Source organism: Marmota flaviventris, chromosome 12 (genome assembly GCF_047511675.1).
Source record: "Marmota flaviventris isolate mMarFla1 chromosome 12, mMarFla1.hap1, whole genome shotgun sequence".
NCBI classification, from domain to species: Eukaryota; Metazoa; Chordata; class Mammalia; order Rodentia; family Sciuridae; genus Marmota; species Marmota flaviventris.
In genome coordinates this window covers 80,183,271-80,443,275 of record NC_092509.1, presented here as the reverse complement: position 1 = coordinate 80,443,275, position 260,005 = coordinate 80,183,271, and the positions used below count along the sequence as shown (strand labels likewise).

At 40.1% G+C, this 260,005-nt stretch overlaps 4 protein-coding genes, 2 non-coding genes and 1 pseudogene across 12 annotated transcripts; 5 read left to right on the top strand and 2 right to left on the bottom strand.

The window, feature by feature from the left end:
• Positions 1–45,525: 45,525 nt before the first annotated feature.
• Positions 45,526–45,598, bottom strand: Trnag-ucc (transfer RNA glycine (anticodon UCC)). Its single transcript has one exon. It is a non-coding gene; the product is annotated as a tRNA-Gly (tRNA).
• Positions 45,599–63,288: 17,690 nt separating this feature from the next.
• Camsap2 (calmodulin regulated spectrin associated protein family member 2) lies at positions 63,289–154,329 on the top strand. 5 transcript variants are annotated; one of them, XM_027945686.3, is made up of 17 exons: positions 63,289–64,276; positions 86,719–86,978; positions 113,680–113,841; positions 117,026–117,109; positions 126,107–126,248; positions 126,510–126,649; positions 134,853–134,946; positions 137,034–137,127; positions 139,516–139,550; positions 139,969–140,038; positions 140,794–142,996; positions 146,387–146,523; positions 146,986–147,206; positions 148,604–148,676; positions 149,664–149,779; positions 150,870–150,988; positions 151,384–154,329. In XM_027945686.3, exons 1-17 carry the CDS (start codon positions 64,138–64,140, stop codon positions 151,687–151,689), a joined length of 4,395 nt encoding a protein of 1,464 aa, XP_027801487.1. In that variant the 5' UTR covers positions 63,289–64,137; the 3' UTR covers positions 151,690–154,329. The 5 variants fall into 5 exon arrangements, with proteins under 5 accessions (XP_027801487.1, XP_071456295.1, XP_027801485.1 ...); XM_071600194.1 differs by having other exon boundaries at positions 148,577–148,676; XM_027945684.2 differs by having other exon boundaries at positions 139,468–139,550.
• On the bottom strand, positions 78,162–78,955 carry LOC114100839 (small ribosomal subunit protein eS1-like; annotated as a pseudogene).
• An 11,539-nt stretch (positions 154,330–165,868) lies between the features above and the next one.
• Gpr25 (G protein-coupled receptor 25) lies at positions 165,869–168,171 on the top strand. Its single transcript, XM_027945687.2, has one exon. The coding sequence runs from the start codon at positions 166,013–166,015 to the stop codon at positions 167,138–167,140; it is 1,128 nt and encodes a 375-aa protein (XP_027801488.2). The 5' UTR covers positions 165,869–166,012; the 3' UTR covers positions 167,141–168,171.
• A 19,171-nt stretch (positions 168,172–187,342) lies between these two features.
• Positions 187,343–207,123, top strand: Inava (innate immunity activator). Of its 3 annotated transcripts, XM_071619741.1 has the most exons (11): positions 187,343–187,521; positions 189,674–189,676; positions 193,580–193,728; positions 194,574–194,698; positions 195,245–195,361; positions 196,029–196,248; positions 201,155–201,208; positions 202,049–202,259; positions 202,490–202,663; positions 205,001–205,679; positions 207,031–207,123. In XM_071619741.1, the coding sequence occupies exons 1-11, from the start codon at positions 187,358–187,360 to the stop codon at positions 207,121–207,123; spliced, it is 1,989 nt and encodes a 662-aa protein (XP_071475842.1). In that variant the 5' UTR covers positions 187,343–187,357. The 3 variants fall into 3 exon arrangements, with proteins under 3 accessions (XP_071475842.1, XP_027801517.2, XP_027801519.1); XM_027945716.2 differs by lacking the exon at positions 189,674–189,676; XM_027945718.2 differs by lacking the exons at positions 187,343–187,521; positions 189,674–189,676 and having other exon boundaries at positions 193,674–193,728; positions 205,001–205,619.
• A 2,316-nt stretch (positions 207,124–209,439) lies between these two features.
• Positions 209,440–259,631, top strand: LOC114100789 (maestro heat-like repeat-containing protein family member 7). Its single transcript, XM_027945603.2, has 22 exons — positions 209,440–209,521; positions 212,565–212,629; positions 213,067–213,189; positions 213,308–213,387; positions 213,753–213,882; positions 214,480–214,566; positions 218,693–218,800; positions 219,301–219,436; positions 220,180–220,268; positions 221,966–222,115; positions 233,670–233,824; positions 241,348–241,492; positions 241,922–242,097; positions 242,513–242,650; positions 242,748–242,862; positions 252,443–252,583; positions 253,159–253,335; positions 253,572–253,730; positions 255,057–255,158; positions 258,124–258,226; positions 258,669–258,728; positions 259,447–259,631. The coding sequence occupies exons 1-22, from the start codon at positions 209,440–209,442 to the stop codon at positions 259,629–259,631; spliced, it is 2,706 nt and encodes a 901-aa protein (XP_027801404.2).
• Trnaa-ugc (transfer RNA alanine (anticodon UGC)) lies at positions 211,525–211,598 on the top strand. Its single transcript has one exon. It is a non-coding gene; the product is annotated as a tRNA-Ala (tRNA).
• Positions 259,632–260,005: the final 374 nt, after the last annotated feature.

Genomic DNA, 260,005 nt, shown 5'->3' with positions numbered 1-260,005 from the left:
TGAATCTGTGAGCAGCACTGTTAGAACAGAGGGGAGGGAGATGTCCAACTTTCAAAGATAACTCTGAGATACTGTCAGAGTGGTTGTACCAATCTCTTTTGCCTTCAGTACTGATAAGCTCTAGCCTCCCACATTCTCTCCAATCCTCCTTATTGTCAGACTTCTTACTTTTTTGCTAGTTTACAAAGAATAAATAGGTACCTTATGTCAAAATGAACCTCACTAGTGTGTATAACTAGAATGTATAAACAAAAAAAAATTTTTTTTTTGGTATTAGGGATTGAACTCGGGGGCACTCAACCACTGAGCCACATCCCCAGCCCTATCTTATATTTTATTTAGAGACAGGGTCTCACTGAGTTGCTTATCACCTCGCTTTTGTGAGGTTGGCTTTGAATTCGGGATCCTTCTGCCTCAGTCTGCTGAGATTACAGGTGTGCGACATGACGCCTGTCCCAATAAAAACATTTTAAAAAAAGAATAAGTAGGTGCCACATTATGATTTTAATTTGCATTCTTTAATTACTGATGAAGGTAAGCCTTGAGCATTTTTTAACGTAGTGCTTCATTGATGTTTCTTCCTCCTCGTTTAAGTGTTGGAAAAAATGTGTATAAATATATGTATTATTTATACCAATCTTTTGTCAATTGTAGTTGTTGCAAATATCTTCTCCTAGTTTATAGCATGTGTTTTTCCACTTTTGACAATGCATGATCTGATTTTAAGATTGGCTTGTATGAATGCTTAAATATATAAAATACATATTTACACATGTAGATGGATAGATATATGATATCTATTAAGTGACGTATTTAAAAAGTAACTGATGCTGGGTATGGTGGCATACACCTATAATCACAGTGATCTGAGAGACTGAGGCAGAAGGATCCCAAGTTTGAGGCTATTCTGGAAAACTTAGTGAGACCCTGTCTCAAAAAAAATTTTTTTAAAGGGAAGGGAATGTAGCCCTGGGTTTAATCTGCAGTACAAAACAAACAAACAAAAAAAAACTGACTTTGATAACAGGTGTTTTTTTTTAATAAACGGATTCAATATCTTTATTTTGTTTATTCATTTTTATGTGGTGCCGAGGAGCGAACCCAGTGCCTCACATATGCGAGGCAAGCACTCTGCCACTGAGCCACAACCCCAGCCCCCAATAGGTGATTTTTTTTCATTTGAGAATTTCTAAGTTTCCTCATGCATTTTGGCATATGCACCGTGAAAGACCATAATGACTTAGAATTTTTTAAAAATTAAATTTATTTTTAACTGACACATACAAGCCCAGAAATGTATATATTTACAGGGTACTATGCTTTTAATTTTTAAAACACTTTAAACTTTCTTTGAAAAAGATCTAAGAAAGTTTTATGGCTAATAGAATGTCCACATATACCCTATATGTTCTTCACATAGATTTAGAGTTTACTCGTGTGTGAAAAAGATTTATTTGTTGTTGTTGCCTTTGAATCATTTAAGAATAAATTATAGCATGAACCTCTGAAGACAAAATTTTTCTCTCATGTACACAAAGAACCATGCCCAAGGAGTTGGGGATATAGCTCAGTTGATAGAGTACTTGCTTTGAATGCACAAGGTCCTGGGTTCAATCCCCAGCACCATAAATAAAATAAAAAAGACCAATGCTCCAATTTAGATAGGTTAACATCAATATAGTCTTCACTGAAGTTTGCCAGTTGATCTTCAGAGCAATTTCCTCCTAATCAGGGATCAAGTCCAAATTATTTTCTTTTTTTTTTAAACTTTATTTATTTATTTATTTGTATGTGTTCTGAGGATTGAACCCAGTGCCCCAAATATATTAGGCAAGAGCTCTACCACTAATCCACAAACTTAGCCTCTATTTTCCACTTTCTTTGTAGTCTTTGGATAAATAAATATCCCAAATTTAATATGGTTACACTTGTCAATCTTTTTCTTTCATAGCTCATAACTTTGCTGTCCAAAAATATCCTTACCTACCCTTAAGTCAAGAAGGTATTTTCTTAGAATTTTTTGGAAAAGTTTTACCTTTAACATTTAAATCATTAATCCATATGGAATTGGTTTATATTGTGTATGAAATAAGAATGCACTTTTTTGTTTTCCAAATGGCCAGCCAGTTGTCCAAATACTATCTATTGACTCGGATCCTTTCACAAGTGACCTTCAATGCCATCTCTGGTCACATATCAAGGTTCCACTATGTACAAGTCTGTGTCTGGACTCACTGTTCTCTTCCAAATTGTCTATCCCTGTGCTGATATCATCCTGTCTTGATTATTATAGCTTTATTACAGGTTTTGCTATCTGGTTGAGCAAGTTCCCTGACTTGAGCTTTCTACAAGTGTCAAAAGCTCTGCTCTTCTGTATACGTTTTAGAATCAATTTGTCAGTTTAAAAAAAAAAAGTCTTGATGTTATTATGATTGGAAATGCATTATTTTGATAGAATAATGAAGAATATAGAAGAATATGTATTCCCCAATAGATAGGTGCAATGAGATATATCAAATAAATCAAGCTCAGTTGTTCATTATTTTCTACATCTTTGCTAATGGTCATGTTCAGACTTACCTGTCAGTTTGCCTCTGTTATTCTAATGGATGAAATAGATATGTCAATTTCCCATCAAAATGGTAGATTTGTCCATTTTTCCCTGTTGTTCTATCATTTTAGTTTTTTTGTTTTGTTTTTGTTTTTTTGGTGGTGCTACCAACTGAGCTATATCCCCAGCATTTTAGTTTTATATACTTGGGGGCCATTTTAATTTATGATTTATATTTGTAAAACAATTTAAACCTTAACATGTAGTAGAATTTTACATTTGAATGCATTCACCAGAGTTCGGTAACCACCCTCTGCCACTCTCCATACAGATACAGGCTGGAATTATTTTATACACCCTCCTACATGACCAAATAACTTATGGAATACTTTGAGAAGCAGGAAGTTTTCCTTACAGGGAAGTCCAGTTTTACTTTGGAGATCTATGTCAGAATAGGCATTATGAAAGCACTTTTCAAACATTGACATTTTTAATTCTCAATATAATCCTGTAGAATAGGTTTTTACAATCTCCATTGTACTAGTGAAAAAACAGGTTAGGGTAATTAATCAACTTGCCAGAGATCACACAGGTAGTTAATGGCACCATAGAAATTTATGCCCAGGTCTGTCAGGTCTGTCTCTTAAACCCACTAGTCTGCCTGCTTTTGTTTTGTTTTAGTACTGGGGATGATGCCAGTGGCACTCTACCACTGAGCTACATCCCCAGTCCTTTTTATTTTGAAACAGGATCTTGCTAAGCTGCATGGAGCCTTACTAAATTGCTAAGCCTGGCCTCTAACTTGGAATTCTTCTGCCTCAGCCTCCTGAGTTAGTAGGATTACTGGTGTGTACCACTGTTCCCCAGCACTAACCTGTTTTTTATGTTAGATCTATAACCATGTCCCCTTATTTTCAATCAAGGGATCTGGTTCCAACCACTATTTTTCATGTTCCTAGCATTTCCCAACTTTTTGGAAACCTTAGAAGAAAACTCAGGCTAATACATGTTTTTTAGCCCTGCCCAAATTCCCTTAATTGTCTCACAGAAGTTTTGAACCTTTGACATAGTACACATTCATATTGTTGCTTTTGGAGAAGTAGCCAGTCTTGATGTGTGGGATAAATCATTCTTAATGTACAGTCTAGTAAGCTACAAATCATTTCCGCAAGTCAGTTGTTAAATATTGGGCTTTATGAAAGCTAATATTTAATCCAGCCTAATGATTAATGTGAAATCCTTCTCTTTTCAGGGCTGTTAAGTCAAACCTCAGAATCACTCAGGTCTCACATGTGGCTTTCTAACCCACTATATGCTCTCTTAATTAAAGAGCTCAGATTCAGATTTCCTCATAGGTCTCACCAGAAAACAATATAATTACCTGAAACTCCTATTTCTGTTTTATTTACAAAAAAAGCTTCACTAAAATGGTTTTATGGTGGTCTTTTAATTGTGGGGTCACAGAAAACATTCCCCACAGTAGGTCATATGGAAATCACAGATGGCTTCACTAATACCTACTTATTATGCTTCATGGCAGGGAGGGACAGAAAAATACCCAGGGGTGACTCAGACCAGTTGTGGAATGCATACATCTTGTGTATCCATCCTAAGAGTTTGCCTTTGCTGTATCTTAGAGCAGGAAGTGCTGCAATAATGTGAGCAGACTTGTATGTTATTCTCATGTGCTGTTGAGACATGTATAGAAACAATAATGCCTAGCATTCTTTCATCTCAGGAAACCTCAATCTCATACCTATTAGTTTATAGTTACTCCCTACTCTTTAAGTATATGAGGCTTAAGAAGTTCCTATAAATTTAGCTCAAGGTAAAGACAGAAAAGCACAGATTGTTTACATTGGACTTGCCACTGAAATTTTTTTCACTTGAACCATCTCAATGTATCATCCCAGAGCTTGGCTCCTATTACTTTCTTCCTTCTGTACCTTTGCCTGATAAATAGCAAGACCATGTCTTCAAATGCTAAACATTGAGTTATTTAAACATTCAACAGATTGATGGCATCCACCTTGTGCCAGACCTGAGAATATAAATGACGAAAAATATGAAGTCATAATCCTATGATTCTTTTTTTCCTTTTTGATATTGGGAATTGAACCTAGGGACACTTAACCACTGAGTCACACCTCCATCCCTTTTTATATTTTATTTTGAGATAGGGTCTTGCTGAGTTGCTTAGGGCCTCACTAAGTTGCTGAAGCTGACCTTGAACTTGCTATCCTCCTGCCTCAGTCTCCCAAGTCACTAGAATTATGGGAATGTGCCATTGTGCCCAGCTAAAGTCATAATTTCTGCCCCATCAACTTTACAGCAGAGTAAGGGAGACGGATAATTCCATTTTAAGTGCTCTGCTGAACAAGTACAGGATTTCCTAGGCATGTGTAAGATGGGCACACAAACCAGATATGAGAGATTTGAGGAAGCATTCCAGAGGAAACGACATCTGAACAAAAATCTAGAAGCTAAATAGGAATCGAGATAACTAAAACAGGAAAGAAATGCCGCAGTCTGGCTGCGCACAATCAGGAGCCACTTGTCAAAAGAAACTAACTTTATTTTTAGAACCACACACGCCAAACAAAACAGCCTCTCAGGAAAAACCCTCAGAGCCTCAACTGCCACCACCGGCTTTCCACAAGCCTCTCTCTCCCACACAAGCTTCTCTCCACCTCCCACAATCCTCCTGCTCTTGAGGCCGATTGGCTGGGTCACATGGGCGGAGCCAAAAAAGTCCCCCAATGAGCAGCTCCGTGGTCTGAAAGGGCAGGGAAACAGCCCAATGAGCATCACCGCAGAGGAGCCAATCAGCTAGATGTTCCAGGGGCTGCTGTGAGCCAATCATCAGCCGGCAGCTGGAAGTTTGCTGGGGCCCCTTCGGCTGTGGCTCTCAACAAAGAAAGGCTTAATGTGATAGTATAGCATATCCAAGAAATTGAAAGAGGTTACATATCAATCTACTTAGGCCAAATTATGCTGCCGTAACAAAAGAGGACAAAGTCTCTTGTGATACCACCAAGCCTTGCTCTTTCTTATTTGTTATTTTGAGAAAGTCTTGCTAAGCTTACCAGACAAGCCTTAAACTTGTGATACTCTGGCCTCAGTCTCCTTGGTTGTAGGGATTATAGATGCATCCCATTGGATCCAGTCAGAGTATGTAATTCTTTCTTTTTTCTTTTCTTTTTTTTTTTTTTTTTTATCAAGGATTGAACCCAGGGGCACTTAATCACTGAGCCACATCCTTAGCCCTTTTTAATATTTTATTTAGAGACAGGGTCTTACTGGGTTACTTAGGGCCTAACTAAGTTGCTGAGGCTGGTTTTGAACTTGTGATTCTCCTGCCTCAGCCTCCTGAGCCGTTGGGATTACAGGTGTGCAAAGTACATAATTTTGACAGTGAAACTTCTGGGATACCAAATCAGAGGATGCGTAATTAGCACAAGTTCTATTTTACAACTTTGCATTCATCCTAAAACTTACATTTACAAAGGTGTCATTTGGTGGTTAGGAAAAATAGACCAGCACTGAACTATAAAACCTACTTTTGTAAACTTCAGCAAAGGGAGGCTCATGCAGATTTCACCATTTCAACCTTGCAAGGTTGTCACACTCTGAAGTCACCCAAGAGAGCTATGACCTTAAGCACACTTAGAATACAGCTGCCATTCTACAATCATTTTCCAGAGGAAAAGATACTGTGCTGGATTTTTTCTTTCAAGTTTAGGCATGTTACTGGGGCATTAAATCCTTAAAAAAATAAAAAAAAGAGTAAAAGCATCTTAGGGTTTTCCAAGGGTAAATTTCTCAGCAGTGAACAAATTGAGAGCACCAATTCAAACATTCTTTTATCTGGAAGTAAACTCCTCTTCTTCCAGCTTTACTCTGCTAACTTCTCACACCATGATCATTTGTCAACCACATTGGGACCACTAATCTATTCACTTCTCTCTTTTCTCTGTCACTTACTGTCTTACTTTCTGTCTTATCCAACTGAGATTTTTGTACTGTGAGGGTTGGTTTCAGCATGCCAGCAATAAGTCTGAACTATTTTACTGAAATCAGAAATGTTTCAGCTCTGCCTAGAAGGCATGAAACATACTGACCAAGAGTGTTGCTTTATGACCCTGGGTGTAGAGAGTTGGTTCCCTAACATCTTTCAAAGGTGACCTATAGGTTTTTGTTGTTTAATCACTGTGAACTTGAGGATTTTAACATATTTGACATGTTTACTATTTCATTGTACTTACTATTCTTTCTGAAATGGAAATGGTTCCATTTTTGACAATAGGAATCTCTTAAGCTGGTCCAAGGGCCTCTTTCACATAAAACCCTAGAAGTCTTTTTTTTTTTTTTAATTTTTTTAGTCATCAATGGACCTTTTTTTAAAAAAAAAAATATTTATATATGGTACTGAGAATCAAAACCAGTGCCTTACACATGATAGGTAAGCACTCTACCACTGAGCCATGACCCCAGTGCTCCCCCAGTAGCCTTTGATAGTTTCCTTCTCCAGGCCCATCTTACATATTTTTGCCTGACACTAGAAATTAGTCATTTCTACCTGGAGTTTGGGTTTCTGGTTCCCTGTAGCAGAAAATGGTGTTCACAAGCCAGTCTAGGCATGAGAGGTGTTCATTGTTATTAAATTGGTTATTGATTCTGTGTTTCGTTTTTTTTTTTTTAGTGGACAGAACAAAGATGTTATTTTTCTCTCTTTCTTTATCTTTTTTTTGGCAGGAGAAAAAAAATGTCATGGGCTTATACAATTAAAATTAGAATCATAAGGTTTCTATTTAACTTCTTGGTTTGTTTGTTTGTTTGTTTGTCTATTTTGGCACTGGGGAGTGCATCCAGGGGTCCAATCCCAAGCCCTTTTTCTTTTTTTCTTTTTGGCAATAGGAATTGAACCCAGGAGCACTCTAGCACTGAGCTATACCCCAAGCCATTTTTATTTTTTATTTTTAAACACAGTCTCTAAACTGCTCAGGCAGACCTCAAACTGGTGATACTCCTGCCTCAGCCTCCCAAATCTGTAGAATTATAGACATGTACCATCACTCTTGGCTGATTTTATTTTAGTATCCCTTTCTTTTATGCTGAGAGTCTTCACTTCTAAAACTATTAGTATAATTAGTTATTTGTTATATATAAAATAGCCTCAGAATAACAATACCAAAGTTATTACTATTTATACTACTTAAACAGTTTAAAACATCTTTTTTTAAAAATTTTAAGTGTATCCCAGTGAAGATGTAATTTAACTAAATTAGTGCATTTTAAAACCCTGAGAAATAATTCCTTATTATATGGTTAAGTAACTAAGCCAATACACAGAAGAATTAATTTGTTTCCTTTAGCTTTTGATTTTTAATTAACACATTTCCACTTTGATTTACTACCGTTTTATAATGATAAAACATTTAACCCGGTTTGAAATCAAATCTACAAAACAATGTATATCCTAAAAAGTTTACCTTTTTGCTGGACAAGGTGGCTTATGCGTGTAATCCCAGTGGCTCGGGGGGCTGAGACAAGAGGACTACAAGTTGGAAGCCAGCTTCAGCAATTTAGCAAGGCCCTAAGAAACTTAGCAAGACTCTGTTTCAAAATAAAAAATAAAAAGGGCTGGAGATGTGGCTCATTGTAAATTGCCTCTGGGTTCAATCCCCAATTAAAAAAAAAAAAAAAAAAGCTCAACTTTTATTCCTGATTCTTTCACTTTATTCCTTCCTTCCTCAATAGGTTACTTTATTATTTTTTTTGATCTATCCTTCCGATTTTGAAAAAATAAGCAAATATTTTATATATGTGCACAAATGTATACATACCCTTTTATATAAACAGGAGTATACAGCTGACATTTTTCCCTACCCTAGTTTCAGTTAGCAATGTGCGCTGGAGATCATTTTGTAGTAGCATATACAATTATTCTTCATTCCTTCCCAGTACTCCATTTTGTGATTGCATTATGGCTCCAGTCTTTTGTCCATAAGTATTTGAGCTGTTTCCAGTTCTTTGCTATTATAAGTGCTGAAGTATAGTCTTCCAGGCACTTTATTAAGCTTATGTAAATATGATCATATTTTATTGAATCAGAAATTCCATTGATTATAAGACACACCACTATCCTATATAATCAAGAAAAAAAACACACTCTGCCAATTAATAAAGATGCCATTGATTGTAAGATGAATCTTAATTTGAGATTTAAAATGTAAAAAAAAAAAAAAAAAAAGGTACATCTTAAAACTCAGGAAATGAGAATCTCATGCAACCCCTATATCAACCTAAAAAGCAGGTGTAACTAACTATCATGAACTCTGGAGAGGAAGAGACTTTTTTCTTGTGTTTGGCTCCATCCTCAGCCCTAAAAACTCTGCCTGACACCTAAAAGGCACTAAATAAATATTTGTTGAATAAATGAATGGGCCCTCATTTTACTCATGAGGAAACTCTGAAGTACAAAGTGGAACCAACTTGCCTGAGCTTAGACAACCATTTACTGGCAGAACCTGGATTTGAACCAAGAAAGTTGTGACTCATCCTAGCAGTGCTTCCCCTGTATGAATTCGTGATCACCAGCTATAAATGGTCTTTCAACAGTCTTGTTGCTTTTCTCTAGTCAATTTGCACTTCTGTTTGCCGCAACAATTATTTTAAACCAGCATGTCCTCCCAAGTCTCAAGAGTCCCTTCTTCCACCTTCCCTGACCCTTGCCAGCACCGTGCATAAAAAACTTTGCCTCCAATTTCATAGACAACACAGAGCCATTACACAAGAACTGCCTCAGCTTCTTACCAAACACAACTTCCTGTGTCATCACTGAGGACTCTCTCCTCCTTCCCAATATTCCAGTAGAGATTCCCTTTGTCCTACCAGAGGCTGACAGGAGAATCCCATTGGGACTAGAGATTCTATTCCTCCTGCCATTCCAGAACCTTAACATTAATAGTTTCCCCTTTCCTGCCCTATAAATCCAGCCTGTCCCTCGGTATCAGTTAGGATTAAGTTGGCCTTATATAAGAAAGGACCCAAATTAATTGCAGTCTTCTCTCCCTCATATATTATTTAAATTTTAGTTTGTCATTGTAACAGATTGAAAGGTATGAATCTTCTTCCTACCCTGATGTCAACCACTTAGTTACCCAGCCACTCTTACAGGTTTACAAGCGGTATTTAAAGCTGCAGCACTGGACTGGGAATGTTTGCCCAGAGAGAAGAGAAGGGCCCTGGGACACAGACCTCAGCACTGCAGCATTTAAAAGTAGAACAGAAGAATAACTGGCAAAAGATCTGAGAATAGACATCCCCCAAGAAGGAAACCCCATGGACTGTTTTGCCCTACAAACCAAAAGAAGAAAGTACTTAAAGAAGGAGAGAGTGTGTCTAATACTGCTCAGAGAATCAAGAAAAATAGCAACAGAAGAGACCATTGTATCTGGCAACAGGGAAGCTGTCAGTGGCTTAGATGAGAGAGTCTCCAGGGAAATGCCCTGGAGGAGAAAATGTGGGGTAAAAGGTTAAGCCAGCTATTATGGTCAACTTAAGAAGTTTTGTTAGGGAGAGGAGCAGCGAAACTGGATTAGGGATAGGGTGTGATCAAAATAATATTTTTTTCCCTTTGAAGATAGGAGCTATTATAATATATTATTTGCTGAAACTTGAGAAAGAAAGAAATTGATGATACAGGTGAGAGAGGAATAACTGTTAGAGCACAGTCCTTAAAACACAAAATTTGTATGGGATCCAGAACACAGAAGCGTTGGGTTTTAAAATGAGCAAGGACATTTGACCCATAGAACAAGGAGGTGATTCCCAGTGGGTACACACAAAGGTAGGTTATAATCTGGGTGGTCCTTCTCTGCTCTTTTATTTATTATTATTATTATTTCTTTAGTTGCAGATGGACACAATACTTTTATTGATTCTATTTGTTTATTTTTACATGGTGCCAGGGATCGAACCCAGTGCTTCATGCATGCTAGGCAAGTGCTCTACCACTGAGCCACAACCCCCACCCCATCTGCTCTTATATTTTATTTTATTTTATAGTCAAAAAAATGCAAGTCAATGTGGGCTACAGTTGAGATTGGGGAGAGATGGTGTAATTCAGAAAGTTTAAAAATAAAAAAGGTGTGAATTAGTCTTTTTTTAAGAGTGGGAAAGAGAACATTCCAAGGAATATGATAGGATTGTCAAGCATACCAAACATTCAAATGAGATTTGGGGTCATGAATTTAAAGATCAGTGGACATGTTGAAGACCATCAGCTGAGCCATATTCAGAGGCTCGAGTGCTCTCCAGAGAGTAGACTATGGGGTGGAACCAGAGCTGGAGACTTACCTAATGAATCCAACAGGGGGATCTTGGGGAGAAAGGGGAAAGGGCTTTAAGGGGTTTGCAAGGAAATAGTTATAAGTATGGTCTATGGATTTTAGTCAGACTAAAGAGAAATGTGAGAACATGCACAGTAGATTGATCATAACTGGGAAAACAACAGTGTGTGGATGTTTTTTTTTTCTTTTCTTTCTTTCTTTCTTTTGGTACTGGGGAGTTGAACTCAGGAGTACTTTGTCACTAAGGTACAACCCTGGCCTTTTAAATTTTTATTTATTTATTCATTTTAAATTTTGAGGCAGGATCTCTCTAAGAGTCATCCGGGTTGGCCTTGAACTTGTGATTCTCCTGCCTCTGCCTCCAGATAGACATTCTGAATGAAGTCAAGAATTGCTGGAGCAAGGGGCTGGTTTATAGCTCAGCGGTAGAGTGCTTGCCTTGCACATGTGAAGCACGGGGTTCGATCCTCAGTACCACATAAAGATAAATAAAGATATTGTGTCCATCTTTAAATTTTTTTAAAAAAAGAATTTAAATTAAAACTTAAAAAAAAAAAAGAATTGCTGGAGAAGGGCACTGTGGTCAGAGTGGAATTCTGGAAGTGAGAATTTCAGAGGTGATTTGGGATTGTCATCACAAAGTCAAGAATACGACCATGGATGTTTGAGGTGGGGTAGATAATTAAATTATTCGAGACCATAAAGCCTGAGCCATATTCTGAGGCTCGAGTGCTCCCCAGAGAGTAGACTGTGGGGTGGAACTGAGAGGCCAAGATGTCAGAATATCCATACGAATGTTAAGATCACACACACACACACTCACACAAAGGAGAGAGAGAGGAAGAGTAGTGAGCCAGATGGGGCAGGCCTGAGTCTCACACCCCTTGGCCTTCTGAGCATAGGACATTTCCATGAAAGAAGAGAAGAGGAGCACAAAGCAAAATAGAAGGGAAAAGTTGGGAGTCTGCCCCCACAAGTCCTTCTGTTTGGCAGCCTGATCGTGAACTTTGAGTACATTCAGCTCTGAACCCAAGAAGGCTCAAGTCTGAGCATTTTTCCTCTAGAAAGTAGAAGTGAAAGGGGGCCGTAGTGAGCATAAGAGTATAGTTTGTAGCCCATAAAATTCTCCATATGTACATAGGAGCCTTGGGTTGTTTTTTTTTTTTTTTTTTCTGTAGAAAGTGTCTTTAGATTTCCTTAGATGCTCAACTAAGATTAGATTCTTGACCCCAAAAGGTCAAGTGCCATCTTAAAAATCAGATTGTGTTCCAAACAAGGAGAGAGAGAAGAATAAAGCAATAGTCTATTGGACTATGATAATGAAGATGATAAATAATAGTAATAATAACAATAACGGCTGACCTTTACCGACTACTTTCTATGTGTCAGATCTTGTCGTAGCGGAAGGAATTTGAGGAGGTCCAGGAGAGGGTACCTCAACTTGGAATGATGGCATCACTGAAAATTCAAGACATGTCAGAGGTGCAAGCAGAGCTTTATCCAGGAAAACAAGGAGTCTACACTCAAGGGAAAAACAGGGTTATCTCAAGAGTGAGAGGCGCGCTGGGGGCCTCAGGTTCTTCTTTAAAGAAAGCTTTGTGAGGAGTGGGTGTTGGAAGGCATGTGGAAATGACAAGATGTTTTATTGAGATCTGGCTCTCAGTATGCTTAGGTTAATGTTGTCTCCATTATCTGATCAATAGATAACGTTTGGAATGTGCCCTATATTATAGGTTTCATAAAATATCATATCTCCTTTTGCCTAATCTATTCTAAAAATGCATATGTTACTGCACAGGGAAATTTCCATAAGTGAATGGAATTTCCAGTAACCTTGTGGGTGAAGATTTATAGATTTCCCAGAAATTTGAGAGTGACAGGCCTGGGAGGAAAACTGGCTTGAGAAGAAAAACTACAAGGAATTTTAGCACAAGGTGTTCAGATTAAAATTATAGGCTCCTTTCCCTCCCTTTTGTCTCTTTTCTACCTATCTTTTAGTTCTTCTATTCCATCTCAGTCTCACATGGCAGAAAACATGCCCAAAGCAAACATCAGGAGCACCTGGCCTATGTCAGTAAGATGTCTTACAAGCAGTTAATAAAGGGTATTCCATCTTAAATATCAATTCTTTTTTAGGTTTTTAATCTCACCTTTTATACTTTTATTTTTATGTGGTGCTGAGGATCGAACCCAGTGCCTCGCATGTGCTAGGCAAATGCTCTATCACTGAGCCACCGCCCTAACCCTTAAATACTAATCTTTAATAAGACAGTTATCATTCATCCTTTCATCAGAGACCAATAAATCTGGATACACTGGTCAAATTTACATTGAGAACTTATATAGCCCTCCTCGCTGGGGTAACCAGATTACATAAGTAATCAAGTAAGATCTCAGTGGAGTAGTCACCCTGTCTCTGTGAGTCTATATCTTATTTGTTGCTTCATTTGGTTTCTTAATTGTCTTCTTTCAATGGCAATTTGCCCAGTGAAGTAAAATACAGAAAATGAAAAACCACATCAAACTTTGAGATTTTTAAAAATAGGAAATAACTTTTTTTTTACTTTTAATCAAACTATAACAAAGTTCCATGTTTGAGATATGGGATATCCATCTTTTATAAGACATGAATAAAATGTAAATTCAAAATCATTCAACACTTTTAAATGATAATATCCAATTTTAGTAAGTGTGTGAAGAAACTGATACTCTTTTTTTTTTTTTCAGTACTGGAAATTGAACTCAGGGTGCTTTACCACTAAGCTACATCACCAACTCTTTTTATTTTTTTATTTTGAGACAGGGTCTTGCTAAATCACCTGGGCTGGCCTTGAATTTACAATCCTTCTGTGTCAGCCTCTTAAGTAGCTGAAATTACAGATGCACACTATTGCTACCTGAAGCTGATAATATGCTTGTACATTGGTAGGCCAGTAGTACCAAGTGGTTAAAAATATGATTGCCTAGCAATTACCAGTCTAGGTTTTATTTCTTATAGGATAATTACTAAAGCAAATAAAGGTATTTGGGGAGGAGTGTTTATTACATTATTTGAAAATAATGTTATTCTGAAAACAACCTAAATTTTCAGCAACAGAGAATTTCTTAACCTAATTATTGTACATCTGTACAATGGAATATAATGCAACCATTAAAAAATTATGTTGAAGCTGGGTACAAAGGCATAGGCCTATAATCCTAATGACTTTGGAAGGCTAAGGCAGGACCATCATAAGCTTGAGGCCAGCCTGGGCAATTTATAGAGACTATGTCTCAAAAAATAAAAAAGGATTCAGTATGTAGCTCAATGGTAGAGTTCCCCTAGGTTCAATCCGTTTACCAAAAACAAAAAGGTCAAATATTTAATGACAGAGAGGATGTAATGATCTATTAAGGAAAAAAAAAAAAGGTTAAAAATGCTATGCACAAGGTGGGTATGGTGTCAAGTGCCTGTAATCATCCCAGTGGCCTGGGAGACTGAGGCAAGAGGATCCCAAGGCCAGCCTCAGCAATTTAGCAAGGCCCTATGAAACTTAGGGCATAAACAACTTAGTGAGACCCTGTCTCAAAACAAAAAGTTGAAAAGGGGCTGGGAATGTGGCTCAGTGGTTAAGTATGCCTGGGTTCAATACCCAGTACCAAAAAAAAAAGAAAAAGAAAAAAAAGCTATGCATGGTGTTAATAGTTTAGACAAAATTAATATGAATAAAGATAACGAAAGGAAAAATATGAGGAAAGAGGCAACTATTAATAGTAGTTTTATAAGGATAAACATATAAATCAAAGAGCAGAATTTAAAGTCCAGAAAGAAAGCCTTAAATTCATCAAATGATTTTCTACAGGGGTGCCAAGACAATTCAGTGGGGTAAAGAATAGTCTTTTCCACAAATGGATGATGTTGAATCCCTATCTCACACCATACATAAAATTCACTCAAAATGGATCATAGACTGAAATGTAAAGGTTAGAATTAGAAAACTCTTAGAAGGAAAGATAGATATGATCTCCACCATATTGGGTTAGGAAAAATCTTCTTGGATATAACTCAGAAAGCATGGGAGACAAAAGTAAAAATAGAAAATTAGAAAACCTAAAAATGAGATACCACTTCACAACAACAAGGATAGTGTTCTTTCTCCCTCTCTCTCCCGCTTTCTTTCTCTCTGAAAGAGAAAGACAAGAGATGAAGACAGACAATAATAACCAATTGCAAGTGTTGGCAAGTTGTGGAGCAATTGGAACCTTCCTCCATTGCTGATGGGAATGCAAAATGGTGCAGTCATTTTGCAAAACAATCTAGCCTCAAAATCAAACAGAGTTACAGGTAATCCAGAAATTCCATTCCTTGATTCCAAGAGACTTTAAAACAAATATTGAAACAAAGACTTGTACATGAATATTCATAGCAGCATCATTCATGATAGTCAGAAAGTAGATACAACTCAATGTTCATAATAAATGGAAAAACAAAATATTAAGTACACATAGTAGAATACTATTCAACAATAGAAAACCAAGTGCTGATACATGTTATAATAGTTAAATCTCAGAAACATTATGCTGAGTGAAAGAAGTCAGTTATAAAAGACCACATATTGTGATTCTAATTATATTGAAATTTCCAGGGGCCTGGGTGGTAGCTCAGTGATAGAGTGCTTGCCAAGCATGTGTGAGGCACTGGGTTCAATCCCCAGAGCCACATTAAAAATAAACAATTAAAGTAAGGGTATTGCATCCATCTACAACTAAAAAAATATTTAAAAGAAAGAAAGAAAGAAATTGCCAGAATAGGCAAATCTAGAGATAGAAAGTAGTATTTGCTTAGGGCTGAATAGGAGGGACTATGTTTTGGAAGAAATGAGAAGTGACCACTAATGGGTTTCTCTCTGGGGTGGTAAAATATTCTAAAGTTAAGTGGTGAGAATTATACAACTTTTATTTTTATTTATTTATTTATTTATTTATTTTTTAATATTTATTTTTTAGTTCTCAGCAGACACAGCATCTTTGTTTGTATGTGGTGCTGAGGATCGAACCTGGGCCGCACACATGCCAGGCGAGCGCACTACCACTTGAGCCACATCCCCAGCCCTGCAACTTTTAAAATACACTAAAATATATTGAATCGTATACTATTAAAAGTGTTAATACTAGTTATTTCTGATGGATTATGATGGCTTTCCTTTTTTCTTTTTGTTCATCTTATCTTCTACAGGAAAAAAAAAGTATTTCTAATTATGGGGAGAAAAGTTATTTGTTTTAATATTTTATTTCAACCTGGTAACTTCTTAGAATGAAATACAAAGGTTCATGGGTTAAGAATATTCTTAGGTTAAATTATTGTGCCTATAAGAAAGCGGATCCATTTTTCCATCCATTTTCTCATATATTATTGTTCCCTACTGTAAAATAAAGGAAGTTTTTTTTTTTCTTAAAATAATGAAACCTGTGGGTGTCTCTATTTTTTGCTGTGTGGTGATTCATGCAGGGATGAGTGCCTTTCCATTTTTACTTTTCATTGTTTGCTGCATCACCAGAACCTTCTGCACTTGAAAATCTTAACTTGGATGGTAATAAGTTCAGTGTGCTTTCACAAATTGAATTTAATACTTTAATCCCGTTTAGCATATTGTATTCTTACTTCTTCCTTTACCCAGTGACCAGCCGTCATCTGGTTATAATCCTTTTAACAGTGACAAACATAAGCAACAGCAAATGCAGGATACAAAAACCTTAAATTTTAATTTGACAATATAATAATATGCTGTGAGAATTTAAATGACCGTGTTAAATGAATTATATATAGTCTGAAAGATTATATAAGAATGTTATAAAAAATTAGGCATTATCTCTTTGTCATAGCATATGTTAGCATATTGATTGATAATTTTATTGCAGGTGGGTAGATCAGTCAGTATCAGATGTTACCTGGGCCTAATGAAAAAAATTATTAATTCATACTTGCTTGAAAGAGATTTGCTTAGTTGAAAGACAATGTTATTTCAACAGCAAAAACAAACTACAACAACAAAAAACCCATAAACGTGTTATAATAAAAAATTTACTTTTAGATATAAACCATGAAATTAAAAATGACTGCATTAAAATTGGAAGGGACCCAGCCCACAAGAATCTGACATAATTGATGGGAAAGCACTTCCAAAAGTTAAGAGCATTATAAAATATACTATCATTATCACATGAAGCAAGAAGACTAAATCTTCTTAAAATAAAAGCTTTTGGGAGAAATTCTATAAGGGCTTTTCATTTCATTTTAATTTTTGTCCTTGAAATCAGTATCATAAAAGGTAGCTGGAGTTCTGCAGAAGGGCCTAGAAATCAGGAGTAGGGAAAACAGCATTCAGTTAAAACTGCAAAGAGGTGATTTACTTTAAAAACAGGATCTGGAGCTAAAAAGCAAAAGTTAGAAAAAACAATGATGACTTAGGGATATCTTTAAATCCTTTCAGTGTTAATTGATCAGTTGTGACCCTCAAATGAATTCTAAAGTGGAGAAGTGAAGGCTCTTTTTTGGTGCAGCAGGCAGGCCTATAACTGGCTTGTAAACTACTGTCAGGGGATGTCAGAAACTGCAGTAGTCCCAATTCCCATGGGAGATGTGTTCCAAGACCCACAGTGGATGTCTGAAACTGCATAGAAATAAACCCTACCATGTTTTTTTCCTATACATACGTACCTATGATAAAGTTTAATTTATAAATTAGGCACAACAACAATAATAAAATAGAACCATTCTAACAATATGTTGCAATAAAAGTTATGTGAATGTGTTCTCTTTCTCACTCAAAATATCTTAATATTCATCGCACTATGGTAATATTTTTGGAGGTGGCTGATCTGCAGGTGACTCCAATTGTGGAAATGGAACACGAGGATAAGGGAGACTACTGCATAATGACTCATGTTTATGTCAAAAGCCATGCATGTCATTGGGTTTGCATCCCTTGGAGAGTATGTTTAAACAAAAGGCTGGGGGTAGGAGAGGAAGTGCCCTTTTAGGGGTACTCTTATAGTCAAATACAAGGTTCAGGTTTTTACTCTGTGTTAAAATATAATAATTATTTTGGGAGAAAAAAAATCTCACTGCATTTTATCAGAACCCTTCACTAAGATTGCCTGCCCATTGCGCAGTCTCACCTACCTTATCATAAATTTCTTGAGAGTAGAGAATGTAGGTTTTTTTACCTTTGTGTCATGACCTTGGCAATAGTTGGTACATTAAAATTACTTAGCAGCCTGGCATGGTGGCACATGCCTGTAAACCCAGTGGCTTGAGAGGCTGAGACAAGAGGATTTCAAGTTCAGAGGCTTAAGCAACTTAGTGAGAATCTGTCTCTAGATAAAATATTTTAAAAAGGGCTGGGATGTGGCCCAGTAATTAAGCATCCCTGGGTTCAATCCCCGGTGCCACGCCCCCCGCCCCCTCCAAAAAAACCAAAAAACAAAAAAACAATGACCTAGCAAGGATTTAATAATCCAGCAAACTACCAACAAAATGATAAAAATTTGTTCTTCAGCTAAAGGGACTGGATGATATTCAGGCCTGAGAAAGCTGTTAGCAATTGCCATTTGCTGGTTATCTTTGGATAAAAATACAACTCAAGGGAACTCCCTTAATTCCCTCCTTTTTAAACATTCCTGTCCTTACACCCAGCATTACTATATGTTTAAGGTGGGTCACACACAAGCTTGCACTGCAAAGCTGGGTAACTTCTTTCTCTGGAAGATAATTGTTTTAGATAGGAATAATTTATGCATTATTCTCAAAACAATATCTCCAAAAAGCACTTAAAATATTTCTAGATTTGGATTAGATTTTGAGAAATGTGCAGATGTTATTCTTCCTAAATCCAAGAAAAGTTTACTGTGAGTATGACTGATACAATTTCATCTCATTTGCTTTCTAAAAACAGGTAAATATCAGTTTGCATGTTTATATTTTTCTTAATTTAATTTGTCCTCTTGTTGCTGCAAAAAAAAAAAAATCAGTATTGCTTTTCAATTACTTTAAAAATCCCTATAGTGGCTTACAGTCAGGTGTAAAGAGAAATTGAATATAGTAAATGATAGTTTTGCCTAGACATTTCTATATTCATCTTATGTGTAGGTAGATTTCATAATGAAAGAAGAAAAAGAGGAGAAGGAGGAGAAGAAGAAAATAATAAACAAAAGAAACTTTCATGGGTTACCTTTGGAGGATGTTAGGGTACCAACTAATTCTGAAAGCAAAGAAGCAATGGTCTGTCTTTCATTAACTGATGAAAGTTCCACCTTTATATTCTAGCTAATAAGCAAAGCAGGCATAATAGAATCAGAATATCACTGCAATCTCTAATGAAATAATGGATATAAGCAAAGATCAGCAATGGCTGCTGAAAACGTTAGGCAAAGAGCTGATGGAGAACTTTTCAGTCTGTGATTCAGCCTGGCAGTGCCTGAACATCATAGCTTTCTAGCCAACCAGATATTTTGGGCTTCCTGAAGTACCCAAGATGGAAAAGTCTTGTGCTTTTGTCTTTGAAATGGCTTTTCTTTTTCTCCACATATTTTTAATATGAATGAATGAAAATTTAGAGGACCAAATATTTCAAATCAACCAATAAAAAGATCTTGTACAGTTTTGATTCCAAAGAAACAAGGTGGTCTCCTCTCTTCCCAGCACCCCATGTCCCAGGATCACTCTTCGAATTAATGTGAACCTTGAAATTCAAATTGTAGTGCAGAAAAGGCACTATCAATAATCATCTGCTCTAGTTATGGTTTGGATGTGAGGTGTCCCCCCAAACTCACGAGTGAGACAATGCAAGAAGATTCAGAGGACAAATGATTGGGGTGTGAGAGCCTTAACCCAATTGGTGAATTAATCCTCTGATGGGGATTAACTGAGTGGTAACTGAAGGCTAGTAGGGTATGGCTGGAGGAGGTGGGCATTAGGTGCATGGCTTTGGAGTATATATTTTGTATTTGGCCAGTGGAGTCTCTCTCTGCTTCCTGATCATTATGTGAGCTGCTTCCCTCTGCCACTCTCTTCCACCATGATGTTCAACCTCACCTTGAGCCTTGAGGAATGGAGCTGACTATATATGGATTGAGACTGCTGAACCTATGAACCGCTAAATAAATTTTTTCTCCCCTAAAGTTGTTCTGGTCAGGTCTTTTAGTCACAGCAGTGAAAAAGCTGACTCAAACAACTTTCTATTTAAGCACTTTCATTAGTAGGACATTTCTACCGTATTCCATATTTGGCTAGGAATAATCATTAGAAAGTTTTATTGTTGTTACCTATGGAATGAGTCAATTGCATCTTCCTTGACATTATTTTAACTTTGGGAGGCAAGCTTTCTCATTTCCTCTAAGTCAGTGATTCTTTGCTGGAGTCTAGGGCGTGGGAAGGGAAGAATGAAAACATGAGCCTCTTATTGGACAATATCTGCATTTTCAAGCCAGAAAGCCTGAGTAATTTGGAAAAGCACCGGGGCTTTTTCTTTAGATTCTGTGATGCTCTATTAGATTAAAAAGTAATTTTAGCAGTTAAGAGAGAACATATGCTAAAATATTTTATATAATTTTAAAGCTACTATCTTTAGTCTACTTTTCCCTGGTTAGACATTTCTTGCTGTATGGTTATCCTGAAGGAAAGTTGTGATATATTTTTGCTCTGACGCCTCTCTTTGGCTAAAAATCATTAAGTATTTAAACTGAAGAGGACTTCTTTTCTAGATTGCATGGAGTTAGAAGGAATCATGTTTCTATTTTTGTTGAGTAAGAATAGATTATGGTGTCAATATTACTGTATTAAATACAATAAAGACTTGGCTTCTATAGAAGAGAGGCATCAATAACAATGACTTAAAACAAAACAAAACAAAAAAGTATACAAACCATGCAACAGTATAAAAGCTCTACAGTGTTGGTGTATAGCCTATTTATATTTCTGCTCCAGCATCCCTTATATGAAAGAGGCAGGTTAATCCAGTAGTGGGAAGCTAATAACAAAAATTATAAGTATACAAAGGAATGACATAAAGTACTTAATTTTTTTTAGTTGTAGGACACACTACCTTTATTTTATTTATTTATGTGTTGCTGAGGATCTAACCCATTGCCCCATGCATGCAAGGCAAGCACGCTACCACGGAGTCACTAGCCCAGCCCATGGCATAAAGTACTTTTAAGACAACCTGAAAAATGTATGCACCCCTTCTGCTCATGTTTCATTCATTTGCCATATGGCTGCAGCCTCCCAACAAGGGAACTGGGAACTCTAGTTTTTATTCTGGGTAACCCTGTTCCCAGATAAAAATTCTGCTACCCTGGAAAATTCTTTTACCCTGTTATTCTTTTACAATGCATAGCAGGGACTAATGAGACTCTTTGCCATAATAACTCCAAAAAAGAAATTATGTAACCAGATATCATAATGAAAATGTGTCTGCAACCAAAAGTTTCATGAAAATGCCCAAATACAAGTAATACACATGTGATGGACATTTGATCTTGGCTGCCTAACATCCATTGATTCTGCCTCCAGGAATATTCTGGATTTTATCTAGGAATCATTCTATGTCACCCTCAGTCCCTGGGGTTCTGCAGGTGTGCCCTCATTCTCTACTCCATGGTGACTTGTGATCTAGCCTCACCAATCACAGCATCACATTCCCTAGACTGTAATAGTCCAGGATGGGCAGGTGACTTTATTTCAGCTTCTGGAAAAGGAGACTCTCTCTCTTATTTTGATAGTCATCTTGCTACATAAAGCCTGCTAATCAATAAAATCTTGGTTTGATTTTTTTCCCATGACTCAGTCTATATTTGGAGTCTTCTCTACACTGGGAATTCATAGGTACAAGATCTAGTATTTCCAGTATATTCATATATTCTCCTCCCCCCTTTTTTTCTGACTTGCACTAGTTTTTAGTGGGTTTTCTGTAAACCTGAAATAACAAGATCCTAAAAAACATATTTGTGACTTTTCCTATGTCTTCAAGATGTTAAATTTTACAATAAAGGATTAAAATAATTTTTATAAAATATATGACTTATTCATGCATTTAAATTAATATGGTATTATTATATAGGGAAATATAAAACATCATTGTTCTACCTTGTAGAATTTGAAGCACTAGTCTGATTACAGGCTTTAAAATATAGTTCACATGTTGGGCTTGGTGATGCATGCCTATAATTCCAGCAACTCGAGAGGCTGAGGCAGGATGATCACAAGTTCAAAAACAGCCTTGGAAATTTAGACCCTGTCTCAAAATAAAATGAAAAGGGCTCAGTGGGAGAGTATAGTGGGTTCAAATCCCAGTATCAAGAAAGAAAGAAAGAAAGAAAGAAAGAAAGAAAGAAAGAAAGAAAGAAAGAAAGAAAGAAAGAAAGAAAAAACTTTAAAAAGTACATATAAGGCTGGGGCTGAGGGCTGGGGTTGTGGTTCAGTGGTAGAGCGCTTGCCTACCATGCGTGAGGCACTGGGTTTGATCCTCAGCACAACATAAACAAATAAAGATATTGTGTCCAACAAAAAAATAAATAAATAAAGATATTGTGTCCAACAGCCACATCAAAGTTTATAGCAGCACAATTCACAATAGCTAGACAGTGGAGCCAACCTAGATGCCCTTCAATGGATGAATGGATAAAAAAATGTGGCATTTATACACAATGGAATATTACTCAGCACTAAAAAGTAACAAGATCATGGCATTTGCAGGGAAATGGATAGCATTAGAGCAGATTATGCTAAGTGAAGTTAGCCAATCCCCAAAAAATAAATGCCAAATTCTTCTCTGATATAAGGGAGGTGACTCAAAATGGAGTAGGGAGGAAGAGCAGGAGAAGAAAATTACCTTTAGATAGGGAAGAGAGGTGGGAGGGAAAGGGAGGGAGAATGGGAATTGTATGGAAGAGGGAAGGAGACCCCCTTCGTTATACAGAATACAGGTATGATGATGTGAGGAAAAAACAAAAAAGAAGTGGGTCACATTAGATTGGGTAGAGAGAAGTGATGGGAGGGGAGGGGAGGGGAGGGGAAGTGGGGAATGGAAGGACAGCAGAATAAAATAGACATTATTATTGCTGTGGGTATATATGTGACTGCATGACCAATGTAATTCTGCAACCTGTACACTCAGAAAAATGAGAAATTAGATCCCATCTGATTCAATTATATGATATGTCAAGATCATTGTACTGTCAACTGTAAATAATTAAAACAAATAAAAAAAAAGATATTGTGTCCATGTACAGCTAATATGTATATATATATACTTCATGAATTCAGATTCATGATTCAAGACCTTAAATGTTTGGTTGTTATAAAGAATTCAGCCATAATTTCTTCTGGAATGCGGTCAGAATATAAATAAATTTTTCTCATGGCTTCTTTTCTAAGAGCTCCAACTCTCCATTCACGTACCGCCCCACAGATTCTCATCCTGTGGTTCTTAAAAAGCACAACAGTACTTTTTCTTACCTCTTAGAGGGAATCAATAATTCCGAGTAAGATAATACCAAATGTAATAAAGAACTAATCAAACTCCTTCCTAGTCCCTTAAGAAATATCTTCAAAAGAAAACACTGAGGGACAATTTTATGAATTTCTATTTTTTTTTTTCAAATAATGCCAATACAATAAGAAATATTAAAACTTCTTTTCTGTTTGGAAAAGTCCCGTTTGATGAATGGAATGGCTGTGGTGCCCAGGAAAGCACGAGAAGTCTAGGCCGCTCCTGCTGTCTGCCAGAAACAGCACAGAGGACAAAGGGCGCTCAGAGGTCTTCTAGCATGTGGTCTCCAGGGAGTGACTGCACCAGAATTATATTTGAAACGAGGGATTTATCTCATTTTAACGCTGGCACAGAGTAGAATCCCATTCCTTTCTTAGTGATGAGTTTCAGTGCATAACAAATCTCACAAGAAATATATCAGTTGTATTTTCTTCAATCCTTTGAGCTGAAATTCTTGTTTTCGGTGGAAATTGAAAATTGTTGACAAATGTCATCAATGTAAGAGGCCTTAATTTATTTGAATACGTTAATTAGAAGTTCTTTTTATGACAAATAACTCTTTTAAACCAGTAGTTATCAAATAGAGGCAATTTTATCTTCAAGGGATGTCTGCAATGTCTTTGACTCTACCGTCATTTTTAGTTACGACTGGAGGGAAAATGCTACTGGACTCCAGAGGCTAAGCTTGCTGCCAAACACCCTAGACTGCAGAGAACAGGCGCGCGCACACACACACACACACATACACACAATTATCCCCCAAATTTAAATGTACCATGTTTGTACCTTTCTTCATTGAGTCTTACTTTCTAGACCCTTAATCTGAAAGTCTTTAAACCTCCTCTTGAACTTACATTATGTCACTTAAGATTGGAAGCCATGAATTATGCATGGATCTAACCAATATGGAGCACTAAGGACAGATATTTAATTCTTTCAGTCTGTGATGCTTATTAAAGAGTAATCAAAAGTGACCTGTCTGGGCATATAAATGAGACACATCAAATGCCAGTAGGCTCTTGGATGAACACAGTCCAAGGCCTACTCAAATAAGATTATCAGAATGTCTGGGACTGAGAGAAAAGGAGAGGCGCTGAGGGTGGTGGGTGGGGAAAAGAAGATCGTCCTGAGTTGGAGCCACAGAACAAAGGAGTGTTTGCCAAGCTTGTTCTCCACAAGGGGAGTGCAAGAAGAGGGTTCAGGGAGCTTTGCCAGGATCAGATGTGTCTCTTTGCAGCCTGAGGACATGGTTTTAAGATAACTTTTGGTGATTGCTTAAACTTTTGGAATTTTTCCAATGTTTGTTTATTATTAAACTCCTTTTGTAAATTTGTTTTTTAGTTGTTGATGGACATAATACCTTTATTTTGCTTAATTTATATTTATGTGGTGCTGAGGATTGAACCCAGTACCTTACACATGTGAGGTAAGCGCTCTACCACTGAGCTACAGCCCCAGCCCTATTGTTAAACTCTTTAAATGAAAAAGCTTATAAGCCTGCTTCAAAGAGAGCAGAAGCAGTCCCTCTTTGATGTGAACCTTGGTGAAAATGAAAAAGGATTTCTGGGAGAAAACTGGACAGACTATTGCTAGGAAGAGGAGCAATGGTTAAAAACAAAACAAACAAACAAACAAACAAACAAAAAAACCTTGAGATCTCTAAGAAGAAATGAAGAAATTTGGGACCCATGAAGGGCAGGGGTGGAAAAAGTACTTCAAGTCTTCAGAGATGGAGGCTGAGTTCATGCCTCACTCAAGAAAGAATTTAATACATGGCTTTCTGAATTTGATTAGCATTTTGCTCCTAACTACTGCTCTTAAATTCAAATTATAGCTTTCTAGAGGATAGAAAAGAAGAAGAAGAAGAAATATGCTGAGGTTTGCATAGAGATCAAATAACCATTTCATTCTAAAATCATAGATTCTGCCATTTATTGGGTTTTCATTGCTGGTTTGACATTTCTCATGTTTGATGTCTACATACAAATACATTGGAGAATCTGAACAAAAAAATCATTTGTTTGGTTTTAATTCTGTGGAAAAAAAGATGTTCCTTGAAATTACAGCTGCAAGTTTGTTTTTATATTTAGAAGGTACATAAAGACTACACACTATTCATTTAGAATGAAAGATGATCTAGATGAGTATGGAAAATAATTAATTTCAAATTTATGCAAGGGAAAGATAGCAATTTAATGTCTCTCAGATTACAACTACTTCTAACTTTAATTCTATCTCAAATCCATCTGCTGGGGCCACTCAGTAGGCAGGAGGGACCTGAAGGATGAGAATCATAGGCCTGGTGTAATGGTTTCCTCACTGTTGAGAAGGATGGGAGCGGGGGTCAGGGCAGGATAGTCCTGGTGTGCAGACCCAGATGGTAATTGCTGGCAGTTCAACCCCTAATGGTACTGTAATAACTGGTCAGCACATTGATGTGTGCCCTATATAACCATGCATATTCTCTGGGACCCCCCAGCAGCTGGGGAAGAACAAAACTAAGGCCAGGGAGATTGAGGAGTAGAGGGACATCCTTTCTTTCTTTGGACATGTCTGCTGTATTCTACAACATTCGACACCACTATCCTTCAATACCATCAAGACCACTGACACTGAAGCTACACCCAAGGCACCAATATCAGAACAAGAAAGAGCAAACTGAACAGACTCAGTCCTTTATGAAATAGAGCTGCTGGAAAAAGACAAATGACAACTTGTAAAGTGGGAGAAAAAATTAATAAGAGCACTAAGGAGATCTAAGCCCAACACAGAGAGACTCCAGTGATAAATAAAGCCATGTGGGGCTGGGGATGTGGCTCAAGCGGTAGCGTGCTCACCTGGCATGCACGAGGTGCTGGGATCAATCCTCAGCACCACATACAAATAAAATAAAGATGTTGTGTCCACTGAAAACTGAAAAATAAATATTTTTAAAAAATAATAAAATAAAATAAATAAAGCCATGATATTCAGATTAACAATTGAATAACAAATGAAGGCTACCCATAAGATTCAAATTAGAAGCCTGAAAAATCCGGCGGAAGGAATACCTCAGTGTCAAAAACACACAGGAAAAGAAATTGTGACCAAGAAAAGAGAGAAAAAGAGATTTTCCACAGGGGCAGCAGGAAAGGGTTGAAGAATGAAGAATGAACTCTTCCCTGTGTGTATATATGTATGTGAGAGAAACAGAAACACAGAGAAATTACATATAGAGAAATGAGAAAAATAGTACAGATCTGTATCTACTATTTGCAGAGATATTTGTAATAACCGATCAAATGATGAATCTAAGTTGGGGTGCATGAACTGAGGGCCACAACTAGAAAACCAAGACACGGTATTGAATTTTCAAAAACCTGGAATCGTGTGGGTCCTATATGTCTGTCATGACCAATAAACAAATCTCCAAAGTATCTGAATAATTATTTGAATATGTGTTAACAAAATATGAACCTTGTTTACCTCAGGGGAACAGCAGTGAAAGGATGGTTCTGAGCCTCTGTGGGGGAAAAGGACAGAACTAGCTTTGTCTTTTATGTAAGTTTGTACCGTGTTGTTTCATTTGTTAGATTCCTGGGCTACTGTTGCAATGTTTAAAAAAAAAATCAAATGAAGAATTTTTAAAGACAACCCAAGTTTTTCCACATAATAGTTCAAATGTGTACCCCCGTCTGCATGCAAAAAACAGATCAAAGAGGAATGTATGCAACATTCATTTTAGAGATAGCTTAAAGATATTATTGGCTTGAAATGGGTTTGCCTGAAGGAACACAATTTAGAAGAGAAAATTATACTCAAATTTGGGTGCATAAATATTTATTAAGCCTGTTTTGAAGGAATATTAAATAGCAACTGTGAGAAAATAAAGCATAACAATGATCCTTAATGAAAAGCACGAGAGAGGGACTGACTCAGTGTGGCTGGAAACATGCTGTTCATGACACAAAGAGACAAAACCACAACATCCAGGCCTGTGGGCACTACCTAGAGTTTAGTTCAGGAAGCCACAGCACAAGGCTGCAGGCCAAGTCATCACTTACGATGGTTTGCAGAGGCACGCGGGAAGACCACCAGGGCCCAAAGCAAACTGCAAAGCAGAAAAACATGCGTTCCCTTCCTTCATGTCTTCTTGTTCCTCAGAACCCCATTGCCTATGTCACAGGAGGTGGAACCAGATCTCATTTTCTCAGAATTTTTGAGGCTGAAGCCTCAAAGCTGTGGGACAACAGGTGACAAAAGCTTCTTTGTTCAAAAAAACAGGCACTAGACACATCCATGCAGACTGGCTAAGAGGCGACTGGCTGGATCCTTCAATATTTATCCATTTCCAACTTTCATAAAAGAAGAAGAAATATTCAATACTTCAATATAAGAAGAAACCCATTAATCAGATTTTTGGTAGTAAGAGAATTTGTGTGAGTAGAAAATCTTATACTTCCTTTCCCACCACCAAATCTATAGTGGCTGCTGTTGTTTTTCTTTTGCAGTACCAGGGATTGAACCCAGGACCTTACACAGGCTCGGTAAGCCCCCTACCACTGAGCCACATCCCAGCCCCATCACACTACCAAATCTAAAGAAGGGGTGTCACTTGGAAGGGGTCCAAGTGATCCACCTTAGAGATTGGCGCTATCTACAAGCAGGGAGACTATTGTCTTATTTTCCAGGTGGAAGCAGGAGATCTCACAGCCACATGGAAGAAGAGCAAGTCTCTAAGAAATTGGGTTGGACAAGACAAAGTAGAGACGAGTGCCTAACTTTCCCTTGGAAAACTCATGGGGTGGAGAGCCCAGTTACACTTGTCAATTGGGGCAAGGCAAGGAGAAAAGGTAACAGTAGAAGCAGTCACCCTTGATCCCTTTCCACAGCAAGGAAGTACAGTATATCCTGTAGACTCTGTGGACACCATAGTGAGCCACTGGAAGGATGGCCTTGTCTCCCTAGGTTAGAAGAGCCCAACAGAAAGGCTGTGGGGGACACAGCAGTGGATGGAGCTGATCAAGACCAGGAGACAGTGCTGTGTTGTGAAGGAGACTATTTCAGTGCCTGCCAAGAATTAGGTAGCCGAAAGGAAACGACAATCATCCACAGATATAAAAGAAGCCTTTGCCTCTTTCCTTCTCCACCACTGTCCCCAACCCCAAAGAATTTAAGAAGAGTGGTGGGAAGGAGGTGGAGCAAGAACAGACCAGACCTCTCACCCATTATTGGTTCCCAGACCACAGATCTGGTTTAAGCTGAGGACAAGAAAGAAGCTCTAAATGGATTGGAATGTTAATTTAGATTGAGCTGAAAACCCTAAAAATTTTTCTGAAAGCCATGGACCCTGCTCAAAAAGTCATTTAAGGATTGGAAAAGAAAAATTCTACTTTGAGTTTGAAGAAAGAGATGGTAAATAAAATTGTTTTTTAATTGCATTCAGCCAATATCAGCCCAATTCAATACTCAGGTTATACCTGCCAAGTCCCATATCCTTAGTCGGCATTCAAGGCCTTCTACCTCCTGGCCCCTACATACTCTTCAAGTTTATTTCTTAATTATTTTTCTCCACCACACATTGCTTATGACTTCCACCTCCATGGGGGTCCCTCCTTTTGGAGTGTCTTGCTGGCCTCCTTTGGCTTGTCTATGCTCCAGTACTCCTTAGAGGCTTTCTCTTCTAGCCCTACCTCCTTCATAAAGCCTATCTAGCCAGTTCAGATTTTTTAAATTTAATTTAATTTTTTTGGTACCAGGGATTGAACTGAGGGGTGCTTAACCATTGAGCTATATCCCCACCCCTTTTTATTTTGCATATCGAGACAGGGTCTTGCTAAGTTAGTTAGGACCTTGCTAAGTTGCTGAGGCTGGCTTTAAACTTGTGATCCTCCTGCCTCAGCCTCCCAAGCCAAGAGGATTACAAGCATGTACTACTGAACTTGGCACCAGCCCAGATTCTTAAGAACCACTTTTTCCTCTTAGTTCCATATTGGTGATTGACAATGAAATAAAATATTCTGTCTGCTTAAGTATCCTTAGAATACCCAACCCAATATTCATCTGGAAAATGTGGTCACGGTGCATTTAGGCTTTTACTTTATATTGACATTTACTTTCTCATATATGTCCTACATCTTATCAAAGCACCCTAAGACAGTGCAATTATTACAATTATCAGTGTCAGTGCATCCCAAGACTTAGCCTGTAATAGATTCTAAGTAAATATGTGTTAGTGGCATTTATATTGCTGATGTTTCAATTCGTGCTCTTTTCTTTTTCAGCTCTTTCCCACTTCCTGGAGCCCTCTTCTAAGGACTTATTGCCCTAAGGTTGTCTTCTCAGTAAACTTGGCACAAAACTATGGCTTGGGCTGGGGGTATAGCTCAGTGGTAGAGCACTTGCCTAGCATGTGTGAGGTCCTGGGTTTAATCCTTAGTATCTCAATAATAGGAAAAAAAAAAAAAAAAAAAGCTCACTGTTTTGCAAATGATCTTTGAATCAGGTTTCAAAAAGGCTTTGTTCTACTTTCCCTATTTTTAAAAATAAGAACAACAATGTTTTCCTCTGCATAATCACTAAGCATATTAGCAGACTCAAATGAGATGATGTTAATTGTGTGTTGCTCTGTAAATCTGATTATGTATCATTAGCCCTTTGCAACATTACTTTCAGAGAGACACTGTAATAATTTATCTAAAAAGATACTGGCTTCTCAAAGGATTTTCTATTTTATACTCTTATTGATTTAGCAATCAAGATTTCAGTCCTTTAGAGATAAGATACCTGGGCCATGAATCAATTTGAGTCATTTTAAGGATTTGAAATAATGTAAAGCAAGCCTTAACTCATAGCATCTCACTCACTAAAGGTTAAATATTATATCCTAATTTCTATTTCCTGACTCTCAATTAGTCACAGGAAGAAGTCTACTGTACCCTATTTCAGCACAAGGTGGTTTAAGTGTAAGATTGACATTTGCTCTCAAGGAAAGCAATTAATCATATTCCATCTTGAGAAACTACCACAATACAGAGAAAAGTGAAAGACATTTCCTGGTGCGTTTTACTTGCCATGTTAATTGTCTGGCTAAGTAGGGAGGAGAAACTCAGAGACTGAATTACGTAGGCACCTGCCATCACCTGAATCGGAGTTTGCTTATTCCACTGATAAATCAGTCAACTGTTCATTTTCCTCTTGGTTGTTTTTTTTTTTTTTTTCCTCTTGGTTGTTTAAAACTAGAGCAACAAATCTAATGTCTCTAGTGCTGGTGAGTTCAGGGCTCTGACCTCAGTGAAGGACCTTGAGGAGGCAAAGTCAGACATTAAGAGTGGGCAGAACGACCCAGGATAGAGGTGAAGACCACAGGGGCCTGAGGTCAGTGACCCAGCAAAGGGGTCTTGGGAAGCAAAGACAGAAATCAAGGAAAAGGTCAGTAGCCCAGGAAAGAAGCAATAACTGGACACCATAAGAAGGATCTGCAACTGTGAATCTGAGATGGAGTGACTGATTCTGATCATAGAGCCTGAGTGGCACATAGCAAGTGGCAGGCAGAAACATATCTTATGGTGTGTCATCTCTGAGTGTCATTAGTTACAAAATTCAGATGGAACACCTCAGGCCCATGAGCAGCAGCTGTCACTTCTTGCAATACAGAATGTTCCAGAGTATTCTAGTTAAAGAGAACAGCCAGTCCCTGATTCAAGAAAGAGAGTAGTATGTTAAAGGAACCAGGGAGATCAGTGTGGCTGGAGGTAAGGGAGTGCAGGGGGTGGGGTGGGGGTGGGGGTGAAAGGAGAGGTTGCAGATCATACTGGGCCATTTAACTGTTGAGAACAGTCTTTTGAAGGGTTTGCAGCAGAGAAATGATATGATCCAATTTAGACATTCAACAGGATTTCTTTGGGAAAATTATATATTAAGGGACTGCAAGAGAATGAGGGAAGAAGCAGAGACTAGGTAGGAAGCTTTCCCAGTATTCTGAAGGGAAACAGATGTTATTAGTACAAGTGATGAGTACAATTTAACCTATTGCTCCTCAGTGAGCAATACATTGGAAATCATATCAACAGTGATTCTTACTTTGTTTTTTTAAAAAAACTATAAAAATTATTTCTACTCAGTGGGGACTAATACACCAAAATGTCCAAAGGAAATAATTGCTTTTCGTGTGTCCTAATGAGATAGGGGGTCCTGGATTTTCTTTTACAGTCACTTTCAATCTTTTTTCGTGGTGAATTGTTAGGCTAAAGAATATGATTTAATGTTTACATCTTTGCAAATTCTTTCACTTAAATAAATATTTAGATTGATTCTTTTCTTTCTTTTTTTTTTTTTTTGATACTGGGTATTGGACCCAGGGCACTGTATGACTGAGCTACATTCCCAGCCCTTTTTATGTTTTATTTTGAGATAGGGTCTCACTAAGTTGCCCATGCTAGTCTCAAATTTGGCAATACTCCTGCCTCAACTTCCTAAATTGCTGGGATTACATGACGGCACCTGGCTAAATTTATTCTTGAATCAGAAAAAAAAATTGTCATAGCCGGTGCTTTGATTTGAAAATATGGTCAAAATATTCAATGAAAAGAAAAAAAATGAAGATTTTCTTTGAGGGGCTCAGGTTATGGCTCAGCAGTAGAGCGCTTGCCTTGCATGTTTGAGGCACTGGATTGGATCCTTAGCACCACATAAAAATAAATAAAACAAATGTATTGTGTCCATCTACAACTAATTTTTTTCCCTTTGGGTCTTCATTCCCTTTGAGGCTTTGTCTACTTTCATAAAAGACTTGGCTTGATTTGTGCTTCTGCCCCAGACCCCAGGAAGCTGTCTGATGTAACAGATGCTTAAAGATGCAGAATCAGGAGGCACAGTCAGTCTCTGACTAACAGCATGATTTGGGACAAGTTGCCTCTCGTTAGGCCTCAGGCAGTCAACTGTATTCACCCAAGCTGGGGCTGGTAACCTGCCAAGCTCAGGATTCAATAGTAGTTGATGGGGTCTATTATTGAACTTAATGCAAATCTAAACAAAGAAAAATCTTCAGATGAATTAAGTATACTTCTAAATCATCTACATTTACTTACATATTTTTGTTGGGCAGCTTCTACATCTTTTTTTTTTTTTTTTTTTGAGTGGGAGGAGGGTACCATGGATTGAACTCAGGAGCACTCAACTACTGAGCCACATCCTCAGCCCTATTTTGTATTTTATTTATAGAGACAGAGTCTCACTGAGTTGCCTAGCACCTCACTGTTACTTAGGCTGGCTTTGAACTAGAGATCCTCCTGCCTCAGCCTCTTGAGCTGCTGGGATTACGGGCGTGTGCCTCCATGTCTGACTCCTACTTCTTTTTTACTATCATATTTGCTGACAGCTAAGATGTGTCTTTCTCTCAGCTGTTGTATCTCAACGTTATCCTGAATTTAAACAGCTCATATCATGGACAGGGAGAATGAAGCCGTGTGGGTCTTGTACATTTTCCTATCTTTATTCTGCCCTTGGAACTGCTAGGTCCACCTTAGCCTACTAACTGTAGGACCTGTCTCACGGCAGGTGGAAACACAAGGCAGCGGAACTTCAAATTGGACCCACACTTGCAAGTGAAGAAAAGACCACTACAAAAGCTGGCCAGAACCTGTGGATGTGGGGTGAACTGGGCAGGCATTTTTGTCTGCTCTGAGATGCCAGGGCTGGCATGAACCAGACATGCATCATTTAAAACATGCTGATGTGGAATTAGCAATGCCCAGGAAGGCTGTACTGAGGAGGATCTTTTGTTTGAAGATAGCGATGACTCAGTTTCTGAGGGAGCAAACAGGAATGATGAAGTGAATCCTCTGGATACCAATAGAGACAAAGGGCTTTCATCCTCCAGAGTTGGTAATTTTCTTGCTTTTGAAGAAGAAAGCTAAAATCTTTTTATCACCTCTTAGATGTTTTGTGACTGATTTTACTCCTTTTATATGCAGTGGTATACCAGGTTTTTTTTTTTTTTTGATTCATTCAATTTCCCCCCTTGGCTCATTAGAGTCTAATAATTCATTACATGAAAGAACATCACAACATAGATATCTTTTCAAATACATTACTTTTATTTTCCTTGTGACCTCCCCCCACACACACTTTTTTTTTTTTTTTAAACTTGAGATATTTGTTAGTTTGCATGAACTGGTACTAAGGTTCTTCATTTCAAGCTTCTCAAACAGATTTAGGTTAATCTCAGTAAAAATGAACTGACTGGAAGTTTATCAGGAGTTCATGGAATCAACAACAAGGTTTAGGACCCAGCTTTGGAATAGGCCAACTACAAAAATTTACCAAAATCCAGGAAGCAGAACCCAGAGGAGCTGTCTCATAGCAGAGGTCCTCTGTTCCCTCTGTGATGATGGGGATGTCATCAACCCTGAGTGCTTTCGGTCTCTTCATGCCTCTGATCAAGACTCAGATTTGAGTGGAGAGGAATGGTAGTAATTTTGTTAGACTGGGTCCTCAGAGATGCGCAAAGATTGACATGCAAAGATTATTTTAGGAGAAAAACATGGGAGGAAAATGGGGAAGGATCTGGAAGACTGGGAGAGTCATTAGATCATGATGCAAGTTTGACCCCGAGTAAAGGAGAGAGGTAAGAAAAACAGGGTGGACCATCCTAGATTCTGTGATATCCAAGGAAAGTTTGGAAAGTCCTTTGGGGAATTCTCAAACCAAAGCCACCCATTAGAGGAGTTTCGTATCTCCTGAGAATACACTTGCTATATGGCCTGGGAGCAGCCAGAGAGGAATGTGATCTCTGGGCAAACATGGCCTTATATCTCAGTGAGCAGCAGCTGACCCTGGTACCCTCCCCCTGCAAAAAAAAAAAAGATGTAGGAGCTGCTCAATAGAAATATGTAAGCAAATATAGGTGATTTAGAAGTATACTTAATTCATCTAACAATGAGTTAAGTAGCTGGGGCAGTGGTGCCCATTCTGGTTAAAGCAGGGAAGTCCTTTGGTTATAGTATCAAAATGAAAGATGTAATTATCCAAAAGGAAACGAGGTTCTGCTAGGAAGGGGAAATGTATGCCAGGGGACCAAGATACAACAAACTGCACTGCATGTAGCTACCTGTTAGAAATTCCTTCAACTTCTCATACTTTGCTACTTGTTTTGTGCCAACTTTAAAAAAAAAAAAAAAAAAAAGTTATCTAGCTAGGGGCTGGGGCTATAGCTCAGTGGTTTAGTTCTTGCCTGGCATGTGCGAGGCACTGGGTGGATCCTCAGCACCACATAAAAAAATAAATAAAACAAAGATATTGTGTCTATTTACAAAAAAAAAAAAAAAAAAAAAAGGCAAATGTATCTAGTTAGGCTCAGTTGCACTTGTAGTCCCAGCAACTCAGGAGACTGGGGCAGGAGAATCCCTTAAGGCTCACATAATGGACATGGAGAACGAAGCTGACTGGGTCTCGTACATCTTCCTCTCCTTATTCTGCCGTGGGAACTGCTAGTTCCACCTTAGCATACTAAGTGTAGGACCTGTCTCATGGCAAGTGGAAAGCATGGCACTTTCAATCTTTTTTCTTAAATAAGTAAATGGAGTTCTAGACCAACCGAGTAGACTTTGCCAGGCCCTATCTTTAAAAAAAAAAAGGTGCCTATTTCACCAACATTTACTTTTAGGATTTCATACAGCTGGGTGCAGTGGTGCACACCTGTAATCCCAGCAGCTTGGGAGGCTGAGGTAGGAGGATCACAAGTTCAAAGCCAATCTCAGCAACAGCAGGGCACTAAGCAACTCAGTGACACTCAGTCTCTAAATAAAATACAAAATAGGGCTGGAGATGTGGCTCAGTGGTTGAGGGTCCCTGAGTTAAATCCCGGCTACCAAAAAAAAAAAAAAAAGATTGATACAAACTATATAGTGTATTGGAGTTTTCCTTTTAGGCATCAATATTTGTTGAAATTACTACTGGTATTTATTTTTTCTAGAATATGCATTATAAATGTTCTATTTGTCAGTAAACATGTGTTTTCTTGCCTGTTACTGATATTCAACATCCAACATAAAGTTTTAGCTATGGTATTTTTGTACTTAGGATTTAGTCAACTATTGGTGCATGTCTAGAAGATACTTAACTTTGGATTCTAGTATTGTGTATTATATTTACATGATTAAAATTAAAATGATTATTTATTTTAAAAAGACTTCGAAATCACCTTCAGTGCATGTATCATTGCAAGTACTTAATTTTTCCAAAGAAAATTTTCTTCGTAAAATTGGAGCATTTAAAAAAATTTTATTTTTAAATAAATAGAGCACAACTTTTCATTTTTGGTTGTAATGATGTAGAGCCACACCATTTATGCAATCATACTCATACATAGGGTAATAATGTCTGTCTCATTCCACCATCTTTCCCCTACACACCCCCCTCCATCCAAAGTTCCTTCATTCTTTCCTCGTCCCCCTTCCTCCACCATTATGGATCATCATCACTTATCAGAGAAAACATTTGACCTTTGGTATTTTGAGATTGGCTTATTTTGCTTAGCTTGATATTCTCCAACTCTATTCATTTACCATGTAAATGCCACAATTTCATTCTTCTTTAAGGCTGAGTAATATTCCACTGTGTATATATATATGATAGTTTCTTTGTCCATTCATCTATTGAAGGACATCTAGGTTGGTTCCACAGTTTAGGTATTGTGAATTGATCTGCTATAAACATTGAGGTGGCTGCATCACTGTAATATGCTGATTTTAAGTCCTTTGGGTATAGACCAAGAAATGGGATAGCTGGATCAAATGGTGATTTCATTCTAACTTTTCTAAGAAATCTCCATACTGCCTTCCAAAGTGGTTGCACCATTTTGCAATACCACAAGCAATGAATCAGTGTTCCTTTCCCCCCACATCCTCGCCAGCACTTATTGTTGCTTGAATTCTTTATAATTGCTATTCTGACTGGAGTGAGATGAAATCTTAGAGTAGTTTTGATTTGCATTTCTCTAATTGCTAGAGATGGTGAACATTTTTCATATATTTGTTGATCACTTCCTTAGCCCATTTATTGATTGGGTTATTTGTTTTTTTGGTGTTAAGTTTTTTGAGTTCTTTATATATCCTGGAGATTAGTGCTCTGTCTGAGGTGCATATGGTAAAGATGTTCTGTTGGCTCTCTCTTCACTTTAAAGATTGTTTCCTTTGCTGCAAAGAAGCTTTTTAGTTTGAATCCATCCCATTTATTGATTCTTGATTTTATTTCTTGTGCTTTAGGAGTCTTACTAAGGAAGTCAGGTCCTAAGCAGACATGATGAAAATTTGGGCCTGCTTTTTCTTCTATTAGGCACAGAGTCTCTGGTCTAATTCCCAAGTCCTTGATCCACTTTGAGTTGAGTTTTGTGCAGTGTGGGAGATAAAGGTTTAATTTTATTTTGCTGCATATGGATTTCCGGTTTGACTAGCACCATTTGTTGGAGCATGTTTTATATGTCAACAAGTATAGTGGCTTAGGAAAAGAAACCTTAAAACATTCACCAAACTTGCATTTAATGTATCATGAAACTATAGTTAAGCTAACTCAAAAACTAACAAGTCGGGGCTGGGGATGTGGCTCAAGCGGTAGCACGCCTGCCTGGCATGCGTGCGGCCCAGGTTCGATCCTCAGCACCACATACAAACAAAGATGTTGTGTCTGCCGAAAAAAACTAAAATAAATAAATAAATATTAAAAAAAAAAAAACTAACAAGTTCCTAAGAATTTGGTGAGTAAAAATTAGTATTCTAAATTTGTTAGATAAATAGTGGAAAAAATCAAGTGTACTCAGGAGGCCTGAGTAAAGTTGCTGGATCTCTCTGTGAAATTAAATAGGGGTCTTTTGATGAACTCATTGGCTTTTGTAGCAATTAAACTACAGATGTAGAAACACAACAATCTTAGGTGACAGGCAGCTGTTTATATTCCATGCATTTAATATTTTCTATATATAAGTGTCATTTCTGAAACATCCAATAGCACTGTGTGATCTATGTATTTTACCTGAATAAGTCTGCCTTTTCCAAATAATATGTACAACAGAACTACCCAGTTGAGTCGGTGTCTCCTATTTCTGAGAACTGCCTCTCCCTTCCCACTCCTTGCTCATTGTTGATTGGGTCAGAGGTTGGTACCTGTCCCATGCAGTCAATCAGATTTTTTTAATTTTAGAGATTTAGATTATGACACTAGTCAAGATCACTTTCAGACATGTGTAAGAAGTGATTTAAAGCCAGGGCCAGTTGTGGGATGTTTGGCCATGAGCACACTATAGCAAAGGTCTCCAGAGAAAGGCAGAAAAATCAAAGGCAACACAAGAAGCCATATATTTGGGCTGGGGTGGTGGCTCAGCAGTAGTGCACTCACCTAGCATGTTCGAGGCCCTGGGTTCAATTCTCAGCGCATAAAAATAAGTAAACAAAATAAAGGTATTGTGTTCAACTACAAATAAAGAATAATAAAAAAAAGAAGCCATATATTCCCCAGTAAGAAGTATTGAGTCTAGTTTTTAAATTCCTGGTTCTAATCTTTTCTGTAGTTCTATTCTTGGAGTTCCTTGTGATAAACCTAATTATGGTACTTATAAAAAACCCATTTTATAATATATATTTTAAAGATAGCTTGAGTAGATTTCTATTATTTAAAATTTAAAAACTGACCTGATTAAGGAAGCCTTTCATGTCATTGTGAATGAGTATTTAGAAGTGATTTTATCCAAGAATCATTTTTAAAACTTATTGCAGTTTTTTTTTATTAATATCTTTGTTTTATTTATTTATTTTTATGTGGTGTTGAGGATTGAACCCAGGGCCTCGCACATGCAAGGTGAGTGCTCTACTGCTGAGCCATAATCCCAGCCCATTATTGCAGTTTTTATTGTTTAGTATAGATGTACTTAAGCTCTTTCAGGGTTTGGGTAATCAAAGTTGTATCTAAATGGAAGTATTGGATATTGGCTATTGAAAAGAACAATATAATTTCATATATCTTACTTAAATGTATAAAAATTTTTAATCCATCCCATTTATTATCAAATTGTCATATCCTGGTCTATCAAAAATATCCTCCTCTGAGCCAGGCACAGTGGCGCATGCCTGAAATCCCAGCGGCTTGGGAGGCTGAGGCAGGAAGATCATGAGTTCAAAGCCAGCCTCAGCAACAGTGAGGCCCTAAGCAACTCAGAAAGACCCCGTCTCTAAATAAAATACAAAATAGGGCTGGGGATGTGGCTCAGTGGCTGAGTGCCCTGAGTTCAATCCCTAGTACCAAAAAGAAAAAGAAAAAAATCCTCCTCTGAATATTGAATAGAAAAGTAATTCCAAATTTCCTTTAAAACATACTTTAGAATTTAGGTAAAACAATGATAATTGATATTTAACATTTAGAAATGAACTACAAAATGCATTAAGGTGGTTTTCCTCATCTCCCTTATTCTGTATTATAGGCAAGCACAACAAAAACCTTCTTTTGGTTAGGATTAGGATAATGGCAAAAATATTAATACTTCTTGTAATAGCTGACCTGTTAAATTATTTAATTTTCAGGACTGGGGATGTGGTTCAGTGATAGAATATCTGCCTAGCATGCTCAAAATTCTACATTTAATCCCACTACTAAAAAAGAGGATCACGCAGAGGCTCAGGAACGATGACAAGTGATGGGATGTCAGGTCCTCATCAGGCTCTCCAGCTCGAGTGCATCCTTGTCGATGCTGAATCCCTGTTCATTGGCTCTATTATTTATTCTAAATTTTGGGACTTTTGACACCCCCCCCCCTTCAATCCTTATCAACTACCACTGGATTTCTCAGTGACATCATTTACCCTGGGGTCAGAAACATCTAGTCTGGTGGTCTCCACCCTGATCTTCTCGCCTTTTCCTCTTATCAGGCATGAACAGCCTGCCAGGGGCTTCACTCTGTTTATCAGGGTGAGAGGAAGTCACTTGTTTGAGGCCATACTGGATAGCTCTGTGGGTGTGCCTGGTGAGACTGCAGGTTTCAAACTGGAGTTTTTAAAATGGAGTTGCTTAGGCTCAGGCCTAAGGTCATCCTAACATTGAGTAATTATTTGAATAAATGTCCTAAATTTAAATAAATATAAAATAACCTTACATCATTTATTTCTAACTGGCAATATTAGAGGATCTATCCTCAGTTCTTTGTAGGTAACATATATCAAATGAGTCTGACTCAACATTTTGATAGAAAGCATCAGGAAATTTTATGAACTGTTTACCAATGTCTAGTTTCTATAAATGCTGCCTGCCTGGGTGGAACTCTCTGAATCTTGCCTGGTTTGGGACGCTACCCATTCCATGACTTGTTCTTTGCTCTTATACACTCTGCTAAATTTAATTTGATTTATTTTTTTTCTTTTAACTCCATGGTCTATTCTCTTTTTGAAACTGTCTCCTTGCTTAGCTTCTTGAGAGAGAATATAATGAGGTGGTTGAGAACACAGATTTTGCAGCTAGACTGCCTTACTTGAGGCTGGCTCCAAATCTTACCACCTGCATTAACTATGTCAATATTGTTTAAATTTTCCATGCTTCAGTTTCATTGTCTTCACAATGGAAATAATATTACTTACCTCAAAGGGTTGTTGTAACATCTGAATGACTTAATACATGCAAAGCATTTAAATATAGCCCTGACAGATTTTAAATAGCTTGTAAATGATTGCTGTTTAATCTAGTCACATTTCTGATTCATCTAAGAACTCCTGATTGGGCCTCAGTTGTCACCACAGGCTCCTCTTTTTCCCAGTTCGCCAAGGATTTGGTTCATAACAATTCTCTTCAAGGCTTCTTCTAACTTTACATATCTCCCTACGGCAACTTTATCTGTCCTTCAGATTAAATGACTGTTTACATTTTGCTGGTTCTGTGGTTTAATCAGACATCCTAGCTTCTCTTAGGAGCTCCATCTTCCATTTTCATCTAGAAAACTACATCTAGAGGTACCACAGATACCTCCAACTCAATGTCAAAAGGCAAGTTAATTTCCTTCTTGTCTTCCTCTTTCTAAACCTCATGTATTTCCATAGCTAAGGAGAATGATAGAAATCAAGGAAGGGTGTTCATTTCTAATTTGATAGAAGGTATTGTGACACTGTAAGGATGGCCTTGGGCCTGAGCCTAAGCAACTCCATTTTAAAAATCCAGATTGAAACCTGCAGTCTCACCAGGCACTAACAGAGCCCCTCAGTATGGCCCTCAGGCACAAACAAATCACTTCTTCCCACCCTGATAACTCAGAGTGAAGCCTCTGGCATGCTGTTCTCACCCTGATAAGGGGGAAAGGTGAAAAGATCAGGGTGGGACCACTAGACCAGATGTTTTAACCCCAAGGTAAACGATGTCACTAAGAGACCTGTTGGCAGCTGATAAGGGTTGAAGGTGTGTGTGTGTGTGTGGAGGGTGACAAAAAGCCCCCAAATTTGGTATAAATAGTGGAGCAAATGAATGGACATTCAACCAGCCAATACTGATATCCTCACGCTGAGAACCTGATGAGGACCTGGACTGACATCACAACACTTTTCATCCTTTTGCCTGATCTCTGCATTTTCCCCACCACGCTCAAACTCTACAACCACATTTTGACCCTTCTGAGAGCCGCAACTTCTCTCTACGACCCTCTCCTCAACTGGCCGTCAGTTCCACCCCCGGAGAAGCCTGCCTTGGTTCCAGACCTGATCACCGCAGTCTGAGTGAGTGTGCATCTGCTGGTCTTAAAGCCTAAGGCTTGAGACTTTTGACCTGACATTTGAACTTAGAATGCAGAGGGAATGTCTATCATGAGCCTATCGTGATTAAGTATATTTGCAGTGCTTAGAATTAATCTAGAATTATTTGCTGTGAATTGATGATGTCTATTGCAGCGCTTAGCATTAAGGATTGTCATTTTCTTGATTAAGAACCTATAGAGTGAAAGTGTATTGAGTGATTAATAAAGCATTGGCAAAGACAAAAACTCATGGACATTCTTTATTTCTCCCCCTCGACTGCATAAGGGGCACTCTAAGCCACAACTAAGCCACATCCCCAGCCGAGAGCTTCTTGATTGAGGAAACAGACTAATTAGAAAGGGGTGCGTGGCAATATTGAGAAGCTAGTATCAGTCTTTCCATTGAACTACTCAGATTTACTGAGCTATCTTCTTATGGAGCTATCAAATGTGGAAAAGAAGGAGTCTCTAGACAATCTGTCTCCCTTGAATAAGAAAGGAACTTAAAACCATTTTATGAACACAAAACAATACAAGATTGGAAAAGATATGCTAGGTAAATGATAATAAAAAGAAATTCCACACTTAAGACAAAAAGCAAGGTGGGTAACTATCCAATGATAAAAAGAAAAATTTCCAGAAATATTTAATGATATTAAACTTACATGTATCAATATCACAGCCTCAGAAGATAAAAAACAAAGTTGTCCAAACTATGAGAATGACAAATCAACAAGCATATAATATCTCTCCCAATAACCAAAATACAAAGTAGACAAAAATTAGTCATAGGTGCTTGAAAAACAACACTTTAACAAACAGGCACGTACAGAACCTTGCCAAACATAATTAAATTCCATTTTTTGGGGCTGGGGTATAGCTCAGTAGCAGCACATTTGCGTAGCATGTATGAGGCATTGGGTTTGATCCTCAGCACCACATAAAAATAAATAAATAAAATAAAGGTATCGTGTCCATCTACAATTAAAAAATATATGTATATTTTTTTAAATTCCATTTTTTCCAAAAACACATGGAACCTTTATGAAGTAGATCACAGAGGAAGCCACAATAAAAATCTCAACAAATATCAAAAAATCAATAATCAAACATAGGATGATCTCTTCCTAGGATGTAATTAAGATAGATTCACTAACAAAATTAATGAAAAAAGATATGGGAGAAACAAAGAGAGAAACACAGATACACACCAAAAAAAAAATTTTTTTTTTAAAAAAAGATTAACAAGATAGACACACTTCTAGCAAGACCAAGCAGAAAGTAAGAGAAAAAAAGCACAAAAAAGCAATATTGAGGAGGAGAAAGGAGACATAAATACACATAAAGCAGAAACAAGTAATGACAAAATTCTAGGAGTAAGTTCACATCAATACATCTAAAATGTACATGAAATGGAAAAAATTCCTAGAAAAATAACTATGATCTAAAATGATTCAAGAGAAATAGAATGCCTTAACAGATATTTGATCTTTAAATAAATAAACTCAAAGGTTAAAATTCTTCCTACAAAAACACTATCAGTTCTAGATAGTTTCACAGAAAAGTTCTATCAAACCTTCAACAAAGAGATGACCCTTATTTTATATATTCTGTTCTAGATAATAGAAAAAGACAGAATGTTTTTCAACACAATGTATGAAATCAGTATAATCTTTATGCCACAATCAGACAAAGAAAGGAAGTTTAGAGGTAATCTCAAGTATGAAAAGAAATAAAAATATATGGATGTAGCTCATGCCAGAATTGATAATATCCATGCATGGTTAAAACAAAACAGAAATTCTTGGAATAAAAAGCAACTTCCTTAATCTGACAAAGGTTGCTCCCCAAACTGTATAAACAGGATACCTAATTGTGAGTTGTTAGAAGTACTTCTTTCAGTCAAAAACAATCAATCCATGAAAACCTATTTTCCCAACTTATATTCATCAGCATACCGGAAGTTTGAGTCACAGAGAAAGAAAGAGAGACAGACAGACAGACACAGAGATGCAGAGAGAAAGGAAGGAAGAAAGGAAGGAAAGAAGGGTGCAAAATTTAGAAAGAAATTAAACTAACAATGACCAATTACCCAAATTATCATAGAAAATCCAGAGAATCAATGAATTATTAGAATTAATAATAGAGTTTTTTAAAACTGAGCTGCATTTTTTCTTTTTCTTTCTTTCTTTTCTTTTTTTTTTTTTTTTTTTTTTTGGTACTAGGATTGAACCCAGAGGCACTTTACCACTGAGCAATATTCCCAGCCCTTTTTATTTTTTTATTTTGAGACAAGATCCTGGTAAGTTGCTGAGGCTGGCTCAAACTTGTGATCCTCCTTCCTCAGCCTCCTGAGTTGCTGTAATTACAGGTGTGTACCACCATGCCCAGCTGAGTTGCATTTCTATATACACCAATATAGCAGTATTGAAATCCATAGCTGGGCACAGGACTATAGCCCAGCATTTGGGAGGCTGAGACAGGAGGATCACTTGAGACCAGGCTGAGTAACATAGTGAGACCCCCATCTCAAAAACATATAAACAAATCCTTAAAATTCTTAGGAGTAAATCTAACAAAACATGTCATAAATGTTTTAGAAAAAAAATATTCTGAAACTAACTGGAAGAAATGAAAGGAGACCACATAAATGCAAAGATACACCTTGTTCACTGGAAGATCCAATATTATAAAAATGTACCTTATTCTCCCAATTAATCTCTGAATTCATACTTCCAGCCAAAATCTCTCCAGAGTTTTGGCAAGTGGATTCTAAATTTGATATGAAAAGATGATTTTGAAGAAAAATAAAAAGGTAAAAAATGTTTTCTGTACCAAAAAAGATCACTTATTAGAAAGTTATATGGAAATATGGCTGTGGCATTAATGCAGTTTGGAAATAGATCAACAGCACTAAATAAAGTGTTGCAAAATAAGACCTTTCATACACGAAACCTGCATACAACATTAAAATCAGCAAGGATAATCAGTCAATAATCAGTGCCAGAAAAAAATGATTAATTATACGGGAATTAAAATTACACACCTACCTCACAAAATCTACAAAGGAAAATTCTCTGTAGAATAAAGATGACAGAAAAGCCAAATGGACAAAGGATATGAGCAGGCGAGTTGCAGAAAAAGAAATTCAATTAACACAAAATTAAAATGCTCAGATTCACTCATAATCAGAGAAAGGCCAATAACAACCAAACTGAACTAGCATTTCATTCTACCAGAAAGTCTGACGATGTCATCAAACACTGGCATAGATGTGGAACGGAAGAAATTCATGAGCTGCTGGCTGGACCATAGACTGAATCAGCCACTTCGGACAGCAATGTATGTGCATGTTCATAATTCTTAGCAACTCTCACCCATGTGTGCCCAAGGAAGCAATTGCAAGACTATCAATTCTAACACCATTTGCAACAGTGAATACTTAGGAACCATCTAAATATCTACTAACAGTAAAGTGGATAAATTGTGGCATATTCATAAAAAATTTTTACAATAATCAAGATAAATAAATTTGGGCTGGGGCTGGGGCTCAGCAGTAGAGCAATCACTTACCATTTAAAAAGAGTTTGAGTTGATCCTCAGCATCACAAAAAAAAAAAAAGAACTTGATCTAAAAGTGCCAACATAGATAAATTTCAATATTCATGGAAAGATGGTATGATAACATTCATATGAAATTTAAAAGCACAGTGAGTTTTATTTGTTAAACATTCATATGGAATAAAATTATAAAGAAGTGAAAAAAAAACATTTGGTTTATTACACTGCACACATGTTAGTCAGAGGGTGAAAACATAGTTTGCTTGGAGATGTACATATTCATAACTCTTATCACCTCCTTCACATGTGCCCAAGAATATACGGCAGTGGGGGTGCCTCTCAGTGGTAGAGCAGAGGTCCACAGGTCAATATTTTAAGATTATTTTTGTAACTGGCTGGGGATTGAACCCAGGACCTTGTGCATATGAGGTAAGCACTCTACTAACTGAGCTATATCCCAGCCCTTGAAATATTTCAATATAAGAACATTTTAAATATGATAAAATCAGGGCTGGGGTTGGGGCTTAGCAGTAGAGTGCTGGCCTAGCATGTGAGAGGCCCTGGGTTCCATCCTCAGCACCACATAAAAATAAATAAATAAAATAAAGGTATTGTGTCCAACTACAACTAAAAAATAAATAAATAAGGTAAAATCAATCCTGACTGACATATGCCTTCAAATCTTTTCATTATCATCTTTATATAGTATGCTATGTTAGATATGTTTTTCTACTACTGTGAACTTGAGTAAGAATGGCCTACGAAATGCTGATTTTTTTTTTTTTTTTTTTTTTTTGGCGATGCTGGGGGTTGAACCCAGGGTCTTGTGCATGGAAGGCAAGCACTCTACCAACTAAGCTATATCCCCAGCCCCCTGAAATACTGATTTAATAACAACTTTTTTTTTTGGTAACAGGGATTGAACTCGGAGGCACTAACCACTGAGCAACATCCCAGCCCTTTTTTTTTTTTCATTTTATTTTAAGATCTTTTTATTTGTTGTAATTAGTTACACATGACAGTAGAATTCACTCTGACACATCATACATATATTTTATTAGAGACAGAGTCTCAGCGAATTGCTCAGGGCTTCCCTAAATGGCTGAGTCTGGCTTTGAACTAGGAATCCTCCTGCCTCAGCCTCTGGAGTCGCTGGGATTACAGGCGTGCGCCACCGTGCCCAGCACATTTCTTACTTATAACAACAACAACAAAAGCACATTTATTACATAATGCAGTGTTAGTTCCATTTGGAATCTAGTAAGGAACTCATTTAAAAGTAAGCAGTGCTTTCTGAAATTGCTTCTCTAGGGTTAAGAGTACAGACAACAGTATTTAGAACAAATGAAGGAATGATCAAGGAAAAGGTGAAACAGACCGAGGGTGGAGCTATTTGAGATAAACTGCTGAGGAACCAGCAGACAGGAAGCAGAGGAAAAAGGAAAAGAACTAAAAGAGTTTCATGTGCAAGACGACAGTGACGGGAGGAAAGGCCACAGTTCTTTATGGAATGATACAAACGAGTTTAAGAGGCGAATTTAGGGCTGGGGGTGTAGCTCAGGGAAGAGTGCTTGCCGTAGCAGGAGGCACTGGGTTTTGTCCCCATGGGGGTGGGAAGGGAGAAAGGGTAGACTCAAACTAAATGTGACTTTATTACTGAGGCCATAGAATTTTGTCATTACTATGGTCTTCTTCAGCACCCTTATTGCAGAATGAGGAAATTGAAACTGAGGGAGTTTCAAGTCCATCCCCCTGCACCAGCCTCAGCAGTGAACTTGGGAGCTAAAGTAGAACTCCCCCCACTTGAAGGCATCTGGGGGTGATTCTTCCTCTTCAACCTTCACATGGGTCTCCACATGCCGTGAAGGGGTGCTGGGGGAGAGTGGTGTGTGAGAGAGGAACACCAAAGACTCAGTCTGTGCAGAAAAACTACAGAAATAGTGGCCGCAGAGTGACATGATCATTAACTTTTTATGTCTGTATAATCTTGTTTTTAAGTCTTAAAAAAAAAAAAGTTCTATGGGGCATGATTCTGCTGTCGTAGGTATTTTAATGGACAAATGATATGGAGAATTTATAATGGAGAACTAAAAATGGAACGTTGTCAACTTGTGTGTGTGTGTGTGTGTGTGTGTGTGTGGAGGGGGAGGATTAGAACCCAGGGTCTATGCTAAGCATGTGGTGGGCATGCCTGTAATCCCAGCCACTAGGGAGGCTGAGGCAGAAGATCACAAGTTCCAGGTCAGCCTCAGCAAGTTAATGAGGCCCAAGCAATTTAGCTAGACACTGTCTCACAATAAAAAAGGGATACGGATGTGACTCAATGGTTAAGTACCCCTGGGTTCAATCCCAGTGCAGAATGAATGAATGAATGAATGAATAAAATCACATGCTACACCGCTAAGCTACAGCTCCAACCATATGTACTAATCTATTTTGTGCTATCTTTATTGTTTTGTCCAGTAGAAAATTTTACCTAACAGTCCTTGACAGTAGAGTAAGAATTAAAGAGGAATCTTCTCTCATGAGACCCTAAAATAAGATTACAATCCACAAAGAAGGAACGACTCTATCAACAATCCCATTTTGATCACTTATTCTTTTTTTTTTTCAGACTGAAATTATGAAATTTGAAAGTAATGGCTTTTAATGTTTAATTTTCTAATTAAGAGATGATTATGGGGCTGGGGTTGTAGCTCAGTGGAAGAGCGCTTGCCTAGCACGTGTGAGGCACTGGATTTGATCCTCAGCACCATATAAAAAACAAATAAATAACATAAAGGTATTGTGTCCCTCTACAGCTAAAAATGTTTTGTTTTGTTTTTTTTAAAAAAAGAATGATTATGTGCTTGAAGACAGAATACAAAATCAAAGAAAACAAGCCAATTGGTTGTGCAACACGTGGAACTTGAATTTTCTTAGTTTTATTAAACACAAATTGTTTCCTAATGAATCTATGTGCTGAAGTTCTGATCTGTAAAAAGTCTGGTGAATAAGATGATGCCGGGTATCGTGTTGTTTCTTTCTACGCCTTGGGGTTCTTCTGACAAACCTCACTGACAGCTCTAGTGACCTCGAGAGTTTCCCTGGTGAGACTCAAGCATCAAGTGGCTGACTAGACTCGTGAATGAGTCTTTGTTTAAGTAGTCGCAGATTCATGCTGCAGGGAGGGCACAGTCCTGCCCAACATTTGCCATTTAAACCTCCCTTGGCTGAGATTTAGAACTTGGCTGGAACACTTTATTCATCATACAACTTGGTTTCAAAGGATTACTTTTTACAAATTCAGAAAACATGTACACACACACCAAGTAAAACAAATCAAACATTTCATGTACAACCTGATTTTCTCCCTCCACAAGTTGTGTTCTCACTTTGGGAAAGGATGCAATTAGCAGAGTGGGTGTTTTCAACAAGACCTTTGATTAAAAACCAATCATACTTTTAGCATTTGTTACATAATGCAGTGTTAGTTCCATTTGGAATCTAGTAAGAACTAAGACATTTGCTTGGAAAAAGTGAGTAGTTTATTTTCAGAGAATTTTCTCAAAGAAAAAATAACTGGGATTCTACTGAATCTGTTTTTTTTTTTTTTTTTAAAGCACCTCGTAGTAAAAAAATCTCTTAATCTAAACTACAGTAATTAATTTATTTTAAAAAATAATGCTGCCGGGCTGGGCTTGGTGGCTCATGCCTGTAATCCCAGCAGCTCAGGAGCCTGGGACAGGAGGATCGAGAGTTCAAAGCCAGCCTCAGCGACTGCAAGGCACTAAGCAATTTAGTGAGACCCTGTCTCTAAATAAAATACAAAATAGGACTGGGGATGTGGCTCAGTAGTTGAGTGCCCCTGAGTTCAATCCCTGGTACTATTACTAATAATAATAATAATGCTGCCTGGAGTGGTTGCATATACCTGCAATCCCAATAGCTGGGAGGCTAGGGCAGGAGGATTGAAAGTTGGGAGGCAGCCTCAGCAATTTAGCAAGGCTGTGAGACCCTGTCTCAAAATGAAAAATAAAAAGGGCTGGGGATGCACTTCAGTGGTAAACTCTCCTGGGTTCAATCTCCGGTACCAAAAGAAAAAAAAAAAAAAAGGCAAAACCTAACATTTTTGGAAGTTCCATGAAACCCCGTGTAACACTAACGTGTTACAGAACTCAGGGTTGAAGGAGACTTCTGAGGTCACTTGGTCCATCCTTCCAGGGAGCGGAACTGTCCCCGGCATTGTTTTCTTCGGCACTTTCTCTAGTCCCATGGAAGGTCTGAAGCAACACAATACAGTTCTTTGAGTCACAGATTTTTTTGTGACATTTCATCAGCTGGAGCGATGCTGAGTGGAAATGACTTTTTAAAAACTGAATACTACTTTTAAGTGTCTTTACGAAATTTAAAATCAAAGCAGTGACACTTTTTTTTAACGTTTGCATTCTATTTGGAGGTATGTTAGGCAGGTGTGCGTGCCACTTTTAGACTTAGCATTAGTTCAAACTTTTACTACAGTTAGTTATTACATTTCAGGAGAGCGAGCTCTAATGGAGTCCTATTATAGCACACAATACTTTAATATTTTTTTGCTTTTTTTTTTTTTGATCCTGGGTATTGAACCCATGGGCACTTTTTCACTGAGCTGCATCCCCAGCCCTTTTCATTTTTTATTTTGAGACAGGGTCTTGCTAGGTTCCTCAGGCTGCCCTTGAACTTACAATCCTCCTACTTTAGCTTCCCCAGTTGCTGGAATTATAGGTATGTGCCACCATTGAGGTTTTATTGATTTATCACCTACAATTATTCCAAGAAATGATGTCTTCTCTGCATTTACATATTTAATTGAAAATGATGAAAAATATTTCATTGACAGAAATAAATTACCTCAAGATACAGCACATACTGTAACTTGATGAATCCTAGTGAATAATTGCTGAGATATCTATTTTAAAAAGCATAAGACAATTGTTACTTGTGTGAATAACAGGTGTAAATAAACAAATTGAATTTTAATCATTTATAAATCATAAGTGTATCATTTGTCTTTTCTAAACATTATTTGAGTTTAAAGTAGAATGGACAATTCTGTAATCAATTTCACAACATCAGTGCAAACTTCTTGAAAAACATAACAAGTAGCTTTTCCTTTTGGGTTTTCAGCTCTTCATCCCATCTGTCAGCAAATTTTCTTCTTGGCAAAATTTATTTAGGGTTTGTGAGTCCATTCTCTTTGTTCGTTAATAAAAATCAGGTATATAATTTGATTTCTTATGTAACTGCTTTACAATATAGTTGATTTTAAATATTCCCTAAAGCAGGACTCTTTAATTGCTGTTTCTACAAAAGATCATTGAATCTGGGTGGTGCTCACCCACAATGGATACAAAAGTGAGCAAAGAACCTGCTGCAGGCATGAGAGTTTTGATGTTGACTGTTCTTAAAGGCCCATGTGTGAACTTGGTCTCCAGGAGGTCTGTTAGGAGGTAGTAAAGAAAGGCTTTGTAGAAGGTCTTCAGATCATTGGGGGCATGCCCTTGAAGGGAATTGTGGGACCCTCCATATCTTCCTCTACTCTTTACTTTCCATCTTGTGATCAGGTAAGTGGTTTTGCCCTACCACACACATACTCCCTCCATAATATGCTGCTCCACCCAGGCCCAAAGGAACAAGGCCGATCACTCATGAACTGGAACCTCTAAGACTGTGAATTAAGATAAACCTTTGTAAGTTCTCTTTATAAGTTGATTAAGTCCAGTACTTTGTTATAGTAACAAAAAACTAACACAGATGGGTTGGGAAGAGGGGGTGGAGTATTTAAGTTATCACAAATAAATCTGCATCACGGAAGTGACTTTGAAAGGAGATATGTAATCATCAAAACTATTTCTTTGGGGTATAAACAGAGGAGTGGGATAGCTGGATCAATTGGTGGTTTTATTCCAAGTTTTCTAAGGAATTTCCATACTGATTTCCAGAGTGGTTGCACCAATTTGCAAAATAATGAAATATGTCATTTGCAGGTAAATGAATGGAGTTGGAGAATATCATTCGAATTGAAATAAGCCAAATCCCCCCCAAAACAAAGGACAAATGATCCACAGTGGTGGGGCGGGGGATGGGGGGATGAGAAGAATGGAGGAATTTTGGATTGGGCAGAGAGGAGTGAAGAGAGGGGAGGGGGCGTAGGGGTGGGAAGGATGGTGGAATGAGATGGACATTACTACCCTATGTACATGTATAATTGCAAGAATGGTATACTCTGTGTCATGTACAGCCAGAGAAATGAGAAGTTGTGCTCCATTTGTGTACAATGAGTTGAAATGCATTCTGATATCAAGTATAATGAATTAGAACAAATTAGAAGACAGTTTTCTTTTTACAAAAAAAAATCCAGAGTAATTGACACCATTTTTTTTTTTTTAAGCTGGAGATCAAATCCGAGACCTCATACATGCTAGGCATGTACTCTACCACTGAGGTACACCTGCAACCTAAATGCAGCTCTTTTTATTGTTATCTGATTGGGAGGAGGAAAGAGAGAGAGGGAGAAGGAGAATGGGAACAAGGATAAGGACAGAAAGGCAGAGAGGTGAAAATGTCATGGAGGGCCAGATGCAGGGCATATACCTGTAATCCTAGAGACACTGCAGACTGAAGCAGGAAAATCATGAATTTGAGACCAGACTGGGCAATTTAGCCAGACCCTCTCTCAAAATGAAATGAAGGGGAGGGAATAAAATGAAATATGGTTGGGGATGAAATTCAGTTGGTATAATATTTGCCTAACATGTAGAAAACCTTGGGTTCAACCCCCAGTACCAAAAAAATAAAATAAAATAAAAAATAAAAAAGGTGTTACTTAGTCAAACTAGTTAAAAATAATAGCCACAAAAGAAAATTTGTGACAGCAGAAGCTCTGAGATGTGGACAAAAACATTGTACAAAAGAAATCAAATCTTTTTTTATATATTTACCCAGAAAAGAACTAATATCAATAAAAATATTCTCAGAAAACAGCAAAAGAAAATGCAAAAATGGGAGTAGTTTAATTTCAGAGTAGAGAAAATTGATTAAACAATCAGCTTAATGGCACTCAGTCTGAAAACCATTCTTCACAATCAACATTGTTGGAATGATTCTGATTAAAATGCTTGTGTTGTTATGCTCGAATTCGGGACCCCCAAAAGACCACCAGAGACCCAAGATCAATGTAAGCAGCAAAGAGGTGTTTACTGCGAGCTAGCTCGGTCCTCCACGTGCACACACAGCAACTGGTGACGCTGAGAGGCCCCGAGCCCAGGGTTTGCAGCAGTTTTATACAGTCTTTGGAGAGGGCAGGGACTTCACATACATCATAGCAAATCATCACACACCACGGGAAAATCAAATAACAACTCTAAAACATGATTAGCATATTCACTGGCGGGAACAAGTTGGGTAGGGGTGATTGGTCAGTACAAAAGGGGTATTCATTTGAACTGATTGGTTTAAGCCAAGAGGGGTATACGTGCTGAACTACATGGTTTCCCAACATGTTATCAACCACCATAAACTACTGGGAGGGTCATCTGGCATCCCAGGTATTTCTCTGTCTCATGCTGATTGGTGGCTGCTAGGGGGGTTGTTGTGGATCCCCACCTAGTCTGACTGAGTCAAGGACACCTGGTGCAGCAGATCTCTCCTGTTATTTGTAGATAAACAACTTAGCAGGGTGGGAATGTGCCTAGGAGTGCTCTGTGGGTTTTTCCAAGGACAAAGGTGATGTCCCTTCCTTGGACAGGCTTTGCTCTGAGGTAGAGGTTGGTTTTTCAGTGTAAGTACCTAGAATAAAACTGCTTTTTTCTTTTTGGTTGTTTTGTTTTGTGGCACTGGGGATTGAATCTAGGGGTGCTCTACCACTGAGATACACCCCAAACCCTTTTTATTTTATTGTGAGACAGTATCTCGTTTTAGTGAGACATTTATGTCCCAGGCTGTCCTTGAGCTTGTGACCTTCCTGATTCAGCCTTGGAGTAGATGGGATTGCTAGTGTGTGTCCCTGTGCCTGGCTATAAAACTATTATTGAGATCAAAATGGTGGAGCCTGGATATTCTAGAGATAAAACATTCACCACAATATCTCTATCTCTATATCTCTCTCTATATGTATCAACTTTGGGGTGGGGTTGCTCTGGAGAAAAGCCTTTTCTAAGGCTAATGTCTAAAGCAGGATCTGTTAAAGAAAACACGAACAGATCTGACTACAGAAAAACAAGTCCAACCCAAATTGCTGTAACTAACACTAAAAGAGAAATGAAAAACCAGGGGAAGTGACTGCCTTTGACAAAGGGCTGATATATTTAATATATAACATGTCTTTCATGCTAAAGGTGAATAATGAAAAAATGAGAAACTGGTTTCATATGAAGAAGAAAAAAGCAAATAAAATTATGAATACATCTTTAACATTACTAGTTAGCAATTAAAATATAAATCAAAAAAAAAAAAAAAAAAAAAACAACACATACTCTTGCCGGGTGCATACCTGTAATCCCTGTGGCTCTGGAGGCCAAGGAAAGAGGATCACAAGTTCAAAGCCAGCCTCAGCAACTCAGTGAAGGCCTAAGCAATTTAGCGAAACCCTGTCTCAAAATAAAAAATGAAAAGGGCTAGGGATGTTGCTCAATGGTCGAGCTCCCTGGGTTCAATCTCTGGTACCAAAACAACAACAACAACAAATGTACTCTTACACATTGCTGTTGTAAACACGAAAATGTATACAACCTATCCAGAGGGAAGTATTGCATATAAATCTAAAAACTCATAAAGATGACTCAGTAGGTTACGCTTACAAATTTATCCACATCTAAGAATAATCAGTGAGGTGGGCAAAGACACATTTAAAAAGGTATCCCTTCCAGCATTATTCATAAAAGCAAAAGCAGAATAACAAAAATATACTATAACTGAGGCTTGGTTAAAGTAAAAAAATTGATTCATTCATACAGTGAAATTCTATTATTCATTAATTTAAGGTTTTAGGTGAATACTTACTGATATCAAAGAAAATTAATATTGTTATTTGAAAGAAATAGATCACAAATGGGATGTACAGGTCACCATTTTGGTACAAAACAGAAAGATATGTAAAGGATCTCTGTGGAGGATGAAGCTACTGTTGACTGTTTATTCCAGTTGTTTTTCTATATTTTCTAAGTTAAATAAGTGAATCTGGATTGTTTTCATCATTAGAAAAAAATTGTGATTTTTTTTAATGTATTAAAAAACATGTTCGGTCATACCTAGAAGGTGTTCTAATTTTTTTGCTTAATATTGACGTAGGATTTCCCCAAGTTATTTAAAGTGTTTTTTCTCTTTTTGATGAAAAAAAATAACATACGTAATGGCCAAGATTTGGGGACAAGCTGTAGCTACTACCAGCTCCTGTCCAGCCCACCCCCACATCTCTGCTGCCATCTGGCATTCCTACCCTCACTCTAACAAGTTAATCAGAACAGCTAGGCAGCTCATGGAAGGGAAACAATGAAACTCATTTCAAACAAAATAAAAAGTTAAATGATGTACAGAAATACAACCTATTTGGACCAGTCCCTTTATGTGAATATTAAGATGTTCACGCAAGATGTTGTGGGGGGATAACGGTTTGCTTTATACATACATCCAGACAGTTCTTAGATTTCTAATCTTACTTGCAAACAAATAAAAATTTCCTAATTTTATCTTAAAATGGTTGTTGCTATTCTGAATTGTGCTCATTTACTTTAATATGCAAGCCTATTTTACAATGCAGTGAAAAACGAGCTTAAGCAGATTTAAAATGGATTAGGAAAAGCATTAACGCATTTCTTCTATTTTTAAAGATGCCTCTTTAGTTTGGAAGTGTGAAGGGCTATCTCAGCACATTTTAATCCCCTTCACCTTTTGTTGCTTTTCTCTTCTTTCCAATTTCAGCTTTCATTTTGAATAACCTATTTTTCTTTTCTTTTTTTTAATATTCATTATTTAGTTGTAGTTAGACACAATATCTTTATTTTTTATATTTTATTTTTATGAGGTACTGAGGATCGAACCCAGAGCCTTGCACATGCTAAGCAAGTGTTCTACCACTGAGCCACATCCCCAGCCCAGGAATGTAGTTTTCACATGGCATAAATTCTAAATTCCACAAAGAACATCATTTTGGATGCCACAAGCTTTTTCCTTTTCAAATTCTCAACGTTAAGCTGTAATTTTTCCCTTCCAGTTTTCTCCAGAACCTTTAAATGAACAACATAAGAAACCAAACAGAAAGATACATTTCTTGGATCTAGAAAATGAGGAGGAAGATGGAGAACAGGTGAGAAAATGAAATCAGGGAAGGAAGCCTCTGTTTTGTTTCTGTTAATCAAAACTGCATGTTTGTAGTTGGAAACTACATAATTTAACTGGGATCCTAACTAAAAAGATCAAATATCACCAAAAAGTGCAGTATAGGGCCTGGGGCTGTAGCTCCGTGGTAGACTGCTTGCCCAGCACCTATGAGGTGCTGGTTCTATCCTCAGCACCACATAAAAATAATTTAATAAAGATACTGTGTGTGCCTCTACAATTAAAAAAAAAAAAAGTGCAGTGTAGTTTTCAAGCTATCCAAAGGTCACAATGAAAGGAGCAAAATGACCCTTTTCTGTGATCCACTCATGTATCCAAATCTATTTTGAAAGCAGTTCCACAAATGTTTTAACCCAATTCCTAACTAACATTTTAAAGGAAGACTTAATTTGTATTTTTAGAGACTAAAAAAGAAGGAAAATTTAGTCCATATATGCCATTGACTTGTTCAAATACCAACATGTTTCCATAGCAAATACGTGTACACATAATTTTTTTTTTTTTGCTTTGTTTTTCTGAATGCTATTAGGAGCTGGGTTTTGTTGTTTTTGTTTGTTTGTTTGTTTGTTTTCCCCAGAAGCTAATCAGAACAAAGTCACTTAGTTCAGTTATCAGAATACTGGTGTGCAGACTTTAGAATTTTTTGAAGCAACCAAGTTTCCCCGAATGAACTATTGAACTGGAGAGAAGTTGAATTGGAGAGAAGTGAATATGAGGTCATCAACTTTATTTTTTATCAAATGAGGATTCACCAAAATTCGACCATCATTTACAACTCCTGTTATTTCATAAGAGAAAGGACTTTTTAACGGGGGGGGGGGGGAGCCAGGAAGGAAATAATCTCATCATAAAAAATTATCCTTTGAAGGAAAAATATTAGTTTTATTTTAAAGATTATATTTTATCAGAATGAAGTCTAATAAAAAATAATAGACCAGAATTTAGGAACCTTTGGTATCACTCATTTTTAATTCCCATATAAGCTAGTTAAGTTACACTGATATATTTCACAGCCCTAGGATGTGTGCTAATGTGATTTTTGTGGTTGTTATACCTGTTAATTCACTGATTCTTCCATTTATTCAATAAATACTTCCAGTGGTCTATTATATATTAGACATTGCCAGTGATTACAGCAGAATAAGATGATCTCTTTCCTTATACTGCACAGAAAGGATTATAATTCAAGATGAAGCATTCCCTAAGAAAGCACAAACGAGTCCAGACAGCCACAGGTGGGCCAGAGAAAGCTTCATGGAAGAGGTGCATTGAAGGTAAATACTGAATGATGAGAAGATTTCTGTAGCTTATGTCGGGCTCTCAAAGGGCTTTACAGAGGGAGATTAATAAAATTAGCCAAACCAATAATCCCTGCAGAGGATTAAGTGTGTTCAAGGTCCTGAGAATAGCTCAGCTTGCTATGTATAGGACAGTAGCAGAGAAACACAAATGGAAAGGCCACTTTGTTGAGGAACTTGAAAGTCAAGGCCAATGTTTGGATTGTATCTGGTAAGCAAGCAGTGTAGGGGAATGGAGGAATTCCTGAATTAGAAATCAGGAACCATAAATCTGAGCATCAGCTCTGTTCATTCTCATGAAGCTTTGAGGAATGCCCTTAATCTCTCTGAGCCTTCATTTGCAACCTATAAAATGAGGTTAATCTCTACGTTACACGCTATTTTGTGATTAAGTGAAATAAAATGCAGTATATGAAAGACCTGGGACAATATCAGACACATAACATGAAATCGCTAAAGTTTTCTGACTGAAGATATTGGATCATCCAAATTCTGGTGACCTATAAATCCAAAAGGGAGAGAATGAGCAGCAGTGAGTGAGAAGAAATGAGACATTTTAGGGAATGGAAAAGAGTAATTGGAAGGGAGAGATAACTGAATTGCTTGGATAGGGTGGGATGAGAGAGGGAGGTCTCCAGGAGGACATATTTTAAGCAGAGAACGGTATTATTAGCAGCATTATGGAGACTGGGCCAGAGGGAAATCTGATGAGGATTTTTGTTTTGTTTCGTTTTGTTTTAATCTGGTTGAACTGAAGTGACACCCCTTTCTCCACAGAAAAGCCCTCTTCACCATGACTGATTTTAGGACTGTCAGCAAAAGAGTCTCTGCAAAAGAGTCCAATGTAGATAAACTTCCTATTTTCATGTCACCCTGTTGACTTGGCCACTGGCCTAGAAGATACCAGCACTCCAGGTGCTGGACACCCCCTTACTAGTTTTTCACAAATGTATCCAATATAGTACTTTGAAGAAATGTGCAAACAAGGCCTCTGGCCTTGAGCTGGGCTTCACAGAGATGTCTACATTTTTAAGATAAGTTACAAATGGGCCCATAGTAACAGCTGGAAGGGGGAGGAAAGAAAGGGGAGATGAAGCTCTCTCATTCTCAGGTGTTGTCCTTGAAGAGTTAACTTGCCCAGAACAGTGAAAGCAAAAGCTGCTTTTATGTGAACTTCTGCAGACTGTGATCTTCTGAGCCCTTCCCCTTACATGCTGGGTATAAAACTCTGAAACTCCCTGAACTTGGGGTTCAGGGGATTGATTGATTACAGCAAAGGCTGTACCCTCTGAACCTGGCTGCAGCCAAATAAAACTGTTTCCTGCTATCTTTGGTGCCAGGCCTTGTTTGTCCCTACAACAGAACTAGAGATGCTAGGACTGTACCAGAAGACAGGTTAAGGGCTGAGACACAGATGAGGGAACTGCCTGCCCAGGGACAAGAGCTGAAGCCATAAAGAAGTCACTGTGATAGCAAGGGAGGGAGGAAAGCAAGGACTGAGTCTCACCTGGGGAAGGCCAGCAAACAAAGGAGGTTGGAAGGGCAGCAGAGAGGGGACTGGAAAAGTGAGAGAGAACCAGGTACAGACAGGGGCCCTGGAACCTGAGAGGGAAGACTGTGTTCAGAACAAAGCGACACTCATAAAGACTACATGCCATGGAGGCCAAAGGAACAAGGGCTCAAAGAGTAACAAGGAGCTGTGTAATGACTTTGAGAAAATAGTTTCAGGAGTGTGGTAGGAGCAGAAGCTATGTTGCCAGGAGAGAGAGGGAAAGTGTCAGTTTAAAAAATTATTAGCTGAGGATGTGGCTCAGTGGTAGAGCGTTTTGCCTACCACTAGTGTGATTCTGGATCAAATCTCCAGGCCACCAAAGGAGGAAAAAAGTGGGGCCAGGTGCAGTGGCACATGCCTATAATCCCAGCAATTTAGGAGGCTGAGGTAGGAGTATTGCAAGTTTGAGGCCAGCCTCAGCAACTTAGTGAGACCCTGTCTCAAAATAAAAAATAAAAAGGGCTAGGGATGTGTTTTAGTGGTAAAACACTTCTGGGTTCATATCCCAGTTACCTCCCCTTCAAAAAAAGATGCAATTTAAATCAAAATTAACCAAAAGTTACCAAAGCGTATACACACGCGCGCGCGCGCATGTGTGTGTGTGTGTGTGTGTGTGTGTGTGTGTATGGGGTGTCTCTCATCTACTCTAGTTTCTTGGGTATCTTTCTGAGAATATCCAAGATTTCTCATGAATATTTGTTTTTTAACACCATAAGAAATTCTTTTTACTTGACCCTTTGATATCTTGAGATCTTTCTGTATGATGTAATGGATCCCTACGTTCTACCTCATTTATTTGGTCAGTCCTCTTCTATTGGTGGACATTTGAGTTGTTTCCATTAAGTTGATAAAATGAACAAAATCTTCTTGGTTGACTAGGAGACAGTCTAGAACTGTGTTGACCTTCTTATATTTTGTTGACGTGTTGACTCAATGCAGTAGGACTTCTGTATTTACTGACAAATAGCTGTATCTGTCCCTTCTGTCTAGAGTCCTTCTCTTTTTGCTTTGGTCTCTGCCTTCACTGGAGGATCCTTCTTCCTGTTCTGCAACTTCCCCTGGCCTTTCTGCATGATCCCAACATGAGGCTTTCTGGAAATTCAAAAAAATGTAACTCCAGCTCAAAAAGGATTTAAATCTTAAATGCTAGGCGTCTGACTGATTTAACCTTCAGTTTTAACGTGGTAAAATATATAGAAGCCATCTTCTTGTCATAGACTGTTGGCATTGGAGGTGCCTTAGAAATTGCTTGGTTCTACCTAGCAGTGGAAATCTGAGGGCAGAAAAGTGGCATGATTTCTCTCAAATCACATGTCAGGAATAAAGAACAGCACTGGTGTCCATTCTGTTCTCTCCCAATTGTCTTATCTGCCTTCAATGGTGTTTAAAAATGATGGAAGCTTTGTCCATTACTGGAAGCTAAGGGAGCTTGGTTTGAGCAAGGAATAAATATAGAAACAATATCTTAGGGACCTGGGAAAATTCCTGTGCTGTTCCTGGGAACCTGAGGGCCACATTTCTCCATCCAGTGCAGACGTTGACTCACAGAGTGACTCTGGGAAGTTATGTGGCCTCTTTGTGCTTCACTCGTTCCAGCCACACACTCTGGCATCCTAGCACACAGGCCTTGCTGGAACGGCTGTGAAGGTTGATGAGGTAACCCTTATAAAAACCTGTCAGCTCTTAGGATGAAAGCTACACTGTGTTTAGAAGATAGACTGGGAGATGCTCAGCACAGGCTCTGCTATCTCACATTGGTTTATGAGGTGCTGCTACACGTCACTCAACTACACCCCTTATTGTCACCAGTTAGCTAAGCATTCCCTACCTCCGAGTCCTAGCTTGGCCTTTCTTTTTTCCTTCCTTCTTTCCTTCCCCTGACCCTCTTTCCTGTAATGCTGTGGATCTAACCCAGGCCTTCTGCATGTTAAGAGCTCTACCCTTCAGATACCCTATCTCCCCCTGTTCTTTACCTGGTTGATTCAAAGTTTACTTATTCTAGTTCCTCCTACTTTTGAAATAACATAAGGTCTTTACTTACTTAAGTGCTTTGCCCTGTGATTTTTTTCCATCTACCAAATGAGGATAATAATAAGACTGGAGTGAGGATTAAATAAGTTGATATATGTACAATACAGCCTGGTACATAGCAAAAGCTCTGTACCAGTTGCTATTAGTGCAACCGACTGAAAGTGGATGATAGGATATGTACACACACTTCTACTTAAGATAAATCTACTTAAGCAGTCTTGCGGCAGAGCTCCCTGGTTTAGTATTTCTTTGCTTCTGATGGGATACACCAAAGATTTCTATAGGCAAAATTACAAGGTACAAGGCTTCTAGCCTCTGGAGATGTGACAATGAAGGAAAACTGGGCTGCTTAGGCCAAGGATCTCCAAATTTTATTTGCTTCTTTGAGCTGTCCTGTTCAATATTGCATCCTCCGCACTTGGGTTCTCAATCAATACTAGCAGATGAATGGATGAGTGAATTTATGAATTTACCTTAAGACAGAAATGGAGGAAGGCGATAAGGAAGGAGGTCTGGCTGACGTTTTAGAATTTCCAGATGAAAGGAGAGAAATACTTTTCAAACAGAGAGGAGTGTTGTGGGTATAGCTGATGCCCTACGGATGGACAAGACCCTAGGTCTGGATATAAAAAGTAGAGGGACAGCTGTGCAGTTGGGCAAGCAGGACCAAAGAATCATTGGGTTTTGTTTTTGTTTTGAACAAAGTCACTATCTTAAGGAGGCAGTAGAGAGCATTTCTTTTTAACAGCGACAGTCCACAGAGATTTCCAGTTTTTCAAAGGATCATTCTGAAAGTGTCACAAAGAACACCCTATTAGAGTGTCTGCCTCTCTGAAAACAAATCCTTCTTCTTTGTCCTCAGGGTGTTTCCCTGTTAATAACAGCCTCCTACTATGACCCCAAGTTGTTTCACAGTCTCTCTGAAAGTAAAAGCTTCTCATTGTTTTGATACCTTTCCCCCCACTCCCATTCCCCAAATCCTTTCAAGTTAGGGTCAGAGTAATGCCATCCCTACTAAAGTGTCACCCTTGAATCAAGGGACAAATCAGAGCAATGGCCTTTTTTTTTTTTTTTTTCTTGCTCTTCCTCATCTTGTTTATTTAGGTTGAAAGAATTTTCAATGGAATTCAACAAGCATTTATCCAGCACCGACTCTGGGCAAAGCACTAGATCACATTCAACATAAAGGTGACTAGGCGTGGTTTCTGGTCTTGAGAATCTTGTATTTACTGAAAGATCATTATAATGACAGGTAAAATGTGTCAGTATCTCTCTTCAACCTTTCTGGACTACAGGTTTCTCTTTTAAATATATCTAAACGTATGATATATTCACATTGAGTTTTTCTTAATTTGATTTGTGTGCTCTAGAATTCAGTTGAGGTTGAATTTGAGAACATTAAATTTAACAGTAGCCTCCAAGAAACATTCCCAATCCCTCCACCTATATGTTCTCAATGCACTTTGTATCTGTTATAGACTTAACACTTTTACTTTGTGTCATATTTATTTAAGTATATGTCAGATTCCATGTAATCTGAGGACAGAAGACCATGTTGAATTTGCAGCTAGACTCTGATACCAATCAACCATGAAATCTTGGTTAGGCCACATAATCTCTATGATCCTCAGTTCTGCATCTAGAACTGGAAGATAAGAAGGCCTGTGTCACAGAATGGATGTGGAAATCAAATAGTTATCATATGAATGTGCCTTGAGAACTATTATCTATATGCTAATCCTATCATCCCTTATGTGAACTAGCAAAGAGCATTTACATGAGAAAAACTCTATTAATATTAATTAAATTACTGAAAAATTATATCAACACCCCACTCTCCTGTGGCATATTATTATTCTCATGACATTCTTTCCCTACCCTACATTGTTATCAATGCTTATCTGCAGAGCCTTGCTAGTTTCAGGGAGGAGTGTTTGTAAAGATTAAGCAGAATCAAAGAAGCCAGTTTACTGGTGCAATTGCCCTTTTAGATAGTAGGCTCCAAAGCCTCTCCCCTCTTGTGCCTTGCTTCTATCATAATGACTGATGATAATAGGGAGGTTCTAGCAGTACAGAGTATGGGCTTTGAAGTAAGATAGTTCTGGGTTCAAATTTTAAGTCTGCCTTTACTAACTGTGCAACATAGGCAATCTAAAATTTCCCCCAAGAGTTAGTTTTCTGATCTGCAAAATGAAGATAACACAGAATTCTACAATAATTAAAATTAGATAATATGTTAAAACGAGATATGAAAAAAATCACTAAATTTTTACTAAAGTAAGCTCAATAAGTGCTAATTATGGTACCATTTACCTTTGGCCCTAAATATTAATTGAGCAACTACCACAGGCTGGTCAACATGTAGATGCTGGAGATGAACCATGTCATATCATTAAAGGCAAAGACAAAGAAGTAATTGATGATTGGCTAACAGTATGAGAAATGTCATGGCATACATAAGAACAGGGTGTTCTGGGAACAAAGGGGAGGCACGTGACAGTCCCCACTGGGAAGTTGTCAGTAGCTATCAGGGCAGGCTTCCTAGAGGGAGTGACTACTGTGGAGAGACTTGGAGATTAAGGAGGCAGTAAGCTAGGTGGACAGAGGGCCTACAATGAGCAAGGACACACAGATCTGAGAAAGCAAGCCCTCTTGGGAAAATGGAGAGGGGTCTGATGAAGTGAAGCTATAAAGCCTTTAGATTTCAGATCCCGAGAGGTATCAGTTTACTTTGTGAAAGGATTTATCTGATGGATGTATGCCTTCTCTTAGAACGTTCCAGTGTGGAGCATCAAGTTAAGAAAGTATCTTGACATCATGAAATTCCTATAGCTTTGGAGCCTCAAACCTGATTTTCAGACTTGTTTAAGCCCTTAGGATGACTTAACTCACTTCATCTCTCCATAATGTCATGGTCAACCAGCGATAATACACACCCCTTACTGTTACTGTGAGGACTACATGGAACTGTGCAGGTCAAGTTCGCAGTAAAGTGCATTCCACAAAATAAGCATTTTAAATAAACATCAGTTCTTTTGGTTGAACCACCAGAGAATATACAGGCTATGGCTAGGCCTACTCTCTCCTTTTTTCCTTCCCTTTCCTGTTTCGTAGTGTAAGAGGAGCAGCCAGAAGCCAGAGACTCAGAGGACATCCACCCCAGCGAGAACTCCTAAGTGATGATTAAAAGGCATCCGCCAGAGTCCGGGCGCGGGCCGGGAGCGAGGCTGGGCATGCTCAGTGTGCGGGGCGGCGGGCCGGGACCGGGGAAGCGGGCGGGGGCCCGAGCAGCGCCAGGGCGCATGCTCAGTCTCCGCATCTGCTCTCTCCATCCAGTGCCGCAGCCGGAAAACCGCAGCGGCGGCGGCGGCTGAGGGGGAGCACCCTAGTCCGGCGGCAAGAGGAGGGGGAAAAAATACGAGGACATAACTGATAAGGCAGGAATCGAGAGCTAGGGGTTGGCGGCCTCTTCCAGGCCACCGCCTTGGCCGTCAGCAGGGAGGAAGCGCCGGGAGGCGACGGTGGCAGGAGAAGGAGGAGACGGCGACGGGAAGGGAGCTGAGGAGGGGACGGGCCGCCGGCGGCCTGGGCGCCGCAGTGATTTTGACGTTTTCCTCTGCTCTGTCTCCAGCGGCCCTGGGTGGGCCACCCCCGCCGCGCGCGCCCCTCGGTCCTGCTGGTTCCTCCGCCCACCCGCGTTCTGAGGGGGTCTTCCCGCTCCGAGGGAAGGGAAGGGGGAGGCGAGGGCGTGTGGGCATCGCTGTGGCGGGGACATTTTCCACAACGTGATTGTTAAAGACTACCCCCCCCCCGCCTTAAAATTCCGGGCCCTTCCAGCCTCCACCCTCCCCCAAGCCCGTGTGACTAAACCGAGACAAAGGGGAGGCGGCCTCGCTCACACGCGCGCTCGCGGGGCGGGTGGCTCCGAGGGGCGCGGGCGGACGGACGGACGGACGACGGACACCACGCCGCCACATTCCTATGCCCGGGGGCAGCGGCGGCGGCAGGCTCGCGGCTCGCACAGCTGAGCTTCCCTCCAGTCGGCGCCCGGGCGGGCCTCGCCCCGGCCCCGATGTTTTGAGCTCCCCTCCCCTCCCCTCCCGACCCCAGCGGCGGCGAGGCCACACCATGTGAAGGTTAGAGCCCGGACATCCCGAGGAGCCACGGTGAAAGATGGGGGATGCTGCAGACCCCAGGGAGATGAGAAAGACGTTCATTGTTCCAGCCATCAAGCCCTTTGACCACTATGATTTCTCCAGGGCCAAAATCGCCTGCAATCTGGCCTGGCTGGTGGCCAAAGCCTTTGGGACAGGTAAGTGGTGTCTTCCCTTACCTCTTCCTTCCGAGGATGTCCACATCCCGGTTTTTGTTCCCTGATTCGCGAGTCTCCATGCGTGGCTTTCCCTACCGGTTCAGAGAGATGGTGGGAGACTAGGACGAGGAGAAAGAGAGGAGAAAGCAAGCAGGCAGGTTGGATTGTAAATGAAGGGCCCTGGAGTGGTCAGGGGGATTCGGCCGGATTCCTTTTATTGGACAGCAAAAGTGTTCTTTTTTACCCCCCTTTCACTGAGCAGTTTTTTTTTTTTTTCTTTTTCTTTTTTTTAATCAGTGAGCAATTTATGTAGAGTGGTTTTAATTTGTGGCACTTTCTTCGTTGTACTGCATACATTCCCCCCTCAGTCATAATTGTGATTACTCTACCAAGAAATCTGTGTTGGTTTCTTCATTATTGGAAGAAGGTAGATGGTACATAGTACTCTATTGATTTTTGACATTTGTAATGGTGGCTGCTGTTCACACTCCGTAGGATGGAAGGTGGCCTGTGTTGAAAAGCAGTATTAATTTTTGTTGTCATTCTTTATGCCTGTATCAGCCCTCTGTACACATTTCACGTTCTTATTAAACCATCTATTAAAGCCAGTGTGTAAGTTTGCTGACTATACATTGCTGTTTTCATTTCGTATAATCAGTGAGGGGCCTTTCTTTTTATGAATGTATTTTGGCTTTACACATTAAGAGAAACAAAAACTCTCTACTTGGGATTTTTTCTTAGAAGCTTTTTTTGATGATATGTGCTGTTGACACAGAAATTCTGTAGTACAGTCACAATTAAGCACTCCCTCCATAACCCAGTCTTGCAGAATAACAGGAAAAGGGCCTGTTCTTTAGCTGTTGATTTAGGAGCCCAAGCTGTGGAATGCTTAAAAAATTAGCTGGCTTTTCTTTGGAAGACGCTTCTGTCATTTACTGTGATAACTTTTAAGAGTAATTTTTATTCTACTGTAGTTAATAAATTTGGATTCATAAAATATTTATTGAAAAGCTCCTTAGTATTTACAAACTTTTTTCTGGATATTAAATACAGGATTTTTTTTGGAGGATGATGGCTGATTTCTGATTTAGGACTGTGAAAATATACTGGTAAATGGTTTAGTTCACTTTTGCTGTTTGAACATATAGTTGAGTGTTTTCAGTACTTGCATCTTAATTTACAAGCAGATGAACTTCAGTGTTTGGAAAATTGAATTAGTTTTGGAGGAAATTCACATGGATGTAATTTTATATTTATGACAACCTTAATTTTATTTGAATTCTCATGTTTTGGTATTAGACTGGCACCAGGAATAAATGTAATAAATCTTTTGAAATAATTTAAATTGTAAGATTTCTTTGAAACTGAATATCTAGAGTAACAGAAGAAAGCACAAAGTATTATTATATTACATTTCCTACTGATGTAAGCAATAAGAATAACACATGTGTTGGGTTTTAACTTAAGTAGCATACTGAATGTAATATCCATTTGAAAGGTCAGTGAAGGCTATTTAAGTATTTAGGAAAGAGGAAAATTTATATAGTAACCTATGTGTAAAAGTAATGGGTACAAAATGGAAGGTCAATAGAAACAGGAATATTTTCTATCAGAAACTGAGAGGATTCTTAGAATACAGATGTCAAAATTTTGCTGTGCATTCACAAAGTCTAAACCAGAAAATGGCCTATTTTCTGTATATGTGTCAGGCCAGTTAGTAGATTCTGGGTCACTTCATGAACACACGTAGAGCACATTGGAGAAGAAAGGAAGTGAAAGGAATACAGTATTAATGGAATCTTATTCTTTTGCCAGGCACTCTGCTAGATGCTTGCATTAAGTTGTACATTTGGGATTCACAACTCAGTGATGTCCATAGTGTGTTCCTCATTTGAACAAAGTTGAGGAAGCCAGAGAGATGAAACAATTCTACTGTCACACTGTCAGTAAGTGGCAGAGTTTTCATTTGAGGTTTGACTACAAAGGGTAAGACACTAGTGAAGGTGGGACATACCTGTTACCCATTATGTTAACAACATTATTTCATTTATTCCTACAGTATCCTTATAGATACTGTTGCTGTTTTTCAGATGAAGGAGGCACTGTTTTTCAGGCTAGAAAGACTAATTTGCACAAGATTAACATCTGACAAGTGATATATTCAACATGCCAGCTCAGGTCTTTCTGACCCTGAAGTCTTTGCTTTTTGCTGTAACCATTCTGCAGAATGATCCTTTTATTGGCAAGTGTGGAAAATGTGCACATAGTACATGTTCATATCTAATATTTTTTCAAAGATTGGACAGATCTTAACGAACTTTCAAATGGTTTAGAGGAATATTGTTGATACTTGGTTACTTTTGCCTTGGCAGCAGTTGAAATGGATTAAAAAGATCATATTCAAGATGAGATGAAAAAATGAGTTTAGAAGGCCTTCAGAGTGTGACTTTGTAACAAGAAATTAATACATTGTTAAGAATGTTATGTTTATACACTTTTTTTAAAGAGCTGATGTCATTTTTTAAAAAATATTTTTAGTTGTAGATGGGCCCAATATCTTTATTTATTTTTTTATATGGTGCTGAGGATTGAACCCAGGTCCTCACACATATGAGACAAGCGCTGTACCACTAAGCCACTATCCCAGCCCAAGAGTTGTCATTAAAAAAAAAAAAAAATTGTAGTTGTAGATGGATAGCATACCTTTATTTTATTTGTTTATTTTTATGTAGTGCTAAGGATTAAACACAGTGCCTCACTCACGCTAGGTAAGTGCTATGCCACTGAGCTACAACTCCAGCCCTGTTTGTACATTTTGTTTATTGACAGTTTTTCATAACAAATTTCTGTGAAGTGAATAGAAAAAAAATAAGTTTTTTTAAAATAAATAATCTCCATTTGCTATAAATGCTTACCAGAAAAGGTTAACGTACAAAATATTTCAAAATTGTTGCCCAGTTGTATTCATTTATTCAAAAAATTAGCCCAAGCCTGGCTCAGTGGTGCAGGCCTGTAATCCCAGTGGCTCTGGAGGTTGAAGCAGGAGGATGGCGAGTTCAAAGCCAGCCTTAGCAATTTAGCAAGGCCCTACTCAACTCGGAGAGACCCTGTCTCTAAATGAAATACAAAATAGAGCTGGGGATGTGGCTCAGGGGTTGAGTGCCCTTGAGTTCAATCCCTAGTACCCCAAACAAAACCAGAAACAACAAACAAATAACCCAACTTTCAGTAATGATTTACTAGAGTCTCTTAACAATAACATATAGGGTTTTTCTGTTAGAAACCTAACTTTTGACATATAAAAAGTAGTTAGTTTTAGAACCATATGTTGGAAAAGTAATTTAAAATGGTAGCTAAAAATCAGTTGTGGATATAGAATGAACTAATTGAACTATAATAAATGAAGTATAAACATCATAACAACTAGGAAGCGGATGTGGAATATTTAATTAATTTGAAATATTATGTCAAGAGCTTTGACTCATATTCTCTTTATCCTAAAAATATTCCAAATGGCCTGTCTTAATAGCTTATTTTGCAGAATAATGCCACTACAGTTTTAATCAAATGAATAAGTTTATGTAGATGAGTTTGCAACAATACTCTAGTTACTTTAAACAAATTGCAAAAACAGGAGGAAGTTAAACCATTGTGGGGCTCCTGCTGAATTTGAATAGCTGAACTTATTTAAGCAATTATAAGACAGAGTTTGCTTTAAATGTCCTGCTCCCTTAAATCCCTTGGGGGAATTCTGGATGCAGAACCTCTTGTACACTCTTTGTTACTAAATTCTTAAATTCAGAATTCTTAACATGGAATTCAAGGCTCACTTTCTGATGTCAGTTTGTCATTTAAACCTTATCAACCATCATTCCCTTTTTTCAGATTATTTTAGTTCAGTGTTATAAACTCATTTGCTGTTATAACATTGTTATATTTCTTTGTATATCCCAAGAGATCTTGTCAAAATCCTACATATGATATGATCTGACTCTAAGGCCATGAAGACTATAAGAACAGTGCTTAGTAACTGTGGTTAAGAGAGACTTGGAGTAGCAGTAGCGAGGCCAGTTTGGGACATTATTGTAGGATTCTGGGCAAGAGGTGATAAGGGCTTGAAGTGGGGTGAAAATGACATTAAAGCTGCAGTTATCCAGCAGTTACTGTGGGTCAAGCACTTTACACATGGTATCTCATTTTAATCCTCATGACAGCCTTATGAGGTGGAAACTGCTAATCATTCCAGTTTTGCTGATGAGGAAAGTGAGGATCATGGGTTTAGGAACTCATCCAAAGCCACCCAACTAATGAAGCTGGGATCTGAACCAGGGAAATCTGACTTCAGTCTGTGCTCTTAACCATTATACTAAATGGGTGGAAGTCAAAGAAATGGAAAAGAGATAGATGTTTTAAAAAAAAAGTGTTGCAGAAATTTAACTTTTAGTATTTCTAAAAGATTGAATTTGGGGTGCATGGGGAGTGCTTTTGCTGAAAATAGAATATTTAAGAGGATAAGGTCACCTGAGGTTTTAGGGAGGATGAGGTTACCTGAGACTTTCAGATTTAGTGACTGGGAGAATGAATTGTGATGCTGTTAACTGAGAAAAAACAGTAAGTTGGAATGGGGAAGGCAGCTTTATTTTCAAAAACCTTGAACTTGATGTGTTGGCTAAATATCTTCTCTGAGAAATCCAATGAAATAAGTAGTATAAACGTAGGTAGTAGTATGATTGAGAAATTAAGGATAGAAATAATAATTTGGTATTTTGTGCATAGCAGTGTAATTGAAATTGGAAGTAGATATGACTATAGGAGAGAAGAAATTTGAGACAGAATTAAGGGTAGTGAATACTTAGAATGCAGGGAGGAGGCTGAGGAAAAGGAGGCAGAATTAGAGCAGTTACTTAGGAAGAGAATTAAGAAAGCATAACACTGAAGCCCAGGAAAGGAGAAGTTTCTATGGAGAGGTCTGATAAATAGTGTCTAATGCTGTAGGTTTCAGCAATGCTGGTCTTAAGAGCTTATGCTTTAGTAGAGGAAGATGTGATAAATGTATAACTACGTAGAGTTCAGGAAATCTATGTTAAGAGTCATATAATGGGAACAAAGACATTCAGAGGGAGACTGGTAGGGGTAGGGGATGAGTGGTGGGGAGAGATCACTTTCAGCTTAAGTGGTCTGTGAAGGAAGACCTCATACTGGAGGTGATATTCAAGCTAAATCCTGAAGAAAATCAGGCCAGATAGAAAGTAGGCATTATAGATGGAGGAAATGGTTTGTGTGTAGGCATGGAGTAATGACACCAGGTAGTGTTAGTGAAGCAACATAGACCAGGTAAATTGGAGGAGGTTTTTGTAATAAAATAGTGAGAGACACAGCTTGAAAGGTAATTTGGGACATAATAGTATGTAAAGCTAAGCTAAGGAGTTAGGTGTTTATTTAGTAGATAAACAAATTATCTAAATACATTGGATAAAAAGAAGAAAAGAAAAAGCTACTATTACTAATTTATTATAATAACAGGACTTTGTGCTAATTACTCTTCTGAGCATTTTACATGTAGTTTTTCTCTTATAATTCTTTAAACAACCTTATTAAGTCAACATTGCTTTATTTTTTTCCTTATGAAACTCTAAAGCAGGATTTCCCAACTGCGGAACTACTGGTAAGATAGTTCTTTTTTTCTTGGGGGCTGTCCTGTGCCTTGTAGAATTTTAGCAGCATCCTTGGCTTTTACGCATTAAATGTCAGTTGTATTCCCTACCCCTGTTCCCATCTCTTTTGTGTCAATGGTCTAGTCATTGTGAGATGTCTCCTGGGGAGCAAAAGGACCCCAGCTTAAGAATCACAGCTATAAAGGTCATAAGATATATTATGATTTAAAAGATACTTTGCACATTGAAGTACAAATTAATTGTAAGACATCCTGATTTCACAAATACTCAAATTGGAAAAAGAATTTAGGAAATATGATAATTGCTTTTTTTTTTTTTTAATGGGGAAACAATATAGAGGGGTCAACTAAATTGTCCATGATCATCCAGCTTATTAGCAGTGGAACTGAAATTAGAGTCTAAGTCTTTTTTAAAAATATTTATCTTTTAGTTGTAGCTGGACACAATACCTTTATTTATTTATTTTTATGTGGTGCTGAGTATTGACCCCAGGGCCTTGCATGTGCTGGGTGAGCACTCTACTGCTGAGCCACAACTCCAGCCCTTCTTTATGATACTAAAATTTGCATCTTAATCTGTGTTATATTCTTCATATAATACATTACAATCTTATGTTTATACTAGAAATGAAGGCATACAAAAGCATGAAGACCTTTTAGTCAGCCTTAATTTTTTTTCTTTGCAAAATTTAGAAATATGTTTCATTTTTCTTCAACAAGCCTATTTATGTTTGGATAGTTAGAGCAGAAATAGGAAATGTATTTAGCCTCTGTCATTTTTAGGGTCTCCTCCCTCCTTCAGTGGATCTAGTTTGCCATGTGTACATACTACTTTATGAACACTTCAATTAGTAAATTATAAATAATGATATTTAAATGAAATATTATATACTTATTAATACTGACAAGCTTGGTGGTTTAGCTAATAATCACTTCACTAATCACATTTATCACTTTTCCCACCCCTTAGCTTCACATAGTTTTTTATTTTCCTTCCTCTGGCCCTTCATTCCTACCTTTCTACCACTGAGCCACATCCCCAGTCTTTTTATTTTATTGTATTTATTTTTTGGACAGAATCTCGTTAAGTTATCAGAACTGGTCATCAACTTGAGATCCTCCTGCCTCAGCCTTCTGAGTAACTGGGATTATATGCCACTAATACCTGTGTTTTTCTTTCTTTTTTTTTAAAAAAAAAACTTGTGTCTTCATCATATATTTTCAAATTAAAGGCCTATACAGTAGCATCTTTCCAGTTTTCCTTCCCCACCTGACTTCCTTCTTTTCTGGAGCATTTTCCTGAAGTGTTTTGTCTCAATTTTCATGTTTGCTGAATGGTTGTGATAGTAATACTCATAAATCTTTGAGTTGTTTAGAAGGAACACATGTAATTACAAAATATTCATTTTATTACTTTCATATGTAGGCTGCTATTGGATATTTTATTTTCCATTGTGGAATGGGATTTTATTTCTTATTGTTATATCAATGAAAGTTTTTATTAAAAATATTTTCACTACAAACTAGAAAAGATAAAACAAGCTAGGAATACAGTGACAGAGAGGAGCCTGAACTCCCTTGATAACCCTTGTAGTTATATACTGTAGTGTTATATCCAGTAATATTCAACAATTGTGTGTGTGTGTGTGGGGGGGTGCTGGGGATTAAACCTTGTGCATTTGAGGCAAGCACTCTACCAACTGAACTATATCCCCCAATAATATTCATAAAGGACTTGTACTTTCTAGAGATAAAAAAGTGGAATTTTTTTGGGGGGGCGAGGAGCTACTGGGAATTGAACTCAGGGGCACTTGACCATTGAGCCACACCCCCAGACCTGTTTGTATTTTATTTAGAGACAGGGTCTCACTGACTTGCTTAGCACCTTGCTTTTGCTGAGGCTGGCTTTGAACTCGAGATCCTCCTGCCTCAGCCTCCTGAGCTGAAAGGATTACAGGCAGAAGTGGAAATTTTAATTGAAATAATCTTCATCTCCTTCATGTTTCATACATCTTGGTTCCTGGGATGTGTATGTGTGATTTTAAAATGTTATTTTGAAGCTGTCATGTTTCCCCTTTCTCATCCTTTCCTTCAAACCATTTTCTAACTCTAAAATGAGAATTGCATGCACATTTTAAGTACTTAAGGCTCTTGAAATAAAGGACATTTGATTGAAACATTTAAAATGTTTTATAGACACTTGTCCTCAGTAAAGGAAAGTTTCAAAGTAGGTAGTTTCCGTTTTTTAAAAATATTTTTTAGTTGTCAATGGACCTTTATTTTGTTTAGTTATATGTTGTACTGAGGTGCTAAGAATCCAATCCAGTGCCTCACACATGCTAAGCAAGCGCTCTACCACTGAGCCACAACCCCAGCCCCCACCCAGTTTTTTTTTCTAGATGCCATTCTACTACTCTAAAGGTTATCTTTTTTTTAGCCTTTTATTTTCCATGCCTCCTACCCCCACTGTCTAAAGGGGATACTATTTAATTATGTAAAAGGCAGGTAATAAAATACATTTCTCTCTCATATTAGGCAGTGAGGCATAAATTGTTGGGACATACAGCTTGGGGTCCCTGCTGTCTGGGATAGAAACACTGGCATTGTAGTCTGTCCAGAAGCCTTAATATTCTTGTCTCTTTTTCCTTGTTTTCAAGGAAATAAATAACAAGTGATACCCTTCCTCATGGGTGGATTTCATCTGACCCAGCGTTCTTGTTCTGAAGCAAAATTTTTAATCCAACCATCTCATCAGTGTTTCTAGATATTTTCAATGTTTGTTCCTCTTTCATATCTTCTGCAGGGTACTTACCAAATTCACCACTGGTTTCAGTGTTGGGGAAGATTTCCTATGGCTGTTCAGTTTCCATTTTCTTGTATTAAATGAACATACCAATTAGTTATTATGTATCTTTACAGAGCTGAACTTTAGTGTTCTGGGTAGGACCAACAATTGACACCATACTGTGCAAATTTGCTCATCCTTTTTAAAAATGATATTCGTATAGACTGTTGACCATGTAAACTTATTCTCTAATTTATATGTTTTGTAGAATTTGTATTGTGACACATTTCAAAATATCTTTAACCTCTTTTTATAATTTTACATAAATGCTAGAGGTCTTGATTTTTATAGGTTCTTGAAAATCTATTGATGCTTAAAATATTTTTTAAATAGGTAGAACAGGCACAGATTCAAAATTCAAAACATGTAAAAGAGTAGATCTGGTGACAATCTTCTTCCTGCCTTGACTCCAAGTCACTTAGTTTCTGTTTTAAGCAAGGTGATATCATCAGAAGTCTCTTTTCCAAAAGATCTTTTGGAATACATTTAAAAATGGTTGACATGGTATGTTTTATATTATGTGTATTATACCACAATAAAAAAAGTCATGGAAATAAGATGGGAAGTGGGTTGGAGTAGGACCAAGAGTCATGAAGGGGGGATCTATTTGGTCCAGGTCCAGATGATAGAACTTGAATAGGAATGATTTCAGTGACTATGAGAGAAGTGGATGGATGCAAAAGATAAGACATGGTGATTGATTTGATATGTGGAAGGAAAGCTGAGATTTTGAGAAATGTTAAGATTGAATCTATTTAATGAAGAAGGGAACAGTAGAAGAGGGTCAGATTGTGTGTGGAGGGTATAGCATTCAGTTTGAGGAACATCTGAAATGGTAGTATGTGCTTTAGACCCTTGGAAATTCATCTGTGGAGCTTAGAAGATCTCATGAATGAGATCTCTCATGATAGCTGATAATGAAAATCAAGAAAGTGGATGACCTCCATTCATTAAGGGAGGATATGGAGAGAGAACAAGATGGAAGATGGAGACCCAGCAAAAGAGTCATGCATAGAGTATCTAGAGAGGAAGAAAGAAAACGATGAGGAATGTGGAGTCTCAGAGATTGGGAATAGAACACTGAGCATGATAACATTTAAGGTGCAGCTGAGGAAGATTTAGCAATTAGTTCCAAAAGGTTCATTGGATTTAGCAGAAAGGAGTTATTGATGATTTTACTGATAACATTTTGAGTGAATGAAGAAACAAATGTGACTAGGTTGAAAGTAAATGGGAGATTGTATCAGTTGTGGTACCTTCATTTGTAGTAACAGAAAATCCAACTCAAATTGGCTGACTATTGAGGATTTACTAGTTTATAAAAATGAAAAAGTCCTGAGGTAGGATGGGTTTTGGATTTGACTTGATGAGGGCTCCAGCTCCATTTAATTCTATCAGTGGTGCCCTTTCTCATGGGTGGATTTCATCTTCAGGCTGTCTTCTCCATGGTGGAAAGTGGCTGTAGTAGTTCCAGGTCTCATTCCCATGTACTACATCATACAGAGCTCTTTCCTGATTGTTTCATGCAATTTATGTATTCTCTTCTCTTGCCTTTTTCTTTCTCTTTAAACAAAACCATTTGATTGTATCTCAGATATATACTGTAACTATAAGCTTTCATGTATTTGTTACCGAGCCTCCATAGTTATCAACTTGTGGCCAATCTTGATTCATCTGTCAGCACCCCCACCTCTGCCAGTTATTTGAAGCAAATCCTAGATATTGCATCACTTCCATCTATAAATATTTCACTATATATCTTTTTTTTAACTTTTTTAATATTTTATTTTTTGGCAGACACAACATCTTTGTTTGTATGTGGTGCTGAGGATCGAACCCAGGCCGCACGCATGCCAGGCTAGCGCGCTACCGCTTGAGCTACATCCCCAGCCCTCACTATATATCTATAAAACCAAAGATTCTCTCTTTTTTTTTTTGATCAAAAAGCTTTTATTTATTTTTTTATGATTTTATTTATTTATTAATTTTGCATTACAATTCTTAATGCACCATTATACAATAATTTATCGTATCTCTGATTATATATAAGGTACATTGACACCAAATTCACATCTTCATACATGTATTTTGTATAATGATGACGGTCTCCTTTCACCATCCATGCTATTCCCCTTCTCCCTCCCTTTCCCTCCCACTCCTATTCCCTATCTAGAGGTAATCTTCCTCCCTTGCTCTTCCTCCCAACCCCATTTTGAGTCACCCCCCTTATATCAGAGAAGACATTCGGCATTTGTTTTTTTGGGATTGGCTAACTTCACTTAGCATAATCTGCTCTAATGCCATCCATTTCCCTGCAAATGCATGATCTTATTATTTTTTATTGCTGAGTAATATTCCATTGTGTATAAATGCCACATTTTTTTTTTTATTCATTCATCCACTGAAGGACATCTAGGTTGGCTCCACAGCTTAGCTATTGTGAATTGTGCTGCTATAAACATTGATGTGGCTGTGTCCCTGTAGTATGCTGTTTTTAGGTCCTTTGGTTATAGTCCGAGAAGAGGAATAGTTGATTCAAATGGTGGTTCCATTCCCAGTTTTCCAAGGAATCTCCATACTGCTTTCCAAATTGGCTGCATCAATTTGCAGTCCTACCAGCAGTGTATGAGTGTACCCCCCCCCCATCCTCGCCAGCACTTGTTATTGTTTGTTTTCATAATGGCTGCCACTCTTATTGGGGTGAGATGGTATCTTAGAGTAGTTTTAATTTGCATTTCTCTGATTGTTAGAGATGATGAGCATTTTTTCGTATATTTGTTGATTGACTGTATATCCTCTTCTGAGAAGTGTCTGTTCAGGTCCTTAGCTCATTTATTGATTGGATTATTTGTTTTGGGGTGCTTATTTTGTTCAGCTCTTTATATACCCTAGAGAGCTCTATCTGATGTGTGAGGGGTAAAAATTTGTTCCCAGGATGTAGGCTCCTTATTCACCTCACATATTATTTCTTTTGCTGAGAAAAACTTTTTAGTTTGAATCCATCCCATGTGTTGATTCTTGGTTTTAATTTTTGTGCTATAGGTGTCTTATTAAGGAAGTTGCGGCCTAGCCCAAAGATTCTCTTTTTAAACATAAACAACATTGCCATCATCACAGCTCTGTCATTATCACACCATAGCATCAGTATTAACATTTATGATTGCCTTTTAAATACTTTTGCTCATTTTTATTTCTATTTTATAGTTTGTTCTAGTCAGGATCTGTCTAAGAACCATACTTTATAATTGGTTGGTATGTCTCTGTAAGTTTTTTCAAAATATGTAGGCTCCTCCTCTATCTCATTTTATCTTTCTTGGCAATTTATTTGTCAGAGAAAAGCAGACTATTTGTCCTATAAGATTTCTCATAGTATAGATCTCCATGTCATTGTTTAACAAGTTTCTCTTCGTTCTCTGTATTTCTTACAAGTTAGTAGTTGGATCTAGAGAATTGATTGCATTAAGGGTTGAATTTTCTTTCCTTCTTTCTTTATAGGTGGCTTATACTTCTACTAGGAGTCACTCAGTGTCTAGTAATTTCTCTGTCATACTTCATTTATTAGCTGGATTACTCCTTAGAATTCCCCTTTATTATTTGGTATGGGAAAAAATTACTTTGATGCATTGGTAACCTCCAAGTATGTACCTTTAGCACATATCCTAGAGGTCATGGAACAGGAAGCTCACATAACAACTTTAAATGTGCAAATTATCTGACTTGTTATATCAGTTTATACTGAGAAACGATCAAGAGATGGGGTGAGTTTAATACATTTAAGCTAGGGTGGAAGCAAGGAGGAAAGACCATACAGTGGACAATGTTCATATGTTCATCTCTCTTTTTTTGGTGTGTGTTTCCTGGATGCTTTTAAATCCGTGTTCAGAATGTGTTACAAGAGAGTTTAGCTCAAGAAAACTGTCCCCCCTCCCAAATGGTGTTTCTTCATTTTTGACTTTGAGTCTGTCCCAAATGCAGAATTTAAAAATTTTACAAAATCTGTTTTTTTGAGTTAATACATGATGCTAGACTATATTTTGAATATTTATATAAACATAGAGTACATCTTATTCTAATTAGGATCCTGGTCTTGTGGTTGTACAGGATATGGAAATTCACTCTGATGTATTTATATATGTACATAGAAAAGTTAAGTCAGATTCATTCCATTGTCTTTCCTTTTCCTGTCCCATGTCCATCTCTTTTTACTGTGTAGCCTTTTCTGCTGATGATGTGGTCATCAGGAACAGAATAAGGTTCCAATAAGGAGGCTCACAGAGACACAGACCAGTGACATATACTCTATCAGAGAGACACAGGGAATTAGCATGCCTGCCACAGCTGTAGCTTGCCAAAAGCTTGATGAACAGCTGTGGGTTTTGTGTTTCTTGGGCAGAAGACACAGGACAAAATGAGCATCATCAATGGATGAGTGAATTAAGGACTTGTGAATATTAAGTGCTCATTGACTCTCTGTTTAGTCTCATGTATATATACTATATCATAAATATTAGTACCTTGCATGTATATGTATCATGAATATTTAATACCTAGTTAGCTCGTGAATAATTAGGTATCTTCCCCCCATTCCTTTTTATGTTTACCATATATATATGCTACTACTTACAAATCAATTCTATGTCTAACAGGCTTTTTGCTTACTAACTACTTATCGTACTTAAAATATCTTCAAACATTTCAATTTGTTTTACAAACTACAAACGCATTCTTTTTTTATACCTTTATTTTGTTTATTTATGTTTGTGTGGTGCTGAGGATTAAACCCAGTGTCTCACACATGCAAGGCAAGCACTCTACCACTGAGCCACAACCCCAGCCCCAAACACATTCCTTTTTATAGAATTGAATAGTTTCTCAAGAGTAAAAGTACATTGAGATACAGGGCAGGCCGGATAAATACTATATTCTTTCCTTTTATTGAGGGAAAATTGGATCAAACTGAATGGGTCATTGGACCCCAAGAATCAGAAAGAGTAAAAAGAATAGGAAGAAAGAGCATTCCAAACCAAGTGACCAGGATGTGCAGAGGCTTTGCAGAAAGAGAGCATGGTTTCCAGGAACCGAATGATTGGGGGGATAGAATCATTTTTTTTTTTTTAGGTCAGAGAAAAGATTTTTTTAATAACTTTTTTTTTTTTTTGAGAGAGAGAGAATCTTAATATTTATTTTTTAGTTTTTCGGCAGACACAACATCTTTCTTTGTATGTGGTGCTGAGGATTGAACCCGGGCTGCACGCATGCCAGATGAGCGTGCTACTGCTTGAGCCATATCCCCAGCCCCAAGAAAAGATTTTTTTTTTTTCCCTACAAATAGGACTTTTTATTGGTCACTATTAAAAATTTGAAATTTAAACAGATTCTTGAACTGATGGTTCATATCCATCAGCTTGTTCAACTTTAGCACCTGTCTCATCTCCTGTAGCTTTTCCAGAACTACTACCTTCACCATGAAGCTCCATGAGTTTTCCCAATTCAAACTTGGGCTTCTTCAGCATTTTTACTTTTCTAACAAAGACATCTTGAAGAGGATAAATTGATTGGCAAGCCTTTTCTATGTCTTTCCCAATGCTGTCTGGAATCAGTTTGTTGACCACTTCTTTCAAGTCATTTATCTGCACTTCCTGGGTCATGATTTCCATCATCTTCTTCCGGATTTGGCGGATCTGCTGGTACTGAGCGAAGGAAGTCTTCCGTATCTGATTGTTGCGTTTTTTAGTAAAACCAACACAGAATAGACACAGCAAATAACCTTCGGTAGTCTTGACATCAACATGAGCCTCGATTATTGTCTGCCATTTTTTGACCATGGAACACATTTTGTTACGGTAAGATCCATGCCATGGAAGTTGGACAGGCAGTTTTTTCCCTGAACATCCTCAGTAATTAGCTTGAACTTCCTAAACGCAACTTCATCATTCTGTAGATCAGCAGGACTCACTTCAAACACCTGACCCTTGAGGCCATCAGTTGCAATTTTGGTTCCCTGGGTCCTGTTGACTGATGTTTTTCCAATATTTCTTATATTGAACATCGCTAGTGCTTTCACATCATACCAGTCTTTCTTAGAATATGGATCAAACACTTTCTTCTTGGCTCTTTTCTTGCCGCCTTTTGTAAGGTGCTTGTTCTTGCCTACCACCATGGTGCTGCTCAGAGAGCCAAAAGCAAAAGATTTTAATTCTTAGAGAAATGAGAAGTCATTGAAAACCCTTGAGTGTGGTGGTGGGGGTGGCGGTGGTGCTTGTGAAATGATCAAATTTACTTCAGGGAAGTAAGCAGGATTTGGCTAGAATAGAGAGCGATTTGGAGTAGGAACAAAAGTGAATATGAAAAGAAAAAAATTAGGAATGAATGCAGTAATTGAGATGAAAAGTACTGATCACCTGGACCGTGGAGATGTGATTTGAGAATGTGAAGAAGGGAGCAGGGGTTGGCCTGGACTTTTTTTTTTTTTCTCTCCTCCTGGAGAATTGAGGGACAGAAACATTAACGATGGCTCCTATGTTTCTGACTTGGGCAACTGAATGAATGGTGGTCATTCATTTATGTAAGGAATTCTGGAAGATAATCAAGTTTGGGAAAAAAAGATTGGTTTTAGGCATTTTGACATTTTATAACATTTTTCAATATAATTTCAAATGTACAAGAGTTGTACAGAAAAACCCCAAATATCTTTTACCCTGATTGACCAACAAATTTGTCTCATTTATTTTACCATTCCCTCTCTCCCTCCTAGCCCCTCCTTCTTACACAAATACGTGTATATATTATAATATGTATGTGTGTATATACATATATACATAAATATATACAAATTAAAATATATGTATGAGGGGCTAGGGTTGTGGCTCAGTGGTAGAGTGCTCACCTGCATGTGCAGGGCCCTGGGTTTGATCCTCAGCATCATATAAAAATAAATAAATGAAATAGAGCTATTATGTCCAACTACAACTAAAAAAATTTTTTTTAAAGATATATATGTATGATATATTTGGAGCCATTTGAGAATGCATTAGGGATGTTATGTCCCCATTCTCCCTTAGTATATATCTTTTAAGATGAAAGATAGTTCTCTTACATAAAATTAATTAAAAATCAGGAAATTTAACCATGATATAATATTATCTAATCCACACAGCCCCTATTCAGTTTTGCCAATTGTTTTAATGTCTATTATTGCTTTTTATTTCCCATTTCAGGATCCAGTCTAGAATCATGCATTGCATTTAGTTGTCAAATTTGTTTAGTCTCCTTTAACCTGTAGTAGTTCTTTAGGCTTTCTTTCTCCCTTATGATATTAACATTTTTGAAGACCAGGTACACTAAAATATATGCTGAGTTGAAAATCAGTCCCCTTGCCTGGCTCCTACATAGATCTTATTAGCTCTTGCCAAATCTCCTTTACCCTCTGTGCCTGGTAAAAGCAGCCAGTTGTCCACAGGGGCTAACTGGGTCACCTCTTTCTATATGTTCCTCTGCAGTGCTTTGGAGTGTTAACCCTGCATTCAGCAGTTGTCTCCCTCTGTCTTTGGTCTGAATGACTAGAAGGACGGTGACATCCTGTGATGGGTGCTGGCAGTGTCCCAGTAGGAATGCCTTAATGTATGAAGAAAAACAAAGTGTCAGAGACCTGCCCTCAGACAAGAGCTGAGAGAGACCCAGGACCTGGAGACTACATTGTAAATCCCTGTTATTCCTGCCTTCTTCTGCCATCCCATTTTCTTTGACTTTCTTCCATCTTTCCCACATTCCTTCTTCTCTCTCTTCCTTTTACTTCTCCCTGCCTCCCTCTGATTAACTTATTACTGTATTTCTCTCATGACTTCCACTACCACCACCACAACCACATCTGTCCATCTTTGCATTCCACAGGGTACTTGAGCAAGAGTGCCCCGTCACCCAGAGACAGGCTAGTTGGCAACCTGGCAACTCCAGAGGAAAGACTCAGATAGAGGAGCATTTCCTTACCCATCTGTTCCTCCTAAAGCCAGAACAACTTAAGGTCCTCTTTCATACACAGTGAAACTAGAAGGCTGGGTGGGATGTGTGGAGAAATGGGAAATCCTCCTTCCTAGTCTCCCTCAAATGTCTAAGCATTCAGTGTCGATTTTTTTTTCCTCTAATAAAGTATACTTTTAGAAAAATGGGTCAAATACTTTGTAGAATGTCTTTCAACTTGTATTTGTCTGACATTTCTTAATGATTAAAGTTACACAAATCTGTCAAAAAACTACCACAATAGAAATGTGTTTTTAGTAAATCACATCAAGAGGTACACAATGGCCGCTGCGTTCAGTGGCACACACCTGGAATCCCAGCGGTTTGGGAGGCTGAGGCAGGAGGATTTCGAGTTCAAAGCCAGCCTCAGCAATTTAGCAAGGCCTTAAGCAGTTTAGTGAGACCCTATCTCAAAAGAAAAAAATAAAAAGTGCTGGGGAGTGTGTCTTGGTGGGTAAGCATCTCTGGGTTCAATTCCCAGTACCAAAAAACAAACAAACAAAAAGATGTACATAATGTTTGTTCTAGTATTGGTGAAGCTTACTTTGATATCTGGTTAAAGTGTTATCTGTCAGTTTTCTTCACTATAAAATGATTGTTTTTCTATTTGTAATAAGTAATTTATGGGGACATAACTTAAAATATCTTGTTCATCAGACTTTTATTCACCATGTTATCATTCAGTAATGATTCTTGCCTGAATCAATTTTTACTGTTCATTATTGCCATTAGTGACCCCCATTTATCAGTTAGTATTCCAAAAGGAGGAGCTTCCCTTCTTTTCTACTTATTTATGCATGCATACACACACACACACACACACACACACACACACACACAGGTTCTATACTCTGTACTTTCTCTGTTCTTTCTAGCAATGGAAGTAGCCATTTATTCATTATTCTTTTTCTTTCAGTGGGAAGTTTATTACAGATGGTAGATTTATTGCTTTTGGAATGTTATTTAGCAAACACATATATAATGCATACCTACATCTATTTCTTTCTCTAGCTATTTATATATATAGAGAGATAGATATTGAACAACGATGCTTCCTATTTCATCCAGCAGCACCAGTAGTCTTTTTTGGTACTGGGAGGGTAGAACCTAGAGGCACCTTATCACTGAGCCACCTCCCAAGCTCTTCTTAACTTTTTTTTTTTTTTTTTTTTTGAGACAGGTTTTGCTTAGTTGCTTAGGTCCTCACTGAGTTGCTGAAGCTGACCTCAAATTTGGAATCCTCCTGCCAATAGCCTATGAGTTTCTGGGATTATAAATGTGTGCCACTACGCCCAGCTCTTTGTTATATTTCTAATTCTTCTGGTCACTGAGAAACTTGGTTTCCATTTGAATTTGAGGTTTCTTTGAGGCACTAAGTGAAGAGTTCAGTAGAGGCCTGGGAATGCAGTTTAGTGGTAGATTGCTTATGTGGCATGTGTGAGGCCCTGACATTGATGCCCAGTACCATGAAGAAAACAAAAGAATGAAAGAAACAACAACAAATGAGAGTTAAGTAGGCTGTGGCCTATGTAAGGGTTTGGAACTCTGAAGAGCTTAGGTCTTGGGGGGTAGCGGGAGGAATGGGGGTGATAATTTAAGCTTAGGATTGTCATACAGCACTTAATGCGTTGTTTGGTAACAAAGCAGAGGGAAGGAAGAACCTTTTAATTGGTACTTTATATGAATGCAAAACTCTGTGTTTAGGGATTTAAAAATTATTTTAGTAAGTACTTGAGTTCCTACTCTGTGTCAGGCATAGTTTTAAGTGCTGGTGACATAGGACAGAGAAGTAACCTGCTCTCCTTTGAGGCATATTATAGTGTGAAAAGGCAAAAATAAAAACAAAATATTATAGGATAGCAATAATTGCTATCTAGAGAGTTAAAATAGGATGATTGGGTTGTCAGGGAAGGTATGTCTGAGGAGATGACATTTAACTGAGATGTGAATGGAGAGAGCCAACCATGCAACTAGGAGGGGAATACTAGAGGCAGAAGGAACAACTAGTACACAGGTCGGTAGGGCTGAACTTAGCGTGTTTGAGCACCAGAAAGACTTGTGTGCCTGGAGTATAGTGGGTCAAGGAAAAGAGGTCATTGGGATCATAGTAGTGGGTAGTGTACTTGTGGAATATTGGGAAACTAGAACTCTGAAAAGTTAATTACTGCACTTAAGAACCCATACGACTAAGTGGTAGAATTAGAACTCTACCCAGTCTTTTAAAATCAAGCCCATATTTTCCCAAAGTCCAAAATTTCCCCAAATTTGGACTGAATGTAAGTAGTGAATGTAGGTTAACTGAACAAAGGTTTTGAGAGGGAATGCTGTTACAGAAGTGGAGATGGCCCAGGAGAAAATTAGTATTTTTCAAAGCAGGTACAGATTAAATTATGGTTAATAGCGCAGAATCAGGAAGTTAGTTGAGGGGAAATTTGAAATTTGGGAGTTCCTACAGGAAAAGGCTACTGACAAGAATTTTTAAAAAATAGCATTTTTATTAATTTATCTAAAATTTACTGAGCACTTACCATGTACTAGACAGAGTGAGGTGCTGGGATCCTTTTCGTTCGATACATGGTCCTTTCCCTTTGGTTATATGAGGGCATCCTTTTAGTAGTACATTGTCAGCAGTAGGTTCATGGTTTATTTTTTTAAGTTTAATTTTTTTTTTATTTTTTGCCATTTTGCAAAAAAATATTTTGTAACTTTTCTTTGATTACCCGTACTGAGTTGCATGTAATTTCAAGTTCAGAGTCTGTGGAATCCTTTCAGTTGGTTTTTTTTTTTTTTGTAATTTACAAGTTCTGTGTTAGTAATTGTTTTAGAAACAATCTTTAGATTTGAAAAATACAGTAGTGTTTCTATTTTTTAGTGTGAGAGTATTTCTTTTTTAAATTTAATTAATTAATTAATTAATTTTTTTGGAGGGTACTGGAAAATGAACTCAGGGGCACTCAACCACTGAGCCACATCTGCAGTCCTGTTTTGTACATTATTTAGAAACAAGGTCTCAATGAATTGCTTAGCACCTTGCTAAATTGCTGAGGCTGGCTTTGAACTTGAAATCCTCCTGCCTCTGCCTCCTGAGCACTGGGATTACAGGTGTGCACCATTGTGCCCACCTGGTAAGGGTATTTCTTTCTTTTTCTTTTTTCATGTCTTGGGAATTGAAAACAAGAGTGCTTTAATGCTCAGCTACATTCCCAGCACTTTTTATTTTTTATTTTGAGACAGGGTCTTGCTAAGTTGCCCAGACTGGCCTCCAACTTGGGATCCTTCTGCCTCAGCCTCCCTAGTCACTGGGGTTTCAGATATGCACCACCCCGCCTAGCTAGTGTGATGATGTTTTCAAAGTGCATTCCTTCTACCTCCTGACCCTTCATTGTTTTAAATAAATCTGTAGTACTTTCTGGGATATGGATGCAACTAGTACCTAACTCAGCTTTATAGAAAATTGTTTTTAGCAATACTGTTTCTACTCCCTCTACCTGTACCTCAAGCATTTCAAATTAATGTTAATTTCAAAACTTGGATCTAGTCAGATTTATAATAACATGATTAGGATAGGTTCTGCTTAAATCCTGGTATACAAGAAAAACTTGTTTCTTTTCTTTGCAGTTTTAGGAGTGATATTTCACTCAGCCATTTCATAGTTATTAATTTCTTAACCTTTTTGTTCTGGAAGTTAAGAAAAGAGTAAAACCTTATCTTTGCTTTTGTGTATTTATTTTTTCGTATACTGTTTCATTTTTTTTTTAAAAATGGTGCAGCTCCAATTTGTTTTTTTTAAAATAGTAATGTTGACGAAATGATAAGACATTTTGAAAGGATTCTCTTGAGCACACCTAGTTTTTGAAGAGCTTTTTTTTTTTGGGGGGGGGTACTGGGGATTGAACTCAGGGGCACTTGACCACTAAGCCATATCCCCAGCCCTATTTTGTATTTTATTTAGAGACAGGGTCTAACTGTGTGCTTAGTGCTTGCTTTTTTGCTGAGGCTGTTTTTGAAGTGACCTATTTTGTAATATTTAATATGGAATTTTACATTCTTTTGGAGGTTGAAAAATTATTTTTTATCATATTCTTGATTTTCTAAGGATCCTTTCCCTTTTCCTTGTGTTTAGGACTTTTTAAAAACTTGTGCTTTTATAACTTAAGTTTGTGGGTATGCCTTGATAGAATGAAGATAGTCCCTGGGCTCTACGCCTTCCACCTTCCGTCTTTTATCCTTGTGATATTGCATGCTATTGAGTCTGTTTAGCTAGATGGTTTAGAGCTAGAATTCTGCATTTACTTTTGGGCAAGATAACCTTTCTTGAGTTTCTTATCTGTCAAATGGGGTGTAAAAGGGTTGTTTAGGATTAAATGTCGGAATTCATGTTTAGGACAGTGCCCACATGTAGAAAGTCCTTTGTAAGTACAAGTATATATTTCTATTACTTATCTGTTTATTATTATTTGTTGCCCATTTCACCAAAATGTTATAAAGATCATGTGTAAAAATGGGTAGGAAAGCAATGAGTAAGTAAATGTTAGGTGGGTGTATAGGTATGATAGATAAGTTTATAATCCTGATAATAATCACTGACTTTTCTTTGTGCAACCGTTTAACTATCAGTTCATCTATATTAATGATTTTTATTGATATAGGAAATAAAATCCATTATTTATACATTTTATAATAGCTTAAAATAATTTCCCTTTTATGATTGTTCCACTCAATAGCTTCTGTATAGTTCCTCTAATACTAAAATTTAAGTGAGTCCCAGCATATATTCTTCAGTTCACAATACTGAGTCAAGTAGTTGAAGTATAAAGCTGGCTCACTACTGGGTGGTGCAGCTACAAAGGAAGAAAAGTGTTTTCAATTATTAAATGAGGATATTTTTAGGTGTCTCCAGAATCCCAAATTAATACATTCACTCTGACCTCTTTCTTGAGTCCTATATATCCTGCTGCTTATTGGATATTTCCACTTGGATAGTTTTTCTGTCATTTCAAACTTAAGATGTCTAAAACTGAGTGTATGGTTTTGCTTTCAGAATTGACTCTGCCTCTTATTTTTTTTTTAAATTTTTATGTATTTTTTCCTATTCATGCTATCACTGTTTCCCTGGCAAACCGTTCTTGATCATCTTTGATTTCCATCTTGACCTCTGTCTCTGCTCATTTCTGGATCCTTTTTGTTTTTCTTTAGCAATCTCTTCTGTCCTTACTTCCTGATTTTACTACTGTCTTCAAACTTAATTTCCTTATTCCTATTAAATAATCCCCTTCTTCTATCTCTGATTTTTATAGCTATCAGTATTGAGTACCAGATTTTAAACAGGGAATCTTTCCTAAATAATGCCTACAACTTTTCCTCAATAACTTTAGCAGGCTAATCAAGAAGGGGGAGAGAGACCTAAGGCCTTGAGGTAGAGGGACAGAATAAGAGATAGTCTCTGTTCTGCAATTCTGTAGCTATAAAACTTTAGGCAAAGCATTTTATCCTTTCAAGAAGCAAGGCCTAGTAGTCTCCTGAAGTATTATTGTGGTGCATGTCCTGGTTGACTGCTTGCATGTGTGGTTATTCACTGAAATTAGTTTTTAGGAGTTTCATAGTTTCTTCTGTGCTTTTGATTCTGCATGTGGAATCATTCCCCAGAGCCACTAGACTTAGAAAACTTCTCCTTGTTTGCTTAATAGTCTGTTTCTGGAATATTCTTAGAACAGTATCTTCTATAAAGGAAATTCTTTCTTTGTTCTAGATGATATGCCACAGTCTAAATAATTACTTTTTCAGTTAAAGGGATATTATTTTAGAGGGAATCTTAAGATCTGTGATGAATAATAATTATTAAATAAATTTTGTGTTTCTCTTATAAAAATCTTGTAAGAGATTTTTTTCCCCCCCTTAATCTTATAGAAAATGTGCCAGAGGAACTTCGAGAACCATTTTACACAGATCAGTATGACCAGGAACACATCAAACCACCTGTTGTTAATTTGCTTCTGTCAGCTGAACTGTATTGTCGTGCTGGAAGTCTAATTCTCAAGAGTGATGCTGCAAAACCCCTTTTGGGCCATGATGCTGTAATCCAGGCTTTAGCACAGAAAGGTCTTTATGTCACTGACCAGGAAAAATTGGTAACTGAACGAGATCTCCACAAGAAACCCATACAGATGGTGAGTTTTTGTATGCCCAAGATTATTTTAAAGTTTGAAGTACATACTATTGAATGTGAATTGATACTATAAAACAGTGGGAAGTGTTTTGCCTTTTGATTATCATTTCTACCTAGAGTTTAAAAATTATCCTTTTTTTTTGGTAAATCTTGTTTCTAAGCAAAGGAGGATTTTAACAAACTATTTTGGAATGTTTGGTGCCATCTAATATCTGGAAAAAAATTGTGTAGTTTCAGCTTCTTTAAAGTAATTTTAATTTAATATAAAAAGTGTTTTTTCCATCATAAACACAAACTAGAAGAGATGCAAAATGCATCCTTGACTTTATTTTCATTAGGCAAGAGTTTGAAATTTCTAAGTGTTCATTTTTGTGTTTGAATAAGTGGTAAATTTCTGCATGTTAGATATTTTAGTTTATTTAATAACTGTTAACTCATTCTGGTAGAAAATACTTGCAGAAGGATTCTAAACGGGCCTGGGACCAGCATGCAGGAACTTTTGTCATGGATAGTCTCTGACGACATTAATCCAAATGTTTAAGTTTATTGTATGTTATTTAGACCATTGTAACTGCTTTAGCTTAGGTTTCACAAAACACAATTATGATCAATAATGCTGTTAGAAAGTGGTTTTGCAGTTTGATTAAATCGTATTATCTTTTGTGAGAGTACTAGTCTTGCTTGGGAAAAGGGGTAAGGGTGTACGTAGAAGACTGTATTACAAAATTGTGAAATTTAAGATGGTGAACAAATATTAGTTTACCAAATTTAGGACTAAATGAGGTGATGACCTACTTTGCTTTCTGCCTGTTTTTTCTTCTTTTAAACTTATTTTAATACTTATGAGGAATGGAATGTACCAGAGGAACTTCATGAATAATTTAGTTAATGGAAATTAGTTATGGGTTTATAATAGAATCAGTTAAGATAACTGAGAATGTTGATCTATTTGTTGTCAGATATGAGATTTTCAACTTTCCTTGATGACTGCAAATTCAACTATAGTTACTCTCTGACTTTTGTATACCTACTTTATATATATGTATTTGTTTGCCAGAGGCAAGCAAAATTCAACTAAGATGTTGAATACCATACTATCTGATGTCACATTTAGCTCCTCCAGAATCACTCCACTAGTCGAATGCTGCCACCAATTACTTCCACTTCTTGGCCAAGTGAATAGTTACAAAGCACATTAATGACTTTGAGCAGTAGTAGTTGCTCTTTCAGGTACAAGTAGATAAGCATTTTATAACCTAGTTATCTTTAAATTAGGTTATCTATTTTAGAATAAGAATGAAACAACATACTTTCACATTTTTTTTCTAGTGCAGTTTCTTTGTGTGAAGTATGAAGATATGTGCAGAATTAATTTAGAGATAATGGGTTTGGTAGACTACTAATTGCATTACTTATATTTCTTTCACACTGTACCAATAATGCTAATAACTTTAAATATATTTAAATAATGTTTAAAAGATGTTATTTAAATGATACAGAAAATTATTTCCCTATTTTTCTGGTTCTAACTTTTACTTTGGGTTGTTAGAACTTGAAAACATGATACCTGGCAAGCTCATTTTAACATTTTGCAATGAAACATTTGCTGACCTGTATTTTAATTGTATACTTTCAATTTCAGTTACAATTTAAAGTTTTTCTATTGCTATGACATTTTGGTTGATATTGTAATACTATGTTACCCTTTCTTAAAACCCATGTGATAAAATTTTTCAGATTACAAGTCAAAGCTTGTACCTTAAGAAACTTTTTTTTTTAAGAGTTTTTGCTGTTCGGAAAGTATAGAAAATATTTTCTTTAATTTGCATTGAGTATATTGACTATCACCTACCACTTTTTATCTATAAATTAAATTAGTAATTTTGGCATGTTTCATTTGTATATTCTGCTTCACAGCTTTTTGTGGCGGGGGGAATGTATGGTGGCAGCAAAAGTATCATTCTTATTTTTTAAAAAAATAGCATTAGTACTACTTCTTTTTGATAGGTCTTAATATAAAGTGTGGCACCTTAATAGAATGAAAACAGATTCCAAGTCAATTATGAATTTTAAGATAGTGATTTTTATTATTTATTTATTTATTTATTTGTGGTACCAGGGATTGAACCTGGGGGTGTTTTACCATTGAGCTACATTCCCAGCCCTTTTCACTTTTTATTTTGAGATAGGACCTCACTAGGTTGCCTAGACTGGTCTGGAACTTGGTAGTCTTCTTGCCTAAGTCTCCCAAGTTGCTGGGATTACAGGTGTGTGCCACATACTGCACCTGACTAAGAGTGATTTTTAGATGAATATATGCCAAATTATCAAATTTAGTTTCTTGTGGGATTAATATGGACTTGGAGGGATGAAAGTTTCTTTTTTATTTGGTGTTTTCTCTTTTAACTTTTTTGTATTATTAACATTTTTATATTTAAAAACTTACAGAAAAGAAACTTAAATTCAAATAGAAATAATCTTTTATCTAAAGTGCCTTGTATGTATATTAAATATTTCTGAGAGTCATATTTTTAAAGATAAATGGGTATCCTGATATTAGCTTTTAAGTAAACATAGGAAATGAGCAAACATTGAAGAATTCTTTAAATGATTGAATTCAGGGATCTCATAAATGGCTTTCTGAAGCTTTAATATATCTTTTCTGTGGTACATTTTAGTAATTCATCTCTAAAGAGGAAAGATGTATGACTTAGGCAAATTTGATAATAAGTAGATCTCATTATCAACTTTGGAGTGGGAATGGAGAGAATTTTTTTTTAAATGAGAATTCATGTTGGAGAATATATATTTTCATTACATTGCTTTTTAAAGAGATTTTGAGAGTACAGCTTTAAACTATTTTGGACAGCAGTTGGTTTAGAGAACTATAGCTTTTAAAATGTGTTCTATATTTATATAACTGGAAAAAGTATCTTAAGACCTTGTGTTTTAAAGACAATGTTTATTATTTTATTTCAGCACAAAAACGTTATCTGTGAGATTGCTAGAAAGAATTGTAATTGTAATTTGCCTATGAATATGACAAATGTGTTAATAAAGAACAAATATAAAAAATATATAGTCAGCCCATGGCATTCAGAGATTCCACATCAGTAGGTTGAACCAACCAGGAATCATTAGGGGGTAAAAATTGGGTCTGTACTGAATATGTACAGACTTTTTTCTTGTTGTTATTTTCTAAACAATACAACTATGTGTATCATTTATGTTATATAAGGTGCAAATGACCTAGAGAAGATTTAAAGTAAGGAAGTTATGTGTTACATGCAAATACTACACCATTTTATATGAGGGACTTGAACCCCAAGATTTTAGTATCCATGAGAGGTCCTGAAACAGTCCCCCAGGATATAAAGGGATGACTCTACAGTTTGCGAGAATTAACAGGAATGTATGCTTTAATGAGCATTAAATATATGTCTAAGAAGTAACCAAAGCAAAAAGTGGTGTCCGTTAAAATCACAAATGAACATTTTTCAACCAAAAGTATGTTTTGGCCCAAATCATGTTATCTATCATCAGAGTAAATACTGGAACCCAGAATGACGTGAAAATTAAGAGGCTTGTAGGCTTGTAGGCTTGTAGCAAATGAAACCAAATGCTGCAATATATGTATAAAGGTGAGATGAGGCTAAAAAAATATTTCAAGTTAGATTATAAAAAGACTTTGGGTTCCAACTAAGGATTTTTAACTTTTTTTTTGTGGGTTACAGGATCATGGAATAAATTATCACAACTATTCTTTGTTTCTCTCCTCTGCCCCGGTTATTAGTTTTGGTTTTTTCCCTGCCTGTATAAAATAAAACTTTGCAAAAATACTTTGTGAACTAATTTACTGTCAGCTTAAATTATGACCATCCTACTAATTCTTAGATCTTTATGATTTGCATATATTTGTTTACCTTTCTACTTTTCAGACTATTTGGTAAGCTCTTTTTATTTAGTGTGCCATATGCTAGGCAATGTTCTTACACTTTATGCACTATCTCATATAGTTTAATTCTTAGAACAAATTTAAGAGGAAAGTATTGTTTCTGTTCTGTTGATGAAAAAACCTGAAACTTTGAGAACATAACTAAGGTTACAGAGCAAATACAGTAAGTAATGAAGGCAAAATTCTGTTTTAACTATAAGTCTTATGTTTTTAACCATGAAATTGTATTTTTGCCTTTGCCTAGGTAGGTAGGAATAGGTGGGTAGAAAGTGATGAGGTAGAAGGAAATAGAAATGTTGTGCTATCTGGAAATCTGCCTGATGGTTTGTTTGCATTCTGGGTACTTTGCCCAGTCTTCTTTGCAAAATAATTTACTGTTATTCCTATTTTAAAGGTTATGTTGATTTCATTTACATGGAAGTGACTGTAGTGTTTCAGTAGGATGGTAAGTAGGATGAAGGTATAAAGGGTGAAGCAGAGAGGGTGAGACAGTAGGTAGAGCCTGGATAGACTTGAGTTTTGTGATGATTAAAAATGTACAAGGTGATCCTCTAGTTAGCATTATTTTTGCTGAACATACGAAAGATATTGATAACAAAGATAATCTTAGAAACACTTGTCCTTTTCTTCCTTTCTTTCTGCCATTTTGCCCTTCCTTCTTCCCTACCCCTTCTTTTATTTTTTTTCTGTCTCTTCCCTTTCTTTCCCTTCCCTCCTTTCTTTACTTCTACCTCTCTACATTATTCGTCCTGTTTGGCAGCTATTCTTATGGATTTCCATGGTTCCACCATCTGTTGGAACCCAGTATAATTTACTCATGTAGAGACTCAAAAAAAAAAAAAAAAACAACTTCTTCCTGATTAAAAATTTTACTGCAGAGAACAGGGATTAAAGAAAGGTAGTATTACAGTAGAGTTGAGAGATTAATTTCTTGTTATTCTTGTATAAGAGTTCTTGCTTTTAAAATTGTTTTTTTAAAGAGAGAGAGAGAGAGAAATTTTGTAATATTTATTTTTTAGTTTTCGGCAGACACAACATCTTTGTTTGTATGTGGTGCTGAGAATCGAACCCAGGCCGCACGCATGCCAGGCAAGCGCGCTACCACTTGAGCCACATCCCCAGCCCTTGCTTTTAAAACTTATGAGCAGAATTTGTCTTTGAAAATTTATTTTAAATTCTCACAGCTGTTGTTAAACATGGTTTTTTCTTTACGTACAATACTGGAACTTACTTGTCTGTTTTCCACTCATCATAAGCCTACTTGGATTCCATTATTTCTTTTTCTTTTCTTTCTTTTTTTAAATTTTAGTTGTAGATGGACACAATACCTTTAGTTTATTTATTTTTATGTGGTGCTGAGGATTGAACTCAGTACCTCACATATGCTAGACAAGTGCTTAACCACTGAGCTACAGCCACAGTCCCATCCCTTATTTTTTAGTAGCATACCTCTGTACAAATTCAGATTAACTTTTGATATCTTACAACCATGTTTATTATGTTAGAGTCATTGTTTATTTATAATTATTTATTTGGAACTCTTAAGTTTATTGTCAAGTTAAATGGTGCTTATTTTATCAGATGGCCTCACAGAAACTTTTTATATTATAAAACTGAATTCAGTCAGACCATTTATTAATTTGGCTTATTTAAGGATCTTCTGTAATGTCCTTTGTACTGTTTCCTGTGATTTTATAAAGTTCATGTTCTCCAGTGTCTTTGTGTGTGTGTGTGTGTGTGTGTGTGTGTGTGTGTGTGTGTGTGGTGCTGGGGATTGAACCCAGGGCCTTGTGCATGCAAGACAAGCACTCTACCTACTGAGCTATATCCCCAGCCCCTCCAACGTCTTAATTTCTAGTGGGGATTGTAAAAATTCATCAGATTTTATTTAGGAATATGATAGCACCAAACTCAGTCCTGCTCTTTTTGGTGGGGCGGATGGGGGTAACTGTAAGGTTAGGCAGCAGTGACCAAAAGGAGGCAGATTTTAAAAGGCTGCTGAAGGAGGCTTTATTGAGGTTTCACTCCTGGGGGAGACCCTCAGACCAACAGGGTGGGTCTGAGGACAAGCTATCAGGGCTCAACCGGACTGGAATTTTTATTTGTTTTAGGGCGGGAAGGGAGGGCTTGGGTCAGGAAAAGGGGTTTTTAGATTCCGTTGTCCTGTTGGCTTTGGTGGTGGTGGGGTGCTGGCTAAGATCCAGGATTGGCCAGTAGACCCTGCTGATTGACAGGCAGTTCCATCAGCACCTGATTGGTGTTTCTTTTGCGCACATGGGTTACTTGGTGCTTTGTTCCTCAGCCACCTCCATTGATCTAACATCAACCAGGGATTGAATCCAGAGTACTTAACTACTGAGCCACATCCCTATTTTGTACTTAGAGACAGGGTCTCCCTGAGTTACTTAGTGCCTCACTTTTGCTGAGACTGGCTTTGAACTTGCCATTCTCCTGCCTCAGCCTCTGGAGTCTCTGGGATTACAAGCGTGTGCCTGACTCCTTTTTGTTTTTTATTTTGAGACTGAAAGGCCAGTGACTCAACCGAGACGGAGTTTCAACCAAGTTATTTTATTGGGGGGCTGCCTGAAGGAGAAGAAAAGAGAGTCAGGAGAGAGGAGGGCAGAGAGAAAGAGAAAGAAGAGGAAGAGGACAAAGAGGAAGAGAGCAGAGAAGAGGAGGGCAGAGAGAGAAGAGAGAAGACAGCATGTGCTTATAAGCTTCGGCTTAAGAAGGGTTGCATAGGGGACATGTTGGGTGCCAATTGCCAGGGTAACTCAGGAACAGCGAGTGGACACTGTGTCCTGTGGGGATTGGTGGAGGAAACCTTTGAATTTGGCGCTCTTGGTTTGGGGCCCTTTGGAGAGGAGGGAGGGGGTAAGGGATTCCATGATGTTCTCTGAGAAGGGGGAGTCTCCCACACACCAAACAGAGACAGTGCCTCACTAAGTTGGATGAGGCTGGCCTTGAACTTGGAATCCTCCTGCCTTAGCCTCCTGAGTCGCTGGGTTACAGGTGTGAGCCACTGCACCCAGCTCAGTCCTACACTTAAGACAAGTTTTGAAGGATGTGAAGGAATTGAAGTAGGGAAAGGAAAGCTGTGCTGTAAGGTATTGTATATGGGAGTAAAAGGGAATCTTAAGAGGAGCATGAGAGCATGACACACAAGGAAAAGCGAGAGCTTTAGTTGTAGCTTGAGATGAGTTGTGTACTGCTCTCAGAGAGAGTGAGATCACATGGTAGATGGAGATAGGGCCTCTATGATCTTTTATGCTATGACAAAGGTGTATGTTATCCTGGAAGTGATAGGGAAGTGCTGCATGGTATAGGGTTTAAACCCTACAGAGGCTGTCATTAGACTGGTGTTCCAGAGAGTTACTCTGGTGTTACTGCTCAGGAGGCTGATGAAATAGCCTAGGGCCTGATTTAAGGTAGTGGCTGGAGAGATGTAGAAGTGGGTGGGAAAGGCATTTTTAAGGTAGGTAGGTAGGGTAGAGATGACTTTTTGACTCATTAGAGTTGGGAGATGAAGAAGGGATCCTAGAATAGGCTGACAAAAATATATTTTATCGATTATGCCAACTCTAATTAATTAATTAGTAGTTAACCACTAGAAACTAGGAAGAACAAGCTCTTTGGTTTTTACTCTCTGGAATTCTTAGAGTCTGGATGTTCACCACCTGTCCTCTGTTGCTTTTTTTTTAGTTGTTAATGGACCTTTATTTTATTTATTTATATATGGTGCTGAGAATCAAACCTAGTGCCTCATACGTGCTAGGCAAGTGCTCTATCACTGAGCTACAACACCAGCTCCCTCTGTTGCTTTTGATACTTTGGATCCCTGATTATTTTACTTATTTTATTTGGAGGTAAGAAACAAAACAAGTAATGAAACAGCTTTATAGATTTAAAATCTTGAGCTAATATCCTCCCTCCCCTTTCTTTTTCTTTCTCCTTATCTTGACCTGATGACTTTCTTATTAGTATAGGGGATTGAACCCGGGGTGCTTTATGACTGAGCTATATCCCCAAACCTTTTTATTTGAGATAGGGCCTTGCTAAGTTGCTTAGGACCTTACAAAGTTGCTGTGGGTGGCCTCGAACTTGCCATTCTCTTGCCTCAGAGTCCCTGGAATACAGGTGTGCACTACTACACCTGACTTGAGGTGATTTTTTTTTGTGTGTGGTATGCTAAAAGAATATAAATTTATTTGAAACCAGCTCTTGGAAAACCTTAACCAGTCAGACAGTAATATCTAAGTTAATACATTCTCAATGTGTATACATTTAATGAATTTTAGAATTATCGTCAGCTTGGATATTCTGGTTTCTGTATCAGTACAAACTGAATTAAATCTGAAACACAAGAGGAAAGGCCAGTGTTCTGTGACTGCACCGTCCTATACAGTAGCTACCAAGCCTTGTGGATATTTAAAATTAAATTCATTAAAGTTAAACAAAATTTAAAAGTTCATTTCCTCAGTCGCATTAGCACATTTCAAGTGCTTATTAGCTATCTGTGGCTAGTAGCTATAGTGTTGGATACCAAAATACATAACATTTTCATCACCAAATTGAGCTGATATTCTTTTTTAAATTTATTTTTTGATACCTAGGATTGAAAACAGGAGTGCTTAACCATTGAGCCACATCCCCAGCCCTTTTTTAATATTTTATAGAGACAGGGTCTTGCTGAGTTGCTAAATGCCTCACTAATCTGCTGAGGCTGGCTTTGAACTTGGGATTCTCCTGCCTCAGCCTCCCAAATTGCTGGGATTACAGGTGTGTGCCGCTGTGCCTGGCTTTTTAGAGCTGATACTCTTAAACCTCTTATTTTTGATTTTTATTTTTTTTAGAGAGAGAGAGAGAGAATTTTCTTTTAATATTTATTTTTTAGTTTTTGGTGGACACATCTTTATTTTTTTTAATTTTTATGTGGTGCTGAGGATCAAACCCAGTGCCTCGCACATGCCAGGTGAGCACGCTACCGCTTGAGCCACGTCCCTAGCCCAAACCTCTTATTTTTTTTTTAAATATATTTTTAGTTGTACTTGGACACAATGTCTTTTATTTATTTTTATGTGGTGCTGAGGATCGAACCCAGTGCCTCACATGTGCTAGGCAGGCGCTCTACACTAAGCTACAGCCCCAACCCCTAAACCTCTTATTTTTAATGAGAAAGATAAAGGCTGCTCTCTTAAGTGTCATCCTAGGTTTATCTCTTTTTATTTTAGTACAGTTGTAAAAGATTGATTTGTATATAAGTGAAGGGTCATTGTATATACAGAGAAATGAAATGAGATTGAAATGATTTTGGTGGAATATCCAGTCTTTTTAGTTTGTTGCATTATGTATTTACCATGAAGATTTATGGACATTCATATATTCAATAGATACTTAATCAGCTCTGATATTGGCCCTCAGCTAGATGTTAGTGATAGAGTAGATGATCTTGGCCCTTCAGATGATCTTGAAAGAATTAATGTGAGTGGGAATGTGGGGTTGAAAGAGATGAAGTGTGAAATAGGATAGGACTGAAGGTACAGAACTGTGGTGATAAATTGTTAGGAAAATTTAACACCTTACAGATGTTAGTTATTAATGTGCATTGCTTAGTTATTAATGTGCATTGCTACCTTATAGGTGAGAAAACTGACCTATAATTCACCCCACAAGGTAAGCTAACTTGCCTATAGCCAAACAGGTAGTAAATGATGATCATAGGATTTGAACTTGTATTTGGGGACCCCAGAGCCCATTATTGTCCCCCCTACACCATATGACCTTCCAGAGAAATGAAAAAGAACCGACAAACAAATATCTTCCCCCTGCTATTTCTGTAGTGATTAGTAGCTTATAAAATGTTTAAAAATATTATTATTTGGTAACAATCATAGAAGACAAATAGGGCAATTATTATCATATGCTTTTACAAGTAGGAAACTTTATGGATAGATGGATTTAATAGTTACTTATTTGGTTCCTGTTGGAAGAAGTATAGAAAGAAGAAATGATAGCTCATGATCACAGAGATCATGGTTAGTGACAAAAACACAGATAAATTTCTGACTTCTAAATCAGTGCTTGTTCTATAAATACATTGTGCTACCTTTGTTTCCCTGTCTTTGTAGATTATACCCATCAGTGTGAAGTTAGGATATCAAACAGTGAGAGGATGTATAGCAGTGAAGGGTAGTACGATCAGAAGGGTGCAGGGTAGGAATCCTAAGAATGGTAATAGGAGAGAGATAAGGGAATTATTTTGTTACCGAAGGTACTCTTATGTAGACAATAGGTCTCATTTAATGACCACTGACATAAAAATATACAGCTTTACAAAAATAGAGTGATTCAGCTTTGCAAAGTGAACAGAGGGAGAATCACACACAGCTCAGTGATAGATGGTGGTTGGAACCACACTTACTACTTTATGAAGGCATTGCCCTTGGGAAAAGCCTGTGAACTCCTGCTGCTTGCTTTCTGTGCTTCCTGGCTTTGGTGTTTCAGCTCTTCCCTAGCTAATGTGAACTACTTCATTATCTTCTCAATAAATCGCACTTATTGCTTAAATTAACAGAGCTAATTCAACAGAGTTGGTTTCTTTTGTTTGCTATAAAAAGAAGAACTATAGCTAAACATTAAAGAAGGTCTACTCATTGATCTTTTTCCCCTTTGAGGACATAGAAGTATGGTTTTAGAGTCAAAAGAGACCCTAACAATCATCTGGTCTTGTTTCTTGAAATTCTTTTGACTGTGACCTGTTAAGAATACATTTTATTGCAAAATCCACACCTGGTTTATCTAGTCACATATTATAGAAACAAAAGTACTTATTATTGTAACTTGATTTTTTTTTTCTATTCTATTTGGGAAAAAATATGACTTGTCACCAACTAAGTTGACGTTTTTTACATTACCCACAAGGATTATAAACCCATGTTTTAAAAATAAATTGTTTTATTTTTTAGAGGAGAGTGGTAAAATGACAGTGTTAGTTCTAGAAACTTAACTATACCTATGTTTTTCTTTTAAAAAATGTATTTTCATATACAAATCACTTCATTTAAAAAGTACTATGGGACTAGAGTTTGTGGACTTGCTTCCTTAAGATTTTTCTAAGCTCTGTGGTATACATCTGCTAGTTTAAGTTTTCTAAAATATCACTTTTTTATTAATATTATTTCCCAGTTCAAAAACTTATTTGACTTGAATACAACATGTTTTCAGTTGCATATCCTTTTAAAAAATTTTTAAAAATATTTATTTTTTAGTTGTTGTTAGACACGATACCTTTATTTTATTTATTTATTTTTATGTGGTACTGAGGATCGAACCCAGGGCCTCGCATGTGCTAAGTGAGTGCTCTGTTGCTGAGCCACAATCCCAGCCCCCCACAATTTTTTATTCTAATTTGTTATATATGACAGAATGCATTAAAATTCATATTATACATTTAGAGCACAATTTTTCATAACTCTGGTTGTATAAAAAGTCTGTTCACACCATTTGTGTCTTCATACATGTAGAGATGTATGAAGTAATGTCCATCTCATTCCACCATCTTTTTTACCCCCCTTTTTACCTCTCTTCCTTCCCTTCCCTTTGCCCTATCTAGAATTTGTCTAATCTTCCCATGCTCCCCCTCCCAACCTCACTATGAATCAGCCTCCTTATATCAGAGAAAACATTCAGCATTTGATTTTTTGGGATTGGCTAATTTCACTTAACATTATATTTTATGGCATTTGCAGGTAAATGGTTGGAGTTGCATATCCTTTTTAATTTGTCCCATTTTTAGAACTAGTGATTCTGAAATATGAGGGAATTTGCTGTACTTTATGAAATAGATGATTTAATTTTGAATAATGAAAGTTTTATATCCTTTTTATTTTTAATCTCATTTTCATAAGAGAACATTTAAAGTAGCAAAAACTAAGGTATTTACAAAGTAATCTGATATTATAGACCTGCCAGCTCTAATTTCTTTTTTCTCAAATATATCAGATGGGAGTGAAAGACTTAGTGTTGCTCCTCATTGTTAGTCTGCTGAATTGTTATCATTGTTGTGCCAGCAATAATTTTTTATGATTACTGAAAACGAATTCATTCTATGTTAACTAGAAATTCTGCAATGTATACATGTATTGAGATATTACAAGTTACCTTATTAATTGTTTTTTTTGTTTGTTTGAGTACTGGGTATTGAACATAGGGGCACTTGACCACTGAGCCACATCCCCAGCCCTATTTTGTGTTTATTTAGGGATAGTATCTCACTGAATTACTTAGAGCCTTGCCGTAACTGAGCCTGGCTTGCGATTCTCCTGCCTCAACCTCCAGAGCCGCTGGGGTTACAGGCATGCACCACTGTGCCTGGCTGCACTTTTAATTTTTTAAGAGAGAAAAAGGATAACTGTACTTTCAGTGTGGGTTTCTAATTAAATAGATGGTACAATATAAGGTAATTTATCTCTAGTTTTGGGATCTGTCTTGTTCTGGATTAACAGTGTTTTTAAGTTTAGGTATCTGACTCCATCCCTCTGTCTGTCTCTTTCTCTCTCTCTCTCTCTCTCTCTCTCTCACACACACACACACACACACACACACACACACACACAGGATTGGAACATAGATTGAGATGTTTTTAACAGTTTAGTATAAGGGCATATTTTTCTAATTTGCAAAATTACAATCCAGTGCTGTAGAACAGAGGAAAGTCATAGCCATGCACACCCCCAGTCTATTGAGAATTTTGATCTCCCACTCACCCCCATGATACTGACCCATTTTTGTAGTTTAGCAGATTCTAGCAGTTTAGCAAATTGTTTTTCATTAATGTCAGTAAGGCGATTTAATAAAATCAATGATCATTAAAATAAACTTTAAAAACTTCAATTTGTTTGCTTGCTTTGTATTCAGACACTTGTATTTCTGTAACTGGAAAAAAAAATCTTTGTTCAGATTCTTTCTGAATCTGTCTTGTGTGATTGAATAGACTGTTACAGTGACCTTTATTACAAAGTGAGGTGTTACAAAGTTGTCCCAAGGGCCTCTCTTTTCAGGAAGTTCTTTTGATGTTCTATGAGAGTACTGATTATTGTTTTCCTAAGCTGAAAATGTTAGTTTGTGGTAAACAAACAAGTAACAAAATAACTTTAGAGAGGATGAGAACTATGAAAAAAAAATAGAATAATATGACTGATTCATCTGAAGGAATTATGTGTTTTTTGTTGGGAGTGGTTAAGGGGAGCCTTACATAGAACAATATATTTGAGCAGAGGTCTGAAACATGATGAGGAGCCAGTTAGACAGAGGAAATAAATACAAAGCCACCAAATTGGTAGATATTTCAGAAAATAAATAAATGTGTGGATGATAAATGTCTTGCTAAGGATTTCCTGGAGGGAACATTTTCAGGAATTTGAAATTTTAGAACCACATTTATAAAAAAAAAAAGGACCACATTTATTTACCATGAAAAATTTAATGATATGAAGTACTTGACTCATTTAGTGAGATCACTAGTAAACAATTAATTGATGATAATTTCAGAAAATGGTAAATGCTATGAAGAAAATAAACCAGGAAGAGGCTATAAAAAAAATGGAAATGCTATTTTTATGAAAGGTGATCAGGGATCACCCGTCTAGAGAATTGACATTTGAACCAAGAACTAAATACTAATAACTATAACTAGCATGTGACTATCTAGGAAAATAACATTCTAGGCAGAAGAAACAGCCTTGATATGTAGGAGTGAGTTTAGTATGTTTCGGGTACTGAAAAAAAAGGGTACTCAGGTTGGTGGTGAATATAGCCAAAGTAAGTAGAATCCCATAAGCCACGATAAGATGTTCACATTTGATTCAGTGTACAAGGAAGTCACTAGAGGATACTTTTTAAAAAGTTTCTTCTGGTTGCAAAAATAAGTAAATTAAAAAATTTAACAATTAATTGTTTAATACATAACGCCTGAATTTTTACCACTTTGTAAAAGTGAAACATGTTTGAGATATAAATAGATCCATTAATACCAAGAATGACTAGGAACTAAATCCAGTTATATTAGATTTTAGGTTGTTGCTCAAATTCTTTTATCATACAGTTGCATTACATTGGATTTAGAAATCTTTTAATTATAAAAGTTAATTGGGGTTTCATTACATTTGGCCAAAAGCAAGAACATAAAATCCAAAGAATAGCTGGTAACCTATGGCTTCTGCCATGGTGCCAGGCACAAGATGATGAATGAGGTCAGATTTTTTGCCTCCAAAATCTGAGCAAATTTGAAATTCAGCAGTCATGAGGTAGAGTTAGGGCTGGAGAAGCCATGGGAAACAATGGACTAAAGTATGGGGAAGGTACCTGGAAATATTTCATAACCAACTTTTTATATTAATGAACATAAATTCATATTGTACTTTGAGACTACACAACATTTTGTGGTATGAAAATGTCATATTTTATATTTGCCTAATTCTTTATTGATGGATGTTTAGGACCTCCCCACACTAAAGGGTTTTTTTTTTTTTTTAATATCTATTTTTTAGTTGTAGTTGGACACCATACCTTTATTTATTTTTATGTGGAGCTGAGGATCAAACCCAGGGCCTTGCTCATGCTAGGCAGGCAATGAGCCACAACCCCAGCCCCAATAAAGGGTTTTTAATCACAACAATGACATGATCAGAGTTCCATTTTGAAAGAAATAATTAGACTATATAACCTAGACTAAGCAGACTGTATATTTTAGTGACCTTTACTGAAATAGGAAAAAGAGGAGAAGAAGGAATTGAAGTAAGAGAAATGACCATGGTACCGTGTAAGGGTGAGACATTCAGTTTGGGACAGGAGATGCCAGCAGACATAGATGCTCAGTGAGGTATGGACTGGAAATGGATTTGGGAATCTGCAGAGTGGTAGTGGTTATTGAAACTATAGAAATTGAGATGCCCAGGGAGGGCATGTTTAGGGTAAAAAGAGAGGGCAAGTAATAGAATTGTTAGAGGCATGGATATTTGAGTAAAACACAGAAAATACTATGCAGAACAGCTCTAGTTTTAAGATAAAGAATCAAACAACTCTGAGTAGTGTCGTGATCTTCTTGTTCTGTATGTTTAGGAGGTCCTAAACATTGGTATATTTATTTATTTTCTGGTGGCACTAGAGACTTAACCTGGGAGTGCTCTACCACTGAGCTACTTTTTATTTTTCATTGTGAGACACCATCTCACTAAGTAACTGAGGCTGGCCTGGAACTTGTGATCTTCCTGCCTCAGCCTCTTATGCCACTGGGATTACAAGCATGTGCCACCATGCTTGCTTTGATCTTCCCCCATCATTTTGACAGTTAATCATTTTTTGGGTCTTGTATCTCAGATTAGGAAAATATTTTAGCTGACTGTTTAATGATATAAAACATTGTGTTGCCCAGCTTCTGTTGCTGTGATCAAAATACCTGACAAGAATAACTTAGAGGAGGAAGTTTATTTTTTGTCACGGTTTCAGAAATTCATTCCATGGTTGGCCAAGTCCATTACTCCAGGCTGAAGGTGAGGCAGAATATCATGGCAGAAGGTTGTGGTAAAGGAATATTATTCCTCTACTCTACATGGCCAGGAAGCAGAGAAAGGGGAAGGGAATGGGTCTTGGGGAAGATGAACCCTTCCAGTGGCAGCCCCAGAGACTCACCTCCTCTAGTCATGTCCCTCCTACCTGTCTACAGTTATCACCCAGGTAGTTCATTCAGATTAGAATGAACTGATTTGGCTACCGCTCTCATAATTTAATCATTCATCTCTGAATATTCCTGCATTAATATAGGAACTTTTGAGGGAGACCTCATATCTAAACCATGAAAAATGATATTTTAAGATAATCTCATATTTTTCATAGTTTTGAAATAAAAACAGAAATTTCTATTTTTATAAAAATTTAAATGATGTGGGTGACTGGGAATATTAGCTCAGTTGGTAGAGTGCTTGCCTTGCATGCAGATGACACAGGTTCAGAAATTCTTTGGATAGTTTGATGTTTTATCAAAACTAATATTTTCAGTCTTTCTTTTGTTAAATGGCATTATTATTGATAGATAATAGCATTATTTATTGAGTTATTAATGTCTACAATTAAAATGTAGGTTTAAAAATGTCAACAGTTAATTATTCATTACAAATTAGTGTTTTAAAAGACTTGTATATAAAGTGGCCTACCAAGGCTGGGGTTACAGTGGTAGAGCGCTCGCCTAGCATGTATGAGGAACTGGGTTCAGTTCTCAGCACCACATAAAAAAATAAATAAGTAAAGATATTGTGTCCATCTACAATTAAAAAATGATATTGAAAAAATAATAAATAAAGTGGCCTACCAAAATTATAGAGGTGATATTTCATGTAAGCAGTACTTGGCAGTTATTTTAAAAGTTGGTACTAGTAAAAGTTGGTACTGAGAGGGTTAAAAATTAGTCTTTTTTTTTTTTAATCCCTTTACATATATCTTCACCTTAGCATTAACCAGAATGGAGATTTGATAGTTATACTGTAGGTAGAAGCATTTCTTGAAAATTATGTCACCAGGTCAATTTTTGCTTAACTTGGGGGAATAAAAATCTAACTTCTCTGTGGCTAACAACATCCAGTATAGCACACTGGTTCATAGATTCAAATTCTTTTCAAGTAAGCATGTGTTTTCCTGCCAGCTCCTTAGTGAAGTAACTCCCACATTCTTTACTTTTTCTGATAGCTGTGGGGTCTGGCCAGTGTCTGCAGAGGCTATGAGGTGATGGCCTGGGTAAAGTTTGGTTTCTTAGCTCCACCCCACTGAATGCTAATATGGGCAATGCTTACCAACAAGTAGTGATGTTGAAAGACATGTGTGACTAGTAGACATTTGGTAGGTTGCCGGACAATTGTTTCTACTTCTTGTATGTTGTTTGAGTATCTGCCATGACTGTGTTAAACTCTTGTGAACCTCGCTGCTATTTTTCAACTGAAAATTGTCTGTGTAGTTTATAAAAACCTGGTATGGCTAGTTACCATGGGGAATATTATGACCTTCAGTGTTCTTTTTTTATACAATGTTTGGGAAATGAAGCCTAACTGGGTGGTAGAGGCAAATTAGGGAACAGCAGTGATTATGTCATAAGCTTAGTGATTCTGTTTCTTTTTCTTCTGATAAAGTTAGTGCTGTCAGGCACATTTTCCATACACACCCAGCTGAAAGAAATTTGCTGACAGATTACTTTCAGGCAATTTTTTGAATGTTAACTGGAGCTTTTACTGACGGTTATTTTTATATGATAAAATATATATCAGTGTATTTTATGTAACTTGTTTTTGATTTTGAGATTTGAAGCACAGCTTTTGGCATAGGACCAAATATGCCTGGAAAACTTTCAAATCTGAAAAGCTGTAAAACACAAACATACTTGGGAGTACAACATATGTGACTGGTTAAAATATGCTAGGAATGTCATATTGGTTTGCAAATGAAAGAACATAGTAATCATTTTACATTGTTGGCATAAAGTAGCAGCAATTATGTTGAGTGGTGGTGGATAAGTCTGGGCTGCCATATATAAACTATCATAAAAATAAAATTTTCCCAGGTCACTATGGGTAGGACATTTAGAAAATACATGTTATACAATTAAACCTTGATTTGTTAGATATAATCATCTACTTTAGTGGGATTTTCATAAATCCCATGTTTTATGATTTTGATGGTTATTGGTTTTTTTTTTTCCTGCGTACATATCTTTGATGGCTCATTAGTAACTCCATTAATTCCCTAAAAGTATTAATTGATATAATGTTTGGGGAAAACATGAAAATAAATTATTATAATGAAGTATAAGGTCTGTGATCAATTTTGAATTAGTTTTTGTGAAGGGCATAAGGTTTGTGTTTATGCTTTTCTGTTTTGTTTGTTTACATGTAGATGTTTAATTGTTTCAGCACCATTATTGAAAAACTGTCTTTGCTCTCATTGCCTTTACTCTTTTGTCAAATATCATTTGTCAAAGATATTTATGTGAGTCTATTTCTTGGCTCTTTATTCTGATCGATCTGTTGGTCCATTCTTTTGCCACGACTACACTGCCTTGATTACGGTCGTTTTATAATGAGTTTTGAAGTCAGGTGGCCAGTTCTCCCAAGTGTATTCTTCTCTTTGCCCATTGTGTTTGCAATTCTGAGTCTTTTGCCTTTCTGTATAAGCTTAGATATATTTGTCAATATTCACAAAACAATTTTTTGGAATTTGACTGGGGCTACATTTGAATATGTAGATCAAGTTGGAAAGAACTGAACTCTTTGACAGTATTAAATCTGTATCCATGGGCATAGAATTTCTCCATTTATTCAATTCTTCTTTCATTTTGTTTATCAGAATGATAATGTAGTTTTTCTCACATCTTGTGCCTATTTTGTTAGATTTATATTGGTGTCTTTCAAATTTTCAGGAGTTCATTGGTAGTATATAGGAATGTGATTGATTTTTGTGTGTTAACTCTATCTTGCAACCTTGCTATAATCACATTAATTCCAGGAGTTGTTTTTATTATTATTATTATTATTATTATTAATTATTTCAGATTTTCTACAGAGATGATCATATTTATGACAAAGACAGTTTTGTTTCTTCCTTCCTTTGTATACCTTTAATTTCCTTTTCCTTTCTTATTGCATTGGCTGGACTTCTATCTAGTATGATGTTGAAAAGGTGTGGTAAAAGGTGACCTCCTTACCTTATTCCTAATCTTACTGCAAAAGCTTCTAATTTTTCACTGTTAAGTATGATCTTATTTGTAAGATTTTTGTAGATATGCTTTATCAAGTTGAGAAGGTTCCCCTCTATTCTTAGTTTTCTAAGAGTTTTTGTTATGAATGGGTATTGGATTTTGTCAAATGCTTTTTCTCTATATGGTGATATGATCATGTGATTTTTTTTTTTTAGTCCATGTGATAGATTACATTAATTGATTTTCAAATACTGAGATAATCTTATATATTGGGGAAAAATTCCACTTGGTCTTGGTGTATTGTTGAATTTGTTTTTCTAACTTTTTTGTTGTTGTTTGTTGAGGCTTTTTGCATCTATGTTTATAAGAGATAGTGAGCTGTACATTTCTTTTTTATTAATGTCCTTCTCTGGTTTTGATATTAGGGTATTGCTAGCCTCATAGAATGAGTTAGAAAATATTCCCTCTGCTTTCAGCCTGTGAAAGAGATTATAGAGAGAATTGGTATGGTTTATTTCTTAAATGTTTACTAGAATTCATCATTGAACCCATCTGGGCTTTAATACTTTGTTTGTAAGGTCCTACATCATGATGTACAGTTTCAGCTTATAGAGCTTTGGAAAAAGTAGTTTCTGTTCTTATTTGGAGAGTTGTAGCTAAATATTAAATTAGAATAATTTAGGATCGAGGTAGATAATACAAAAGTTGAAAAAATGAACAGAACTATAGTTTAATAATTTTTCTTTTTAGAAAAATGGCATTTCATTTTGATTCTGACAAATTTTATAACCGCTAACCTAATTTTTTATACAAGTTATATTATTTTTAGGGCACGAATTGTTTTGTACTATTATTGTTCCCTCATTTTACAGATAAGAGTATTGATGCACAGAGAAATTAGGAATTTGCCAAAGATCACATAGTATGTTACAGTCAGGATTGAACCTGGCATTTTGGTTGTATAGTCCTAACCATAGTAAATTATGTTGCCAGACCATAAGATTTACAAAGAGTAATAAAAAATAAGACCTGGAAAGAGTGATTATTTTAAGATCTTGAACTTGAATATTACATAAATACTTGGAACTTGTTTCTTAGGTACAGGAAGGAAGTCACTGAAGGCTTTTGACTGTAGAGTAATATGATTGGAAATGTGCTATAGAAAGGTTAATCTCTTGAGAATGTGAGGCACTCTTAAAGGCAATGGTGCCTATTAGTATGCTATTCTTGGGCTTCTCAAAAGGGATTTAATGACTCAGTCTCTGAAGTTTGAGGCCAGGGAATTTGTGATTTTTTTTTTTTTTTTTTTGATGATCAGCCATATTTAGAACCCCTGCTTTAAAACTATTTACTGTTTACTATATTCATTCAGCTACTACTTTGTGATTGTTGTATGTGTCTATCCACAATAGCCATATTTAAACATTCTTAACTTGCCTTCTGAGGTTAAATGTGATCTGGATAAAGTCGGTGGATCTGATTAGTAAATAGTAATATCTTCCATTAGTCTGAGCTTTGCATTTCAATAGACGTTTGGGCTGTACTATTTCTTGTGTACATTAAGTTTGCAAGATAGCTTAATATTTCCATTTACCATTGTCTTTAAAACAGTTCTCCATTGAATAATGTGATTATTAAATTCACTAAATGTTAATGACAAAATATAAACCAGATACTTATTATGCATATCTGAAGGGATTGCAGAGAACTCCCAACTGCTCCATTGTGTTTTTCCTAAAAATTTGGACTGAGTTAAACAGCAGCTAACAACTATCATTATGATGATACTTACATTCTAGTGCTCATAATTTTCATTTGCCTGTATATTTTTTTTACATATTTAACCAGGGAAATCCAAATAAAATAACACTTTGTGTGGTCAGTTGTTTAAGGATGTCATATTATTAAGATTTTCTATCTCATGAAAGAGGTATTTTGAATTTCTTCACCAGAGCTGTCACATTCACCAACCACTTGGGTATAGCAGACCATTTGGTCCTGTGTTAACATCTGGAATAAAAGTGTCATAATCCTCCTATAGGTTAGTCTAAGAAATATTTGCTGATCAGTGAGTGTTCCTGACTTTGTTTTTAAGGTTCATGCTTTTTGCTCCCTTATACTGACCTGCTTTGGTATGTGTTAAATTTTCTGTTCTCATACTAACTATAGAATAATATATCTCCTTTTTTAACTTATTTATTTATTTTTATTTGAGCTTTACAGTTATATATAGTAGTTGAGTTCATCCCAACAAATTCATATATGCATGGAAATTGATTTTGGTTCATGATTCCCCCTTTCTCTCATTCTTTTACCTCCACTCTTCTCTCCCCTCTCCCATTCTCTTTCCTCTATTCTACAAGACTTCTTTTCACTTTAATTTATATTTGATTGTTTTTTTTATGTTATCTTATCCTTCCCTCCCCCTTTCCTTTATTTTACTCTCATTTTTGCATCTAAGAAAAAACATTCCACCTTTGAGTTTCTGAGTTTGCTTATTATTTCACTTAGCATCATGTCCTCCAATTCCAGCCATTTACCAGCAAATGCCATAATTTCATTTTTTTAATGGCTGAATAGAACTCCATTTTGTGTGTGTGTGTGTGTGTGTGTTGTATGTGTGTATCACAATTTTTTAATCCATTCATTTATTGACGGGTATCTGGGTTGATTCCATAATTTAGCTATTGTGAATTGTGCTGCTGTAAATACTGAGGTGGCTGTAGTGCTCTAGTATGCCAATTTTAGATCTTTTGGGAAAATACCAAGGAGTGGGATAGCTAGATCATATGGTTATATTCTTAATTTTTTGAGGAATCTCCATACTGCTTTCTAGAGTAGTTGTACTGGTCTGCAGTCCCACCAACAATATACAAGTATATCTTTTCCCCTACAATCTTGTCAGTATTTATTGTTGTTTGTATTCTTGGTCATTGCCATTCTGACTGGAGTGAGATGAAATCTTAGTGTAGTTTTAATTTGCATTTCCCTAATTGCTACTATATATAACTGTAAAGCTCAAATAAAAATAAACAAGTTAAAAAAAAGAGGTATATTATTCCACAGTTGGTATGAGAATAGAAAATTTAACACATACCAAACATTTTTTTTCATCTATTTGTTGGCCATTAGTGTTTTTTCTTTTGAGAAGTTTCTATTTGGTTCTTTTGGCCATTTATCAGTTGGGTTGTTTTTCTGAAGTTAAATGTTTTTAGTTCTTTATATATTCTGAATATTAATCTTCGATCAGAGGAGTAGCTAGCCAGGATTTTCTCCCATTCTGTAGGTTCTCTCTTCACACTCTTAATTGTTTCCTTTGCAGTGCAGAAGCTTTTTAGTTTAATGATCCTTCCTTTACTGATCCTTCCTTCCGTCCTTCCGTCCTGGAACCCATCATTCTTTCCCTTTTTCTTCAGTAACCCATCTTTGAACTGCTGCTTTTAGATGTTATGTTCTGCTCTGCCACCTGGTGGCCTGAAAATACACTGTTGCTTCTGTTATTGCTGCTGTTGCCACCTACTGTGGTACAGATAGTGATGGTATAGGCTGTTTCGATTAATTTTGCAAGTGTGATGTGAGATGATATGGGTTCTGAATCCAGACTTCTAAGTTTGAATCCCATTTCCTCCTAGTTGTTTAACCTTTGAAGCTGGTTACACACTGTCCACATCGGTAAAATAGTGTTTATCTCTCAGGATTATTTTGTATTCAATAAGTTTAATACAAATACTGAAAACTTAACATGCTGAAAACTTTATATAGTGAAAATAGTATATGACAGCATTAAGATGCTTAACACAGTACATGGCATATAATACTCAGTGTTGGGTATTATTATTCTGATCTTAATACTTTCCTTTAGTAAGAAAGTAAATGTGTATTATAGTCAAAAGCTCCAAAATGATTTTGGCCTTGAGTTTTTTAAAATATTGATCTTTTCTAGATCCATTATGTATATACTTTCTCTTATACATAATTTTCAATTCACCACCATCTTGTATATTAAGTATTGAAAAACATAATAAAATGTAAGTGATCTTGGGGCTGGAGATGTGGCTCAAGTGGTAGCGCGCTCGCCTGGCATGCTTGCGGCCCGGGTTTGATCCTCAGCACCACATACAAACAAAGATATTGTGTCCACTAAAAAATAAATATTACAAAAATTCTCTCTCTCTCTCTCAAAAACCAAAAAACCCCCCCAAAAAAACAGTTGCTTCAGCACATGTGTTTAAAAAAAAAAAAAAGTGAGTGATCTTAAAATGAGTGAATATCATATGGAAATAATTATATAATAAAATTAATTTTTTAATTTACAAAGTTTATTTATCAGCAAAATGAGGTTCGTTCTAAAAATGTTGTTAATTATATTTAGTATTTATTATCCTATCCTAATTTTTGAGGTAAATTTTAGATTATATGTCTATATTTTACATGCTAAGAAAATTATTTTGTAAGTTTTACTTTTATTCATTCCTTTTTCCTTCCTGCTTCCCATGTATCTATACCTATATATGTACATACAACATCATCATAATATCTCTTTTTTCCAATCAATATTATATTATATATATTCACCTATTATAAAATAGCTAAATAGATCATAAATTACTCATTATAGTTGAATGTTTACATTATTTTTGTTGTAAAATATCATAATGATCATTTTCATTTATATAGCTATTTTCCCCCTTTCATATATCTGTTAAGAACAAATTGCCAAGATGAATCCTAAGAGTATATGAGTTTTTTTTTATGACTCTTGATGTTTTTCGATGTCTTTGCTCAAAAACATGTTTTTGGTTTTTTTTTTTTTGGTGGTGCTGAGGATTGAACCCAGGGCCTTGTGCGTGTAAGGCAAGCACTCTACCAACTGAGCTATATCTCCAGCCCACGTTTTGCTTTTTTTTTTTTTTAACTGGCAGGTTTTTTTTTAAACATATTTATTTATTTATTTAGTTAGTTATTGGCAGACACAACATCTTTGTTGGTATGTGGTGCTGAGGATTGAACCCGGGCCGCACGCATGCCAGACGAGCATGCTACCACTTGAGCCACATCCCCAGCCCCACGTTTTGCTTTTTAATGTTTTCAAATGTTGATTTGCAGTCTGGAAAAGATTTCATGGAGGAGGTAGAATATGAAGATATTATTTTAATTTGAAATAGTTATTAGTGTTTAATTTTGTTGCTTACTTATTATGTGTGTTTATTATTTCCAAAAAATATTTTTTTCTTTGCAAATAAATGAGTTAGCTCCTGCTAACTGCATGATTACAATAGAGCACGTAGGATTGGACAAACTATTTAAATTTTTAAACTTCAGATTCCTCGTGTATAAAATGTGTGTTTTTTTTTTTTCTTTTTCTTTTTTTAAGCATCTGGGTCTGGCTGCATTGTCCAGGCTGGTTTAGAACTCTTTGAGTTCAAGGGATCCTTAGCCTCAGCCTTCTGAGTAGCTGGAACTACAGGCATGTACTACCATGCCCAGCTGAAATGCAATACTTCCTTCTGAGAGTTCTGAGGATTATAAAAAGTGTATTTTGTCTCTTCTTATCAGTCTTAGTTCAAAAAATATTTGAAGTGAAAGAGGTAATACAGTAATAAAATATTTCACACACCATCTGGCACATAAATTATTTTGTAAGTAGGAGTTACTAATAGTTTTATGATTGCCGGTATGAAGTTTTTTGCTTCAGACAAAGCATCTGCTTTCTCATACATATTGCTAAGTTTTTCAGAGACTACACCCACTACTACCTCCTTATACAGTCAGAATTCATTTCTTCAAACTCCAGAGTAAAGCCAGCTCTTCAGTTTATAGTAGCCAATAAGCTTACTTCTTCCCTTTCTCTTCCCTTCCGCCTCTGCTAGTTGCCAGGCACTTTGTTAAATGTAGGGAATAAGAATATAACAAGACAATGTCCTTGCCCTCAGGAGTCTTACTGTCAACCTAGAGTATTAGAGTCATATTCAGGTGACTGTACATAGATGAGATAAATTAGTGGGTTCCATCCCTGCTTGCTCATTAGCATTATCAGATGAGTTGTTTAAAAATACCACAGCCCATGCCTTACTTCAGATAATTAATTCAGAATCTCATGCAAGCATAGACAATATTCAATAATAATCTGTATCTATACTTTTATTTTGTTTATTTTGTTTTTAAGAATGAGACATTTTGATTGGAAAGGGAACAGGAAGAGCTTCACAATGGAAGTAACATTCAAACCAGTGACATCACTTAGTCTGTATTGTATGGAGGGCAGCAAGAAGTCAGAACACAGAAATTTGAAAACTGGTAACAGCAGTCTTATGTGACTGTTTTGAATAGATGGGGAAGGAAATTGATAAATTATCAGGCTAGACTGACAAATATAAATGAGCTCATAAGAGCTTTACCTCTGTTAAGGAGTTTAGACTATTAGGTAGAAAATGGGTAGATTTTATGTACTGATGATATGATGCAGTCTTTGATTTGAAAAAGCATCTAGTTCCTACTTTATAATATCTTCAAAAATAAGTTCCATTTGGTTTTAAAGTAATAGAAAAATACAGGTAAATTACTTTGTAAGTAGGAATTACCATTGGTTTTATGATTGCCGGTATGAAGTTTTTTGCTTCAGACAAAGCATCTGCTTTCTCCTAAATATTCTATATTCTCAGGATGAAGTACACCTTTGTAAACATGGTATAAACTTCAAAGACATAAAGGAAAACATTGAGGTTGACAGATATTACCAAGAAAAACTAGGAAAAAAATATTTGCTACTTGAACGGCAGTGTTAATGTGCCTAGTATATGATGAATTCTTAAAAATCCATTAACAAAGATAAACATTCCAAAGGAACGAATAAGCAAAAAAGTATGAGCATGCAGTTTTCCAAAGAAGAAATAACAAATGGTTGCTAACCACATAAAATGATGCTCAGTAATAATCAGAGAATTGCAAAAAAAAAAAAAAAGTGGAATCTTTTAACCTTTTATAAATAAGAGACACAAATAAAAAAGTGAATAATATCTAATGTTGGCAAAAATGTGGAGAAACAGGCATACTGGTAACATTCTTGGTGGTAAAGTTGGTATAACCTTTCTAGAGAGCTGATTAGCAGTTATCAAAACTTTAAATGTGGTTACCCTTGGACCCAGTAGCACTTTAACTACAATTATTCCTGGAAAAATAATGTTGTAGCATTGTTTGTAATGTCAAAGATTGGAAACAATGGAAATGTTATACCTATTTGATATTAAGGTTTTTGTAAAAATACATATCAAAGTGAAGATATTGCTGGGGGAGTTGAATTGGAAGAGGGGCACTGTCCACTTTTTTTTTACTTTTGTAGTGTCTGGAAAAAAAGCAAGGAAAAAAGAAAAGCCAGAGGAAAAACTTGAAGTCCTGTTGTGGATGAATTAGATGATTAGGAAATTGGAGACAGGACAATCTTATTAAAGATTTTTTTTCCTCGTTTAGGTGTGAGAAATATTTATAGTCTGAATTGGAAGTGTAGCAATCAGAATGAGAAGGAGATTTGAGAAACATTTTAGAAGTAGAGTCTATACATTTCTACTATGTGGATCTGAAAAATGAGAAAAGGTATCAAAGGTGACTCTACAGTTGTTTTGTAAATGATGTATAAGGAAATGATGATCAGGATGGAAAAAATTAGTGAGACCCTGTCTCAAAAAATAAAAAAGACTGACAATATAGCTCAATGGTAGAGGACCCTAGGGTTCAATCCCTAGTACTGGGGGAGGGAAGGAAGAGGAATAAAAGCATCTTTTGAATAGAAGATAATGAATATCTTAACATAAATCCTCAGTAGGTATTTATATAGTAAATTAATTTGGTTCAGTTAACTTATCTTTAGCATGAATGATTTATGCTTTCTTTTTAAGGCCAGTTTTCTGTAGTCTTTAGTTTTACATGTCATTTGTTAGGACATATTGATAGTTTAAAATGTATAAACAAATTTTTAGTATAATTTTTAAACTATTTGTTCTTTTGTGTTTACAGAGTGCACATTTGGCCATGATAGATACCTTAATGATGGCTTATACTGTAGAAATGGTCAGTATAGAAAAAGTAATTGCATGTGCTCAACAGTATTCAGCATTTTTTCAAGCCACAGATCTACCCTATGATATTGAAGATGCTGTTATGTACTGGATAAATAAGGTAGGATTATATTTGTTTGAGTAACAATTAGTCTAATAACCAGAAAAAGTGAAATCTTAAATTATACATTCCCATTCCATTACTTTTTGTTTTAAATCAAAGTGAAAGCTGAAGATGTGCAGTTTACTTAAAAAAAAATTACAAAGCTAAAATAATAAAAATAGATGTTTTAATATTCAGCAGTATCTATAACTGCATTTAATGATTAATCTAGTTCATAAGACATTATTACAAAATTCAAACAATTCAGGATGGAAAATATACACAGTGAGTATTCAGTAGGAATACTGGAATTAAATAACTTTCATACATGTCTGATTAGGGGGATAGGTTATCAAGTTGCACAGAATCATATTGATTGTGGATTCTTTTTCTTGGAATTTTTTATGGACCTGTAGTTGTGCATTGAAGATGTTTAAGTCATCAATTTATCACTCCCTTTGTCAATTTGAATAGTTAATTCCTCTTGATCTACTTTTTATTTACAACTATCACCATAGAGAAATTTAAGCCTGATTTGTGGACAAACACTGAACAGATTTAAAAATAAGTTTTATATTCTGGTGTCCTTCCCTGAATGTTTATATGTGGTTTGTCATAAGAAGCTTAATTTTAAAATGATCATATCTATCATCATTATCCATAATATCTGTACCAATATAGAAGACCCATTTAATATTCTGCCCCTGAAATTCTCTTATTTATTCATCTTCAGTGATATTTTTCTCCATTCCTCAGCTTTAGAGAAAGAATGCTTTCTCTAATCCTCAGACTTTCAATTAAGTTAAAACCACTTGATTCAACCTGAATCTCAGTGTATATTTTTTCCTTGTTCTAGTCTACCAACCCTTACTTCATTATTTATTCCCATTATGACTATACCCTTGCCTCTCAAATTTGGTATATCTCCTTCTGATCTTATTTTTGTCTCAGCCTAATTTAATCCCCCCACCCCCATAACTTGTCCACGAGTATAAAAGAAATTTGTTGTAGAAAACTAGGAGTATTTAGGGCTAAAATAATTATCAGCATAAGTGACTAAAATGAATTTAAACTTAAAAATAAAACAGCAAAATCACAGAAGATAAGATTATGTTAAGTCATTAAATCATGCAAAGGAACACATAATTTGGAAGTTTATATTACTCAGTCCTGCCTCTCTTTCAATCTCATCTTGTAAGCCCTTTGAGTTCACTACATTCTAGTCATATTTTTCTTCATTCAGTTATTCAGACACACCATGTATTTTTCCTACCACAGGGCCTTTGCTTGTGTTTCTTATTCTCTATATAGAATACTCTTTCTTCTAATGTTTTGTAGCTCACTAGCTTTTCCTCTTTAGGTCTTAACTCGAAGTTATCCTTTGAGGAGGCTTAGTCTGTTCTGGCTGCTCTAACAAAATACTTTAGATTGGGCAATTTACAAACTACAGAAATTAACTTCTTATAATTCTGGGAGTTGGGAAATTCAAGATCAAGATTCCAGGAAATTCAGTGTCCTGTGAGGGCTTGCTCTCTTCTTCAGAGGTAGTGGCTTCTTAAAAGGGACAGGATTCTTCCTTCAGCCTCTTTTATAAAGGCTCTAATCCTGTTTATGAGGGTAAGGCCTTATGACTTAATCTCTTCTCAGAAGGTTCCACTTTTTACTACTACCACACTAAGTGTTAATTTTCAGCATAAGAATTTGGTGGTGGACCTTCAAACCACAGCAGAGGCCTTCTCTGATGCAACCACCTTTTCTAAAAGAGGTTTTCCTGCTTCTGTTATTTTCTGCTTACTTTTTGTTCATTTATAGCATTTATTACCTTTCTTCTTCTTCTTCTTCTTCTTCTTCTTCCTCCTTCTTCCTCCTTCTTCTTCCTTCTTCTTCCTTCTTCCTTCTTTTTTTTGACCCTGCCTTCCTTGCTTTATGAGGATAAGGACGAATTTAGCTTTGTATTCTATTTTATCCCTAACCAGTTAGTACAGTGTCTGGCATATAACCAACATTTAGAATTATCTATTGTATGTGAAAATAAATAAATACATGAGTAGTGGTTTAAAATGTTAATTTGTGACTGGTTTGCTTTTTGGACAGAATTGGATAAAAAAATCTAAAAATAATGAAAATAATCTACAAACTGACAGATTAATTATAACTACTTGTCAGTGAATTATAAAGCATTTCTTTTTAAACTTAAAATAATAATAATAATAATAATAATAATCCTTGTCAGGTTTTAGTCCTGTCTTCTTCTTCACCCCTCATTGGTTAATAGTCCAAAATGCTTAAAGATGCATGGGAGCTATAAAGCTGCCTTATACACATACATTATCAAAGCAGAAAATATTAGTGATTTTGGCACCATGTCAGACTGTTCCACCTAGATATGATTGTTAAAATTAATTAGAAAAATTTTCTAGTACAGAGCTGAGTTCAAAGAAAGAAAAGACAGTTCCCAGGAACCAGAAACAAAGTGGGGACTGAAAGTTTGGTAGCCAATGTCATTAATATTTTCTAGCGTGCTGTTTTTAAAGTTTTATATATTGCTACCAAAGTGACCTTAAAAATCATTAATTGGAAATCCAGAATTATCTAAAGTAAATTCAAGAAATAATTTATTCACTAGACATACTATGGCTTTATGTTTTAGGATTATGGGCTACTTTAGTAATTTGATGTGTTAAATGAGGCCTTCTCCCCAGAAAGTTCTTAAACGCAAAAGTTTGTGTTTTAACTTGGCTTTATGACTGCACTGAAACTTACCCATGACCCTATGAAGGACATGTTTGTAAAATCACAGCTTAAGAACTCGATATATAATGTTTTCTATTGATAATAAAAACATTTAATTTTAATGATCATAATATAATATTCATTTCCTAGTTGTAAAACAGATTGTAAACTTTTTGTTTTAAAAATGTAAGCAACTTAAGCATTAAAATCAACATTTTCAATTACCTTTTCTTTCTAGTTTCTAGCATTAGTACTTGCTCAACAAAGTATTTGACAGATTAATTAATAAATCTCAGAATATCAAATAAAACCACCTGTAAGATTTTTTTTATGGTTGTGAAAATGAAATTTTCTTCATTTGAATGGTACTCATATTTGACACTAGGAATCCGACCATAGGCATTGTAAGGTACATGTTATTTTATTGTTATATTTGAATATAAATTCAAATTACTGTTTTTATATTAAGGTAAATGAACATTTGAAAGACATAATGGAACAAGAACAAAAACTGAAAGAACATCACACAGTTGAAACTCCTGGAGGTCAAAAGGTATAATTTCAATAAAAAAAGTGTTTTGTGTGATACTCTGTATTATGTCTTTGGTGTGTTTGTTGACATATGTGCTGTTGTAGGAATTATTAATAGTAACGTTATTAAGTATTTTTAGTACTGTTAAATATACCTTAGGAACCCATGCCAGTAGATTCATGTAATGAAGTTTAACTGGATAGTGTCTGTGAAAAAATTGTTGATGACTAGTTCCTAATTTTTGAGGTTCTTCTGGCAAAAATAACAAGAGAACAATTTTAAATGTATTAACCTTTATAATGATTTGCTGTGAGATTAACCTTCAAAACAATATTCCTGGAATTTCAAGTTGAGCAATATGATTTTTTTCTGTAAAGAATCATTAGCATAGATTCATTATTTAAAAATTCTTAAGTAAACTTCTAAAATTTTCTTGTTTGAAAACTGAATTGTTTTTTGTGCACAGCATTTTCAAGTATACTGTAGTAAGTGTGCTTTAAACATGTATAATACTAGAACTGAGATATAAGAAATTGTAAATATTCAGAGGCCCTGTTTTCTATTTGAATTATTTAGGTCTTCTCATTACAGTCCTTTTATTCATTTTGAGCTTTTCTTATTGGTCATTGGTACCGACCTAAAGAGTAAACAAAGGAAAGGAAACTTTTATCTGTTACCAAATTCAATAGAAAAATTTAGTGGAGCACCACCTAAATTTTTAATATAATGTTTTGGGATCACAGTGATTTACCCCATCTAACTTACTGACTAGTTTCTGAAAATGTGCTCGCTGCCTTCTTCATGTTAACTTTGTTGAAGTCCTTTCCCCTAAAGGAGTTCTTCTTTTTTCCTCTAGATTACATATTTCATTTTCCTGCCTTTGTTCAACTTCTATCCCTGTCTCTTTCTTCTCAAATCCCCAAGTCTTTAACCATTAGTTTCCCTCCCTTCTTTTTTTCATAAAGTAGGAGTTCAAACCTTTGCCTTGGAGTTGTATAGAATTCTGCCCCTCAATTTTGTTCCTAGCTCTTAGGTATAAGGCTAAGGTGGTGTCATTCTAAATTTTAACACTAATGAAATTTTTCCATAGAAATCTTATTTACTATATATAATAGTTAACTTCTGATCTATTATACATACATTAAAAACAAATGAGAATTTTATATGCTGACATAGGTAGGACCAAGTAAACATTATCTCTGTGGAAAAAAATGGCATTTGTATTTCAAACAACCAGGTTGAATAACCTTTAAGAAAAACTATGCAATCTAGATACTACTTGTATTACATTGTTTTGACTTTTTCATGGCACTTAACCCCATGCAGTTGTACATATTAACCATATAATATACATATTAATATACTTGTTGAATAAGTGAGTGAGCAAACAAATAACAAGAGTGTTATTCATTTTTAAATATTTGGATTAGTACACATTTTTATGTTAGCACATACACAGCATTTAAACCTTCATATTTCAAATAAGTTTTACCTTTTTTTCCATTATTAAGATCTTTGTGAAAATAAGTGTTATTTTCACATAGTCCTACTGCATATACGGGTTATTATTATGAAGGAAAACAATGTCACAGAATAAACTAGAGAAAGAAATCTTGCTCTGTTACCTAACAGTGGAACTTTTTGGAATTTGAGCTACTTACTAATTAATGTCCTGTGGAATTAGTGTTCTTTGGAGCATACTTGGAAAGCATTGGTTTGTAACCTATAACTTTAGTACTTGATAGAATCCTTTTCCTAAGATTTTGTTCTGTGATTACACATCTATCCTTGTGTGGGCTTCTTTGATCAGGGCTAATGCATTTTCTTTTTTTATACTTATTTTTTATACCTTTTCTCTTGTGTAACAATTTTCTTGCTCTTATGGGAAAAATAATACCCCAATCTAGAATATGTCCCTATTTAGTTCTCAACTCATGTAGTATAGTTAACTAAGGAATTTGGCTTTTTAAACATTTTTCAGAAATGTCACCAGGATTTTAATCTTTGCATAAGAGTGTTATATAACCATTTTTCCAATAGCTTTATATATTGATAATCTTGTGGATTGGAACATAAGACCATACAAAGACTTGAATTGTTATAGACATAACTTTTTAGGAACATTTATTTGGAAATAATTTTAGACTTATAAAAAGTTTCAAGAAGAATTAAAAAAAAAAAAAAGACTAGTGAACTCTTTTCCCAAATTCATCAGTTTGTTTTATTGTTCTTTCTCCACACACATGTGTGCATATACATATTCACATATGTAAATTTTTCTAGAACATTTGAAAGAAGCCTGCATGTATCATGCCCCTTTACTTATTAATAGTTCAATATATATTTCCTAAGAACAAAACTGTTTATTTACATCACCACAGTATAGGTAATTTAATGTCAACATAATACTTAAATGTAACTTACAGTTTATGTTACCATTTCATCAGTGGTACTTCATAATATGTTGTTTCAATTACAAGATCCAGTCTGAGATTATTAATTTAGTATTTACTTGTCATGTCTCCAATGTTTTTTAGACTGAAACAGCTCCTCAGCTTTTCTTTTTCATTCATGGCCTTTACATTTTTGAAGAATACAGGTCATTTTAACAGAATACTCCTTGATTTGTTTTTTTCTGATAATTCCTCATAATTAGATTAAGGATGCGCTTTCCAGTCTGAAGCACTATGTAAATTGTGTAATTCTTGCAGTATTGTATCCAGAAGCACATTATATTCATTTGCCTATATTAAATTATGTTAATTTTTTCTTTTTTATTTATTTCTTACATATATGACAATAGTGGAGTGCATTACATTCATAATTATTTAAATTATGTTAATTTTGATCAATTAAAATATTGTCTTGTTCCTTGACTACATGGTTATTTTTTTCCGTTTGTAAAAATTATTTTAGAGGAGATAATTTGATACTGTAAATACCCTGTTCCTCTTCAGAGTTACCCCCCTCATCTAGATTTAACATTCATTGATGATATCCACCTGAATAAGTTTTACCATAATGGTTAGAAAATGGCAATATTCTATCTCCTTTATTTCTTTTCAATTTATTAGTCAGTATTCTGTTATAAGCAAGAATTGACCCATCTGTTATTTTAACTAATGGATTCTTATTTTTTTTAATGGGTCAAAATCAATTTCTGTTTTTGTGTTTTTATTTTATAAATAAATTTACTTGGGGATAATTTTAGGTTCATAGGGAATTTTCAAAGATGATGTAGCTTTACCTATTTACCCGTAATGTTAACATCTTACATAATTGTGGCTCATTTGTCAACACTGAAAAAGTATCATTGGTACATTGTATTGCCTGCACTATAGACTTTATTTAGATTCCACCAGTTTTCCTATTAATATCCTTTTTAAATATTGGTTACATGTTTTGTACAAATCCCATAATTTGGGTGTGTCTGATATTTTTTACGATTAGATTGGAGTTGCAGGTTTTTTTTTTTTTTAGAATATCACAAATATCAGTCATATTGAGAGTACATGATAGTTACATGATTTATCACTGGTGATGTTAATCTTGATCCCTAAGGTATGTTTGTGAAGTTTCTCTATTATAAAGTTACCATTTTCCAGAGCTGGGGATATAGCTCAGGTGGCAAAGTGCTTGCCTAGCATGCACAAAGCCCTGGATTCAATCCCCAGCACCACAAAAAATAAAATTAAAAAGTTACCATTTTCCCTCTGATACTCTGTTCTTTGGAAATGAATCACTAAATCTGTTCCAACTTGTGGGGAGAGAAGTTCATTCCCTGAATGGTGAGTGAGATTAGTTTTATCTGCATATTCATTTGGATTTCTTCTTAAGGAAGATTTATGTTGATATGCTTATTTTCCTCTATTTATATATATCGGCGTGGACTCATCCATATTTGTTTTATACTTTGAGTTATAATACAGTACTGCATTATTTATTTTGTCACTCACCATTTCCATGTTTTGCCTTTAGGAGATCTTTCAGGTTGGGTATGTCCTATCCTTTTGTTTTTTGAACTCTTCATTACTTTTTGGCACTACAGGATGTTCCATCTTGTTTTGCCTTGCCTCAGCCCTAGAATCGACAGTATTTTTTTTTTTTTTTTGATGCCTAAATTGTCTCATATTTGGCCAGTGGGAGCCCCTTCAAACTGAATCCTATACCCTTTGTCCTTCCTAACTTCCTGGCTTTACAAGATGTTTAAAGCACATTTTGTAGCTTCCTTACCATATCTCTGGAATCAGACAGTTCTCCAAGAAGTCCTGATTCCTTTGGAGAACAGTATTTATAAACTATAAAATCTGGGCACTAAGCTTCTCATTACTAGTGGAGTGCCATTACTTCCAGGCTGTTTCAGCAGAGAGCTCAGAAATAAACTTAAAAATATGTGATCATGAGCTCATATTTAAACTTCTGATTCCAGTTCAATTTTACAGAGTTCTTTTTTCTTTCTTTCCCCTATTCCATATCTGACTTTCCCTTCCACAATGAGAATTCAGACTTCCAACATCAATATATTTTTACTTTTTGCTTGATCCATTACAACTGCTACAAAAAATCTGGACTTGCCAGATTAGTCCCTGCCATACACAGAGACTTAATAAAAGTTTTTACCTATATTACCTGTGGTTTTTGAAAACCCTTGTTTCTCACAACTACTTTTACATCTTAAAACAGGACTCAGGGTTGCAGTTTTACCAGTACCTTCCTATGAACTAAAGAAGGGGATTATTGCTGGTCATTTCAGAAATGCAGTTGCTCTTCAGCAAGGAAATTGTGTTATATATTTGAACTTTTGAAGCCTGTGTATATAAGCATGTATAGAATAAATATTTGTTCTTCTAGGACATTATTTGTTTTGGTCATTTTTACTTCAATTGGCCAATCTATATGGTTTTCCTTTTTTCCCTAATAGGATGCTACTACCAATTTAGACCAATGAAGAGTTAGAAGAAAGGCCAAAACAGTTTGAATTAGTGAAAAAATCTAATTAAATATTTTATAAGAAATTTGGAGTAACTTAAACCATTATATCTGAAACTTTTACATACCTGCTATTGGGAATAGTCCACAGTAATTTCTTACTACTAGTTTCTATGCAATGGATTCTTCTAGTCTAAAAACAACAAAAGATTGGGAACCTTGACACATTTTCAGTGGCTTCCTGCTCTTTGATCCTGTTCTTATACTTTTTGAGGCTATTATAACTGCAACTGCCAAAAATTTTCTGTTAAATGGGAGATTAACATATGTGTAAGATTAACATACATGCAACACAGTCAGTAGGGTCATTCTTCCAGTGCTGTAAGAAGAATCTAAGGAAATGTTATCTATTTGTGAGGGCTGATTTGAAGATCTAGCCCTAGAATTGTTTTGCTTACCTTATATGATATAGATTTATTTATTTTTATTTTCAGTATGACATGTGATTCCCAAACTCAGAAATAAAATTCTTTTTTTTTCAAAATAATGCAGCAAGCATATCCTGAGTATCCAAAAATGAATTTCTATACATGTGAGAAGAAGGTGGTAGTCTTTATTATTAGGAACCTTTATCTTCTTAATTGAAGTAATTAACTAGCATGTGAAAAAATGTTCTGCGAATTATAAACTTGGAACTCCGCTATCAGAAACTCTACTATAATTTGTTAATTGAAAATAATTCTGATGAATTTTCCCTTTACCTTTTGCTTTCACCCTTTTTCTGCTGCTTCCTCTGAAGTCTCCTTCCAAATGGTTTTGGAAACTGGTTCCAGTAAGTTTGCCCAGCTACTTCAATTTGCTTTCCAGAATTGGAGTTGTAGAATGATATTGTTAATATCTTGCTGGTATAATCATTTCATATAGTTCTGTTAGTGACTGAGATTTGGCTTTAAGATATTTGATCATGAGGCTGGACGAATAGCCCAGCTGATAGAGTGCTTGCCTTGCGTATACAAGGCTATGGGTTCAATCCCCAGCACCAAAAAAAGATATTTGATCATACTGTAAAATGGAAAGATGGTAGATCTAGCCAAAATTTAGATTAGAAATTTTTAAAATAATTTAAAGAGCATCCTTTTGCTAATCTTTATCAGTATTCGCATTCAGTAAGTAAGTAAAACCAATACAAAAACAACTAATAGATGTAGAGTGTTATGAATTTTAAGTAAATTTGAATTGCTTGTATAAATTGTATTTTTAAAGTATCTTTTTGACAGAGTCATTTTCTGTTAAGCCTGAATTATAGAGGACAATCTTTTGTGTGATGAGAAAGTAAAAAGTTCTCTGTGTCCTCAACAGTATTGGACCTAATCTATATTGAATTCTGATTTGACTTGAAGAATTGATATTTCAGGATTAAGTCTGAGGGTTATACCAACAAGAATAAAAATATAATTTAGAAATATATCATAATGTTGACATAGAAAATGTGGTTCTCCTTTTAAATACCAAGTTTTGTTTGTAGAAAGAATAGGAAATAGTTTCATTCAGTGAATTTTACAAAGCATAGAGTATGTTCAAGTATAAAAGGCTGGATGATTTTCTTGAACTCTAGGCAAACTGAGAGTTGTGCATAACCTCAAGAATTAAAAGTTGGTTTACCTTTTGTCTCTCCAAGAATATAATCCTGACACAACTCATAATTTTCTGATTGTCTAGTCTAAATCATAGACATTTATTTCTAACACCATATGAAGCTGCGCATGTGTGTTAAGCTGTATATACACACACATACATGCACACATAAACACAAACACACACACACCTTGTCCAAAAGTACTGCTTGGCAAAGGAAACAGACTAAATCACACAATTCATTTCTTTTTTCCATGACCCTTGGTAATGGGTTCATTTCAATTCAGATTATAGGCTGAAAGCAATTTAATCCTAGAAAAGATCTGGGAAGTTTGGGACTGAGTCCAGTCCAATTTAGAGGATGTCTGAGAGGCAAACTGTTTTGATTCCAGCTAACCAAGAAAAGAGGGTAAAGATCTGGAACAGTGCTTACTAAAGGTAAGAAAGGTAACTTAAAGCTAGAAGATGCTATCGATTGAGCAGACATGGTAGCCCACACCTGTAATCCCAACAACCCAGAAGCCTGAGATAGAAATATTGCCAAGTTTGAGGCCAGTCTCAGCAATTTAGTGAGACCCTATCTCAAAATAAAAAAGGACTGGGGAAGGAGTATTGGAGCACCCCTGGGTTCAATCCCCAGTTCCAAAAATAAATAAATCAATAAATAAAATGCTACTGTTGATTTCTTTTTTCTCATTCCTTTTTTTTTTTTCTTTCCTGTCCCTCTAACTTCTCTCCTCTCCTCTTTTCATGGTTGATTTTTAAACTGTCTCCTAGCAACAAAGTGAGGAAGTTTTCTAAGGATTATGTAAAAATCAGTAATGAAAGAATCTATATAGTTCATGTAAGTAATTGTGTTCTGAATATAGGTATTCTAGTTAGGAATATACCATTGACTGTAGATGTCTAGCTTTCACTGATCAATAAGAATAAATTCTTCCAAAAATCTTCAAGAGGATAATATGTTCCATGAATCTTGTCCTTGGGTAGCCAGTGAGAGAGAAGCAGAAATAAATATCTCTTTCTTCATTAATGTATGTTTTTCTGAGGGATGTCATTCAAAACATGTAATTTTACCACAAATAGTTAAATGTTCTTTTCAATAAATTTTTCTATTTTATTCTTACAAAAATATTTCTCATAATTACATTTTAATTATAAAATATAGTGATGGCAGTTTAAATGCAAATAAAAATAAAATTAGTCTCGATTACCTCTTTTAAAATGACTATTTAAACACCTATATAAATTTTGCTAATAAAATAATATTCACCATCACTAAATCTTGAACACTCTATTTCTCGGCTTTAGGAGAGCTACTAGCTACTAACAGCTAACTTTATTGATTGCTCTGTGTGCCCAGCAGTGTGCACAGCCCTTTATGTCCATCATCTTATTTAATCCTCCAGTGGTTCTGTGAAGTAGGTCCTGTTATTATCCCCATTTCACAGATGGGGAAAATGAGAAAATAGAGTTTTAAGTAACTTGTTTAAGATCACATAGCTAATAAGTGGCAGAACCAGGATCTGAACCCAGGTAATCTGACTCAATCATTGTTCCCTTAACCAGTTATACAGCATGTTTCCTCTTTCAAGAGCTCTCCTAAAAACTTATATCCATCCACACCAAACAGTCTTTAGAAAACTTAAAGTCTTCTGTTTTTGAGGGGGAGCACCCTTATGCTTGATTTATATATTGGTTAATGTTACCTGGATTGGGAGTTTTTTGTTTCAGAGTTGTTATCACTTTATTTGTATTATTTCTCCATTGAAATGATGAACCAGAAGAGTATCTTGGTGCTTTGATAACTATTCTTCAAAGTTGCGTTTCTTATCTCCATATTTCTCTTAAGAATAGTATATTCTTTTACCTGCTCCTTTTTGATAACTCTAGTAACTCTCTCTGCTCAAATAATACTTTTTGCTCTTCCCATTTAAGAACTTTTAAGGGCTGGAGATGTAGCTCAGTGGCAGTGTTTGCCTAGCATGCATGAATCCCTGAGCTCAGTCCTTAGCACCACAAAAACAAAAAACAAAAAGAACTTCTGGCCTTTCTGTGTAAGAACTTTCAGTCTAAAGTAAGTCTTAGTATTAAAGTAAATGAACTTTGTGATCTACAAATGAACAGAATTGGTGATTTGGGTATAAAGTGTCCAAATATGTTTTGTGATGCTTTTTAAGTATTTAACCTAAGTGTCATTTCATGTGAATTAGTAATATAGTGTTATATTAAATATTTAACTTTGAAATTATACTATTATTGCTGTGTATTTAACTGGTAATATCTGGTATTATTTAGAAAAGAAGGATATTGGTGAATAGTTAATCACTTCTCTTGGTTTATATATTACTATTTGATATGTTAGAATTTTCAATTCTGATTTTTTTTTCCTGTATGTTGCTTAGTACTTGTTTATTTTTATCTCCCTCTTTTCTATGTATATATATATTGTAGGCTCGTTATAGGAAAGAGCAAACATTGCTTAAGCAACTGCCTTGCATTCCATTGGTAGAAAATTTGCTGAAGGATGGTACAGATGGCTGTGCGTTAGCTGCCCTTATTCATTTTTACTGTCCTGGTGTTGTCAGATTAGAGGGTAAGTGTTCTAGTGAAATATTTTTATATAGATAGTAACAAATATTTAACATAATATTTAATAAGTATTGAAGGCTTAAAAAAAAAGAACACTTACATATAACCCTGGGGAAGAGAGTGGAGAACTTTCTGTGTAATGATCACTTTATCTGTAAATGTGTATTAAAGAGATTCTATATATTTGTGTATTTGAACTGTCACTAATTATGGAATGTTCATCAAATTAATCCAAAGTCATTACCTTGCTTTTTTTCTATTTAAGATATTTGTTTGAAAGAAACTATGTCTTTGGCTGATAGTCTATATAACCTGCAGCTGATTCAAGAATTTTGCCAAGAATACTTGAACCAGTGTTGCCATTTCACCCTGGAAGATATGCTATATGCTGCTTCATCCATAAAAGTAAGTTAAATTATTCTCTTTGCTTTTTTAAAGTTTGTATAAGAGGAACATACAAGATATATAAATGGCCTTGTTACTTTAAGCTTATAGTTTAACTGTATCAATCAAGAACTTTTGAAAAAAATAGTTTGATTTTTCTTCTTATATTTTTTAAATATTTATTTAAATATATTAATAGCTACAGATTTCTTTTACAATGCAAAGCTAGACAAAGTCATGTATAAAATTGATCTGTAGCCTTAATGTTAACAGAATAGAACATGAGCCATTAATATTTCTAAACATAGATGGTAATAAAAAGTGAGATTCTTCCTTTAAAAATAATGAAGGATTTTTTTCTTCAAGAATTTTAATTAAAAAAATATAGAAAAATAAGGTCATATACTATTTAATTTTCACTTTGCATAAATATGTAGTATAGTTATATAAAATGGTATCTGCATGTTTCTATATATGTAATGAGCATGAAATTGAAATTTAGTTTATTATCACTAGGTCATATGAATAGTTATTTAGTTATCAAAATATTAAAAATTTATCACCTTTATTGTTTTTCCATCAGTGTTTGCGTTCAGTTTTCATTAAAAGAATGATAAAATTTTATTTAAATTAGTGATGTTTCATTGATTGTAAGTCAAATATATTTTATTTCCATTGATATTAAATGTTAAGGATAATAAACATGATTAGAGTTTTGAAAACTGCATTTTGTTCCGAATTTTGAAAATTGGGTTGTTATAAGTACTGTATTTTTAATACTTTAAGGTTTCTTATTTAGAGATTATTTTAGTAGTATATTTTATGTGAGTCATTAATATAAATTCAGAAATTGTAAATGTTGTATAATTGATTCATACACACAGTTTTATAAAACCTTGAACTTTAATATTGTAGTATAATTACGTATATAAGAACTTTATAGGTTTTTTTCAATTCCTAAAGAAAAAAAGTATTTAAAATAGTAATTTATTTGTGCCGAGCTCTGTGTTGCATGCTTATAATCCCATGCTCCAGAAGCTTAGACAGGAGGATCATGAGTTCAAAGCCAGCCTCAACAACTTAGCGAGGCACTAAGCAACTTAGTGAGACCCTGTCTCTAAATAAAGTACAGAATAGGGCTGGGGATGTGGCTCAGTGGTTGAGTGCCCCTGAGTTCAATTCTCAGTACAAAAAAAAAAAAAAAAAAAAAAAAGTAATTTATTTGAAGTTTAGAGTTCATTTATATTACATACATGATGGGAGTCACATGTTATAAACACAGATAGCCCCCATGGATATAATTTACATTTCTAGGAAATGATTCAAAAGCAGATTATGAAAATGAGTAGGGCCATCTATTACTTTTGAGAACTTTAGGATTTGTTTGCATCTGCTCTTAACAAGTGTAACATGAATATTCTTAGAACAAGAGCTCTAATTAAGACATTGTCTGTGCCAGGTATGATAGCACATGCCTGTAATCCCAGCAGCTCAGGGGGCTAAGATAGGAGAATTGCGGGTTCAAAGCCAATCTCAGCACTTTACAAGACCCTAATCAACTTGGTGAGACCTTGTCTCAAAATAAAAAAACATGAAGGGCTACACACATTAAGAAAATGAAAAGAGAAAGGGTGTCATGGTGCCCTCCTGTAATCCCAGCTACTCGTGAGGTTGAGGAAGGAGGATTGCAAGTTCAAGACTAGCTTTGGTAACTTAATAAGGTCCTGTCTTTAAAGAAAAGAGAAAAAGTGTTGAGGATGAAGCTCAGTGGTAAAGTGTCCCGTGGTTCAGTCCCTAGTCTGTCTGTCTGTCTCTCTCTCTCTCTCTCTCTCACACACACACACACACACACACACACACACACATATACAGCATTGTCACAAAAATGTAATATGGAAAGGCACTGTACTGGGGTATTCATTCATTTATTCACTCAACAAATATTTATTGAATCTTCAGTTTTCAGGATAAAGCAGTGAACAAAACAGTTCTGCCTCTCTGCCATCCCAAATAAAATTGCCCTAATGGTGTCTACAGTCCTGAAAGATTTCCATTGGCTTAGCAGAAGAGACATGTTGGTAAACAAATAGGGACAATTCTATGCTGAAAGAGATAAAGGAACCCAGTATAGTGGGAGTAGAGAGAAGGAGGAGATCACTTAGCATTCAGCAGGATTATGGAAAATGTCAAGAAGGAAGGGATCCTTCAGATCTCACAACAAAACCCAAAATGGGAAAGAAAGGGGAGGAAATATTGTCTGGAAATAAACCTTTTAAAATGCCATTGTATTTGCCCCTTATTTTAGAATATGCACTGCGTATTGGTGTTAGGCCATTCCTTACTGCTGCCCCTTCAAGAAGTATTATATCTAGTGACTAGTAGTGTGATTAGTAGGTGGTCATTTTTAAGGACAGTTTGTCATTATCTAACCTGATTTAACATGTTTAGAAAATACAAGTCCTTGTGTTTGATCCTGAGCACAGCAAAAAAAAAATGAAAAGCAGAAGGCTATATAAGGATTGTTCATGGTGGTAAAAAGTTGTAAATTATCCTTATTACTAAAGTTATAATTTTAAATGTTTTGTAGTATAACTGAACTGTTTAAAGGAAGGAAGTAGAGATATTTCTGCTAAGGTAGAAAGGTATCTAAGACATTATGTATTGAAGAAAGCTTTTTCTTTTCTTTTTTTTTTTTTTTTTTGGTGGTGTTGCTGGGGATTGAATCCAGGACCAGTAAACCACATCCCCAGCCCCGAGATTTTTTTTCTATGTATATGCAAAGATATACATATATAGTCTACCCTCTGGATCTGTGGGTTTCACTTCTGTGAATTCAACCAACCACAGATGGAAAATATTCAAAACAAATTGTGTTTATACTGAACATGTATAGACTTTTTCATATTATTATTCTGTAAACAATTCAGTATAATAACAGTTTATATAGCATTTAAACTGTATTAGATATCTTAAGTAATCTACTGGTGATTTAAAGTTTTGTGTACGTTGTACACAAATGATACACTATTTTACCTAAGGGACTTGAGCATCTACAGACTTTGGTAATAGTGGGGATCCTGGTGCCACACCCTTTTCCTTTCCCACCCTGGTAGATACTGAGGAGAACATCATAGATGCACAGAGGAAGGTCTGTAGAAGGCTACAAACAAAATAATAGTGATTTCTCTGAGTGTGGTATTAGGATATGGGGGGTGGTTAAGGCATAATTTACCTTTTATTCTATATGATCTAAATTTTGTATTTTTTACATCATTTTAATATATAGCTATATCCGACATTCTAATAACTAAAAGAAGAAAAGAAGCTTTTAAATGAAATTAATGTAGTATCATTGATGGAATAGGGTGACAGATTTATTGCCATTTAATCATGATAAATTTATAACAAAATAATCTTCATGAACTTTGATTACTGGGAACATTATTGAGCTCTTAAGCAGTGTTTTTCCAAAAGATAAAGTCAGCTTTCAGCTAACTGTATAAGTAGAGTGGAACATAGCACCAATACTTACAAAGTATTTTATATTTTGGCTTTAGAAAGTATACTGTAAAGATCAGTATAAAGGGAAAATATATATATATATTACAGTAGTTTTACTACCTGAGATACCTCAGTCAATGTTTGGATCCTGTGCTGACTAGTCTTTTGGTGTGCATATATTTATTCATTTATGTTTGGTCAATAGATATTTATTGAGTATCTGTTATATCGTAGGCAGTGTTGTAAACAACTGACCATGTAATGATAAGCACAGACTTTGTCTGGCAAAACCTTGTAGTCTGGTAGGTAAGATGAGAAACCCTGAAGAATATGGTACTAGATAAATCTGGAGAAATGAAAAAGGAGACCCAATCAAGTAACCTTCTGTAGGCAATACAAAGTTTCTCTTTTATCTCTAGAGCAATGGAAGGATGGGTAGGGGTTGCATTTTGAAAAACTTGTTCTTAATAAGCCATAGAAAAAACTTTGTGTTCTAAAGAAGAATCAGCATCATTATGATAAAGATGGAGAGCAGTTTGAATCAGAGTTTTTATAATGAAGATGGCAAGAATTGGATAGATTGCAGAAATATGTAGGATGTAGGATCTGCAGGTTTGATGATGAGTTGGATACGAGGAGGGAGAGAGAAGGAGGTGTTAAGAATGACTGTAGGTTTCTGATTTGCTGAAATAAATACTGGAACACTGGTACCATTAAATGAGACAGGACTGGACTAAGAGCATATTTATGGGGAAAATGACTATTAACACTTTTGGACTTTAGTGCCTTTGAAATATCCCAAAGAAAATGCTTGATAATCCAGTGTTATATAAGTATAGTCAATACATTTGAGAGCCATTTGGTTATGTGGTCCATAGGCATTATCAGCATGTCAAAGAGGGGGAAAATGAAGAATATCAGATACTGCTGAGAGGTTATATGAAAATATGATTTAGTAACATATTTAAGTCATTGGTGACTTGAACAAATGCTGTTTTGGAGAAATGTGGCTCAGTGCCAAACTGGAATGGATGAGGCAATAGTAAGGGATGGAATGGAGAGTGTCCGTGTAGACCCAACCCACTCTTAGGTAGATTTGTGAAAAGGTAAGAAGGTAGATGGGGAGAAATGGGAGAATGATGGTTTACTAAGGAAGGTTTTATTTTCTTTTGTTTTTTAATAAAGAGAGATTTGAGCATGTTTTTTAATTTGTTTGTTTTGGTACTGGGGATTGAACACAGGATTTCTTTACCACTGATCCTATATACTTAGTGCTTTTAATTTTTTATTTTGAGACAGGGTCCTGCTAAATTGCCCAAGTTGACCTCAAACTTTCCTCTTGCCTCAACCTCCTGAGTTGTAGGGATTACGGACATGGGCTGGCTTTGAGCATGTTTAAAAGTAGCAAAAATTCAGTTGAAAGACAGTATAAATATAAAGGAGAGAGGAATATAATTAAAAACATAAAGTTGGGTGCTGTGGTACATGCCTGTAGGTCCAGCTACTTGGGAGGCTATGGCAGGAAGATAATTTAAGCTCACAAATTCAGGATCAGCCTGAGCAATATAGCAAGACCCCATTAAAAAAAGTTTTTGTTTTCAAGAGCCAGCAACTGTGGTGCACACCTGTAATACCAGCAGCTAGGGATGCTGAGGCAGGAGGTTCAAAGCCAGACTCAGCAACTTAATGAGGCCCTAAGTAACTCTACGAGACCCTGTCTCAAAATAAAATATAAAAAGAGCTGAGGATGTGGCTCAGTGGTTAACCACTTCTGGGTTCAATCCCGGTACCAAAAAAAAAAAACCAAAATAAGGCTCGGGATGTTAAGCACCTCTGGGTTCAATCCCTGGGTACCAAAAACAAAAAGTTTTTTGAGAAAGCAACCAGGGATGAGATCCACTGCACAATCTGTGGAATTATGAACATTCTCATTACTTTTTAAAGAAAAATAGTATGCCTTTACATATAAACATTTGAATATCCTGGGAATTTATGGTGAAAACAAACACTGAGAGTAACTTAAGAAAGCTGCCAAATTCTATTCATCAGTGTGCATTATCCTCCATAATGCTCCAGACTCTCATATTCAGCCACCTATATGTAGGTTCACTTAAGGGTCTGATGAATATCTTAAAGATAATAGTTTATGATTTCTTGCGTTACCTGTTTCCCCCAGTCTTCTCCATTTTGTTAAGTGGCAATATCAATTGCTTCAGAAAAGAAACTCTTGATTCTTTCCTTTCTTTCACATTCTGGATAGGTAAAGAGGTAAATATTTGAGATAAACATTTGAAAGTCACCAACTTAAATATGAGAAACAAAACCAATAGAGCCCATGGTCTAAGGGAAAGTATATGTAGAGCCTTACAGATCATTCATAGTTAGCAGATAAGAGGAAGAAGGCAAGACATTGTAGAACACCTACCTGTATATCCAGTGAAAATTTTTAAAACAAATTTAATATGAAATAAGACCTTACTCATCAAACTTTTAATCAATATAATAATTATAATAATAGTTTCATTAGGTACCAAACACCCCAAATATTTATATTTATATATATTTTGTGTGTGTGTGTGTGTGTATATATATATATATATATATATATTTTTTTTTTTTAAGGTATATTTTAAAAATAACTCTGAAAACACTTTTTTTTTAGTCTTTACATTTCTTTATTGAATCTTTGACACTGTTTTTTATAATCAGGTCAGTGAAGACTATCCATCAAAAAATGGTTTCCCTGAAGGTGTGTGTACATGTGCATATATTTTAAAACAACAACAACAAAAATCCTCATTTTTGCTTTGAAATTTCAAAAGCTATCACAATAGCTCATAAAATCTACCTATATACATAGATGAATTTATACAGATCTATTGAAAACATTACCAGTATTTCTATGACAATGATTAGCTTTACACATTTTAGAACATTCCATGGTAAATATTCCTCTGAAAATATTTATTAAGTACATGAACATCAGGACATACTTCAGTGTAATGTAGCAAACTTTTAGGTGTATAATACTTTACATCTATTGGACTTTCTATGTTTGATTCATCAATTTTAAGCAGCAATATTGTTTTTATTTTTATTATTTTTAAAGATCACTTTATTATGATTTAACAACTAAAAAGAGCTATGTAAAAGCTTAGGACAAGGGGGAAACCATGAATGTGTTAATGCAGTTTTATGAAAAAGGCTCTTTGAAATAACAGTATTGATTGCTCCTTACCATCTAGGAAAAATATGAAATTTTATTACTATTTGTTTGGAAAAAAAATAAGGACACAACATTACATTCTCATTGATTTAATAACTATGATTCGTTGAGCTTATTGATGTTGCAGGAAGTTTGCATTATGACCTTGCTCTATGGATGGCTGGAGAGAGAGAAAACTATCACAGGAGAGGTCACTTATAAGCAGGGAGTCAGAGTCAAAATGGTAATTCAGTATGTCAAGCTCCACTCTTCAAATTTGCTTTACACAGTATTGAGATTTCTAGTTTGTTTGTTTGTTTTTCCAAAATGCATTCCACTACCATGTATAATTAAAAAGAAAAAATTTTAAAAATGAAAGAATAAAAAAAGTCAAAAGGTAAAAATCTACATTATTTAGTGGTCTGATACTTTACACTTTCCAAGGATTTTTTTAAAAAAAACATCAGAAATTTATTAGTTGCTCAAAACATTACATTGATCTTGACATATCATATATCATACATTTGTTTCAAATGGGGTATGAATTCTTATTAATATTATTTTTAAAATACTTTATTTGTAGATGGATACAATTCCTTTTATTTATTTATTTATGTGGTGCTGAGAATTGAACCCAATTCCTCACATGTGCTAGGCAAGTTCTCTGCCACTGAGCCACAACCCCAGCCCCTGAAAACAGATTTTTATATAGTTCTATTTTTAAAAAATTTTCCAAGTATCTCAGATTAAAGTAATTATGTGTACAGCTTTTATGTTATGTATATTTAAAATATAAAGTTGTAGTATAAATGTGTTTTTGAGGAGCCTTTTAATTTCAAGCCATTTAAAAAGTATTTGCATTTTGAAATATAAATAAAAATATTGTTGACTTATCCTTATTAATAACTTATCAAAGTTAAATGGATGCATTAAATTGTATGAATAATGTTTTTTGTACATTTCAAAATTATTAAGGCCTTCCCTTAACAATCTAGAGTTTTGGTGTTATATAGCACCTAGATTACCATTGAGTTTAGCATTGTCAGGCACGTGGAAAACAATATGTTTTAAACTATATGCCTAATTATTTTTCAGGGAAATTTCCAGGACTCTGACTAGAGTAGCTTAATTTTTTTAAAAATTATAACTGCTCTTCAGGATATCAAAAGATTGAATACATATTTGGTTGATTGTGTTCACTTTGGAAGAAAAGTACCTTACATATTAGAGTTCTACACAGCTAGAGATGTTAATACCTGCTAGATAAATTGGACCACCATTCTAGAACCATAAATAAAATCACCAAAGAAGTTTTGAACATTCATAATGTTTACCCACAAGTGCTAATATTTTATTACAGAGTTAATAGCCTATAGTAGAAATTCTTCAGTAGTGAATGAATGAGATTTAAGCCTACATTTAATAGAACAGATTATAATTCTACTTATCATTAATTCATGATCAAGTGTTACTTTATTTAGGGTTTTTTTTTTTAATTTTCTTAACTTCCTTATATAGAGTAATTATTTGGTGTTCATGGCAGAACTCTTCTGGTGGTTTGAAGTTGTGAAGCCATCGTTTGTACAGCCTCGTGTTGTTTGTCCACAAGGAGGTAATCAGTCTTATTTTTTTTACTTCTTTATTCTTAACATAGAAAATGTGGAAAGTTTTTATAACTTCACCTGGTTATTCTTCTAGAAGGAAGCCTGTTATTATTTTAGATTTTAGCTATTAGTCTTGGCAGATTTTGAGTATCCTAATATTTAAAGTCACTAAATCCTGTTTGAGAGACAGATGATTAAGATGGTTAGGAGAGGAGAAGAGAAAATGGAGAACATGACTCTGAATTTGAAGTTTTATGTTATGAAACACTTAGTTTTAATTGTGTCCCCTTTACTTCTCTTTGCATCTATTATTCCTATCCCTACCTTTTATTTCCTATTATAGCTTTAATTTTTGACATTTTACCCAGAATCCACTCACATTATGCCTTGGCTTTAACAAACCTAAAACTTGAATTTGCCTTTCATTAAACCTTTAATAAAAAGGCTTGTGGCCGGGCATGGTGGTGCATGCCTGTAATTCCAGTGACTTGGAGGCTGAGGTAGGAAGATTTAAAGTTCAAAGCCAGCCTCAACAATTTAGTGAGGCCCTCACTCAAAATTAAAAATAAAAAGACAGCTCAGTGGTTAAGTGTTTCTGCATTCAATTCCCAGTGGCCACCCCCCAAAAGGGACTCATGTATGTTTTTAAACTTGGTATGCTTTTTGATTATTACACTATCATGATTTATTGATTGTGCATAATATGAATAAAACTAATCAGAAATAGGGAAGTTACTATAAACATCCCTAGGAATAAAGAACAAAAATTCCTTCTGAATTTTCTCTAAAGCAGAATTTTGCATAGCAAAACAAATTTTCAGTTGATTTTCATTTTAAATCCAGGGAGTTATTTCTACAAGGAAAAAAAAAAAAAAGACCCTAAATGATAGGTTTAGCTCCACTAATGAACTTTTTTCCATCTTAAATTATGGGACAAGTTCTTTCTGCTACCTTTGGCTGCCCTGCCCAACACAAAATAAAATTGTTGTGCATCCCAATTAGTTAGCAGATTTGGCTCTAAATTGTATTTTTATAATCCTGTGGTTATCTCCACCCTTCCAAAAAGGTAAAAGAAGAGAAGGAGAAGGAAGAAGCAAAAAATATTAGCCAGAGGAAAAGCATATCATTCTAGTTGATGGTGAGCTTACCTCACACAGCCAACGCCTGCATCTCATGCAAAAATTTGTGAATACACGATAATGAGTATTTCATCTGTTTTAGTGCCTCTATGTTGTTTAAAGTAGATTCTAAACATTGAGCCATTAGATAACAAAGAATGCCTTTAAAGAAGCTCATATTCTTCCTGAAGGCTATTAGGTAAGGTTACATATCTTTACTAATTATCATAACCAATATTTGGACAGAGTTTTACAATTAACATAAGGTTTTCACCATTATGGCTTATTGTGATTTCATCTGGGAAGCCCTCTACTCAAAATATTAATGGCTGTTGCATTAAATGTCAGAGTCAGAAAGTAAATTGGTTTCCTTCAAAGTTATTTATAAAAATGTAGACTACTGGGCTGGGGATGTGGCTCAAGCTGTAGCACTCTCGCCTGGCATGCGTGTGGCCCGGGTTCGATCCTCAGCACCACATACAAACAAAGATGTCTTGTGCACCGAAAACTAAAAAATAAATAAATGTTAAAAAATTCTCTCTCTCTCTTAAAAAAAAAAATGTAGACTACTTCAGCGGGTCTGATTATTCTCCAGTGAAATTCCATCTTTTATTATTAAAATGCCAGCTACTTCGTAAAAAATAAAGATGGCCATATGTTTCTGAAAATTCTATGAAAGCTTTCGCAAAATTTTCATTTTAAATGTCTGTATTTATTCTGTGGGAGGCCTTTTTCCCCCAATTAGCCTTAATCAAGTAAAATTTAAAGCATCAGAATATTTCAATAAGAGTTTTAAAGAGAATTTGACTCTTTGAAATTTTAAGAAAAAAATAAAAAACTTATAGCATATGCCATGATTTTTATATAAGCAGTAAAGGAAATAGAGAATGAATCGTGATTATTTATTTGTGGCCCATAATTCCTGAAATAATGTTAGAAACATGCTAAACATGTAATTTTAAGGTTTTTTATTCTAGCTGAACCTGTGAAAGATATGCCATCAATTCCTGTCTTAAATGCTGCCAAAAGAAATGTCTTGGATAGTTCATGTAGTTCTGACTTCACTTCAAGGTAAGATTCCACAATGACTACATTTTTACTATTTCCATTCTGTTTACTAATGAAATCACATATTTTATTACATTAAATCAGTTTAAAAGTTTTTGTTTAGATATTGAGCTAATTTATAATTAGCTTACCTGTTAAAGCCTATTTTAACTAAAATATAATTGAATTTTACACTGAAATTATGAACCATACTGAAAAGTGGGAGATTATATTCTGAGGTCCTAATAAATAATTAAAATCAAACTTTTGCTCTATAACTTGTTTATAATTGAGAATTACCTAATAGTATATTTGTTCATAGTTGTCTACTAGTGACTAATAGTCTATGAGTGTGTGTTGTATCTAGTTGGTGACTCTTAGCCCTCAGGGAGAAATTTTAAGATTTTATTTGGATTTTTAATTTTTTTTTCAAATCTTTGAAGCAGTTTTTACCACTGTTTTATTTTGTGGTTACTATGTCTATTGAGAGATATAGCAAGAGAATATCTATTATAAATATTGAATAGTGAATGCATTTAGCTTTTAATACCAGGAACTGAATTTAAAAGCAAAGTAAAAATTTTCTTCCATTCAATATTAGGATAATCGTGACTATTGTTCCAAGTAATAGTCACGAGTTTGTTAGGGACATGAGTTTGTTTAAGAATGTTTTTGGCAGATCTTCCTGGAAGCAGCTTTTCATTTGTGTTTATTAGAACCTGAAATTTACGTTGACTTTGGACTCCCCAGTCTATCTGGTTTTTAAGTTTAAAATTGATATGTTTTCTGCAATTTTAGAAATTCAAGCAGATCAATCAAAATACATTTTTCAAATGATAAGCAAAAAATTCAAAGTACTTTCTGTATGAATTATTGGCTTAATGTAAAATTATTGTGTAGCTGTCACCTACTCCTCACATTTAAGACATTTTTCTCTCAAGTGTAGTCCAATGAATACAAAACCCTAGGCCTTTTAATACTTACTTACTTTGCAGGTCTTTTACTGGTGTGAACTTTCTCATGTGTACAAATCATTTCTTAGAAATTAAGAAAGCATTCCCTTTCCTTACCCTCTAATTTACTACTGAGTTTTCTTACTACTTCCGTTAAGTTTTCTATTCTATAACTATCTACTGTCTCTATGGTTTTGTATAGAGGTGTTAAGTTAGAACATTGCTGATAGAAGAATTTCAGTGTATTTTTTCATGGAAAACTTCTCCTAAATATTATTTTCTCAGTACTTTCCTGGTTTGTTACATAGTGATACTTCCTTCCTTGAAACTTTGGAAAACCCTCAGTGTTCCACGTCACTCTTGTACTATTAAGTAATTTGATTCCACTTTAAAGATGAAAAGTAAAACTTGCTATATCTAGGAACCTGATTGAACAATGTTCTACATTCCGACACTAGAAAATGTTTTCAGTTAAGTCTCGTGTCTTAGTGGCTGCTTTTTCCTAGCAAGAACCTTTTTTATAACCAGATATCTAAATCCTTTTCCTTGAAGGGTTGTTGTGCAATGCCATTCTAGGCTCCTAGTCATCCTGTTACTTCTTTATGTGTCTAGTAGGTCTCCAACATTGTAGAACATTCAAGGAAGGATTCAGAAATTTCTACTCATCCTGGGAATAATATAGTCACAAACTACAAAAGTCCCTACATCTTGTTTCCTAGCTTCTTCTTAGCTGATTAGGGGTGGGAATACTTAACTCCTTCACTTGACTGCAAGGAGGGACACGGCAGACTTAAAATTTATAAAGAGAAAAATTAAGAGAGGAAAGCTTGATTATGCCAAATGTAATAATTTGAGGAGATTATCTAATCCCCTGAGTTAAGTGGAATATGGTAGAATTAAATAGGGAGAAATAACAGGAAAAGTTCGTATCTTTATAGACAAAGAGGTCTTCAAGGTGAAGCTCACTGTTTTAATGTAACTGTTAGATGTGTGTGTGTACAGGCACAAGTCCATGAACAGGGAGACTGTCAGGGTCTCTTATAAGGGTTTATTATGCATGTAGTTTTTAGAAATTTAGATTTGACCAAAATATTTCAAATTGGCAATTTAATTTAATGTCTTTTATTTTTGTTTTTCTTTTGGTAAGGTGAAAATAATATGCCATATCTTGTTCCTTAAGGACATTGAGATATATATGAAAGTACTTTAAGTTGTTTAGCTAAAAGACATAAAATTAATGTACATATATTTAATTGTAGCCATTATTTGATTTAAACAATAGATTATTATTTTTTATAAGATGTAGAACCAGAGGTGATAGTATTATCTTTTTAAGTTCAGCCATTCTGTATGAAATTTATATTATATTAAAGAGTTAAAAAGAAAATTTTAAATGTATTCTACATTGCAGTGGGGAAGGAGCTACATTTACACAGTCTCATCATCATTTGCCTTCTAGATACTCACGACCCCAAGCTCATTCTTCAGCCTCAGGTAGTATATTTGAAAAAGCCTAGGGAAAATGTTATTTTAGAAAGTTACCTGAGAAATGATTGAGGATGAATGTATCTAAACTTTTTTCTTTTCCTGTGGAGTGACTGTTATGCCCTATGCTTACTTTTCCTAATAAAATGAAATACTTCATATATATATAACTTCTTACTTTTTTGAAGTGGGGGAGCAGTACGGGGGATTGAACCCAGGGCCTTACTCGCTAATCATGTAGTTCTACCACTGAGCTACATTCCTGGCCTCTGAAATTTATGTGAGTGTGCGTGTGTATGGGGAGGGGGGGTATCCTGCTTACTTTATAGCACTATTAATGAACCCTCACATGTGAAATCTGTTAAATTGCATATAAATTAAGATTTTTTTACATGATTTCATGGCTTTTTCTTTTTCTCATTTGAAGGAGGAATTAGAAGGTCTTCATCCATGTCTTATGTTGATGGTTTCATAGGAACATGGCCCAAAGAGAAAAGGTAAACTGAATTATTCTTAGGATATTGACATTATCAAGAAATGCCACTGTGTGCGGTGGCAGAACACTCGCCTGGCATGCATGAGGCACTGGGTTCAATCCTCAGCACCACATAAAAATAAAATAAAGGTATTGTGTCCACCTACAACTAAAAATATAAATAAATACATACATACATACAATACATACATACATACATAAATACAAACAAACAAAATAGGGCTGTGGATGTGGCTCAGCCGTTGAGTGCCCCTGAATTAAATCCGTGGTATCCGCAAAAATAAGAAATGCCAATTTTATCTTTATCTCTCTTTTATTTTTAGCCAGATCACCAAATCTAGAATTTTGGTTAGTACCTAAATTTAAAAAGGGCAACACAGCGCAGGCCTATAATCCCAGCGACTCTGGAGACTAAGGCAGGAGGACCGTGAGTTCAAAGCCAGCCTCAGCAAAGGCAAAGCGCTAAGCAACTCAGTAAGACTCTATCTCTAAATAAAGTACAAAAAAAGGGTTAGGGATGTGGCTCAGTGATTGAGTGCCTCTGAGCTCAATCCCTGGTATACCCCTTCTACCCACCCAAAAAAGAGACAACACAGACAAATGCTAAAGAAGTCAAAGAGGCTAAGTTTAAAAGGTAGCTAAGCTAGGCATGGTGGCTCATGGCAAAATTCCCAGTAACTCAAGACTGTGATCCTGAAAAATAAGTAAAGAAAATGAATAAAATTTTAAGATTTTTCTCTTTAATTTTTTTCCCAGATCATCAGTACATGGTGTTTCATTTGATATTTCTTTTGATAAAGAAGATAGTGAACAAAGATCCACTTTTAACCGAGGAATCACTCGTTCCATTAGTAATGAAGGACTTACCCTGAACAATAATCGCGTATCTAAACACATTAGGAAAAATTTGTCCTTCAAGCCAGTAAATGGAGAAGAAGAAGCAGAAAGCATTGAAGAAGAACTTAATATAGACTCTCAGAGTGACTTCAAATCCTATGTGCCCCTTAATACAAATGAACTAAATTCTAATGAGAATATTCATTACAAGCTTCCAAATGGAGCTTTACAAAATAGAGTACTTCTAGATGAGTTTGGCAATCAGATTGAGACACCAAGCATTGAAGAAGCATTACAAATAATTCATGACACTGAAAGATCTCCCCATACACCTCGGCCAGACCAAATTGCTAATGGCTTCTTTCTTCATAACCAAGAAATGAGTATCCTAAATTCAAATATCAAGCTAAATCAATCTAGTCCTGATAACATAACTGACACAAAAGGTGCCTTGAGTCCCATAACTGATACTACAGAAGTAGACACTGGAATTCATGTTCCTTCAGAAGATATTCCTGAAACTATGGATGAAGATTCTTCTTTGAGAGATTATACTGTAAGCCTAGACTCTGACATGGATGATGCATCTAAATTTCTTCAGGATTATGATATAAGAACCAGCAATCCCAGAGATGCTTTGAGTCCTTGTCCAAGTACCATAAGTACCAAGTCTCAGCCAGGTAGCAGTGCTTCTTCTAGTTCTGGAGTTAAGATGACCAGCTTTGCTGAGCAGAAGTTCAGGAAACTGAATCATACAGATGGAAAAAGTAGTGGAAGTAGTTCTCAGAAAACTACACCAGAGGGCTCTGAACTTAATATTCCTCATGTGGTTGCTTGGGCACAAATTCCAGAAGAAACAGGCCTTCCACAAGCACGGGACACTACACAGCTGTTAGCTTCTGAAATGGTGCATCTTAGGATGAAACTAGAAGAAAAGAGGCGTGCAATAGAAGCCCAAAAAAAGAAAATGGAAGCTGCTTTTACTAAACAGAGGCAGAAAATGGGAAGGACAGCATTCCTTAATGTGGTAAAAAAGAAAGGAGATGGGATTTCCCCTCTTCGAGAGGAAGCAGCTGGTGCAGAAGATGAGAAAGTATATACTGATCGAACAAAAGAAAAGGAATCACAGAAAACTGATGGACAAAGGAGTAAGTCGCTAGCAGATATAAAAGAAAGCATGGAGAATCCTCCGGCCAAATGGCTAAAGTCACCAACTACACCTGTTGATCCTGAAAAGCAGTGGAACCTGGCTAGTCCCTCAGAGGAGACTTTGAATGAAGGAGAGATTTTAGAATATACAAAATCCATTGAAAAGTTAAATTCATCCCTGCATTTTCTACAACAAGAAATGCAACGCTTGTCCCTTCAGCAGGAAATGTTAATGCAAATGAGAGAGCAACAGTCATGGGTGATTTCACCTCCACAACCCTCTCCACAGAAACAGATTCGAGATTTTAAACCTTCAAGACAGGCAGGCCTGTCGTCAGCTATTGCACCGTTCTCTTCAGACTCCCCTCGTCCTACTCATCCATCTCCACAGTCTTCTAACAGGAAAAGCACATCTTTTTCTGTTAAAAATCAAAGGACTCCTAGGCCAAATGAATTAAAGATAACACCTTTGAATCGGACCTTGACACCCCCTCGGTCTGTGGATAGTCTTCCTCGGTTACGAAGGTTTTCCCCAAGTCAAGTTCCCATTCAGACTCGGTCATTTGTATGTTTTGGGGATGATGGAGAGCCTCAGTTAAAAGAATCCAAACCTAAAGAGGAGGTTAAAAAGGATGAATTGGAATGCAAAGGAACTTTGGAACAGCATGGACATAATCTTGAAGAGAAGGAACTTAAACCTTTTGAGTCAACAGTTTCTGAAGTCCTGTCACAGCCTGTCACAGAAACTGTATGTCTGACACCAAATGAGGACCAATTGAGTCAACCCACAGAACCACCTCCTAAACCTGTTTTCCCACCTACTGCTCCTAAAAATGTTAATCTGATTGAAGTTTCCCTCTCAGATTTGAAACCTCCTGAAAAGGCTGATGAATCTGTTGAAAAATATGATGGAGAAAGTGATAAAGAACCACTTGAAGATGATCAGAAAGTATGCTGTGGATTCTTTTTTAAGGTAATATTAATCTGCATCATTTGGGACATCTTTATTAGATGGGTGGGTGTATGTATATTTTTATGCTTATTTCTTTAGTAGGAGTCCCCTTTGTTAAAAGTCTGCCATTAATTCTAAAACTTATTTTGGCACTGCTCTCTTGGTGGACTGTGGTAATATTTAAATGCACTTGAAGCGGTAACAAATCATTTTATCCTAGTCGTGACACAGATATATTATTCCCTGTTTTTGCATCTCTACCTCTCTTTATCACTTTCACAAAGGCCTTTTTGAAACTAAGTTATTTAATCTTCAAAGAGTGATTGACTCCATTGCCAATTTGTAAAAAAATTCATAACTGAGCATGTGTATAAGTATACATTAGGTTTTCTAAAACCTTAACCATCTTTCCTTACATATTTTCTTTAAAAAAAAAATCTTTTGAAAACTAACCAGATACAATCTTGAAAGGGAAACATTTTTGAAAGCATATAGCCATGCATGGTGATTCACAGTGGTAATCCCAGCCACTCAGTAGACTGAGGCAGGAGGTTTGCAAGTTTGAGTCCAGCCTGGGCAACTGAGTGAGACCCTGTCTCAAAAAAAGCTTATAGCTCAGTGATAAGAGTGCCCCTGGGTTCAATCCCCAGTTTGGCGGGGAAAAACAAGAATACATAGTTTGAGTAGCTGTCATTGAAATAGCTAATTTTGTTGTTGTAGTGCTAGGGATTGAAACTAGAGCCTTGCATGTGGAAAGCTCTCCACCACTGTAGAACCACAGCACCTGAAGCAACTCCTTTAAAAGCATTGGAAGAAGCTGGGCGTGGTGGTGCCCGTAATCGCAGCAGCTCAGAAGGCGAGGCAAGAGGATCACTAGTTCAAAGCCAGTCTTAGCAACTTAGCAAGGCACTAAGCAACTCAGACCCTGTCTCTAAATAAAATACAAAATAGGGATGGGGATGTGGCTCAGTGGTCCAGTGCCTCTGAGTTCAATCCCCAGTACCAAAAAAAGTAAAAATTAAAATTAAAAATAAATAAAAATAAAAGCACTGGGAAAAGGACATATTCTGTTGGGTTTTGTCTGTTTTATTTATAGTATAAATCTTAGAGCCTTATTTTTCTATAATTGGGAATATATTATTGTGTTATTTGTATTTTTTTATTAAGGAACTAAAGTAGATAATCTCTAATCGTACATAGGTCTACAATTTAGAATATAAATCTTAGTATTGTTATTGGATGCAATATATTTAAATAATACTGCAGCCAACTAACACAGGTATTGAATGGTATCACTTCCTGATGGTGAAAATTTTGGAATTTATCGTAGATAATAAAGTAGAAGAGCCAACTAAATTTTAATTTTTCTCTACTAGATTTATCACCCTTTTTTGATCTTTATGGTTTTCTAAAATTTTCAAATTACCAGATGGAAAAATATATTCCTATATAATCAGAAACATGTTCTTCAGACTTCTTTTTTTACATTAAGGGACTAACATAATCTTTAATCCTATGCATTCAAAATTTGGAACATAAAAAGAAAAGACAACACCCAATAGCAGCAATTTATAATTTTAAGATTTTAAATTGAAGTAGTGGGAGAAAGCCCTAGAACTAGCCAGGCCTAGTGGTACACACCTGTAATCCCAGCCACTTTGAGAGGCTGAGGCAGGAGGATCACAAGTTCAAGGTCAGCCTTAGCAACTTAACCAGGCACTAAGCATCTCTGTCTCAAAATAAAATAAAGGGGCTGGGGTTGGGGCTCAGTGGTAGAGCACTCACCTAGCATATGTGAGGGTGAGTCACTGGGTTAGATCCTGAGCACCACGTAAAAATAAATAAAGGTATTGTGTCCACGTAAAACTAAATTATTTATATATATATATACATACACATATACACACACACACACACACACACACAGATAGATAGATAGGGCTAGGAATATTGTCAAGGTAGAGAAGTTTTCTAGTGTGCACAGGCCCTAGTCTGTCCTTAGGAAAACAAAAAATAAAGCAAACACCAATACTATTGAAGTGATTACAGTTGCTTTTTTAGTTTTGATTGTTTAATGCTGAAAATTTGTAATTTATTCTAAATTTGATCCTATGGTGATTGCCCTTAGAGGTCTTTTTCCACACTTAGAAATTAGGATGTGAGTCATGTTGTGTCTCTTAATCATGTAAAAATGTCCTTTTTTAATAGAATGCTATTGACATAATAGGTATAGATACCTATTAAAGACCAATTTTAGAGACCTTTGCTACATCTCTTCCTTGAATAAAAAGGAAAGCAGAGGGGGAAGAATCTTTAGTGTAAAACAGGCAATGTATTTGTACCTTCCTTTACATTCCATATCTCCTATTTCATTCATTTCCATGTCTTTACCACCCTAATTCTCATCCCTTGGACTATGGGGATAGCTTCCTAAATGGGCTTTCTGCCTCTAATTATACCGTTCCCTCTTTATACTGCTAGTTGTCCCACAAGTGAAGCTCCAGTTGAGTCTCTTTCTAGTAAAAATTCTAGTTGCCTGATGAAAAAAATCCAAACCTTTAGTTCAGGGACAGTTGCACAATAGCCAGAACCTGTTTGTCCAGCGTCTTCCCCATAACTTCTGATTTAGACTGTTTTTTTACACAAGCTTCATCTAAAGTCTGTCATACTGTCTTAAGTAGAGGTTAAATATTTCCTCCTTTTTGTCTCTGTTATATCCTAAACATACTCATGGTATAGCACCTAAGACCCAGAGTTTCAGTTGTTTTAATTCTTATCTGCTTTATCTCTTAGACTGTGAACTCCTAGAGGGATTGCATCTCCATTACGCATTGACAAAGGAAAGTAACAAGCTGTGTAAATAGTTGTCTAAATGATTTCTTTGTTGATGCTTATTTTGTTAGTATGTAATATATTCACAACATAGTGCGGGATATTATAGATAATAAAAATTTGAAAAAGTTATGGCACCTTGGGTCACATATCTTAAAAATTACATGGAGAAAGAAATACAAACAAATTGCTTTGCGTAGGAACCAGAGAAAGATTTAATGAAGAATGGAGAAAGAAGATACCATTCAGAGTACCAGTTTACCTATTCATATGACTATTACCTAACAAACAATACCCACTTCCTTTATTCTGGGGATAAAAAGATGCATTTATTTATTAGGATCACAGAACCTTTTTTCTTTTGATTGCCATTGAGTCTTAAAAGGTTTTTTGTTACTTAATAGAACTGCTACTGCTTTAATTTAATTCTTTGTAATTTCTGAAACATGTCCACTTTTAATAGGGTTGTAATGGTTCAGATTTTCAATTATAAGAGTAACCATGAAATAGGACTACAACAACTGAAAATGAGAATATTTGTACCTAAAATTCATCTGTTTCAATGAAATTTGTTCTTAGGATGATCAAAAAGCAGAAAATGATATGGCAATGAAACGAGCAGCTTTGTTGGAGAAACGATTAAGAAGGGAGAAAGAAACTCAGCTTCGGAAACAGCAGCTGGAAGCAGAAATGGAGCATAAGAAAGAGGAAACAAGGTAAAGGACGTGGCTATGCCAATTCTAAATTAGTGCTAATGATGCACAGGCATATTTACAGATATTTTGGTAAATAGTCCTCAAGGAGGCAATTTCTCATTAATCTTTTTATTAACAGATTTCTTTTCAGAGATGTTTGCAGTCTACACAGACAACTGGATCAGTGCTGACTTTTGGTGATTTTTAAGTTATTTTCCCAAGTATTATCTGATTTAGTATGTCAAAGTAAAGTTCTCCAGAATCATTAATTTAAATGTTTGAGAAAAACAATTTAAAATAACTTCCCTAGAAGATACACACATGTATATGTATAGCCTAACTTTTCTCAAGTACATTTTAAATGAACCATTTTTCCTCAAGGTGCTGAAATATATTTCTTCCTTCTCGCATAAAACATGTAACTCTCCAGTGTCACTTGTCTTTGGTAGACAAAATGAAAAATGTGACCATTTTATTCCTTAGGCGTAAAACTGAGGAAGAACGTCAGAAGAAAGAAGATGAGAGAGCACGCAGAGAATTTATTAGGCAAGAGTACATGAGGCGAAAACAACTGAAGCTAATGGAAGATATGGATACTGTAATTAAACCCCGTCCTCAAATGGCAAAACAGAAAAAACAGCGGCCAAAATCTATTCACAGAGATCATATTGAATCCCCCAAAACACCAATAAAAGGTCCTCCAGGTAACACAGCTTATTATGAGGAGTCTGTTCATAAAACAACACCAGCTTGGTTTTGTCATACTAACTTGATTGTGCTTTGATGTGCTAAATTGGATACATAATTTGAGATTATGCATATTTAACTTTTATTAGAAAATCAAAATGAGCAAATGAAGTTTTTTTTAAAGAGTTATATGTATTATATGTATATGCATATATTCAAGAGAACAAATGTGAATGGTGAAAATCTAATTTAAATACTAAGTTATAGCTGGGCACTGTGGCTCATACCTGTGTTCCCAGCAGCTCAGGAGGCTGAGGCAGGAGGATCAGGAGTTCAAAGCCAGCCTCAGCGATTTAGTGAGGCCCTAAGCAGCTCTACAAGACCCTGTTTCTAAATTTAAAAAAAAAAAATTAATTTATTAGGCAACTCTGCCCTCAGATTAATCTCCATGACTTATTAACTATCCTCTAAGTACTTGTAAATTTAGGATAAATGTTATATGCATGAAATGTATATGAAACATGTCTGTAGAAACCTGGGCACAGTGGTGCATGCCTGTCATCCCAGCTACTTGAGAAGCTGAGGTGGGAAGATCGAAAGTTTGAGGCCACCCTGAGCAACTTAGACAGGTCCTGGTCTCAAAATAAAATGTAAAAAGTCTGGGAATGCAGCTCAGTGGTGTAATACTTGCCCAGCACACACAAGGCTTAGTTCCCAGTACTGAAAAATAAATAAAAAACATGTCTATAGAATAAAGAATATAAAATCAAGGGTTCAGAAATCCCTCCTTTACAATAGAAATAGTCACCTGGGTGTGGTGGCATGTGCCTGTAATCCCAGCAGCTTAGAAGACTGAGGCAGGAGGATTGTGAGTTCAGAATTCCTATAGTTATTCTAAGCCTGAGGAAAAATAACATAACATTGACTGTTGAAAGATAACGATCTTTTATAGTCAGTGGAACTTTGATAAATAATATTGGCTAAAATTAGTATATTTTCCAGCTAGGAATTAGGTGTTACTAAATTTATTTTTCTTTCTTGAAGTTCAAGGTATCATGTCTCATTAACACTTTCCTTTGGGAATAGCAAATTAGCTTTATTATTGTTTTCTAAAAGTAAGTTCTTGGGCAGAGGGAGTGCTGGTTTAGCATGCATGAGACCCTGGGTTCAATCCCCAGTACTGCAAAAATTAATAAATAAAATAAAAGTAGATTCTCTGCTAATTTTAAATAAATTGTGTATATATGCATGCAGTCATATTTAGAGTGAGTGTTTTAAAACAAGAAGAAGAAACTACAGAAGCTTAATTTTCACATGCTGGTGTTATCTAATGAACAGACTCTTTGCTAGTTGCTCTTTTTAAATTTCTAATTTTGTTTTTGTTCAGGATCACGAATTTATCGTGTTTTTTCAGTCTCTAGCCTTTCTTTGGCATCGCTGAACACAGGTGATAATGAGAGTGTTCATTCAGGCAAGAGGACACCAAGGTAAATCCAGAACATATGGTTGTTTTTCATAGAAAAAGAATATGGTAACTGCAGTTACACAAAACTTTAACTAAAAACTCTTTTAGCATTTTTATTTTATATTTCATAATGACCAAATCATGAGTTTTTGTGAGTTTTGCTGATTTAGGACTATTTGGGTTTCTGTTAAGAAATTATATGAAGAGGGCTGGGGGTGTGGCTCAGCGGTAGAGCACTTGCCTAGCATGTGTGAGGCCCTGGGTTCAATCCTCAGCACCACATAAAAATAAATAAACAAAATAAAGGTATTGTGTCCAACTACACCTAAAAAATAAATATGTATATAAAAAAGAAATTATATGAAGAGGTCTATTCGTATTAAAATATTCTTTATCTTTTAGAATTTAGAATTATTGACATTGATAAGATACTTTTTATAAGCTATATATACTTAACAGTAATTATACATAAAGTAGTTGCTAATGTGATTATGATTAAATCACGGTTGGTAGAAACAGAAAATACATAGTTTATCTATAATGTCAGCCTCTCTAGCTTATTTCCCATTGAAGATAAAGGAGCTTTTTATTTTTCCCCCTATTATATTAATTCCTAAGGATGTTGCCTACTTGAATTTAAGACATTGATGATATACTTGGTCTTTGAGATACAGATTAGCAGCTAAAAATCATTATTTCATTACCATAGATTATAATGCCCAAATCAGAAAAAAATATTTCTAGCAATAGTCATCATCTTAGAGTTCTAATCTTTGTTTTACCATCTTATTGTGTTAGTTGCCATTTTTCATATGAAAAAACATTAATTCTTTCAAATATTTAGAGTACCTGCTGTGTTCTGGGAACTTTTATATGTAGCTATAAATAAGACATACAGTATTATCACCATCTATTTTTAAGGCTTTTATTAGTTTTGGTTGATACTCTCACATATACTCTGGCCCCAAAGCATTCTTTTGAGATATCAAAAATATTATTTACTATTTAGATCAGAGTCTGTCGAAGCTTTCTTGTCCCCAAGTCGTTGTGGCAGTCGAAATGGAGAAAAAGACTGGGAAAATGCATCAACAACTTCTTCAGTGGCTTCTGGAACAGAATACACAGGTTAGTGTATATTTTTAGGGAAACATTTAAATTTAACGCACTAATGAGAATAGATGAAGGTGATATGAAAGAAAGTTTTATTGGCTCACTTTTTGCTCTGAACACTGGAGGCTGATTTTTAAAAATAAAAAAATGCTAAACAAAAGTGGTCACCTGCAGGTAGCTTAGTTTGGCAATAACAGCTTCTTTTAGGGAGGCAGTGACTTGTGCCAGATGAATAGAAATAGGTTTCTAAACAAAATTAGTGATGTAATAGACATCAATTCTGTCTTAGAATTATATGCCTTCAATGTGCTTCTCACCTTCTTCTTGCTCTAATTCTGTCTTAAAATTATACACCATTTTTGTGTGGTCATTTGGTTCTAAAGAAGTTTTAGTGAAGTTCTATCAGTAGTACAAAAGCCCTTCCTTATAAAGGTTAAAATCCAGAAACCCTTTAATAAGTATCAACAAGCATATAAATAACAAGAAGGATACATTATCTGGGCCCGGTGGCACACACCTATAATCTCAGTGGTTAGGGAGGCCGAGGCAGGAAGCTTGTGAGTTAAAAGCCAGCCTCAGCAAAAGTTGAGGCACTAAGCAACTCAGTGAGACCCTGTCTCTAAATAAAATACAAAATAGGGCTGGGGATGTGGCTCAGTAGTCCAGTGCCCCTGAGTTCAATCCCCGGTACCCTCTCCCCCTACCAAAAAAAAAAAAAAAGAATGCATTGGATCCAGAGTGTAACCAGCCTCACATATTCCCACCAGCATCTCTTCTAGCCTCTGTTCAAAGTGGGCATGATTGGAGTAAAAGTGAATCAAATAGAATGTAGGTAAGGATACTTCTAAAGAAGGTCAAGCAGACAGAGTGACAGGGTGAAATCTTACTTCCAGCATTGTTTTCACAGGGCATCCTAAGGCCATAGGAACGTCCTCCAGATGTATCCCTGTGTTGTAAAGCAATGTTTTGATTGGAGTGCCTCAAGCACAGAATTTAGTTTTCTATTATAGTTTCATCAGTGCAGGAAGAATTACATCATTTAAAAACAGTAGTATTTCTGTCTTACAAATGTTATTTTTATTATTATTTTAATTCTTTGTCACAGGACCAAAGCTCTACAAAGAACCCAGTGCAAAATCCAATAAGCACATAATACAAAATGCTTTAGCTCATTGCTGTTTGGCTGGAAAAGTAAATGAAGGTCAGAAGAAAAAAATATTGGAGGTAAGTATGTTTGTATAAAAATTAAATTTAGCAAGAGAAAATACTCTCCTAGGTCTCCTAAAATTTCAACAGCCTATAAAAATCTGAAAGGAGTGTTTTAGTTACTAGATTGAGTTAGGTTTACTCTCGAGTTGGTTCTAGAAGACTAAGAATTGACTTCAAAAATTGTCATGAAAATAGGGCTCAGGTGTAGCTCAGTGGCAGAGGGCATGCTTACAATCTCTGAGGCCCTGGGTTTGATCCCCAGCACTGCAAAAAATAATAAAATAAAACTGGTCATTAAAATGTCTTGAAATTTGATCATGAAATGTTATATCACTGTGTACACTTTATTCAGCAAAATATTTAAAGGTTTCTATTGTTACCTTGTTCTGTTTTTGTTTTCTGTTTTAAAGGAAATGGAGAAGTCAGATGCCAACAACTTCTTAATCTTATTCCGGGATTCAGGCTGCCAGTTCAGGTCTTTGTATACTTACTGCCCAGAGACTGAAGAAATTAACAAACTGACTGGGATAGGCCCTAAGTCTATCACTAAAAAAATGATTGAGGGACTTTACAAATATAACTCTGACAGGAAACAATTTAGCCACATACCTGCTAAAACTTTATCTGCCAGTGTTGATGCAATTACTATTCATAGCCATTTATGGCAGACCAAAAGACCAGTAACACCCAAAAAACTTTTACCTACCAAGGCATAGGAGTTGGGAAATACTTGCTTCAGAACATTCATGGTAAATTTGCACTTCATCTTTCCTGCCTAGAGAAAATCTTTGTAATTGCCAACAAGAATTTTATTAATTAAAACTGGACATTAACTCTGTTGTCATGAACAACTGGAATGTAAACCACAGTATTTTGGAATGCAGAAGATTCTCACTGAGGTGGTAAGTCCAAGTGATGAAGAAAATATTTTAATTCCCAAATGGAGATTTGTATGTGCTATCAGGTTTACCTGCTTGATATAGAGACGATGAAGCACTGAATTCTCATGGACACAGTGGACATATGGTTGAAATACAGCTAGGATTACAAATTATGTGTTGTATTTGTTCTTCTTCTTCTTCTTCTTTTTTTTTTTTTTAACCTTTTCTGTATATGCTTGTCTTTGGATGGTGGTTTTTTTTTTTTTTGGTTATTTTTCTCTCCTGGGGGTTTATTCTTAGATACCTCTGTATTATGTTTCATGTGGAGATCATGAAAGTAGTAAATATACCTTCAAAAGTAACTTGCACCTTTCTTATGATGTTAAGAGAAACACTATTGTTAACATTTTACAGTAACCCTCATGTTTTAATGGTATTAGAGCATTTGCAAAAATTATTATTCTAAGTATTTACAATTATATTTATTATTCACTCAAGTATTAACATTTCTCTATTAAATAAGAGGAGGTGTTGTAAAGAGCTGCTAGTAGGTTCGCTTTAAACCACATGCGCTAAACCAAGAATATGTTACTAAAAGTTGCTGATTAAATCAGTGCTGTTTTTACACCACTTCTGGCCAACTCAGAGTAATTTAGATTGTTCTTTTAACAAAAAAGGCTTTCTATCTCTTTTAAAGTCACTTTATAAGCTGGCAGAAGTGAATGACACTTTGAGAGTAGTCAGTCTGAAGATGTAAGACTTCCTGAAGCAAGTACCTGGGAGGTCTTTACATTATATTTATAACTGATATAAAAATTATATTTAGAATTTTTAAATATGTACAAAGGGCTACATTTTAATTTTAAAATAGCTTCATGTTATCTTACTTATATTGGGTTTTCTTTTCCTTCTTAATCCTTTTCAAGTGGAACAGCTTAGATAAGGACACACTTGAAATCTCCTCTACATGATCTTTGTTCTTTAACAGTGTATACCAGAGGGTTAGTTGGGGAAAAACTTCATTCTCAGGAAAAGACTTGAATGATTATGTGACCCTGTTATGTTTCAGTGTTGTGACAACTGTGTAAACTAGGGGGGAAAGACAGTATTGTATCACAAATGAGATGCGTAGTTTGTTTTCTTTCATGGGAAGTAGGATGAAAATATATACATTTCTTTAATTGAGTTGTTTAGAGAGAGAACTAATGTCTCATATGATGTATTTACTTATTTAAAAAAAAAAAAAGACTAGGAATGAGATGTCCCTGAGCTGTACTTTTCTATTATTATAAGGCCTTTTAGGCATCAATGCATCTGGGTTATCAACGTTTTCTCAAATGCTGTCAATATTTTATTGTAATTTATGTTCTTATATTTATGTATATTTGTTAAAACTGTAAAAAAATTCACAGATTTTTTTTCCAATACCTGTGCAAGATATATGTGTAGCTCAAAACTATTTGTGATCTACTGTTTGCATGTAAGAGACCAGGATATGTAACTCTTATATTTTAAGTGTATACATATTGTGTATATAAAATCTGAATATTAAACATGGGGAATTGCACATTTTACCTTTCAGACAGTTTCTACCACAATTAGAAAGAAATGATCATTAAATGTATGTCTAGATTAAGATTAGTTTAAAAAATTAGAAGAAATCTAATCAAAGTGTGGATAATAGTCAAAAAGAATTTAATAAGCATCTTATATTACTAAATTTGTTCTTTTCAATTAAATTCCCTTATCAAAGCTGTTTTCTTCTTGACATTATCTGACGATTAAATAAAGAAAATTTATGTAATACAATGGAGGAACTATTTAACACTAAACAGGACCACCCTTTATTCTTAAATTTGAGTATGTCCAGCAATTGAATTGAATGTCTAAAGGTAGAATGTGAATATTGCCATAGTGTGCATTGCTCTCAGTAAAAGATTTTACTCTATTAATGCGAAAGGAATATGGATATATTTCTTTAAGTCTGCAGAATTTTTTTATTATGGCACAGCTTTTTAAAATTATGTTTTAAAATTATAAAAATGAAAAATATGCTATTTCATAAAGTTTGAGGATTTTTGTCAACTTTACTGAAACACACTGGTGCTTTCATCGTTGGTGGTCAAATTATGATCATTATTTGGTTAAATTTGCCAAACATTTGTCATGGTTACCAGTGTAGCCACTCAAAATCTGAAATTTGACACAGCTTTTTTCTTCTTAGTTTTTTCAAGTTTGTTTTAGAATGACTGTTACAGTTTTTATTTGGCTGTTTAAAGCCAAAGTCAGCTATGTGATTATGATTTCACGGACACTGTTGGGCAATGTACAGTGTATGGTGTGCTTATCTGTCCACTCTAGAGCATTGCTTACAGGTTTTTTAAAAGATGCTGTGCTGTAAAATACTGTCATATTTGCTATTTCCTGGTAAAGTGTAGTTTTTCCCTTTCATTTGAATAAAAGCATGGCACCAAATGACTCTTTTTCTATTTCTTAAATAGAATGTCTCTTTTGGGTAAAATTATTTGAGCTCATCATATAGTTTCTCTATCCCTTAGCCTATATTTACATCTAACAATTTAAATATAAGAAACAAATTTTAGTAATATTAGCTATTGTTTAAAATTTGTCTTATGGTAATAGTAAAAAAGTCTAACTTTCTATGCTTGGCTCAAATGTATGTAGTATGTAAGTGCTTTGCTCCTTTTACATTAATCCTATTCATATTAACTCACTATCTTTTGGTGAATTAATAATCAAATTGTGCCAGACTTAATACTTTGTTCCTTTGAAATTAAGTGGCTGATGTACTTGATTTTCTTCTTTAACCATGAGAAGACAGTTTACTTTCTTTTATTGTTGTTGATGGACACAATACCTTTATTATTTATTTTTATGTGGTCCTGTGTATCAAAACCTCACACATGCTAGGCAATCGCTCTACCACTGAGCTATAGCCTCAGCCCAAGAAGGCAGTTCTTGACTGTTACTCAGCCGCAGTCTGGCTGGGCACGATGTTACTGATGTTACTCCATAAGTTTAACTTTGATTTTGCTGATTCTGCTTATTTAGACCAGAGTAAGGAAATACACCACACACACACACACTAAAATATCCATGCATAACTATATATCTGAAGAAATATCTGTTGTTGTCAGACATTAATATGGTCTCCACCATGGGACTTCTGCCTTTTGATGGGACACTCAAGCTTCAGAGTAGTTATACTTCCACAATATTTTCCAGTACTTTAAATTTCAAAAGTAAAAATAACTCTAAAACCCAGGCATATTAGAGAAATATTCGCAAACCATGGTTCTCTGGCACCCACACACAAGAGTACCTTCCCTGACCTAATTCATGGGTCCTACCTGGAGCCAAGGAAAATATTCTGAAGTGGACAGGTACAGCCATCTTTATTTCATAACCTTTCTACATATTGATAACAAATAATAAAATGTAGCAAAGGAAAAACAACTGTAATGCTGCAACCTAAGAACCAGAGATTGAAAAAAAAACAATCTATAAAATGAGTGTGAAATTCTACCATCCTTAGAGATCTGTAGATGCTTCAGAAATAGCTTGGTGTCTCGTTAGATGGCAATTTTGCTTTTTAAAAGACATGAGAGACATTATGACTACACATTATGACTGTGTGTAGTTTGATGGAGGGTAGAGGTGTGGTGCAGAGGTGCAGGGGTTGGTGTGTCAGAGTTGCTCTTCAGAGGAGACCCAGAACCCAGTTTCAGTCCTCTCCTTTTTGTACCTGTGGGTACATACGCCTTCTAATACCTCCGTGTTCCCAAAGTCAGACAACAAAAGTTAGTTTCTTGTATGTGTTTAATATCACCTTGGTATCTTAACTAAAAGTGATCTCCATCTACAGTGGCTTATATTTATGTCATAAAAAGTAGGAGGAAATTATTTCTTTGCATTGAAAAGGATAAAAGCAAATGAATTCACACAAAAAATTTTAAGACCCAGTAACATTTTTTTTTCCTTAAAATGTTAAGCAAAGCCACCATGTTACCTTGGCTAGTGATTTATTTTATCCTTCTTAACTTCAGTCTGTTATTTTAGGTGGTTGAATCTGTGACTTCCTTCAGTTGATATTAGAGGCATCACAAGGACACAGGACAGCATGTGTCATTAACAGTGTGTTTAGTGTATAGTTTCACTCAACTGCACTGATTGCTGGTCCCACCCAATTTTCATATTTTAGGGTTTGCACATTTATATAAGGAAAATGTTAACTCTTAACCCCAAAACAAATAGAAACTCTCCACTTAAATATTGCTTTACAATTTAAGTATCTTTAATTTGCTTTCTCATTTAACTTACTGTTGTCTTTAAAGATTTTCAGCCCCATTTTATAGATAAAGATGATGCAACTTTGAAAGATTAATAAATAACTGTCCAGAGCTCAAGGCTAATAGGTGTAATAAGTGGCAACATTACAATTGGAGTCTGAGCCTTGATTCATCTCTTCACTGGTCTGCATGGTGCAGTTTCCCACTGCCATTGTGGATATTGTGGAATAAGAATATATTTAGATATATTTAGAGTTAGGAGCAGTGGTACACGCCTGTAATCTCAGAAACTTGGGAGGCTGAGGCAGGAGGATTGCAAGTTCAAAAAAGTTTTTTTTTAAAGGCCTGGTAATGTAGTTCAATGTTTAAGCATCCCTTGATGTGCAATACCAAAAAAGAAAAGAAAATAATACATCCAGGCTCACAGTTATACTAGTTAGGTTCACCACTGAAGGAACACTGAGAATAATAGAGCAGATTTTATTCTCTTGCCTACCACTCATAACCAGCATCAACACAATACCAGCTAATCAAACTGGTGTGCTTACGTAGCTACACTGAGTATCTAGATTCATGAGGATAAAAAAAATGTAGAAGCAGCATAAGTGGTGAAAAATAAATTATAACAGGTTGATCTTATTTATCCAGGAAAGAGTTATTAGATGCAAGGGGCTAGCTAGATCACAAGGTTGGGGTCTCTACCACCAAGGAACTCAGTGTCTCAAGGTGAATGCTATATTAGACCTTTACAAACAATGATAACTATGTGCTGTAACAGGAATGAATAAAAATAAAGAACAGATAAGCCTTCACCTGTAAACAGAAAGAAGATCTTGTTCAGCAAGCAATTTAAGTACTAGATTATCTTATTAAAACTGACTTATCAAGAACATAAGACTATCTTTAATTGTCAACTGATAGAATGCCACATCCTAGTTTTCTGTGAAGTATTAAATTTTGAATTGCAGAGATATAAGTTCTTTATAAACATTGTTCAAAGCTGTGCTGCACATCCTTTTTACTGTCTTAACCAGAGACTACAAACTTAGTCTCTGGCTATTGTAAGTACTGTACAGTTATTTCTACTCTGTTTTTCTAACTACATATAAAAGAAGCAGAATGTGCAGTCTCATTGGAGGGCTCACTGAATTCTTAGTAACACCACAGATATATTTGTATACAGTAGGAATTACGTGTGTAATTTGATTCTTTACCCTTATAATTGGTGCCTCAGCACAATAGGTAGTCAATATGTGTGGAAGGAATGTGTGAAAGGGCTACCCAGTCCTGGTCCAGAATTCACAGTCAAGTCCAAAATGTGAGTTTTATTTCTAACTCCTACTACAGATATTTTGTCCCTTAGTTGTAAACCCTAAGTTAGCTTTCTCTGATTTGACTCCCTCCAGTTCACATTTAGCATTCCATAGGACTCAGGTGTGGCTTGGTCACCAGACATGGGGTTCCAGTTCTCCTTTCCCTTCTCTCTGGGCCCACTCAAGCCTCAGTTTTTCACATTCTGCCCTACTTCCACCTCCTTGCAGGGAGGCTTTTGCTGTGCGCTTTGACTGCTACCTCCACACACAATCCACATCTGCTTCCTAAGTGCTCTCTTGGCTCCACCCATGCCTCCAGCTGCTGTCATTTTCAACTGGAAGGTCCAATGTCACCCCCAGCCCACCTAGTTAAAAACCCAGTGTCAACTGCCTAGTAAAGTCAACTTTCCTTCCTGACACACGTCTAGTTCCCAAGACTAAAACCTTCAAGATCTTCCCTTCCTCCCTCTCTGTCCAACACAGAAGGACCTGGTGCCCAGATGCCACAAATTTGTTTTGTTCAAATTTGTTCTTTCAGTCTGTTCATCCTTTCTGCCACCAGATTTGTGTCCAGGTTCTGGTAGCTCATGCTTTACTGCAGAGCTTTCAAGTGGTCTTTCCCTCCTTGCATTTTTGCCCTCCGTGCTCTCCTGTTACTCAGTTTTTCTAAAGCATTGGTTACGTCTTGTCTCATCTGAACTAGACAAAACTTCTTTGGTGCTTTATTATCGGTGTAAAACTCCAGATATCAGTATCTAAAGCCCTCATAGATTTATCCCCACCTTAGTTTTCAGCAATGCCAGAACATCTGATAGGGAAATACTCACAGGCACATCAAAACCTGTGACATGTCAAGTTATCTCATTAGCTGGGTGTGGAGGCATACCTTGTAATCCCAGCAATTTGGGAGGCTGAGGCAGGAGGATTGCAAGTTTGAGGCCAACCTCAGCAACTCAGCAAAGTTCCAAGCAACTTAGACCTTGTCTCAAAAAAAATATAAAGGGCTGGGGATGTGGCTCAGTGGTTAAGCCCTCTGCTTTCAATCCCTGGTACCAAAAAAACAAAAACATTATTGAAGTAGTCATGAAAAAAAGCAAACTGCAAGAACTTCCTTATTTTCTAGTTCAGCATTATTTTTTATTTGAATTGCTGGAGGGGGTGAGTTGAAGTGATGGTAATCATCTCAGGGTTTGGGACCAGGCTGCTCCTACCCACAGACATCTCAGAAAGGCTGTCTTGCTTTGACATTGATATGAAGCAGGATGTTTCAATCTGCCTTTTATCAAGGTTATTTGTACATTATGGCTCACCTCCAATAATGTATGAACTGCTTGAGAGGGAAGCACCGAGTCATACTTCTTGTGTCTTTTCCATTTGCTGATCTGGGCTTGCCCAACAGCTGGAAGGGGCTGGTCACAAAGTCAGTCTGAGTTGAAGGTGACCCTAGAGATTTGTTTCATTGATCAGTGGCAAGATCACAGCATAGGAAGTGGTGGGTGGTGGGTGGTGGGGACACCCCACTACCACTCATGCCGAGAGGCTGCTGCTACCAATAACTAGATTTCACGCTACATTCTGTGAAATCACTGAACAGTGATGGTAAGTGGTAGTTCAGAGGCTTGTGTGGGCAGAATAGTTACTACAAAGATAAAAAGTTGCTTCTTTTCCAAGCAGCTATGCTGGGGCCATTTTTATACTGAGGGACTTCCCTTTTGCTTCAAGTTTCCGATGGGTTTATTTTTTATCTTTAAAAGAACACTTGAGCTGCAGCAACCTGCAGTGGAAGACAGGAGTCTTACTTTCCTTGAAAGCTACGTTCTCTTCCCCCACCCTCTAGTTCTGTCCCTGACTCCCTCCCCCATGTCCTCCAAGGACTAACCGTGACAATGACATCTGGGGTAGATCTAGCCCTGAGACAATCACATGGCAGAAGGCCACAGGCTCTTTCACATTGAGTGGTCCCTTCCAAGATGGGGGCTGGAACTGAGTGCTCATGTCTAGCTCAGAGAGTGTCCTCTCCCAGCTAGCTACCCTGTGTTTAGTACCTAAAAGTTTCTACCATAGTTGAACATCTGAAAAGTTCTTCAGGGTCTCTGGCATCCAGGGTGGGGCCCGTTGCCTGGTGTGTGCAGTCACATCACCTAAGTGGTGAGGTGTCAGGGGAGGGACCAGAGCTACTGTTGCCTTCTGTCCTATCCCCCTCTCCACCACACACACACATACACATACAAGGTTTCAGGGGTAGGTGGACTTTGGGAAGATTTTTTTAAATATTTTTTAGTTGTCAATGGATATTTATTTATTTATTTATTTATATGCAGTGCTGAGAATCAAACCTAGTGCCTCACACATGCTAGGCAAGCGCTCTACCACTAAGCCACAACCCCAGCCCCTGGGGGAACATCTTAATAACCAGTTAGTAAAACAGCTGACTCCCTATTCCCAGATCAGTATTTAACAAAGGGCATTGGAAACAACACAGGTTTTTGTGGTTTTTCTCATATTCAAGGAAGGACCGAAGTTGACCTGGCAGACTACTATCTGTCTGTGCTTTAGTCCTGCCAGCAGATTCTCTGCACAATCTAATCTGTCACCTTGTGGAATTCACCAGCAGGTGACACCAGGCACCGTGTACTGTGATGGATCAAGTCTTGAAGATCTCCCAGATGGAGATTCTCTCTTTGTGGATTCCCAGTGCAATGCCCCAAATATTTACCACCCACCCACCACATGTAAAGAAAGCACTGTATCCAGGAGAGGAGAGGCAGCACAGGCCCTGGGGACAGCCAGAAATAAGAGCAGGCCTGCCTATGTGAGGCCACCATCTGAGGGATGGAGTGGGTTTTACATGCTCAGACCCAGAATGGGAGGGGACTCCATGGGAGCTGTCTCATTTGATCCTCACTGGACCCCTATCAGGTAGATATTATCATGCCCATTTTAAGATGAGGGAACTGGGGCCCAAAGGACAGCTATCAACTAATAAAGCTGACATTTAAGCCAAATTGTCACCACTAATGATCTGTTTTTTCACTGATCAGAGAGAGAGAGGATGACATATAAGAAATCTGTGTCATAAATTTGACATCACACACAAAACAAGTTTCTAAAACATGTATTTCAAATGTAATTATTAGGAGGGCTGGGATTGTGGCTCAGTGGCAGGCTTGCCTTGCGTGTATGAGGCACTGGGTTCAATCCTGAGCACCACTTAAAAATAAATAAATAAAATAAAGGTATTGTGTCCATCTATAACTAAAAAAAAAGAATTAAAAATAGTGTTAGGAAAGCTGTATAGAAATCTAAAAAAAATTACACATTAGGTGGATTAAAAAGGCCAAGAATATTATTTTTTGACAATAGAACTGAATGATCTTACATCAAAAAGAAAATTAACTTTCTAAATTCTGAAATTTCTAACAGCAATAAATTTGATAATATGAAAGAATAAAACAATAAGAAATAGCTAATAAAAAGTTTGGAAAAATATTTGAACCAAAGAGGATCATCATTTATCCTAAATGAATAGTTCATACAAGTTAATAGCACCTATATAAGATCATAATACACAAATATGTGAATGACATGACCAGAGAGTTCACATTGTGTGAGGAAGTAAATATGGACAGATTTTTCCATCTTATTTGTAATCAAGTGCAAATTAAATGAGGTACCAGTTTATCTCATTACCTATCAAAGTGGAAAATATGTTACTGATGAACATTTCTAACAAGATTGTTTTGGAACCTAATACCCTCATAAAATGCCGGTGACATCCTAAATTAATATTACTGTAAAAACATTTGTCTCGGGGCTGGGGTTGTGTCTAAGAGGTAGAGCACTCGCCTACCATGCGTGAGGTACCACGTTCGATCCTCAGCACCACATAAAAATATTGTGTCCACCTATGACTAAAAATGAATATTTAAAAAAAATTTGTCTCAACCAATGAAAATTTTCATAACCTTTGACCTATACAAGGACACTTATATTATGAAAAAAGTCTGAAATAAAGAGGTCATAAGGGCAATTATTCTAGTTAAAAATATTAGAAACAGGCCAGGTGTAGTGGTGCACACCTGTAATCCCAGCAGCTAGAGAGGAGGCAGGAGGATCTCGAGTTCAAAGCCAGCCTCAGCAAAAGTGAGGCACTAAGCAACTCAGTGAGACCCTATCTCTTAATAAAATACAAAATAGGGCTGGGGATGTGGCTTAGTATTTAAGTGCCCCTGAGTTCAATCCCTGGTACCCCCTCCCAAAATTAGAAACAACCTCTATATTGAAGTTTAAGGGTTTTGAAAATTAAGCAACATAGAAAAATGAGGATGTATATAGCATTGAGAATAACAGACCACAAAACTGTATACATTGTGAAAAAATACATGTGGAGAATATCTGACGTAATACGAAAAAAAATCCAAGAACAATGGGATTATAAACAAATTCTTTACTTTTGAAAATGTCAGGGCTGGGGGGCTGGAGCTCAGCAGTAGCACACTTGCCTGGCATGTGTGAGGCACTGGGTTTGATTCTCAGCACTGCATATAAATAAATAAAATAAAGATCTATCAACAACAACTAAAAGAATGTTAAAAAAAAAAAAAGGGCTGGGGTTGTGGTTCAGTGATAGAGCACTTGCCTAGCATTTGTGAGGCACTGGGTTCGATCCTCAGCACCATATATAAATAAATTAATAAAATAAAGGTATTTTGCCATCTACAACTAAAAAAATATATATATAAATATATATATATATATTTATACATATAAATAAATATATATATTTATTTATTAAAATATATATATATTTTAATAAAAGAAAATGTGTCCTTCCCTGGCTGGAAACAAATTCACCAACATGCGAAGTACAGTTAGTTGTGTTGAGGTATCAAGTCTGGGATGACTTTCCTTCTCTGTTCCGTAACGTGGTTATATGGCTTTTGAGATGAAAGAGGCAAAATTCAAATATTTTCTAAAAGGTTAGGTTTATTTGTACATGAAATAATATGGGTGGGAAATTGTAAGAGCTTAACTATAGCCTTGACAGGGCAGAGGTAAACCTCCTGAAAGCCATTATGACCAAAGCATTGGATATTTATTCATCTAAGTGTCGCCTCTGTTCTCAGGCTAGTGCCAATCACAGTGATGGATGGGGAGAAGTTCCTCTCACCTCAAAGACATTATAATCCCATGGGCAGGACAAGACAGACCCACACAGCAATGGGATAGGTGGCTCCAGTTATGCACAGAGCAGAAGGCCGGAGAAGCCTCCTGCAGGAGGACGGAGGAAGGACAGACAACTTGGGCTTAGCCTCAGAACGGCTGGGATCAGAGTGGCTGGGATTCTCAGGCAGGAGAAATGAGTGTTTCTATTGGTTAACTTGTCTATAATCAAGTGAGGAGTCCTCCCCAGGAGCAGAAGAGAAAGCAGCGTCTCAGTTAGCCTGGGTCACTGAAACCATCCTGGGCACCCCAGGAGGCCAGGCCCAGGGCAGTGAACCTGCCTCTGGTCTTCGTTGCTTTCTCCCACGCAGACAGAGTTCAGTAAGGCCCACCGGCCCAGGCCCCCAGCACAGAAGATTCAACATAGGCTCTTGGCCACAGACTTCGCTTGGGTATGAGACCACAGCCCAGGAAGCAAGAATCTCTGTGTTTTTAAAATAAACAACCTACTTCTACTTCCCCTCAACCCCCTGCCTATATTCCCCTCTTGGGTCGCTCACCCACTGTTCTTTTTCACCTGGTGGTTTCTTCGCTGTTCATCTCTAGCTTTCAGGATCACTCATACTCTCTGAGCCCCAGACTGAGATGCGCCCATGGAAAGTGAATTCCAGCAGCACTGGGCCTCCCCCTGATTATCGGGGTTCCTCTGTGCTGGCTTTCCAGGGAAGGAGGCTGCAGCCCCCTTAGACCACCCAGGATGTGGGCACTGCTCACCAGACATGTGATCAAACATTAGAAAAACTGTTCTGAATCTTCAGCAAGCTCCTCAGACTTCTCCCCTCACGGGGAGAGGGAGGGTGTTCCCAGGAAACCCAAGCTTGGAAGTGGCAATGCCCATGGAGGGACAGACCTGTAAGCCATTTACTCATTCCTTGGCCTCTTCTGTTTCCTGACTTCTCCAGTTTGTAATTGGTGTGGGAGAAAAAAATTCTTCACACAAACAGCCTAGAAGCATGCTCAACCCTCCATGGACTCTGGAACCATTTTCTAATTCCCTGGCTGGGAATCTCCATATACCAGCAGGACTTTGACCTAGGGTGGCCATATGTCCCTGTTTGCCAAGAACAGTCCTGGTTTATGACCAAGCTAATTATGATAGTACCTCTTTCACTCTCAGAAACATCTTGTTTTGGATAGTTAAATCTGTTTCATCAGGCCACCTCAAATCCACATGGAGCTGGGCACAGTGGCACATGCCTGTAATCACAAGGGCTCTGGAGGCTGGGACAAGAGGATTGCAAGTTCAAAGCCAGCCTCAGCAACTTAGTGAGGCCCTAAGCAACTTAGCAAGACCCTGTCTCTAAATATATAAAGGGCTGGGGATGTGGTCCAGTGTTAAGTGCCCCTGCATTCAATCCCCAGTACCCCCTCCCCTAAAAAAAACCCACATAACCCTGAACACATTACAGACATGCTCCTTCTCTGTTTTTGACTTCAGTTAAGGGGACAACATCCACACAATCCTCCAGCAGAGGAATCTCAGGCCTATCTTAGTTCCTCTCTGTGGACACCTATGATGTTACAACTCTCTCGAATGGATCCTCTCCTTTCTGCCCTGTCACTAACCTATTTCAGACACAATTAAAACAGCCTCTTTGGCCATCTCCCTGGCTTGGGGCTCCCTCCTCTCCAACCCACAGTTCTGCCAGTGATCTTTTCAAAACACACTGAGATCTGATGGCGCTCCACCACCTACAGAATGACATCCAAACCCCTTCATGATCTGGACCCAGTGACCTTGTCTGCTTCATCCCTTGCCACCCTCCTCCTTTCTGGGCTCCGGTCACACTTAGACTTGTGTCACGGCTTGTGCCGTGAAAAGTTCATGTTCCTGCTTGCCTCAGAATGCTTGTTCCTTTTACTCCCTCTGTCTAGTCTGGCCTTTCCTCTCTTTTCTGTTGCTATTTTTGGCTGTCATTCCTAGAACTGACCTCACCGTTTTGTCTCCCAGGAAGCCTTTTCCGGTTTTCTCCTCCCACCATAAGTAACTGCTTATGAATCCCGCTCTGAATTCTAAGTGGATTGTTTTTAACATGTACTACAGTTTGCTGGCAGTCTGGCCACTGCTCAAGGGTCTGCCCTGCCTCAGCAATGACTCTGTAAAGTTATGAGTGGCATCGTAACACTACTGCTACTTCACTGTTAATGGGATGGACTCAAATAAAACTCATAATCCACTTTGAAATTTTTAACACCAGGTTGATCACTGCATAAGTCACTCATTGCAGGTCACAGTGGGAGTGACTCTGGGAGGACACACCACTGCAAGAGTTTCAACACAGCATCTAGAGGGAGGGACGTCTGTTTAGAAGAATTCAGGTATCACGAATGCACCCTCCTTAAGAAGAAGGAACATGTTCCAATCAGGGTCAGACTTTATGCCCATCCTTCTCCATGACTCCTTCCCTCTCTTTCAGTCCAGAAGGGATCTTGTTCCTTCCAAGCTCCCATCTCATAATTTAGGACAACAAATCTGATATTTTGTTAGTTGCCACCTGGTGTCATCTTTTGCACTGAAATTATAGTGTTGACTTAATAGGTGGATTTTACAGAATGGAGGAATGTGGGGAAAAGCTAGATTTGAATACCAGACTCTGTCCCTTTTTCCTCTGTGGCTTAATACCCTTCTACATGGCTCCGTAAGGATTGGATTTGGACAGAAAAGCCACCAGAGTTAAGAAACTTAGCCCTCCCTCTCAGCAGGCTTACAATAGTCCAAGAGCTCTGCTGGCTAATTCCTGTTCAGGAGCTAGACCCCCAAGGACAAGCTCCCCGTTCCTCTAGATCCACTGTGTACCCAATAGCAGGGACCCCTTTTTTTAGAAAACAGGTGAATGAGAGGGGGCTATAAAAGCCGCAACCAAGGTTCTGTCTCTTTACCTCTAGATGCAAAGTAACAGCAAGGGGAGGCAGGATGGAGGGAAGAACAGACGAAGATTCCAATGTACTTACCACCTCTTGCAAACTGACATTAGACCCTCCTCATCAGATAACAAACCGATTTAACAAACTGAGTGATTAATAGATGAAGCGATGGGCCACCTCGCCCTGGGAGGCCGCACAGTTCTCCCAGTCCTGAGGACTTTTCCTTGTAGAGCCAGCTATGGAACCCCCTCTGTCCTTCTCTGCCCTTCCCCAACTCAGAGGCCACCATCTGTACCACAGGAGCCTGCCCCTCCCTGCTCACACCCTCCCTCCCCACCTTCCTGCCCACCCATTCGCCTCACCTCCATCTGGGGTGGCAGGAAGGGAGGTGCTGGGCACCGGCCGTGAAGAGCCAACCCCCTGCTGCTCAGAGCGACTGCGGCCTGTATGGAGCGAGGCCTGGGACCACGCAGGTCTCAAGGCCAGGCCATGAACGCCACTGAGGCCTGGAGCCCCAGCCCGGATGTGGTGTCCTGGGACTACTCCGGGTCGGGCGCCCTGGAGGAGCTGGAGTTGTGCCCTTCCTGGGACCTGCCCTACGGCTACGCCTACATCCCTGCGCTCTACCTGGCGGCTTTCGCAGTGGGCCTGGTGGGCAACACCTTCGTGGTGTGGCTGCTGGCCGGGCGGCGTGGGCCGCGGCGGCTGGTGGACACCTTCGTGCTGCACCTGGCCGCCGCGGACCTGGGCTTCGTGTTCACCCTGCCACTGTGGGCGGCGGCGGCGGCGCGCGGAGGCCACTGGCCCTTCGGCGAAGGCCTCTGCAAGCTCAGCAGCTTCGCGCTGGCCTGCACGCGCTGCGCAGGCGCGCTACTGCTGGCCGGCATGAGCGTGGATCGCTACCTGGCCGTGGTGAAGCTGCTTGAGGCGCGGCCGCTGCGCACCCCGCGCTGCGTGCTGGCTGCGTGCTGCAGCGTTTGGACCGTGGCGCTTCTGGCCGGCCTGCCCTCCCTGGTCTACCGAAGGTTGCAGCCCCTTCCCGCGGGCCCCGGCAGCCAGTGCGGGGAGGAGCCCTCCGACGTCTTCCAGGGCCTCAGCCTGCTGCTGCTGCTGCTCACCTTCGTGCTGCCCCTGGTCGTCACTCTCTTCTGCTACTGCCGAATCACGAGCCGCCTGCGCAGGCAGCCACACGTGGGCCGGGCCCGGAGGAACTCGCTGCGCATCATCTTCGCCATCGAGAGCACCTTCGTCGGCTCCTGGCTGCCTTTCAGCGCCCTGCGAGCCATCTTCCACCTGGCGCGTCTGGGGGCACTGCCACTTCCCTGCCCTCTGCTGCTGGCGCTGCGCTGGGGTCTCACCATCGCCACCTGCCTGGCTTTCGTCAACAGCTGCGCGAACCCGGTCATCTACCTCCTGCTGGACCGCTCCTTCCGCGCCCAGCTGCCGCACGGGGCCTGCGGGAGGGCAGGTCGCCAAGTGCGCAGGATCAGCTCGGCCTCCTCTCTCTCCAAGGATGACAGCTCAGTGTTCTGGGGCCGTCCCCACACCCCGAACATTGCCCCGGCCTCCTGGTAGCTTCTCCAGGCGAGCGGAGATGGGCAGCAGCGGAGCACTGACTGCACAGGGGGCCAGACTCGGCTCTCCCGACATGCCCGTTTTGGCCGCAGCAGGCTGCTCCAGCCACCACTGCCTCCTGAGCTGCCCGTCTCCTGCATCAGCTTTCGCAGAACCTCATAGGGGTGACCGAATTCCTCCAAACCAGGCAGCTGAGGCCCGGTGTTCTTTCTGCCGGGTGGAAACCTGGGCTAATTTTTTTCCAGTCCAAGAAAGGTCCCATGAGATTCAGTAGACAGCAACTTGGAGACCCACGGATTTACCGGAGAGAAGGGAAGTGGGTTTCCTTCCCGGCCCATTCAGAATAGCAGTCACCAGAATATCTAGTGCTGACGCCCAGCTCTCTGGTCATGTTTTCTCTGGTCCCCTAGAATAGCCTTTGCCTTCTGAGAAATTCCTTCTGCAAGTCAGACTGCCTGGCCCTCTCACTCTTAAAAAAATAAAAAATAAATTAAAAAATAAATAAAATTCTAAAGAACATGAGAATTGACAGCCCTTTTGTACTCTATCATCTTTATGACTGTGTTGGCTGTATCATTAATCATCACCAATTCAGATTTTCATCTTAAAAGCTTACCAAGGGCTGAGGTTATAGCTCAGTGGTAGAGCACTTGCTTAGCATGTGTGAGGCATTAGGTTCGATTCTCAGAACCACATATAAAATAAATAAACAAAGGTTCACTGACAATTATATAGAAAAACAAAACAAAAAACAACTCACTAAAGATGTGGGAACCAGCCCCAGTGTAAGCTACCCAATTTGTTTTTTCTGATAGACTCCCAGGGGTGACACCCTGCCCTGGTTTTGTATCTAGTGACCCTTCTCCCCTCCCTGGCAAAGCTGTAGGACTTACCCTGAAATCCATCTGGCCTTCCCTCTGGATAGAAGGATCTGACATCTCTCACCAGTTCTTCAGATTCCCCCTCATTTAGCCACGAACCCCGGATTTTTCTATGGGACTTCACCTTTCTCAATAAACACTTTTGCCTAACCCTGGCTTGACAATGTGTCTTTACTTGAGCAGTGGGACTGAAATGAGTGTCAGGAGGCGGGTCACCAATTCAGACAAAACTCAACTCAGTAGTTGAGAGTGACTTCAGGGGGACAAGTATTTTGTGTGCCGTCGGGACCATGAGAGCTAGCTGCACTTGTGTGTGCAAATTGTTTATTCTCATTATTTTTAAGGACAGTTCACATTTTGAAAGTAACAGAATGTTTAAAAACGTGTAAGAGAATGTACCTGTCAGGTCACTGTGTCTGTCTTTCAAAGATATGTGATTTTGATTTTCAAATGCATATTGGATCTTTTCTCCTACCCTTCAGGAGACCTCCCAGTAAAATGGTCTGGAATTAGCTGTTTACAGACTCTGATTTATCTTTTGAGGTTTCTAGAGGGTTTTAATTTTCTCTTTACGCTTTTGATGTAAGAAGATTTGGCTTAAAGAGATTTCCTCAGTGCAGGGAGAGGGACTCAGTGCTGCTGCTCTTCTTTGGAACCACATCCTAGCCAGATCCCCACAAGGCCAGTCTTGAAGGACAGGACACTGGGAAGTGGTACTCAGATCAGCTCTTCAGCGCCTGGTTGGGTCTGATGCCTGGCATTTTTTTCTCAGTCTGTTTAATCCCACCTCCAACACTACCCATTTAATACCATAACTGCATTCTCTTCAGCATTTGGGATATGTTGGGTTGGAGCAGGTTAAACATCATAGCCCACCTTGACCTTACCTGTCTGCTGCTCCTAAGTCAAGCTGAAAAGTGCATCTATGCTTGCTTCTCCCATACAGCCTGCAAGGGAAGCCATGCAACTGGGGTCACTGTGCCAGCAAGATGTATTACAGACACTTTCATGTTTGGGAGTTTGGTAATATCATGGCCCTTCCTATCCTCGCCGTTGCTCCCTGTGGTAGGAAGTTACTCCCTTTTCCAATGGCAGAGGCCCCTGAACTTCCAGAACAAGGAAGCTGACTCTTATCTGGGAGTGTGTGGCCAAGTCTCAGCTTACAGAAAAGGCTCTATACTTGGCTGTTGGGATCAATCCCCACCTCTCTATCTGTCAAGTTCTCCCTAAACTATTGGTACACCCTGAAGACACAGAGGAAGAAGACTCCTCCCTACCCCAGAGGGTTTTCGTGTCCCTGAAGCAGTAATTATTGAAACTCAGCATTTCCCTCCACCATAGAACTATGAGATGTGGAGAGAAATTCACTCCCTTTGCATAGATCACTGACGTGGTTTATTATGTGTTCCTTGGAAATGTGTTATATACCAACATGTTCTCCAGATGAGAATGAGCTCCTATTTCCCACTGGAAAAGATAAGGAACAAAAATGCAGGAACTGGCTAAACGAGCACTCTCTCCTATTTTGCTGGTGGCAGTACAAAGAGATTCTTTCAGAAAGCAAATGACAGTCCTATCGTCTCCCCCACGACTGTTGATGTTCTTTCACTCTGCCACTCCTCTAATGCAATAATACTAAATAGTAAAAAATTAATGCACTAAGGTAGAGAAGTTTCTTTTTAAAGACTTTAACCTGGAAGGTAACATTCTAAATATCCAACAACAGTGCTGTATCTGCTGGGCACAGTGGCACACACCTCTACTCCCAGGGGCTCAGGAGGATGAAGCAGGAGGATCGCGAGTTCAAAGCCAGCCTCAGCAAAGACGAGGTGCTAAGCAACTCAATGAGACCCCGTCTCTAATAAAATTCAAAATTGGGCTGGGGATGTGGCTCAGTGGTTGAGTGCCCCTGAGTTCAATCCCTGGTATCTAAAAACTAAAGAGTGCTATATCTTCATGAATATGATAGAGTATTATGTGAATTTTAAAATGTTATTTAAAGAGAGGTTAGAAAATGTTGATGAATTAAAAGGTAAAATTACATGTTAAATACATTCACACATGTCAAATCTAGAGGTTATAAAATTGTTAACACTGGTTTTGTTAAAGGAAAATATTACATGGTCCTTTTGATAAAAACTATCTTTTGATCTTTTCTTTCTCATCTCTCAAGTTTAAACATCATAAGTGTAGTTTTTTTCTCTTAGTGCTCAGTCATGGAGTGCTATATGTTTTTATTTTACTTATTTTTATTTTTTGGTACCAGGGATTGAACCCAGAGGTCACTGAGCCACCTCTCCTCCAGCCCTTTTTTGTATTTTATTAGAGATGGGGTCTCACTGGGTTGCTTAGCACCTTGCTACGTTGCTGAGGCTGGCTTTGAACATGTGATCCTTCTGCCTCAGCCTCCTGAGTTGCTGGGATTACAGGTGTGCCCCACTGCACCTGGTTATATGTTTTATTTTTGTGTTGATTGTTTGTCTTGCAGCAGAACAGAGGCTCCATGAGTATGTGAAACAGTGGCTGCTTTGCATCAGGCCGAAGCCATCTGGTGAGATGATGTGATGGAATGTGAAGAGTAGAAGAAAGGAGGTGGCGTTTTATGTGTGCTATAACAGCTATGCCTCAGAGAAGGGCACAAAAGCAAGGCTACCCGGAAATACAATAAATGTGATCATAATTATGTTAGAGTAAGAGCATTATGATCCTTTCCCCATTCATTTCTTTATTTTCAAAATTTTCTATAAGCATTTTTTAGGGAGGGTACTGGGGGTTGAACCTAGGGATGCTTAACCACTGAGCCACATCCCCAGCCCCTTTTTTCATATTGTATTGCAGACAGGGTCTCGCTAAATTGCTAAGTGCTGGCTAAATTGCTGAGACTGGCTTTGTACTTGCGACCCCTCTGCCTCAGCCTCCTGAACCGCTGGGATTACAGGCCTGTGCCACCGCACCTGGCTCTATAAGCATTTTTTGAGTGCAGTTAACAAATAACAAAACTGCTAAAGCACAGGAGCCAGAGCAGTCCTGGGTCCGGGCTTCCACTCTGCCACCACAAGCTGCCTGTCCCAGCGTATCCCTCAGCCTCCCGAACTTCATTGTCTTCACCTGAAGAATCGGGTTGATAAAACCCGCTCCAGCTCCCTCACAGATCAAAGATGCTCATGTTGTTGAAAGCACTGGGTAAGCGGAGGGGTTTTAGACAAACCACCCCGAGGTTGGACTCAGGAGGGGAGTGTCCCAGGCCACCCTTCCCATCCGTGGAGGGGAGGCGAGGGGAGCTGTTGTAGGTTCTGAAAGGTCAGCATCTGGGCAAAGGCTGGCACAAGGGCTGTGTGGGTCTCTGCTTTGCTGCTTGTGACTAATTTTGAGCCTTCTCCTAACCTCTCTCGACCCCGTGGGTCTGTTCTCAGGGCACAGTGTGGGAACCATGGCCCGCGGGGCTGATGAGTGATCTGGGGAGTTCAAGAGGCTGGCAGGGTTCGGGGAACGGGAGGCACTTGGTGAAGTGTGATATGACTCAGCCCCCATCCCCACGCTGGGGGCACCCTGGACACTCATGAGGACATCTTGCTTGTGAGAGCTCATCAGGACTAAGTCACTGTCCTGTCCTGCCTTGGGTGAGTGGCCTTCAGGAAGCTTCTTGTACCACCCCCCCACACACCAGCCTCAGTCAAATAGGGCACATGATGACAAGACCAGGAAATACTGGTCTGAAATACAGGAAATACAGGTAACTGAAAGAAAAGGAGAAAGCCACGATATGAAATCACTCTTCCTCTTCATTATCTTCACAATCAAAAAGTACTTATTGAGTTTGTGATTATATCTTCTGAGATTTATATTTACATATGTCACAGGGATGCAGAGCTAGAAGTTTGTTTTGTCCATTCTAAGAGTAAGGACACTGTGGGAAGCGGTGGCACACGCCTGTAATCCCAGCGATGAGGGAGCAGCATCTCAAGTTCAAGGTCAGTAACTTAGTGAGACCCTGTCTCAAAAGTAAAACAAAGGGCTGGGGATACAACTCAGTTGGTAGAGTGCTTGCCTCACATGCACAAGGCCCTGGGTTCCATCCCCAGCGTCAAAAAATAAAATAAAATAAAGTAAAATAAAATAAAAATTTTAAAAAGGACTGGCAATGTATTTCAGCAGTAGGACCCCCCCAGGACTGAAAAAATGAAAAGAAAGGAAGAGAGAAAAACAAAGAAAAAGAAATTACTAAATGTTCTTTTTAGGGAAGTTACCTGTGTTACCTGTCTGAGGTATTAATAACAACCATTTCTTACCATATAGCACTTTGCAGATTTTTAAAAAGCACATACGGGTGTTTCATGATTCTCATGACCCTCAGGTGAGCAGGAGCGATTAGCTTCACTTTATTGCTGATGACAGAGACTCGGAAAGTAGCATGGGTATGTTCATAGACCCAACAGCAGAGCTCAGACCCAGGTGTTCCTCCTCCCTTCTCCAGCATGACTCACAGAGAAGCCATCTCCAGTTTGAACCCAGATTCCATGGGATGACTCCCTAACCTCTATTCTCAAAAATTTTTAGAGTTTTCCCCTCTGATTATTAAAGTAATATAATGTCTTTGATTCGGTTTGGTTTTTGTTTTTTTGATGGTGTTTGTTGTTGTTGTTGTTTTGTTTTGAGGTGGGGTCTTGCTGTGATGCCCACACTGGCCTCAAAAGCCTGGGCTCAAACCATCTTCCTTCCTCAGCCTCCTGAGCAGCAGGAACTCTGGATGGGCCAGATTGGTTGTTTTCTTCTTTTGCAGTACTGATGACTGAACCCAGGGACACTACCACGGAGCCACATCCCCAGCCTTTTAAAATTTGATTTTGAGACAGAATCTTGCTAAGTTGTCCAGGTTGACCTTGAACTCGAAATCCTTCTGCCTCAGACTCTGCAGTTGCTGGGACTACAGATATGCAACACTGTACTGGCTCTGGGTTGGATTTTTTTGAAAAAAAAAAAAAAAGGAGACTACAGGAAAATATAAAGAAAAATATGGAAAACACCTATTATTTCACCATAAATAGATACTGTATTTTTCTCTATATATAATTTCTTTATTTTTATTTATTTATTTTTTTAATGTGGTGCTGAGGATTGAACCCAGGGCCTCACACGTGCTGGGCAAGTTCTCTACCACTGAGCCATAACCCTAACCCCTATTTTTCTCTCTATAAAAATACACACGTACATAGTTTTTTCCAGATAAACTGGGGTTAATAAATTAATGAGACCAAAGACTATGTTTATTGTGTTCCCAAGTATATACCCAGTGCCTGGTATAAGATTGGCGTTCAGTAATGATTTATTTATATACATATGTGTGTATGTGTACTTTTTTTCCAGTACTTGGGATCAAACCCAAGGCCTTGCATATACTGGGCAAGTACCGCTGAGATACACCTTCAGCCATTCACACACACACATATGTATATGTATATATGTACATATTTGTGTGTGTGTGTGTATATATATATATATATATAATTTTGTAGCCTGCTTTCTTCTCTTAATATGTTGAACTCCAGTATGCCATTAAATATTATTTTTAAAAGTGTCCTTAAAATTACATTATAGCTGGGCATGGTGGCTAGTGCCTTTAGTTCTAGCTACTCCAGAGTCTGAGGCAGGAGGATCACCTGAACCCAGGAGCTGGAGGCCAGCCTGGACAACACAGCAATACCCTAGTCTCAAAACAAAAACAAAAGCAATCCAAAACAACAACAACAACAACTGTATGCTCATCTTTGATTCTTTCCTTTGAACAAATTCCTAGAAATGGGGCAGGAAAGATGGTGGAATGAGATGTACATCATTACCATAAGTACATGTATGAAGACACAAATGGTGTGGATATACTTTGTGTACAACCAGAGATATGAAAAATTGTGCTCTATATGTGTAATATGGATTGTAATGCATTCTGCTGTCATATATAACAAATTAAAAAATATCCTAGAAATGAAATTATTAATCAAAATTATAAACAATTTACAATTTAAGACTTGTGAACACTGTGCCAAACTGTTGAAACACCTCCATTCTCTCTAGAGTTCAGTGAGAGTGCACACTTACCATACCCGTAACAGATAACCCCAGCCATTCTCAGCATTCTCATTTTAAGATAATGGTATCCAGCCGGGCACAGGTGGCCCATGCCACTGGGGAGGCTGAGGCAGGAGAATCTCAAACCCAAGGCCAGCTTCAGCAATTTAGCAAGACCCTTTTTCAAAATGAAAAAAAAAAAAAAATGTCTGGGAGCATAGCTCAGTGGTAGAGCTGTCCCTGTTCAATTCCCAGTACCCCAGAGAGAGAGAGAGAGAGAGATCTGGGTACCCTCCTGACCTAGATACACAGTGAATTGTTCGGGTATCAGATAGAGAGGACAAATGGGGCTTTCCCCAGAGTACTGGGGCAGGACTTGGCAAGAAATGGTGCTAAAACCCACCGACCCAGGGTGGCTGGATAGCCCTGGGTGGCTGGGTAGCCCTAGCTGGCAGGAGAGAGAGCTGGGGAAGACAGGGCTGGGCTTTGATGGGCAGCAAAGCCTGAAGGGCAGACCCGAGATAAGGCTGCCAGTGTCTGGGTAGAGGCTGTGGTTTGCCCTGGGGAGATGTGCTAGACAGGGGTGATTAATCTAGCTTACCCTGCTCTGAAAATGACTGTTTCCACGCTGTGTGTGTTCACCATCTCCCCGCTGTTCATCACCCCACAAGCAACCTAAAACAAGCAGGATGTGCCTTTGGCTGCCCCATTCTGAAACCTGGGAACATGAAGTCATAGCATAGTGTAGGTGGCGAGGTTTACCAATTCTTCCTTTTTTAACAGTCTTTGTTTTTTTAGGTACTAGGAATTGAACCCAGGAGTGCTTAACCACTGAGCCATATCCCTAGCCCTTTGATTTCTTCTTTTGAGACAGAGTCTTGCTAAGTTGCTTAGGGCCTCACTAAGTGGCCAAGGCTGGCTTTGAACTTGCAATCCTCCTGCCTCTGCCTCCTGAGCTGCTGGGATTACAGGCGTATGTGAACACGCCCAACTTAACAAAGTCTTATTCTTTTTTCTTTCTTTTAAATCTTTAGTTGTAGTTGGACACAATACCTTTATTTTATTTATTTATTTTTATGTGATGCTGAGGATCAAACCCAGTGCCTCCCATATGCCAGACAAGCTCTCTACTACTGAGCTACAGCCCAGCCCACAAAGTCTTATTCTTTATATAACCTGTTGACCCAAATCTTTAGGTCTCCATTTCTAAGATTATTATTATCATGAAGAAAGAAAACACAATGTTGAAATTACTCCAAATCCTCTACCCTAATTGCAATAATTGTAATTTTTGTTTATCTTCTTTCCAACTCTTGTCTGTCATGGTCACATTTTACATTGATGTAACCATAAAGTATGCTGCTTTTTTATTCTGTAAACATTCGAGCTTGGGGTGGTGGCGCATGCCTAGAGTCCCAGTGGCTCTGAGAGCTGAGGCAGGCGGTTCTCAAGTTCAAAGCCAGCTTTAGCAACTTAGCGAGGCTCTAAGCAACTTAGCAAGACCCTGTCTCAAAATCAAAAACTAAGAGGGCTGGGGATGTGGCACAGCAGTTAAGTGCCCCTGGGTTCCACCCCTAGTACCAAAACAAAACAACACATTCTAAACATTGTCCTAGGCCTTGATGTAGATTTTGTGCAAGCATTTTTGAAGGCTTCTGTTGTTAGGTATATTTATTTATTTAATCCTCTATTTTATTTATTTATTTTTATGCAGTGCTGAGGATCGAACCCAGTGCCTCACACATGCTAGGTGAGCTTTCTACCACTGAGCCACAACCCCAGACCCATTATTAGGCATTTAAATTGCTCAGGAGTAGTAAATATTCTTTCCATCTAGTTTGGGACCAGTTTTGAGTGTGTGTTTCAAACAACAAATCCCCAGCTGCCTGCCTCCCTCCTTCGGGCTCTTCCCCTTTGCTGCTCATGTGATTATATCGCCCTTTCAAAAGACACAAACCACCTCAAGTGCAGCAGCCGTGGGCTTGTGAAATCATCTTTTGAAAGCACTTTGAAAAGTCGCGTGGCCCCCGGAGGACAGGAGGCCCTTGTTAGTAATCAGCTGTAGGAGCTAGGTGCACAGGTTCTTGTCCCTGGTTCTTCTCTGTCTTTGTGACCTTGGGTAAGTTACCTCTTCTGCCTCAGTTTCCTCATCTATAAATGAAAAGAATTCTTCTTATCTCACAGGATATGTGAGAGGGTTGAATGTGTTGACACATGATGTGTTTAGAATTATCTGGCACGCATTAAGCTTTATATATTCCATCATTATCAGGAGTCAACTAAACAATAAAAAATATCTGTTAAATGGAATTGAATTCTACCATGATTTTGGATTTCTTTTCTCAAGTTCATGGATTCATCAAACTTTTGTTTTGCGTTGCTATGTTGAGTATGGTAGGTCACGGGACTATAGAAGTGAAATAGACTCCCAATTCTACAAAACAACTGAAACTGTGAGTCTCCATCCCCGCCCCCCCAAATGGAAAATATGGGCTTACTGGTATAAAGGAGGGAAATGAAAACCATGTGGATCTTGGTTTTAGATAAAATGTTATTTTTCTTTTCCTGTATCTTTTTCTTAAACTTAAAAATCATATGAAGACTTCTGTGAATCAATCAATTTTTTTTTTTAGTTGTACATGTATACACAGCATCTTTACTTTATTTATTTATTTTTATGTGGAGCTGAGGCTGGAACCCAGTGCCTCACATGTGCTAGGCAAGCTCTCCACTACTGAGACACAACCCCAGCCCTGAATCAATTGCTTTTATAGATCATTGACTTCTAGAGAATTAATGGGCTGGTGTGACCCTGGGGTGGTAGACTAAGTAGACCAGGACACTTTTTCTCTCTGGGATGGGCATTTCCTAAGATGACCAGGTGGAGGGTCTTCTCTGTAGCAACAGCTCTGCTGGGTGCTATGTTGGATGGTTTGCCTGCTGCCTACAAGGCCCCAGCCCTGGGGGGTTTGGGTGAGACGACTTCTCTGATCTCTGTCAGATTAAAGATTCTAAAAATCCCATGACTGTAGACCTAGCCTGTTCTCCAGACTTATCAAGCATCTTACTTTCTAAAGATTTTTTTTCATGTTTTATGTGGCTCAGTGGCAAAGCACTTGCCTAGCATGCCTGAGGCACTGGGTTCGATCCTCAGCACCACATAAAAATTAACAAATAAAATAAAGGTATTCTGTCCATCTACAACTACAAAAAAAATAAATAAAAAATAAAAAACAAAACCAAAAAAACACACCCATCATAAAGCTACAAGTATGTATCCACCGATTTATAAAGAAACAATCAAGGCAAAACAATTTTGTCCCCCACTTAAGGAGAGACTGACTCATGACTTGAGCAGGCTTATCAACAGGAGACAAAGTAGAAAACAACTTAAATCCATTATGCAAGTAAAATATATTTATCAGCACATTTAACAAATGCTTTTGAAAGCTGGGGATATGGCTTGGTGGTACAAGTGTTTGGATGGGATGTGTGAGGCCCTGTTCAATCCCTAGAACACATAAAAAGCAAAACAGAAAAAGAAAGAAACTCTGTGGACATTTAAGAGCCTGTTTCTGAGTACAGGTACCAAGAGAGGTCTACACACAGCCCTTGTGCGCTCTGAGAGGGAGGGATCAGGGCGGCTCTGCCAAGGACTTCCAGCATGCTATACTAAGCAGGGAGTCATTTGAAAAATGTAATAAATCATTATGGGTCTCTTTATGGGATTTTCTGATGTCACAGGCTGAATTTGGAAGAGAATAATAAGAAGGCAATTAATCACTTCATATGAAGTTTATTGCCTTTTAACAGCAAAATTTATTTTAATAGAAATTCAAAATCGGGGAGGGGGGGCTGGGGTTGTGGCTCAGTGGTAGAACGCTCGTCGTGCACATGTGAGGCGCTGGGTTCGATCCTCAGCACCACATAAAAATAAATAAATAAAATAAAGGTATTATGTCCAACTACAACTAAGAAAAATATTTTAAAAAGAAAGAAATACAAAATCAACTTCTATACTATCTAATAAAAATAATTGATTCAAGCAACAATCACCAGTGGCTGCCAAAACCACCAGGTGATCAGGACCAGGGGAGCAGGACTAGTGGAAGATGGTAACAAGTCACCCCAGAGGATTTCCAGTGATGGGGGGAAACCAATGTGGTGATGCAGGGGTCAGGTTGTCACCGCCTGAACTAACTGCTCGATTCAGCATCGCTAGTCAGAGGAACACCCAGAAGACAAGTGGGACGGGTGTCCAGCACCACGGGAGGTATTCTTGCCCCATATGCTGAACTGGAATTGATGCACACACTTGGTGCTAAGTTCCAGGTTGCAGGAAATACAGGGCTCAGGAGCAAAATAAAGGACCACTCGAGAATGCAAGCGGATCAGTCGCAGAATGTAGGATGATTCATGGGACAACTGACCTCATTTCTTCAGATCGCTAATATAATTAAACTATGTGTAGGGAACCTGCACAAGATTAAAAGAACAAAATGCCATGTGTAGATCTTACCTGGACCTAGATAAAAACAGAGCAAGTTTAAGCTGCTTGCGGTGGCAGAGATTCAGGAGGCTGAGGCGGGAGGATCACAAATTCTAGGACTGCCTTGGCAACTTAGTGAGACCCTGTCTCAAAATAAAAAGGGCTGGGGATGTGACTTAGTGATAAAGCACTTGCCTAGTGTGTACCAGGGCCCGTGGTGATCAACCTTCAGTATCGCAACAACAAATGGACAAAAACAAAATAAAACAAAATTTAAAAAAAATGTTAAAAGACAGTATGGGGACCATTGAGAAACTTTAACTATGACTTGGTAATAGATGACATTAAGAAAATATTGTGGACCAGGCATGGCGATGTACATCTATTAATTCCAGAGACTTGGGAGACTGAAGCAGGAGGATCCCAAGTTCAAGTTTGAGACCTGATCTTAAAATAAAAATAAAAAGGGCTAGGGGTGGAGTTCAGGGGCAAAGTTCCCCTGGGTAAAATTCTCAATGAAAACAACCAAAAAGAACAAACAAACAAAAAAAAGAAAAAAGGAGGAGGAGGAGATGAAGTTGTTTTTTGGACCTTGGGGTATAGATCAGTGGTATAGTACTTGCCTAGAATACACAAGGCCCTGAGTTCGATCCCTAGTATCACCCACAAAAAAGTTGTGATAATAATTGTGTTATACCTGTAATAAAAAACGTGTCTCCATTTTCAGAGACACATTTAGAGGCCATATGTCACCATGCTTGGAATTTATCTTCAGCATTTCACCCAAGGTAAACATAAACTAAGGAAATACATGTTAAACATGTATTTTAAACATGATTAACATGATAAAATGTTAATAATTATCAGGTCTAGATGATGGATAAAGTGGAGTTCGTAGAACAAGGCGGTGTGCGCCTTTACAGACACAATGGAAATACAGTGACCATCATGAACTGGCACAGAGGAGCAGGGCTGGGCATGGCTTGGGTCACAGCTCCAAGGTGGGAAGGAAGTCACACACAGCCGCATTTATGGACCATTTTGATTGAAATAGACAGCGTCTGACCCCAATGAAAACCATCTTTCCTTCAAAATTCACTCTTTTTTCTGCATGTTAAGTATTTTAAGAGAAGACAAAAGTATGAGTTACTAATTTGTTTCTGATTAACCCGGTCAGGGCCACAGGCCCAATCTGGGAGGAGGCTGTCCTTTTGAAACCTCCTTCCTCAGTCACTAAACCACAGGAAGTGGAACTTGGTCATTGGTAAGCAGGTTTGGACCATAGAAGATAAAATTATCATGCAGAAATTTCATTACTGTTTTCCTGGGGGGTTAGATGTGAGGAAGAAGAGAAACTTTTTTAAGACTACAAATGTGGAAAAACATCTTTTAAAAAAATCACCATCAAGCCAGGTGCAGTGGCACACACCTATAATCCTATTAGCTTGGGAGACTGAGGCAGGAGGATTACAAATTTAAACCAGCCTCAGCAATTTAGCAAGGCCTTAAGCAACTCCATGAACCCTGTCTCAAAATAAAATATAAAAAGGGCTGGGGATCTTGCTCAGTGGTTAAGTGCCCCTGGGTTCAATCCCTGGTACCAAAATTTAAAGAATAAATAAAAGTCACTATCATTTATCTGATGCTTACAATATGCAAAGCACGATGCTAAGAAGCATTTTGTCTACATGATTTTATTATCCTCCCCACAGTTCTAGCATGCCCATTTTACAGATGAAGAAATCAAGGTTCTCTGACTCCAAAATGTTTTCTCTTTCTGTAGTTGCGGAGATAAAATCCAAGGCCTCGTGCATGCTAGGCAAACACTCTACTTCTGAGCTACACCCTCAGCCCCTAAACACATATATTTAATGCCTCTCCTAAATCATATACCTAAGCCACTTTAATATCATAAAATGTAAAGCAATGAATAGCCCCAGGTGGGCCTGAAAGTATCTCAGAGGGCACCTCCAGCCCTAGACCTTTGCAAAGTACAACTGCAATTAACAAAGTTAAATAACAATTATACAAGGCCGCTGACTGGGACTGAGCTCCTGCACTGGTCCCAATAGACCAACCCAAAATGGAGTCACTCAAACTGAAGTTCACCGCCACCAAACGAAAATGAATCTGTTCCTCTGACCTGAGAAACGCCGAAACAGGGCCAATGTCAAATCACCCAACAGGCCAGCTTGAGCCTCTGCATTAACTCTTAACCAGAAAGGTAACCAAAGTAACCAGATGCTAGCCCATTTTTTGTTCCCTCTCTGCTTTCCTTAGCCGTGTTCTGCTATAAAGCCCACCTCCTCCACCCAGCTCATTGGAGCAGCTTTTCTAAAATTTTAGGAGATAACTACTGGACTACTCATACATCACACATAACCAGTCAGATCATTTAACTAAATCTGCTCTCTTGCATCTTTTGGCAGTCGTCTAACGACCTGTCTCTGGGGCAGAGCAAGGCACCAGTTTGCAGCCTGCAGCCCTGACAGGGGCCTGAGCTCCGGGGTCTGTTTCCAGGGCTCTGGGAATTCTGTAGCACACACCAAAGCCAGGGAGGAAATGGGGAGAGGACCAGGATGACAATGACTCTTCTGGGCTTTCTCCCAGGGGAATGAAGAGGTGGTGGTGGGGGCTTGGAGCTGAGTATCTCCAGGACCTGGGTGTTCTGCCTGTCTGGACACAGCCCAAGGACAATATCTGCCTTCTCTTTAGCTTTTATCTTTATACTCTACTGTTTTTTCCTTTTTTTTTTTTTTAAACATAATTCACTCTTCCCTGAAAGCTCCAATTCTCTTTGGGTTCTAGAAACAAAAGAGAAAATGCCCAGAGAGGCGAGGGGCTTAGGGTGAGAGGTTCTATAGGGGACAGAAGGTAGGTGGGGGCCAAGGCGTGCAGTGAGAGAGGGGTTAGGTTTTGCCCTCCCTAGAGGAGAGGTCCAAGTCTCTGACAGCAGAGCCAGGGCTCAAGGCTAGAGTGGAGCCTCTGGGCCTCTCTGCTCCACCACCCTAGTCTCTTTCACCCCCAGGGTTGTTCCTCCAGGGCAGAAGACCATAGATCCAAATGGAGGAGTGGACTCCTGGCAACTGTTGCCCCCTGAGGGTCCCACCCTGGAGAATGAACTATAACAGGTGCTTGCTTAAGTAAGGACAGAGAGGAGGAAGCATGTCCTTGGCCAGAGATCCAATGGCAGCCCTGATGACAGGGACCTGTGACCCCTGAAATTCTGTAGGATCCCAAGTGGCCAAGATAGAGGGATGGAGAGGAAGAAACAGATGGTGAAGGAAAAATGAGAGAAGAAGGTGGGGAGTGGAAGGGGGAGACCCTAACTCTCTGGAGAGGACTTGGAAACACCTAGAAATCAGCTGAGAATTACTGCCCAGAAAGCTGCTGGTGGGTCAGGGGAAACGGTCTCCTTTCCCATCTCCTACTACACATGGGTCTGAGCCCCAGGGGTGGGCTTTCCCATCCTATAAGCAGTTCTCAATGTCCTGAGCTCCCCATTTCAGGAGTTCAGTTCTCTTGTGGCACTGAGCACGCCACTGGCTTGACCCTCTAAGTCAGCTGTATGCATTTCATGCAGCTACTCACCAGTCTGCAGCCCAGTCTGTGCCATCAAGAGGGTTTCGGTCCACAGAGGCCGGCGGGCAATGCCCCCTCCTGCACCTGCCATGATATGAGCTGCAGGATGCGGTCAGGAGAGGAAGCAGGGCCTCGAGCCCAGTCATTCTGGGGTTTCCAGAGAGCTTCTCATCAGGGCATCAACAGGGCACTGTCTGGGTCGCTAAGCATGGCCTCCCTCCTGGCTCATCAGCCTGTGCAGCCAAGAGGAGGGGAGGGGACCGGCAGGGGGTAAGGTGAGCCTGTTCCAGGCCAGAGGAGGGGAGGTAGCATGCTGAGGACAGCTGCCAGGACCAAGAGGGGTGGGCAGGGAGGGCGGTTCAGGCAGCAGCTGCCTAACTGCCCTGCAGCTTTCAGAAGCTGGATTATGAGGTCCCACTCTGCTCCCCTTTTCCTCACCAGTAAGAACTCACACTTTCCTCCCTTCCACTCCTCTTTCCAGAAAACCTATCTGAGGGAGAAAAACCCTTGCCCCCTTCAGCCAAGTGGGAAGGAGAGAAAACTAATGGCGGCTTAGAGGCCTTTCCCAATTGTCCCTCCAGCTCCTCCCTCCTGAGATCGAGCAGGTGAAGCCTCTGGTGTCTGCTTCCAAGACACCTGCTTCCCAAGCGAGGTTAAGATGCCTAAGGCTCCCTGCTACAGCAACACAAATTGCAGCCTGAGGGGTGTGCACACATTTTGCCGGACTCCTTGGAAGTTTGAGTAAAATTGTGAAATCCAATTTTACAGGTCAAGTTGGATTTCTGGCTTTTGTTTTTCAAACAAGCATTTGTGACAACATTTGCAGAAACTGCCCCCTTAATTCAGAGCCTGAGCCCACCCATGGATGCACACTGGCCATTCCAGTGACTCTAGAGGAGGCTGAGTCAGGAGGATTGAGAATTTGAGGCCAGTCTGGGTAACTTAGCAAAACCCTGTCTCAAAAAACAAAACAAAACAAACAAACAAACAAACCAGGCTGAGAGTATGGCTCAGTGGTAGAGTGCCCCTGAGTTCAATCCCCAGTACCACCAGAAATAAAAAAAGCCTGCATTTTCTAATTTGCCAGGGTCCCATCATGCCTTTTGGTGCTCACCTTCTCTCCCTTCCCCCACACACCAACACTTAGTATGTGTTGCAGTTCTGCAAAAATAAAAAAGATAATGTTCAAGTATCAGAAGTCTTATACCTGACATACTTCATTTCTTTATTTTATCTGTCTGGTCCCTTTGGTATTTGAGGCTTTTCAACCACAAGTGTAGGGCTATGGGAACAGATGAAATTAGGAAGTTCTATCTTTACATCCCACATCAGTTACTTGCTAGTTGTGTGGCTTTAAACCAGTTATTTAGCTCTCTGGGTCCAGTTTCCCTATCTGTAAATGGTGATAATAATAGTGCTACAAATCTCTAACTACAAACTCAGGTTTGCAAAGTATACTATCTTTTCTTTCTTCTTTTATTTATTTTTTATTTTTTTAGTTGTAGATGGACCTTTATTTTATTTATTTATTTTTTTTGTGGTGCTGAGGATCAAACCCAGTGCCTTACACATGCTAGGCAAATGCTCTACCACTGAGCTACAGCCCCAGCCCCAGTATACTGTCTTTTCTACTGCTGTCCAATTTCTACTGCTATAACAAAATATCTGAGACTGGGTAATTTATAAAGAACAGAGATTTATTTCTTACAGTTCTGGAGGCCAGGAAGTCCATGAGCATTGGGCTGGATACTTCACTCTAACATTGCAGAGAGCATCAAATGGTGAGATAGAGAAATCAGGCTGGCACAGATCTCTCTTCCTCTTCTTACAAAGCTACTCAGGCCATCATGGAGGCCCTACCCTCATGATCTCCTCTAATCCAAAGTACCTCCCAAAGGCCCTACCTCCAAATGCATTAAGCTTCCAACACAAGAATTTTTTTCGGGGGGAAACACCTTTACCTATAGCACAGCACCACATTACACATAGTGGTGAAGCAAACCTGTAGTCCCAGCAGTTCAGGAGACTGAGGCAGGAGGATCATGAGTTCAAAGCCAGCCTCAGCATCTTAGCAAGGCCCTAAGAAACTCTAAATAAAATATAAAAAAAGGGCTGGGGATGTGGCTGAGTGGTTAAGCGCCCCTGGATTCAATCTCTGATATGAAAAATAAATAAATAAACAAACAAACCATAGCACATACTAATTACTTTGACTTTTGATGAGTCCTAAGTTGCTGAGATGGCAAAAAATTCAATTTCTTTCTGCAGAATCATGAAGGCCTAGAGAAGCCCGAAAGCAGGATGGAGTCTGATACCTTAGTGTCTCGTGGACTGGCAGCAGGTAGGGAGGTATCCTGCTTCCTAGACGTTGTGAGATGCAAGAATCTGTCAAGGCAAGCAACCTGGGGCCCCAACTTCCAACTCTTGTCCTTCCTAGGTCTTGTCGCCTTCCAAAGGTAATGCCACGAGGTGGTGCTTGGGGTCCTTGCTGCTGCGGGCACACATCATTTTCTTTCACATTCACAGTTTATCTCACCCTCAAAGACCCACATCCCCGCCTCTGCCCATCAGTACGCCTTGCACAGTCTCAGAGGGCTCAGGACTAGAGCTTCTGCTCCCATCCAGAGAAAAGGTGTGAGTGTGAAGGGAACAGATCCTTATTTCACAAAATCACTCCTTCCCAAAGAGTGGTAATAATGCTCACCTTCAAGGGCACTTTCCCCTCTGTCCACCCCTTAAATGTTCCCAGAATTTTCTCCCTTGGTTTTTTCCTCAATCATTTTGAGTCCCAGAGATGCATCTCTCTACTCCCAAACATTTTTCTCCAAACTTCCTTGGGAATAAAAGCCTCCAGAAAGGCTGCTCACTGGCCATTACCATTAATAACCTAAAGCAAGTGCATTTTACACTGAACTCTCCTGCCAGAAACCTGGGACTCTCCAGCTCCTCCCTCTTCCTCATCCCCCATGCTTTAGTCAGCCAATCAGAGAGTCAGGCCAGGTCTACCTCCTAGTAGCTCTTGACTCACCCCTCAATTACCTCCATCCCCCCAATGTGTGAGTTCACCCCTTGCCCCATGGCTTCCCTGTTTCTAAGCTTTCCTTGTGACCACCACTCATACCCAAACTTACTTTGTTTCTTTCTTTCTTTTTCTTTTTCTTTTTTTTTTTTTTTTTTTTTTTTTGAGTGCCGGGGATTGAACTCAGGTGCATTTGACTACTGAGCCACATCCCCAGCCCTATTTTGTATTTTATTTAGAGACAGGGTCTCACTGAGTTCCTTAGCACCTTGCTTTTGCTGAGGCTGGCTTTGAACTTGTGTCGTGATGATCCTCCTGCCTCAGCCTCCTGAGCCACTGGGATTATAGGCATTCACCACTGTGCCTGACCCAAAGTCACTTTCTAAAGGTGACTTGGTCCAGATTATCTTCTGGATTAATGTTCTTCAGGAGCGTGATGGTTAATGTTTTATGCCAACTTGCCTAGACCACAGTATCCAGATATTTGGTCAAACATTCTGGATATTTCAGTGAGAATATTTTGTAGATGAAATGAATCTTTGAGGTAATACATTCTATTAATTGAGCTATATCCCCAACCCCTGAAATGAACCTTTGAATCAGTAGACCAGGAGTAAAGCTATTTACCCTCCATGTGTGGTGGGCCCCATCCAATCAGTTGAAGGCCTTAATGGAACAAAGACTGACTTCCCTGGAATTAAAAGAAATCCAACAACAGAATGACTTTGGACTCTTATGATAGCTCACCCCTGGGTCTCCAACCTGATGGCCTGCCTTGTGAATTCTAGACATGACAGTATACACAATGGCATAGCCTACATTAAAATTCCTCTGCATGCAGGATAGTGACTAGGGAGGCTGAAGCAGGAGTATTGCCAAGTTCAAGGCCAGCTTAGGCAACTTAGTGAGACCCTGCCTTAAAAAAATTCTTTTTTTTTTTTTTTAAAGACTTGGGGATATAGCTCAGGGCTAAAGTTTAATCACCAGTACCAACACACACACACACACACACACACACACACACACACAACAAAACAACAACAAAAAAAGATGACAACAAAAAACCTACCTCTCTCGGCATACATACTACTGGTTTTCCTGACTAGTACAAGTAGCTTCTTTTCAGTTTCAAGATAAATATCTTGACTCCTTAGCCAGCCCCTCTCCTCATGGATCAATTTAACTCACCTAGTGCCTTTAAAGCATCTAGCTAAGCAGCAGTAGCCAAGAGCAGAAGCAGGTGGATTTCCGCTCTATGATGCACACCTTGAACAACCACCAGGAGCTTCCCTGCCTCCTGAAGAGCCCCTTCCTGCCTCATCTCTCCTGTCTTGGGTACCCTCTTAATCCTGGGACCTGCTGGGCTCCTTTACCAGAATGCGGTCTCAAGTTTTCTGACATCCTCCTTTGACCAGGCTTTGGGGACTCCCTGCTGGGTCAACCTCCCCTCTACAGTTTCCTGTCCCTACTTCTCTGATACAATCGTTGCGTGACTTAGATGAAGGAATCTTCCAGTGAAGGAGCTTGAATTTTGGTCCACCATGCTGGACCTTAGTAGGTGCTCAGTAAATGTTAAGTGAAAATGAAAACAGGAAAGAGAGTGAATGAATGGACCGATCCGTGGGCTCGCACGGAGCAGTAGGAGGCGCTCCCCAGGAGCGCACTCCGGGCTTCAGCCAGCGGGTCCCCAGCAGGAGGACCGGGCTGGGGCCGCGGATGGGGAGGCGATTCGGACTCAGCTGGACCCGGACTCCCGCCGCCCCGCAGCAAACTGCTGTGCAGCAAGAAGTGGGAGCGGCGCGGCCCCCTCCTGCCAACCCTTCATTCTTCCATCCTGGGGTCTCCTGGAATGAAACCTGCCCCCTGCCAGGCCAGAGCGCGCCGATGAAAGGCGGCCCTCGGACCGAGAGAGGAGCCTCCTCCCGCCTGGGCTGCGGGATCTGGCAGCGCCGGGGGTGTCCCGCTTGGCTGGCGTCCGGAGGCGGAAGAAGGGGGACAGCCTCCCCCCTGGAGCTGCTGCTCCCACAGGACACCTATCCCCATCAGCTCCTTCCCACCCCAACATGAGGCCCCGCTCCGACTCTTGGATCAGAATCTCGAGTCCCTTCCTCTATCTTCCCCTCTTTCCTCGGGTCCTTGGTATGCCCCAGGGGACAGATGTCTTGGGATCTTTAACATTTGGGATGCTGCAAATGCCGAAGTTAAATGAAATACCTCCGGGGAGGAGGGAAGTCCGGGGGCAGTCTTGGGGAGTGGGAAGATGGCCCGGACAAACAGGTCCTGAAGCTGCGAGGCGGGCGCGGGGGGCACCGGGGCAGGCGGGAGGCGCCAGAGCTCCATGGGACAGGTAAGGGGAAAACTTAGGGGGGACCCAGCGCGCGTGAACTAGGGGGATCAAGCCACTGAACCACGGTCTTCATCCTTTGCGCAGTCGGGGGGTCTTACCGGGAATGCGGTAATTATATCAAGGGGGCGGGAATTCTGAACTCTCAAAAAATGCATGTCTGCAAATCCGCAACCTTTCTCCTTCCACCTTCCCCCTGCCTGTGGATCTCCTGGCCAGGTTCCGGGAAGCCAGACACAGTCGAACAAAAGGAGCAAAGTCTCAGGCCGGCCTGGAAGTAGAGGGCGCGGTGGGGGAGGGGAGCGGGGTGGACAGGACAAAGGGGCTTTTTACTGGAAGCCTAGAGGTCTGGTTTCAGGGCTCATTCCTGCTACCCCGGAGTTCCCCCGTCCCAGCCCACTCACTCCACTATTGCCCCGTGGAGGCGAACACCTTTCCCAGTGGGCAGGGAGGAGAGTGGAGAAAGAAAACACATCTCCCATTTCTTGCCTGGAGGGTTCTGGGCTATTTCCCTTCCTCTTTTTCCCACTGTTAGCTGTAGTATCTGATCATGGACTTGTTAATTCATTTAGTGAAAATTCAGAAGTGTTTATGAGGGGGTGTGGAGATGGTAGGATGGTTTGAAAAATTTTGGATCCTAGCATATCCGAATAAACTTCATACAAGGAACTTTGAAAAGACATGACAGAGCTGTGGGGCTACAGAGTTGTGGATGTTTCTGACTCAGGACTTGATTTTTTTTTTTTTTAAGCAAATGAAATCCTAAAGCAGTTTTTCTTATCCTGAGGGAAGGCTCTTGTCCACCAAGGCCAGATTCCAAGAACTATAACACCATGCAAGGAAACCCCACTTCCTCACCTGCTGGTGATCTTGGTGATGGTGCCCTGGGATTTGAGGCTACAGCGTCAGTTCCTGACTCCTAGCCTGGCCCAAGTGGGGTTCTGGGTTCCAAATTCCAAGCTGGAGTGCCCACATTACCCCTGGTGTTTTGAGTTGTTTGTCATGGCAATCAGCCCGTTCCCAGGTTCTTGGTGGCAAGATGGGTTTGCCAGGCTCATTCCAAACCCTAGAATCTGTTGGGTGTAAATTTGGGGTAGCAAGGTTTCTTCTAGAATTTCCAAGGTTCAATGCAAACTGGTCAGTCTGTACTTTTGTTATTTGAGTAAGGGCTTGCTGCCCAACACACATAGCTGACAATTCTATGACAGCAGAGTTTTGTAAAATAGAAAGCTTCATTTCATGGCCCATCAGCAAGGAGGCCAGGAACTGTTTAAGTTCAAATCTGCATTCCTGATCAACTGGTAGTGGGGGGATTTATAGGAAGGGAGAAGGAGATGTTTCTTGCTGATTGGAAGGCACGCCTCTTTGGGGGGGTGGGTAATTATGTCCTGCTCAGAGGATTTTGAGCTGGTGACATCATTGACCAGAGGATTTGTCTTCTGCTCACGTCCATTCTTTGAAAGCTTGTTCCAAATCATAAGAATCATTTGCGAAAGGCCTGAAGGTTTTCCCTGGAAGACAAGTTAAGGATTTATGTCTGGGTGTGCACAGGCCTTAGCTGAATTCCCTCTCTTCCCTGAACTCGGTGAGCAACTGGAGGGCACCAAGACATCTGTGGAGAGAACGCAGAGGATTGCAAACGCAATCCATTGCCATTAACAGGATTCCCCACTCCATATCACATCGCAGCTTCTGCGGCTATCCTGGAAGGCTGTTGACACTGTCAATAGGAAAGTGCATGAAATTATCCACTGCTGGATATTTAATGTTAATAAAGAAGCATGTATGTTGTTATGGTTTTCTGATTTTAGAACTGTATCTCAATATAATTGGTTCTCTTAGTGATTCTCTTAATTTTACTTTATGCATTAAAAATTTTGAACTATGAGATGATTCTAGAAACTTCCACCATCCTCTTCACTTGGATCTGGGGGGATGGGCAAGGCAGAAGAAGGGCTGCTTATGCCCAGAGTCAACCCTTTTTTGTTTGACATTGGAAGAAAGTACAAACCTGTAGGGGGCTGGGGAGCCACTGCCGCTTTGTGGAGGGCTGGGCGAGGGAAGGGCTAAAGGTTCTTTGGGAGGCCCAGAGAGCATGCATCCTACCCTGGGGAGGGACTGTCCCCTGTGAGGGCCTCTTAGCCTTTTAGAGGAGGAGGTGGTCAGCCTGTAGGACTCTGGGGCTAGTGTTGTTTGGAAAGAGGGTGTGTACAGGAATGAGAAAGAGTGGGGGCGTGCCAGGGAAGGGGAAGGGGAGGTGGCAGACTCTGTGATAGAGTTTGCTTCACAGGAGATGCTTGATGAGAGAATCCAGTCATTCCTGCACTGGGGGTTGGGGGCAGTGGGTGGGAGGGTGTCAGAGACAGGGGTGCTTACGGGTGTGGGAAGAGAGGGATCTAGACAGGTGTTAAGGGCTGGGATCTTCGAACTGCATGGTGGAAAGATCTGGGGGCTGAGGGAGGGGAGGTAATGGGATGAAGACTCAGGGCACAGCCCTAGACTGTAGCATATCTCCACCTGCAAGGGTCAGCCTAGGCCTCCTTCCCCCTTTAAAATAGGCTGGATTCCAAATAGATTGCCATTTGTTTGAGAGTCAATAAAATGGGAGACCTAGAGGCTTATTATTTTGTACAGAACAGTTCCACTTTTGTCCCTTGCATTTGAGGAGTGCACTAAAGGCTTGGGGTCATGGAGGTCTCACTGTGTTGTTCAAGTTGGCCTCAAACTCCTGGGCTCAAGTGATCCTCCTGCCTCAGCCTCCCAAGTGCTGGGACCACAGGCACACCATGGCCCCCAGCTTCAGCCTGAGGTTTTAAAATCCTAATTTGGAAGAGCCAACACTCAGGATAGGGTCTCCATTTCAGTTTACGGGGAACAGCAATGACCTTCCCTGTCGGTTTGTAAATTTCTTGCTGGTATTAGCCACAGACAGTGAACTTTTTACCCTGTTTTCAGGGGCTTAACATTCCTTGATTTCTGGAAAGAGAAACTGCCACACAAAGAAAGCAGGGAGATCCAGGCAGGTCAAGAGGGCGCTGAGGCGTCCCACAGCTCAGCACATTGCACTAGAGGCCTTGTGGCCATGAAGTTGGGACCCCTGTTCCTTCTGGATTCCTCATGGAGAGCCCCGGGTCCCTGCTCCCCTCTGGCCCCGGAAGTGCAGAGGCCCAGGAGTGGCCTGCCTGCTGGCAACAGTCAGCAGCAGGATTAGTTCAGGGAAGGACTTGCTCACCTGCTCCTCCCCTCTGACTCAAGTCCTAACAAGCAACCTGGCTCCCCTGGCCCAGCAGCCTGGGAGGGACGGCGGGAGGGACAGTCAGCCAGGGGCAGCCAGCCGCCTGTGGAGAACTGGAGCCGGTCAGAGAGAGAGAGAGCACAGAGTGGCTGACCTGTGGCCTGGGAGCCCCCGAGGTGACATGTGAGGCCCCCATGCCCCCCTGACCTGGGAGCAGGGGGTCTTTCCGGAACTCTTGGACTAAAGCCCTGAAGCAGGTGAGGGTAGGGCAGGGTAGAGCGGGTCTCTGGGACTGTGGGGCAGGCTGGCCGGAGATGAGGGAGCTCAGGCAGTGGCCACCCTGTCCAACCCCCCAGCTCCTCTCTGGGGCCCAGGGATAATAGGGAGCTGTCGGTGAGCTTGGACAGGGAGCCTGTCCCTGTGGCCAGGACTTAATTTTCACCAGAGAAAAGGCAAGCAAAGAGCTGGAACAGAGACGTCCAGGACCTGGCTTTGGGGGCACATTTGTGATTGGGGGGATCCTCAATGGCTTGCCTGGGAGGAAGTGCTGTAGAGTTTCCCTTTCTCTCCTTGCACCCCTTCTTTCCTCCTCTGCCTTTTTCTGAGGACGCTGGTCAGGTGGGCTGCTTCTTAGGGCCCAGCGCTAGGGCTAGGCCAGAGGGTCGGGAGGGCCTGGAGGGCTTGGAGGGATTCCTGTGTTGGGAGGGGGGTGTCACCTGAACCACCTTTATCTATAGCAAAGCCTCAGACACCTTAGACTCCCGCCTCCGGGTGGGGGTGGGGCCTGAGCCTGCTCCTGTGGAGTCTGGGACAGGTTCCTCACAGCTGCCAGTGCAGGGGTGGGGTCTGCTCCCTGGTTTCCTGGGTACATAGACTGTCTAAGAGGACAAATTCATCTCCAGGGAGCCAGGAAGGGCTTCAGGCCCTGTCTCCTCTTCCTTGTGCATCTGAGGAAAGGAGGCTCAGCAGGGCCAGGTGACTCCCCAGGTAACACGGGCACAACCGACCCGGAACCAAGGCTTTGGTGCTATCTGTGGAGCAGCAGGTTAGCACCCAGAGTTGACCCAGCCTTAGATGGGGACCACCGAGTGTGTCAGTGCCTCCCCCTTGACCCTGGCAGTGAGGGACTGGGCTGGCCCCTGGAGAGGGATGGAGGACGGAGGAGACATGCTGAGGCACCTTCCCCCCACAGTCCCTGGAAGTCCCCACTCTGAGGAGCAGGGGCTGAGTCCTCCCAACTTTCCAAGGCAACTCCTTAGTGGTTAATAATTAATTGTAAGTGTGACTAATTAATGGCTTCCCCTCCCATATGAACTCCTCTCTTTGTCCAAAAAGGCTCTGGGTGCCAGCTGAGACTGCTCTCAGCTTCCTAGCTCCTCCTGGGGCCTGCAGGCTGAGGGCTCCCTTCCCTTTAGGGTTGCTGGGAAGGTAAGAGGATGCCTAGCTCTGGAGGAGGGCTGAGCTACCTGCTCCTTTGTGAGAGGGAGGGATGGACAGTACAGAGCTAACAGTCACCCTCCTTTCCTCACCCTGGGTACCCAGAATATATGGCCAATCTCTTTCTTTGATATGTTTGTAAAGGCCCCACATAATCGTTTTTTTTTTTTTTTCTTCTATCGTACATTCTCTAGTCTTTCTTGGAAAATTGAAATTCCAAAGTGCAAGGTACATATTGTTTTCAGGGTTCTGGTTTTAATTGTTGCTGCTCATGGCACACTGATAAGCGGTGTTGTTTGCACAGGTCTATAAACATAGGTCCATTGTTCCTGCTCTTTCTGTCTCTGGATAGGCAGAGGTTCTGCAGTCCCCTTGGCTTGCTGTGTGGTCAGCTTTCCCAAGGCCTCTTTCTGTCCTGTTGGCTTCCCCAGTGGGGGGAAGGGGAGCTTACCTCCTTCCCTGTGCTCTCAAGAGGCCGGCAGGATAAGTTCCCGACAGAAACTCGGAAGGACTTTTGGACTCTTGCTCAACGGGCTGACTCAGTGAGGAGGTGGCCAGCCTCTCCTTCCAGATCCTGCCTGGGCTCCGCCCTCCCTCCCCACCCCTGCTCCAGCCAGCAGCTGCCAGACTCTGGCCAGATGGGACCTGGAGTAGGGGGTGTGGATTTGGTGAGGGCACAGGTGATGGCTGGTGCCCCGCTGGGTGACATACAACTGGGATTGCACTCATACCACTCAAGTGCTGTTGAGCTGCCCCTGACCCCCAGGGGGCAGAGGAGCAGGTGGCCTTCCTGGGCTTGGGTAGCTTCCTCTCTGTCACTGGCCCCCACCCCCAGCTCCTGACAATTCATGCCTCCCCTGGCTGTGGGTTGTAGGGCACCTGGGCTGACTCCCCTTAAGAAATCTTCTAGGTGGAGTTGGTGGCTCAGGAGTCATGTCAGGGCTTTGGACAGCTCTGTCATAGAGTAGCTGCACCTGCTTACAAAGAGACCTGGGTGACCTGGGCTTTGGGGCCCCCAGACCAGCTTTGGCCCAGTGTCCAGTATCCAACTACTTCCTGAAGTGCCCTCACCCACTGGGGCAGTGAGTGGGACATGCCTCATGCCTCCCAGGTTCTTGGGCTGAGGGCAGCGATGCCCATGAAGATATTGACCCCCTTCCTCCTTTCCTTCCTCTTTACTTTGTCATCCCATCCCATCTTCCTTGTGTCCTCCATTTTATCATCTCTCTGGAAAGAGGCCCAATGGGGAGCAAGGCTGACCTCCGGAGCACCTTCAGTGTGCCCCGACCTGATCACTTCTGTCTTCAGTCATCTATTCCTGAGCTCTGTTTGGAACCAAAGGGATTTATTTAGGGCTTTTTTGGTTATTGTTCTCTTTTCTCTTAAAAGCTGGGGGAATTCCAGGCTACCTACACATCCTGTCCCAGGCCACGACTGGTGTTGCTCCTCCCTACTCTGTGCCCCCTCCTCCCAGAAATCCACCATGGAGAGTAAGGATGAGGTCAGCGACACTGATAGTGGCATCATCCTGCAGTCTGGTGAGTGAATCGGGGAAATCCCACTGCCCTGGCCCCCCAGCCCTGAGTCCTGAGTCCCCAGGTCCAGGGGCTGGCCAGGCTGAGGAGGCTGGGAGGGAGGGGACAGAGGAATGGAACCTCAGGGACACTTGAAGTTTTCTTCCCTAAAAGGGATTTGGCCTCGAGTTTCAGTCCTATCTGGAATTGGGAACTGCAGTCTTCAACTTTAGCTCCAATGATTACTAAATTGGTGGCGCACGCCTGTAACCCCAGAGGCTAGGGATGCTGAGGCAGGAGGATCGTGAGTTCAAAGGCAGCCTCAGCAACTGAGTGAGTCCCTAAGTGACTCAGCGAGACCCTGTCTCTAAATAAAATTTAAAAAGGGGCTGGGGATGTGGCTCAGTGGTTAAACGTTCCGGGTTCAATCCCTGGTACCCCCCCAAAAAAGAGGTTGGAAACATTGTATCTGGCCAGTATTAAGGCCCTGTCTCTCTGCTTGGCCTGAGTCTGTAATCGGACCTAGTCTTGACAGTGGACAGGAGAGGCATGTGTGTGTGCATGGGGTCTGGGGGAAAAGGGGAAGAGGTGAGGCAGTCTGACATGCAGCCCCTCCCCCACTGCAGGTCACCTGGTAAGACAGCCCTTCCCTCTGATCTGTAACGTTGCCACTCTGGACAGCCAAGGAAACGTGGTGTTTTGTGGTTAGGACACAGGCCACAGCAGCTAGCCTGTAATCTGTGGGCAGGCATGAGTCTGTGTGTGTGTGTGTGTATGGGTGTGTGCTCCCGCAGGGGTGGTCAGCTCGTGTTCAACAAAGGCTTTCCTGAGCGCTTTAGTTTCCCTGATTGTGTCCCTTGCTTCTGCAGGCCCAGACAGCCCGGTCTCCCCAATGAAGGAGCTGACCCATGCCATGCGTAAGCAGCAGAGGGCCCTGGAGGCGCGGCTGGAGGCCTGCCTGGAGGAGCTGCGGAGGCTCTGCCTTCGGGAGGCGGTGGGTAGCAGCCGGTGCCCGGACCCCATCCCCCGAATTTAAATTAATCTGAGGAGCTCTGGAGTCATATTTTGGGATACTGGAGATGACTCGGGGGATCCCATTCTTAAGGGAATTCTAGAAATCTAGACACGAGTCTGGGCCCAGAGTCCCTCTGATATGGCATTTGATCTGGACATAGGGTAGAGGATAGCTGGACATGGGCAGGGGCCAGGCACAGGGAAGGTGGGGCCATGAGGGGCTACAGACGGGGGGAGGAGATGTGAGTGTCTCTGAGAACTGGAAAAGGGGGCAGTGCAGCCCTCTGAAGGAAGGGATCAGAGATGTGAAGGAAAAGGGGAAGAGTGTGGGACGTCCTAAAGATGGGAAGACAACCCCAGGGGGATGATGGGATAGGTGAGTGGTGGGCAGAGGCCCCAGTGGCCCAGTCGTCCCAGGGACCTCTGGAAGGGGAGGCCCAGGCACAGGCTGGTGGACAGGCTGTGAGTGGTTGGCCAAGGACTGGGCGAGTGGAGAGGGACCAGGCTTGACTTTGTTCCCCCCCAGGAGCTGACAGGCACCTTGCCAGCAGAATATCCCCTCAAACCTGGGGAAAAGGCCCCCAAGGTCCGCCGCAGGATTGGAGCAGCCTACAAGCTGGATGAGCGGGCCTTGCACCGAGAGGTAAGGACTGCAGAAACCTCACTCTTTGTCATTCCCCGAAGGCTGACCACAGAGAGACAGGGATCACCCTCCTCCACCCCTTTGCAGCCCGTGAGGGTGCTTGTCTTCATGTGGTTGAGAGGTACTCTCTCCTGGGTAACCCAGATTGCCAGGGAGAAGCATGTCACCTCAGGAGCTGGAGAGCTGGAAACTCGAGGGAGGACACTGGGCCCCAGAGTGGGCAGAGGATCAGTTAAGAGTGCCAACCGCCAACCCAGAGAGGTTGTCTGCTCAGACAGGTTGCTCTGGCCCCTAGGGCTGTCCTCTGTCTCAGTTTAGGAGAAAGGAGGTGGGGGTGACTCGGGCCTTGGGTGTCCTCCCCGTGGTGAGAATGGCATGGTTTCCCATGGGCTGGCCTGCCCAACCCTTTGGGCTCAGGAGGGAAAGTGTCCCTCTTGGGTTCCCACTCAGCCAGGCTTGGCAGGGGCAGGCTGGGGTGGGTGCCTACGCCAACCTCTCATACTGTCGTGTTGGCTCTGGGCACCTGCCACCGCTCCACCCTCCGCTCTGCATCTTTGGATGATGTTATCTGCTTCCACTACATGCTCTGGGCTTAGGGACAGGACCCAGGCGGCTGGGTTGCACTGCTATGGCCTCCTGAGCCCCTGCCTCTTGCCCTGTCCCTCAGGACCCCCTAAGCAGCCTAGAGCGCCAGCTGGCCCTGCAACTGCAGATCACCGAGGCAGCGCGGCGGCTGTGCCTGGAGGAGAACCTCAGCAGGCAGGCCCGCCGGCAGCGGAAGCACATGGCCCTGCAGGAGGAGAAGAAGCTGCGGGAGCTCCAGCACCACCTGGGCGAGAGGCGCAACAGCCAGCCCGCTCCCGCCAGTGTTCCCCCGCTGGGCCGAGGTGAGCCCCTGCCTGGAGAGGCCTCTGCCACACTCGCCCTACACAGCCTGTGTGGGTGGTGGGCACGGTGGCTCTGTGCCACTGGGTTTGCCGTTGGTTGGTACCTCTCCAGGCCTGGCACTACGTTTAATGCTCAACATCAGCTCCAGCTGGGCAGACCTGCTTCCTGGGTCCACCTTGACCCCATATCTACCCTCCTGTAGTCCCAACAAACTCTATCCATGCTGAAAGACTCTTCTTGATCTCCTTAGAAACACCCTATTTCCTCCCCTGCCAAATACACCACCTCTGAGAAGACTACCTTGGGCTGACCCTGAACTTCATCCAAGAGTTTATTCAACTAGAGTATTCTAGGCCCACACACCCTTGGCTTATCTGGGTGTGTTGAGCTCCAGGTTCTGAGTAGATCTGCTTTCCCCAGCTTGAGTCAGGCAGAACAAGGACTGACCCCATTATTACTGGATTGTCACTTATTACTGGATTGTTTCAGGCCGTTGCCACTCACGAGACATTTGTGCTGAAATCGAGCCCCACTGTACCCCCTCACAGTCCTGTCGGTAGCAGCAACAGCTCTGGCCACGAGTAGAATCCTTGCACCTCCGTTCTCTGCCTAATTGTGCCTGTAGTTTAGTTCCTGAGCCCCTGGTCCTCAGAGCTGAGTGGCTGTGGGGCACCTCGTGAACTGTCAGCGCCAGCAGCCATCCGCGTGACTTCAGTGTGTCCGGTCTGGCTTAGCTTCCAATAGTTGGTTTTGAGTCCTGAGGTGTGACTGTTTTTCTTTGCCCTGACCCATATCCAGCTTGTCAGGTCAGGACTCGCAGCCCTCCTTTCCTCCATTCCAATCCCCACGGCATCATGCCCATGGCTCAGCCCCGCCCCCGGGTCCCTTGCTGGGCTCCCAGACCTCCCTGGCTGCATCAGAGGAGAGAGGAGTAGAGAGCGGGCGGTGACTGCAGGGCAGAGTTGGATCAGGACCTGAGGCTTGGCTTAGAGAGTGGCTGCTTCCCTCTCATTCTCAGGCTCCTATCTCTGCACATCGGCTTGGCTCTTTGCCACAGCTCTTCTCCTCCCTTGGCGGGACACTTGGATGGAAGCCTGCACCAAGCCTACTTGGTTTCTTGCCCCATGCCCGTGCCGCAGGCAGGCAGTTATCTCAGTACCTGCTCCCAGTGTGGCCTCTAATTTAGGGTAGGCAGTGTGTGATGGGCATTAGCCATGTCACTTCTGGTAACCAGGAGTAGATGGCAAAGAAGGAGGTCATCACTTGCATGTGACAGTTGACTAATCAACCCAGGAGACTATTGGGCTGACAGGGCCTGGTGGCCAGACCTCTTTCTGATTCAACTGGCTCTGGCTTGGCTGCAGGACAGTACTCCAGTCTCCAAGGCTTTAAGGGAAAAGATGTTTTCCATTCCTACTCCACTCCCTTGGGGTCCTCAGGAATGGAATGGATCTTCCGTGAAAGTCAGCTGCTAAACTGGGCCAGGAAGTCCCTAAAGACCAACTCTGTGCTTGTAGGGAGCCATGTTGGGGAGATGCCCCCGGTCCTAGTGGAACACCTCCTCCTGTTCCCCTTTCAGCCACAACTGCTCAGCAGCCCTTCTTACGAGTTCTGCAGTTGCTGAGAGCTTCTGCCCAGCACTGGGTTGGCAGTGAGGTGTCACTCTGCTGCCACTGTTGCAACTGATGATGCTCCTTGTAGGGAATGAAGAGCAGGCTAGGGGCTCTGGTTAACCCTCTGTGGATGCAGAAGCCAGGGTTCTGAAACCTTCCCAGGGCATCAGTCCAGGAGAAGATGTGCAGAGGATGTGACTGGTACAGCTGTTGACTCGCCCCGTGTGGCTCAGAGACCCTGATCTCCAACTTCAGGCCCTTTTCCCCATGTGGGCCTGGAAGACCTGGGTTCTAGTGCCCTGCCGTGGGAGCTCAGAAGGAGGCCGTTCTAGACAAGTAATTCCTGTTCTGTGGCTTGTCTGCCCAGCCGTGCTCACCTAGAAAGAAGGGAGGGAAGGATTAATAGTAGTTAAAAAGTATTTTGAATTAAAAGGAAAAATATGCAAAAAATTGAAAGAAAGCCCCCTAACACACTCACCCCTTTGGTATTCATGCAAGGGTTATTCAATTTGAAAAGTGTGCCAGGTGAGAGTAATTAGCCAGTACTCTGCAAGTGGCAGGGAGCAGTCAGGTGTTGAACTAATTTACTATGGTGAACCTGATGGGAACCACCCCCAGCACACGCCTCTGTAATGACATAGGTGCTCAGTATGCATTTGCTGATTGACAGTACCAGTCTTTAGCAATACCCTCTATAGGATTTTTTCATCAATGAAAGTGTTCCTTATCTGTGCTGTTGAATATGGTAGTGACAAGTCACATGTGGCTATTGAGCATTTAACTCTGGTCTTCGTGACCGAAGAACTGATTATTTATCTATTTACTTATATTTGGTGCTGGGCATTGAACCCAGGGGCATCCAACCATAAGATTTATCCCCCAGCCCTTTTTATTTTAAGATCGGGTCTTGCTAAGTTAGCAAGGCTGGCTTTGAACTTTGATCCTCCTACCTCAGATTCCCGGGTTGCTGGGATTACAGGTGTGCATCACTCCAATTGGCTGAATTTTTACTTCTATTTAATTTTAGTGAGTGTAGCCTCATGCGGCTGGTGATCGCCATGTTGAACAGTGCAGCTTTGGGAGTGCTCAGAGTTTGTAAGAATGGTCTTCCTGGTTTCCTGTCCACCTGGGGTATGCTGCTGTGAGGGAAGGTCAAGCTGGATGGAGGGCAGGACAAAGTTGAGCCAAGCCTGAATAGGGAACGGGGCTGAGATGGTGAGCAGCCCTGAGGAAGCACTTGTTTGTCAGATCGATGCCTTCCCAGCCCCCACCTCTCCAAAGACGATGTGTCTCAGCTCCCCTCTTTGCATAGTATCTTTTGACTATAAAACCAATCTGCTTGATTATATGAAGATTAGGGGTGTTGGGAATGACGGTTCTTTTTCCTTGGACCATGTATTCTAACCACAACATAGGACTTGATTGTGGGTTGGGCTGCTTGGCCACTGCAGTAAGAGTTCCATCATTCCTTCAACTTGACATTTGTAAAAAATACGTCTTTATTCTCCAAGTTTTTGTAAAAACACAGAGGCAGGGAACCAGAATTCAACAAAAAGCTGTCTCAGCTGAACTCCAAAGCAAAGCCTAGCTATGAACCAAGCAAAATGCTGGCTGGCTGGCTACTGTGGGGGCCAGTCCAGCTCCTTGCACCGTACAGTCTGCAGAATTTAAGAACTGCTCTGGGTAGTTTGTATTTTGTTTTAGTTATAGATCAAAGATTGGCAATTTTTTTTTTTCATAAAGGGCTAGATTGTAAATATTTTAAACTCTGTGGGCCACGTGGTCAATTATCCCAACTATTCTACTGTGTCATGTTAATGCCAAAAGAGTAAACAAATGTGTATATGCATTCCAATAAAACTTTATTTGTAAAAACAGCCAGTGGACTAGATTTGGAGTGTGAGCTGTAGGTGTTGGCCAACTCCTTTTATAAAGGAGTTCAAAATGGTTGGCCCTGTTTACGTTTCTTAGAACTTTCTGGTAATGGCCCATGCATTAGATGCTAGCTAATAGGAGAGCCAAGAGAGGGTGGTAGTTAATAGGATAGACTGTAGACAACTGGGTGTGAATTTTGACTCAACCATCTTTTGGTGGATTGAACTGCACCACATTACTCCTCCAAGACTCGGTTTCCTCAACTGTTACATGGAAATAATAATAGCTACCTTATGTTTTTTTTTTAATGAGGATTGAATAAAATATTTATATATTTGCATATATATATATATATATATATATATATATATATATATACATACACACATATATATATATATACATAAATACATATATATTTCTTAGAAAAGTATTGGCACAGTAGAAACATTAGTCATTCATCATTTTTCCTTGTTAAACACAATTTAAAATGTTTTGTGAGTTCTATCCAGGTCACAGTCTCTCAAGATCTCAAAGCTTACATTTGTTTGGGGCAATGGCAAAAATAAATTCCCTCTGATTTCCTGAGTGATGCCACACTCCGTTTCCTCTAGAAATTTCTGCATATCACCAATTGAAGAACCTTCCTCAGGGCTGGGCAGACCCCAATTTAAATTGGCCTCACAGTCCCACATCTCAGATTCCCACTTGGTTCTTCTCTTCTGCTGGTAATGCAGGTGATCTTAGATTTGGGATCTTGGAGTTGAGTTATATTTGATGTTAAAAAACTATAGAGGCCAGGTGTGGTGGCACATGCCTGTAATCCCAGCGGTCTGGGAGGCCGAGACAGGAGGATCTTGAGTTCAAAGCCAGCCTCAGTATCAGTTAAGTGCTAAGCAACTCAGTGAGACCCTGTCTTTAAATAAAATACAAAATAGGGCTGGGAATGTGGCTCAGTGGTTGAGTGCCCCTGAGTTCAATCTCCAGTACCCCTATTCAAAAAAAAAAAAAAAAAAAAGGCTATAGAAAAGTTGGCAAAATTCTTTTCATCCCAAAGGCCTTCCAAAACGGCCATTTCCCTTCCATTGCCAGGAAATCCTAGCTTTTGTAATTTTTTTTTTTTTTTTAACAGATGGGGAAACTGACATCCAGATCACTGAAATGGCTTATTCAAGTTGTATAGTTAATGACAGCTAGGATTAAAATCAGGCTTCCTGTCTCTTAGCCCCTGGCTTCTGATTTTTTTTTTTTTTTAGCTTCAAAGTAATAAATTCACAATATTGTATTTAACATCCAGTGGGTATTTTAGGCTTTTGGCGCTATCCTGGGAGACGGGTCAGGTTCACTGTTGCTGATGACTTATATCCATGCATTAATTTCCTTACTTCCTTCTCTTCTGTTGCCGTTGATTTCCCAGAGCTCAGTGCCTCAGATGACAGCTCCCTGTCTGATGGGCTACTCCTAGAGGAAGGTGAGAGGGGAGAATTGAGGGTTCCAGTCAAGACTGGGCTCCTACTGCAGGACCCTGGGGCTTTGACAGAATTTTCGAGTGAGGACTTCGACTGGGGAGTGGAAGGTTTAGCAAGCTCCTGAAGGCAGGGGTGCCAGCTCAGGGTCTCACACAGGCCTGGTATTGGTTTCCGTGTGCCTCTGTATGAGCTTGATTGAGGGTAGGGATTTGCTGACCATCTGTCATTCTACGAGGTGAGTCCTTTGGACAAAGTGAAGAGAGGTGAATCCCAGTAGAGCCTGTCAGCCTCAGATGTCTCGCCTTCACCCTGGGGCTTTATTTCAAGTAGAACCAGTCAGAGCCCAAGAGGCCTCTGCTCCCAGCCATTGGTAGTACTGAAGAGGCCGCACAACCCATGTCTACAGGTGAAGAATTTACAAATGTTGAAGATATTGGGGTCAAGGTGGACCAAGAAGGTGGTGTGGTCCTGCCCAAGGGAGTGCCCAGGCCAATAAGGAACAGGGCACTCGGGCATGGCAAGAGTAAGAAAAATAGGTAAACAGGAGACGGGCTTTAGACATGGCCCTGAAGCAAAGGTTAGACAGTAGGGTAATGTGAGCCGAGGAGTCAGCCCAGGGAGGTTTGTTGAGAGAGGCAGGTGTAAAATAGGACTGTGTGTTGTGGGGGGTGAGTCCCAAAGGAAAATACAACTATTTTGAACGTATGGGGCTGGAGCCACGGCCTGGGGCAGTCGGACAAGCAAGACCTGGGAGGGAGCACCCGGCATGGCTGGCTGTGGAGGTTCTTGTCGGGCCGGTTTCCCTGGCCTCTGTCCTTACCAGGTTTCTTTTACCCCTGCAGAGGACTCCCAAGTGTCAAAACCTCCCCCAGAGTCCCCAGCCCTGCCTTCCCGGCCTCTCCCACCGCAGAGCCTGGAGGGACTGCAACCAGCAGGTTCTGAGCCTGGGGGCCTGGAGCGGGCTCCGATCCAGAACAGCCCTTGGAAGGAGACCAGCCTCGACCACCCCTATGAGAAGCCTAGGAAGTCTTCTGAGCCCAGTAGTGAGTCCAGGTCAGCGTGAGGAGGAAAAGAGGGCGGGAAGCAGGCGGGGCAGACAAAAGAGGGGAGAGGTGGAGGAGACCCCTCTATTGCTGTGTGATGGGGTGGGGTCCTGGAGGCTTCCCAAGGGTGCTGGCAGTTTGAACCACTGACTCGGAGCCCTCTTTCACTGTGCTTCCATTCTTCTGCTCTTGTCAAGACCCTAAATTCCTGTCACTGACTTATCTCCATTTCCTTTGCAGCAGCCCAGCCACCACACCACAGGACGGGCCTACTGCCTCCAGCCCCTGGCAGCTGGAGCCTGCCTCCTACAATGTGGTCCCCCTCCGCAGTGTTCCTGGCCAGAGGCAGGGCCGCATCAGTGCTCCAGCCACCCCTGAGATGCAGGGGAGGAGGGGCCAGTCGCAGTCTCTGAGGTAAGAGCTCATCCCAGAGATGTGGGGACACCCACCAACCAGAGCTACAGATGGAGGGTGGGAAGCCGCCTTTAGGATACAGGTGGAATGCCCTGGGTGACACATGCCTAGTACCTTCGCAACCAAACTAATGAAGCCAAAAGTAAGTCACCTAGGAAGTAAGAAGTTTTCTTTCAAAGATGCCAGTTTGGTAGAGCCCTTTCCTAGGATGCATGAGGCCCTGGGTTTGATCCCCAGAACACCCCCCACCCTGCCACACACACCAAAACCAAACAAACAAAAACAAAGATTCCAGGTTGGTTTGTTTGTTTTGCATAACTTGATTTAAGATTTCCACCCTTATCGTGATTTCTTGTGCTGGTAGATACTATCACAATTGTCTTATTATTGGTCCCTGACAATGGGCAATTTTTTTGTTTTTCTGTACCAGGGTTTGAACTCAGGGCCACTCACCCACTGAGTCATATCTCCAGCCCTATTTTGTACTTTATTTAGAGATAGGGTCTCACTGAGTTGCTTAGCGTCTCACTTTTGCTGAGGCTGGCTTTGAACCTACGATCCTCCTGTCTCAGCCTCCCAAGCTGTTGAGATTATAGGTGTGAGCCACCGCACCCGGTGGGCAATTCTTTCTCAGTTGATATACAGTCTATTCTCATTATCTTCAGAAGTTACATTCTTTAAAATCACTATAAACTCAATTAGCAAATATTAAACCATTGTCTCTAGTGGAAATTCAGGGTTAGGTTCCAGTGAACTTTTAGTCACAATATTGTTCATCAACTGATCATATACATTTTCTCTCACCCCCCTCATATATATATATATATATATATATATATATATATATATATATACACACACATATATATACACATACATATATATACATACACACTTATATATTCATATGATACATATGTATGTGTATGTATATCCTTGTTTTGTGTGAGTTTCTGTTTAAAGACAGCTTATTTAATATATTTGATTAACATTGAATTCATGATCTGTGGCATTATAATTGCATATCTGAATGAAGCTTCTGTAGCATACTTCATTTCTCCACAAAGCAGCCTTCTTGTGCTTAGAAACTGTAGACACAGTTTAACAGTATTTGTGGGCCCGTTTTAAATAGTAAAATCATCAACCAAAAGTTTGCCAAAAAAAGTTCACTAAATAATATCATGGATAGGACCCTTGGTTAGTCTGAGAGCTAAAGCCAGAATGCAGAGCATGGCTTTATTCATCCTTAGCTGGGAAGGTGCCCTTAAAACAACTCCAGTTTTTTTTTAGCTAGGCACAGTGGCACCACACCTCTAATCCCAGTAACTCAGGAAGCTGAGACAGGAGGATCAGAAGTTTGAGGCCAATCTCAGCAACCTTTTGTGACCCTCTCTCATGAAAAAAGAAAGAGAGAGAGAGAGAGAGAGAGAGAGAGAGAGAGAGACAGAGAGAGAGACAGACTGGGGATGTAGCTCAGTGGTAAAGTGCCCCGGGTTCAGTACCCCCCTCCCCCCCAAAAAAAAAGCAACTCAAATTTTTTTATATTCTGGGAATGCACCAAATCATTATGAATATGCTACATCTATTGATTTTGGAATTAGGAAATAAATTTGAGCAAGTAGGCAAATTCTGAAGCATTGAATAGGAAGAATAATAATTGATTGTATTCTACTTTCCAAGTCACCTTGTTACCTGGTAAGTTTCAGTGCCTGAGTTCTGACAGGCAGCATTAGCCACCCCACCTGAGGGCCTGAGGCACCATCAAAGCATCTAAAGTGTGCTTATCAGGCAACCTGGACCGAGTGTTGTGGGACAACAACTCTCAGGAACTATTTACACAGCATCAACACTGTATTGGGTATTTTAAGTACTCTAGAGATGGTTTAAAGTGTACAGGAGAATGTATACTTCAAATAGGTTATATGCAAATGCTACAACATTTTATATAAGGAACGTGAGCATTCGTGGATTTGGGTATTCACAGGGTGGTGGGAAGCTGAATGGGTGTCCTGGAACCAATCCCCACAGATACTAAAGAACAGCTGTATTAATTTGGCTTGAGTGGAAAAGGTTGGGAAGACACCATACTTTACATTTTACAGGTGTGTGGAGGGCACAAGAGCAATGTGAAGGAATATGCAGTATGTGCCTATCAGGCTAGGAGGCAGTTCTTTTATTTACTCTGAAGATGGTTGACTTGAGACCTTGCATGTGCCCACTGCTCTGGCCTTAGGATGGTGTAGCAAATGCCTTCCCGTTTTTAATTATCCTTGCAGTGCAAGTCCTCACTACCCCTACCCCAGCCCCACCTCATGGCACCTCCCTCTCCGTTTCCAGGGTGGATTCCTTCCGCGCAGGTGCAGAGGGCCGAGGTCGCAGCGCCTTTCCTCGCCGCCGCCCCACTCACTACACTGTGACGGTGCCAGATTCCTGCTTCTCCCCGAGCAAGCCCCCGCTGCCCCACCCCGCCTGTCACTCCTGCTCCGAAGACAGTGGCTCTGATGTCTCCAGCATCTCCCACCCCGCCTCTCTGGGCAGCAGCAGCCCTGACATCTTTGTTAGGCCTCTCTGTCTACCTGAGCCACCCCGCCACCACGGGTGGGGCCCGGCCTGTGGCAGAGAGCTGGCCACCCACTACCCCAAGCTGCTGCTGCCCCCTGGCTACTTGGCGGCAGGGCGGTATGTGATGGTGACCGAGGGCCACCTGCCGCCGGGCGAGTGGGAGCTGTGTCGCGCCGCCCTGGGGCCTGCTTACGAGGAGGAGGGCGCGCCGCTGCGCTACCAGCGCCTGGTGCCCTCCCACAGCCGCATCGTGCGCACGCCCTCCCTGAAGGACAGCCCCGCAGGCCGCGGGCTCAGCAAGGCCGCCGTCTCCGAGGAGCTCAAGTGGTGGCATGAGCGGGCTCGCCTCCGGAACAGTCGCCCCCAGTCGCTGGACCGCCAAGGGGCTTTCCGGGTCCGGAGCCTGCCCCCCGGGAGAGAGGGCTTCGGGCGAGCCCTGGTGCCCCGGGCACAGGTATGGACCTGAGGCCCGAGGGGCGGCTGGCAGGGAAGGGCTGCCTTCTAACGGGTCCAAGAATGGAAAATCCAACTAGCTGCCTAGTGGCGAGGTGATTCCCAGCTGGGAGGATCAGGCCCTAAAGAAAAACATTTCCTCTTGGTTTTGGAAGACACTCCGCTTCCCTGCGGCGCCTGCTAATTTTGCCTGCCACTTCTAGCTCCAGAGCACACACCGCTTTGCGATGATCCCGCAAGATAACTGAGGCCTTTTCCCCCCCTAATGGCTCCACAGATGATCCACAAAGCAGATAAGCTTCTTTGGAATCAAAAGTCTAAGCCAAATTAGCCCCTGAAAAGTCCCGACTTGAGGACCTGGGACAAAGGGAGAGTCTGGAAATGAGTTTGTGGAAACTGGAACCTGTGATTGCCTGACATCAAGTTCCTCCCTGACTCCCCTTCACCGCAGCACTCTGAGAAGCTGGTGGAGTCAAGAGTGGAGACCCTCTAGCTAGACGACCAGGCTCAAATTCCAGTCCCACTATTTACAAGCTATATGGTTGAACAGATTACTTAACCCCTTTGAGCCTTTGTTTCTTCCTCTGGAAGATGGGAGTAATTAAAAACAAAACAAAACAAACAAACAAACAAAAAAAAAAAACCCACCTTATCTCATAGGACAGTTTGGAGACCAAAATGATTAGGGCAATGCACAGCTAATATCAGATAAGTGACAATGTTATCTGGGCCTCTCAGAGGCCAAGGACCAGGTCAGGGGGCTGTATATAGGTGAGAACATGCTGATACCGGTCTGAGAGCAACCTTGCTCTCCATGGACCCAGTTTCTTCATTCTGGAAGTGGCATAGTATGCATGAATCCTTTCTTTATGCTCCCTCCCTGGTACCAAGGGCTCTGCAGGGGATGTGCCGCTTCTTTGAGACCCCAGATTCCCAGCAGCACAGCTGCGTGCACCTCCCCATCACCAGTTCTTTGGGCTGCAGCTGCTATCCCAGGTTGGGTAGTACCCTGGCCCAGTCCCAGGCTGCACCCTCCTGCTGATGGGCTGTTCCATTCCTGCAAGTTCAGACATGTCCTTGGCTAGGCCTGGCCCATCCCAACCTGCCAGACAGGGAGGGTGATGAAAAGTGAGCTCAGGAAAGGGCAAAGGAGGAGGTCAGGGTGCCAGTCACACTCCAAAGGAACCTGGAGTGGCAAATGGGTAAAGAGTGGTTCCTGGGAAATATAGAGCCTCCTGAGGAGGCAGCCCCTGGTCTGTATCTTCAAGGGATAGGGTGCTGTAATGGGAGTTGATGTCCTGACACTTCCACCTGCTTCACACCCACTTGTCCTTTCTTCCTTCCCCTGGCAGGCGCCCACAGTGTGTGTGCTCCGGAGATCGCCTGAGGGGGCCCCTGTGCAAGTCTTCGTCCCTGAGAATGGAGAGATCATCAGCCAGGTGTAGCTGTGCTCTGAATGCCTCGGCCACCGCTGGAAAAGACTTTTTCTGTGGTGGAGCTGGGGCTGTGACCCCCTAACCCTTGAGTGCCTCCTCCAGCTCCCCCACCCCCATCGCAGGCCGATGACCTGGAGCTGAGACCTTTCTTTCTTTTTTTTTTTTTACACAAGTTTTTTCAGAAGCTCTGACCTAAGGATTTATATCTGTGATTTGTCATCAAGGTCCCTGTAATATGATGATGCTTTAGCCCCCATAGTCTAGCCTCTTGGACTTAAGACCTTGCCTGTCTGCTGATAGAATTTGTCTCCTTATGCAAGACAAGTGGCAGAGAGGGCCACTTTGCGGAGTCCTCAAATGATCTGTGCCCTGTTTCTGAGAAGAAACAGTTTCTGGCCCTCCTGTTTCCCTTATTGCTGGAGGCTGGACACGGCACAGGCTTGTGTACAGGACTTTCCCTAGTTTTCCAGGTCTCTGGGTAACCATAAACTGGGAGACTCCTTCTCCCTTTATAATGTGCTCTGTGATGCACACCGAATGGCCCGTGAAAGGTCGGTATATCCTGATGGAGTTTTGTCTTCCTGGATCCTACAATTTTCCTGATCCCATAAATCTCCTTTAGGGACCCCAGTCACTATCCTCACTTTATGCCCTTGGCTCCCTGACCTCTGAGCCTTAAATTTGAGGCTGTATCAGATTGTAGCATGAGAGGCGAGGCTGGGGGCTGGCCTGCTCTGGTGGTTGGTGAGGACCAGCTCACCCCGGAACAATCACTCCTGGACATCAACAGGACATCAACAGAGCTGCTGTCCCACTCCTCCCTCTCTCATCTTTTCATCATAGTCCCAGAAACCAATACCTGTTTACAAATCTTTATGGAAAGACACCACTTTTGGGGCACATTCAGGACCAGGCAGCTTTGCTTCTGTTTTGGGAGTCTCTGTACACACATGGGAGATGCTGGATTGTTGAGAGAACATTGATAAATTGACCCAGTTGCTGAGACAGAGAGATCCTGGTAGCTGCCTGAGCTTAAGACCACTGACAGTCCCTGAGTTCTCATCCGAGGGCCTCCTTTGCTGCCTGGTTGGATACCCAGGTACACATCTTGCCTCAATAAGAAAGCAACCGGAAGGGGGAGGGGCAGAGGAGCTGCATTTCTGTTTCTCCTGCACAGAATGCTCCCCCGCGAGTTCCCTGGCTTGGAACAGGGACTGTGATTATAGCAAAAGACTCCAAGAACTTTGATGCCCAACCCCAAAGGTGCAGTTCTCCCACAGGAGAAAGTGGTGTAGCAGATTGCACAAGGGTGCTGAGCTGCTTAGGGACAAATGAGGATGGCCATCATAGGAATGTGGGGGAACACACAAAGCAGTTCTTCCTGTGCTCTTAGCGCATCCTGCTGTTGTCCCTACCTTGGGGTCCACTTCCCCCCATTATGTTTGAATGCCCTACGTTGGCTTGTCCCTAGCCCCTTTCTCCAGTGTATAGCTTACCCCCTCTCCCCTGCACCTCCCTGTGTCTTCCCTGAAGCCTTGAGCTTCCCAGGCTGAGCTAGGAGACCTCTGAGCATCCTTGATAGTAACTTATTGGTCCTTCATAAAACCTCTGATGCAGTGCAAAGTGGCCTGTCCTCAGCTGCAGGGCTGGAACTGTATGGGTCTTAGTGCCAAATACATCAATAAAGTCTGTGCTTTGTGATTGGCTCTACTGAGGATGAAGGTGTTTTTTTTTTTTTTTTTTTTTTTTTTGTGTGTGTGTGTGTATGCTGAATTTCCTGAACACAGGCTGTACCCAAGTCTCCCAGAGTGTCTGCCCAAGGTGGCTAAGTTGCCTGGCCTCTCCAGCTGGTCTGACCAGGTCCCTGGGGAGTGGATGGGATGGGTGGGGTGAAAGGAAAGTTCACACACTGCTTCTGTGACTGACAGGAGGGCAGCCAGCACAACCCTTGTTAAAGCTTCGAAGTTTTGCTCTGGGGCCTGAGGATCTGGGCTCTAGAGTCACTTCCTCAATAAGGATCTGGCTTTGTGACAGCCTCAGGTCTGGCTTGAGCTAGGCAGGGTAGAAAGTGGTTAGAGATGAATGTGGCCAAGTTTCCAGCTCTTCCAGGCTGTTCTGATACTCTTGGCTGCCCAGAGAAGAAGCCTCTGAGAAATATCCACTTCCCTGTGACTGGAACATGCCTTCCCAGGGTGGTGAGGAAGGGCTCTCCACAAGCCCCTTCTCACCAAAGTGTCCACAGGTCTCCCTCCACCAGGGGACCACAAAGGTGGGGGTGGGAGCTCCAACTGGGATCACTTCTGAGGTTGCCCTGTAGGGGCCGCCATGGATCTGGGAGCACAGCGCCCCCTGGAGCCACAGTACCTGGAAGAAGCCTGTGCCCATGATCTGAGGTGCCCAGTGTCAGGTAAAAGCGGTCTCTGCTTGCCTGTCCCTTTCCACAGCCATTGAAGGGCAGGGCACGAAGGGCTAGGCAGATGGCTGTGGGCAGAGATGACTCTAGCCCAATCCTGGGTGCTTGGCCCTGGAGACCATGAGAATTTGTGGGTTTTAGGGGCCCAGCTCACTTAGGCCTGGGGTGCCCCATGTGGGAGGTTGGCAGGCTGGGAGGGGAGATAGCTCCCAGGTCTCTGGAGGAGTTGTGGGCATTCTGATTTCAGACCCGAACATCTTGGATGATGGGGGTTGGGGGCACTTGATTTTGTATTTTATTTGCTTATTTTGCTATGCTGGGAATTAAATAAGGGCCTCACACATGCTAGGCAAGACCTCTACCACTGAGCTGCATTCTCAGCCCTTGATTTTGTATTCTAGACAATTGTTATAAGTTAGGCTCAGGGAGATTTTGACTATCAGGAAGTTCTCAGGGATGATCTGTGTGAGGAGGCAGCTCCCCAGCAAGACCCTTAAAAGAGCTGGGTGTGGTGGCACATGCCTGTAATCCCAGCAGTTTGGGAGGCTGAGGCAGGAGGATTGTGAGTTCAAAGCCAGCCTCAGCAACTTAGTGAGGCACTTAGCAATTCAGTGAGACCCTGTCTCTAAATAAGTTATTAAAAAGGACTGAGGATGTGGCTCAGTGGCTAAGCACCCCTGGGTTAAATCCCTCCCCGCCCCTAAAAGGCTGTGGACTAATAGAGACAAGGGAGGGCCCCACAGCAAAGCTTTTTTTTTTTCCCCTTCACTGAAGATTGAACTCGGCTTGCTCTGTCACTGAGCTCCATCCCCAACCTTTTTTATTTTTTATTTTGAGACAGGGTCCCACTAAGTTATTTAGGCCAGCCTCGAACTTGCAATCCTCTTGCCTCAGCCTCTGCAGTCACTGGGGTTGCAGGCATGTGCCGCCACACCTGACACTAGCAAGGCTCTCCTAAAAGTAGCAGCCAGCCATGGGTTGTGCCAGTTTAGGGACCCAATTGAGCAATAGTTTATTCTTGGTTCACAATCAGATTTCCCTGGGTCATGTCTGAGAGGGGCAGACCACCTGTGGGGAACTTCTGCTCCCCTCCCATAGGGCAGAAGTGGGATTATGAACTTGGGGACAGAAGTCTTTAAGAGGAGGGGCTTCTGGATTTTACCTTAAGACTCCCAGAGGCAGAGGGATGGTTAAGATGAGCTGGAATCTCCCCTGAGGCAGATTTTTCCATGCAGGGAGATCCCTGAATGGAAGGCTACTGGGCACGTAGGGATGAATCAGGGCTCTCCAGAGGGTCCTAGATCTTCCCATAGGAAAGAAAGGAGAACCTGACAGAGGTATCCAGCATGGGCACTGCTCAGCCAATTCCTTTTCCCATAAATGACCAGGCTGCCTCCTGTGGCTTCACCTTCAAGTGCAGACGCTGCATCTCTAGTTGCTGCTGCCCGTGCGTGCAGATGAATCCACATCACAGCAGGCGAAAATCAACCAGAGTAACCTTTGAGTCATCGTTTTTACAGGACTCTTGGAAGCCAGACATATCAGGTGAGGCTGTCTCTCAGATAACTGCAGCCGCTTAAAAGTGGTGCTTCTTGGTTGGCCCTTGTTTGAAATGTCACTTAATGCCCTTTTCCATAGCTCTAATCTCTGCAGGCCTATCCCTTTTTCAGGTTTGCCTCCATGTGTTGTCTGAGACTTTGGGTGAAAACCCACCTGGCCGACAGGTGCTCAGGAGGAGAGCCAGAACAGATCCTTAGATACCACCTCTATGCCAACAGCCCCCTAACTCATGATATTTATAAACCAGATATTCAGTCCCTGAATTCCAGGTTCAGAAATCCAAGTGCCTATTAATGTCTGCACTTTGGTGCCTAGTAGGCCTCTCAAAATTAACATGTTCCAAACTGAACCCCTGCCTTGACTACCCAGCCGAGATCTGCTCCCTACATCAATAGAAAATCTTTCAAGTTTCTCAGGTTAAAAAAAAAAAAATGGGCTGGGGATATAGCTCAGTTGGTAGAGTGCTTGCCTTGCATGCACAAGGCCCTGGGTTCAATCCCCAGTACCACAAACAAACAACAAACACCCTTGACTTCTGTCTTTCTCTTATACATCTGGTCCATCAGCTATTCATATCGATCTTTAAATTAGATACAGAATTCTGACCCCTGGTGTGAACCACATGGATCTCTCCTCTGGGTTACTTTCACAGTCTCCTAATTGGTCTCCTTGGGGGAATTTAATTCACTGAAGATCACTCCTTACATACATTGATATATTTAATTCCACATGAAAATAGGTACTGTCATCTTTCCCATCGTTCAGATGAGGAAACTAAAGTGGAGAGAGTTTAATGAAGTCAAAGAGCTGAGCTTTGATGTATCAAAGCAGTGTGATACTAGAGTGGTTGTGTTTAGCTCTTGGGCTTTGGCTTCAAACCCTATCCCAGGAGGCTCTTTGTCTGCTGGGTCATGAAGAAGGACCACAGCGTGAATCCAGGTCAGTTGCCAATATTGCTTTGGGTCCCAGTACTGCTGTCACCTTTGTTCTTCTGACTCCACTTGGGGTGGACAGGCTCTTTTCCTGTCCTCCATCTCAACCTCTGTGTCTTCGCCATGGTCACTGCTAGGCTATACCACCCTAGTTGAAGAGGGAGACTCCAAGGTTTACTCAGGGTTTTAAGACCATTCATGACTAGGAATTTCAAAGCCAGTCTAGGTCATCAGCCCCAGAAATTTGTGACCACTGGGGGGTGACTTAAAGTTCTCTCCCTTCCCCATAGTCTTTCATCCCTGGCTATGTGTGATGCAAAAAAATCTCTTGAACCCCCATCTGGGTGCCTTTCACCTTGGCTTCTGAGGGTCACATGAGTGGAGCTGTGCATGTCCATACCTGAGAAGCAGGCTCTGGGACGGGGACCCATCCCAGCTTGGTGGTTTCTGAGCCTTCTTGGTGAAGGATTGGGGGAGGATGGCTCTGCCTTCCTAGCCCTCCTGACACAATCAGCTAACCTCCTCTCAACTACATCCTTTTTCAGGGTTGCGTGAATCAGAAAAAGAAGCCTATCAGTTGATACAGGAGTGTCTAGGACAGGAGAATATGGTAAGGAATTCTCTGGAACTTTTTGAGAATTGAGGTCAAGAGTAGGAAAAAATGAGGACTCGTGCTTCCTTGGGTTTTGAGGACTAGTCCTGACTTGGAAGCCTCCTGAAATCCAGTCCTCGGTGCCTCTTGGTCTGGGGTAATCTTGATGGCCAGGCCATTAGACACAGGTGCTGGGGCTCTGGCCTTGAGCTCCCATCCTGTAGGATGGATCTTTCTTATAGACCCCTAGCTCCACTGTCCCCAGAGAGATACAGAGGAGACAGGACATTGGTGAGCACCTGTGCAGGCTGTGGGACACGGTGCTGAGGAAATCAGGGGTGCACTCTATCATTTGGCTTACTAGATATGAGTCTGGGCTGGGTGTGAGGGCAGAGCATGGGCCAAGGGCTGCAGGTGACTGGCTTATTGGTGGGAGTCTCTATATTCTGTCCTAGTCCTTGTTCGACAAACTGAATTTCCTCAGTGCTGTGGAGACTTTGAGTGGTGCTGTGCATGTCCAGGCAGACAGCAATATAAACAACTACTTTCCCAAAAACATCCTGGCCAGGAAAATTGAGGTAAGAAGGACCCTACCTCTTCTGGGATTTGGTCATCCAGGGTGGAGGATGACAGGACAGGCCCACCAACTGGTATCCCTCTCTGAGGGGAATTCTTGTTTCTTCCTGGCCCTTCTAGTCATTGATCCTGGAAGAACCCATAGAGACCTTGGACAACTTCGTGCGTCAGAAAGCAATGCTCTGCACTGTGGCCTTGAGGTTCCTCCCCTGCTGTCACTCTCACATGGCCCTGAGGGCTCTGATGTTGAGAACGTTTGGATTGGAAAGGACAAGTCTTGGGAAATTGATTTTGTGGCCATGGGTGGCAGGGCCCCACAGTTACCACTTTGGCTGGCCTTTGGGGATGGTGGGACTGTTCTCTGATTTTACTATATGAAGACAGTCTAGGGATGTCCCCAACAACCAGGACCCTTCTTTCCTGGTAAGGGGGTCATTGAAAAGTAGTCCACTCTTTTCCTGTACCTTAGAGAGAGCCGCTGAGTAGGTTTTCCCAGAGGGTCCTGCAGACATGACCCAGTCTCTAACAGGATTGTGACCTTGTCTTTCCCCACCTATCCCACCAGCCAGCTGAATCCGTCATTCTACTTATCCCAGAAGCTGGACTTGGCCAATGCTTGCATCTCCAGGGTGTTTCCTTTGCCACTCATCATGCCCAGCCTAGACCGAAAGGAGAGTGCTAGTCTCTACCTCCAGGTAATCCCCACCGTGGCCTCCTGCTGGAGATGTCCATGGAAGGATGTTGTCTTTGTGGTCACCTCCTGTACTCTTCGCTCCCTGGCCTTCCTGACCATAGAGCCCACAGTGGCTTGGTGATAATGATGCTCAGATCAAGGGCTGCCTGCCTTACCCTCACTTCTTCCCAGGGAGTGGCCTGGGATCCCATGCTAGTCACGTTCTCTCTCATAAGAGCTCACTTGACATCCTCCATCTTAGGAGGAGACAGTCTGATAATAAAACCCAAGATTCTATACCATAACTGGCCGGTAGATTGCCAAATCTTCCCAAGGATTTCTGGTTTTAAAAACAGAAGTAACTCAATCTAACAGAAGGGGTCTCTAATGGTAAGAATCCTATGGGGGCTGTCTGTTGGAGAGGCCTGCCCAATGCCTACATTTCACTGTTTGGCCTACCATGTAGGCTGGGCCTGGCCTTGTCTTCAGTGGGGCCAAGAAAGGTCAACATCAGGGAAGATGGGAGAGTAACTGGGTGTGAGAACGTCCCTGGAGTGCAAAGGTGAGCTGGCACCCCCTTCCTTTCTCCTGTGCATACCCATGTCTCCTCATTTGTCAGACTGTCCAGGCCTTAGATGACATGATGCAAGCTCTCGTGATGGACAATATGAAGCCTGACATGCTCATATTGCAAAACTTCCTGGAGGTAAGTGGCTATCGAAACAGGGCAAACCAAATCCTATGTTGTTTCTAGGTCTGTGTGTTTGGGAGCAAAAGAGAGGAATCTGATGAGAATCTGGATGTCTCTCTAGTCCAAAGATCATACCTTCTCAAACCTCAGCATGCCTAAGTGTGGCTTGAGGACAAATTCCTCTGTCTCCCCGCAACGTACTGTTCTGAGGATGGTGTTTTGAGAACCACAGTCACTAGGATGAGGACCTGTTTCCCTCCAGAATTGGGCGCACTGGAACTTTACTAGTTATACCATTTATATCCTTGCTGGGCTTTAATCTTTTTTAATGTCTTGTTATGTCTGTCCCCCCATCCCCATGCCCCACCCCCACCCCCCGGCCAGTGCAGTAACTATAACTGCCTCATGGAAAAGACCTCAGTGCTCACGGATCCTGGCTACCTTCTGGATCCGGGCTAAGTTTTTAGTGTAGTGTCTCCAGGGAACACAAAGTACTACAGAGCTCTTCTTTAACTGTCTTTAGATCTTTTCAAATGCTCTTAGTTATCACAAGTCACCATCTCCTGAGGGTGGGCTTGAGTTGGAGAAATAGTCAAGAGTCACTGGAAACCAACTTTCGTGGACAAGATGGTAATCAATTAGGATTAAGTAATTTTGCATAAAACATTACATGTAACTACAAATAAAAAGACAAACTGTCCAGCTATCTTACAAAAAGACCTTGACCTGAGTTGTATCCAGAGGGGGAATTGATCTATATTTGGGAGAGTGACATAGTTCTTTGGAATGCATCATTTCTAGTATATTTGTTGAGAAGCATTTTTGTGCTTCCTAGGCAACCATTCCTGCAAGTGTAATAACAAATGCTCTGTTATTCTTGGAGTTCCTGGGGGATAGAGATGCTGAGCTCTGGTCCTGGTCAGGGTGGGGTCCTCAAGGGACCCATTATTGAGGTTCTCAGTCTCCAGAGATAAATGGTACCCTGCAAAAGCTGCCCTTGAGACATGGAGGTGTAGCTCAGTGGTAGAACAATTACCTGACATGTGTGAGACCCTGGGTTTGATCCCTAGCACTGGAAGGGAAGAAAAAAAAAAAAAAAAAAAGAACCACATGAAACCATTTCTAACATTTCATAGAAAATATTGGGGGAAATAGATTTATCTTGATAAACAAAATTTAAATGATGAAATAGATTATTTTCATATATAGCCAAATTTGAATTGAATTATATTCACTACTTTGAGGTAATTCTTTTAAAAAAATCATGTACATATGTATTATAGACATAATTTTTTTTCTACAAAATTACATAATAGCATAATGTGTATCATTTATTTCATGGTTGATTTTGCATGGCAGGATTAGAAAGAGGGTCATTTTTGCAAAATATTTGAGGGCTACATATTTTTGTTCCCTAAGGAACTTCATTAAAAATTTTTTTCCTGTATTTGTAGATGGACAACATGCCTTTATTTTATTGTTTATTTATTTATTTTTTTAATGTGTTGCTAAGGATGGAACCCAGTGCCTCACATGAGCTAGGCAAGTGCTTTGCCACTGAGCTACAGCCCCAGCCCATAACCTTCATTTTTATTCTTCATTTTTTCATCTTTTAATTTACATCCAGTATAATAATAATAATAATAATAATAATAATAATCTTTTTTTCAGTGTGGAATTCTGCAGATTTTGAGAAATATAGTCATGTAACCACAACCATAATCAAACTGTAAAGCACCCCTGAATCCCTCATGACTTTTTTTTTTTGTACCAGGGATTGAACCCAGGGGCACTCTACCATTTTGTTTTGTATCAAGGTCTTGCTAATTTGCCCAGGCTGGTCTCAAATTTGCAGTCTTCCTGCCTCAGCCTCCTGGGTTGACAGGATTATAGGAGAGTTCCATGGCACCTGGCTCCCAAGACATTTTGTAGTCAATTCCCTAACCTCAGCCTCTGTTTTGTCTCTGTAGTTTTACTTTTCTATAAAAGCCTCTGAATAGAATTATACAGGATGTTGCCTCTTGAATCTGTCTTCTTTCATTTTCATCTCATAACGTGCTTGAGATTTATCTGTCTTGTTATGTGTATCAAGAGTTGGTTCCATGGGCTGGGGATGTGTCTCAAGCGGTAGCGCGCTCGCCTGGCATGCGTGCGACCCGGGTTCAATCCTCGGCACCACATACAGACAAAGATGTTGTGTCCGCCGAGTACTAAAAAATAAATATTAAAATTCTCTCTCTCTCAAAAAAAAATTATAAAAGAAAAAAGAGTTGGTTCCAGGGGGTGAGTAGGAGTGGGTGGGATTGTGGTTCAGTGGTAGAGCGCTTGCCTAGCATGAGTGAGGCACTGGGTTTGATACCTGGCACCGCATAAAAATAAATAAACAAATAAAATAAAGGCATTTACAACTAAAAAGTATGTTTTTAAAAAGAGTTCATTCCTTTTTTTTTTTTTTTTTTAATAGTACAGAGGATTGAACCCAGGGATTCTTAGCCAATGAGCCACATTCTCAGACTTTTTTATTTTTTATTTTGAGACAGAGTCTTACTAAGTTGTCAAGACTGGCTGTGAACTTGTGATCCTCTTGCCTCAGTCTCCCTATCTGCTGGAATCATAGGAGTACCCAATTGCACATGGCCTTGATGCATATTAGTATCTCTTTGTGTTCTGTTGACTTGTTTGTATTTTGAGATAGGGTCTTGATATGTTGTCCGGACTGGTCTCTAACTCCTAGCTAGATTCTAGGGATCCTCCCACTTCAGCCTGGGACAATAGGCAAGTGCTACCATGCTGGGCTCTTTCCTGGTTTTTTTTTTTTTTTTTTTTTTTTCAGTTTTCGCGGATACAACATCTTTTTTTTTTTTTTTTATGTGGTGCTGAGGATCGAACCCAGCGCCCCGCGCATGCCAGGCGAGCGCGTTACCACTTGAGCCAGATCCCCAGCCCCTACTGGGTTGTTTTTAATGTTTGAATTTTGAAAGTACTTTATGTATTCTGGTCATAAATCTTTTGTCAGATATGTGATTTGCAGACATTCCCTCCCATTTTGTGGCTTGCCTTCTTTGCTTAACTGCCCTTCGAAAAGCAGCCCTTCTTCTTTTTATTTTTGGTACCAGGGATTGAAACCAGGGGCACTTAAGCGCTATGCACATCCCCAAGCCCTTTTTATATTTTATTTAGAGACAGGGTCTTGCTGAGTTGCTTAGGGCCTCACTAAGTTGCTGAGGCTGGCTTTGAACTCGTGATCCTCCTGCCTCAGTGTCCTGAGCTGCAGGGATTACAGGTATGCGCCACTGTGCCCGTCTCCATCTTCATTTAGAAGAAGCTCATATTGTTAGTTTTTTCTTATATGGTTATGATTTTGAGGTGTTATCTAATAAATTTTTGCCTTATCTAAGGTCTCTCAAGAGAACTTGCCTTATCTAAGGTCTCTTTTCTTCTAAAAGCTTATAATTTTAGACCTTAAGTTAGCATCTGTGATTAATTCTGAATTAATTTTTTATTGGATGTTTGGTATGAATGATGGTTCACTTTACTTTCTCTTTTTCCTTCCTCTTTCCCCTACCCTCCCCCTCTTTCTTCTTCTTCTTCCTCCTCCTCCTCTTCTCCTTTCTCTTCTTCTTTTGGTCTATGAACATCCATGGCTGGGAGAAAGGCCCCTGTCATGCAGCTATGATACAGGACACACTTTTCCAAAAGTTTGCACCAAGCAAGTTACTATCTATAAAATACTTACCTCTGTCTCTATTGTTATTAGTGTCCAAAAAAATCGTGACTCTGAATCTTATCCTTCAGAGACCACCCCACTCCTGCCCCTGGCCCAGTAGGTGGGGTTTGCATAGATATGCTTCTAAGAGAACACCACCTCCCCACCTTTTCCCCTCTCACTCGGCTTTGTAATTCGACCTTGAAGGTGTGGCTGTTTTTAAACATCCCTGTAGGAGGAGACTCAGAAGGTGATGGTGAAGTGCCAGAGACCCTTAAACATACCCTTGCTTTGCCAAGTTCATGGGTCTGTGCACTCTTGCACCTGCCACAGCTCCCTTTGTCTTTTGGCAGTCATGGATGTGGTCTCAAGACAAGGAAGGCAGGGAGCAGCACTCCCATGGAGATGTTGACCCGTCTCTTTGTTCCTATCCAGATCATCCTACCTTGGGTAACATTGTCAGACAAAGTGCACGAGCAGACCCGGGCCTTGGGCACTATTTCCCGGTTGCAAAGATTTATTTGCAATTTCCCTGAAGTGTTGGTGAGTGCTTGGAGTAGGGTACGAGGCAGACACAGGGGGCCCTGCTTCTCTGCCTGTGTGGCACCTGATTGAGCCCAGGGCTCATCAGGGGGTAACCAGAGAGCTGGCAGTCAGAGTGCCTCGTGCCTTTTTTTTTTTTTTTTTTTTTTGCATTAGTGCCTTTTCTATTACAGTGAAACAAGTCACTTCTTTGTCTGGTTTGCCCTGAACCCACTTAACCAGCCACATCTTGGCCTTGTGGGGGACCTTGACCTAGAGAGCTGGTTTGGGGCCCCAGCTGCTCACTGACTAATGCGCTTGGGCCTCTGGCTGTCCCTTACCTGGGTGCTGATTACAAAGGTTTTTCTTGGCCGGGACAGAGTGTGGAGCTGGGGAGGGGAGGGCGCACATACAAGTGAATGGATTAGTGATGAGGAGGGGAAGGTAGGCTGGGTGGGTCCTGGTAGGGAAAGGCTTCTTTCTGGATGGTGGGGAGGTAACCAGTTTCTTCTCCCTGGCAGCATATGACGCTGTTCTCCATGAGCGGGAAGCTGATGGGCATCCTGGGCCTCATGTGCGTGAACTCCAACCAAGAGATCAGCATGGAGGCGTCAGAGGCATTGCATTACTTGTTCAAAATCCTTGCGCTTCAGAGAGGTAAGCCACCTGACTGCAGCTGTGGGGACCCACTGAGTAACAAGAGTCAGCAGCAAGCCATGTTGAGCGTGTGCCCATGTTCGGTCAGGCACCCGGCAAAAGGCAGTTTCCTCTTGCAGAGGTGTTGGAGTAAATATGCCACATGGCCCTGAGACCAGGAAGCCATTACAAGTAGATCTGGAAACTGTCTGGGTGAGCTTCAGTCCTGTTGCTGATGTCCTAAACTTGCAGCCAGCCGCCTATGGGACCTCTTGGATTCTCAGAATTTCCTGGTTGTCTCATCCCTACTGCTAGGCAAGAGATTCAGAAAATAGGCACCCTTTCTCAAGGAACAAATTTAGGATCCTTAGTCTAGCCCCTCTCTGCCCTACGAATGCTAGAGATACAGATACATACACGGAAGTGCCAAGGGAATTTGCAAAATCTCCCCAAAAGAGTTTCAGGACCTGGCTTCTTGTGATTCGGTAGGGGAGCACTTTGCTCAGCACACAGGAGTGGGAGCGGTCCACATTCCCGAATGTGCAGGAGCAGTGGCTGAGAGTGGACCACATTGAGTCCCCAGCCACCTTCTCCCTCCACTCGCTGGCTTGGTGCTAGAGAACTCTCTCATTGTGTTGGACAAATGTTATTTCCCCCATTTAACTCTGTTCCTCTCTCTGAGGCTTGGAGGGACAACAGGAGAGTTTGTCTTGCTTTTTCCCTGTTAAGGGACTGCCCCCCTTAATTGCCATTTTTGATTGAAGGTGTAAAGCAGAAGATAGAGATTGTCCTGAGGGACTTACAGAAGAATTTCCGTGGGGAGTGGATGACCAGCCTGCAGGACCTCACCTTGGTAATCTTCACTTTCTGCTCTGCATGGGATGCTTAGGAGGGACATGTCCACAAGGAACAGGAGTCTTGGGGAGAGCTTATAGAGAGCCTGGGTGGGCCGCTGAGGAGTCATCCCCCACAGATGGGAGTGTCTGCAAAGTTCAAGTTCTCACAGACAGTGAGAACAGTTCTCACAGACAGGCTGGAGGCATAAGGCCCAGTCCCCTAGCTGCACTAGAGTCGACTGAAGTTTGAGGTCATAAGTCGAGTGTTTAAAAAGAAGCATTATCTCGGAAGGGCGCAATGGTTCATGCCTGTAATCCCAGTGGCTCCAGAGGCTGAGGCAGGAGGATCATGAGTTCAAAGCCAGCCCCAGCAACTTAGTGAGGCCCTAATCAACTCAGTGAGACCCTGTTTCTAAGTGAAATATGAAAAAAAAGGGCTGGAGATGTGGCTCAGGGGTTAAGTGCCCCTGGGTTCAATCCTGGGTACCAAAAAAAAAAAAAAAGCATCATCAACCTGGCAGATTCCACCTGCAGATTGTCTCCAAGTGCCTTGACTTGTGGCCTGGCTTTAGCTCTGTTCCTCAGCAAGGGTGTATTGATTGTCTTAGGCACGATGTCCTCAGGTTCAGTCATTCAAGTCATTCCAGCCAGAAATCCAGGAGAACAGTCCTTTGTTCTCTCCTCTCGTGCTCTCCACGTCCAGATCTGCCTCCTGCACAGCTCTCAAATCTACTCCCTCTGCCCAGCTGCACCCTGGCTATTCTGATTCAGTCCACCTGCATCTCTTCCCTGGGTCATTGACGCAGCCTCTTACTTACCTATTGCCCCTGTTTCCAGCCACACCCCATCACACCATTTCCTATGCTACACTCAGAAAACTATTTCTAAAATACAAACTGCATCATGTTATTCCCCTTGGACTATGCACTAACTTCCTATCGTACTTACTAAAGTCTGACATTCCTCCAGAGCTGGTGCCTGCTTTAACCGTCCTGCCTCATCCTGTCTCAATTCTCCTTCTCCACCTGGCTCAGGTTCCTGAGAAGGACACAGTAGTTGGATAGATTTCCTCTCCATAAAACTCCTTTGCACATTCTGTTCCCTCTGTCTGGAACTTTCCCCACTGATATGGACTCCAGGAAACCTTCTCTAACCTGCTCAGTCTAGCTTCAGTGCCCCCCATTTCTCACACTGCCCTGAAACTGCCTCTTTTGTTCATCCTGACTGATGCTCAATCCCTTGAGGCCAAAGGCCTCAGTGTCCTGTTCTTAGTCACTCTCAGCTCCCGGCAATAGAACCAGGCACAGAGTTAGTTGGCACCACTATTGTTTGGGTGAAAATGACCTTCACATGGATGTGTAGAATCAGAGACAAGAGGCCTGGTTGCTTTAGGTAAGAGTTATCTTTGCTTGGGTAAACTCCCCAGACGTCAGAATTCATTTCCTATAGACTTGTTTACCAATTGCATTCCAAATTTAAAATAGAAATGCCTTTGGCATTGTCCTCTGCACCACATTGTCTGGAGCAGTGTTTCTTCCCAGGGACTCAAAGAGGGTGGCATTCTGGAGCTTGACCTTACACCACAGAATAGCCAGACACAGGTGAGGGCCTACCTCCACTGGACCCTGGATGGCTGGCCTTTCTGGAGGCCAGAGGCTTTGGGGCAATCCCAGAGTGAGATCCTGGCACTGTAAAGACAGCTGTTTTCCTTCAGTTCTTTAGGAAATACCTGACTCCCATGGAGAGAGCCGATGTGATCATGGTGGCCCTGGAGGCCATGATCAGCACCAACAGGCAAGACATCCTCGCAGCCTCCAAGGTGTTAAAGATGATCCTGAAGTACAGTATTCCAGAAATTGGGAAGGTAGCATCTCTGTTGGACTTAATGATTCAAGGTCTATTTAAGGATTCTTCCTTTCTGTGCTGTTTTGGGTCTTTGTCTGTTTTATTTTCTACCAGCTTGAGTTGAAGGAATCTCAATCCTTTAACCCAAAGGGGAAAAGACTAAATGAAGACTAGTTTGCAGTTGTACAAAAGGGATTTTTCAGTGGCAAGAGGTGACCATCAGGCCTGAACTTCTACCAGGAAGGGAAGAATCGAGTCAAAGTTATAGCATAAGACTTCTCTGAGTTCTTAGGACCACAAGGGACCTCAGGCATCCCATCTGCTTCCTGACAGTGTTCATGGGTTAGGTTTGTAGATGGCTTCTTCACCCAGATGGGAGAATATACAGGGTCAAGGACAGGAGTAGATATATACAGGTATTCCTCAAATGACAATGGGAATATATTCCCATAAGCCCATCATAAATTTAAAATGCTAAAAGTCCAAAATGCATTTAATCCATTCAGAACATCCTGGCTTAGCACCACAGTGCACTGTGGAGTGTTGATTGTGTCCCTTTATGACCTGGCGGCTGATTGGCTGACTGATGGCTGCAGCTTGCTGCTATTGACCAGCATCAGGAAAGGGTAGCTTTTCCCATATCACTATCTCAGGAAAAGAGGAACATTCAACATTCAAAGTACGGTTTCTACTGAATGTAAATCACTTTCATGCCATCGTCAAATTGAACTATCATATCCAGGACCACGTGTGTGTGTGTGTGTGCGTGTGTGTGTATAAACTTACGAGACACTGTCATGAATGTGAAGTGAAATAAAAAGACCCCTTTGTTTTACTGAGATTTAAAACAATCTTAGGGACTGATGGAGGTATTGTCATTCATTATGTGTGTTTTCTTTTTTCCACTTTTTTTTTTTTTTGTGGTGCTGAGGATTGAACCCAGGTCCTTGTACATACGAGGCAAGCACTCTACCAACTGAGCTATATTTCTAGCCCTCTCCACTTTTTTTTTATTTTATTGGTGCGTTATAGTTGTAAATAATAACGGGATTTGTCATTACATATTCGTACATACACACACTATAATCCCTCCCCAGCACTTCCCCCTCCCTCCTCACCTCCCACCCTCTGGTTCCTTTCCTCTGTTCTACTGAGGATTCACTGTCATTTAAATGGCCCAACCCACACCTCTCTGCAGCTCATGACACTTCCATGGCAGTTCCTGTTAGCAGTTTCTGGATCTCAGCCTGTGCACTTTCCAGGCCTAAAGTCAGTACAGACTACTGATGAGTCCTTAGGGTGGACACCCCAGGTCAACTCCGACTCCTGCCGGACTCTTGGAATCCCTTGTAGAGCCCGCTGGCCCATGAGCAGCCAGACTCTGCTGAAAGCAGTATCGATAAGCTCATTACTTTAAACTGTAGCTCATTTATTGCAAACTACTTATTTTTAAAAAATATTAATTATTTTTATTTGATAAAATTATATATGTTTATGGTATGCAACATGATTTTTTTTGTGTGGGGGGTGTATACTGGAATTGAACTCAGGGGCACTTAACCACTGAGCCACATCCCTGCCGCAGTCCGGCTGCAGCAAAATAACCGGGGGGTGACGAACAACTTGTGTAGATTGATACAGCAGGAGTGGAAGCCGTTTATTGTAGGACAGGAGGGGTATTTATACATTCCACACAGCTTATCTTAATTAACATAAACTAGATACAACAGTCAACCAATAAGGAATCTCCACACTTAATGGCTCGCTGGAGTTACTTCACAAACCACTCCCTCTGGCAAAATGCCAGGCGCCATCCAGACTTGTTTACAGACTCTAACACATCCCCAGACTATTTTATTTTTTATTTTGAGATAAGGTCTCACTAAGTTGCTTAGGACCTCGCTAAGTTGCTGAGGCTGACCTTGAACTTGTGATTCTCCTACCTCAGTCTCCCTGAGCTGCTGCAATTACAGGTGTGTGCACCATGCCCAGCTCATGATGTTTTGATATATATACATTGGAGAATGGCTAACTCAAGCTGATTACCTACCCATAGATAGCCTACTATCTATGAGAACTTGAACTTTGGAGATAACTCCCATCAATTCACATTTTTTTTTTTGGATGAGAACATTTAACATCTATTCCCTTAGCATTTTTTAGTATGTAATACATTATTATTAACTAGTCACCGTGTTCTATAACAGATACACTGCACTTTTATTTCTCTTAAATGAAATTTTGTTCCCTATGACCAACATCTTTCCCCCACCCCGACCCCCGCCCCAGCCCCTGGCAACCACCATTCTCTTCTCTGCTTCTGTGAGTTCAGTGTTTTTTTTTTTTTGGATCCATTTTTTATTTAAATTTGTTTATGAATGTTCATTTATATGCCAATTTTGATACCATGTACATGATATATGGATACAAATCCATGTGAAGACACAACAACACAATACACAAGTATGTACACATACACAAAACAAACAAGAAACAAAAACCTTGTAGCTTTTTGTACGTTGATCTCCACTGTAATGCTACAGATGTTTCCTTAAAGCCTCTATTAGATTTATTCCCAGCATCACCATGTCTATGTCCTACTAAGGATCTTGTAAAAGGACATTTTCCCAGTGTAGATGAGAGCTAACCCTTGAAGATTGGCCTCTGAACAACAACAGAGTGTAAGAACTGCTATAGTTGGATAAAATAATAATGATCAGAAAAACATTAATTTAGGCACACAGAATCATATGTGAATTCATCATAAAACCATGAGCTCAAAAATATAGTACTAAAAAAAGAAAAACCAAGTGTCCTAGAAAAAAAAAAAAAACAGCATGGCTGTAATTAGTAAAGGAGCATGCAGAACATCTTTATCAGATCAGGGTTTACTTTTGACTTAGTAGAGTGAATTCAGACATTGAAAGAATAAGGTAGAGCTCTTAAAAAATTAGGTAAAGATTCTCAAGGTAAAGAAGACTTGATCCTTTCTTTCTTTCTTTCTTTTTTTTTTTTTTTTTTTTTTTAATTTTTTATTGTGGGTTGTTCAAAACATTACAAATTTCTTGACATATCATATTCCACACTTTGATTCAAGTGGGTTATGAACTCCCACCTTCACCCCCATACACAGATTGCAGAATCACATCAGTTACACATCCATTGATTTACAAATTGCCATACTAGTGTCTGTTGTGCTCCACTGCCTTTCCCATCCTCCACCCTCCCCCCTCCCCACCTCTCCCCTCCCCTCCCCTCCTCTCTCTCTACCTCCTCCACTGTATAACCCTGAGGGTCTCCTTCCATTACCATGCAATTTCCCTTCTCTCTCCCTTTCCCTCCCACCTCTAATCCCTGTTAAATGTTAATCTTCTTCTCCTGTTCTTCGTCCCTACACTGTTCTTAGTTACTCTCCTTATATCAAAGAAGACATTTGGCATTTGTTTTTTAGGGATTGGCTAGCTTCACTTAGCATAATCTGCTCTAATGCCATCCATTTCCCTGTAAATTCTATGATTTTGTCATTTTTTAATGCAGAGTAATACTCCATTGTGTATAAATGCCACATTTTTTTTATCCATTCGTCTATTGAAGGGCATCTAGGTTGGTTCCACAGTCTTGCTATTGTGAACTGTGCTGCTATGAACATCGATGTAGCAGTGTCCCTGTAGCATGCTCTTTTTAGGTCTTTAGGGAATAGACCAAGAAGGGGAATAGCTGGGTCAAATGGTGGCTCCATTCCCAGCTTTCCAAGAAATCTCCATACTGCTTTCCAAATTGGCTGCACCAATCTGCAGTCCCACCAGCAATGTACAAGTGTACCCTTTTCCCCACATCCTCGCCAGCACTTGTTGTTGTTTGACTTCCTAATGGCTGACAATCTTACTGGGGTGAGATGGTATCTTAGGGTGGTTTTGATTTGCATTTCTCTGACAGCTAGAGATGTTGAGCATTTTTTCATGTACTTGTTGATTGACTGTATGTCCTCCTCTGAGAAGTGTCTGTTCAGGTCCTTGGCCCATTTGTTGATTGGGTTGTTTGTTTTCTTATTGTCTAATTTTTTGAGTTCTTTGTATACTCTGGATATTAGGGCTCTATCTGAAGTGTGAGGAGTAAAGATTTGTTCCCAGGGTGTAGGCTCCCTATTTACCTCTCTTATTGTTTCTTTTGCTGAGAAAAAACTTTTTAGTTTGAGTAAGTCCCATTTGTTGATTCTAGTTATTAACTTTTGTGCTATGGGTGTCCTATTGAGGAATTTGGAGCCCGACCCCACCGACTGTAGATCGTAGCCCACTTTTTCTTCTATCAGACGGCGCGTCTCTGATTTGATATCAAGCTCCTTGATCCATTTTGAATTCACTTTTGTGCATGGCGAGAGAAAGGGATTCAGTTTCATTTTGTTGCATATGGATTTCCAGTTTTCCCAGCACCATTTGTTGAAGATGCTATCCTTCCTCCATTGCATTCTTTTAGCCCCTTTATCAAATATAAGATAGTTGTAGTTTTGTGGATTGGTTTCTGTGTCCTCTATTCTGTACCATTGGTCCACCCGCCTGTTTTGGTACCAGTACCATGCTGTTTTTGTTACTATTGCTCTGTAGTATAGTTTGAAGTCTGGTATCGCTATACCGCCTGATTCACACTTCCTGCTTAGCATTGTTTTTGCTATTCTGGGTCTTTTATTTTTCCATATGAATTTCATGATTGCTTTCTCTATTTCTACAAGAAATGCCGTTGGGATTTTGATTGGCATTGCATTAAACCTATAGAGAACTTTTGGTAATATCGCCATTTTGATGATGTTAGTTCTGCCTATCCATGAACAGGGTATATTTTTCCATCTTCTAAGATCTTCTTCTATTTCTCTCTTTAGGGTTCTGTAGTTTTCATTGTATAAGTCTTTCACCTCTTTTGTTAGGTTGATTCCCAAGTATTTTATTTTTTTTGAAGATATTTTGAATGGAGTGGTTGTCCTCATTTCCAATTCAGAGGATTTGTCGCTGATATACAGGAATGCCTTTGATTTATGTGTGTTGATTTTATATCCTGCCACTTTGCTGAATTCATTTATTAGCTCTAATAGTTTCTTTGTAGAGCCTTTTGGGTCTGCTAGGTATAGAATCATATCATCTGCAAATAGTGATAATTTAAGTTCTTCTTTTCCTATTTTGATGCCTTTAATTTCTTTCGTCTGTCTAATTGCTCTGGCCAGAGTTTCGAGAACTATGTTGAACAGAAGTGGAGAGAGAGGGCATCCCTGTCTAGTTCCAGATTTTAGAGGGAATGCCTTCAGTTTTTTTCCATTCAGAATGATGCTAGCCTGAGGCTTAGCATAGATTGCTTTTACAATATTGAGGTATGTTCCTGTTATCCCTAGTTTTTCTAGAGTTTTGAACATAAAGGGATGCTGTACTTTGTCAAATGCTTTTTCCGCATCTATCGAGATGATCATATGGTTCTTATTTTTAAGTCTATTGATGTGGTGAATAACATTTATTGATTTCCGTATATTGAACCAGCCTTGCATCCCAGGGATGAATCCTACTTGATCATGGTGTACAATTTTTTTGATATGTTTTTGTATCCGATTCGCCAGAATTTTATTGAGGATTTTTGCATCTAGGTTCATTAGAGATATTGGTCTGTAGTTTTCTTTCTTTGAAGTGTCTTTGTCTGGTTTAGGTATCAGGGTGATGTTGGCCTCATAGAATGAATTTGGAAGTTCTCCCTCCTTTTCTATTTCCTGAAGTAGCTTGAAAAGTATTGGTATTAGTTCTTCTTTAAAGGTTTTGTAAAATTCTGCTGTATACCCATCTGGACCTGGGCTTTTCTTAGTTGGTAGTCTTTTTATGGTTTCTTCTATTTCCTCAATTGATATTGGTCTGTTTAGGTTTTCTATATCCTCCTGACTCAATCTGGGCAGATCATATGACTTAAGAAATTTATCTATGCCTTCACTATCTTCTAATTTATTGGAGTATAAGGATTCAAAATAGTTTTTGATTATCTTCTGTATTTCTGAAGTGTCTGTTGTGATATTGCCTTTTTCATCCCGTATGCTAGTAATTTGAGTTCTCTCTCTTCTTCTCTTCGCTAGCATGGCTAAGGGTCTGTCGATTTTGTTTATTTTTTCAAAGAACCAACTTTTAGTTTTGTCAATTTTTTCAATTGTTTCTTTTGTTTCGATTTCATTAATTTCAGCTCTGATTTTAATTATTTCTTGCCTTCTACTTCTTTTGCTGTTGTTTTGCTCTTCATTTTCCAGGATTTTGAGATGAAGTATGAGATCATTTATTTGTTGGTTTTTTCTTTTTTTAAGGAATGAACTCCAAGCAATGAATTTTCCTCTTAGAACTGCTTTCAATGTGTCCCATAGATTCCGATATGTTGTGTCTGTGTTTTCATTTATCTCTGAGAATTTTTTGATTTCCTTCTTGATGTCCTCTATAACCCATTGATCATTCAGTAACCTATTGTTCATTCTCCAAGTGATGTATGCTTTTTCCTTCCTTCTTTTATCGTTGATTTTCAGTTTCATTCCATTATGATCAGATAAGATGCATGGTATTATCTCTACTCCTTTATATTGTCTAAGAGTTGCCCTGTGACATAATATATGATCTATTTTTGAGAAGGATCCATGTGCTGCTGAGAAAAAAGTGTAACTGCTTGATGTTGGGTGGTATATTCTATATATGTCAATTAGGTCTAGGTTATTAATAGTGTTATTGAGTTCTATAGTTTCCTTATTCAACTTTTGTTTGGAAGATCTGTCCAGTGGCAAGAGAGGTGTGTTGAAGTCTCCCATGATTATGGTATGGTGGTCTATTAGACTCTTGAACTTGAGAAGAGTTTGTTTGACGAATATAGCTGCACCATTGTTTGGGGCATAAATATTTATGATTGTTATGTCTTGTTGGTGTATGGTTCCCTTAAGCAGTATGTAGTGTCCCTCTTTATCTCTTTTGATTAACTTTGGCTTGAAATCTATTTTATTTGATATGAGTATGGACACTCCTGCTTGTTTCCGAAGTCCATATGAGTGATATGATTTTTCCCAACCTTTCACCTTCAGCCTATGTATGTCCTTTCCTATCAAATGCGTCTCCTGTAGGCAGCATATTGTTGGGTCTTGTTTTGTGATCCATTCTACTAGCCTGTGTCTCTTAATTGGTGAGTTTAAGCCATTAACATTCAGGGTTATTATTGAGATATGGGTTGTTCTTCCAGCCATATTTGTTTATTTCTGTTACTAAACATGGTTTGTTTTCCTCTTTGATTATCCCCCCCCCTTTACTGTCCTACCTCCCACTGTTGGTTTTCATTGTTATTTTCCATTTCCTCTTCCTGTAATGCTTTGGCGAGGATGTTTTGAAGAGATGGTTTTCTAGCTGCGAATTCTTTAAACTTTTGTTTATCGTGGAAGGTTTTAATTTCATCCTCCATCCTGAAGCTTAATTTCGCTGGATACACAATTCTTGGTTGGAACCCATTTTCTCTCAGTGTTTGAAATATGTTATTCCAGGATCTTCTAGCTTTCAGAGTCTGTGTTGACAGATCAGCTGTTATCCTGATTGGCTTACCCCTAAATGTAATCTGCTTCCTTTCTCTTGTAGCTTTTAAAATTCTCTCCTTATTCTGTATGTTGGGCATCTTCATTATAATGTGTCTAGGTGTGGATCTCTTATGATTTTGCACATTCGGCGTCCTGTAGGCTTCTAGGATTTGGGATTCTGTCTCATTCTTCAAGTCTGGGAAGTTTTCTTGTATTATTTCATTGAATAGACTTCTCATTCCTTTGGTTTCGAGCTCTGTACCTTCCTGTATCCCAATGACTCTTAAATTTGGTCTCTTAATGTTATCCCATATTTCTTGGATGTTCTGCTCATGGTTTCTTAACAGTCTTGCTGAGCTGTCTATGTTCTTTTCCAGTTGAAATACTTTGTCTTCATTGTCTGATGTTCTATCTTCTAAGTGTTCTACTCTGCTGGTAGTATTCTCCATTGAGTTTTTAAGTTGGTTTATTGCTTCCTGCATTTCTAGGATTTCTGTTTGTTTGTTTTTTATAACCTCTATCTCCCTGTATAGTTGATCCTTTGCTTCCTGGATTTGTTTGCGTAATTCGTTGTCGAAGTGATCTTTCATTGTCTGATTTTGCTGTTTAATGTCTTCCTTGATACTCCAGATCATCTGAAGCATGTATATCCTGAATTCTTTATCTGACATTCCATCTGCTGCAGCTGTTACCTCTTCTAAAGTTGCGTTGACCTGCATTGCTTGTGGTCCTTTCTTTCCTTGTCTTTTCATACTGCTTGCGTATCTTTCCTGCAGGTGCGGGCGGCGGCTCTGCTCTCTTCTTATTCCAATTGGGGTGTCGTGGCTACCACGCCGGCAGGTCACTGGGCCTGTTCTGGGAGCTGGCGGCGGCTCTGTTCTGCCCCTACTCCAATTGGGGTGACGAGTGTACCACGCCGGCAGGCCACTGGGCCTGATCCGCCGGTCGGTTGCAGGTTTGCCTACCCTGCAGGCGCGGGCGGCGGCTCTACTCTGCCCCTACTGCAAATGGGGTGACGTGTCTGTCGTACCGGCAGGCCACTGGGCCTGTCCCGCTGGTCGGTCGCAGATCTGCCCACCTTTCGGGCACGGGTGGAGGCTCTGCTCTGCCCCTACTCCAATTGGGGTGTCGTGACTACCCCGCCTGCAGGACACTGGGCCTGTTCCTGGCACGGGCGGCGACTCTGCTCTGCCACTACTCCAATTAGGGTGGTGTTTGTACCACGCCGGCAGGCTCCTGGGCCTGATCCGCAGGTCTGTTGTAGGTCTGCCTACCTTGGAGGTGCGGGCGGGCGGATCTGCCCTGCCCCTCCTACCACGCCTGCGGACCCCTGGGCCTGATCTACAGGTTGATCACTGGTCTGCTCACCCTGCGGGCACGGGTGGCGGTTCTGCTCCGCCCCCGATTGGGGTCACGTGACCACCACACCGGCAGGGCCTGATCCGGGCGTGGGAGAAGGATCTGCTCTGCCCCTACTCCAGTTGGGGTGACGTGTGTACCACACTGGCAGGCCACTGGGCCTGACCCGCCAGGCTGTCACAGGTCTGTTTACCTTGCACGCTCATTCGTCACAGCGCGAACCGCGGCTCTGCCCTGCCCCTCCTACCACGCCCATGTACCACTGGGTCGCGGGTCTGCCCACCTTGCGGTTGCGGGTGGCGGCTCCGCTCCGCCCCCTCTCCAATTGGGGTCACGCGGTCACCACGCTGGCAAGCCGCTGGGCCTGCTCCGGGGGCTGGCGGCGGCCCGGCTCCTTCCCTCTGGCTCGACGACAAATTGAGGAGACTCGGGTGACTGTGCCTCACCCCCCCTACCAGGAGACCAACTGCTTATGTCACCCCTGGTATTGATGAAGATCCCTCCTCCGCCGCTTTCTGCAGACATCAGATCTCTGCCATGTTGGTATCCTATGCGAATGGCAGCATTTCGTTCCCCTTGCCGGGCAACCAAAGCACCGGGTGAGTCCTGACCGGCCCTCAGCAGGACCCGGACCGAGAAGCAGTTTCCGCGGGCTCCTAGCCCCGGGCCAGGGAAGTTCCGGGAGCCGGAACTCGGCCACTCCGTGCTCGGTGTAAGCTCCTATAAATGTAAGCTCCAAGAAGCAGTCCCCGCGGGCTCAGTTCCGGGAGCCGTAATTCGGCTGCTTAGTGCTTGTTGTATGCTCTGGTAGGCGCAGGGTCCAAGAAGCAGCCTCAGCGGGCTCAGCAGCCGCTCTGCGCTGGGTATTCACTCCGATAAGATCAGTTCTAAGAAGCACCCAGGCGCTGAGCCCTAGCAATCTGTCTGCAAGCCGCAGGCGAATTGCAGCCTGAAATTACCTGTTCTATGGCTGAATGAGCTGCGGTCAGTCGAAAACAGCGGTGGTGACGTCAGTTTACCAACATGGTGGCTGCTGGCCTCCTCTGTGGTCTGACCGGTGTGGAGAACCGAGATGGACCGCTTCCTTCCCCCGTCTCGAACCCAGAATTCAGCCCTGAGTACGGTGCTTGCGCGGCTGGCAGAAACTGCAGCGCTGTAACCCTGCGTCTCTATCCCAGCGCACGCTGCAGATTCTAGCCTCGGGCCGATTTGCTGAATAAGCAGTGCGACAAACCTCTCACGTCCCCGTAGCTGATCCTCGTGCGATGGAAATCCTTCCTCCAGGTTCCGGAGCACCCCACTATTGCTGGAAATTCCTAACAAGATATCCTTTAGCCGTCCTGACTTGTCATACTCCCACACAGTGAAGCAGCACACCGGGGCAATGCACTCCCCTCGCCGCCATCTTTCCCTCTCCGAGTTCAGTGTTTCATATTCCACATGTAAGGGAGATAACGTAGTGTTTGTCTGGCTTTTTCCCCTTAGCGTAATGTCCTCCAAGTTCACCCATGAAGTTCAAATGGTGAAGTTCCTTCTTTGTTGACTGGATAGTATTCCATGGAATGTGTACACCACATTTTCTTTACTCCTTCTTCCGTTGAAACACACAGTTGTTTCCATATCTTGGTTATTAGGAATAGTGTTGCCATGGATATGGGGGTATAGATGTCTCTTCAACAAATTGACTGGATTCTCTTTGGTTGTAGACCCAGTAGATGGACTGCTGGGCCATCTGGTAGTCTTATTTTTAATTTTTTGAGTCCCTTCCATACTATTTGTCACAACAGCTGTATCAATTTATGTTCTCATCAACAGGGTATAAGGGTGAGTTGCTTTTAAGAAGTTCTATCTTTTGGTGAACTGAAATCTACACGCCCATAGTTTGCAATCCCTGTCCTAACTTTGCCTACTGGGGTTTTGAAGAATTCAGTTAATATTCAGATTTCACTAATACGAGGTGCCAAGCACTGTGCTAGCCTCATTTACATGCTACTTTATTAATCCTTACAACAGGTTTGTGAGGAAGTAATGGTTTCACTTTCGGAAATGGGGACAGCTCAAAGAGGCGATGAGCCTTAGTAACGGAAGTTTATTGAGCAGCTATTATGTGACAGGTACTATTCCAACCACTTTAGAAGTGTTAACTCAGAACCACTTAGGTAGGTAAAATTGTTCTTATTTTCTGAGGACATGAATTGCAGGGAGGATGAAAACCCAGCCTGAGGTTCCCTGGTAAGTTCAGAGATGAAATTCAAATTCAAGGGGTATGGTGAGTCCAGGGTCCATACCGTTCACTATGAAGCTGCCTCTGTGCCACACACCAGTAAACTGCAAGGACTACCCTTCCCTTCCTCCTTAATAGTCCTTAGATTTTTGAAGGCAAAAATCTGACTTCCTTTCTCCAAGTCACTCACCCTCAGCCTCGTCCTTCTTTCTTCATGATATGGCTTCCAAATGAGGTCAAGGTCATCTTTCCCTGGCTGCTATTTGCTCCTCTTAAAGTCAAAGGGATCAGGTGGTTCAGGGCAGAGTGCAGCAGGACAGTGACATCCTCTCTCCACTCTATGTACATGTTGTGTGCAGTCCCACACCCTGTGCAGGTGCCTGCACCGAACTGGCGGGGTGAGTTCAGAAAGAATCTCCTTTCCTATCATTTCAGGTGTCGGAAATCATCGAGTACATTTACTTCCACATGTACCACATCACAGAGTCCACCACCCAAAGCACCATCAGGAGGATCCTTTACCTGCTGGTCCAGTCCTACACCGATGAGGTTATCCTGACGCTGTTTAAGATTATGGATGAGTCACAAAAGTAAGTGTCATTCACTGCAGTGTTCAAATGTTCACATTTTTTACCTATTTCCCCCCTCCTCTCTCTTTTTGGTACCAGGGATTGAACCCAGAGGTGCTCAACCATTGAGCCACACCCCCAGACTTTTTAATATTTTATTTAGAGAAAGAATCTCACTGAGTTGCTTAGGGCCTCACTAAGTTGCTGAGGCTGGGTTTGAACTCACAATTCCCCTGCCTCAGCCTCCTGAGCTGCTGGGATTATAGGCTGTGCCACTGTGCTCAGGTCCTTTACCCATTTCTCAACCGTTTAAAAAAATTAAATTATTTATTTATTCTAATCTAATAGATTAGTTTGTTTTCTTATTGAGAGTTCTTTTTGTATTCTGCATGCAAGCCTTTGGTCAGAGACATAAGTTTTCAAACATTTTCCCCATTTTTGTGGATTATCTTCTTATTCTCTTAAGAGTATATATTTTTTTAATATGGTAAAGTCCAATTTATCTTCTTCTCCCTGTATTGGTCATATTTAAGGTCACAGAGATTTCCTCCCATGTTTTCTTCTAGAAATTTTATACTTCCGTGTTTTATGTTTATGATTAATTGTTAGTTTTTTCTTATAAAGTGTTAGGAATGGGTTGAGATTCAGTTTGTTGTACATAGCTGTCTGATTGTTCTAGCACCACTTGTTGAAGACACTAACCTTTCTCCATTGAGTTGCTTTTGTACTTCCATCAAAAATCACTTGACTATATTTGTGTAGGTTTATTTATGAGCTCTCACTTTTGTTTCATAGATCAATCCAGTTTATATCTTAAGTCTTGGAATCAAGTAGTATAAATTCTCCAATTTTGTTACTCTTTTCTAAAATTGTTTTTCCGTCTAAATTTTGTAATTTATACAGTATTATTATTTGTTTTAAAAAATATTGGTGGTATTTTTTGAAAGAGATTGTGTTGTATTTTGATAAATATGAGGAAAATTGTCATATTTATAATATTAAGTCTATGATCCATGAATGTGTCTCTCCATTTACATTTTAAAAATTTCTCTCATCCCTCCTTTGTATTTTTCAGCATATATATCTTGCAAATAAATGTTAGTTAAGAATGTTAGTTCTAGGGCTGGGGTTGTGGCTCAGTGGTAGAGTGCTCTCCTAGCACATGCAAGGTGCTGGGTTTGATCCTCAGTACCACAAGACAGAAAGAAAGAAAGGAAGGAAGAAAGGAAGAAAGGAAGGAAGGAAGAAAGGAAGGAAGGAAGGAAGGAAGGAAGGAGGGAAGGAAGGAAGGTATTTTTAAAAAAGAATATTAGTTTTATATCTAAGTATTTTCTATGCAACTGTAAATAGCAATTAAATAATATTTAAATGTTTCAATAGTTTATTACTAGTATATATAAATAACATTGATTTTTGTAAATTGACCTTATATCCTGCAATCTTGCTAAACTTATTAGTTGTTGGAGCTTTTTTTGTAGATTCATTGGGATATTCTACATAGAAAATCATGTCACCTATAAATAGAGAGAATGTTTAGTTTTTTCTTTCCAGTTTATATTTTTTTTTCTTGTTTTATTGCACTAACTATGACTCCTAGAAAAATGCTAAGTAAGAATAGTGAGGGTAGACGTCTTTGCCTTCTTCCCCATCTTACAGAGAATTTTTCACCATATAGTATGATACTTGCTGATAGTTTTTTTTTTTAAATTTTAATGTCCTTTGTCAGCTTAAGAAAATTCCCTTCTATTTCTAGTTTTTGAGAGCGTTTATCATGAATAGAGATTAAAGTTAGGGTTTTTTTTTTTTAAATTGTATCTATTGAAATGGTGTGTAGTTTTTTTTTCATTGTGTTAATATGGTGAATTACATTTTTTGACTATGGAACCATCTGCCTTTCTGAGGTAAACCCCATGTGGCTAAGATGTATTATCTTCTTTAGGTATTTCTGGGTTCAATTTGCTATTTTATTGAGGATATTTTCATAGGGGATATTGGTCTCCCTCCCTCCCTATCTCTCTTTCTCTTTCTCTTTATTATATATCTTTGTCTGGTTTTGCTCGTGGTATTACTGAACTCAGAAGATTGTTTTGGAAGTATTCTCTTATCTTTTGTATTTTGGATGAGATTTTATAAAATTGGTATTAATTTTCTCTGTATGTTTGGTAGAAATCATATAGAATTTTATTTGTTGAAAGTTTTAAAACTATAAATTGAAAAAAATTAGGGTCATTCAGACTCTATTATTTTGTACTGATTTGTTCTTTTTTTTTTTTGGTGATACTGGGGATTAAAGAACTCAGGGCCTCATGCAGGGTAGGCAAGCACTATACCACTGAGTTACATCCCCAGCTTTGCTCATCTTTTGAAAAATGAGAATGTAAATCATTTTTTAAGTATTTATTTTTTATAGTTGGATACAATATTTTTATTTGATTTATTTTTATGTGGTGCTGAGGAGCAAACCCAGGGCCTTGCACATGCTAGGCGAGTGCTCTACCGCTGAGCCACACCCCCAGCCGGAGAATGTAAATTATTAATTTAAAAGATTTCTTTCTTTCTTCTTCTTTTTCAAAATAAGCATTTGGGGTCTGGGGATGTAGATCAGCGGTAGGACACTTGCCTAACGTATAGGAGGCCCTGGGTTTGATGCCCTGTACTGAAAGAAAAAAGCATTTCATGTTTTTGGGTACTACGGGTTGAACCCAGGGGTGCTTAACCACTGAGCCTCGTATAATATAAATAATACATTATAACCCGGACAGTTGTATTTTTTATTTTGAGACAGGATCTTGCTAAGTTATCTAGGTCCTCGATAAGTTGCTGAGGTTGGCTTTGAACTTGCAATTCTGCTGCCTCAGCCTCCTGAGTCGGTGGGATTACAGGTGTGTGGCACCACAGCCGGCAATTTTTTCATTCTTTTGTGTTAACAATTCTGTGTCATTATTAAAATAGGTTTCTTCTACACAGCATAGCTCTCTTGTGTTTTTATCCAATCTGAAAATCTCAGTTGGAACATTTAGATTATTTGTAATTAATAATGTTTGGATTTACATCTGCCATTTTTTTTGAGAGAGAGAGAGAATTTTAATATTTATTTTTTAGTTCTTGGCGGACACAACATCTTTGTTTGTATGTGGTGCTGAGGATCGAACCCCGGCCGCACCCATGCCAGGCGAGCGCGCTACCGCTTGAGACACATCCCCAGCCCCTTACATCTGCCATTTTATTATTTGTTTTCTATTTGTCCCTTTGTGTTTTGTCCCTATGTTCTCTTTTCCTGCATTCTTTTGAATTATTTGAGTTGTTTTAGATATTCCATTTAGATGTGTTCATTGGATTTTGACGTTTTATATCAATTCATGGGATTATTAGGAAGGTACATACCTATAATTTCATGTCTAATTTTAATATTTTATAACTTCAAAACAAGAAAGTATCAATATATGGCTTCCTCCATTTTACCTGCTTTGTGTTACAGTTACCATTCGCATCTACACATATTAAAGAAAACTTACCAAAAATATCATACTTTTTAAGTTTTATAAATAATATAAAATGATATACTAAATAATATATACAATATATAATTGTATATATAGCAATATTGTATATATAAATATATAATAATATATTGTATATATAAGTAATATATACAATATTATTATTGTTTTTCTCTCCTTAAGTATATGTGTGTGTGTGTGTGTGTGTGTGTGTGTATAATAGAAATAGGGAGAAAAATAGTCTCTTATATTTACCCAGATATTTCACAACTTTCCCTCAGCTCATCTTTGGGTGACAAATTCTTTTAGTTTTCTTTCCTGTGAGAGTGTTCCATGTTTTACCTCCATTTCTAAAGAATATGTTCACCCACCCTGGAGTTCTGGGCTGGTGACTCTTCTTCCACTGGAGGCTCGGGGTCAGTTGGCCCATCCTGTGTATGTGCACCTGTGTGTGAGTGATCGCAGGACTTGCATGGGCTCACACACAGAATCAGGGAATTCCTTGCTCTTTTCTGAGATTGCCCCCACTTTCTGACTCCTGGGGACTCCTTCCCGGGTCCTCCACCTGGAAAGCTGGGCTCCCCTCAGAGTTTTGCACAACCACCTTCAGGGTGATGATGTGAGAAAAGAGAGAAACACAACAGGAGGCTGGAGTTGGCTCAGTTGGGGAGCACCTGCCTGGCAGAGGCCAGGCCCTGGGTTCCATCCCCAGCATTTGCCAAAACACTGCAGAAGGAGGGGAAGACCTCCACGCAGTTCTGCCACTGGAGTCACCCCGGGCCGGGCTCGGGGGAGAGAAAAAGACAAAGAAACAAAGATTCCACTCATGCTCCAACTCACAAGGGCCCATTTTCCCAGTCCTCTGGCCAAAGAGACAATTTCGCTCAGAGACTGTGCTGCCTGAGCCTGCTGCATAGTTTAACACTGGGGTCACCTTCAGGTCAGGGTGGGAGACCAAGAAAAAAAAAATCTGGGAGATGTACTCAATAGGGATACTTTTTCTAGTTTTGGCTTTGCTCTCCAATCTGCCTGCTATTTCTTAATTTTTCAGTCTCTAACCTAATTTATGTTTTGTAAATTAGGTTAAGACAGTTGCTGGTGGTGTTCAAGATTTCTGTATCCTTGCTGGTTTTCTGTCTATGCACCTATCAGTTACTAAGAAAGGAATGATGGAGTCTTTTTGTATTTTTCTAGTGGCTTTAGTTTATATCAGTGGAGAGAGAGGCCTTTTGTTTTTCAAAAAACTTTTAAAAAATTGATTCTTTTTAGTTATACATTAGGATTAATTTCAACATAATTAAAAAAGCATGGAATATAATTTGCTCTAATTCAGTCTCCAGTCCTTCCCTTTTCCCTCCCCTCCTCCTTCCTACTGTTTCCTTCCTCTATTCTAAGGATCTTGTGCTTTTTACTTTAAGTTTTTATTGTTAATTTCCTTCCCTTCCTTTCTCCTTCCCTCTCTTCCTTTTGCAGTGCTGGGGATTGAACCCAGGACCTCGCATAGGCTAGGCAAGTCAGTGCTCTATCACTGAGTGACAGCCCCCATTCTTTTTAGTTTTTATTTTGAGACAGGCTGCCCTTGAACTTGTGATCCTCCTGCATCAGTATCCTGAATAATTGGGATTGCAGCCACTTTCTATCATACCTGGCTTATTCATTTCTAATAAATGCTTTTTATCATGTTAACAAAGTTTCTTTTTACTCTGTATATGCTGAACTTTCTTTTAAAATCAGGAATCAATTTTGGATTTTATCAACTAGGTACTATATAAATGTCTAAAAATTTATGTAGTTTTCTGTCTTTAACAATTTAGTCTCCAAGAGGTTAGATAATATGATCATCTTTTTCTAGGTTTTTTTTTGAATGAAAATTAAAGAACATGATCTTAAAGTCTTCTCGTTTTGGGAATATATTGAGGTGTGTGTCTGAGAAAGAGTGTACATGGATTAGGAAGATTATGGTTATTAACTTCAATGTATATTTAATGGGTATTTGAAATAAAACTTGTATTTTCTATTACACACAAAGTTATCTATTATATCAGGCTTATTAAATGTGTTAGTAAAGTGTCCATATCTGAATTTATTTTGTTTATCTGATCTATCTGTCAAATTCTGGGGTTTTTTTTGGTACTAGGGATGGAACCCTGGAGCACTCAAGATGAGCTACTTCTCCAGCCCTTTTTTTAAAAATTTTATTTAGAGACAGAGTCTCACTGAGTTGCTTAGGAACCTCGCCAAATTGCTGAGGCTGTCTTTGAACTTGCAATTCTCCTGTCTTAGCCTCTTGAGCTGCTGGGATTATAGGTGTGTATCACTGCGCCTGGCTGACCTGTCAGAATCTTAATATTAGGCTGCTAGGTCAGTTCACTGTTCATTCAGCTCACTGTTAGAGGTAGAGAAATCAACCATTTAAATTATTTTAAAATATTTGTGTGATTGATTAATTAATTAAGTAATTAACTGTGGTACTTGGAATTGAACCCCTGGATGCTGTACCACTGAGCTACATTCCCAGCCTTTTAAAAAATTCTGAGATAAGAGTCTCACTAAGTTGCCCAGGCTGGCCTCAAACTTGTGATCTACTTGCTTCAGCCTCCTGAGTTGCTGGGATTATAGGTGCAGGCCACTGTACTGGGTTTTTATACTTTATCTTATCCATTCTCTTGTTGGTGGCTTTTTCTAGTTATTTGCTATTATTCATTTATTTATTTTGTGGCACTAGGAGTTGAATTCGGGGCCTTGTACATACTAGGCAAGCACTTGATCACTGGGGTTGGCTCTTTGTAAGTCTCTTTGTCTTTGTCTCTTATCTTTTTAGATTTTAATTTGATACAGGGTCTTGCTAAGTTGCCCAGGCTGGCCTTGAACGTGTGATCCTCTTGTCTTGGCCTCCCATGAAACTGGAAGTACAGGTGTGCACCACCATGCAGCCAGGTTTTGCTGTCATTAACAGCGTTGTTATGAACATTCTTACACTAACATTGTATATAGACTTAAAGGCATATTTACCATTTTATTTGTGTACCATCCCTTCTTGCATCTCAAAATGAAATTGTTTTTCTTCTCTCTTGAAACCTATCTTTTAGGAGTTTATCCTCTAGTGAGAATCTATTGATCAAGCTTTCTATTTTTATTGATTCATAAATGAAGCAAATCTGCCTTAATGATAGATTTGCTGGGAAACTTGTAGGTTGACATTTATCTTTGTTCAGTTCTTGGAAGGTTCAACCTCTTGTCTTCTGCTTTCCACAGTTGCTGTTAAGAAGTTGCTGGCAGTCCGACTGCCATTATTTTGTTGAAGACTATTTTTTTCTTTGTCTTGGTCCCTAGAGCACCTGGGGTGCCATGTTACCAGTAGTGAGGTCTCTTTGTCTTTGTCTCTTATCTCTCCTTCATTTCCCTGTTGCTTTCTCCTATTTCAAAAGGCTATACCATCTTGCAGACATTACACAGCTTGATTTAAAATTTTATTATATTCTTTGTAGAAAATAATTTTCAGGCATGGACTTCTGTTCTGCATGTGATCTTGTCAGATCTAGATGTAGAGAGATATGCCAGGCAGAGGGAAAAACATGTGACACTACAGAGGAAAGAGGGCCTGGGAGGCTGGAAGGGTGTTATGAAGGGAAGTCATCAGATCTGGCCTGCAGAGTGACCCTGGGTGTCACACCGGGCATTACAGACTGGAGGGGGCAGTCTGGCAGATGAGGTAGTGTTCTGGTCTGGGGCTGTAAGGGGAGCTTGGACAGGGCCAGAGGGATGGGACTGATCAGAGGCATTCAAATAGAGCTGATAAACTTGGTCTCAGATGTGTCCTACATAAGGTTCCTACCAAAGGGGACAATTTCAGATTTACCTGTATGAAGATGGGGAAGTCTGGAGGTGATGAAAGGAATGAAAGATAATGAAGGGAGAGACTAGGAAGAAGGAAGAAAGAGGATGGGGCCAAGAGCCTGGAACCCTTCCCCTGGAGGTGTGGTGAAACCCAGGGAGAGAGGGCCACCTGGGGGGTAACCATGTTGGTGGCTTCTGACTTTGCAGAGAGATACACCATCCCTGGGAGATCCTGGCATCCTTCCCAAAAGGCTACGAGACGATCATGGAGTATCTGCTGCAGAGGCTGATTCCATTGCAGGCAAAGAACGACCAGGAGCCAAGCAACCCATCAAGGATCTCCCCACTGATTGTATGGAGGGGCCGGGCTGGCAGAGGGGCCGGGTGCTGGGAACGAAGCTGGCCAGGGTGCTGTGCTTGGCTGTCTCCAGCTCTTTTTAGGCAGCGTGGGGTTGAGCACTGTAACAGTGGGGTCTTCGGGTTGGGTTGGGTTGGGGGAGGGGTTTCCCGCTGGCTGCCTTGTCGGGGGATAGAAGAACTAGATTCCTGTTCCCAGGGGTGAATGGACCGAAGACAAACGCCCAGCCCTGCCTTAACTCTCAAGGATGAGGGGAGACAAAACAGCCACCATGGCTGTTAGAGTGCTTTAAAACAGTGCCACTCTGGAAATACCCTGTGCTCTCCTGGCTCCCACTAACTTAGTCCTGACCTGCTGTGGGCAGCCAGGCCTTCACTGGGCAAGGCAAAGGTGGTGATGCTCCCATTCTCCTCCTTAACCCAGGCCACCAGGGCCATCTACGAGCTCTTGCAGGAACCGAGTCGGCGGATGGAGCTGCATGGCTTCTTCTCCTCCCTGTTCGTAAGGCTGCTCTTCCAGGTCTCCCTTCTGGTGCTTGAAGGAAGTGCTGAAATGATCCAGGGTCAGCAGCCTGTAATCGAATGTGTGGACCCTGTGAGGTTCGTTGGCCTGTGGGCTCATGTGCGAGCGGCTTAGCACCCCCCACCCGGCTTCCGGCCTGCAGACACAACACTGTTCTCTCCCTCCTGGACTTTTTCGAAAAGACTCTTTAAGTCTGGCTTACTAGGCTCATGCAGAGATTCTGTACCAAAGTGAAATCAAAACAAGACACCTGGGTCTGCAGACCAGGATGCCCTCCCTACCCCTGGGCAGGCTTCCCGTGTCATCATGGAGAGGCCACTACCTTCTTGGCCACAGGTTCCTCATTTGTCAAAGGTTGCACAGGGTAACATGGATTGTCCCACTGCCAGCAATCCACCATCACTGGGAGGCTGGGAGTCAGGCAGGTGGCTGGGGAGAAAGGAGCACAGTGGGGGTGACTTCCGGCCTGCTCCTGCTCTGCTCTCTCCCCAGTTCTACAGTGGAGGCCCTGAAGACCTTGATGTGCAGTTCTGGGTATGAGGAACACATGGAGTATGTGAACATATTTGGGGGTTGGAATCTGCTTGTGAGTCCTGAGAAACACTACGATGGAGTCACCCTGCTGGCCAGGTAAGCTGCGCCTGGGGCTCTGACCAGAGGACCGTCTATGTTCCTGATCCTCCCTGCAGCCCAGGCCTCCCCCTGATCACTGTGCTCTGGTCGGTAGGGCCCTGGTGATCAAGAACTGTTGGCACAACCGCCCCATCTTCAGCTTCATCATCAGGATCCTCCAGGACACAAACTGCCCCAACCACGTAACAGCCCTTGTGTTCCTGACAGAGGTGACTGGGGCGGGGGGGGGGGGAGAAGAGGGCGGGGGAGGTGGTCCCTCTGAAAGGTAATGGACTCCTCCTGGGAAGGCCACTGGCCAGAGGGGGCAGCCTGTTTGACTTTCCCTACCTCCCAGAAGGATTGGGGGATGTTACTAGTAATACGTCATTAGTCTGGACACGGTGGCACACACCTGTAATCCTAGCAGCTCCAGAGGCTGAGGCAGGAGGATCGCAAGTTCAAAGCCAGCCTCAGCAACAGTGAGGTGCTAAGCAACTCAGTGACACACTATCTCTAAATAAAATAAAAATAGGGCCAGGTGTAGTGGTGAAGGCCTGTGATTCCAGTGGCTCTGGAGACTGAGGCAGGAGAATTGTGAGTTTAAAGCCAGCCTCAGCAATGGTGAAGCGCTGCTTAGCAGCTCAGTGAGAAGCTGTCTCTAAATAAAATACAAAATAGGGCCAGGGGTGTGGCTCAGTGGTTGAGTGCCCTTGAGTTCAAACCACCCCCCATCCAAAAAAAAAAAAACTTTGTTAGATTTCCTTGAGTTATAGGATTTGATTTCTTCTTGAATCTCAAAGACTCTGCCCTGACTTTATGGAACAACACAGCTCTTTCCTTCAGCCACATGAGCCTTTGAAAATTGATCTTGGCTCAGTACCTCAATTAACTTAATATTAACTCAAGTTACCTCACAGGAAATGTATAGAAAAGGTGGAAAAAGTAAATACAATATTGCAAAATCATTAATCATCACAATGCACAAAGGAAATCACTTTTAGGTTTTTGCCTGTATGGAAGTGCATGTGAGAGGGTTGAGATTGTTCTCTCTTAATATTCTGTGTCCCCCTCTCTTCAAGCCTCTACCTATGTCATTTTGTGTTCTTGGTAACATAACTTTCAGTGGTGATAGAATATTTTATCATAAAGATGTTCTATAATTGGTTGGACATTCTGTTTCTAATTTTATGTTATTATGAATAACACCGTAATGAGCATCTCTGTGCAAAACCTTTGCCCATGTGTCAGATTATTACCTTAAGTATTGACTATAGTAAGTGGAAGTATAGGTTCAAAAAGCATAAATGTCTTCTCTGACTTTTGATACTGACACCAAATTGCCTTCCAGTAAAATTGTAGCAATTTATACGTCCACCACCAGTGTTTGGGAGAGTTTGGGACTGTTTCTGCCTCATCACAGCTTTAAATAGGCTTCTTTTAAAATCTAAGCAAACTAATTTAAAAACAAAAAAACAGGAACTGGATTATTTTGAACAATGATAGGAGATAACACAATACTAATGCCAGAACATAAGCACATGTTATCGTAATGTGACCTCATGTACCCTTATGTGGGTTACAGGGCATTTGAATCTCGCGGGAAGGTGCTACTGCTGTGTGCTACGGTGTGCATGCTGATGTGAGTGCTGAGATGTGCGTTGAAGGATGTACGTCATGTTGGCCGAACGCTTGCTCAGGATGCAGAAATGAGGGCATGTAGGAGGCAGGGCTCTGGCTGGAAGGGGATGCCTAGTGCCATGGGTCTCAGGCGTTAGTGTGTATCACGTCGCCTCATCACATTGAGGAAGGAGTTCAAAATGCAGATTCCTGGGCCCGGTTCCCAGAGACTTGGATTCAGCAGGTCTGGGGTAAGACCCAGAAGTCTTTCTTTTCTGAAAGCACCTCAGTTCCTGTTGTAGTACAGGGAGTTCTTGAACCCAGCTTTGAGAAATGGCACCAGGTACAAGCCTGAGAGACTAGTAGGTATCACAAGGTGACTGCCACTGTGTTAGAACAGTAGTTCTGAACCCTGGTGGCATATTAGGATCCTGTGGGGAGCTTTTAAAAAATGCTATTGCCAGTGATCCTCCCTACTTTCCCCACTCTCTGCCTTGTTCTTCTGTTTGAGTTGTTCTAGGATGGGGTCCAGGCATTAGTTTGCTTAGAACCTCCCAAGTCCTGTGTTCTAGAAATGCAGCTAGGACTGAGGACCACCCTACAAGTTCTCCCAAAGGCATAATACCCACATAAACAAGTGGACATAGGAACAGGTGTTCACTCCTCTGTCACCTGTTTTGGAGCTTCAGGCTGAGGAGGGGAATGGAGGGGACAGTTTGTTTGGGAAAAGGCTCAAAGGGGCTCTAGGCAGGAAGATGGGTGGACTCCATTCATAGCAATTAAAGGGGAGAACCATGGGGTTTTAGGTACTGGCTAAGAAAGTGGGTCAAGATCTAGAAGCTCTCAAACATTTCCTAACCCTTTGAAGCTCCCAGCTTGTTGTCTTGGTATCTTCATCCATTTCCCTGGGCTAAGCACAAGCAGAAACATTTCAAAAGGCCCTGTGCTGGAATTCTGGACAATCAAGAAAAGGGAGCCCAGCTGTTTTCATTCTCATTGTAACTGTGGAAAAGATGTTATTAACTCTATTTTGTAGAGGATGAAAACTGAGGCCCAGAGAATTTAAGAAACTCACTAATTAGTAAGTAAACTAGGGCAGATCTGCCTGCCTGACAGGTAGAAAACCTCTGCAATTTGTCCCTGAAAGCTTCTTTGCCATTAATATAGAAGCACAGATACTCACATAAGCATGACCCCAGGCATGCATGCAAAAGCAAGTGCAGACATCTTCAATGTAGCTGATGAACTTTGGTCTTCCTAATGTTGTTTTAAATAATCTATACGCATGTATAATTTTTTTTTTGTACCAGGGATTGAACTCTGGGGCACTAGGCCACTGAGCCACATCCCCATCCCTATTTTGTGTTTTATTTAGAGACAGGGTCTCACTGAGTTGCTTAGCTCCTCACTGTTGCTCAGGCTGGCTTTGAACTCATGATCCTCCTGTCTCAGCCTCCTGAGCTGCTGGGATTACAGGCATGTGCGACCACGCCTGGCTATTCATGTACAATTTAACACAAATATACAAATGAAACCATACACACTGGTTTCTTTATTTAAAAAAAAAACAACAAAAACCAAACAAACAAAAAACACCTTTTTTTCCCTTCTTTTGCCTTCTCGCTTCCTACCCAATGAGGCCTATACCCCCGCCTCTTCATCCCCAGATATCTCACAGGCAACAAATAGGCATCTCTTTCCTGTTAAAATACACACACACACACACACACACACAGTGTTGCCAGATGGTTTTCCAAAGTAATGATGTGCGCTCATGCTAGTAAAGTGTGAGAGAGCCCCCTGATTACTTCCACCAAGGGTTAGCTCTTTTTTTGAGATGGGGTCTTGTTATATAGCCCAGGCTGGCCTTGAACTGGTGATCCTCCTGCCTCAGCCTCCCGCCTTAGCTCTTCTTACATCCAAATTCACATCTCTCCCGATGGATGTGAAACAATGTCTGTTTGCTCTAGTTTTCAGTTCTGCCTGGAATTTTGTGACTTGAACTTGCCCTTCTCTGAATTCCTTCCCATCTCTTTTGCCCATCAATCATCCTATTGATTATTGTTTGACTTTTTCTTGCTCACATAAACTTTCTGGGTTTGATCCCCAGCAACACACACACACACACACACACACACACTGGGGAGTGAGGGGGGACTACTTTAACTCCTGATGTTCCATTTGCATTCCAATGTCTTTCCATCACATGAGCTCATAGGTTGCTGTGTGGAGGTCAGTGCTGACGAGAGCCCTTCCTAGTTGCCACACCACACTGACTCTGCGTATCACGGTGTCCATGGTGGCATATGCATTCCAAACCATGAATGTCTGGCCCAGTCATCCTCAACCCTGCCTGCATAGTTGGATATTTGGGAGAATTTATAAATAAATAACACTGACGCTTGGACTCCAAATCAGACTTTTGGTGGATGACATGGGATCCAAAGAGCAGCATTTCTCTAGTTCTCCTGGTGATCCTAATGTGCAGCCAGGGCTGGGGGCCTTGGAGTCACTATGTTACCAGAGTTGTTGGTTGAAGGCCCCTGCCCCAGTGATCCCAATAGACCAGGCTCAGTCACCTGTTCTCATATGCCAATCAAAGACTCATGCTGTGGTGGGGAAAGAAGAGGATCTTTTAATCAGTGTGGCCACCCCAGGAAGAAAAGATGTAGGGGTTTGGTGACCAAAGATCTGTCTTCAAGGGATGACAGAAACTTTGAGGTTTTTATAGAAAAAGGGAACAAAGAAAGGGTTGGGGACTTGTATGGTTGGGGGATTTGAACAGCCAACAGAGTAAGTCATCTGGGTCAGACCATGGTCTCAGGACTGGTTCTATGAAGCTCTGGGGAGGTGATCCCATCTTGAGGGGGCGACTCAGTTCCCAGTGAGATGATTGTTCCTGCTTAAGGGCAGCCTGGGTTCTGTCATGGGGTTAATAGCTCCTGCTTACGGGGACCCTCTTATGGGGTGATCTGTTCTGAGAGGCTGACTGTTGCTTGGGGCAGTTTCGGTCACTTGTCATAAAGATGCTTATCAATCAATCAGACCTGTGTGGTTCCTGGAATCCAAGGTAACTGCAAAAGAAGGTGGTTCAGAAGGAAAACATGTCAAAAGACAAGTGGAGTCAGAAAGGGACAAAATGAAATTGGTCAATGACTGGACCGGCCTTCAAATCCTCCTGTCAAGTCACATTCCATGTCTGCTGGGGGGAGGGCAGAAGGCCATTGTCTTCGATAATTATTTCCTGCTGATAGGGGCCATGTGGGAGTCTTGGAATGGAAGACCTTGATGGGATAAGAAAACTTTGTCCCTTTTATACCAAAGGCATTTCATTCCCATGCTGGTCCAAACAGTATGAGTACCAGTCTTACAAAGGAAGTGAGCAGAGGTCACCTAGAGGAAAAGGAAGGAAAATAACATTGTCAAACATTAAGTGCCTCCATTTAGAAGGAATTGATTTTAGCCTACTACTGAAAGGATCTATTGCTGAGGCCCAGCCCAGTCAGCAAACAAGTTAGACCAGATCCATGGGGAGTAAGGAAAAGACAAAGAAAGCAAAGAGTGACGGCAGTGTGATTCATGATTATCTAAGCGGAGTTGTGCTCTCTGAAGAGATATTTGAGATCCTGGGGGGACCATCGTCCAATGGGATCCTCTTGATCCTGCCGAGGGTCAGGAGGGCTGTTTCCCGGTGGTGCCCTTTTACTCTGGTGTGGTGGAATCTCGGCTTGACACCACCATGTTTTAAAGAAGTGTGAGTGATTCAGAGAACATTGGAAGGGCCTGTCCACTTTTTTTTTTTTTTTCTTTTTAAATCTGCTGATCTTCTGGGCCCTGATATTTCCATGTCCATCTCTCAGTTGAAAAAGGTGCAGTGGGTCCTCAGGGGAGGAGGATTTTGCCCTAGAGGAAGCAAACTCACAGACAGAAGTTAGAACTTGATTAAGCTGCTCTACCTATGCCTGATTTTATTTTCATATTTTAAGTGTGGGGACCGTGGCCCTTTATGGAAGTCTCCAAAGGGTCTCCCACAGTTAATGGCAGAGGGGCTTTATTGCAGCCCCCCTAATGTGAAGGAAAGCAATGGGCAGTACCTTTTCCTATGTTAGAACAGTTTCTTGATAAATTTTGGCTAAAGTCCTCTTAGAGCGTGGCTTATCTTCTCCATCTTTCCTACCTGTCGAGGTCTCCAGGCTGCGTGTAATCTCCAGCAAAATCCTAGAGTTCCACTGGCCTGCTGCGCTGCCTCAAGAGACAAACACAGGGCTATTGTCACATTGTAAGGAGTCAGACAGGCCATACCTGGGAATGATGCCCTTTAGTAGAGCCTGTACCACTTCCGAGGCTTTTTCCATCCTACTGAGGTTGGCCTTGACCCAGTTAGAAGAGGTGTCAACAGAAACCAGGAGACATTTAAAGTTTCCAGCAACTTTAGGCATCTGAGGGGAGTCTACCTGCCAATCTTCAAAGGGATTTGGCCCACACTATTGGGCCCCTTGTGTTTGGCCCAAAGTTGGCATCTTTTGGCATAAAGACAGTCTGCAGGAGTTGATGTCCAAGGATGTTTTATGTCCTTGCTATTAGAGGCTGTAAGTCCCTCCCCAGCCCCCTCTCCAACTCTTTCTTTCTCTCTCCCTCCTTGGGTGTGGACAATCAAAAGGCATATTTTGAGTCAGCATAGCATAAATGTTAACCCTTTCCCTTTGAAAGATCGAGGGCCCCAGTAAGGGCTACTAATTTGGCCTTTTGAGGGGATAACTGTTAGGAGGGGATCTGACTCAATAACATCTTGTAAATGCTATTGCGTACCCATCTTGGTGTTTTCCATGGTTCGTGAAGCCACTTCTACCTGTGAGGAATTCCCAGTCTGTGTGGTCAAATGACTAATGTCAGGCCTGGTTTTCTGGAAAAAGATAGAATCAAGAACTTCCACAGATCTATGGTGCGGGGTAGGAGCCTCAGGACCTGCTGACAGACAGCAGGGTCTCTCTGCTTAAAGTTAATGTTGTTTGATGAGTCACATTAGGCTCATCTAATTAGATTGCCTGTTATGCACCCAAACTCCCAGCAGTTAGGCAGTATCTGCCTTTTGTTCCAGCAAGGTTAAAATCTGATGTGGCAAGTATATGGCAGTACGTTGTCCAAGTATTAAGTTTTCAGCATCTTTTAGCATATCATACATGGTTGCTGTTGCCTGGCAACAAGGTGGCCATCCCTTGGCCGTGTGATTACCTGCTATAAGAAGCAAGCTACAGGTTGGGGAGCTTCATCCAGCAACTAAACAAGAACTCCCAGTCCAATTTCTCGCTTACATACAGTTTAAATGGCTTTTTAAAGTTAGGCAGTCCCAAAGTGGGGGCAGACATCAGTCGGTCACTTAAAATTTCTTTGAAGTATGGGTTGGATTTCCTTGGGTGTCTCCCGCGGCAGATATTGCTTTAGGTGGGGGGCTTCGCTGCACCCTCTTTTAAAAGAACTTTAACTGGGAGAGCATTCTTGGCTTGGCCCATTGGCCTACACAGCCTTGTTGATAGATTGAAGAACTTTGGCATTGACTCACCCCTGCTGGCTTCTCCTGGGTTTATATCAGCTGAAGATGAAGTGCCTGTTCTGCTGGCACTTTTACCAGTTCTCCAAGGAGTCTACCTGATCATTGAGTTTACAGAGTCAGTCTGTCCCTAGCAGTGGAACTGAACATTCTGATACACACAGAAAGGCATATCAAAGCCGTGGGGTCTGCAAGCAGCAAGGGAGCTGCAGGGTTTCAGGGGGTCAGCAACATTCCCTCTTCCCCTTTAATATTTGGCAAAACAGCTCCAACTATAAAGTAGTATGATAATTCAGTGATTTGTTTGGGGACTGCATCTTTTGCATCTGGTATAGACATAGGCCATACTGTATTATATTAATAAATCATCTTTTTCTTAGTCATAGGTTTATAGCTATAATTAGATCATGGATCATAGATCATCATGAGACATCTAGAATTCTCCCAAGGGGGCTTCCTAATGGTATAGATTTAGAATTTCCCATTGTTAGGCAAATTACAACAGAGATCTCCCAAGCCCTTATTCCTCACCTATTTCACCTATTTTGTGTCTGTTTTTTCTAGTCGATACCATAGGATTTCAAATTTCCTTGTCAAAAACAAATAGCCGGGCACAGCGGCACACGCCTGTAATCCCAGTGGCTCGGGAGGCTGAGGCAGGAGGATTGCGAATTCAAAGCCAACCTCAGCAATGGCAAGGCACTAAGCAACTCAGTGAGACCCTGTCTCTAAATAAAATACAAAATAGAAGTGGGGAAGTTCAATCCTCAGTACCCCTCAAAACAAAACAAAACCCAAAACGGCCTATGCCCAAATAGCCCCCAAATGCTCAAATGACAAAGACCAAAACAAAGAGCAAGGTCCTATTTGTAGATGCCCTGTTGGTAGAGAACTTCTCAAGGGCTTTTAATCTAAAGGCCTGAAAATTCTAAGGCTCTCTTCTCTGCTTCACAGATAGTGGTAGAAAGCAGACCATACTGGCCCAAAGTGGAAAGATAAGAAAATGCCCCAGGGACTGGGGTTGGGGCTCAGTGGCAGAGCACTTGCCTACCATGTGTGAGGCACTGGGTTTGATCCTCAGCACCACATAAATAAATAAATAAGTAAATAAAGAGAGATGTTGTGTCCATCTACAACAACAACAACAACAAAAACCTTGTTACTGGAGTCCCTGGATGAAGCCCCTTGCCCTGGTAGGTCCCAACAGACCAGGCTCAGCCACCTGTCCCCATATGCCAATCGAAGACTTACACAGTAGTAAAGGAAAGGAGAGAAGCTTTTAATCAAGATGGCCACTCCAGGAAGAGGAGACATAGGGGTGACCAAAAATCTGACTTCAAGGGATGACAGAAACTTTGAGGTTTTACAGAAAAGGGGAACAAAGACAAGGGTTGGGGGCTTGGATGTCTGGGTTTTGAGCAGCTGGTAGAGTAAGTCATCTGGGTCAGACCATGGTCTCAGGACTGGTTCTATGAAGCTCTGGGGAGGTGATCCCATCTTGAGGGGGAGACTCAGTTCCCAGTGGGATGACTGTTCCTGCTTAAGGGCAGCCTGGGTTCCGTCATGGGGTTATAGCTCAGGCTTACGGGACTCTCTTATGGGGTGATCTGTTCTGAGAGGCCGACTGTTGCTTGGGGCAGTTTTGGTCTCTTGTCATAAAGATGCTTATCAATCAATCAGACCTGTGTGGTTCTTGGAATTCAAATGGAGTCAGAAAGGGTAAAAATGGAACTAATTGTTTAGGTCAGTGACTGGGCCTGCCTTCAAGGGTTGCTTGCTTGATATTGCCCAGCTTGGCCCCAGGGTACCCAGTGCAATGGAATAATAGTGGCAAAGATCTTATAATAACTTCCCTCTACCTTCTCTCTTCTAAAAAGTATTATTCTGGGGACCTATCTTCGACTTCTCTCTTTTCTTTTTCTGACTAAGGTGTGCTTTGCAGCACTCCTGAGACATCTCTTCCCCATCCCCACTGGCTGGAAGTCTAGACCCACCTCACCCATACCTGGAGCAACTGCGAAAGATACATGCCAATCTCTTTCCTGGGACCTCCATAAGCAATGCTTCTCACCAATGGGATGCTCCTCCCAAGTTGGCTCAGCGTTCTTGTTGCCCTTCCCTCAACCCAGCCACACTCCTGCTTTGCCACACCCAGTTTTCCCAACTGAACACACACACACACACACACACACACTTCTGTGAATTCCTCCCCATTTCTTTTGCTTCTTGTCCTATTGAACTGTTTGCCTTCCAGTCTGTAAGACTTAGATGTGCATTCAAGTTCTCTTTATTCAAGTTCCACTTCTTTATAAATTTTCCTTTAGCACCCACTTAAAATAGATTTTTTTTTTTTTTGCTTGCTTTTGGTTTGTGCCACGTTGCTATTGTCTGGAGATGTTCACAGGTGGTTGAGTGAGTCTTTGCTTCCCAATGGAAACATGAGGTTATTTGAGAACTGACTGAGGTTTCTTACTTTTCTCATCCTGGAATGAAAGGATGGGAAGACCCTCTAACTCTGGTCTCTCCACCGATTCTTCCAAAGCCTTAAAACCGTCTTTACTCGTGAGCAGGAACCTAGATTCAGCGTCATTGGGAGTTGTCTCCTCCTTGCGCACCTCACTATCTTTCTTGGCCTCCTTTGCCAGCTGCTCCAGAGCCCAGATGTGGCAGCCATTGTGGATGACATTGCCACCCACATTCTAGCAAACTGGTTCAAGTGTGAGGAGCTAACCACAGTGAAGCTATTGCTGCAGGTGACAGAGGTCTTCGCAAAGCACAAGAACTTGGTAAGATGAAGCAGAGGCCAAGGGCAGGTTCTCAGGCAATGTTGTCATCTGGGAGAGGAATAGGACCCGGAGTTCAATAGACAGGCTGGGACATACCCTTGGAATCAGAGACCAGATCTTCCTGAGGCCAGTCCACCAAGCACAGGATCAGGGCTTGGGCCATTCCTGCTCCCTCCCTTCCCAGGAGAGGCCCCCTGGGGAGGCTGTCCCATAGGTCACTTCAGAGGATAATCTCAGCCAATCCCAGGATCCCACATATGCCATCCAGGTCTCCTGAATACCAGCCTCACCGTCACAGATGAGACAGGCAGTGAGGAGGGGAACTTCTGGTGTTGTAGGGAAGGCGGCTTCTCTGTCTTCTCCCCTTTTCCCATGGAGGGCAGAAGTCATCTGTTCTCCTGGGCGGCTCATGCTGACCAAACCCACTTGCTGAACCAGCCCTAGTTCCAGGGTGAAAATTGGCAGTGTGTCCCGGGGCTGTCGCTTGTGGGGCTTGGACTGAAAGGAGAGCAGGAAAGAGCCCCGCCCAGCATTTCCTGAGCGGCGGTCACCGTCACCCCTCCACCCCTCCGCAGGTGAGGCGGCTCTCCATCCTGCAGCCGCACGTGCTGAGATGCTGCTACTCCCCCTGCCACTGCATCGTGGAGGAGACTTTCCTGACGCTGAATCACCTCCTTGAGGACCTCACCTGGAAGCGCTCCTCTTTCTTCCTGATTCAGCTGGCCTTCACCCTGGGCTCTTTCCTTGAGGAGGTGAAGTCCCCTGAGGGGTCTCTCTTCCTCTAGGCCTCTGTGAGAGGAGGAATTGGGCAGAATTCCCTCCAGCTTGACTTAGTGCTCTTCTGTGGGGAGGGGACTGCTTCTGCGCCCTTGTCTCATGACTGTCGTGTTACTGGAGAATCAAAGCAGATCTCAGGGGAGGAGCAACTCAGGGACTCTGAGTTGGGTGACCAGTGGACAGATGCAGAGGTGTGTGTTTTCTGACCCAGGAGCCTGAGAATCTGCGCCTGATGGCCTTCCAGGTCTACGGGAATCTCCTGTCCAAGATCAAGAAGAGAGACCTTGTCTTCCCCTTGAAGCAGCAGATGCTCAACTCCATAGTTCTCCTTGTGCTGCACCTGAAGGATGTGAATACTGATGTGGCTCAGGTGAGAGGCCAGCCCTCGGAGCCTGTGTGTGGTCCCCAATTCCATGGTGGGTAAATATTGAGTATTTGAGGCAGGAGAACTGCAAAGGTTAAGGCCAGCCTCAGTGGCTTAGTGATACCCTGTCTCAGAATAAAAAAATAAAAAGGGCTGGGGATGTAGCTCCCTGGTACAGTGCCCCTGAGTTCAATCCTCAGTACTGAAAGAGAGAGAGGGAGGGGAGATGGGTGGGTGGGTGGGAGGAGAGACATTAGAGATGACAAGATACAACACCCGAGTTTTCTCCAGCTCCTAGCTCCATCCAGCTGGCCACCAACTTGCAGTAGAATATTGCGGTTGTGAAAACTCTGAGGAGGAACATCTCATGGACTGATTAGTACCAGTCCTTCTCTCTGTTTCCCTGCCCTTGGCTTCTGCAGTCTTCTTTGAGACCACTTTCTGTGCCCCTTAGTGTGGACAGGCTCCCTGGGGAGGCCAGTTCCAGTTGGAGACAGTGTTGTGAGCAGAACAAAGAGAGTTGGATGGGCCAAGCTCTGATCCCAGGAAACCAGAAGTGGGCACCACAACTAGAAAACCCCCAAACCAGCTTAGCTTTTAAGAGGACACTCTGTTCTCACAGAGCAGCTACTTTGCCATTTCTGAGGCCTCTTTGGGCTCATCTGAGGATGCTGTGGAACAAGTGCTGGAAAGAAATTATCCTGTGGCTCAGGGCCCCTCCCGGTGGAGTCAGCAGTGATATTCCTGAGAGAGCTGACCCTGATTCAGAGCAGCGACCAACAGTTGAAGAATTAAGACGTTGGGGAAATCTAAGCCAGGCATAGTTGTGCATGCCTGTAATCCCAGCAACTTGAGAGGCTGAGGCAGGAGGATCACAAGCTCAAGGCCAGCCTCAGCAATGTATCAAGACCCTGTTTCAAAAAAAAAAAAATTTTTAAAGGTGCTGAGAATGTAGCTCAGTGGTAGAGTATACCACAAAACAAGACTTTGGGTAAATGTGATTTCAGAGACTGTTTTAGGCATGGGAAGTTGTGGGACTGGTGACTGAGGTTAAGAAGTGGAGAGTCCCATTGCTCTGGGTCTCTGTGCAGTATCACAGCAATCGGAAAAGTCACTCTAACTGGATTTGCAAGTTCTCCTTCATGGGTAACAGGGGTTTTCAATACAGCCAGGTGCCTAGATGATCTCCTAATCCTGGATCCCTATCTGTTCCCTGAGTTTCCATCCCACTGGAGTTGGACAGGCTGTCCTCTCTCTCCCTTCTGGGTGCCCCTTCATGGCTGCCCAGCCCCACTTGCATAACCCCTTATGCCAAGCCTCTTGTCTCCCCAGATCTGCCAGCTCTCCCTCTGCCACACAGCTACCTTACTAGGCTGGACAAAGTTGAAAACAGTCTTCACCCAGAGAGATGTGTTTACCATTCTCAGGATCCTGGTAAGCCAGCTGCCGACTCACCGTTCTATCCCTGTGCAAGGGAGGGTGGCATCCCCAGCACTCCGGTCCTTTCTCCTGCAGCTAGGGGTTTGCTGTGGTGGCCGCAGCAGCAGTTCAATGATAAGCCGCTCACCAAGCATTTGCTTTGTGTGGGGCATTTAGATGGTACCAGTCCCTCTGGTAACACCCTCTTTATTCTCCCAAGTGAAATTCATGAATCTCAGCATCTACCCATGCTTCATATTTCCCAAATAAGCAGAATGCCCTAACTCCAAAGGACAAGTGAAAGTAATTTATTAAAAAAACCCAGCATGCATAAACATATGTAATATAATAGGACATAATATAATGTATGTGAGTGCTTGGTTCCATTTACCCTTGAAGACATAATGAAGGCTCCTTCCCCTTTTGCACAGAATCACTGTGAACAGATCTGCTTCTGATGCAGAGTCAGATCAAACATCAAAGGAAGCTTTGTTGTTGGTGATTTGATTTCCAAAGTGATGAATAATTTTTGCTAACATACTGCCACTGTCATCTCTCCCTGAAAGTTTAGTTTTGGATTTGTCTTGCAGATGCATTCCTAGAAAACCCAGTGTATGCTTGAACTGTGGAAAAGTACTCTGTAATATATGAAAGACTGGGCCAAGGTCTGGGTACAGATTCTAAATAGGTTTTGATTGATACAAATTCATGTATCAGTCAATATAGTCTGCAGCTGAGCACGGGTTGTTTCCCTGAGAGAAAGTGGGCTCAGAGTGGCCAGATCTTCCAAATGTTGAGAGCAGAAAATCCTGATTCTAGGTGACATTTCCCACGTTTATGTTAGCAAATAATTTACAATGTAAAACATTATGTGGACTAAATGAGAAGGTCTGCAGGCTGGTCTTGGGTCCTGGGTGGCAGTCAGCAGTCTGGGCAGGAGAGCCCAGGAGTGGGAGAGCAGGCCACATCATGCCATGAAGTTTTGGTGCCACAAGGAGCAGGATGTGGTGCTACGGGCAGCAGGAGCCACTGAAGTGTTCAACAAGGCAGTGGCATGGTTGGAGAGCTGTGCACTTTAGATAAGTCCCCCAGCCCAGGCTGTGGAATCAGAGGAAAGGTTCCAAGGGACAGAATTAGGGGCCTCAGGGAGAGATGACAGTGTCACAAAGATGAAGCCATGGATGTGATTAGCTGGTTGTGGAGACTGGTTGAATGTGGAGCATGAAGGTGGAGGCCACTTGGGTTTCTGACCTGAGTGGACACTGGTGCCATGGAGCAAGGTCAGGAATACAGGGCAAGGTCAAGTGTGAGAGGAAGGGGGTGGGCTGATTTTGTGCCTGTCAAGTTTGTAAAGTCTATGGGCGAATCTAGAGCACTGGAAGTCAGGAATATATCACTGAATCCTGGAGCACGTGCTAGAGACGGGATTTGTGAACACTGAACACACCTCCCAACGGTCGATGGAAGCTGTAATCACTGACCCAGAGCTGCTCAGCTAGGGAGGTGGCCAGTGGGTCAGGAAGCTTGTAAGTCAGCCCGGGATCCCAGGAAATACCAGTTCAAGCATCCTTTGAAGGAGATTAGGAAAGAAAGTCAAGTGAAAAGTCAAAGGAGAATAAGAAGAAAGGGATCATGTCACGTAGGAAAGTTCCAGGCAGCAATAGGTGGCCCGCAGTAGGACGGCAGCATGAGTTTGGGAGCATCCAGACCAGAGTGCAGGCTGGGTTGGACCATGGGAGCTAATGGTGACCCTTGCCTAGTCAGGGTTGGAGATGTAGGAGGAGGGGACTGTGGTGCAAAATGACAGATTTCCTGGGTAACTTCAACTGTGGCAGAGGTGAGCAGGAGGGCAGGCTCAGCCTCACATCCTCCAACCAGAGCAGCACCCCTTCTGATGCAGGGGACATTTCCAGTTAGGATTTTTATTTGAAGAAAAGATCCTGCTACCAAAAAGTTGGAAAAAGGGGCTGGATTGTGGCTCATGTGTGAGGCACTGGGTTCCATCCTCAGCATCACATAAAAATAAATAAATAAAATAAAGGTATTGTTTTCATCTGTAGCTAAAAAACCTTTTTTAAAAAAAATGTTGGGAAAAACCATGGGTTTCACCTCATTTTTGACTGCAGCCAAGTGTGGTGGTGCATGCCTGTAATTCCAGCGGCTCTGGAGGCTGAGGCAGGAGGATTGTGAGTTCAAAGACAGCCTCAGCAACTCAGGGAGGCCCTTAAGCAACTCAGTGAGACCCTGTCTCTAAATGAAATACAAAAAAGGGATGGGGTGTGGCTCAGTGGTTAAGTGCCCCTGAGTTCAATCTCTGGTACCAAAATAAAACAAAGGAAAAATAAAAGCTAAAAAACTTTACTGCAAAATGAAAAAGGAGAGTAGGAAAGAAGAAGCTAGAAGGGGACATGGAGAGGGGTTAAGGCTAATGGTCATTGTGTAAAGGAAAGGACACATCATCCTAAGACCTTCATGGGAGGAAGTCTGAGTAGACACAGAAAATGGGGTATCCCAAGGCAGGGGAGGAAGTTATAAGAACACTTAATTATATGCAGCCCTCCTTCTAATAGAAGGGTGTAGACATGATTGATGTCTACACACCCTTTTTTGCAGCCTAGAGAATGTGGCATGAGATTGAAAATTTTAAGTCAAGCTATAAATAGACAATATTTCAAAGTGAGGTTCACTGTGCCAATGTTGGAAATAGGAGAAATGTGGGTGAGCCAAAGATTGGGGTAAATCTATATGAATTTTAGGCTCCTATTGGGTCAAGGTCAGGGAAAGTGACCCGTGTGGCTTGGTTCATCCAGAAAGGCTTCACAGAGGAAATAAGTTTGAGGAGCTGGGGTAGGGAGTGGAGGTGTAGAATGTCTTCATAGATTCTGGCACTCAGGGGATAACTCAGGTTAGTCTCAAGACTGTCCAAGGAGGCAGAAGAACCGGCAATGGCCTCTCTGTAATGGAACACCTCTCCTTACAGCTGCAACTGGAGGCGAGCAAAGCCATCTGGTTTCTGAACCAATGTGTGACTCTCTTCAAGAGCCCACAGGTCTTCATCCGCCAGGCAGCTGTGTGGTTTGCAGGTACGGCCTTCTGTTTTCTTGGAGCCACTATGTCCTTGGTGTATGGTCCATCAAGCAGACTGAAGGAGGACCCAGGACATAGTTACAAGACCCATAGTTATTCCAGGACTCTGGTGATGACACCTACCACCTTCACCTGCTCTCCTCCCCTGCAGGAAGCCCCTGGTTGGGTTGGCTGACCTTCCTGTAGCTGAATGGGCAAGTCCTGAGAGGCCAGAGTTGGAGCAGAGGGGTGCTTGCCTCTCTACCTGGCCCAGTTTGGTCAGAACCCTTTAGAAAATCAGGGACAGAAATTTTGACTTTATGGGAAATGTTCAGACCTGAGGCTGGTGGCCACAGGAGAGAAAGGCAGACCAAGGGGGCAGTGGTGAGTGTTTGAGGAGGGGCAGGGGAAGCACTGGTGGCCAGGACACCACTGAGGTGCCTCTGTGTGCCCCTGCAGGCCAGATCATCCAAACCCTCAACCTGGAAGAGATGGATGAAGTTGAGGATGCAAATACAGGTGAGTTGGCCAGCCGCCCACTGCGTCCATCTGTTGGAGGTGCCGTGTTGGTGGGGAAGGCTCAGGAACGAGGAATGGCTCTCCAAAAATGATCATCCAGGCCGAGTGAAGAAGATGCTTGGCTCTGGGGCATTTAGGTTTGGGGGTGTTGGTCAAGGCCCTGCAGACCCCACTCTCACTCACCCCCATTGCCATCTTGCTCAGGCCCCATTCATCAGTCAGGATGGTTCCTTGAACTCTTTCTAAGAGAGATGGCCAACTTCCTCCTTGGGGGACTCAGCCCCCAAGTGTGCCCAGCTCCTTTCCTTGGGAGCCTCCAGAACCGTTGGTGTTGTCGTCCATGCTCCTCCACCATCTTTCTGAGATGTGACCGCCCCTTTCTGCACTGTGTCCCTGACATAGTGATTCCCAAGTGTGGCCAAGTCCCTGGCTGCAGCTCTCTGGGAGGCCAGCGTTATTCTATTGGTGGAGGGCAGAGACAGGGAGGGGAAGGTAGAGTGGACCACAAGGATTGGGGGTGAGTGCTGGCCCAGCATCTCCAAGCTATGGGCATGTTTGTGATCTTGCTTATAACTGAGCAGTGTGGACTCTCTGTCCTACCTTAGAAGATGCCAGTCCCATTCCACTACCCTATTCCTTTCCCATAGCAGGACCCGTCCCTCTTGCCTAGCCTGGTGGCCTTTCTCTGGTCAGACTCATAGCTGTATCTGTGTTGCAGCCCTGAGGCACATGCAGAAGGACCCTGACCCCGTGGTCAGCTGCCTCACCACACAGACCCTCTACATCCTGGAAGCCCAGAAGAAGGTGCTGCAGGCCAAGACCACCACTTCCTGCTTCTGCAGGAGGAGGCCCCGGAGGAGGTCTTTTGAGCCTGTGTCACTCACTAGGTTCCTAAAACTGTGACAGCAGGGTCAGACTACTGAGCCCTGCACTAGAAATTATGTGTCCCCAAAGAACTTTGCTAATAAAAGGAGAAAGCATGTACTTTTGTGGAAGTCGATGTCCATTCTTGGCTGTGTGAGGTAAGGCCGTCTGTCCTAAGTGCCTTCTTTGCAATAAATATCTGGGACTAGGCTGGCCTCACCCGGCTCTGCCTCAGTGTGTCCTGTTTCCATTCAGCTGAGTGATCTCAAGCCAGTGCTTGTAGTTTCATGTGAAACAGCTTGAACCAGGAACTGGATGTCAGGACCTGGGAGGGATCTAGAATCCTGTTGTGCTGGGCAGTGTTCTTGATGGGAAGCAATGAAGTCCATTCTTGCTAGTTAAGAAAGTGAGTT

What these genes read in the sequence shown, in the direction of transcription:
- LOC114100789 (XM_027945603.2), top strand. Translation starts at nt 209,440, where the DNA reads ATGGATCTGGGAGCACAGCGCCCCCTGGAGCCACAGTACCTGGAAGAA. An exon ending in GCCTGCAGGACCTCACCTTG is followed by an intron (nt 220,269 to 221,965) that starts GTAATCTTCACT and finishes GTTTTCCTTCAG; the next exon opens with TTCTTTAGGAAATACCTGAC. An exon ending in GTATTCCAGAAATTGGGAAG is followed by an intron (nt 222,116 to 233,669) that starts GTAGCATCTCTG and finishes CTATCATTTCAG; the next exon opens with GTGTCGGAAATCATCGAGTA.
- Camsap2 (XM_071600193.1), top strand. Translation starts at nt 64,138, where the DNA reads ATGGGGGATGCTGCAGACCCCAGGGAGATGAGAAAGACGTTCATTGTT. An exon ending in ACAAGAAACCCATACAGATG is followed by an intron (nt 86,979 to 113,679) that starts GTGAGTTTTTGT and finishes TTGTGTTTACAG; the next exon opens with AGTGCACATTTGGCCATGAT. An exon ending in TGTTGTTTGTCCACAAGGAG is followed by an intron (nt 134,947 to 137,033) that starts GTAATCAGTCTT and finishes TTTTTATTCTAG; the next exon opens with CTGAACCTGTGAAAGATATG.
- Inava (XM_071619741.1), top strand. Translation starts at nt 187,358, where the DNA reads ATGCTGCAAATGCCGAAGTTAAATGAAATACCTCCGGGGAGGAGGGAA. An exon ending in TGGCATCATCCTGCAGTCTG is followed by an intron (nt 193,729 to 194,573) that starts GTGAGTGAATCG and finishes TTGCTTCTGCAG; the next exon opens with GCCCAGACAGCCCGGTCTCC. An exon ending in CCCTGGTGCCCCGGGCACAG is followed by an intron (nt 205,680 to 207,030) that starts GTATGGACCTGA and finishes TTCCCCTGGCAG; the next exon opens with GCGCCCACAGTGTGTGTGCT.
- Gpr25 (XM_027945687.2), top strand. Translation starts at nt 166,013, where the DNA reads ATGGAGCGAGGCCTGGGACCACGCAGGTCTCAAGGCCAGGCCATGAAC.